At 43.2% G+C, this 288,358-nt stretch overlaps 7 protein-coding genes and 4 pseudogenes across 29 annotated transcripts; 4 read left to right on the top strand and 7 right to left on the bottom strand.

Annotated features, from left to right (window-relative positions):
* Positions 1-7,968: 7,968 nt before the first annotated feature.
* ZNF560 (zinc finger protein 560) lies at positions 7,969-61,031 on the bottom strand. Its single transcript, XM_054461604.2, has 13 exons — positions 60,924-61,031; positions 60,514-60,601; positions 37,436-37,524; positions 36,337-36,463; positions 35,315-35,395; positions 33,462-33,544; positions 32,628-32,754; positions 31,867-31,947; positions 31,341-31,423; positions 27,027-30,577; positions 8,841-8,946; positions 8,542-8,648; positions 7,969-8,321 (listed from the first exon to the last, which is right to left on the bottom strand). The coding sequence occupies exons 3-10, from the start codon at positions 37,463-37,465 to the stop codon at positions 28,817-28,819; spliced, it is 2,373 nt and encodes a 790-aa protein (XP_054317579.2). The 5' UTR covers positions 37,466-37,524; positions 60,514-60,601; positions 60,924-61,031; the 3' UTR covers positions 7,969-8,321; positions 8,542-8,648; positions 8,841-8,946; positions 27,027-28,816.
* Positions 56,901-57,287, top strand: LOC129019311 (NADH dehydrogenase [ubiquinone] 1 beta subcomplex subunit 4-like; annotated as a pseudogene).
* On the top strand, positions 58,274-60,977 carry LOC129020379 (large ribosomal subunit protein P1-like). The gene is made up of 2 exons (XM_063658267.1): positions 58,274-58,606; positions 60,744-60,977. Exons 1-2 carry the CDS (start codon positions 58,274-58,276, stop codon positions 60,975-60,977), a joined length of 567 nt encoding a protein of 188 aa, XP_063514337.1.
* Positions 61,032-82,695: 21,664 nt separating the features above from the next.
* On the top strand, positions 82,696-90,567 carry LOC134738846 (actin, cytoplasmic 1-like; annotated as a pseudogene).
* ZNF426 (zinc finger protein 426) lies at positions 87,901-103,214 on the bottom strand. Of its 5 annotated transcripts, none has more exons than XM_063658444.1 (7): positions 103,107-103,214; positions 100,541-100,689; positions 99,522-99,613; positions 98,159-98,285; positions 97,171-97,251; positions 95,351-95,433; positions 87,901-93,987 (listed from the first exon to the last, which is right to left on the bottom strand). In XM_063658444.1, exons 2-7 carry the CDS (start codon positions 100,563-100,565, stop codon positions 92,731-92,733), a joined length of 1,665 nt encoding a protein of 554 aa, XP_063514514.1. In that variant the 5' UTR covers positions 100,566-100,689; positions 103,107-103,214; the 3' UTR covers positions 87,901-92,730. The 5 variants fall into 5 exon arrangements, with proteins under 5 accessions (XP_063514514.1, XP_054317585.2, XP_054317587.2 ...); XM_054461610.2 differs by having other exon boundaries at positions 102,921-103,202; XM_054461612.2 differs by lacking the exon at positions 103,107-103,214 and adding an exon at positions 102,533-103,015.
* A 21,466-nt stretch (positions 103,215-124,680) lies between these two features.
* Positions 124,681-148,736, bottom strand: ZNF121 (zinc finger protein 121). Of its 5 annotated transcripts, none has more exons than XM_063658446.1 (4): positions 148,655-148,736; positions 133,214-133,294; positions 132,310-132,388; positions 124,681-131,326 (listed from the first exon to the last, which is right to left on the bottom strand). In XM_063658446.1, the coding sequence occupies exons 3-4, from the start codon at positions 132,310-132,312 to the stop codon at positions 130,157-130,159; spliced, it is 1,173 nt and encodes a 390-aa protein (XP_063514516.1). In that variant the 5' UTR covers positions 132,313-132,388; positions 133,214-133,294; positions 148,655-148,736; the 3' UTR covers positions 124,681-130,156. The 5 variants fall into 5 exon arrangements, with proteins under 5 accessions (XP_063514516.1, XP_054317592.1, XP_054317591.1 ...); XM_054461617.2 differs by having other exon boundaries at positions 132,310-132,424; positions 148,655-148,732; XM_054461616.2 differs by lacking the exon at positions 148,655-148,736 and adding an exon at positions 148,268-148,331.
* An 18,380-nt stretch (positions 148,737-167,116) lies between these two features.
* Positions 167,117-179,146, bottom strand: LOC129019312 (zinc finger protein 561). Of its 10 annotated transcripts, none has more exons than XM_054461620.2 (6): positions 178,998-179,146; positions 177,357-177,504; positions 176,003-176,091; positions 174,951-175,077; positions 172,691-172,773; positions 167,117-169,997 (listed from the first exon to the last, which is right to left on the bottom strand). In XM_054461620.2, the coding sequence occupies exons 2-6, from the start codon at positions 177,379-177,381 to the stop codon at positions 168,861-168,863; spliced, it is 1,461 nt and encodes a 486-aa protein (XP_054317595.1). In that variant the 5' UTR covers positions 177,382-177,504; positions 178,998-179,146; the 3' UTR covers positions 167,117-168,860. The 10 variants fall into 10 exon arrangements, with proteins under 10 accessions (XP_054317595.1, XP_063514523.1, XP_063514522.1 ...); XM_063658453.1 differs by having other exon boundaries at positions 174,951-175,132; XM_063658452.1 differs by having other exon boundaries at positions 167,117-170,000; positions 174,951-175,132.
* Positions 179,125-190,081, top strand: LOC129019313 (uncharacterized protein ZNF561-AS1-like). Of its 3 annotated transcripts, XM_063658456.1 has the most exons (4): positions 179,284-179,478; positions 184,532-184,607; positions 187,801-187,862; positions 188,310-188,373. In XM_063658456.1, the coding sequence occupies exons 1-4, from the start codon at positions 179,380-179,382 to the stop codon at positions 188,322-188,324; spliced, it is 252 nt and encodes an 83-aa protein (XP_063514526.1). In that variant the 5' UTR covers positions 179,284-179,379; the 3' UTR covers positions 188,325-188,373. The 3 variants fall into 3 exon arrangements, 1 of the variants encoding a protein (XP_063514526.1); XR_010125014.1 differs by lacking the exons at positions 179,284-179,478; positions 187,801-187,862; positions 188,310-188,373 and adding exons at positions 179,125-179,186; positions 189,955-190,081; XR_008495606.2 differs by lacking the exons at positions 179,284-179,478; positions 187,801-187,862; positions 188,310-188,373 and adding exons at positions 179,157-179,252; positions 189,955-190,081.
* Positions 190,082-205,940: 15,859 nt separating this feature from the next.
* ZNF562 (zinc finger protein 562) lies at positions 205,941-232,628 on the bottom strand. Of its 4 annotated transcripts, none has more exons than XM_054461627.2 (6): positions 232,370-232,628; positions 218,135-218,289; positions 216,822-216,910; positions 215,463-215,589; positions 214,029-214,135; positions 205,941-211,369 (listed from the first exon to the last, which is right to left on the bottom strand). In XM_054461627.2, the coding sequence occupies exons 2-6, from the start codon at positions 218,157-218,159 to the stop codon at positions 210,437-210,439; spliced, it is 1,281 nt and encodes a 426-aa protein (XP_054317602.2). In that variant the 5' UTR covers positions 218,160-218,289; positions 232,370-232,628; the 3' UTR covers positions 205,941-210,436. The 4 variants fall into 4 exon arrangements, with proteins under 4 accessions (XP_054317602.2, XP_054317603.2, XP_063514525.1 ...); XM_054461628.2 differs by having other exon boundaries at positions 205,941-211,366; positions 232,370-232,511; XM_063658455.1 differs by having other exon boundaries at positions 205,941-211,366; positions 231,976-232,408.
* Positions 232,629-239,047: 6,419 nt separating this feature from the next.
* Positions 239,048-239,831, bottom strand: LOC129019315 (small ribosomal subunit protein eS4, X isoform-like; annotated as a pseudogene).
* Positions 239,832-245,941: 6,110 nt separating this feature from the next.
* LOC129019316 (putative zinc finger protein 812) lies at positions 245,942-254,772 on the bottom strand (annotated as a pseudogene).
* Between the last annotated feature and the right edge of the window lie 33,586 nt (positions 254,773-288,358).

Here is a 288,358-nt window from a genome sequence, read left to right on the forward strand (position 1 = left end):
TTATCACTACAGATTTTTCTTTTGCAGATATTTCATATGGATATAATCATACAATTTGTTTATTTTTATTTTTGTATAGACAGGGTCTCACTATGTTGCAAGGCTGATCTCGAACTCCTGGGCTCAAGTAGTCCTGCCTCGGCCTCCAAAAGTGCTGGGATTATAGGCGTGAGCCACCATGCCCGGCCTAAAAATCATACAATCTTTTGTGAATAACTTTTTTCACTTAGCCCGTTTTTCAAGGTTCATCTGTATTATAGCCTGGATCATTCTATTTTATTGCTGAATGATATTCCATTCTATGTATATACCATATATGATTTGTCTTCAGTTGATGGACATTTGGTTTGTTTCCACTTTGTGGGTGTTGTGATTAATGCTGCTATGAAAATTCACATATATCTTTTTGTGCATATTGGCTTTTATTTTTTGTTTTAAGAAATCACAGCTCACTGCAACCTCTACCTCCTAGGCTCAAGCGATCCTCCCACCTCAGCCTCCTGAGTAGCTAGGACCACAGGCATAAGCCATCACACCCAGCTAATTTTTGTATTTTTTGTAGAGACAGGGTTTTGCCCAGGCTGGTCTCAAACTCCTAAGCTCAAGCAACCTGCCCGTCTCGGCCTCCACCAAGGCATAAGCCACCATGCTCAGCTGGTTTTTATTTCTCTAGAGTATATATCTGGGAATGGAATTGCTGAGCCATACAGTAACTATGTATTTAAGAATTTGAAGAACTGCCACACTGTTTTTGAAAGGGGCTGTACTGTTTTACATTCCCACCAGAAATGTATGAGGGCTCCAACTTCTCTACATCCCTGCTAACACTTTAGTCTTTTTCATGTTAACCGTGTTAGTGGTATGAGGTGATATCTCATGATTTTGACTTGTATTTCCCTAATACTAGTGATGTTGAGCATCATTTAATGTGCTTTGTTAGCCATTTGTATGCTTCTTTGGAGAAATTTCTTTTCAATTCCTTTGCCCCTTTTAAAATTTGGTTTCTGGCCAGGCACGGTGGCTTGTAGTCCCAGCAATTTGGGAGGCTGAGGCAGACAGATCACTTGAGGCCAGGAGTTCAAGACCAGCCTGGCCAACATTGTAAAAGACAAAAAATAAGCCAGGTGTGATGGCACACACCTGTAATCCAAGCTACTCGGGAGGCTGAGGCAGGAGAATCGCTTGAACCCAGGAGGAAGAGGTTGCAGTCAGCCAAGATTATGCCACTGCACTCCAGCCTGGGTGATAGAGTGAGACTCTGTTTCAAAAAAAAAAAAAGGTCCGGGTGCAGTGGCTCACGCCTGTAATCCCAGCACTTTGGGAGGCCAAGGCAGGCAGATCACCTCAGGTTGGGAGTTCAAGACCACCCTGACCAACATGGAGAAACCCTGTCTCTACTAAAAATACAAAAAGTAGCCGGGCATGGTGGCACATGCCTGTAATTTCAGCTATTCGGGAGGCCAAGGCAGGAGAATCGCTTGAACCCAGGAGGCAGAGGTTGCGGTGAGCTGAGATGGCGCCATTGCAATCCAGCCTGGGCAACAAGAGCGAAACTCTCTATCTTAAAAAACAAAAGATTTCATTGAGTTGCAAGAGTTCTTTATATATTCTGAAGAGAGGTCCTTATCATATATATGATTTACAAATATCTTCTCTCAATGGGTTTTCCTTCTCTTTCTTGATGGAATATTTTAGAATACTAAAGTATATAATATTGATGAGTGTCCTCTGAAGTACAAGTTTAATGTTGATAATTTTTTGTTTGCAATGTTTTTGATACTGCACCTAAGAAAACAGTACTAAATCCAGTATCGTGAAACTTTCTCCCTATACTTCTGGGAATTATTGTAGGTCTTACATGTTTAGGTCTTTGATCCATTGTCAGCTAACTTTTGTGGGGTTTTTTAATATTTTAATTTTTTTAGCTTAATCCCCAATATTGTATCCATTAACTTTTGTATGTGGTATAAGTAAAAGCCCAAATGCATTCTTTTGCAGTATGGTGTCAATTTCTCCCAGAACCATTTGTTGAAAACATTCTTTTCATTCTTCATTGAATTACCCTGGCAGCCTTGTAGATCTGTTGACCATATATGTGAGGGCTTACTTCTGGACTCTCAATTCTATTCCATTAATTTGTATGTTTATCCTTAAGCCAGTGCCGCATTGTTTTGATTACTACAATTTTGTAGCACTTATGAAATCCAAAAGCGTGACTCCTTCAACTGTGTTCCTCTTTTTCAAGACTGTTTGGCTATTTGGTGTTCTTTCCATTTCTATATAAAGTTTATGATGAGCCTGTCAATTTCTGCTATGAAGCCAGTGCTAAATTAAAAAAAAAAAAATCAATGGAACTTGTTAAAGCATAGTAAGGCAGACTTTATTCAGTACCATCATGTTAGGTATAGGGACCACTGCAGTAGGATTTTGCAGTGGAGGTGACAGAGTAGGCTAACTCTGAATATTATAGCATGAGCAAATGGGAATTTATAGTCAAGTTAAAGAGTAAAGGTCAGTGAGTGGAAAATTGCTAAGAGGAATATCAGCGGTATGGAGGATGGTGGATAAACTGACCTAACATGGTGTCTGATCACTTTGGCCTGTAATTGGTAGATAGTAGAGAATCAGGAACCTCATCAGCTATCAAGGGTGATCTGATACTGAGGGTGGTAGGTTCTTGTTGTACTGACTTAGCAGGGTTCTTGCTAAATCTCAGTATACAAAAGTGTACACATGGGCCTAAGAAAAGTTTAAGGAGCTTGACTATAGTTGAATAAAGCAAAGACTCTGTCACCATCTGGAATTTTCATAAGGATTATGTTTAATCTATAGACGAACGTGGAGAGTACTGCCATCTTAAAAATAATGTTAAGTATTCTTGGTCAGGTGTGGTGGCTCACGCCTACAATCCCAGCACTTTGAGAGGCCGAGATGGGCAGATCACTTGAGGTCAGGAGTTTGAGACCAGCCTGGCCAACATTGTGAAACCCCATATCTACTAAAAATACAAAAATTAGTCGGGCATGGTGGCACATGCCTGTAATCCCAGCTACTCGGGAGACTGAGGCAGGAGAATTGCTTGAACCCAGAGGCAGAGGTTACAGTGAGCTGAGATTGCACCAGTGCATTCCAGCTTGGGCAACAGAGCAAGACTCCATCTCAAAAATAATAATAAGTATTCTAATCCATCAACATGGGGTGACTTTCCATTACTTTTGGTCTTTATCAACATTTTGTAGTATTCAGTATGCAAGTCTCGCACATCTTTTATCAAATTTATTCCCAAGTATTTTATTACTTTAATACTATAATAAATGGAATTGTTTTCTTTTCTTTTCTTTTTTTTGGAGATGAAGTTTCGCTCTTATTGCCCAGGCTGGAGTGCAGTGGTGCCATCTCAGCTCACTGCAACCTCCACCTCCTGGGTTCAAGCGATTCTTCTGCCTCAGCCTCCTGAGTAGCTGGGACTACAGGTACGCGCCACCACACCCAGCTAATTTTTTTTTATTATTTTTAGTAGAGACGGGGTTTCACCATGTTCGCCAGGCTGGTCTCAAGCTCCTGACCTCAGGCAATCCGCCCACCTCAGCCTCCCAAAGTGCTGGGATTACAGGCATGAGCCACCACGCCCAGCCAGAATTGTTTTCTTAATTTCATTTTTGTCTTGTGCCGTGATAGTATACATAAATACAACTGAGTTTTCTATGTTGATCTTGTTACCTGTAACCTTGTTGAACTTGTTTATTAGTTTTAATAGTTTAGTGGATTCCTTAGGATTTCCTACATAAAAAATCACATCAGTAGATAAACTTCTCCATTCCATTTTGGATTCATTTTCCTTTCCTTGCTCACTTTTTAAATTCCAAATGGATATGGAATTTTTCATCTTCCCTCACAATACTTTCCTCTCTCTCAAATGTAGTAATTAGTTGTGTTGAAAACATTCCTGATAATAAGCCATTCTTGCAATCCTAAAGTAAAACTGGTCATAGGGCACTATTTTTTCTCATAACTGGATTAGTTTTGCTAGAAATTTTATTTAGATTTCCATACAAATGAGTTTTCTTTAAAATATCATTACCTAGGACTAATTTAATCTTACTAAGTACCACTAAATCTTGTCTTATCATATTTGAGTGGATGCATTCACTTATTTGATTCTTACAATACCAAATGAGGCAGCTTATTATAAAATTCATCCACAGTTTACAGAAGATCAGACTGAGGTGGCTGGGCATGGTGGCTCACGCCTGTAATCCCAGCACTTTGGGAGGCCAAGGCGGGCGGATCATGAGGTCAGGAGATCGAGACCATCCTGGCTAACACGGTGAAACCCCGTCTCTACTAAAAATACAAAAAATTAGCCAGGCGCGGTGGCGGGTGCCTGTAGTCCCAGCTACTCAGGAGGCTGTGGCAGGAGAATGGCGTGAACCCAGGAGGCGGAGCTTGCAGTGAGCCGAGATCAGCCACTGCACTCCAGCCTGGGCGAAAGAGCCAGACTCTGTCTCAAAAAAAAAAAAAGAAGATCAGACTGAGGCAAGAGAGGCCATTTAACTTCTACAAAATTACATAGCCAGCAAGAGGCAGAGCCAAGACGTGTACTCTAGCAGTCTGACTCTATTTTGTACTTCACTTTGCTCTATGACCAGTACAGCTTTAAAAGTTTCCTCACCTTTTCAAATGTGTTGACCTCTGTGAAATGCTCTGAGATATTTCTTTTCTTTCTTTTTTTTTTTTTTGAGACAGAATCTACTCCATCACCAAAGCTGGAGTGGCACAATTTCAGCTCAATGCAACCTCCGCCTCCTGGGTTCAAGTGATTACTGTGCCTCAGCCTCCCAAGTAACTGGAATTACAGGCGTGCATCACCATACAGGGCTAATTTTTGTATTTTTAGTGGAGACAGGGTTTCACCATGTTGCCCAGGCTGGTCTCGAACTCCTGAACTCAGAGTGATCTGCTTGCCTCAGCCTCCCAATGTGCTGGGATTATAGACATGAGCCACCATACCCGGCCTGAGATATTTATTTTCATGCCCACCTGGCTGAAATTAGTATATATTTGGAGGACCAACTCCCCTTACCTAAAATTAATGTTTCAGTACTTCAACCCCTATCCTTTTCTCTTGTTTTCTCTTCATTAAGATAAAAGTCCCAGCCACGTGTGTGGCTCATGCCTGTAATCCCATCACTTTGGGAGGCCGAGGCGGGTGGATCACGAGGTCAGGAGATCGAGACCATCCTGGCTAACACAGTGAAACTCCGTCTCTACTAAACATACAAAAAATTAGCCGGGCATGGTGGCACACGCCTGTAATCCCAGCTACTTGGGAAGCTGAGGCAGGAGAATCACGTGAACCCAGGAGGTGGAGGCTGCAGTGATCCGAGACTGTGCCACTGCACTCCAGCCTGGGCAACAGGGCAAGACTCTCTCTCTCCAAAAAAAAAGGAGATATAAGTCCCTTAAGGAGACCAGGCCAAGGCGCAGTGGCTCACGCCTGTAATCCTAGCACTTTGGGAGGCTGAGGCAGGCAGATCACAAGGTCAGGAGATCGAGACCATCCTGGCTAAGATGGTGAAACCCCGTCTCTACTAAAAATACAAAAAAATTAGTCGGGCGTGTTGGTGGGTGCCTGTAGTCCCAGCTACTCAGGGGGCTGAGGCAGGAGAATGGTGTGAACCTGGGAGGCAGAGCTTGCAGTGAGCCGAGATTGCGCCACTGAACTCCAGCCTGGGAGACAGAGCGAGACTCCGTCTCAAAAAAAAAAAAAAAAAAAAAATCCCTTAAGGAGACCACAAGGATATGAAAGAGGCATGTGAATCCAGGCCTACACACAGTTCCACTACATGAATACATGGAAGCCTTTCCACATTTTGAATCACCATGCACACACACAGAGAAACACACACACACACACAGTTCCTGTGCATGTAGATGATGTGACCTGGAAGCTTGAGCAGCTGGCTGCACGCAGGTAACAAACAAACAAAGAGGGCAGAAGTCTAAGAAAGTATTTCACATAGCCATCCAAAGAAACTTTAAGGTTGTTCCTTTTCTCTCAGCCCTTAAAAAATGTCATTTAATTTGCTCTTTACCTTTATGGTGGTGTGTTTTTTTGGTTTTTGTTTTTTGTTTTTTGTTTTTTGTTTGAGACAGAGGCTCACTCTGTCACCCAGGCTGGAGTGCAGTGGCACGATCTCAGCTCACTGTAACTTCCACCTCCCAGGTTCAAGTGATTCTCGTGCCCAGCCTCCCCAGTAGCTAGGATTATAAATGTGTGCCACCACCCCCAGCTAATTTTTGTATTTTTAGTAGAGACAGATTTTGCCATATTGGCCAGGCTGGTCTTGAATTCCTGACCTCAAGTGATCTGCCCACCTCAGCCTCCAAAAGTACTGGGATTACAGATGTGAGCCATTGGTGGGTTTTTTTGCTTGTTGTTTTGAGACAGGGTCTTGCTGTCACCCAGGCTGGATCACAGTGATGTAATCATAGCTCACTGCAGCCTTGAACTCCAGGGCTCAAGTGATCCACCTTCGCCTCCCAAAGTGCTGGCATTACAGGGCATGAGTAACCATGCCCAGGCCTGTATAGTTTCTGATAAGAAATCCACCGTCAGCCGGGCGTGGTGGCTCGCGCCTATAATCCCAGGCCAAGGCGGAGTGATCATGAGGCCAGGAGTTCGAGACCAGCCTGGCGAACACAGTGAAACTCTGTCTTTACTAAAAATACAAAAAATTATACAGGTGCGGTGGCGGGCACCTGAATCCCAGCTACTCGGGGGGCTGAGGCAGGAGAATCTCTTGAATCCGGGAGGTGGAGGTTGCAGTGAACCGAGATTGTGCCATCGCACTCCAGCCTGGAGTGTGAGACTCTGTCTCAGAAAGAAAGAGAGAGAGAAGGGGGGGAGAGGAAAGAAAGAAACAAAGAGAAAAGAAAGAGGAAAGAAAAAGAAAGAGAAAACGGAAGGGAAGAAAGGAAAGAGAAAGAAAAGAAAAAAAAAGGAGAAGAAGGAAGGGAGAAAGGAAGGAAGGAAAAAAGAAAGAAGAGAAGAGAGAGAGAAAGGAGGAAAGGAGGGGAAGGAAGGGAGGGAAGGAAAAAGAAATCCACAGTCAACTGAACTGTTCTTTTATTTATTTACTTTGAGACAGAGTCTCACTCTATCACCCAGGCTGGAGTGCAGTGGCAGGCTCACAGTTCACTGCAGCCTCAATCTCCCATGTTCAAGCAGTTCTCTCATCTCGACCTCCCAAGTAGCTGGGACTACAGGCACACGCAACCACACCCGGCTAATTTTTTTGTAGGGATGGGATTTTTCCATGTTGCCTAGACTGGTCTCGAACTCCTGGGCTCAAGTGATCTGCCTGCCTTAGCCTCCCAAAGTATTGTTGGGATTTACAGGCATGAGCCACGAAATGTTCTCTTATGAGTAACATGTTATTACTTACCAGGCTAATTTCAAGATGTTCTACTTATCTTTAGCTTTCACAACTTTAATTGTTATATCTTTTGGCCTATAGTTCTCTGGGGTTATGTTTTGGGTTCATTAAATTTCTTGAATCTGAATATTTGTGTCTTTCATCAAATTTGAGAAGTTTTTCATCATTACCTTTTCAAAAACTTATTGCATCACACATCTTCCTCTTCTTTTAGGATTCTAATATCGTGAATGTTAGCCTTTTGTACTGTTACACAGCCCCGTGAGGCTCCACTACTAGTATGCTGAATAGTTTGGGTTTATATTCAGGGCACTTTGAATATTATAACACTCTGGGCCTTTAAGTCCTATGGAGAGTGTAGATTTTTTTTTTCTTTTTTTTTTTTGGATGGAGTCTAGCTCTGTCGCCAGGCTGGAGTGCAGTGGTGTGATCGCGGCTTACTGCAACCTCTGCCTCCGGATTCAACCAATTCCTGCCTTAGCCTCCTGAGTAGCTGGGATTACAGGCATGTACTGCCACGCCCAGCTGATTTTTGTATTTTTGATAGAGACGGGGTTTCACCATGTTGGCCAGGATGGTCTCGATCTCTTGACCTCGTGGTCCACCCGTCTCAGCCTCCCAAAGTGCAGGGATTAAAGGCATGAACCACTGCGCTCAGCTGATTTTTTTTTTTAATCTGAACAATTACCCAGTTGGGTTCAGCTTGCAAGTTTTAGTCAACACTCTGAGTTGTGGTTTCAATGGGAGCTTTATTTTCAAAGATTTTGCTGTACTCTTTGTGTCTCTACCTGGAGGCTAGACTACATGGAAGGTCGTCTATCTCACATTCCAGCTCTCAAAGTCTATGGTATGTCTCATTGCCACCAGAGGATTGCTTGGAGGCTGGAACCAAGTAAATGGAGAAAACAAACTGAGGTATTTATCTCCCTCTCTTTCTCACCGAGCATTAGAAACCACCCCTCCCACCCCCTTGTTGATATTACCAGAACCAGAGGGCTTCTTCTGGAGCTCTCCATGTTGGTCATGATGTGTGCCTCTGGTTTTTCAGCCACACTGAGTACAGACCAGATGAAACCAGAAGGGTGAAAACTAGCAAACTTACTGCCTGCTTGGTGGTACTTTGAAAGCTGATTTTTTTTTCCATCTCCCTGCTGCTATTTACTTTTCAGATTCTTCAAATAGCTGATGCATTCTGTCCAGGTGTTATACCTGCATTCAGTGGGACAGACAGGATAACTGCATTTACTCCACCTTTCCCTAAACCAGAACCAATTTTGCCAAGTCATACACACACACACACACACACACAAACACACAAATAAAATATAGGATGCATTCTCTTGTTACTTCTGGTTTCTTTCACATCACGTTTGTGAGATTCATCCACGTTAGGGGGTGTACCTGTATAGTAGGCAGAATTCTGAGATGGTGCTTATGAGTCCTGCACTCTGGTATGCCTTGGTATAATCCTCTCCTGTTGAGTGTTGATAGGATAAACAGTTTCCTCCTAATCAAGAAAATATAGCAAAGGTGATGCAATGTCAACCCTGTATTACATTATGTGGCAACAATGAAGGAATTTTGCAGATACAGTTCAAGTCTCTATTCAGTCGATTACACATTACACAAAGCGAATAATCTCCTAGAATATCCTTAGGAGAACTTGATTTACTTATAGCATAGGGATATCTAGAGAGATTCACCTTACCAAATTAGGTGAGTCCCTTCAAAAGGGATCTGGATATCAGTGACTAAAAAATAGCAGACGGCTGGGCGCCGTGGCTCACACTTGCACTTTGGGAGGCTGAGGTGGGCAGATCACAAGATCAGGAGTTCGAGACCAGCCTGGCCAATATGGTGAAACCCCGTCTCTAGATAAAAATACAAAAATTAGCTGGGCATGGTGGCGTGTGCCTATAGTCCCAGCTACTCGAGAGGCTGAGGCAGGAGAATCGCTTGAACCTGGGAGGTGGAGGTTGCAATGGGCCAAGATCATGCCACTGCACTCCAGCCTGGACAACAGAGTGAGACTCTGTCTCAAAAAAAAAAAAAAAAAAAAAATAGACATACTCTGTGTTGCTGGCATTGACAAAATAAGCTGTAAGGAATTCTACAGCCATAACAATTAATGCTACCAACAATCTGACACAGATTAGAAGCACATTCTTCTATATTTTAGCCCCAACCCTCTCCAGATGAGAAGGAAACTGTAAGAATTCTGCCACCATGAAAAAGCTGAATGTTGTGACACCACCAAAGGGTCACTCTCACTCTACAGCAATGGTCCCTTTCCAAAATGGAGGCACAGAGATGACAAGTGGAGAATTCAGAGCTTGGCCTGCAGGGAAACTCAGCTAGATCCAAGGCAAGATTGAAAATCAACACAAACATGAAGCAGTCAACAAAATAAGAAATAAACATCTTAAGAAGTAATTAATCAAAGCTACAGGAACTGTGAAAACCTCACTTAAGGAATTTTAAAATAAAATTGAAAGCTTCATCAACAGACTACACCAAGCAGAAGAATTTCAGAACTTGAAGACTAGTCTTTCAACTAACCCAGTCAGACAAACACAAAGAAAAAAAATGTAATGAACAAAGTCTCCAAGAAATATGGGATGATGTAAAGTGATCAAATTTACAAATTACTGGCATTCCAGGGAGAGAAGGAGAAAAAGTAAGCAACCTGGAAACCATACTTGAGAGAATAATTTAAGAAAATTTCCCTAATTGTGCTAGAGAGGTAGCCATCCATATATAAGAAATCCACACAACACCTGCCAGATACTACATAAAATGAACACCACCAAGACATACAGTCACCAGCCTAAGGTCAATGCTAGAGAAAAAAAAAGGCAGCTAGAGGAAATGGCACATCAGGTACAAAGGGAATCTTGTCATCAGGCTAATAGCAGACTCCTCAGGAGAAACCCTACAAGCCAGAAAAGACTGGGGGCCTATTTTCATCATTCTTGAAGAAGAAACTCCAACCAAGAATTTCAAACCTGACCAAACTAAGCTTCGTAAGAGTAGAATAAACATTTCTAGAGACAAGCAATCACTAAGGGATTTCATTACCACTAGACCAGCCTTACAATAAATCCTTAATGGAGTTTTTGTGTGTGGGGGGAGGGTTTTTTTGTTTGTTTTTCAGACATTTCACTCTTGTTGCCCAGGCTGGAGTGCAATGACGCGATCTTGGCTTACGGCAATCTCTGCCTCCCGGGTTTAAGTGATTCTCCTGCCTCAGCCTCTGGAGTAGCTGCAATTACAGGCATGCGCCACCACGCCCGGCTTTTTTTTTTTTTTTTTTTTTTTTTTTTTTAGTGGAGACGGGGTTTATCCATGTTGGTCAGGCTGGTCTTGAACTCCTGACCTGAGGTGTCCACCCTCCTCAGCCTCCCAAAGTGCTGGGATTACAGGCATGAGCCACCTCACCCGGCCCCTTAACGGAGTTCTAAACGTGAAGATGAAAGAATGATACCTGCTACCACAAAACAACCAAACCTAAGTACACAGCCCACAGACCTTTTGAAGCAAAAACAAACTAGAAACTATAAAACAGCCACCTAACAGCTTCATAATAGGATCAGATCCTCACATATCAATATTAGCCTTGAATGTAAATGGTCTTACCACCCCATTTAAAAGGGACAGAGTGGCAATCTGGATAAAAACAAGTACTATCCTTCTGTTATCTTCAAGAGACCTATCTCACACATATGAGACACCCATGGACTCAAAAAGTGGGAGAAAGAGCTATCATGCAAATGCAAAACAAAAAAAGAGCACGGATCATCATTTTATTGGATAAAACAGACTTTAAACCAACAACAGGAAAAAAGGACAAACAGCACTATATAATGATAAAGGGTTCAATCCAACAAGATGACTTAACCTCCAACATTGGAGCATTCGCATTCATAAAACAAGTACTTCTAGACCTACAAACAGACAGCCAAACAAGAATAGTGGCAGACTTCAACACCCCACTGGCAGTGTTAGATCACTGAGGCAGAAAACTAACAAATTCTGGACTTCAATTTGAAACTTCACCAATTGGACTTAATAGATAGCCACAGAACATTCTACCCATCAACCACAAAATACATATTCTTCTCGTCTGCACACAGAACACTCAAAGACCACATTCTCAGCCATAAAGCAAGTCTCAATAAATTCATTCAAAATTTGAAAATCATACCAACCATACTCTCAGACCACAGTGAAATAGAAATAAAAATAAAGATCAATACCAAGATCTGTCAAAATCACACAATTACATGGAAATTGAACAACTTGCTTCTGAATGACTTTTGGGTAAACAGCTAAATTAAGGTGGAAATTTAAAAATTCTTTTTGAAATTAATGAAAGCAAAGAAACAAGATACCAAAATCTCTGGGATGCAGCTAAAGCAGGGTTAAGAGAAATGTTTAGAGTGCTAAAACACCTACAGCAAAAACTTAGAAAGTCAGCACCATATGAAGTGAAAAAACAAGGAACATACCTCAAAATAATAGAGCCATCTATGACACAGCTACAGCCAACATAAATGGGCAAAAGCTGGAAGCACCCCACTTAACTGAAAAGGCTGGGCACAGTGGCTCATGCCTGTAATCCCAGCACTTTGGAAAGTCAAGGTGGGTGGATCACCTGAGGTGAGGAGTTCGAGACCATCCTGGCTAACATGGTGAAACCTCGTTTCTGCTAAAAGTCCAAAAATTAGCCAGGTGTGCCAGTCTGTGCCTGTAATCCCAGCTACTCGGGAGGCTGAGGCAGGAGAATCGCTTGAACCCAAGAGGCGGAGGTTGCAGTGAGCCAAGATCACGCCATTGCACTCCAGCTTGGGCAACAAGAGCAAAACTGTCTCAAAAAAAAAAAAAAAAAAAAACTGAAAAAAGGCCAGGCACAGTGGCTCGTGCCTGTAATCCCAGCACTTTGGGACACTGAGGCAGCTGGATCATGACGTCAGGAGTTCAAGACTAGCCTGGCCAAGATGGTGAAACTCTGTCTCTATTAAAAATACAAAAATTAGCTGGACGCAGTGGCAGGTGCCTGTAATCCCAACTACTCGGAAAGCTGAGGCAGGAGAATCATTTGAACCCGGGAGGCGGAGGTTGCAGTGAGCCGAGATTGTGCTGTTGCACTCCAGCCTGGGTGATAGGGCAAGACTTTGTCTCAAAAAAAAAAAAAAAAAATGAAAAAAGACAAGGATGCGCACTCTAACCACTGCTATTCAACATAGTACTAGGAGTCCCAGCCAGAGCAATCAGTCAAAGAAATAAAAGGCACCCAAATAAGACTATTTGTCTTCACTGATGATATGAGTCTGTACATAGAAAACTCTATAAGACTCCGACAAAAGGCCCTGGAGCTGATAAACAACTTCAGAATTTAGAAAACTCAATTCAGTTCTGGATACAAAATCAATGTATAAAAATCAGCATTTGTTTGTTTGTTTATTTTTAAAGATACAGTCTTGCTGTTGCCCAGGCTGGAGTGCAGTGGCACGATCTCGGCTCACTGCAACCTCTGCACATCAGCCTCCCGAGTGTCTGGGATTATAGGCATGCAGCACCATATCCAGATAATTTTTATATTTTTACTAGAGACAGGGTTTCACCATGTTGCCCAGGCTGGTCTTGAACCCCTGCCTCCAAGTGACCAGTCTGCCTCAGCCTCCCAAAGTGCTGGGATTACAGGCATGAGCCACCATACCAAATCACCATTTCCGTACACCAATAATGTTTAAGCTGAGAGCCAAATCAAGATGCAATCTCATTTGCAATAACCACAAAATAAAATACCTAGGAATACATCTAACCAAGGAGGTTAAAGTTTCTGCAAGAATTACAAAACACTGCTGAAAGACAATGGAAAAACATCCCATGGTCATGGACAGGAAGAATCAGTATCGTTAAAATGGCCATAGTGCCTAAAGCAATCTGCAGATTCAACACTATTCCTATCAAACTCTCAATGTCATTTTTCAAAGAATTAGAAAAAAAAAACTATTCTAAAATTTATACAGAACTAAAAAAGAGCCCAAATAGCCAAAACAATCCTATGCAAAAAGAACAAAACCAGAGACATCACCCACACACTACAAGCCTACAGTAACCAAAATAGCATGGTACTGTTACAAAAACAGACACATACACCAATGGATCAAGGTTAAAAAATAAAAAAAGCCACATACCTACAACCATCTGATCTACAAAGTCAACAATAACAAGCAATGGAGAAAGAATTTCCAATTCAATAAATGGTGCTGGGAATAACTGGTTAGCCATATGCAGAAGAATAAAACTGGATCCCTACCTTTCACCATATACAAAAATTCAGGATGGATTAAAGACTTAAATGTAAAACCTAAAACTGTAACAATCCTAGAAGAAAACTTAAGAAATACCATTTTGGATATCAGCCTTAGCAAAGAATCTGTGAATAAGTCCCCAAAAGCAATTTCAATAAAAACAAAAATTGATAAGTAGGACCTAATTTAACTAAATAGCTTCTGTACAGCAAAAGAAACTATCGAGAGTTAGACAACCTACAGAAGAAAATATTTTCAAATTATGCATCTGACAAAGGTGTAAAATCCAGAATCTATAAGAAACTTAATTCAACAAACAAAAAACAAATCGCATTAAAAAATGGGCACATGGTTTGGCGCGGTGTCTCACACCTGTAACCCCAGCATTTTGGGAGGCCAAGAAAAGAGGATAACTTGAGTTCAGGAGTTCGAGACCAGCCTGGCCAGCATGGTGAAACCCCTGTCTCTATCAAAAATACAAAAGTTAGCTGGGCATGGTGGCGAACATCTGTAATCCTAGCTACTCATGAGGCTGAGGCAGGAGAATTGCTTGAATCCAAGAGGCAGAGGTTGCAGTGAGCTGAGATCGTGCCACTGCACTCCAGCCTGGGTGACAGAGTGAGACTCCATGTAAGCCAAAAAAAAAAAAGGGGGGGGGGGCAGGGCAAAAGAACGTGAACAGGCAGTTCTCAAAAGAAGACATACATGCAGCCAATAAACATAGGAAAAAATGCTCATTACTAATCATTAGAGAAATGCAAATCAAAACCACAATGAGATACCATCTCACACCAGTCATAATGGCTACTATTTAAAAGTCAAAAAACATGTTGGCCAGGATTCAGAGAAAAGGGAACATTTTTATACACTGTTGGTTGGAATGTACTGTGGAAAGAAGTGTGGAGACTTCTCAAAAGAACTTATAACAAAGCTACCACTCTAACCAGCAATCCCACTACTGGATATATACCCAAAAGAAAATAGATTTTTCTATCAAATAGACACATACACTCATGTAGTCATCACAGCAATATTCACAATGGCAAAGACATGGAATCAACCTAAATGCCAATCAACAGTGGAATGGATAAAGAAAACGTAGTACATATACACCATGGAATACTACACAGCCATAAAAAAGAACAAGATCATATCCACTGCAGCAACATGAATGAAGTTGGAGGTGATCATCCTAAACAGATTAACACAGGAACAGAAACCTAAATACTACATGTTCTCATTTGTAAGTGAGAGCTAAGCAAGTACACATGGATACAACGATGGGAACAATAGACACTGGAGACTACTGGCCGGGTAGGTGGGAGGCTGGGGGAGGAGGAGAGGGTTGAAAAACTACCTATGGGATACTATGCTTACCACTTGGGTGATGGATCATTCATAATCACAAACCCCAGCAATACACAATTTACCCATGTTACAAACATGCACATGTATGCCCTGAACCTAAAGGTCAGAAAAAATAGTGTACTACAATGGAAGCAAAAATTAAAAATAGAAACTAACAGAATAGAACAGTATAGACTGAACTGTGTATACCCTCTTCCCCCCACAATGTTCATATCTTCGAATCCCAACTCCTCAGGTGTTTATATTTGAATATGGGGGCTTCTAGAGGTAATTAGGGTTGGATGAGATCATGATTATGGGGCTCTCATGAGAGTATTAGTACCTTATAAAGAAGAGGCACAAGAGAGTTTGCTGTATCTGTCAGCCAAAGGAGAGCCAGCAGAATGACAGATAATGAGAAAACAGCACTCTACAAGCCAAGAAGATGCCCTCACCAAAAACCAACCATGCTGGCACCCTGAAAACATTTACAGCCTCCATAACACTGAGAAAATTAATTTCTGCTGCTTAAGCCATCCTGTGATAATTTGTTACATCAACACAACTTTACTACAGAAATCAAACCAAAAATATACTATAATAATCAAACCCATTTATTTTGAAAGGAATTAACAAAACTAAGTAAATTATAGCAATATTAATGTTTTTCATAAAGGAGAAAACGCACAAGGAAATGATATCAGGAATGAAAAGGAGTATGCAAAAGGTATGTAACAGCAAAAGCCACAAATACTTAAAATATCAGAAAATATTATAAACATTGAGTATAAATTTTAAAATACAAAACTACCTATAAAAACAACTCTTGCCAAAACAGACTTAAGATGAAATTGGAAAAGAATAAATAAAAACTTTAAAAAGATAAAATTGGAAATCTTACTAATGCCTACAAAATATAAAAATAATTGAGTCCATGCTTTGAATTCATTCCAAAACATGAAAATAAAATCCCATAACAATAGCAACAAGTAATCCAGATTCAGCTGATTCTGCCAGTGAATTGTGACTGATACTACTTGTAATAAGAAAGTACTGTATGAGTTAAGGAAAGGAGAAAATACTCCAACCTTCATACAAAAAACAGGCAATGATAGACTAAGAAAAGAATATTGCTTGGAACAGGCCCCAAGCCTGGACATAAACAGGCCATGAGAAACTGGCCGTAAACAAGATCTCTGCAGCACTGTGACATGTTCTTGATGGCTATGATGCACACACTGGAGGTTGCTGGTTCACCAGAATAAGTGCAAGGAACACCTGGCCCACCCAGGGCGGAAAACTGCTCAAGGCATTCCTAAACCACAAACAATGGCATGAGCAATCTGTGCCTTAAGGACATGTTCCTGCTGCAGGTAACAAGCAAGAGCCTGTCCCTTGGTTCTCCATAAATAATAAATTCAGTTAATCTATAAACTGCAGAAACGATGTTTATCATGAGTTTACTGTCAATAAATAGGTGGGTCAAACTCTGTTCAAGACTGTCAGCTCTGAAGGCTGTTAGCCCTCTGATCCCACATTGCACTCTATTTTTGTGTCTGTGTCTTTATTCCTCTAGCACCGCTGGGTTGGGGTCTCCATGACCAAGCTGGTCTCAGCAAGTGGTGCCCAAACATGGGGCTCAAACCCAGGTCGAAGGGTCGCCAGAGTGATGGTTGGAGAATGTGGAACTACGCTGGAGGACACCTGAGTACTCTTAAGAAATCCCCGTGGTAAGAAGGGGAGCTCGGAAGCATCAGGGTAACAATGGGACAAGGGTCAAGCAGGCACAAGGCTTATTTGAGTCTGCCTCGGCAGCTCCTCAGAAAAGGAGGAGTGAAAGTTAGCACTAGCTGACTTATGCAGCTTTTTAGTGCGGCAGAGAAATATTGCCTCTGGTTTCCGACTGAGGAAATAATGGATGTAGAGGTCTGGGAGGAGGTAGGCAGCGCACTGAAAAAGGCATATAAGGATGGTGCTGAGGATATTCCTATAACTATCTGGTCAGTGTGGGCTCTGATTCATTCCACCTTAGAACCTTTTCACACTGATGAGGAGGAGGAAGGAGACAAAGAAGAGGAGGAGTGTGATAATGTTGCAGAAGAGATAAAAGAACAGATCCGTCAGCCACTTAAAGAGACCCAAGAAGGGGAAGCTTGTCCCTGCCCCTCAGCACCCCCTCAATACTTTGAAGATAGGGAATGGCCTGACTCTCTGGATCTTTCTTTTCTGGAGGATACTGAGCGAAAAGTAGTCTCCCCAGCAACTGTTCGAGCAGCGCCCCGAGCAACTGCCCTCAGTTCTATTCAGCCAGGAATTCAGCAAGCTAGAAGAGAGAGTAATTTAGAGGCTTGGCAGTTCCCTGTTAGGATACACCCCCCAGATCAACAGGGGAATGTTATGGCTACATTTGAGGCTTTTCCCTTTAAATTACTGAAAGAGTTTAAACAGGCCATCAATCAGTATGGACCAGGTTCTCCTTTCGTGATGGGTCTGTTAAAGAACGTTGCTACCTCCAGTCAGATGATTCCCATTGATGGGACGCTCTTACTCGAGCCTGTCTGGCTCCTGCTCAGTTTTTACAGTTTAAGACCTGGTGGCCAGATGAAGCTTCTACTCAAGCTGCCCACAGTGCACAAGTTCAGCCTCCAATTAATGTAACTACCGACCAACTTTTGAGAGTTGGTGGCTGGGCTGCATTAGATGCACAAGTAGTCATGAAGGATGCTGCTATAGATCAGCTTAGAGGAGTGTGCATTAGAGCTTGGGAAAAAAATCTCTTCAGGTGGAGAACAATACCCTTATTTTAGTGCTGTTAAGCAGGGGCCGAAAGAACCCTATGTAGATTTTATAGCTCGGTTACAGGAGTCTCTTAAAAAGGTGATTGCAGATTCAACTGCTCAGGATATAGTGTTGCGGTTATTAGCTTTTGACAATGCTAATCCCAAGTGCCAGGCTGCTCTGTGACTTATTAGAGGGAAAGCATATTTAGTTGATTATATCAAGGCCTGTGACAGTATTGGAGGTAATCTGCATAAAGCTACTCTGTTAGTGCAAGCCATGGGAGGACTGAGAGTGGGTAAAGGAAATGCTCCATTTCCTGAAGCTTGTTTCAACTGCAGGAAACATGGGCATACAAAGAGAGAATGTAGAAAAAATCAGAGGGTCCAACTGCCCATTGATGGAAAAAAGAAAACTGCTGAACCAGGTCTATACCTGAAGTGTAAAAAAGGAAAGCATTGGGCCAATCAGTGTCATTCTAAATTTGATAAAGACGGAAACCCGATTTCGAGAAACGCCATGAGGGGCCAATCCCGAGCCACATTCCAAACCAGGGCATTCCTGGCTCAGATCACTCCCTCACCCCTGTATAATGCCTGTCCCCCACCACAGCTGGTAGTGCCACAGTAGATCTGTGTTGCACCAGGGCTGTGAGTCTCCTGCCTGGAAAGCCACTGCAGAAAGTACCAACAGGAGTCTGCAGACCTCTGCCAGCAGGAATGGTAGGACTACTTCTGGGAAGATCTAGTTTAAATGTAAAAGGAGTGCAGGTTCATACAGGAGTAATTGATTTGGATTGTAATGGGGAAATTCAAATCATTATATCTACCTCCGTTCCTTAAAAGGCAGAACCAGGACAGCGTATAGTGCAGCTTCTGATTTTACCGTATGTGGGACTAGGAAAAAGTGAAACTAAAAGAACAAGGGGATTTGGCAGTACAAATAAACAAGGGAGAGCCACCTACTGGGTAAATCAAATTACTGATAACCATCCTACCTGTGAAGTAACTATTCAGGGAAAGAAATTTAAAGGTTTGGTAGATTTCAATCATATCTCTACATCACTGGCCATCTGCATGGGCAGTTCAGCCTGCTCAATTTAACATAGTTGGAGTTGATAAAGCCCCTGAAGTATATCAAAGTAATTATACTTTGCATTGTAAAGGGCCCGATGGACAACCTGGGACTATTCAACCAATTATAACTTCTATACCTATAAATTTATGGGGGCTCTCCCCCCATAAATGTATTGCAACAATGGGGAGCACAAGTTCTAATTCCTGAGCAATTACACAGCCCTCAAAGTCAACATATGATGCATGAAATGGGTTATGTCTGTGGTATGGAACTAGGAAAAAATTTGCAAGGTTTGAAGGAACCTCTTCAAGTGGAAAGACAAAGTTCCCACCAAGACTTAGGATACCATTTTTGATGGTGGCCATTGTTAAGCCTCCAGAGCCTATCCCGTTAAAATGGCTGACAGACAGGCCAATATGGATAGAACAGTGGCCGCTGAGTAAAGAGAAACTGGAGGCTTTAAATGAACTAGTCAAAGAACAGCTTCAAAAGGAACATATAGCTCAAACGCTCTCCCCTTGGAATTCCCCAGTTTTCATAATTAACACAAAACCAGGTAAATGGAGAATGTTAACTGACTTAAGGGCCATTAATGCAGCTATATAACCTATTGGGGCATTACAGCCAGGACTGCCTTCTCCTGCTATGATTCCAAAAAATTGGCCTTTAATAGTCATAGATTTAAAAGACTTGTTTCTTTGCTATCCCCTTAGCTCAGCAGGACTGTGAACAGTTTGCATTTACGATTCCTGCGGTAAACAACTTGCAGCCTGCTAAGCGTTTTAATTGGAAAGTGTTGCACAAGGCATGTTAAACAGTCCCAACAATTTGCCAGACTTATGTAGGGCAAGCAATTGAACCTACTCATAAAAGATTTTCAAAGTGTTACATTATTCATTATATGGATGATATTCTTTGTGCTTCTCCCACTCCAGAAATATTACTCCAATGTTACGATCACTTGGAAAATTCAATTTCTCATGCCAGTTTAATTATAGCTCCTGACGAAATTCAGACTACTACTCCTTACTGTACTTGGGGACCTTAGTAAATGTCACCACAATAGTGCCACAGAAAGTAGCCATATGTAGGATCAATTGAAAACATTGAATCAGACTTTCAAAGTTTGCTAGGGTATACTAATTGGATACGGCCTGCTCTAGGCATTCTGACTTATGCCATGAGTAATCTGTTTTCTATCTTTAGAGGAGATCCTAGTATCACAAGCCCTTGGCAATTAACAAAAGAAGCTGAGGCAGAGCTGCAGCTAATTGAAAAGCAAGTCCATAAGGCCCAAATAAATAGAATAGATCCAGAGAATACTCTAGATTTGCTAATTTTTCCAACTCAGCATTCACCTACTGGTGTTACTGTTCAAGAGCGCGATCTTGTAGAGTGGCTTTTCCTTCCACATACTAATTCACGGACTTTGACTCCTTATTTGGATCAAATCGCTACTATGATAGGAAATGGGAGAACTCGGATTGTTAAATTACATGGATATGATCCTGGAAAAATTATTGTCCCTCTCACAAAGACACAAATACAGCAAGCTTTATAAATAGTCTTACTTGTTAAACCCATTTAGCTGACTTTCTGGGTATTCTCAATAACCATTTTCCTAACATGAAACTGTTTCAATTTTTGAAATTAACTAATTGGGTTCTCCCTAAAATAACTAAATTCAAACCAATTGAAGGTACTGAGAATGTCTTCACAGATGGGTCTAGTAATGGTAAAGCCTCTTATTCTGGATCGAAAGGTAAAGTTTTTCAGACGCCCTATACTTCAGCTCAAAAAGCAGAGCTTGAGGCTGTAATTGAGGCATTGACTGCTTTTAACATGCCTATTAATGTGATTTCTGATTCTTCATATGTGGTTCTACACAGTTAGTTGAAAATGCTCAGCTACGATTCCACACATATGAGCAACTGATGACTTTATTTACCCAATTGTAAACAGCAGTTAGAAGTAGAATGCACCCTTTTTACATCACTCACATTAGGGCTCATACAGCTCTTCCAGGACCTTTGACTGCAGGGAATCAAATGGCTGATCGCCTAGTTGCTACTGCAATACCTAATGCTAGACACTTTCACAATTTAACACATGTTAATGTCTCCGGTCTCAGACACAGATACGGCATTACCTGGAAAGAAGCCAAAGCTATTAACCAGCGATGCCCAACTTGCCAAATGATTCCTCGAGGATTAGAACCTAATTCTCTTTGGCAAATGGATGTCACACATGTTCCCTCGTTTGGGAGACTGGCTTATGTACATGTATGTGTAGACACCTTTTCTCACTTTGTCTGGGCTGCATGCCAATCAGGAGAGTCTTCTGCCTGTGTTAAACATCACCTTTTGCAGTGTTTTGTGGTGATGGGCATTCCAGCTTCTATTAAAACAGATAATGCCCCAAGCTATACTAGCCAAGCTCTAGCTACATTTTTCTCTATATGGAATACCGAAGACATTACTGGTATCCCATATAATTCTCATGGACAAGCCATAGTGGAAAGAATGAATCTGTCCCTAAAACAGTAGTTGCAAAAACAGAAAGGGGGAGACAGTGACTATAGGACTCCACACATGCAACTAAATCTAGCATTATTAACTTTAAATTTTTTGAGCCTGCCTAAAGGCCGATTGTTATCAGCAGCTGAAAAACATTTACAGAAGACAGCTGCAAAGGCAGAAGTGGAACAATGGATTTGGTGGAAAGACCCAATAACAAAAGATTGGGAAACAGGTAAAATAATAACATGCGGCAGAGGTTATGCTTGTGTTTCTAAAGGACCGAATCAACAGCCACTTTGGGTGCCATTGAGACATCTGAAGCCCTATGTTGGGGTGATCAGACTGAACACCAGGCCATGGGGGCTACGAAGTATGGTGGAGTCAAAGGAATGAGACAAGTTAAGAGTTCATAGGGTGGGTCCAGGGGGCCAACACTAGTATGGAGGCTGCGAAGTCCCCGAGCTCTGGGAGCCCACACTATTTATTGGTGATCAAAGAAGCAGGTGGTGAGGACATGCGGACGTGGGGGTAGACAGGTGAGGATGTGGGGGTAGAAAGGTAGCGGTGCATCAAGCATAGCTGTGATGGTTTAGCATATGCTCTGCTACTTGAGATAATGAAGAATAGATTCTTCTAACTCAAGATACAATCGAATTATGAGCCACAAGGGGTTTTATGCCCTGGGCTTAGACTGTAGTGCAGCAGGGCAGCCTTCCACCCTTAGGCACAGAGCTTGGTGTTCCATAGGCCACAAGGGGTTTTAGATCCTGGCCCCAGGACATGTTCCAAGACTCTTTTACATTATGTCAGACAAGCAGGCCCTGCCTCAGCCCTTCTACCAACACAGAAGTGGAACAATGGGTTTGGTGGAAAGACCCGATAACAAAAGGCTGGGAAACAGGTAAAATAATAACATGGGGCTATACGCTTGTGTTTCTCCAGGACCGAATCAACAGCCAATTTGGGTGCCATTGAGATATCTAAAGCCCTACTATGAGTATGAGCCAGATAACCAGGAAGAGGTTTTGGGAGGATCCCAAACACCCACTGGTGGCAGCATTGTCCAAGTTGACGCTGAGGATGACCCCCAACTGTCACAATGAGTAATTTGTCACAATGTGACAAGCAGTCACAATGAGTAATTTTATGACAGCGGTGATCACCATTGCCATGAGTATTCCTTCAGCAAGGACTGACACAGAGAGCAATTGTACTCATTGGGCATATTTACCTTTTCCACCACTTCTATGGCCTGTAACTTGGCTGGACCCCCCAGTGGAGGTATACACTAATAATAGCTCTTGGATGCCCGGTCCTACAGATGACAGAGGCCCATCTCACCCACACGAGGAAGGAACTGTTATGAGTATTTCTTTAGGATTTAAACATCCGCCCATCTGTTTGGGAAAGGCCACTAGTTGCCTACCCCCTCAGTATCAATCTTAGCTGGCAATAATGCCTGGACATAATCCCTCTATGGCACAGTTACACATGCTTTCTGGTCTCAGTATTTACCATAATGAATCTGCTCCTCTAATTGAGGCATACCGCCCTCAAAAACCTATTTGTAAACAGGATTGGACCTGGTCAGAAAAAATGAATGTACTCATTTGGGAAGATTGCATTGCAGCACAGGCAGAGCTGCTGCATGATTCCTATGGAATCATTATTGATTGGTCCCCTAAGGGGGTATTTAGCATGAATTGCACCTCTGTCTGCATGTGATGGCCACACTACGTTCAGCTGGTCTGAACAAAACGATCAGATGGTAAAAATGATGAGACGTACCGCAAGAGTTCCTATAATCTGGAAACATGGCGGTATAGTGGCACCTCAACCTCAAATGATATGGCCTGCTGTAGGAGCTAAACATAAGGATTTGTGGAAACTATTAATAGCTCTTGATAAGATCAAGATTTGGGAAGGAAAATATACTATGCCATCACAATATAATCCTAATTACATTTTAGAACTTGTTGAAAACAGTACAATTTGGATACAAAGTTGTGTTCACCCTCCCTTTTTTGGTAATGGGCGATCTAAAGTTTGACACCCCTAATTATCATGTAACTTGCCAGGAAGGTAGATTGTTCTCTTGTGTGAACTCGTTTAATACTAATCATTCTATCCTCGCAGTGAGAGCTCAAGGAGTTGGTTACCGGTGAAGCTTTCCCATCCTTGGGAACCCTCTCCCTCTGTACATATTATTACTGAAATCCTTCAGAAAATTCTAGGAAGTTCTTGGTGTTTCATTGCTACTTTAATCTTATTATGGGACTGATTGCTGTCACAGCTACTGCTGCAGTAGCTGGAGTTGCACTACATTCATCAGTGCAGACAGCAGATTTTGTAAATAAATGGCAAAAGAACTTTACTCTGCTGTGAAACTCTTAAACTAAAATAGACCAAAAGATAGTTAATCAAATCAATGATCTCCAACTGTAATGTGGCTGGGAGATCAAGTAGCTAGTTTGGAATATGGAATGCAGCTGAAATGTCACTGGAATACTTCCGACTTTTGTATCACTCCTCACCCTTACAATGAATCAGACCATGAATGGGAAAGAATAAAAAAAAGCATCTGGAAGGACACTCTACAAACCTGTCTTTGGATGTTGCAAAATTAAGAGAACAAATATTTCAAGCATCCCAGGCACACCTGACCTTAATGCCAGGAACTGGAGTGCTTGAAGGAGCTGCAGATGGATTGGCAGCCATAAGTCCTATGAAATGGATAAAAACACTTGGAGGCTCTGTGATTTCTATGATGATTGTGCTATTAATCTGTGTTGTTTGTCTTTGTGTAGTCTGTAGATGCAGATCCTGACTCCTGCAAGTAGCTCACTGTGATAAAGCCACCTTTGCTTTTATTGCCCTGGTAAAACAAAAAGGGGGACATGCTGGGAATAGGCCCCAAGCCTGGCCATAAACAAGCCATGAGAAACATCATTAACAAGATCTCTGCAGCACTGTGACGTGTTCGTGATGGTTATGATGCACACACTGGAGGTTGCTGGTTCACCAGAATGAGGGCAAGGAACACCTGGCCCACCCAGGGCGGAAAACTGCTCAAGGTGTTCCTAAACCACAAACAATGGCATAAGCAATCTGTGCCTTAATGACATGCTCCTGCTGCAGATAACAAGCCAGAGCCTGTCCCTTTGTTCTCCTTAAAGAATACTTTCAGTTAATCTATAAACTACAGAAATGATGTTTATCACGGGCTGTCAATAAATAGGTGGGTCAAACTCTGTTGGAGGCTCTCAGCTCTGAAGGCTGTTAGCCCCCTGATCCCACTTTGCACTCTATTTCTGTCTGTGTCTTTATTCCTCCAGTGCTGCTGGATTGTGGTCTCCATGACCGACCTGGTCTTGGCAAATATTACATGCCAATGTTAATAATATTTTTAAAAAATCTTTACACTATAGGTATATAAAATATTCTAGCAAAAAAAAAGTTAATCCATTATACTCAAATTGCATTTTTTCTGGAATTACAAGGATAATGTAACATTGGAATGTCAATCAGTTATCTTTCCACATTTTAAAAAAACTTTTATTTACTTGCACATTTAAATATTAGGTATCTATCAAGGGCAAGTACAATCAGTCCTAGGTACTTGAATTTTCTGAGTAAGGCAAGATCAGCAAAGAGCAATCAGGGGAAAGCATTCAATAAATTCTTCAGCCATTCATGGGAAAGACTCCCTAAACAATGAAAAGTAGAAAAAAGCCTTGACCTTTTAAAAATCTATAGCAACCAATACAGTGATTAGTAATGATGGAAAACATCTGCCACTAGGATTAGAAATAAAAGTATGCTTGTTTTACTACTTCTAGTTATTATTCTAGTCTTTTCTGCCTAGACAAGACATAAATGACTGAAGGTTACAAGTTAAGTCAGTTACAGATAATATGAAATGTGGAAAACCCAAAACAATACATAAAACTAGGATGTTAAAGAATGTTGAACAAGGCTTCTAGTAAACTTCAGTATACAAAGACCAAGTGACTTTATTCAAAAAATCAGAAATCAGCTTCTAAAAAAAATTAAAAAGGAAATCAGCTTCTGAAGCTAGGCAATTTCTAGGCTATGAGACTAGGGTATCATTTCTTAGTGATACATCACTATTAGTCCAAGCACCAGGATGAGGCCAACCTACAGTATTGACCTCACCCATGACCCACAAGTGCTCATACTCCAACAACTGTGAAAAAGTTTCAGGAAGACCCTATAGGTTTTATTTGAGACAATCAGGATGGCATCTAAGGACAGTCTATGAGGTGACAGAAGTCAAACAAGGCAATTAAGACTAATCTGCGTCTTTTGTGTCACTGGCAACAGTTAAATGCAACAAAGATGGGTTAAAATAATCACACTCATAACACAAGAGAACCACTCTAAAACCCGTTCCTCTTCATAAGAAAACACATAACATGAAAATGCACAGACCTCGATTCAGTTTTTTTTGTTTTGTTTTTGAGACAAGGTCTCTGTCACCCAGGTTGGAGTCCAATGGCACGATCTGAGCTCACTGCAGCCATGACCTCCCTGGGGTCAGTGAGACACCTATCTCAGCCTCCTGAGTAGGTTGGACTACAGGCACGTGCCATCATACCAGGCTAATCTTTATATTTTTTGTAGAGATACGGTTTTGCCATGTTGCCCGGGCTGGTCTTGAACTCCTGAGCCCAAGTGATCTGCCTGACTTGGCCTCCCGAAGTGCTGGGATTACAGGCATAAGCTATTACATCCAGCTGATTCAGGATTGGTAAACTTACCTGAAGCTTTGGATTACCATTACACTGGCTGGATTAAGAACCACAGAAAGAATCACCAAGAAACAACAGCCTTAATAACTGTACATGATATAACAAATATTTAAATTTGTACCACTCAGACTAGAACCTGGTTATGCAGCTTTTGTGTGTGTGTATTCCAGGGCCACGTTCAGGAAGTGCCAGTGATGGTGTCAAGCAAAGCAGAATGTCATGTTCATCCATGTTCACAGGAGTTTTTCTGTTTTCATAGCACATGGGCAAAATGAAAACCCAGAAATGGGTCATACTGCCAATCATAGCGGTTAACTGAGTCAGGCATATATGATTGCTTTGCCAAACAGTGGCATCAAAGACAACATTCGTGGTTCCCACCACCTCTCTGCACTGCCTGATAGTACAAGAGTTCCCACCTCTCCAGATGAAGGGTTATGGGTGTCCCTCCATGGCCATGAAATCACGGTATCTTAAGTTACTGTTAGTTCACCCTTTCTCCACTCAGACCCTTCTTCAATCCTGACCTTTTATCTGAAAAGATCAGGTTTGAAAAGAGGAACAAGAGTATTTTTACATTTTAAAGCTGTATTATAACTTTTACCTTGGCCAGTGTGAGCCACTACAGGTGGACCATGTCTAAAAATATGACAATAAAAAGAGAATCTACACTGTTAAAACAGGATTGTCTGAATCCTGAAGGCCCACTTTAGGTCAGTTTGTAACCCAGAGGATGTATAGCAACTAGAGTGGTGTTGCTATAGGAGAAAGACATACCATGCCAGGAATGAGCAGCGCGGTATGAGAAACTTCCAAAATAGTTCTATAGAACCACCCAGAAAGCCATGTCTTTGACAGGTTTCAGGGAAGCAATTCTGATATTCCACACATGCCCAGTTTCTCATAAGTGTGAATGCCCCTCATATTCACTAAAGGATGAAGAATATAAAAAATTACTTTCCAACATTTATTACCTTCATGAAGTTTTTCTCCACTGTAAAATTACAGGTAAACACCAAAGTATTTGGCAAGAATAAAACTTCTGAACATATCTTACATCAAACATATCTTACATAAAAAGGGTTTATCTCCATTCCAAGAACCCAAGGAAACAGTGAAAGCTATTTTTTTTTTTTTTTTTTTTTTTTGAGATGGAGTCTTGCTCAGTTGCCAGGCTGGAGTGCAGTGGCGTGATCTTGGCTAACTGTAACCTCCGCCTCCCTGGTTCAAGCGACTCTCCTGCCTCAGCCTCTCAAGTAGCTGGGATTACAGGGGCGTGCCACCATGCCCAGCTAATTTTTGTATTTTTAGTAGAGACAGGGTTTCACCATGTTGGCCTGGATGGCCTGGATGGTCTCAATCTCTTGACCTTGTGATCCACCTGCCTCAGCCTTCCAAAGTGCTGAGATTATAGGCATGAGCCACTGCACCTGGCCAGCTTTCTGTTTCTAATATCGTACAGCTTCAGGGTGAACTCTTACACACTGCATTGTCAGCAGATCCCAACAGTTCTCCCACATGCCTTTAACTTTATGGAGCATCTTCAGAGTGTAAGTTCTTTCCTATCTTTGAAGTGAACAGGGACAAATAAGCACTTTGTCACAGTGCTTACATTGATGTTTTCTCACCAGTGTGAATTACAATGTGACTATTAAGGCATATGGACTTCCAAAAAGATTTTCCTCATTCCTTACATAAAATGGGTTTCTTGGCCAGGCGCGGTGGCTCACACCTGTAATTCTACCACTTTGGGAGGCCAAGGTGGGCAGATTACCTGGTCAGGAGTTCAAGACCAGCTTGGCCAACATGTTGAAACCTCGTCTCTACTAAAAATACAAAAAATCAGCCAGGTGCAGTGGTGCGTGCCTATAATCCCAGCTACTCAGGAGGCTGAGGCAGGAGAATCACTTGAACCCAGGAGGCAGAGGTTGCAGTGAGCCGAGATCATGCCACTGCACTCCAGCCTGGGCTACAGAGCGAGACTTCATCTCAAAAAAAAAAAAAAAAAAAAAAATTGGTTTCTCTCCATGGTGTTTCTACATGTTCAGTAAGATGAGAGGAACGCCAGGTGCAGTGGCACACACCTGTAATCCCAGCATTTTGGGAGGCGGAAGCACATGATCACGTGAGGTCAGGGGTTTGAGACTAGCTTGGCCAACAGGGTGAAATTCTGTCTCTACCAAAAATATAAAAAATTAGCCAGGTGTGGTGGTGCATGCCTGTAATCCCAGCTACTCAGGAGGCTAAAGCAGGAGAATTGCTTGAACTTGGGAGGCAGAGGTTGCAGTGAGCCAAGATCATGCCACTGAATTCCAGCCTAGGCGACAGAGCGAGACTCATCAAAAAAAAAAAAAAGAGAAGAACTAGTGTTTTCCCACATCCCTTACATTTACAGGGTTTCTCTACAGTGTGAGTTTGTACATATCTAGAAAGATTCAAGTGTTCAGGCTTTCTCACATTCTTTACATTGATAGTGTTACTTTCTCCTGTGATTTTTTACATGTTCAGTTAGGCTTGAGGAAACAGCAAAGGTTTTCCCACATTCTTCACTTCCACAGGGCTTCTCTCTAGTGTGTTTTCAAATGTGCAATACGAGCTGAGAAAGAAGCAAAGGCTTTCCCACACTGGTCACATTCAAAGGGTTTCTCTCCCATATGAGTTCTTAAATGTTGAATACGTCCTGAGGATGTACGGAAGGCCTTCCCACATTCCTTACATTTATAGGGCTTCTCTCCAGTGTGAATTCGCACATGATTAGTAAGATCTGAATGACAAGTGAAGGCTTTCCCACAGTCCTTACATTTATAGGGTTTTATTTCGGTGAGAGTTTTTAAGCGATCATGAAAGCACAAGGAATTTCGAAAGGAATTTCCACATGCATTACATTCAGAGGTCTTCTCTGCCGCATGAGTTTTTAAGTGTTGAGTTAGTACACAAGACCTACTGTAAGCTTTTTCACATGCATTACATTTATAGGGTTTATATCCAGTGTGAGTTCTTAAATGATCAACTAGACTAGAGGAGACAACAAAGGCTTTCCCACACTCCTTATATTCATAGGGCTTGTCTCCAGTGTGTCTTCGTAAATGTTTAGTAAGATCTGAGCGTTCCGTGAAGGCTTTTCCACATTTCTTACATTCATATGGCTTCTCTCCACTGTGTCTTCGTAAATGTTTAGTAAGGTATGAGCGCTCAGTGAAGGCTTTCCCACATTTCATACATTCATAGGGTTTCTCTCCAGCGTGTGTTCGTAAATGTTTGGTAAGATATGAGCACTTAGTGAAAGTTTTACCACATTTCTTACATTGATAGAGTCTCTCTTCTGTGTGAGTTCGCATGTGAATACGAAGACAGGCAGAAGAGGTAAATGGTTTCCCACATTTGTAACACTTAAAGGGCTTCTCTCCAGTGTGAGTTCTCAAATGAGCAAAAAGGGATGAGAAAGAAACAAAGACTTTCCCACACTGGTCACAATCAAAGTGTTTCTGTCCTGTGTTACTTCTTCTATCTTCAATAACACCTGAGGATGTACCAAAGGCCTTCCCATATTCCTTATGCTCATATGGCTTCTCTCCATTATGAACTCTCAAATGTCCAAAAAGAGATGGGTAAGAAATAAAGGCTTTCCCACAGTGGTCACATTTAAAGGTTTTCTCTCTGGCGTGACATCTTATATGTTCAATAAGGCCTGCAGATGTACCAAAGGCTTTACCACATTCCTTACATCCATAGGGCTTCTCTCCAGTGTGAGTTCGTACATGTTCAAGAAAGCCTGATGGCACAGTGAAGGTTTTGCCACAGTGCTTACATTTATAAGGTTTTATCCCAATGTGGGTTTGCATGTGATTATTAAGGTGGGTAGGGTATCTAAAATCTTTTCCACATTCCTTACGTTCATAGGGGTTTTTAATAATGTGTGTTTCAACATTTACAGCATGGCTTGTGGAGTGAGTAAATGCTTCCCCACATTGCTTCCATTCATAGAGTTTTTCTCCACTCTGAGTTTTCCTGTGTGCTTCAAGGTGTGACTGATGAATGAAGGCTTTCCCATAGTCAGGGCCTTCAAAGGATTTATCTTGTGTACACTTTCTCTGGACCTGAACATTTAAAATCAGGCGGAAAGATTTTCCACGCTTACTGAACACAGAAACTTTCCTTATGGTAGAGGTTTTATTGTATAGAGAAAGGAGGTCTTTTGCATACTGAATACATTCAGACGTGTTGCCTCTATTTTGAGTACTCATGTTGGTCTTAAGGCATGAATGTTTACAGAAGACACCTTCACACTGCTTACAGTCATAGAGTTCCTCTCCATTTTGGTTTCTTGCCTGTTAACACGGGAATGAACAATAAAGGAAGCATTTTAGCAGACTTATTAATAGATACCACTCTTCTAAGAAACATGATAATTATTATTTTTGCCACTTTTATAACATGCATATAGTTTCTACCTTTTGGATTTCCTTCAACTTGAATAATGGAACCCTACCGTGAGAATCCTATGTCATCTGCTCTAATCTTGGAAAGATTCCTGTAGCTTTTCATGAAGTTATTTTAAAAACTCAAATGTCTAGTTATACATGTCGGCATGAACATTCACAGGAAGTCTTAAGCACCAAGCTTCACACGAGGTATGGGATCTTTCTCCAGATATTTCTCCCCTTGGGTGAACTGGGTGAATGCCACTTCTCTCAAATATCTATCATTTCTGCTGATTTCTTTTTTTTTTTTTTGAGATGGGGTTACGCTCTGTTGCCCAGGCTGGAGTGTGCAGTGGCGCAATCTTGGCTCACTGCAACCTCCACCTCCTGGGTTCAGACAATTCTTCTGCCTCAGCCTCGCAAGTAGCTGGGACTACAGGCGCACATCACTATGCCCAGCTAATTTTTGTATTTTTAGTAGAGACGGGGTTCACCATATTGGCCAGGCTGGTCTCGAACTCCTGACCTCATGATCCGCCTGCCTCGGCCTCCCAAAGTGCTGGGATTAGAGGCATAGGCCACCGTGCCTGGCCGTTTTTGCTGATTTCTACAATGCAATATCAATCTTCTCTGAATGTGAAAAATAAGAAAGTTCTTTTGTTAATCTTACCAACTGTATCCCATTTGATGTTTTTAAACAAAAATTATCTTGCCAAAGGGCTGGCCCATTGGTTTTCAGGCACATTTTCCATTCTGAAATAAAAGAAAAAAATATATATGAGAGTTTACACATGAAATGGTAGGTTAAATAAAAAGCAGATAGATTTGAGCAATTTATATATGTCTAAAATTTGGCAATCATATGGGGTCAAGTTTTAGTAATTTTTAAAACAATTTATTCTATGAAATTAAACACAATGGTGAACAGAAACAATACTATCAGGGAAGGAAAAGTCAGAAAAATTGGAACAAAAGCATACAATAAATCCATAAACATAAAGAAGGTCATTTGTTAGGTAACAGGGAAGTCTGGATAGATGCAAAGCAATGGAGGATGAAAAGTTAAGATATCCCAAAACATCCAAGTCCAGCGGACTCAGCCCTCTGATTCAAAGGGCATCTTATAAAACTTCATTGTGCTTCCAAACATACTGAGAACTTCTCATGGACCAGGGTTATTCTTCACAAACACTCACCTTGGAAAACTCTTGGCAATGTGCTCAACTCTTCCTCTTCCTCCAGCCAAGAGATCAGACTGGGTTTGAAGAGCTGGTAACCTGTACACAGGGAAAGATACACCAATGAAAGAGGCTCATGCAAGAAATGGCAAACTTTTCCATGAAACAGGGACTACGTTTCTAATTAAAGCAGTGAAAAGCACTTAAATTGCATATATCCCATCTTTCTGTTCTCTGAAGACACGCTATCTCTGACCTCTGAAACTCATATTCAAGCTTAACCCATTTCCTGTTTGCCCCAAGAAATAAGCACTAGCAGTGAGCTGCACTTTTTCTTTCTAAATGGCAAATGTTAAATACAAATTCTAAAAACCACTGAAACCTTTATTAAAATAGAAACTAATGGAAGCTCAAAGAGAGATCTTGATTCTCCTGGGAAAACTCCCATTCCAGTAGTTCTGAACTTTAGAGTGAATTACTCATCTGAATACAGGGCCCCAACACAGCAGACTTTTTGATTTAGTACATCGAGTCTGAGAATGTACACATATCTAAGAGAGTGATGGTGATGCTGCTGACGCAAACTACCATACAAGATTAAAACCCATTGGTACAGGAACTGTCTCTGTTATTTCCTATTTTACTCATTAAAAAAAACTTTTTTCAGTGTGTATATATCCCACTGTATTCAGATTTGACATCACTAATCCTAGAATACAGTAAGTACATAATTTGTATCTTGTTCCAGAATAGGCTACAAGGGATGATGCCAGACTTACCTACTGAGGACAGGTTCTTGTAGTTCTCCAGCATCACATCACTGTACAGGTTTCTCTGAGTTGGGTCCAGTAAAGTCCACTCTTCCTGGGTGAACTCCACAGCCACACTGTCAAAGGTTACCAGGTCCTAAACCATCAGACACATGCTGATTTGAGCCAAGTAACATCCACCAATGTTGGCTGAAGAATGAGGAAGCAGGACCCAATCCCTGTACAGGGTACTGAGTGCTCCCACTATCTACCCTCCAAGGTTCAGAACCTCTTACACATAAACTTATCAACCACAACTAGACCGGGAGCTCATCTCATTTGATTCCTCTCTACTGCAATACACTGCTGAGCACATGACAAATATTTGATAAATGAGGATATGGATAAATTCCTTAAGAAAAGAACACTTTCATACCCCTTACCATCTGTCCTGGCATCCAGAAAAATAAATATGCAGTTGGCACCAGGAAAATGAACACTAATTCATAACTACAAAAATACTGAGATAATTTCCAGGGTAATTCCTCATCAATATGAGAGGTATGACTTTCTGGGGAAAATTCAACTAAGGTCTATATTTGCTTTAAGGAAGAATACAGACAGCAGTACCTACAAGAAAATGAGTCTTTGTTGATATCATTACTCCAATTTTAGAAGGATACAACTTTCACACTAAGTTTGGATCTCCCCAAATTCATCATTATCAGAGCATCTCTCCAGAGACATTGCTCCCTCTTGAGTGAATGCTATTCCTCTCAATTATCTTTTGTGCTTATTTTCTACATTGGAAGTCTCAATATTCTCTGAGCGTCAAAAATAAGAAATACCCTTTCTTAACATTACCGTTTGTATCCCATTAGAAGTTTGTATTTTCCAAAAATCCTGCTGCAGTGCTGAAACACTGGTTTGATGTTTTATTGCCCAGTCTGAAACAAAAACATAAACTGAGGTTTTTTATTTTTTTTTAAATAAGGTAAAATGAAAGAGTTAAAAATTATAGGCCTCATTCATATTTGTTTTTAAAATAAACATAACAAAAAAAGAAAGCTAAATTTGAACATTTAGACTATGTCAAAAAATTGGCAATGATGAGAATAAAGGGTCAAAATTTTAGCTAATTTGCGACAAATTGACTCATTTAAATTTAAAACTAATGTTAAACAGAAATAATGTTATCAGAAAAGTAGGAAAGATCTGGGCCAAAGCCATATTTCAAAGCAAAGAACTTGAAAAAAATATATATATAGTTTCATAAGATCATAGAAAGTTGGAGTAGATGGAAATTTAAAGAGTATCAGAAACTGAATATTTTCTAACTTCTGAGATAAATGGCCTTAACCTTGTGAGAGAAGGTGTATCTTAAAAAGTTCCCTCAGAGGGCTGGGTATGGTGGCTCATGCCTGTAATCCCAGCACTTTGGGAGGCTGAGGTGGGCAGATCACGAGGTTAGGAGATCAAGACCATCCTGGCTAATACGGGGAAACCCCATCTCTACTAAAAATACATAAAATTAGCCGGGCATGTTGGCGGGCACCTGTAGTCCCAGCTACTCGGGAGGCTGAGGCAGGAGAATGGCATGAACCCGGGAGGCGTAGGTTGCAGTGAGCCAAGATTGCGCCACTGCACTCCAACCTGGGGGACAAAGCAAGACTCCGTCTCAAAAAAAAAAAAACAAAAACAGTTCCCTCATTATGTTTCTGATGGTTTGGATGTGTTAGTTCCCTCCAAATCTCATATGGAAATGTAACACCAAATACTGGAGGTGGGGCCTGGTGGGAGATGTTTGGATCATGGGGGTGGGTCCTTCATGAATGGCTTAGTGACATACTCGGAGTAATAAGTGAGTTCTTGTTCTGAGTTCACGTGAGACCTGGTAGTTTAAAACAGGAGTCTCCAACTCCGGAGCCATGGACCAGAACCGGGCCACAGCACAGGAGGTGAGTGGCAGGAGAGCAAGTGAAGCTTCATTTGTATTTATAGCTGCTCTCCAACCTAATTGCCTCCTGAGCTCCGCCTTTTGTCAGATCAGCGGCAGCACTTGATTCTCATAGAAGAGCAAAATCTATCATGAACTGTGCATCAGAGAGATTTAGCTTGCGCGCTCCTTTTGAGAATCTAATGCCTGATGATCTGTCACTGTCTCCCATCACCCCCAGATCCCCAAATGGGACCATCTGGTTGCAGGAAAACAACCTCAGGGTTCCCATTGATTCTACATTATGATGAGTTGTATAATTATTTCATTATATATTACAATGTAATAATAGTAGAAATAAAGTGCACAATAAATGTAATGCACCTGAATCATCCTGAAACCATCTCCCTGCCACCTGGTCTGTGGAAAAATTGTCTTCCATGAAACTAGTCCCTGATGCCAAAAAGGCTGGGGACCACTGGTTTAAAACACTGTGACACCACCCCCAACTTCTCCTTTACTCCCTTTCTCATCATGTAATTTGTCTGCTCTTCCTTTGCGTTCTGCCATGATTGTAAGGTTTCTGAGGCTCTCACCTGAAGCAGATGTCAGAACCATGCTTTCTGTAGAGCCTGCAGAATCGTGAGCCAAAATAAACCTGTTTTCTTTATAAATTACCCAGTCTCAGGTATTTCTTTCTTGCAACACAAGAACAGACTAACACAGCTTCCAAACATACTGAACTTCTCACTGACCAAGGTTGTTCTTCACAAATACTCACCTTGGAGAACTCCTTGCTGCAAGGTTCTCAACTCTTCTTCTTCCAACCAAGAGATGACACTGGGTTTAAGGAGCTGAAATCCTTTACATGAAGAAATGATATATTAATGGAAGAGGCTCAGGCCAGGCACAGTGGCTCATGCCTGTAATCCCAGCACTTTGGGAGGCTGAAGTGGGTGGATTACCTGAGGTCAGGAGTTCGAGATCAGCCTAAGATAGTGAAAACCCCATCTCTACTAAAAATACAAAAATTAGCTGGGTGTGATGGCGTGTGCCTATAATCCCAGCTACTTGGGAGGCTGAGGCAGGAGAATTGCTTGAACCCGGGAGGTAGAGGTTGCAGTGAGCCGAGATCATGCCACTGCACTCCATCCTGGGCAACAAGAGCAAAATTCCATCTCAAAAAAAAAAAAATTAATGGAAGAGGCTCATGCAAGAGATGATAAACTTTACATTCTAGAACTATAGTTCTTAGAGAAAGCAGTGAAATTATTTCAAATGGACTAAAACTGAAAATATCTCTTCTTTCTATGCATCCAAAAACTGGCTATCTCTGACCTCTGAAATGCAAATTCATGCTTACGTACACATTTACAAAGCAATAACCTTTTAGTCACAGAAATAAGGTATGTTGTCAAACTCCTGAATGAAGAAAAAAAAGAAATAAAGTGAAACAAAGAGACCCTTGTATACTTGGAGAATAAAACTACACCAGTTGATTCTTAATATTATAGTGCATCAAATTGATGTGGAAGGATAATTAACACACAGATGACAATCCAAGTGAAGAGTTTCTGATTCAGTAGGTCAAAGGCAGAGACTAAGACTACATTTCTAAGGGAGTAACAGCGATGCTGTCGAAACTGGACCACACTTTGAAAACGACCACAGTAATTAAGACCTATTACGGCAGGGACAATGTCTCTGGTGAATTCAGTGTTGAACAAACCAATTCTGGAACACAGCAAGTACACAATATATATCTCTTCCCTAAGAGGCTGCATAAAATGATGGCAGTCTTACCTACTTTGGCCATGTTCTCATAATTCTCCAGCATCACATCTCTGTATAAGTTTCTCTGAACTGGGTCCAGTAAAGTCCACTCCTCCTGGGTGAAGTCCACAGCCGTATCCTCAAAGGTCACCGAGTCCTAAACCATCACATACACGCTGACTTGAGCCAAGTAACAGATCAACCAATGTTCACTGAAGAATCAGTTAACAGACCCCAATGCCTATAAAGAGTTGTGAGGTCTCTCATTATCCACCCAAAGCTTAATAATCCCAGGTAAATCTCAGGTATTCCTCTCTCTAGCCTTGCTCATTCACTACTTAACAATTCCAGTTGTATGGCTTTAATGGCACATCTCAAACATGAACTTCTCATCACAAGCAGACTGTGAGTGCTTTCTCAACTTATTTCCCTCTACTAAAAGATATCCCAGAGCACACTGCATCATATACTTGATGAACAGTGATGAATGATTAGCCTCTTTTTTTTTTGGGAAGCAGGGTCTTGCTCTGTCACGTAGGCTGGAGTGCAGCGGTGTGATCATGGCTCACTGCAGCCTTGACTTACTGGGCTCAAGTGATCGTCCTGCCTCAGCCTCCTGAGTAGCTAGGACTACAGCCATGCACCACCATGCCTGGCTTTTTTTTTTTTTTTTTTTTTTTTTGTAGAGACAATGTCTCAGTATGTTGCCCAGGCTGTTCTCAAATTCCTAAGATCAAGCAATAATGCCACTTCTCAGCCTCCCAAAGTGCTGAGATTACAAGTATGAGCCACTGCACCTGGCCAGGATTAGCCTTTGAGTAAAGGATGCTTTCATCTTCCTTTCCATCTGCCAGACCACTCAGCAAAATAACAAACATACATCTAGCACCATAAGGGACAAAATTAATTAACAATTACTGAAATGCTGAAATGCTTTTCAAGGATTACCTTGAAAAGGATTACCAGTATGAGAACCTCCACTCCCTGGGGAAATTCAACAAGTGACTCAGTGCTTGAGTGAGTCTTTATTTACCTAAAGAAGCACTGGAGACACATCTGCCTAGAAGGAAATGTGTTTACCTGGTGATGCAAGTATGTCATTTTGTGGAAGTATACATTTTCTGCATACCTGATAACAATTTGTCAGGCAATAAGCCATCTTCCTTTCTGCCTCTGTCTTTTCTTCATGAAGGCAGATTGGGTTCCTAGAAAGAAGACCTGGAAAAGAAAGAAGGCTTAAGAGCCCAGACATAATCACAGTTCCAACATTCACATGCATGGAAGTTATTCCATCCTGGTTCGAAATTCTCTTATAATTCATATAAACTCACACAAATATATATTACATCCATAAAATGCCACTGCAGTTCTGTCTAACCTAGAGCAAGAAAAAGGAATTGTGAGCCAAGCTGTCGTAAGTAAAAGTATAATATCCTCATTGCACAGGTAAAGAAACTTTTTTTTTTTTTTTTGGAGATGGAGTTTCGCTCTGTTGCCCAGGCTGGAGTGCAGTGGCGCGATCTCGGCTCACTGCAAGCTCCGCCTCCTGGGTTCACGTCATTCTCCTGCCTCAGCCTCCCAAGTAGCTGGGACTGCAGGCGCCCGCCACCACGCCCGGCTAATTTTTTGTAGTTTTAGTAGAGATGGGGTTTCACCGTGTTACCCAGGATGGTCTCAATCTCCTGACCTCGTGATCCACACAACTTGGCCTCCCAAAGTGCTGGGATTACAGGCATGAGCCACCGCACCCAGCCAGGTAAAGAAACTTAAGATCTGAGGAATGGAAGTCTTTTTGTGCCCATGGTGATATAACTCACAAATGAGATTATGCAGCACCTCTTCTCAAAGTACACACATAAGGGGGCTAACTTACACAACAGCCCTCTCTGGCCCACTTCAACACCTCAGAAAGGAACTACTAGCGTGAATACTAAGGCCTAGAGCCCTGGACTACATATTCTGCATGGGGTACTGATATGGTGTGTCTGTGTCCCCGCCCAAACCTCATCTTGAATTGTGATAATCCCCACATGTCAAGGCAGAACCAGGTGGAGGTAATTGGATCATGGGGGTAGATTCCCCCATGCTGTTTTCGTGATAATGAGTGAGTCTCACAAGATCTGATGGTGGGTTTTTTTTGTTTGTTTTTGTTTTTGAAACAGTCTTGCTCTGTCACCCAGGCTGGAGTGCAATGGCGAGATCTCGGCTCACAGCAACCTCTGCCTCTCGGGTTCAAGCAATTCTCTTGCCTCAGCCTCCTGAGTAGCTGGAATTACAGGCACGTGCCACCAGACCTGGCTAACTTTTGTATATTTAGCAGAGACAGGGTTTCACCATGTTGGTCAGGCTGGTCTCAAACTCCTGACCTTGTGATCCACCCGCCTCGGCCTCCCAAAGTGCTGGGATTACAGATGTGAGCCACTGTGCCCGGCCGATCTGATGGTTTTATAAGTATGTGGCATTTCCCTGGCTTGCACCCATTCTCTCTCCTGCCACCCTGTGAAGAGGTGTCTTCTGCCATTGATGCCACCCTGTGAAGAGGTGCCTTCTGCCATTGATGTAAGTTTCCTGAGGCCTCCCCAGTCATGCCGAACTGTGAGTTAATTAAACCTCTTTTCTTTATAATTATCCAGTCTTATGTATTTTTTCATAGCAGTGAGAACAGACTAATATGGTTACCTAAAGCAGATTTTTGGAAAAACTTACCATAGGGCAAATCCATGGCTTCTATCCTGTGAGGCTGACAGTGAAATATGTCTGGACACAGTTTTTTGTGATTCCAAGGACATGTCAGGGTAGCTTATAAATCTAAGTGGATAACTGGCAATCTATTCCTCTTTCTATAGAGTATCTGGACTCACGTAGACATCAATCATTAATCAACAAGCATTACTTATCAGTCATCAAATACCATATACTAAATCTTTACTGCTGGTGATATGTGTGAAACCCACTAGAAATAGTATATGTTCTGTATAAAATGAGTATTAATAACACCAACTGCCATTTACTAGGGACTGTTATATGTTAGACATTACACATATATACACATATATGTCCGTATACATATATACACACATATAAGTGCATATACATATATATATATGCTCACTTATCTGAACAATACCCCTATTTAGTGCTGAAAAAAATCTAAATTCAGAAAACACAAATGACTCTTCTAATATCATCTACTTAGGAAGTGGTGAACCAGGACTTGAATGCAGTCAAGTTTGTCCCTAAGTCTAATCCTCTGTGGTTGTTGTTACTCCCCCATAATGACTGCCATATAAAGGACTCTGGGAATTGATACCTGGCTTACTTAAAATGTGCTATTCTACTTTTGACTATAAAGAATTAGAACAAGAATGTCATGGCTTTACAAACAAGTCAGAACTCATTTCCAACTCTGGTTGCTTCAACAGGGTTCCAAGTAGAAACACTGAAGTTAAGTATTCTGAGCTCTGCCCATTGCTCCTGCAAGAGGACAAAAAACATGCAGAGCAGCAATGGCAAATCAGACTCTGCCCCCTACATTGACTATTTCATGAGTCTTCTCAGAAAATCACCTTTTATTATTGTTCATGAGTTCTCTTTTTCCTAAAATTTCTGCTTGTATTTTTATTCCTTCCTTCCTTTACGGTTCTTACAAATCAAATGAAAAACGCAATTGAGATCAACAGTAGAGAAGGAAAAGAAAAAAATCTCTGAACTTGAAAACAGACTATTTAGAAATACACAAACGAGAAAAAACAAAAATGAAGAAAAATTACAGGATTCAAGGGACATCATCAAAAGAGCAAATTTTTGAGTTACAGGAGTACAAGAAGACAAGAAAGAAACAAAGAGAACACATACTTAAAGAAACAATAACAATGTTTCCACACTGAGGAAAATATATAAATATCCATACTCGGGAAGGGCAAACATCTCCAATCACATTCAATCCAAACAAGGTTACCCTAAGATATAATATAATCAAACAGTCAAAAATGAAAAGCAAAGTGAGGATCTTGGAAGCAGCATGAAAAAAGATGCAAATCACATATGAACGAGTTCCAATAAGGTTATGAGCAGATCTGTCACCAAAGACCTTACAGGACAGGAGAAAATGGGATGACATATATAAACTGCTGTCAGGAAAAACAAACAAACAAACTGCTCACAAAGAATACCATACCCAGCAAAGCTGTCCTTCAGGAATGAAAAAGAGATGAAGATTTTCAAAGAAAAACAAAAGCAGAGGTAGTTCATCGACACCAGACCTAACAAGAAATGCTAAAGGGAGTTCTCAAGCTTAAAAAAAGGACACTAATTAGTAACAAGAAAACAAAGTGCAAAACTCAGGTAAAACTAAGCACGTAGCTAAATTCAGAATACTCAAACACTGTAATGGTGGTTTATAAATGAATTATATCCTTACTATGAAGGTTAAGAGATAAAAGTATTAGAAACAGTAAGAGCTAAAATAATTTGTTAAGGGATATACAATATAAAAATATGTAAATTACGATATCAGAAAAATAAAATGAGGAGAGGTTGAATTAAAGTATAGTTATTTTATGTGATCACAGTTATCGGCTTAAAATATCCTGCGATGTTTCATATAAGCCTTATGGTAACCACAAAGCAAAAATGTATAGCCGACACACAAAAGATAAAAATTAAAGAATCAAAAGTACACCACTAGAGAAAATTATTAATCACAAAAATAGACAAAGGAAGAAACAAACAAAGAATATTAAAAAAAAAAAAACAGAAAACTTAACAAGCCAGGTGCAGTGGCTCATGCCACTAATCCCTGCACTTTGGGAGGTGGAGGCAGGTGGATCACTTGAGGCCAGAAGTTCAAGCCTAGCCATGGCCAATATGGTGAAACCTTGCCTCTACTAAAGACACAAAAATTAGCCAGGCATGGTGGTGGGCACCTGTAATCCCAGCTATTCAGGAGGCTGAGGCAGGAGAATCACTTGAACGAGGCAGGAGAATGGTTGAACCCGGCAGGTGAAGGTTGCAGTGAGCCAAGATCATGCCACTATACTCCAGCCTGGGCTTTTTTTTTTCCAAAATGGAAAAAATAAAAAAGAAAGAAAACTATTAACAAAATGGCAGTAGTAGGTACTTACCTACAATGATTACTCTGAATGCACACACACTAAATTCTCCAATTTAAAGACAGAATGGCCAAGTGGATTAAAAAAACAAACAAAGACACAAATGATATGTTGTTTACAAAAAACTCACTTCATCCTTAAGGACATACATAAATTAAAAACAAAAGGGCAGGGAAAAAAACACTCCACACAGATAGAAACCAAAAGACAGCTAGGTTAAGTATTACTTATATCAGACAAAGTGAACTTTAAGTCAAAAACCATAACAGGACACAAAGGTCATTATATGATAAGGAAGGGATCTACCAATCAATAAGATGGAATAATTATAAATATACAATTGGCCATCTGAATTCATGGGTACCACATCTCCACTTATTAGGCTAGATTCAACCTGCCATGGATTGAAAATATCCAGAAAAAAAAAATGCATGGGTCCAACTTTATTATGCATGTGCAGATATTTTCCCTGCTCATTATTCCCCAAATAATACAGCAAAACAACTATTTACATAGCATTTACTTTAAGTATTACACTAATCTAAAGATGTTTTAAAGTACATGAGAGGATGTGCATAATTTTCAAACAAATACAACACCATTTTATAAGAGACTTGAACATGCCTAAATTTTGGTATCCACAGGTGGGGGAGGGGTTATAGGAAGGGGGGTTATCCTGAAACAAATCCCCCACAGATTCCAAAGGATGACTACATATGCCAACAACAACAAAGCACATAAATATATAAAGCAAATTAATAATAGATCTGAAGACAGAGACAGATTGCAATAAAATAACGGGGGACTTTAATACCCTACTTTCAACAATGGACAGATCATTCAGACAGAAAATCAATAAAGAAACATGAGACTAGAACTACACTTTAGACCAAAACAATCTAACAACATACACAGAACATTCCATCCAACAGTGGCAAAATACATTCTTCTCAAGTGCACACATAACATTATCCAAGATAGATCATATGTTAGGCCACAAAACAACAACAACAACAACAAAGCAAGTCTTAACAAATTTAAGAAGGTTAAAATCATATCAAACATCTTTTCTGACTATGGCTGTATGAAAATAGAAATCAGCAATAGGAAGAAAATTAGAAAATTAACAAATAAGTGGAAATGAAGTAACACACACCTGAACAAGCAAAGGATTTAAGAGGGCAGTTAATAGCAATAAATGCCTGTATGAAAAAAGAAAATCACAAGTAAACACCCTAACACTGCACCTTGAGGACTTAGAAGAACAACAAGAACTAAGCTGAAAGTTAGTAGAAGGAAGGAAATAATAAAGACCAGAACTGAAATAAATGAAACTAAAAAAAACCCACAAAAGATAAAGGAAACTAAAAGTTTTCTGAAAAGATGAACAAACCTTTAGATAGACCAAAGGGTGAAGAAAGAAAAAAAAAAAAGCTGGGCACAGTGGTTCACAACTGTAATCGCAGCACTTTGGGAGGCTGAGGTAAAAGGATCAATTGAGCCCATGAGTTCAAGGCCAGCCTGAGCAACATAGCAAGGTCCTTATCTGTACAAAAAATGCTTTAAAAAATAGCTGGGACTGGGCATGGTGGCTCACACCTGTAATCTCAGCATTTTGGGAGGCCAAGGTGGGAAGATTGCTTGAGCTCAGGAGTTCGAGACCAGCCTAGGCAACACAGTAAAACCCTCTCTACCAAAAATACAAAAATTAGGTGGGTGTGGTGGCGCACACCTGTAGTCCCAGCTATTCAGGAGGCTGAGGTAGGAGGATAGCTTGAGCCCAGGAGAGAGAGGCTGCAGTGAGCCAAGATCATGCCACTGCACTCCACCTGGGCAATACAGCCAGAGCTTATCTCGAAAAAAAAAAACAAAAAACAAAAAAAAGGCCTCAGAAATAACACCACACATCTACACCATCTGATCTTTGACAAACCAGACAAAAACAAGAAATGGGGAAAGGATTCCCTATTTAATAAATGGTGCTGGGAAAACTGGCTAGCCAGACGTAGAAAGCTGAAACTGGAGCCCTTCCCTATACCTTACACAAAAATTAATTCAAGATGGATTAAAGACTTAAATGTTAGACCTAAAACCATAAAAACCCTAGAAGAAAACCTAGGGAATGCCATTCAGGACATAGGCATGGGCAAGGACTTCATGTCTAAAACACCAAAAGCAATGGCAACAAAAGCCAAAATTGACAAATGGGATCTAATTAAACTAAACAGCTTCTGCACAGCAAAAGAAACTGCCATCAGAGTGAACAGGCAACCTGCAGAATGGGAGAAAATTTTTGTAATCTACAAATCTGACAAAGGGCTAATATCCAGAATCTACAAAGAACTTAAACAAATTTACAAGAAAAAAATCAAACCACCCCATAAAAAAGTGGGCAAAGGACATGAACAGACACTTTTCAAAAGAAGACATGCATGCAGCCAACAGACACATGAAAAAATGCTCATCATCTTTGGTCATCAGAGAAATGCAAATCAAAACCACAATGAGATACCATCTCACACCAGTTAGAATGGCGATCATTAAAAAGTCAGGAAACAACAGGTGCTGGAGAGGATGTGGAGAAATAGGAATGCTTCTACACTGTTGGTGGGAGCGTAAACTAGTTCAACCATTGTGGAAGACAGTGTGGCGATTCCTCAAGGATCTAGAACTAGAAATACCATTTGGCCCAGCCATCCCATTACTGGGTATATACCCAAAGGATTATAAATCATACAACTATAAAGACACACACACATGTATGTTTACTGCAGCACTATTCACAATAGCAAACACCTGGAACCAACCCAAATGTCGATCAATGATAGACAGGATTAAGAAAATGTGGCACATATACACCATGGAATACTATGCAGCCATAAAAAAGGATGAGTTCATGTCCTTTGTAGGGACATGGATGAAGCTAGAAACCATCATTCTGAGCAAACTATCACAAGGACAAAAAACCAAACACAGCATGTTCTCACTCATAGGTGAGAACTGAACAATGAGAACACTTGGACACAGGGTAGGGAATATCACACACCAGGGCCTGTTGTGGGGTGGGGGGATAGGGGAGGGATAGCATTAAGAGAAATACCTAATGTAAATGACGAGTTAATGGGTGCAGCAAACCAACATGGCACATGTATATATAGGTAACAAGCCTGCACATTGTACCCATGTACCCTAAAACTTAAAGTATAATAAAAATAAGGAAGGGAGGGAGGGAGGGAGGGAGGGAGGGAGGGAGGAAGGAAGGAAGAAAGGAAGGAAGGAAGGAAGTAAGGAAGGAAGGAAGGAAGGAAGCCAGGCATGGTAGCACAAACCTGTAGTCCTAGCTACTCAGGAGGCTGAGGTAGGAGGATCACTTGAGACCAGGAAGTCAAGGCTGCATTGAGCCATGACTGCAGCACTGCACTCCAGCACAGGCAAGACCCTTTCTCAAAAAGAAAAGAAAAAATAAAAAAAGAACACTCAAAATAAAATCAGATATGAGAGAGGAAACATTACAACTGTTAACTACAGAAATACAAAGGATCATAAAAGACTACTTGGAACAATTACATGCCAACAAACTGGATAACCTAGGAGAGATGTACAAATTTCTAGACACACACAACCTACCAAACACTAAATACTAAAAAAGAGAAAATCTGAACAGACCAATAATGAAGAAGGAGACTGAATCACTAACTAAAAATCTCCCATCAAACACACACCTAAGACTTGACTGCTTCATGGCTGAATTATATAAGACATCTAAGAATATCTAAACCAATCATTCTGAAATTATTCCAAAAAACTGAAGAAGGATGCTACAAAGAGAAACTTACAGGCCAATATCCCTAAGTATGCAGATGCAAAAATCCTCAACAAAATACTAGCAAGCTGAATTCAACAGTACATTAAAATTATCATTCATGATGATCAAGTAGGATTTATCCCTGGAATGCATGGATGGTTCAACATATGCAAATCAATGTGATTAGAACCACATTAACAGAATTAAGTATAAGAATCATATGATCTTGTCAACAGATGCAGAAAAAGGATGAGATCACACCACTGCACTCCAGCCTGGATGACAGAGCAAGACTACATCTCAAAAAAAAAAAAAAAAAAAAAAGTGCTGAAGAACATTAACCAAAAGATTTTTTTTTTTTTGAGACAGAGTCTCGCTGTGTCACCCAGGCTGGAGTGCAATGGTGTGATCTCAGCTCACTGCAACCTCCACCTCCTGGGTTCAAGTGATTCTCATGCCTCAGCCTCCCTAGTAGCTGGGATGACAGGCATGCACTACCACACCCAGCTAATTTTGTATTTTCAGTAGAGACAGGGTTTGGCCACACTGGTCTTGAACTCCTGGCCTCAAGTGATCCTCCTGCCTCTATCTCCCAAAGTACTGGGATTACAGGCATGAGCCACCATGCCCAGCCCCAAAAGATTTGTAACCTCAAATAAGTTGAGAAACATGCTCAAGTATCTTAGGGGGAGAGGGATCAAGTACTCCTTCCATTCATTTTTTTAAAAAACATTGAGCTACCATTCTCCATGAAAGGCATCTGCCATAACCCAGGGAGCTGGCAGGGGCAGGGAGCATCAGCACCAAACCAGAATAGCATTGCCAAATAGAAGGCACCTAGCAAGGTGTAGTTGGTGCAAATATACAAAAGAGGAGCCCAATTCTATTGCCAGGGTCCCTTCTTCAAATCACAGTCACTTGTATGTGCGTTAAGAAATGCCCAATTCACATGAACAAATGACTCCAGATCCTGGAGAAGAACAGGATAATTACCCCTCTTCCTGGGATCATGGCTGGTAAGCAGTATCCTTGGGTGCATTACTGGGACTAGCACAGGGTCCAAACTTTATGACAAAGACTCTTGGCCAACACTTGGAAGGGACAACACAAAGCATGACACAGCAATACACATAAACTCCAACAAGACAGGCAGCCTTCCCAAATGGTACAGGGTGGAAAGTAAAAAAGTTCCTCTTCAAAGTTTCCCTTCTTGTTAAAGAATAAATCATAAGGGTTAGAAATAATATTTTCTTTTAGGCTGGGTGCGGTGGCTCACGCCTGTAATCCCAGCACTTTCGGAGGCTGAGGCAGGTGGATCACCTGAGGTTAGGAGTTTGAAACCAGCCTGGCCAACATGGCAAAACCCTGTCTCTAGTAAATAAACAAAAATGAGCCAAGCGTGGTGGCAGGTGCCTGTAATCCCAGATACTTGGGAGACCAAGGCAGGAGAATCACTTGAACCCAGGAGGCAGAGGGTGCAGTGAGCCGAGATCATGTCACTGCACTCTAGCCTGGGTAACAAGAGTGAGACTCTGTCTCAAAAAAATAAAAAAGAAGAAAAGAAAAAAAAAGAAATAATAGTTTCTTTTAAAGACTAACTTCCTTCAAGCCTCCTTGCTTTGTGCTAATAACTCTTTGTTAAGCCCTATCCTATGTAGTTGTTAGATATAAGGCAATGAGTACATTCTATGTCCTTGTACTTTAACCAAGACATTTATTCTAGACATGCTCAGCCATGTCCCAGCTCACAGTTTATGCCCCTTCCTTAGTTGGAAATGTTATTACTTCTCTAAGTCTTTTCATAAGCAACTTCCTCTTTTCCTTTGTTTTCCCTTGCCTTTACCTATTTAGGAAAGTTTTAAGTTATTAGCCAGTCAGGTTTAGCTTAGATTGTGTGGTCCAGCTCCAGCCAATGAAGACAGGACACAGTAGCGGGGACAACCTCCATAAGGGATAAAAATTGCTTCCCTCCTTTGTTCATGTGTCCTCTCGCCATTGTTCCATCTGCGAGGAGCACCCTTTCTGCAGAAAGTAAAATTGCCTTGCTGAGAAAATTCTTTGTCTGAGTGCTAGTTCTTCTCAGCACCGAGGAACAAGCATTTCTAAAGGAATAAGAATTTTACTTATACAGCCAATCAGCAAGCCAAGAAAGGTCAAAGGGCACTTACAAGAGACTTTCCACCCCAGTTCAAAGTGATCTTCACCCTTTTTGCCAACTGTGTTGTAAATGGGGCACTAAGTCACTTTTGTGGGATGTTTCAGGATCCCCCCAACACACTCTTGCAATTACAATTGGAGAGGCTCATAATATGAGATTTATTACACTCATAGATCCTAGAGAGGGAGGCATGCCATGCCATGCAGGGGTCCATGCTGGAGGAGGACCAAAGCAGGAGGCTCTGACAAGCATGTAGGGAGCTGAGAGAGAAGCCTTCCTTGAGGGCAACTGCCTTTACTGGGGCTTGGGGTATAGTACTAAAGCAAAAGGCATTAGATTTCATTGGTGCATTTGAATGTTACTAGGTCATGGTCAGGGAAGGGCCAACAGAAGAACTTGCAGCATAAGTACCTTATCATCCTTGTACATCCTTGTCACTTGAGCAGGGAGCTCACAGCCTGTTTGTTAGAATGCTGAGGCATCAAGAAAATATGAATTTTTAAAAATGTACAATGTATTCAGGGAAGAATGACAATATGGAGCCTGGAATGAAGACATCTGGTTGGATCCAGATGAAAGACATGATCTTAAACCCCGCTATGATTTGGATGTGGTCTGTCCCCATCACAACAACTGTTGAGGCTTGGTCCTCAATATCACAGCACTGGAAGGAGGGGCCTAATGAGATGTTTGGGTCATGGGGGTAATCTCACATAAATAGATTAATGCTGTCAGGCAGAAGTGAATTTTAGCTCACACAGGACTGAATTAGTTCCCATAGGAGCTAATTGTTATAAAGCAAGGCTGCTGTTTGTGTTTGGTCCCTTTTGCACAAGCCTGCTTCCTCTTCTGCCTCTCTACCATGTTTTGCTGCAGCATGTGAGCCTCATCAGAAGTAGAGCAGATGCTGGGGCCATGCTCTTGGACTTTCCAGCCACCAGAATCCTGAGCCAAAGAAACCTCTTTTCTTTATAAATTACTCAGGTATTATGTCATAGCAACAATAAAGAGACTAACACAACCTAAGACACTTTGAGCCTCCCTTACCAGGGATACAGCTTACCCTTTGGTTTCTGAGGAGAAAGCCTTCTGCTTGAAATTTTTGTGACAATCTCATTTGGTCCAGATACCTTGGAAGGTAATATATATTCTCCTCAAGACCCATACCATTATCACTTATTTTTATCACTAGAGTCCTAACTAGTCCAAAATCCAGGGGCAAAGATATACAACACAATGCAAGAGAAAAAAGCTCACACAACAAAAAAATTCCAACTCTGATAACGTATCACAATAAACCCAGGGAACATGTATGGGATGGATTCTAAGGATATTAGATCAAGAAGGTTAAAATGTAACATTAGATAGGCCCAAATTCATTGATATGGAGCACTGATATGGTTTGGATCTGTGTCCCCACCAAATCTCATGTCAAACTGTAGTCCCCAGCGTTGGAGGTGAGGTCTGGTGCAAGATGATTGGATCATGGGGGCAGATTTCTCATGAATGGTTTAGCACCATCTCCTTTGATACTGTCCTGATGAACTGGTCATTTAAAAGTGTACAGCACCTCCCCCTCATTCTCCCTTGCTCCTGGCTCCTGCCATATAAGATGTACCTACTCCTGCTTCACGTTCTGGCATGACTGGAAGCTTCCAGAGGCCTCCCCAGATGCAGAAGTCACTATGCTTCCTGTACAGCCTGCAGAACTGTGAGCCAATTAAACTTTTTTTTAATTCTCCAATTTAAAACTTTTAATTAAACAATAAACTTTAATGTTGAAAATGCAAACTTGGGGAGGGCAGAAAGATCACACACAAGGCTGTCGCTTCACACTTGGAGGGTTGCACAGTGGCTCGACAGAGGCGCTCCTCACTTCCCAGACAGTGGGGCGGCCAGGCAGAGGCGCTCCTGGCTTCTCAGAGAGCCGGGCAGCCAGGCAGAGGCGCTCCTCACTTCCCAGACAGTGCGGCGGCTGGTTAGAGGCACTCCTCATTTCCTAGACAGTGCAGTGGCCAGACAGAGTCGCTCCTCACTTCCCAGACAGGGTGGTGGCCAGGCAGAGGCGCTATTCACTTCCCAGACAGGGCGGCAGCCAGGCAGAGGTGTTCCTCACTTCCCAGACAGGGTGGCGGCTGAGCAGAGGCGCTCCTCACTTCCCAGACAGTGGGCAGCCAAGCAGAGATGCTCCTCACTTTCCAGACAGTGGGGCTGCCGGGCAGAGGTGCTCATCACTTGTCAGACAGGGTGGCAGCCAGGCAGAGGCACTCTTCACTTCCCAGACAGTTGGGAGGCTGGGAACTTCTTTATAAATTACCCAGTTTCATGTATTTTTTTTTTTTGAGACATGTCGCCCAGGCTGGAGCGCAGTGGCGTGATCTTGGCTCACCGCAAGCTCCGCCTCCCGGGTTCACACCATTCTCCTGCCTCAGCCTTCTGAGTAGCTGGGACTACAGGCACCTGCCACCACGCCTGGCTAATTGTTTTGTATTTTCAGTAGAGACAGGGTTTCACTGTTAGCAAGGATGGTCTCGATCTCCTGACCTCGTGATCTGCCCACCTCGGCCTCCCAAGGTGCTGGGATTACAGGCGTGAGCCACTGCACCCGGCCAGTCTCATGTATTTCTTTATAGCAATGTGAGAACAGCCTAATACAGGTACTTACTAGACATTTTGAATTTTATATATTAGCTAATGGACCATGGCATGATTCTAATAGCTAAACTGATTGGATGATTGAAACTTGTACTCATGACCTAGTTAACAGAGTTAATATGTAAGAGCTTCCCTGGCTAATGTAAAGGAGGGACTCCTAGACACATAGGAAGGTTGCACTGGATTTATCACATGTGATCTGCACAGCTTCCCTTCTTCAACCTACATTAAGGGCCCAGAAGACACCCTCTTCACAAAGGCATTCAGAAATAGATAACTGAAGGGAGTACTTCCATTCTTGAAAAGTTCTGTTTATTCTCCTTTAAACATTTGTTAAGACTACAGGAGATACAATCATTGAGATGAGTTCCCTGTTTCAATGGGGATGATGAGAACCTTGAGTGCCAAAAACCAAGTGGGTAGCACTTAACTATCAAAGACAATGAGGCTACATCGAATGTCAAGGGCACACTGAATGTACCAGTAACTGGAATGCTTTGGCCTGCAGAGATTATTGGTGTTAGCCAACTGATCACATTTTGTCCCTAGGATGAAACAGATAAGCACTCTACTACAACAGGGATTAATAAATCTTGTTGTAATGGGACATATAGTAAATGTTATACTTTGTGGGCCACACAGTCTGTTACAAATACTCAACTCTGCCCTTGTAGTATGAAAGAAGCCTCAGAAAATATGTAAACAAATGAACATGGTTGTTCTGTTCCAATTATAATTTACAAAAACAGGTTGAAGATTAGGTGTGTCCCATAAGCTGTAGTTTGCCAATGTAAGTCTTGGAATATTGCTTGATCTATGTAACAAGAAGTCTCAAGTCTAATGGCCAAAAACCTGATAAGAGTCACCACAGGGGAGATTCAAAGTCTCTCACCCAATCACCAGACCTAGGTAACACGCCACTCAGGATTGTGCAGAAGTCACATGGACTTTGGAGAATTACGGGGGACTATCATAATTTATATCAATTCTCCTGTTTTCCACCAAAATAGAGTCTTCAGAGGTTTTGCTATTATTACATAAAATATTGCAACACTCCATCACATTGAAAATATTCTGTACATGATATCCCATGAACAGGAAACAGTAAATAGTTTGGATACCTTTTACAGGCTACAAAGTAGAGGATGGGAGATTCAAGAGCCAGCTAAATCAACGAAGTTGGTTTTGTTTTGTTATTTTGAGACAGGGTCTTGCTCTGTTGCCCAGGCTGGAGTGCAGTGGTGTGATCATGGCTCACCACAACCTCCACCTTCTACACTCAAGTGATCCTCCTACCTCAGCCTCCCAAGCATTTGGGACGACAGGTGCACATTACTACGTCAGGTAATTTTTTTTCTTTTAATCTTTTTTGGTAGAGATGGGATCTCACTATGTTGGCCAGGCTGGTCTCGAGCTCCTGGCCTCAAGCAATCTGCCTGCCTCGGCCTCCCAAAGTGTTAGAGGTATGGGCCTGAGCCACCATGCCCATCCAATCAACAAAGATTTGGGGGTTCAGTTGTCTAGACCGTATCAAGATACCCCTCCAAGGTGTCATTCCTAGTTAGTGCTCCCCAAAATTAGGTGCAACACTTGGCAGACCTATAAGATTCTTGGCCAGGCATGGTGGCTCACACCTGTAATCCCAGCATTTTGAGAGGCTGAGGCTGGCAGATCACAAGGTCAGGAGATTGAGCCTATCCTGGCTAACATGGTGAAACCCCATCTCTACTAAAAATACAAAAAATTAGCTGGGTGTGGTGGCACGCATCTGTAGTCCCAGCTACTCAGGAGGCTGAGACAGGAGAATCGCTTGGACCCAGGAGGCAGAGGTTGCAGTAAGCCGAGATTGCGCCAGTGCACTCCAGCCTGGGCGACAGAGCGAGACTCCGTCTCAAAAAAAAAAAAAAAAAAATCTTTAGACAGCATATACCACATTTCAATGTGCTTTAACCCGTCTACAGAGTTGGTTATAATGCTTACAAGTGAGTGAACACCAAGTGATTGCAGTGCACCAAGCTCAGGCTGCAGTACAAGATTTTTAAGCACTTGGTCGATATAATCCACCAGATACAATGATACTCAAAGTATCCATAGTAAATAATATGTTGCTGGAAGCCTCTAGCAAGCACCAGTAGGAAAATCATAGCAGTAGTTCAGAATAAATATATTCCCTCTTCTGCAGGAAACTAGTCTCCTTTTGAGTAAACAGTTACCACTGGGTTCAACACAGAAGTTGTACATGGCACAGCAAGTGACCAAGTGTCCTGAGCTTCCTACCATGAACTTGAGGTTGTCTGACCCACAAAACTCCAAGTTCGGGGAAAATGCAGCAGCAATCTGTTATCAAATGGAAATGGCACAGGAGACATTGAGCTCTAGAAGTTCCAGTGAGTACAAGCAAACTGCATGAGCAAATGGCAAAGACTCAACACAAGCTCCATTCGCACTGTCTCATTTCCCTCAATCCATGCCTGTGGCTTCCTGAGCTATTTCTTAGGCCTATCTGAGACAAGTCCTGTTTACAGATGTGTCTGCACAATATGCTAGCACGACCCAAAAGTGGGAGCACAGACACAATAGCTCAGCTGAACGACGACACCGAAAGACTGTAATATCTTTCAGATAAGAATAGCATCCCAGTGGCAGAACTTCTCGCAGTATATTTGACTATCCTCTGGGTCTGGAGGACATGGGCAGAAGGACACGTAAACAATGATTCATGAGCAGTTGCTAATGGTTTCACTGAATGGTCAAGGATGTATATGGAACAAGACTGGTAAGTCTAGAAAAACATATATGGATAGATCTCTCTTAAAGGACATGGGCTGTGAAGATATTTGTGTCCCATGTAAATGGCCAGCAAAGGCAATCCACTAGAAATGAGACTTTTAATAATCAGATGGACAAAATGACACTCTATATAGAAGTCAATTGCTTTCCCCTGCCACCCCAGTGTTTGCTCCATAGGCCCTTGAATAAGATGGCCATAAAAACAAGGATAAAGGCTACTATGGCTCAACAGTATGGACTTCCATTTACCAAAGCTAATGCAGCTAACGCTACTGTTAGGTGCCTAATCTGCTAAAAGCAAAAACGAAAACTGAATATATAAAGGCATTAGTTTCTTTTTTCTTTTCTTTTGGGGTGAGCGGGACAGGGTCTCACAGGTGCCCACCACGCCCAACTAATTTTTGTATTTTCAGTAGAGACAGGGGTTCACCATGTTGGCCAGGCTGGTCTCAAACTCCTGACCTCAAGTGATCCACCCGCCTCGGACTCCCAAAGTGCTGGGATTACAGGTGTTAGCCACCACACCCAGCCCCAGGTTTTCTCTTTGATTGTTATGTATACATGTTAGTTTCTAAGCATGTATTTACATAAACCAATCATTCACTTCTATCTCTTTTCTATTTCTATTTTGTATATAAGTTACTAGAGGTTAAATTTTTAATTTAGTCTTCAGGCAACAGAATATTCAAGAATATGACTAAATTTCAGTAGCAATTAACATGGCTTCGGGCGTGGTGGCTCACACCTGTAATCCCAGCACTTTGGAAGGCTGAGGCGGGCACATCACCTGAGGTCAGGAGTTCGAGACCAGCCTGGCCGACATGATGAAACACTGTCTCTACTAAAAATACAAAAATTAGCTAGGCGTGGTGGCACGCACCTGTAATCCCAGCTACTTGGAAGCTGAGGCAGGAGAATCATTTGAACGTGGGAGCCAGAGGTTGCAGAGAACTGAGATCGCACCACTGCACTCCAGCCTGGGCGAAACAGTGAGACTCCATCTCAAAAAAAAAAGAAATTAAGATGGCCTGTGATGAGGGGCTGTGCACATTCTCACTTAGGGGTGAGAAATTCTCCCTTCAATCTTGTTAAGTGGAAATGCAGACTTAATCATTATAAGAGAATCAAAGTGTGTATAGATGGGCACTTGTGGATGCTGACTAGGCAAAACGGTGAACATGCCAGTTACCAATTTATCCATCTCAGCTCCAAATTCATGATCATTAGCTGCTATGGAACAAAGGGCTGCATTCCTTAAGCATTTATCTTTTAATGGAACATGTTAAGCTTTATCATGCTGCATTAAAAGATGGGAGGGAGGCCAGGTGCAGTGGCTCACCCCTGTAATCCCAGCACTTTGGGAGGCCAACGTGGGTGGATCACCTAAGGTAAGGAGTTCGAGGCCAGCCTACCCAACATGGCGAAACCCTGTCTATACTAAAACTACAAAAAATTATCCAGGCATGGTGGCAGGTGCCTGTAATCCCAGCTACACAGGAAGCTGAGGCAGGAGAATTGCTTGAACCTGGGAGGCAGAGGTTGCAGTGAGCCAAGATCACGCCACTGCACTCCAGCCTGGGTGACAAGAGCAAAACTACATCTCAAAACAAAACAAAACAAAAAATTAGCCAGGCATGGTGGCGAATGCCTGTAATCCCAGCTACTCGGTAGGCTGAGGCAAAAGAATCACTTGAACCCAGGAGGTGGAGGTTGTGGTGAGCCAAGGTCACGCCATTGCACTCCAGACTGAGCAATAAGAGTGAAACTCCGTCTCAAAAACAAACAAACAAATAAACAAAAAATCTACAGGTAGATTCTAGGAGCTGAGCACAGCCTCCAGCAACAGCCAGTAACAAGTCCCATAGCTGCAAGAAAATTAATTTTGCCTATTGAATGAATGTGGAAATACATTCTTCTCTAGGCAGAGGTTGCAGTGAGCCGAGATCGCACCACCACACTCTAGCCAGAGCAACAGAGCAAGACTCTATCGCCAAAAAAAGAAAAAAAAAAAAAATTGTGCTGTAAGTTTCAGCTAAGGCAATTAGATAAGACACAGCATGCTTATCAAATTTGTAAATGGACTATAGAATTTGATGACTGATAGAACTGGATTCAAAATTACTGCCATAGGCTGGAGTGATACACTGAATAAACAGGATATTTATTTTTAAAAAAGAAAGAATATACAACACAAGAATTAAACAACACTCACATAAAATGTCTTACACATAAAATATAAACCAAAACACTACACTTCTGGCCAGCCACAGTAGTAGCTCACGGCTGCAATCCCAGCACTTTGGGAGGCCAAGGTGGGCAGATCACTTGAGGCCAGGGGTTCAAGACCAGCCTGGCCAACATGATGAAACCACATCTCTACAAAAAAATACAAAAATTAGCCAGGAGTGGTGGTGCATGCCTGTAATCCCATCTACTTGGGAGGCTGAGGCATGAGAATCGCTTGAACCCAGGGGGCAGAGGGTGCAGTGTATTGAGATGGCACCACTGCACTCCAGCCTGGGCAACAGAGCAAGAATCTGTCTCAAAAAGGGGAAGGGGAGGACAAAAAGAAAGAAAAGAAAGAAAGTAAGAACACTATACTTCTGAAAATATATTTGAGTATTCTTATTCAGGATGAAACTGAACAAGACACTGACTTTCTTTTTGAAAACAAGTGGCTTTCAGTTAAAACTAAAATCTATCTTCAGATGTAGCAACAGTAAAACAAACAGAAAAAAAAAAAAAAAAAAAACTAAAGTCTGTTCCTTATTTCTTTCCAGAATAATTTTTACACAACTTTACAATACATCCATTCAGAAACTGCCAAATGGTACAAGACCTATGGATGGGAATTTATAATATCCAGCAAAATTAAATGTACATCTGTCCTCTGACCTAAAGTCCAATGTTAAAGGTTTAACCTGGTAATACACTTATAAAAATGTTAACTACATATAAAGAAGTTCATTTACTGCAGGTTACTCATGGATGCTAAAATAATTAGTAGAAACGTTGCTGAGGAACAAGATATTCTGGGTGTCCTGCAAGGGATGGTGGCTCATGCCTGTAATCCCAACATTTTCTGAGGTTGAGGTGGGAGGATCACTTGAGCCCAGTAGTTCAAGGCTGCAGTGAGCTAGGATCATGACACTGCACTCCACCCTGGGCAACAAAATGAATCTCAGAAAAAAAAACAAAAACAAAAACAAAAAAAACACAAATATATATATATATGAGAATACAGAGTTATAGAGATATCTCTCTCTCTCTACATATCTATGTGATAGATATATTCTTATATAGATACATGATATATATGATATATATATTCCAGGTGTCAAAACATCAACCCACATGTTACTTTCTTTAGTGCTGATAACATGGTAAAAAGGTATGAGGGAGGCACATCTCACACGAGAGTGTGAAAATTCAACCCACAAAAGGATCTCACATATTACTTTCTTATTCAAAAGGAAAAGGCTATCTTTAAAATAAAGTGCTCTGGCCAGGCGCGGTGGCTCATGCCTGTAATCCCAGCACTTTGGGAGGCCAAGGTGGACAGACCACGAGGTCAGGAGTTCAAGACCAGCCTGGCCAGCATGGTGAAATCCCCGTCTCTACTAAAAATACAAAAATTAGCTAGGCATGGTGGCGAACACCTGTAATCCTAGCTACTTGGGAGGCTGAGGCAGGAGAATCACTTGAACCCGGGAGGTGGAGGTTGCAGTGAGCCAAGATCACGCCACTGCACTCCAGCCTGGGAGATGGAGTGAGACTGTCAAAAAATGAATAAATAAATAGATCATTCTACCATAAAGATGCACACACACACACAAATGTTCAATGCAGCGCTATTCACAAGAGCGAAGACATGGAATCAACATAAATGCCCTTCAATGACAGAACGGATAAAGAAAATGTGGTACACATACACCATTGAATACTATGTAGCCATGAAAAAGAAGAAGATCATGTCTTTGGCGAAAACATAGATGGAGCTGGAGGCTATTATACTTAGCAAACTAAGGCAGGTACAGAAAACTAAATACTGGCAGTTGTGTGCTAGGTCACCAAGATGTCGTTCCCAAAGTATACTCCATCATGCCTGACCACTCTGCCCTCGATGCTTGACCCGGCTAACTATGACATGTCTCTGGAAACCGGGAGGGCACAAGCTAAGCAGTTGGCCATAAGAGCCCAGCTTCGGCAGGAGTACCTGCTCCAGTACAATGACCCTAACCACCGCTCGTCGAAGATCCTGCCTTGATTCTTTGGACCTATGCAAGACCAGCAAATGTTTCTATCCTAATTTCAGACTCACTCCTAAAAACTCACTCTTGGGAGCACTATGTAGAATTAGGCCCCTCTTCTTCTGGTATTATGTTTTCAAAACTGACACAGATAGGAAAGAAAAACTTATCCAGAAGCAAAATTGGATAGAACATTTAACATCTCATATTAAGTCTGGCAATGATGACTATAAATATTCTTGCTTAAATAAATCGTCTATTAATCATTAAAAAAAAAAAGAAAACCAAATACCACAGGCTCTCACTTATAAAAAGTGGGAGCTAAAAGATAAGAACTTATGAATACAAAGAAGGAAACAATAGACACTGGAGTCTACTTGAGGGTGGAGGGTGGGAGGAGGGAAAGGAGCAGAAAAGATAACCACTGGATACGGGGCTTAATACCTGGGTTTCTTTACCTATGTAACAAACCTTCACATGTACTCTCAAACCTAAAATAAACGTTAAGAAAAAAAAAAAGGAAATCAGTATATTGAAGAGATATCTGCACTCTCGTTTGCTACAGCAGTATTCACAGTAGCCAGGATTTGGAAGCAACCTAAGTGTAGATCAACAGATAAGATGAATGGATAAAGAAAATGTGGTACACATATACAATGGAGTACTGTTCATTCACAAAAAAGAATGAGATCCGGGCCAGGTGCGGTGACTCACACCTGTAGTCCCAGCACCTGTAGTCCCAGCCCAGGAGTTTGAGGCCAGCCTGGGCAACACTGCGAAACCCCATTTCTACAAAAAATACAAAAATTAGCCAGGTGTGAGCCCTACAGACTCACACCTGTAGTCCCAACACCTGTAGTCCCAGCCCAGGAGTTTGAGGCCAGCCTGGGCAACACTGAAAAACCCCATTTCTACAAAAAATACAAAAATTAGCCAGGTGTGGTGGCAAGCACCTGTAGTCCCAGCTACTTAGGAGGCTGAGGTGGGAGGATCACTTGAGCCCAGGAGGCAGAGGTTGCAGTAAGCTGAGATTGCACCACTGCACTCCAGCCTGGGTGACAGAGCTCAAACTTTCCTCAGCTGCCGCCAAGGTGCTCAGTCCTTCCAAGAAAGCTAAGGCCGCATTGCAGTGAGGCCCTCACTTCATCTGGCAACTAGCACCGCATCCGGCAGCGCCAACCCCATAGCCACCCGTGACATGGCCTCTGTCTCCAAGCTCACCTGCATCTACTCAGCCCTCATTCTGCACGACGATGAGATGACCATCACGGAGAATAAGATCAATGGCCTCATTAAAGCAGCCGGTGTAAATGTTGAACGTTTTTGGCCTGGCTTGTTTGCAAAGGCCCTGGCCAACATCAACATTGGGAGCCTCATCTGCTATGTAAGGGCTGGTGGACCTGCTCCAGCAGCTGGTGCTGCACCAGCAGGAGCTCCTGCCCCCTCCACAGCTGCTGCTCCAGCTGAGGAGAAGAAAGTGGAAGCGAAGAAAGAAGAATACAAGGAGTCTGGTGATGGCATGGGCTGTGTTTTTTTTTTTTTTTTTTTTTTGAGACGGAGTCTCACTCTGTTGCCCAGGCTGGAGTGCACTGGTGTGATCTCAGCTCACTGCAACCTCCGCCTCTTGGGTTCAAGCAATTCCCTGCCTCACCCTCCTGAGTAGCTGGGATTATAGGTGCCTGCCACCACTCCCGGTTAATTTTTTTGTATTTTTAGTAGAGACAGGGATTCACCATCTTGGCCAGGTTGGTAGAGAACTCCTGACCTCGTGATCCATCTGCCTTGGCCTCCCAAAGTGCTGGGATTACAGGCGTGAGACACCGCACCAGGCCTGGCTTTGGTCTTTTTGACTTAACCTCTTTTGAAATGTGTTCAATAAAAAGCTGAACTTGAAAAAAAAAAGGGGAGGTGGGGGGGACAGGGAGGAAGGCAAGAAAAACAAAAGACAAAAAAGGAGATCCTGGCCAGGCACAGTGGCTCACATCTGTAATCCCAGCATTTTGGGAGGCTGAGGCATGCGGATCATGAGGTCAGGAGATCAAGACCATCCTGGCCAACATGGTGAAACCCTATCTCTACTAAAAATACAAAAATTAGCTGGGCGTGGTGGCACGTGCCTGAAATCCCAGCTACTCAAAAGGCTGAGGCAGGAGAATCGCTTGAACCAGGGAGCCAGAGGTTGCAGTGAGTCGAGACTGCACCACTGCACTCCAGCCTGGCAACAGAGCGAGACTGTGTCTCAAAAAAAAAAAAAAAATGAAATGAAATCCTGTCATTTTCAACAACACAGATACAACTGGAGGACAGTACGTTAAGTGAAATAAACCAGGCACAGAAACACAAAGTTGGGCGTGGTAAGCGGTGGTTGCAGTGAGCCAATATCATGCCACCGCACTCCAGCCTGGGCAACAAGGCAACACCCTGCCTCAAAAAAACTCTCAAAAAAAAAAAAAATCTTGAATAGAGCTCAGATCCAAAAATATTCCGTTATATTTTAGAACAATTTGGAGAATTTTCATTTATTATACACAGTAAATATTAGATAACATTATTATTTTTAATTTTCTTGATGCAAATAGTATTACGGTTTTAGTAAACAACACTCTTAAATCATTGAGTCAGGCATTACCCACTACTTAAATGTCGAGCTTACCATCCTGGCTAACACGGTGAAACCTCATCTCTACTAAAAATACAAAAAATTATCCGGGCATGGTGGCACTCGCCTGTAATTACAGCTACCTGGGAAGCTGAGGCAGGAGAATCGCTTGAACCCGGGAGGCGGACGTTGCAGTGAGGTGAGATCACGTCACTGCACTCCAACCTGGACGACAAAGCGAGACCCCCCCTCAAAAAAAAAAAAAAGTCGAGCTTCATCTCTGCAGTGAATTTCCCATTGACTGTCAAACAGTTCACCATAAAATTTATTTACGAGACAGCAAATACACAAAACGCTAAAAAACAGGTGCAGGTACAATGGATATTTATTCGTCGTACTGGATGGTCAACATACCCATAGGTTTAAGTTTTTTTCGAAAGAAAAATGCGGGAAAAATACACTTAGTACAGTCATCCTGTTAATAGCAAATTCGATTATTCTAGTATTAGTGTGTAAACCCTCCATACTTTCTTCCAGGAAGCCTGGTTATGAAGCTCTTTGGAGACGTACAGAGCTAGGAACTTCAGATGAAAAGAATGGCTGAATATTCTTAGCTTTCTTTAGTACAAAGACTCGCGGTCTACAAACGTTAATATGCACATGCAGAAATACGCACACCCTAGACAACTAAGAAAGCACCTTTCTACCTGAACGTAATGTGTCAATAAAAAATATACACGTTTCACAAAGGCAAAAATGCCAAAATCTCACATGAAACACTCGTCTGCATAAAAAAAGAAGCAGCTGCCCCCTTGAACCAACTTTCTCCCAATGCTCACCCGAACACGGTGGAGTCGCCAGGTCCGTGGGGCTGCAGGATCTTGGAGACGGAGTCAATCGAACGCAAACGGCAAAATTCTTTTCCCTCTGAAACACAATTCACAAACGTTGCCTTGGAGACTTATTTTTTAAGGCCTCAGAACGCTTGGACACTTTTGAAGACGGGAACACACGGCTGAAAACATCCCTCGGACGCGCCCATACTGCACTTCCCACCCGGCTCCTCTAGGGCACCGAAGGTCCCAATGGCCTCTTCGACGTGGCCTCGCCCGATGGCTCCGCGGCTCCTGAGGACTCCTGTGGAGTGGTCCAGGCCTCTGTAAGGAGGTTCCTCGATTACCCTGGGTTGATTGTGACCTCTGCCACCCCCCGAAACACCGCTCAACCCACTAGTCCACACAAGCCTCACCAAAGTAGTGAACAACCAGACGACACAAAGGAAAAAGTGGCTCTGAGGCAATAGGCGCCAGCGACCACAAGAGAGAACTGGCGCGCCGCTAACGTCACTTCCGTTTGGGGTATTGGAAGGGGCGTGGTTCGTTGTGTGGGCAGTTGGACAGGATGGAACTCTTCAGGATTCTAGTTTCCCTCCGCGTGGGTGCGGAGTATCAAGGGGTTGGCTCAGTGCCTGGGTGGAGAAGAGAAAAATGGGCCCACAGGGCAAGGTGGGGGTTAAATCAGGGCTGTGGGCGGGGCTGTGGGCGGGGCCCATGCCCGGGGGCGGGGCTGCAGGTGGGACCAGACCCAGCCGGTGGCTTCGGTGGCAGAATGGACCAGGAGGGCGAAACGTCGGGCGATGGACTCGCCCCTCAGGATGCTCATTAGAAACTTTCCCCACGTTCCTGGACCCCTTTCAGGATTCTCTCCAGTTGATAACCTGCCAATCCACAAAATGGCCTGCTTCCTCCATTCGATCACGTCTTTAGAACTTTATTTTCTCTTATTTCTTTTTATGTATCTGACCTTGCTAAACTCTAATCATTGATTCCTCTGACTTTTCAATGTATCGATACTTTCTGTAAATATCGCAATTTTTTTCTTTTCTTTCTTTTTTCTCTCTTTTTTTTTTTTTTTCTTTGTGGCAGGGTCTGGCTCTGTTGCCCAGGCTGGAATGCAGTTGTAGGAACACGGCTCACTGCAGTCTCGACCTCTGCAGGCTCAAGCCATCCTCCCACCTCAGCCTCCCGAGTAGCTGGGACCACGGGCACACCGCGCCCGGCTAATTTTTGTATTATTATTATTATCATTGTTATTATTATTTTGTAGAGACAGGGTCTAACCATGTTGCCCAGGCTGGTCTGGAACTCCTGGGCTCAAGCGATCTGCCTGCCCTGCACTCCCGAAGTGGGATTACAGGCGTGAGCCATCACGCACCATGCCTGGCCTTATTGTATTTTTTTTCTTCTTCAACTATGTATTTGTTACTATTTCTCAGATCTTATCAAATGATTCAAAGCCTCCCGTACTACTTTATGAAATATCACTGATACCAGGCATTCTTCACTTATTCTGTACAGAAAAAAAAAGAAGACTGTTGGACTTGTGGTAGAGATTTAGTTGAATCTTCGGGTTATATTGGTATCTTTATAATACTGAGTCTTCCTATGTGTGAATATACAATATCTCTCTATTTAGGTCTTCTTTAAACTCTTTCAGTAATGTTTTGAAATTTTCAGTTTACAAATATTTTACCTCTTGGGGTAAAGTTATTCCCATGTAACTTATTTGTAAAAGGGATCACATTCTCAGTTTCCTTTTCTGATTGTTCATTGCTGGTGTATAGATACAAAACTAATTTTCATCTCTTGATGTTGTACTGTGCAACTTTACGGAATTTATTACAAGCTTTACTAGTTTTCTTGTAGATTCTTCAAAATTTTCTATATATCAAATATCACCTATAAATATATTTTTATTTGTTCTATTCTAATTGGGAAACCTTTTATTTTATTTTCTTGTGTAATTGCTCTGGCTAGAATTTTCTGTAGAGGCTGGGCGTGGTGGCTCACGCCTGTAATCCCAACATTTTGGGAGGCCAAGGTGGGTGGATCACCTGAGGTCAGGAGTTCAAGACCAGCCTGACCAACATGGTGAAACCCCGTCTCTACTAAAGATACAAAAAATTAGCCAGGTGTGGTGGTGGGCACCTGTAATCCCAGCTACTCGGGAGGCTGAGGCAGGAGAATCACTTGAACCTGGGAGGCGGAGGTTGCAGTGAGTGGAGATGGCACCATTGCACTCTAGCCTGGGTGACAAGAGCAAAACTTCATCTCAAAAAAAAAAAAAAAGAATTTCCTGTAGAATGTTGAATAACAATAGAAAAATCAGACATCCTTCTCTCCTTCCTGATCTTAGGGAGAATTGTCAGGCATTCACTATTGAATATCATGTTAGCTGTGTTTTCATAAGTGCATTTTGTCACATTGAATAAACTCCCTTCTATTTCTAGTTTTCTTAATTTTTTTTTTTTTGAGACAATCTCGCTCTGTCACCCAGGCTGGAGTGCAGTGGCATGATCTTGGCTCACTGCAACCTCCACCTCCCAGGTTCAAGCAATTCTCTGCCTCAGCCTCCCAAGTAGGTGGGCACTCCCAAGTGCCCACCACAACACCTGGCTAATTTTTTTGTATTTTTAGTAGGGGTTTCACCAGCTTGGCCAGGCTGGTCTCCAACTCCTGACCTCATGATCCACCTGCCTCCTCCACCCAAAGTGCTGGGATTACAGGCATGAGCCACCATACCTGGCCGGTTTTCTTAATTTTTTTTTTTATCAAGGAAAAGTGTTGGGTTTCATCAAATGCCTTTCCTGTATTAGTTGAGGTGATTCTGTGGAATTTTTTTGTTTTTTGTACTAATGTGAAGAATTACATTTTTTAAATTTCCTTTTGTTGAACCAACCTTGCATTCCTGAGATAAATCTCACTAGTCATGGTGTATAAGTGCTTTTAATGTGCTGTTGGATATGATTTGCTAATATTTTTTAAGGATTTTTGCATCTACATTCAGAAAGATAGTCTCTAATTTCTTTCTCTTTAGATTTTTTTTGTTTTTGAGATGGAGTCTCACTTTATTGCCCAGGGTGGAGTGCAGTGGCACAATCTTGGCTCAATGCACTCTCAACCACCCCAGGCTCAAGCCATCCTCCCACCTCAGTCTCCCCAGAAGCTGGGACCACAGACACATCACCATGCCTGGCTACCTTGTGTGTCTGTGTGTATGTGTGTGTGTGTGTGGAATTTTGCTCTTGTTGCCCAGGCTGGATTGCAGTGGTGTGATCTCGGCTTACCGCAACCTCCATCTCCCGGGTTCAAGTGATTCTCCTGCCTCAGCCTCTCAAGTAGCTGGGACTACAGGTGTGCATCACCACACCTGGCTAATTTTTTGTATTTTTAGTAGAGACAGGGTTTCACCATGTTGGCCAGGTTGGTCTCAAACTCCTAACTTCAGGTGATCCACCCATCTCAGCCTCCCAAAGTGCTGGGATTACAGGCGTGAGCCACCACACCTGGCTAATTTTTGTATTTTTTTTGTAGAGATGAGGTTTCACCATGTTACCCAGGCTGGCCTCCAACTCCTAAGCTCAAGCAATCTGCCCACCCTGGGCCTCCAAAAGTGCTAGGATTACAGGCATTAGCCACCACTCCCAGCAAGAGATATTTTTAATCTGGCTTTAGTAACAATGTAATGATGGCCTCATGGATTTAGAAAGTGTTCTCTCTGGCCAGGCACAGTGGCTCATGCCTGTAATGCCAGGACTTTGGGAGACCAAGGCAGGTGGATTACTTGAATTCAGGAGTTTGAGACCTTCCTGGCCAACATGGTGAAAGCTGGGCTCTACTAAAAATACAAAAAATTGGCTGGGCGTGGTGGCACGTACCTGTAATCCCAGTTACTGGGGAGGCTGAGGCAGGAGAATCGCTTGAACTCAGGAGGCAGAGGTTGCAGTGAGCCGAAATCATGCCACTGCACTCCAGCCTGGGTGACAGAGCAAGACCTCATCTCAAAAAAGAAAAAAAAGAAAGTGTTCTCTCATGTTTTGTTTTGGTTTGGTTTGGTTTGGTTTGGTTTGGTTTGAGACAGAGTCTCGCTCTGTTGTCAGGCTGGAGTGTAGTGGTGCAATCTTGGCTCACTGCACCTTCCACCTCCCAGGTTCAAGCAATTCTCCTGCCTCAGCCTCCCAAGTAGCTGGGACTACGGGTGCATACCACCACGCCCAGCTAATTTTTGTGTTTTTAGTAGAGACGGGGTTTCACCGTGTTGGCCAGGATGGTCTTGATCTCTTTACCTTATGATTCACCTGGCTCGGCCTCCCAAAGTGCTGGGATTACAGGCATGAGCCACCACACCCAGCCTCCTGTTCTACTTTTTTGGAGGATATTGAGAAACACTGGTGTTGATTATTCTTTAAATGTTTAGTACAATTCATTTGTGAATTGACAATTCATTGTTGAGATGTTTTGAAATACTGATTTAATCTCTTTTCTTGTTATAGGTCTCTTGAGATTTTTCATTACTTTTTAATCCAGTTAATTTCTGTGTTTCTAGAAATGTGACCACTTTATTTAGGTTATCTAACTAGTTGTACAATTAATTGTTCATAGTATCCTCTTATAATCTTTATTTCTGAATAGTTTGTTGTAGTGTGCCCCAGTTTCATTTCTAATTTTAATTATTTGCATCTTCTGTCTTTTTTGTCAATCTAGGTGAAGTTTTTCAATGTTATCGATCTTTGCAAAGAGTAACTTTTAGTTTCATTGATTCTCATTGAATAGATTCTTATCTATTCTCCATTTCACGTATTTCCCTCTTTATTATTTCTTCTGTTAGATTAGTTTACTTTCCTCTTTTTTGGTAGTTCCTCAAGATATAAAATTATTTATAGGTATTTACAGCTATAAATTTCCTACTGAGGCCAGGTAATGTGGCTCACACCTGTACTCCCAGCACTTTGGGAGGCCAAGGCGAGAAGATTGCTTGAGCCCAGGAATTCAAAGCTGCAGTGAGCTGTGATCATGCCACTGCACTGCAGCTTGGGGGACCAGAGCCAGACCTTGTCTCAAATAATAATAATAGTAATTTTCCACTGAGCACTCTCTTCATTGCATCCTATAAGTTTAGGTCTGTCCTGTTCATTTCTGTTTTTCTCTACATGTTTTCTTTTGTAATTTGTTTTTGTTGTTGCTGTTCTTGTTGGTGACTAACAGAAATTTATTTCTTATAGCTCTAGAGGCTAGAAATTCCAAGAACAAGGCACAAGCAGATTCAATGTCTCAGGAGGGCCTGCTTCCTGGCTCATACATGATTGTCTTCTCACTGTGTCTTCACATAGTGCAAAGGGAAAGGCAGCTATCTGGGCCTCTCATTTTAAAATTACTTTGTTTTTTGATATGTTTTGAGAAAGGATCTTGCTCTCTTGGCCAGGCTGGAGTAGAGTGGCAAAATCACAGCTTACTGCAGCCTCAACCAACTGGGCTCAAGCAATCCTCTCACCTCAGTCCCCAGAGTAGCTGGAACTACAGGCACATGCCACCATACCCAGTTAATTTTTTAGAAAATTTTTTGTAGAGACAGGGGTTCACTATGTTGCCTGACTGGTCATGAACTCGCAGCCTCAAGCGATCCTCCTGCAGCAGCCTCCCAACGTGCTAGAATTACAGGCATGAGTCATCGTGCCCAACCTAATTGCTTTTTTAAATTGACAAATTTTCATCGTACATATTAGTGGAGTATAAAGTGATATTATAATTTATGAATACCATACAGAATAATTAAATGAAGCTAATTAACATATCCACCACCTCAAGTACTTATCATATTTTGTGGTGAAAACAGGTGCCTTGTAATTTGTTCTTGATCCTCTGTTTTTTAAGTGTGTGTTAATTCTCACATATTTATGTATTTTAATGTTTTTCTGCCATTATAGATTTCTAGCTTAATTCTGTTGTGTTCTGACAAGGTGCTTTATATATATTCATTGCTTTCAAATTTACTGAGACTCGGCTGGGTGTGGTGGCTCACACCTGTAATCCCAGCACTTTGGGAGGCCGAGAGTGGATGGATCATTTGAGGTCAGGAGTTGGAGACCAGCCTTGCCAACATGGTGAAACTCTGCTTCTACTAAAAATACAAAAATTAACCAGGCGTGGTGGCATATGCCTGTAATCCCAGCTACTCAGGAGGCTGAGGCAGGAGAGTCGCTTGAACCTGGGAGGTGGAGGTTGCAGTGAGCCGATATTGCACCCCTGCCCTCCAGCCTGGGCAACATAACAAGACTCTCTCTCAAAAAAAAAAAAATTAAAAAAATAAATTTCCTGAGACTCGTTCTGTGGCATATACATTTGACATATCCTGAAGATGTTCCACGTGAACTTAAGAATGTGTGTCCTCATGATATCGGATGGACTGTTCTACATGTCTCTGAGGCTTAGTTGGCTTACAGTATTTTTCAAGCTATATCCTTACTGATCTTCTATGTAGATGTCCTTTTATTAAAAGTGTCATACATAACTCTCCAATTATTGCTATAGAACAATCTATTTCTCCCTTAAGTTTTGTCATATAACTTTGGGGTCTGTTTTTGGTGCATACATGTTTATGATTGCTATATCTTCTTCTTCTAATTCTTAAATTTTTTAAAAGAGTCTCAGCTGGGCACACTGGCTCATGCCTGTAATCCCAGCACTTTGGGAGGCCAAGGTGGGCGGATCACAAGGTCAAGAGATTGAGACCATCCTGGCCAACATGGTGAAACCCCATCTCTACTAAAAGTACAAAAATCAGCTGGGCGTGGTGGCACACACCTGTAGGCCCAGCTACTCAGGAGGCTGAAGCAGGGGAATCGCTTGAACCTGGGAGGTGGAGGTTACTGTGAGCCAAGATTGCATCACTGCCCTCCAGCAAGGCGATATAGTGAGCCTCTGTCTCAAAAAAAATAAATAAATAAATAAAAGACAGAGTCTCATTATGTTGCTTACACTGAACTTAAACTCCTAGGCTCAAGCAGTCCTCCTACCTCAGCATCCCAAGTTGCTAGAACTAAAGGCATGTACATCATGCATGGCTTATTACATCTTCTTGATGAATTGAAGCTTTTATCAATATATTGCCATCCTTTGTATATTATAAAGTCTTTTACTTAATGTTCGTTTGTCTGACATCATTATAGTCAATCCAATTATCTTTTGGTTGCTATTTGCATGGAATATCTTCTTCCCATCCTTTCACTAACAACCTATCTGTTGCTTTTTATATAAATTGAATTTCTTGTAGACAGAATACGATTTGATCATGGTCTTTATTATTTCATCCATTCTTTAATGGCATGACTTTTTTTTGGAGTGTTTGATTCATTTACATTTAAAGTAAAAATAAAGGATTTTCTTCCTGCCATTTTGCTATATGTGTTCTGAATGTCTTATACTTTTAGCTCCTTATTTCCTCCACTGCTGATTTTTTTGTGTGTTTACTTGATTTTTAGAGTGAATCATTTAACTCTCTTCTAATTTTCATTGATTTTTTTTGTTTTGTTTTGTTTTTCAGACAGTCTTGCTGTGTCGTCCAGACTGGAGTGCAGTGGCACAATCTCGCCTTCTGGGTTCAAGTTATTCTCATGTCTCAGCCTCCTGTGTAGCTGGGACTACAAGCTCATGCCACTACACCTGGCTAATTTTTGTATTTTTAGTAGAGACAGGGTTTCACCTGTTGGCCAGGCTGATCTTTAACTCCTGACCTCATGTGATCTGCCCACCTCACCCTCCCAAAGTGCTGAGATTACAGGTTTGAGCCACTGCACCAGACTTTCATTCAATATTTACTTTCTTTCTTTCCTTTTTTTTTTTTTTTCTTTTTGAGATGGAGTCTTCTTGCTCTGTTGCCCAGGCTGGAGTGCAGTGGTGTGATTTCAGCTCATTGCAACCTCCACCTCCTGGGTTCAGGTGATTCTCCTGCCTAAGCCTCCCAAGTAACTGGGATTACAGGTATGCACCACCACGCCTGGGTAATTTTTGTATTTTTAGTAGAGACAGGGTTTCACCATGTTGGCCAGGCTGGTCTCGAACTCCTGACCTCATGTGATCTGCCTGCCTCAGCCTCCCAAAGCATTGGGATTTACAGGAGTGAGCCATTCCACCCAGCCAAAACTTTAACAGCCCTCATAAAGATTACATTTACCATTCCAAAGTTATATTAAGATTATTTGAATTTGTACCTACTTAACTTCAATAGCATACAAAAATTCTGCTATACAACTGCACACTTCTGTTGGTTTTTTTTTGCAAAATATATCTTTATATATTGTATGCCTAAAACACACACTTATAATTTTTATTGATTTTTAAAAAATCCAGTAAAAAGTAAAAACTGGAGTTATATACAAAAATACCATAAATGTGGTTTTATATTTTCCAATATACTTACCTTTACTAGAGATCTTTATTTCTCCACATAGCTTGAGTTACTGTCTAACCTCCTTTTATTTCATCCTGAAGAACTCCTTTTAGCATCTCTTTTATGTTTATTTATTTATTTATTTATTTATTTATTTATTATTTATTTATTTGAGACAGTCTCACTCTGTTGCCCAGGCTGGAGTGCAGTGGCATGATCTCAGCTCACCACAACCTCTGCCTCCCGGGTCCAGGTGATTTTCCTGCCTCAGCCTCCCGAGTAGCTGGCACTACAGGCATGCACCACCATACCTGGCTAGTTTTTGTATATTTAATAGAGACGGGGTTTCACTATGTTGGCCAGGCTGGTCTCAAACTCTTGACCTCGTGATCCACCTGCCTCAGCCTCCCAAAGTGCTGGGATTAAAGGCATGAGCTACCACACCCAGCAGCATTTCTTGTATGGCAAGTGTAGTGGTAACCTTCTTTGGCATTAGTTTTTCTAGGAATGTCAAATTCTCCCTCATTTTTGGACATTTCCGGTGAGCACAGAATTCTTGGTTGGTAGTGTTTCTTTTTCAGTTCTTAAATATGCCATCTCACCGACTATGTCCCCCATGATTTCTGATGACATATTTGTTATTAATAGTATTGAGAATCCCTTTATATAAGGAATCACTTCTTTCAGCACTCTTTGTCTTTGCCATTTGACATTTTGATGATAATGTGATTCACTGTAGGCCTGAGTTTCTCTCTTTTTTTTAAATAATTTTTTTTTTGAGATGAAGTTTTGCTCTTGTTGCCCAGGCTGGAGTGCAATGGTGCAATCTCGGCTTACTGCAACCTCCGCCTCCCGAGTTCAAGGGATTCTTCTGCCTCAGCCTCCCGAGTAGCTAGGAATCCAGGCACCTGCCACCACGCCCAACTGAGTTTCTCTTACTTGGAGTTTGTTGAGCTTCTTGGATTTAAAGATTCATGTCTTTCATCAAATTTGGAAAGTTTTGCTTAATATTTCTTCACATTTTACTTCTTCCCCTTTATTTCTCTCTTATCTGTCTCCACCTTCCATAATGTGTATGTTGGTCTGATGCATGGTGTACTACAGGTCCTTTAAGTTCTGTTTGGTCTTCATTCTTTTTCCTTTAGTCCCCTCAGAGTTGATATTTTTCAAAGGCTCTATCTTCAAATTTGTGGATTCTTTCTTCTGCATGCTCACATCTTCTGTGAAAGAGAAGATGCAACCAGTGACCAAAGAACTAATGTTAGAAGTTTGGCTTTACAAAGAAAATAGCTCCATGTTATCTTATTTAGAATTGGTAGGTATTTTATTTAGAAAGTATTTTGGAAAGAAAGTAAAAAAGGATATAATCTAGAAAGCAAAGTACAGAAAACTTTACAAAGAACACTTCATAAAAACATTTAAAACAGTTCCTTCTCTGAGAATAAATGAAAATGTGAATAAATGGATAGACAATGAAAAGGTGGAAAAGCTCATGTAATAGTGTTTTTTATCTTCCGCCACAGACCCCAGTGGACTGAGCAAAGGGGGACAAACACAGGAATAAAGACAAAGATAAAAAGATCTGTTTTAAAAGAAGGGGTTGGGGGGCTCCTTGCTTCTAGTGAACAAGGGCCCTGAGCTTCTAGAGCCCTTCATATTTATTGAATAAAGGAAATAGGGAGGAGTGGGTGATCGTCAGCCGGCTGCATGATTTAGTGCAGGCCTGCATGTCTGGTTTCTTTGAACAGTAGGCTCCAGATATTCCAGTAGATAACCTCAAGGAGCATGGCGCCAGGGAGTGATTGCCCTCAGCATACCTTCTGGTGGCAGGTGCAGATATGAGTTTGCCCACATCCTGCATTCATGATAAACACTTTGCTGTTTGATCATATAGCCTCCAGTGGAATGCTGAATTGGTCACAACCCTCAGGCTTTCAGCCCCCAATATCTCCCCCTTTCTGTTTTTGCATTAATTGAATGAATATAAGGCCAGGTTGGGCAGCTCTCATTTTCTGATTGGCAGTCCATCCAATTTTATAGACTATGAACAGAAAACAAAGACAGAACAGCATTATTCCCAGAACTATACATGAGATGTTAATGTGGCGCTTTAGATAGGTCCAAGGATTGAGGCTCTCCAGACCTCACTGGAATTTGGTCCAGGCTTCTAAAGAAGCCTGAAACTCTTGAGTTTGCTTATTTAAATCAAGAATTTTTTCTGTAATTCACCAATATCAAAGGTGATATTGGATATGAAAGCTCCCTGCAAATGGGCTTTCACAAGATCCCATGGATACTCACTTTGGTTATATTCTAAGTTGGTTACACAAATATGAGTGTGATTAAAATGACAGCACAATTGCTGGTGCAATTGTAAGCTTTGTACTTGTTCCCCTAACCATAGAGCCATGGATTTCAACATTGCCACTTCAGTTTGTAACTCAGTGTTAATTTTACTCTCAAGTAGCCATGTTTTGTTGGTGGTACAAGTCTAGTTCTCCATGTACTGAGCTGTTTGAACAGAACTATGCAAAGCTACAGAGGACATTACTACAGAAGTTATTAGTGTGACCAAGGAAAAATAGCAAAAATTATCATGCCTAAGGCTTTACAGGTGCAATGAGTTAGCTGAGTTAGAAGAAGTTTCATGAAGTGCAAAGCAGGGGTGGCAGCCCAAGGCTCAGATAGATTAACAAGAATCCATACCCCAGGGATGTGACCCATAATTATCAAGGTAGAGATGTGTTTGCAATGTGCTATGATTAATGCAGTGATATAACTGACAAGATTTACAGGTCAATTGGGTATTGTTTACTTGGAGCTGGTCCTTGTTAGCTGCTATAAAGACATAATGATTAAAAAAACAAACCATAAATTTAGTGGTGATACTCTTTACAAATGTAACATCAAAACTGCATCAAGTAGCAGTACTAGTATTAGAGAGCACCCCTACCCAGATACTACCATTTGTAAATAGGACTGCTGCTTTCCATATTGTTTCTTGAATTGGACCTTTCCTACCTAGATATTGCCACTGAAAAAGAGGCAGGCTAAAGCCTGTTCCATGCCAAGCAACCCAGGCAGCAGAATGGGATTGGATCCCCATGTGGTATAAAGAAGAAGCATTAAAATCCTGCTACCAATGTCAGCGAAGTTTGTGCCATGATGTCTGATTTTCATGTTTACCATCTAGTTGACCTTTAGGTCCCCAATCCACAATGTCTCCAGTTAACATAGATTGTTTTCTAGCCAGTGGGCCAAGACACTGGGTCCATGGAGGGGGTAGGAACTACTGAAAAGAATCCATTCCATATAGTAAACACAATTGGGGTGATTGGGCTGGGAATGGTTGGTTAGCACACCAGTTACATTAATAGAACTAAGACCTAATAAGCACATGACTTTTCCATGGTGACTCAACCACGCTTGAGCTTGAATTCTAAGACAGCTACTATGGTTGAGCAATGTCTTTGTAGTGATACACCAGGGGAGTCCTTCCAGTGGGGCCATATAATTGATGACATTGTTCTGAGAGTGTAACTGTTCTATGTCAAGGGGAGTTAGGCGTCGTGGAGTGCATGCTCCCTGATCATGATAGGTCTCAGGGGGAGTGTCACTCCAAAGAACAGGCCATACTACTGGAGGATTAGGAACATATGCCCAATATGTTTTTGCCTCTGCACAGAGAAAACATACTGCAAAGGACATTATGGCTAACATGTCCAAGAACATGGATTCAGGGGTTTTTGCCTGGCCCTGACACTCCAGCATTTTCTCAGCTTCCTGCATGGTTTTCTTGAGTTGCCCTCAGGTTATGGTGGTTGATGTCATTGTGACTCTGGTCAGTCTTCTCTCCATCTTCGCACTCAGGCTCAGCTGACTCATGGCCCATACCAGAGGGACTGGGCCCATGGTTGGCCACCATGGATCCCTCCAGTCTCCCGTTCCATGGTTGCACGCACCTTGAGGGCACCCAAATATTTTGTCCATCTCCTGTAAAAACACAAGCATACCCTCATCCCCTTGTCAGTAAATCCATCGGAGCTTCCCATTGTCCTTCCATATTTATTAACAGCAAGCCAGTGATAAGCATTGTTTCTATAGATTATAGATTAACTAAAAGTATTCCTTATGGGAAACAAAGGGATGGGCCAAAATAAAGGGATGGGTCTCGCTAGTTATCTGCAGCAGGAGCATATTCTTAAGGCACAGATTGCTCATGCTATTGTTTGTGGTTTAAGAATGATTTTAAGCAGTTTTCTGCCCTGGGTGGGCCAGGTGTTCCTTGCCCTCATTCCGGTAAACCCACAACCTTCCAGCGTGGGAGTCATGGCCATCATGAACATGTCACAGTGCTTCAGAGATTTTGTTTATGGCCAGTTTTGGGGCCAGTTTATGGCCAGATTTTGCAGGACCTTTTCCCAACATCCATTGTCAGTTTTTAATTGTTTAGGGACCCCCATATGAGCAAATGATGACAATGTCACTGTACATGACCAGCTGTCTCTCCTGTTTGGCATGTAGCATGCAGCATATGAGAATAAGTGTCTATAGTCACATGAACATAGCTAAGCTTGCCAAAGGCTGCTAAAGGTGTATCCATGGGTATAACACCAGTGACATGCTGACAAGTGGGACAGGCTTGCACAACAGCTCAAGGCTGGCTGTGAGGCAGATGAAACATCCGAGTAAGGGCAGAGGTGTTTTGATGCAGTAATGCATGAGAAGCTTGAGCTTGTTGAAATACAGAATGAATCAATTTATCTGCTTTGTCATTGCCTAAAGATAATGGTCCAGGGAGATAGGTGTGAGAACGGATATGAGAAATATGAAAAGGAGCAGCATGAAAATTAACAGCTTGTTGAAGTCTTAGAAACAAGTTAAGCAATTCTGGCTCTAATGTACTTTTAATTGTAGCAGTTTCTATGTGACTGGCTACATTTACAACATAAGCTGAATCACAGACAATATTAATAGGAGTTGAAGCTGTAATCTCTAAAACTAGAATGACTCAATTAATTCTGAGCATTAAGCTGAAACCCCAGAGGTCCTTATTGTTTGAGTATGTTTAGGTCCATAAATAGCTGTGCGACCTTTGGAAGAGCCAACAGTAAAATAAGTTTGTCCATCTGGAATAGGCTTATGAAGAGTGATCACAGGAAGAATGAAAGAATGGACTTTATAAAACTGCAAAATTTTGTCTGAGGGATAATGATTATCTGTTGCACCTGCAAAATCTGTGAGAGCAGTTTGCCATTCAGTCGATATTTCCCATGCTGAGGCCTGTTGCTGGGAGTCTAAAGGAACAGTAGTCTTATCAGGTCATATCCTGTTGAAGGTGTGGCCTGCTCTCCACACCTGTGGGTATTTCTAGTTGGATGGGATGAGAGACTGAGAAAATAAATAAGACACAGAGACAAAGTATAGAGAAATAACAGTGGGCCCAGGGGACCGGCACTCAGCATACCAAGGACCTGCACCAGCACTGGTCTCTGAGTTCCTTCAGTTTTTATTGATTATTATTTTCATTATTTTAGCAAAAAGGAATGTAGTAGGAGAGCAGGGTGATAATAAGGAGAAGGTCAGCAAAAAACATGTGAGCAAAAGAATCTATGTCATAATTAAGTTCAAGGGAAGGTACTATGCCTGGATGTGCACGTAGGCCAGATTTATGTTTCTCTCCACCCAAACATCTCGGTGGGGTAAAGAATAACAAAGCAGCATTTCTGCAAACATGTCTCATCTCCCACCATAGGGCGGTTTTTCTCCTATCTCAGAATTGAACAAATGTACAATTGGGTTTTATACTGAGACATTCAGTACCCAGGGGCAGGCAGGAGACAGTGGCCTTCCTCTATCTCAACTGCAAGAGGCTTTCCTCTTTTACCAATCCACCTCAGCACAGACCCTTTATGGGTGTCAGGCTGGGGGACAGTCAGGTCTTTCTCATCCCACGAGGCCATATTTCAGACTATCACATGGGGAGAAACCTTGGACAATACCCCACTTTCAAAGGCAGAGGTCCCTGGGTTTTCTGCAGTGCATTGTGCCCCTGGTTTATTGAGACTAGAGAACGGCGATGACTTTTACCAAGTATACTGCTTGTAAACCTTTTGTTAACAAGGCATGTCCTGCACAGCCCTAGATCCCTTAAACCCTGATTTCATACAACACATGTTTTTGTGAGCTCCATGTTGGGTCAAAGTGGCTGGGGCAAAGCTACAAATTAACAACATCTCAGCAAAGCAATTGTTTAAAGTACAGGTCTTTTTCAAAATGGAGTCTCTTATGTCTTCCCTTTCTACATAGACACAGTGACAGTCTGATCTCTCTTTCTTTTCCCTACACCTGTAAGCATTTTTGACCTATGCCTGCCCATAGTCACTATTTGTGTAATTAAGGAAAGATAGACTTGCAAAGTTTTCAGTTTGATTAGATAAAATTAGCCAGTCTATCACTGTTACAGATTTCCCTAATCATTGGCCCATGAGTCCTGTTGGAGAATGGGGGGTAGGAAAAATAAACAAAAGCAAAGGTTTTTGCGGCTGCAGCCATGAGGCACGTCATTGTTGAAGCATTTGCTCAGTTGTAACTCAGCTTCTGCCTCTTTTGTAAGCTGCTGCAGGGAATTTAAAGAAGAATCTCCTTGTGGGGTTTGATAAAGATGTGTAAGTTGATAAGTAGCAATACCTAGCATTTCTCACAACCAATTAATGTCCCCTAACAATTGTCAAAAATAATTTAAGGTCTGTAATCTGTCTTTACAGAGAACCACTTTCTGAGGCCATACACTCCTCTCCATGACAATAGTTCCTAAGTAATGGTATGGGGAAGTTGTTTGCACTTTCTCTGGAGCAATTTTGAGCTTCCATTTAACAAGAGCTCACTTTACTTCTCGAATAATTGATGCAATATTTGATCTGTAGGAGCAGCCAAAAGAATATCCTCCATGTAATGAATGACATATGCAGTGGGAAACATATTTCGAGGTTCTTTTAATGCTCTTTGCACAAAATGCTGACATAATGTGGGACCGTTAAGCATGTCTTGAGGTAAAACTCTCCACTGATAATGAGAAACAGGTTCTTTTTTAATAATAGAAGGCACAGAGGAGGTGAATCAAGGCTTATCTTTCTCATGTAATGGTATAGTAAAGAAACAATCTTTAACATCTATTACTACAAGAGGCCAGTCCCTTGGAATGGTTGCCAGGGATGGCAGACCTTGCTGTAATGCACCCATTGGTTTAATCTGTGCATTAACAGCTCTCAAATCATGTAGCAATCACCATTTTCCTGACTTCTTTGGAATTACAAATACTGGTGAATTCCAGAAGCTAACTGACTCCTCAATACGTCAAGCATCCAATTACTTTTACTAGCTGATGGAATTTAGATAGTTTCTCCTGTGATAGGGGTCATTGATCCACCCACACAGGTTTGTCAGTCAGCCACTCTAGCAGCAAAGCAGTGGGTAGAGGAGAAATATTAATGAACCCAATCATAAATCCTGATGTCCCTATCTTTTTCTGTCTGTCTTTCCAGTTATTGATATCAGGTTAGGGTTTCCTTGTAGGAATTTTTCTAAACCTTTCCCACTCTGATATCCCATGTCTTTCAACATTTTAAATCCTGGGTTATCAAAGTTTTCATTTAAAAGTCTCATATCCCAAGCTGTAAGTAAGTCTCAGCCCCATAAATTCATAGCTATATTTGCAACATAAGGCTGGAAAGTACATGATTGTCCATCCAGACCAAGACAAGGTAAAATCTCAGCACTCTGTTGAATGCTTTGAGCAGCTCCTACTCCCACTAGGGATGTGGATGTTCATCTGAGGGGCCAAGAATGGAGGCCAATCCTCACTAGATATTATTGACATATCAGCTCCTGTGTCTATAACTCATAAAAAATTTTTTCCTTTAATTTGCACTACACAGATGGGTCTATTAGAGGCTATGGGTTTTGATAAATAGATTTATCATGTAGTTGTGCTCTCAAATCCTTTATTTCCTCATTTCTCCTTTCATGGAGAAGGGTGTAATTTGCAGGGAATAGGCAATAATAGCACTATATATTCCCCTGGTTTAAAAACTCAAAGATCTTGTGACATTAAAACTACTTTAATTTCTCCTTCATAGCCGGGCACGGTGGCTCACGCCTGTAATCCCAGCACTTTGGGAGGATGACGCAGGTGGATCACGAGGTCAGGAGATCGAGACCATCCTGTCTAACATGGTGAAACCCCGTCTTTACTAAAAATACAAAAAAAAATAGCCAGGCGTGGTGGCGAGCGCCTATTGTCCCAGCTACTTGGGAGGCTGAGGCAGGAGAATGGCGTGAACCCAGGAGGCAGAGCTTGCAGTGAGCTGAGATTGCACCACTGCACTCCAGCCTGGGTGACAGAGCAAGACTCTGTCTCAAAGAAAAATTCTCCTTCATAATCGGAGTTAACTACTTTGTGGACTACATTGATTTCTTGCAAGTTAAGGCAGCTTTGCCTAAAATTAGTCCCATGTATCCTGCTGGTAAATGTCCCCAAATGCCAGTGGGAACTTTTGTAGGTTTGTCTCCTCCAATTAGTGTAATTCTTTCTCTGGCAGGGAAATCTAATCCTGCACTTCCTGGTGTTCCTGGGGAGAGGGAATCAATATTTGTCACGGGACCCACCCCTGAAGTGGGGTTGTTGTCTGAACTGGGAATGCCCTCATTGTCTGAGGGGCCTGGGTCCAGGCCCCCTTATCATTTCCCAACAGGTGGGGTGCCATTCTGATGAAATTTTGAGCAGCATTGATTAGCCCAATGATTTCCTTTGTTACAGCAAGGACAGAGTCCTGGCATTTTTTTCTGCTGGTGTTGGCACCACATTGTAAAGTCCTTTCTGTTCTGAGATCTGGTGGCATTCCTTTTTAAAACGTCCAGTTTTTCCACAATTATAACATTTTCCCACTTTGGGGTTTGACCCTTGGCTCCTTTTAGATTTGTCAACTACTAAACTAGCCATTGCTTGAGCTAACATTGTAGAATGATGAAATTCAGTTCCTACATCCTGACAGGCTTTAAGGTAATTCCCCAAGCTCTTTGTGGATCTCACAGGAGCCATTGCACGCTTGCAATCTGCATTTTCATTTTCATAGGCTGGAGTTATGGTAAGCATTTCTGTAGCAGAGACATGAGGGACCTGATTCTGCACTGCCTCTTGCAGCCACGTGATAAATTGTGCATAAGGTTCCCATGATCCCTGCATGACAAGTAGAAAAGACTGCACTGGAACTCCCTCTTCAGGAATTGTGCTCCAAGCATGCTTGGCGGCTAAGGCAGACTGGTGGTAAGCAGCCTCTGGGAGTGTTAATTGTTGTACCAGATCTGAAAAGGGGTCACTGCCTGTCAGCATTTTCTCTGTAGTGTTTCCTTGACCAGAGGTGCAATTCTGCCTAGCCTGGTCTGAGCACATTTCTTGTCAATTTAAACTCCATGTGAAATACGCAGTGACGGATAAGCAAGTGTGAGCCAAATGTTTTATATCAAAGGGTGGGAGGTGCATGGCTCCGAACACTGATTCTAACAGTCTTATAGTAAACAGGCTTTGCACCCCATTATTAACCACACTAGCTTTTAATTCTTTTAGTAATTTAAACTCTACAAGAGTGTGCTCATGTAAAAGATTTTGCAGATCATTCGGATCAGGCCTTACAGTAATAGGAAAACCGCAAGGTCCTAAAGGTTCCCCAGCCATAGCAGCAGCATGCAAAATTTTTTGTACATGGGTTTCTACTTCTGTTACTGGATGGGGTGGCAGAGGCCAATTCTCCTCTCCTATTTCCTGCTTAGCAAACAGCCAATTCTCCTCCCCTTTCTCCTGCTCATTATTTTCAATAGGCACTGTTGGAGAAACAAATGATGTTTTTAATTCTTGAGACTCAGAACCTGACTCCTGATGTCTGACAGAATAAGAAGACAATGGCAGTAGGACCGTGTGAACAAAAACGCAAGCAGAAAAAACAGTAGGGTCTACTTTGAAACCTTTTTGATGAGTCCGTTTCAATCCCTTTTCTATTTTGTCCCAATTTTCTACATTGAGAGTGCCTGCCTGCAGAAACCATGGGTTATGTGTAATAACCTCCTGCAGAAGCCTAGTTAATGCCTGTGAATTAACTTGAGCTCCAGACTGTTTCAACAGAACTTTAAGCAATTGCACATAATGTTTTTCTTCAACAGACAAATTCTGCCCCATGTTACCCTGATTCAGAAACTTCCCATTCCCAGTACTTCTTTAGAACACTGACCTTATACTCCCTGCTGGCAGATTTGTCCCAGGGTACTCATTCATCTTGTTAGCTTCACTTCCTCTGCTCCAGCAGACCTTCTTCATTCATGTCCTTGAAGTCCCTGTTCATGATGTCACTTTGCCGCAGACCCTGGTGGACTGAACAAAGGAGAACGAACACAGAAATAAAGATAAAAACAAAAATATCTGTTTTAAAAGAAGGGGTTGGGGGCTCCTTGCTTCTAGTGAACAAGGGCCCTGAGCTTCTAGAGCCCTTCATATTTATTGAGTAAAGGAAATAGGGAGGAGGGGGTGATTGTCAGTCAGCTGCTTGATTTAGTGCAGGCCTGCATGACTGCTTTCTTTGAACAGTAGGCTCCAGATATTCCAGTAGATAACCTCAAGGAGCACAGCACCAGGGAGTGATTGCCCTAGGCATAACTTCTGGTGGCAGGCGCAGATGTGAGTTTGCCCACATGCTGCATATATGATAAACAGTTTGCTGTTTGATCATATAGCCTCCAATGGAATGCTGAGTTGGTCACAACCCTCAGGCTTTCAGCTCCCCAAATTTTTCACTATAGAGAATTCCTTTATGTAAGGAATTACTTCTTTCATCACTCTTTGTCTTTGCTATTTGACATTTTGATGATAATGTGACTCACTGTGGGCCTCTCTGAGTTTCTCTTACTTGAAGTTTGCTGAGCTTGGATTTAGAGATTCATGCCTTTCATCAAATTTGGAAAGTTTTACCTATTATTTCTTCATATTTTAATTCTTCCCATTTATTTGTCTGTTATCTTTCTCCACTGGCTTCTCACTAGACAAGGCTGTCCCACACAATGACACTTTTCTGCCTGGGGCTCACCTGTACAGGTGACTTGAAGGATTCCTCTCTTCTCTGACCTCACCTTTTTGCACTACACCTTCTTAATCATACTACATTTGCAGAGCTGATACCCTGCTCATGGGACTAGACACAGGATGTTGGAGTCATGAGTAGGAGACAAGAACTTTGCACAAAAAGGATTCTAACACTTTGGGTTTAAAGCGTTCTGAAGATAGACAAGTCCAATTTTAGAAACAGCAAAATAATAAGAGCAGAAAATTTTCACAGGGACTCAAAAGCAAATACCCTCACTCACTACCCCATATAGAACTAATCCTTGAAAACCATGACAGAGAAAATGAAATCCGTGCAATGAACAGATTTTTACTTTCCTGGGAAGTCACTAGACTGCCTCACAAGGACAGGGACCATCCATTTTGTGTTCACCACTAACTTGCCATTATTATGGCAAATCTTGGAACACAAGACATGCTCAAGAACAACTATTTGCTGCATCAAAAATGAAGAAGGAATGAGGCCAGCCTGCTCCACCAAGGTTAAGTTTCTAAAGTTCTCCAGCAACATGTCTCTGTACAGGTTTTCCCAAAGAAAGTCCAGTAACGCCCACTCCTCCAACAATGTCTACTGCCATTTACTTGAAGGTTGAGGAGTTCTAAAATATCACACACATATTCTGGCTCAGGCAATGGGCATCTTCAAGAATGTACCAGGATGGATATCACAGGAGGATGATGGATGGGCTGGTAGCACTAGGGAAGGAGACCAAAACAGGAATTCAGACATGTTCTTGAGGCTTCTTATTATCTGCCCCATGACTCACTTCTCTCCTCTTTTACCCACAAACACTGAACCATCTTCTAGATAGAAGCCTTGATGGCTTCACTAGCATATAGTTGACCTGATTTTTCCACTATGTTGTAAAAACTCATCCAGTGGCCGGGCACAGTGGCTCATGCCTGTAATCCCAGCACTTTGGGAGGCTGAGATGGGTGGATCACCTGAGGCCGGGAGTTTGAGACCAGCCTGACCAACATGGAGAAACCCTGTCTTTACTAAAAATAAAAAATTAGCCGGGCATGGTGTCACATGCCTGTAATTCCAGCTACTTGGGAGGCTGAGGCAGTAGAATCACTCAAACCTGGGGGGTGGAGGTTGTGGTGAGCCGAGATTGCACTATTGCACTCCAGCCTAGGCAACAAGAGAGAGACTCCATCTCAAAAAAAAAAAAAAAAAAAAAAAAGGGAGTAGGGGAGAATGAATATTGAGAAGACAACTAGCTATTATTTGACCTGCGAGGTCAGAGAGAATTTTCTCATAAATAAGAATAAAGAGGCCAGGAGTGGTGGCTCATGCCTATAATCCCAGCACTTTGGGAGGACAAGGCAGGTGGATCACGAGGTCAAGAGATCAAGACCATCCTGGCCAACATGATGAAACCCCATCTCTACTAAAAATACAAAAATTAGCTGGGTGTGGTGGTGCACGCCTGTAGTAGTATCTGTAGTTCCAGCTACTCAGGAGACTGAGTCAGGAGAATCGCTTGAACCCAGGAAGTGGAGGTTGCAGTGAGCCAAGATTGCGCCACTGCACTCCAGCCTGGTGATAGAGCAAGATTCTGCCTCAAAAATAAATAAATAAAAGAATAAGGAAGCTGAGCACAATGGTTCATGCCTGTAATCCCAGCACTTTGGGAGGCCAAGGTGGGTGGATCACCTGAGTTCAGGAGTTCCAGACCTGCCTGTCCAATATGGTGAAACCCCATCTCTACGAAAAGTACAAAAAATTAGACAGGCATGGTGGCATGTGCCTGTAATCCCAGCTACTCAGGAAGCTGAGGCAGGAGAATCACTTGAACCCAGGAGGCAGAGGTTGCAGTGAGCTGAGATTGTGCCATTACACTCCAGCCTCGACAACAAGACTAAAACCTTGTCTCAAAAAATATATATAAATAAAAATAAAAGGCCAGGCTCAGTGGCTCACGCCTGTAATTCCAGAACTTTGGGAGGCCAAGGTGGGCGGATCACGAGATCAGGAGATCGAGACCATCCTGACGAGCATGGTGAAACCCCATCTCTACTAAAAATACAAAAATTAGCTGGGCGTGGTGGTAGGCACCTGTAGTCCCAGCTACTTGGGAGGCTGAGGCAGGAGAATCGCTTGAACCCGGGAAGCACAGGTTGTAGTGAGCTGAGATTGCACCACTGCACTCCAGCCTGGACCACAGAGATAGCCTCAGTCTTAAAATAAAATAAAATAAAATATATAAAATAAAATAAAATAAAGGCCAGGTGCAGTTGCTCATGCCTGTAATCCCAGCACTTTAGGAGGCCAAGGCAGGAGGCTCTCTTGAGGCCAGTGGTTCCAGACCAGCCTGGGCAACATAGTGAGACCACCATCTCTTTTTTTTTTTTTTTTTTTGAGACGGAGGCTTGCTCTGTCACCCAGGCTGGAGTGCAGTGGAGTGATATTGCCTCACTGCTAGCTCCACCTCCCGGGTTCACACCATTCTCCTGCCTCAGCATCCTGAGTATCTGGGACTACAGGCACCCTACAACGCCTGGCTAATTTTTTTGTATTTTTTTAGTAAAGACAGGGTTTCAGTGTGTTAGCAAGATGGTCTGGATCTCCTGACCTCGTGATCTGCCTGCCTCGGCCTCCCAAAGTGCTGGGATTACAGGTGTGAGCCACTGTGCCCGGCCCCTCATCTCTATTTTTTAAATTTTTTTTTTAAAGAAGAAATGCGACGGCTGAGACTGCATCTATCCGCCAGCACAAAGCCTTGCCCCCACCCACTCCACCGCCTATACACGCCCGCTGTCAGTTCACCATGGATGATGATATTGAGGTGCTTTTACTTGACAATGGCTCAAGCATGTGCAAGGCCAGCTTTGCGGGCGACAATGTCCCCCGGGCCATCTTCCCCTCCATCGTGGGGCATCTGCAGCACCAGGGCATTATGATGGGCATGGGTCAGAAGGACTCCTACGTGGGTGAAGAGGCCCAGAGCAAGAGAGGCAACCTGACCCTGAAATACCCCAGCGAGCACAGCATCATCACCAACTGGGATGACATTGAGAAGATCTGGCACCATGCCTTCCTTTTTTTTTCTTTTTTTTGAGTGGGAGTCTCACTCTGTCACTCAGGCTGGAGGGCAGTGGCGCAATCTCGGCTCACTGCATGCTCCACCTCCCGGGCTCACACCATTCTCCTGCCTCAGCCTCCTGAGTAGCTGGGACTACAGGCACCCGCCACCATGCCCGGCTAATTTTTTGTATTTTTAGTAGAGATGGGGATTCACCATCTTAGCCAGGATGGTCTCGATCTCCTGACCTCGTGATCTACCTGCCTCAGCCTCCCAAAGTGCTGGGATTACAGGCGTGAGCCACCGCACCCAGCCTGGCTACAATGAGCTGCATGTGGCTCCCGAGGAGCACTCGGTGCTGCCCACCGAGGCCCCCCTGAACCCCAAGACCAACCATGAGAAGATGACCCAGATAATGTCTGAGACCTTCAACACCGCATCCATGTACATAGACATCCAGGTTCTGCTGTCCCTGCACGTGGCCTCCAGCTTCTCCCTGAAGAAGAGATTCCAGCTGCCTGATGGCCAGGTCATCATCATTGGCAACGAGTGGTCCCTGCTGTCCCATAGCACTCTTCCAGCCTTCCTTCCTGGGCATGGAATCCTGTGGCATCCACAAAACTACCTTCAACTCCATCATGAAATGTGACATGGACATCTGCAAAGACCTGTATACCAACCCAGTGCTGTCCAGTGACACCACCATGTACCCTGGCATTGCTGACAGGATGGAGGAGGAGATCACTACCATGGCTCCCAGCATGAAGATCAACATCATTGCTCCTCTTGAGTACAAATATTCTGTATGGATCAGTGGCTCCATCTTGGCCTCGCTGTCCCTCTTCCAGCAGATGTGGATCAGCAGGCAGGAATAAGAGGAGTCCGGCCTCTGTGTTGTCCACCCTACCGCAAATACTTCTAGGTGTACGGTGACTTACATTATAATCTTTCTTGACAAAAACCTAACTTATGCAGAAAATAAGATAAGATTGGCATTTTTTTTTTTTTTTTGGCTTAAGATTTAAAACCTGGAATGGTGAAGGTGACAGCAGTTAGTTGGAGTGAGGAATCCCAAATGTTCTACAATGCGGCTGAGGACTTTGATTATACATTGTTCTTTTTTTTAATAGTCATTCCATATATTGGAAGGTGCATTCTCTTTTTTTTGTTTTTTTGAGACAGAGTCTCGCTTTGTCGCCCAGACTGGAGTGCAGTGGTGCAAATCGGCACACTGCAACCTCCGCCTCCCAGGTTCAAGCGATTCTTCTGCCTCAGCCTCCCAAGTAGCTGGGATTACAGGTGCACCACCACACCCAGCTAATTTTTGTATTTTTAGTAGAGATGGGGTTTAACCATATTGGCAATGATGGTCTCGAACTCCTGACCTCATGATCCACCCACCTCAGCCTCCCATGCTGGCATTACAGGCGTGAGCCACCATGCCCAGCTGGGCGGTGCATTCTTACAGGAAGTCCCTTGCCCTCCCAAAACCCACCCCATTTCTAAGGAGAATGCCCAGTCCTCTCCCAAGTTCATATGGGGTGGTGATAGCATTGCTTTCGTGTAAATTATATAATACAAAATTTTTTTAATCTTTGCCTTTGTATTTTTATTTTAATTTTGAATGATCAGCTATCATGGCCCCCCTTTTTTGTCCCCCAATTTGAGATGTATAAAGGCTTTTGGTCTCCCTGTGGGTGGGTGGAGGAATGGAGGCAGCCAGGGCTTACCTGTACACTGACTTGACACCAGTTGAATGAAAGTGCACACCTTAAAAAAAAAAAAGAAAAGAAATTCCATGTAGACCCATGGTATGACCAATTATCAATGACACTAGAGAGGACTATCTAAAAGCATCTATTAATAATCCCTCATGACAGCCAGGTGAGGTGGCAGAGGTTGCAGTGAGCAGAGGTTGCACCCCTGGACTCCAAGCCTGAGTGACCGAGGGAGACTCCATCTCAAAACAAAAACAAAAAATCCCGAAGTTTTGCAGAATCTGGATTTTATGAAAAACAAAAAACAAAAAGCAAAAAAAAACCAACTTATCTTGGCAGTTAAACACACACTCACTGTTAAATGAACATATAATGCAAATGAGAAAGTGTTTACAACTGCAGTCATGAAGTGCTAATTTATAAAATGTGCATAACAGAACAAGTAACATATTCAGAAACTCTTTCAAAAACAAATTTAATCATATAAAACCACCACAGAAAACTAAGAGGCCACACGTCTTATCTGAGAATAGGACACACAGAAAGACAATTTCATCTTCATGTCACTTATTTGAATGTACCCCCAAAATGAATTATCTTGTTTGCAACAAGAGTGATACAGAAAGGCTTCCACAGCTGGGCACAGTGGGTCATACCTGTAATCCCAGCGCTTTGGGAGGCTGAGGTGGGTGGATCACCTGAGGTTGGGAGTTCGAGACCAGCCTGACCAACATGGAGAAACCCCGCCTCTACTAAAAATACAAAAAAATTAGCCGGGTGTGGTGGCGCATGCCTGTAATCCTACTCAGGAGGCTGAGGCAGGAGAATCACTTGAACCTGGGAGGTGGAGGTTGCGGTGAACCAAGATCCCACCATTGCACTCCAAGGCTGGATGCCTGGAGAAACCCAGTGGACACATTCAGCTTACAGCTTATTCCAATCATGACTGAAGAGGCCCAGGCAGGCAATGTGTCCCCTTGAGCCAGCAGCTTAGCTTCAGGTAGAGAAACGCATGATAAAATTATGATAAAGTTTTTCCAAAAGATGTAGCTGTCAATAGGTAAAGCCACAAGGCTGCTAATGTCAGGCTGCCGTGCTCATTCCATTTCCATTTCTATGTGACCAGCACAGCTTACTGGGACATTCCCTTGAGGGTCACTGAATTCTTTGGAGATGTCAAGCATTGGGTTTCAGAAGAGATTAGTACTAGGTCCCTATCTGACCTTTTTTTTTTTTTTTTTTAATAGAGGCAGAGTCTTGCTATGTTGCCCCAGGCTGGTTGTGAACTCCTGGGTTCAGGTGATCCTCCTGTCTTGGCCTCCCAAAGTGCTGAGATTACAGGCGTGAGCCACTGGGCCCAGCCCCTACCTCACCGTTGTTTTTTTTGTTTTTTTGTTTTTTTTTTTTTAGATGAAGCTTCACTTGTCGCACAGGCTGGAGTGCAGTGGTGCAATCTTGGCTCACTGCAACTCCCACCTCCTGGGTTTAAACAACTTTCCTGCCTCAGCCTCCTGAGTAGCTGGGATTACAGGTCCCCACCATCATGCCTGGCTAATTTTTGTATTTTTAGTAGAGATGGGGTTTTGCCATGTTGGCCAGGCTGGTCTACAATTCCTGCCTTGGCCTCCCAAGTAGCTGGGATTACTGGCATGCACCACAACACCTGGCTAATTTTGTATTTTTAGTAGAGATGGGGTTTCACCATATTGACCAGGCTGGACTCGAACTCCTGACCTCCAGTGATCCACCCGCCTCGGCCTCCCAAAGTGCTGAGATTAGAGGTGTGAGCCACCATGCCAGGCCCCCTACCTGACCTTTTAAAGAACGGACATGCTTGGTGGCTCCATCAGGGAGATATTACGGCATGTGAAATATCTAAGGGTTGTATCCCACTTTTCCCCTTCCCATGGCTTCACAGCAATTTACAATGTACAAGAGAAGCCTTATGAATGAACAAAGGCAATTCCACTTGATTTACAAGCAGGTTTCTCTCCACTGAGTTTCTACAACTTCTATAAGGTATGAAGTTTTTAAAAGCCCTGCCACATTCCTTTTTTTCTCTTATTTTTCAGTCAACTTTTTCTTTAGACAGGGTCTCATTCTGTTACCCAGGCTGGAGTGCACTGGCACAATCTCAGCTCACTGCAACCTCTGCCTCTTGGGCTCAAGTGATCTTCCCACCTCAGCCTCCTCAGTCGCTGGGACTACAGATGCACACTACCATGCCCAGCTAATTTTTGTACTTTTGTAGAGATGAAGTTTCACCATGTTGCCCAGGCTGGTCTCGAACTCCTGGGCTCAAGTGATCTGCCCACCTCAGCCTCCCAAAGTGCTGGGATTACAGGTGTGAGCCACTGTGCTTGGCCCACATTCCTTATGATGGGTCTTCAATCCATTCTAAGCTCTTCCATTTTGTGCAAAATCACATTCTTTGATTTCATACTACAAGAAACCTCTTCTTTATATTCTTTTATTTTTTCTCCTGTGAGTTTTATAAGTTCTTTCACCAGATGAGTTCGGATGCTTTAAGGGATAATAAAATGGTTTTTCACATGCCTTAGATTCACTGAAATTGTCTCCTGCATGATTTCTTACATTTAGCAGACCAAAGATTGAAAAGAGGCCAGGTGTGGTGGCTCATGCCTATAATCCCAGCACTTTGGGAAGCTGAGGTGGGCAGATCACTTCAGACCACGAGTTTAAGCCCACCCTGACCAACATAATGAAACCCCAGCTCTACTAAAAATACAAAAATTAGCCGAGCATGGTGGTATGTGCCTGTAATCCTAGCTACTCCAGAGGCTGAGACAGGAGAAATGCTTGAACCCAGGAGGCAGAGGTTGCAGTGAGCCAAGATCATGCCATTGTACTCAGGCCTGGGCAACAGAGGGCGGCTATGTCTCAAACACACACACACACACACACTACACAGACAGAAAACACTTCATTCCTTACATTCATAAGGTTTCTCTCCATTGTAACTCTGAACATGAATATTAAAAACTATGGAATATCTGAAGGTTTTCTCACATTCTTTACTGTATTATTTTGATAGAGTTGACCAAAAAAAGAACCCCACACATTGGATGGCTTAAATAACAGAAATTTATTTGCTCATAATTTTTGAGGCTGGAAGTCCAGGATCAAAGTGTTGATAAGGATGATTTCCTCTATAATGAGCCTTAAAAGAAGGATCTCCTCCAGGAATCTCTCTTTGCCTTGCAGGTAACCATTTCTGGTCACTTCACATAAAATTCTGTTCCTGCTACCCTGGTATCTCTTTCACTTCTTATAAGGAAACCAGTCATATTGAATGAGGGCCCCATTCTAACTGCCTCATTTTAAAATCACCTCTTTAAAAAACCACATCTCCAATACCACCATTATCTTGAGGTCCCAGGGATGAAAGCCTTAATGTTAATGGGTGGATGGGACATGTGACATAATCTAGATCAGTGGTCCCCTAACTTTTTGGCACCAGGGACCAGTTTCGTGGAAGACATTTTTCCCACGGACTGGAGTTGGGGATTAAACTGTTCCAGTTCAGATCATCAGGCATTAGATTCTCATAAGGACTGTGCAACCTAGATCCCTTGCATGTGCAGTTCACAATGAAGTTCATGCTCCTATGAGAATCTAATGCCATTACTGATCTGACAGAAAGTTGAGCTCAGGCAGTAATGTTTGCTCATCCTACATTCACCTCCTGCTGTGCACCCTGGATCCTAACAGGCCACAGACCAGTACCAGTCTATGGCCCAGGGGTTTGGGGATCCCTGATCTAGGCCATTCCACTGATTATATTCATCAAGTTATTCTCCAGCACACATTGATATATGAATAGTAAAGCTTGTGGAACATAAAAGGGTTTTCCCACAATCCTTGAATTCATAGTTTCTCTCCAGTTTGTGTTCTAAAATGTTTATCGAGGATTAAGTGGCAGGCAAGGGCTTTCCCACATTCCTTACATCAATATGGCTTCTCTCCACTGGGAATCCTGACATATAGCTTAAGGCTTGAGGAATAAGTGAAGATTTTCCCACATTCCTTATAAACATAGGTTTTCTCCTAGTGGGAGTTTTGTGGTATCAGTCCTATGGGTTAAATGAAGCCTTTCCCATATTTTCCATTTATGTAGGGTTTCCTGCCACTGTGAATTCTTACAAGTTCATTATGACCTGAGATAATAAAGAAGTGGTTCCAGATTCCCAACTCTCACAGCATTTTTCTACAATGTGACTTTGTTCACATCTTTCATGTAAATGGGAACAACAGAGAGCTTTACCACAATTCTAACATTGATAAGGTTTCTCTCCAGCATGAGTTCTTTAATGACATGGAAAGGGACTGTAAGAATTGAAGAACTGGCTGGGCATGATGGCTCATGTCTGTAATCTCAGCACTTTGGGAGGTCAAACCAGGCAGATCACTGGAGGTCAGGAGTTCGAGACCAGCCTGACCAACACGGAGAATCCCTGCCTCCACTAAAAATACAAAATTAGCCAGACGTGATGGTACATGCCTGTAATCCCAGCTACTTGGGAGGCTGAGGCAGAAGAATCGCTTGAACCTGGGTGATGGCAGTTGTGGTGAGCCAAGATTGAGCCATTGCACTCCAGCCTGGGCAACAAGAGCAAAACTCTTGACTCAAAAAAAAAAAAAAAAAATTCAAGAATTTATCATACTACTTATACTCACAGGGTTTCTTTACAGTGTGAGTTCATATACTTGAAATGAATTTAAATAACTAGGTTTTTCAACATTGCTTTACATTTTTAGGATTTTACTTTAGTGAGTTTGTATGTGGATATTAAAAAGGAAGGATTATATAAATCCTTTTCAACATTTCTTATGCTGAAAGGGCATCTCTCCAAAGTAAATTTTCACACATTCAATAAGGTTTGAGTAACTAGTGACAGCTTCTCCACATTCCTAACATTCATAGGGCTCTGTCCACTATGAGTTCATGTTTAAGAAAGGCTGAGCATTGATGATGGGTTTGTCGTCGTTGTTGTTGTTGTTGTTTTTGAGACAGAGTCTCACTCTGTCACCCAGGCTGGCATGCAGTGGCGTGATCTCAGCTCACTGCAAGCTCTGCCTCCTGGGTTCACACCATTCTCCTGCCTCAGCCTCCCAAGTAGCTGGGACTACAGGTGCCCGCCACCACACCCAGCTAATTTTTTTGTATTTTTAGTAGAGACGGGGTTTCACCATGTTGGCCAGGATGGTCTCGATTTCCTGACCTCGTGATCCACCCACCTCTGCCTCCCAAAGTGCTGGGATTACAGGGGTGAGCCACTGCGCCCAGCCTTTTCTTTTTTTTTTTTTTTTTGAGACAGTGTCTCACTGTTTCCCAGGCTGGAGTGCAGTGTCACAATCTCAGCTCACTGTGACCTCCACCTCCTGGATTCAAGTCATTTAAGCTGGTCATGAACTCCCAACCTCAGGTGATCCACCTGCCTTGGCCTCCCAAAGTGCTGGGATTACAGGCATAAACCACCACACCTGGGGTTTTAGTCAGAGCTTCAGTGACCTGGAGGAAAGGAAATATCCAACTCCAGCCAACTCTATACATCCTGACCCAACTAAAGGGTGGGAAAAACTGAAGTTCACAGTGCAGAAGCACAGACTCACTGGAAGACTGACATCTAATCCCTGGACAATAGAATGCTGCCCCTCTCCCCACAGCTTACCACCATTACTAGAGGCCTGCTTACAGCAGTTCCTCTTATCCAGTATGCCATGTCCAGCTAAGCAAAAATTACAAGCATACTAGAAGGCAAAAGTTAATTTAAAGAGAAAGAGTAAGAACCAGAACCAGATATAGCAGGATTGCTGAAATTATCAGACTGGGAATTTAAAACAATTATGATTGATATGCCATGGGTTCTACTGGATAAAGCAGACAGCATCCAAGAACAGACAGGCAGTGTAAACACAGAGATGGAAATTCTAAGAACCACAAAGAAATGCTAGAGATTGAAGACAGTGTAACAGAAATGAAGAATGTCTTTGGTAGGCTTATTATTGGCCAAGAAACAGCCAACTAAAGAGCTTGAGAATGTATCAGCAGAAACATCTACACCTGAAAAGCAAAGAGAAGTAAGAATAAAAAAAACAAGATATAAGAACTGTGGGATAGCTACAAAAGATGTATCATACATATAAAGGAAATACCAGATGGAAAGAAAAAAAAAGGGAAAGAAATATTTGAAACAATGACAGAATTTCTCAAAATTAACTCAGACACCAAAACACAAATCCAGGAAGCTAAGCAAACACCAAGCAGGACAAGCACCAAAAACCTATACCTATGCATATCATTTAAAAATACAGAATATCAAAGATAAAAAATTTTCATAGAAGCCAGAGGGGGGGAAATGCTTTAAGTATTGAGGATCAAGTATAAGAATTATATTCAACTTTGAGCATAGAAGGAAGAAGTGAAGGTAAAATAAAAATGTTTATTTTTCTAATTCTTAATTGATCTAATAGATAACTTCTGAAAAAAAGCTACAATGTATTAGATTACATATGCTAATTTGTGTGTGTGTATAGGCATACAAGTGAAATATAGTAATGATGGAAGGTCTGAGAGGGAGGATTTAGGATTATTTTGATAGTATAAGGTATTAACACTACTGAAGAAACAGTACAGTATTATAAGAATTGATGTAAATATTATGGCATGTGAAAAATTTAAAGGTTATACCATATTCCTTACCTTCCCAGGGTTCTGAGGTAATTTTACATGTGTAAAAAAGAATTCTGTGGAATTAATGTAAGGCTTCCTACATGCATTACAGGTAGAAGGCTTCTCTCCAGTTCGACTTCTTACACCTTCTAGAAGGTAGAAAACATTAATGTAAGCTTTTCCACAATCCTAATGGGGTTTCAGTCCACTCCAAGTTCCAATATGGTGTATGGGGTCACATTCCTTGCTTTCACAGTAAAAGAAACTTTCTTTCCTTTTTTCCCCTCTATTTTCACATGGTCTATGACCAGACAACTTGCACGTGAATATTAAAATATAGTGAACATTCACAGGCTTTTTCATGCACCTTATTCATACAATTTCTCTCCTACATAATTTCTCCTGTATGTAGAAAGGACTGAAGACTCAATGAAGGCTTTCCCACGTCTTACATTCATATAGTTTCTCTCCAGTGTGGCTTTGCATGTGAACATTAAGGCTTTTGGACAATCTACAAACGTTTTTGCTTATTGCTTACTGTATTCACTTGCTAGAGCTGCCACAACAAAATACCACAGACTGGGTGGCTCAAACAAGAGAAGTTTATTTGTTCAAAGTTCTGGAAGCCCAAGATGAAGGTGCCAGCAGGGTTGGTGGCTTTGATAGAAGGATCTGTCCCAGTCCTCTGTCTTTGGCTTGCAGATGGCCATCATCTGATGACTTCACATCATCTTCTATTTGTTGTCCCAGTTGTGTCTTTCTCTTCTTATAGGGACACCAATCATATCGGATTAGGGATGTACTCTAACAGACTCAATTTAATCAAATAGTTTTTTTTTTTTTTTTTGAGATGGAGTCTCACTCCGTCACCCAGGCTGGAGTGCAGTAGCATGATCTCTGCTCACTGCAACTTCTTCTTCCTAGGTTCAAGTGATTCACTTGCCTCAGCCTCCCAAGTAGCTGGGATTACAGGCGCCTGCCACCATGCCTGACTAAATTTTTTGTATTTTTAGTAGAGACAGGGTTTTGCCATGTTGGCCAGGGTGGTCTCAAACTCCTGACCTCAAGTGATCTGCCCACCTCAGCCTCTCAAAATGCTGGGATTACAGGAATTAAGTGATTTTCATGCAGCTTCTTCTTTCCAGAGTGAGTTCATTCATGTCTTTGAAGTGAACTGGAACAAATGAGCACTTTGCCACATTTATTACATGGACAGTTTCTCACTAGTGAATTTGTTCATGTCTTCGAAGTGAACGGGGATGACTGTAAGCTTTTCCACACTGCTGACACTTATAGGGTTTCTCTTCTGTGTGAGTTTTTTCATGAATTCTAAAGGAACTGGAACACGTGAAGGCTTTCCCACACTCCTTACATTCATAGGGTTTCTCTCCAGTATGAGTCCTTTCATGTATTTGAAATGAACTGGAATGACTGAAGGCCTTTCCACATTGTTTACACTCATAGGGTTTTTCTCCAGTGTGGATTCGCATGTGAATTTTAAGGTGGGTGGAATAGTTAAAAGCCTTCCCACATTCCTTACAGGTGTATGGCTTCTGGGCACTGTGCGTTCGCATGTGATTATTAAGACATGAGGGATACCCAAATACTTTCCCACATATCTTACACTCACAGGCCTTCTCTTCAGTGTGAGTTCTCAAATGTCCACTAAGATTTGAGGAAACTGCAAAGGCTTTCCCACATTCAACACATACAAAAGGCTTCTCTCCAGTGTGAGTTCTTATATGTTGAATAAGGCGTGAGGATGTAAGGAAGGATTTCCCACATTCCTTACATTCATAGGGCTTGTCTCCACTGTGAGATCGTACATGCATACTAAGGCCTGAGTACTGAGTGAAGGCTTTCCCACATTCCTTACATACATAGGGTTTCTCTCCAGTGTGAGTTCTTCCATGTATCTGAAATGAGTTGGAATAATTGAAGGCTTTCCCACATTCCTTACATTCATATGGTTTCTCCCCAGTGTGGGTTCGCATGTGAATACTGAGGTAGGCTGGGTATCTATAGCCTTTTCCACATTCCTTACATTTGTAGGGCTTTTTTGCATTGAGGGTTTCTATAAGCACAGAAAGGCTTGTAGAATCAATAAAACCTGGCCCATAATTCCTCCATTCATAGAGTTTTTCTCCATTGTGAGTTCTCATATGTGCCTGAAGGTATGACTCATTAATGAAGGATTTTCCACAGTGACTACATTCAAATGACTTTTCTTGTGTGCTAGTTCTCTGGTATACAATATTTGGTGTCAGGCTGAAGATTTTTTCACTCTGATTAAACTCAGACAGTTTCTCACCAGTAGAGGATTTCTCATGCAGGGTAAGGAAATCTTTTCCATACTGATTACAGTCATGAGTGTTCCCTGTACTTTGAGTTCTCATGTGTGTCTTAAGGCATGAGTGTTCACTGGAGACTTCTCCACATTGCTCACAGTCACAGAGTTCCCCTCCATTGTGTCTTCCTTCCTGTTGAAGGGATGATGATGATTTAAGGATTTTTCTCAAACATATTAACAGACCATACCCATCTGAAGCTAGAAACATTATAATGGTGGTTATAATTGATGCCATTTTTATTACATGCATTCAGGTCCTGCCCTGTAGATTTATTTTAAGTGGTATGACTTAACTCTTATTCTAGAATGTTGTGCCATCTACTGTAACCTTGGCTAGGCATGGTGTCTCACGCCTGTAATCCCAGCACTTTGGGAGCCCAATGGGGGGCAGATCACCTGAGGTCAGGAGTTCAAGACCAGCATGGCCAACATGGTGAAACCCTGTCTCTACTAAAAATACAAAAATTAGCTGGGCTTGGTGGCACATGCCTGTAATCCCAGCTACTTGGGAGGCTGAGACATAAGAACTGCTTGAACCTGGGAGGCGGAGGTTGCAGTGACCCAAGATCACATCACTGCACTCTAGCCTGGGCAACAAAGCAAGACTCCATCTCAAAATAATAATAATAATAATAACAATAACAGATTTCTGTAGAATTCAACGTCTAGATGGGTGCAGTAACTCACATTTGTAATCCCAGCATTTTGGGAGGCAAAGGTGGGTGGATAATTTGAACCCAGGAGCTAGAGACCAGCCTGGGCAACATGGTGAAACTCCATCTCTACAAAAAATATCAAAAAATTGGCTGGGCATGGTGATGCATTCCTGTAGGCCCAACCACATAGGAGGCTGAGGTGGTGGGATCACTTGAGCCAAGGGGTCAAGGCTTCAGTGAGCCATGCTTGTGCCACTGCAATCCAGCCTGGGTGACACAGCAAGACCTTGTCTCAACAAAAAAAAAAAAAAAAAAAAAAAATTCATAGTCTAAGCCAGATGTGGTGGCTCATGCCTGTAATCCCAGCGCTTTTGTAAACTGAGGTGGAGGATCACTTGAGCACAAGAGTTCGAGACTAGCCTGGGTAACACAGCAAGACCCTGTCTCCACAAAAATTTTAAAGAATTAGCTGGGTGTGGTGGTGCATGCCTGTAGTTCCAGCTACTAAGGGAGGCTGAGGTGGGAGGATTGCCTGAGCCCAGGAGGTCAAGACTATACTGAGCCATGATTGCATCACTGCACTCCAGCCTGGGTGACAGAGCAATATCTCATTTCAAAAAAACACCAAAACAAAACTCAACGTCTAGTTACATTTGTGGGAATGTGTGAAAGCTCCAAAGAAACAAGTTTCACATTTGGAGCATCCCCAGATTCTTTGCTCCCTCTTGTCTGTATGCAACTTCTCTCAAATATCTCTTATTTTTGCTGACTTCCCATAACAGAATTCCTGATTTTCTCTAAGGGTGGCAAATAAAAAATATCCTGTGCAAATCTTACCAATTGTATCCCGATGGATGTCTGACCCCTCAAAAAGTCCTGCTGAAGTGTAGACCACTGGGTTTCAAGTTGCGTTTCCCATCCTGAAATAAAACAGACAAACAAATAAAAGGACTCGGGCTAGGCACAGTGGCTCATGCCTGTAATCCCAGCACTTTGGGAGGCTAAGGCAGGTGGATCACTTGAAGTCAGGAGTTTGAGACCAGCCTGGCCAACATGGCAAAACCCCACCTCTACTAAAAATTCAAAAGTTAGCTGGGTGTGGTGGTGAGCACCTGTAATCCCAGCTACTCGCGGGGCTGAGGCTGGAGAATCTCTTGAATCCGGGAGGCAGAGGTTGTAAGGAGCTGAGATCACACCACTGCACTCCAGCCTTGGCAACAGAGTGAACCACAACAACAAATGAAAGGATTTGGAGAAAGAAATGGAAAGAGTTCAAAACAATATGGCTTATTTCTATTTGTTTCAAACTAAACCTGGCAAGAAAAAGAAGAAAGACATTTGGGGATTTGGGCTATATCAAAAATTTGGTTTTGATGTAAATGATCCGAAGGGGGAAAAATTGGCCAAGACAAGGACAAGGGGTAAAACTTTTCAATCATTTATTACAAATTGATGCTATGAAAATTAAAACTGATAGTGAAAGAGAGAATCAGGGAATGAAAGTAGGAAATTTCTGAAAAAAGAGCATATATCTAAACAATTAACTTGGCCAGGCACGGTGGCTCATGCCTTTAATCCCAGCACTTTGGGAGGCCGAGGTGGGCAGATCACAAGGTCAGGAGATTGAGATTATCCTGGCTAACACGGTGAAACCCCGTCTCTACTAAAAATACAAAAAATTAGCCAGGCGTGGTGGTGGGCACCTGTAGTCCCAGCTACTTGGGAGGCTGAGGCAGGAGAACGGCATAAACCCGGGAGGTGGAGCTTGCAGTGAGCTGAGATTGTGCCACTGCACTCCAGCCTGGGCGACAGAGCAAGACTCCATCTCAAAAAACAAAACAAACAAACAAAAAAACACAATTAACTTAAAGAAATGTTCTAAGACTCCAGGTGGATGCCTGAATCATGGCTAGTTCTGAACCCTGTACATACTGTGATTCTTCGATCTGGTAACTGAGATGACCACTATGTGACTCACAGGTGGTGTACACAGTGTGGATATATTGGACAAAAGGATGATTCACACCCCAGGCAGGATGACATAAGAGTTCATCATACTACTGAGAATGGTGAGAAATTTAAAACTTATGAATTGTTTTATTTCTGGAAATTTTTCTTTTTTTCTTTTTGTGGGATGGGGATCAGTGGCCAGGGTCTCACTCTATCACCCAGGTTGGAGTACAGTGGTGCAATCACATCTCACCACAGCCTTGACCTCCTATTCTCAATAGATCCTCACAGCTCAGTCTCCTGAGTTACTGGGACAGCAGGTGCATCCCACCAGCCTGGGCTAATTTTTGTATTTTTTGTAGAAACAAGGTTCTCGGTATGTTGCCCGGGCTGGTTTTGAACTCCTGGGCTCAATGATTCACCCATCTAGTCCTCCCAATGTGTGGGGATTACAGGCATGGGCCACCGTGCCTGGCCGAGTTTCCCATTTAATATTTTTGGACCATGGTTGAATGCAGATAACTGAAACCGTGAAAAGTAAAATCACAGACAAGGGGGGACTATTAAGTAAAAGTGTGTGGAAGTTAAATATTTTCTAACTTTCTCTAAACCTGCAGGGAGAAAGTACATGTTAAAAAGTTTCCTAATTATGCTTCCAAACATACTGAACTTCTCATCAACCAGAGTTGTTCTTCATGAACACTCACCTTGGAGAACTCCTCCCTGAACTGTCTTTGACTCTTCTTGTTCCAACCAAGAGATCAGACTGGGTTTGATGATCTGACCTCCTGAGCACAGAGAAATACATTAATGGAAGAGGCTCATACAAGAGATTACAAATCTTTCTGTGATTCAGGAACTACAGATCTAATGAAAGTGGTGAAGCTATTTCAAAAGGGCTAAAAATGCAAATAACAACTCTGTGCCCCAAACAGTCTGGTTACTTCTGTCCCCTAAACTGAAATTCAGGCTTATGTACACATTTAAAAAGCACTAAGACTTTTATTCAAACACAAAATAATGGCCGGGTGTGGTGGCTCATGCCTGTAATCCCAGCACTTTGGGAGGCTGAGGCAGGCAGATCACTTGAGGTCAGGAGTTCAAGACCAGCCTGGCCAACATAGTGAAACCCCAGCTCTTCTAAAAATACAAAAAAAAAAAAAATAGCCGGGTGTGGTGGCGCATGCCAGTAATCCCAGCTATTCGGGAGGCTGACGCCCAAGAATCGCTTGAACCCAGGAGGCAGACGTTGCAGTGAGCTGAGATCATGCCAATGCAGTCCAGCCTGCATGACAGAGTGAAACTGTCTCAAAACAAGAACAACAACAACAAATAAGAAATAAGGAAGTATAACAGAGATCTTCATTCTTCTGGGGAAAGAACTACCCCAGTGTTTTTTAAAACATTATTGTGCATCAGAGTCATCCAGAGAACTTGTTCAAACACAGATGATTGGGCTCCAACTCCAGGTTTCTGGGTGGAGAAGGAAAATGTACATTCCTAACAGGCAGATGGTGTTGCTATTAATCTTGGACCACATTTTGAGAATGGTCACAGTAGATTAAAATCTATTTAGGACAGGGACTATGTCTCTGTTATTTCTCTTTACATTCGAAGTTGACATTGCCAGTGCTGCAAAACAGTAAGTACAGAACATATCAGTTCCATAGAAGGCTGCAAGGGATGAGGCCTTACCTACTGTGGCCAGGTTCTTGTAGTTCTCCAGCATCACATCACTGTAGAGGCTTCTCTGAGTTGAGTCCAGTAAAGTCCACTCCTCCTGGGTGAAGTCCACAGCCACGTCGTCAAAGGTCACTGAATCCTAAAGCGTCACACACATGCTCGTTGGAGCCAAGTAACAAGTCCATCAGCATTCACTGGACAATGAGGAAGGGGGACCCAATGCCTATGCAGGATTCCAAGGGCTGCAATGACCAGCCCCAGGGTTTAAGGGTCCTAGAAACTCCTCGCGCCCTAAACATACTCACCGTCATCTCCTACTCCACTCATAGTGCATTAATGGCACTTCTTGAATATGAATTTATCTCAGCACAAACCAGATTAGGAGATCTCTTTTTTTTTTTTTTGAAATGGACTCTTACTCTGTTGCCGGGGCTGGAGTGCAATGGTGCAATCTTGGCTCGCTGCAACCTCCGCCTCCCAGGTTCAAGCAACTCTCCTGCCTCAGCCTCCCGAGCAGCTGAAATTACAGGCACACGCCACCATGCCCGGCTAATTTTTTGTATTTTTAGTAGAGATAGGGTTTCAGCATACTGGCTAGGCTGGTCTTGAACTCCTGACCTCATGATCCGCCCCCTTCAGCCTCCCAAAGTGCTGGGATTATAGGCATGAGCCACTGTGCCCGGCCAAGATCTCATCTTATTTCCATCTATTTGAGCACATTGCTCAGCACATTCCAGACATCTGATCAATGCTGATAAACGACTTAAAGAAAGGACACCTTTTTTAAAAATTTTTTTGAGACAGAGTCTCGCTCTGTTGCCCAGGCTAGAGTGCAGTGGTACAATCACAGCTCACTGCAGCCTCAACCTCCAGGGCTCAAGTGATCCTCCCACTTCAGCCTCCAAAGTAGCTGGGACTCCAGTCAAGTACCACTTTGCCCAGCTAATTTTTAAATTTTTTGTAGAGACGGGGTCTCACTATGTTGCTCAGGCTGGTCTTGAACTCCTGTACTCAAGCAATCTGCCTGCCTCAGCCTCCTAAAGTGCTGGGATTATGGGTGTAAGCCACCATGCCCAGCCTGGGATAATTTCCAAGTTAACACCTCCCAATATGGGAGTCCCCCAGTCCTTGGGGAAATTCAAATGGGGATTGAGTCCTTGAGTGACACTTTATTTGCTTTAAGAAGCCTGGAGACCGGAGCTTGCAGTGAGCTGAGATCATAGCACTGCATTCCAGCCTGGGCAACACAGCGAGACTCCGTCTCAAAAAAAAAAAAAAAAAAAAGAAGTCTGGAGACAAGTCTGTCTAGAGGGAAATGTGTCTACCTGGTGAATGCAAGTATGTCACTATGCATAAGAATACAGCTGCTTTTTACCTGATAACAATTTGTTAGGCAGTCAGCCACTATTCTTCCTGCTGGTGTCTTTTCTTCATGAAGGCAAACTGGGTCCCCAGAAAGATAATGTCCTGTAAGAAAATGAAGGCATGAGAACCCCGAGCTGACCATAATCCCCACATTCACCTACCTAGAGGTCATTACCTCCTAGTATGAAATTCCCATATATTCCTGCAAAATCAGGAAAACACACATAAGGTCAGTTGCAGTGGCTCACATCTGTAATCCTAGTGCTCTGGGAGGTTGAGGTGGGAGGATTACTTGAGGCGAGAAGTTTGAGATCAGCCTGGGCAACACAGTGAGACCCCGTCTCTACAAAAAAATTTTAAAATGAGCCTGGTGTGGTAATGCACACCTGTAGTCCCACCTCCTTGGGGAGGCCGAAGCAAGAAGATTGCTTAAGCCTAGGAGTTCAAGACTACCCTGGGCAACATAGTGAACATAGACCCCTCATCCCTACAAAAGAAATTTTTTTTAATCAGCCAGGCATGGTGGCATGTGCCTGCAGTCCCAAGTATTTGGGAGACAGAGGTGGGAGGATTGCTTGAGCCCAGAAGTTTGAGGCTGCAGTGAGCTATGAATGCACCACTGCACTCCAGCCTGGGCAAAAGAGCGAGACTTTGTATCAGGAAAAAAAAAAAGAAAGAAAGAAAACAGAAACATACAACCTACTGCCATACAATGCCAGAGCAGTCCTAAACATGATGATGAGCCATGCTGCCCATCAGGAAAAGTACAATAGTCTCATTTCACACATAAGGAAACATATACCCAGAGCATGTGACTCTATCATGCTGATTAAAATTCATGAAGGAGATTATGCAGTACCTCTTTCCAAAATTCACAGGCAGGGGCTGACTCACAAAACAGCACGTTCTGGCACCCCTCAGCACCTCCCAATTGAATCAGCAACGTGACCAGCTGCCCAAACCACTAGACCCTATATTGTGTAGAGGGAACCCAGAGCAGGATATCCGAAAAAGAGCAACAGGGCTTACCATGGGAGAAATCAACAGCTGCCATCCTGTGAGGTGAGAACGTGCCAGAACCCTCCTTTCATTGATGTCACCATCACTTCAGGACACCTCATTAATCTAAATGGACAGTGGCAATCTCCATTCCTCTTTAAACAGGGTTATTGGGATTCCTGTTGGTATTAATCAATAATCAACAAGCAGTACTTAATCATCAGCCATCAAACATATACACTGGCTGGGGCAGTAGCTGACACCTGTAATCCCAGCATTTTGGGAGGCCAGGGTGGGAGGATTGCTTCAGCCCAGAAGTTTGAAACCAGCCTGGGCAACATAGCAAGACCCTATCTCTAAAGAAACAAAAATAAAAATAAGTAAAAAATAAAAATAAAAACAAATGAAGTGGTAAACCAGAACCTGAATGCAAGTACAAGTTTTGCACACACACATAGAAAAAATAATCTCACAATACACTTTTAAGTATTGGGTAGCCTCAACAAGGCCTTGATTGGAAACACTCAAATCAAATCTGCATCCCCAGCTCACACTGTCAGAGAAGCAAGGCCAAACCACTCTGTGCCTAACACTGGTCTGTTATATGGGTCTTCAAAGAGAACTACCTTTTCATAGTATTTATCTGGTTAATTTTTTTCCACCAAAGTTTGGTTTTATTTGGCTGGGCAGGGTGGCTCACGCCTGTAATCCCAGCACTTTGGGAGGCCGAGGCCAGCAGATCATGAGGTCAGGAGTTCAAGACCGGCCTAACCAACACGGTGAAACCCCATCTCTACTAAAAATACAAAAATTAGCTGGGCGTGGTGTGCACCTATAATTCCAGCTACTCAGGAGGCTGAGGCCGGAGAATCGCTTGATCCTGGAAGTGGAAGTTGCAGGGAGCCGAGATCGTGCCACTGCACTCCAGCCTAGGTGACAGAGCAAGACTCTGTCTCAAAAAACAAAAAAAAGAATTAATGACAATCATTAATAAATCAAATATGAAACAGTGGCTCAAACAATCACCTACAGAATGGGAGTCAAATGATGATAAACAGTGAAAGTTCCGCAGTTCATTATCCATGAACCAAATTCACAAAAACTCTACAGGCCTCCTTCTACCAACAAGACAAAAACCCTAAAGTCACAAAAACCACAGTTCTGGACTCCTGGTATAGATCACACCTACTCCCAAGGGTCTCAAACTTGGGGTCCTAGGGCTGACTAGGCCCACAAATATTCAGTTTGGTGGCATCTGTATAGAATATTTGACTGTTTTTTTTTTTTTTTTTTTTTTTTTTGGCGCGATGGAGTCTTGCTATGTCACCCAAGCTGGTCTTAAACTCCTGGGCTCAAGAGATCTTCCCGCCTCAGCCTCTCAAAGTGCTGGGATCACAGGTGTAAGCCACTGTACCCAGCCAGCTTTCTTTTTTTTTTTTTCATTGATATGCAATCAATGTAGCTTAAAATGCACAAAACCTTCGTTTCTGTTTGTCCATCTTGAGATGGAGGCTCACTCTGTCTCCCAGGCTGGAGTGCAGTGGCACCATCTCAGCTCACTGCAACCTCCGCCTCCTGGGTTCAAGTGATTCTCCTGCCTTAGTCTCCCAAGTAGCTGGGATTACAAGACCCCACCACCACGCCCAGCTAATTTTTTTTTGTATTTTTAGTAGAGATGGGGTTTCACCGTCTCAGCCAGGCTGGTTTCAAACTCCTTAAACCAACCATCCTGTTCATTGTAAATTTGATTATTGTGATACTAGAATAATAAAGCCTTCATCCTTTCCTTCCGGAGGTCTGATTAAGAAGCTCTCCTGGGATGTACAGGCCTAGGAACTCCAATCGAAGAGAATGAGTTATTATTCTTAGTATTCTTTAGCAGAAAGACTTGCGGTCTACAAACGTTTATATTCACATACACAAATATGCACACCTTATAAACCTAAAAAATATCTTTATCTTTCGCCATGAAAGTAATGGTCAAAAACAAAACACAACGCAATAAGACGAAACCAAACTTACAGATGAAACATTCGTTTGCATAACAGAAGACAGAAAAGGCCCCCTAGAACCAACTTTCACCCAGTGCTCACTGGAACACTCAGAAATCGCCAGGTCCCTGAACCGGGAGGATCCTGGGGATGGCGCCAACGTGGATGCAAAAGGCAGCAATTATTTTCCTGTTAGAAAAAAATTCACAAACGCTGCTTTGGAGGCCTTTGGAGAGGGGCGCACAGATGAAAACACCCTGCGGACACGGTAACTAGAAACCCGACTCCTCCAGAGGAGCGACGGTCCGAGCGGACGCTAGCGGCCCCGGCGGACACGAGCGGAGCGGGCCAGGCCTCTCTTAACATCTGGGCCAAACCCGTCCTTCACCCCAAAACCACTTCATCTCATCGGAACTCACCCAGACCAGAGAGGCCTTAACTCTGAAAGGCAAAAAGACTCTCAGGCACTCACAGCAGGCGTCACAAAAAATGAACGGCGCACCGCTGACGTCATTTCCGCCCTCCGCCTCGGGCCAGGCGGGGTTTCGGGACTAGGGTTTCTGCCGTGTAAGACCTCCTCGAGGCAGAAAAATTCTAGTTTCTACCTGCTTGGCTGCGGAGGACCTTGGGGTGGGCTCAGCGCGGGGGCTGCAGGCAGAAATGGGCCCAGAGGGCAAGGTCGAGGTTAGAGCCAAGCCTGTGGGCGGGACTACGGGCAGGGGGCGGGGCCCACTCTTGGGGGTGGGGAGGAAGGTGGGGCCAGGCCCAGAGGAAAAGGTTGAAGTTATAGCCAGGTCTGTGGGCGGTGCCGCAGCAGAGTTGGCCATAGGGGAAGGAGCCAATGTGTTATGCATCTAGAAAATAGGTAACTACGTATTTTGCTCTATTACTATTTCAACATTTGATGTAAAAAACATTTTCTATGCAGCTAAAAGAATTGTTTTTAAAAATAATTTCTAGGTTTTCTGCCTTGCTTTAAAAAGTCTTTTCTTTCTTTCTTTTTTTTTTTTTTGAGACAAAGTCTTACTCTGTCACCAAGGCTGGAGTTCAGTGGAGCCATCTCAGCTCACTGCAACCTCCGCCTCCCAGGTTCAAGCAATTCTCCTGCCTCAGCCTCCCAAGTAGCTGGAATTACAGGCACATGCCGCCACGCCCCGCTAATTTTTGTATTTTTAGTAGAGACAGGGTTTCGCCATGCTGGCCAGGCTGGTCTTGAACTACTTGTCAGGCCTCTGAGCCCAAGTTAAGTCATCATAAACCCTGTCACCTGCACATATACATCCAGATGGCCTGGAGCAACTGAAGAACCACAAAAGAAGTGAAACAGCCCTTTCCTGCCTTAACTGATGACGTTCCACCATTGTGATTTGTTCCTGCCCAACTCCAACTGATCTCTTGACCTTGTGACATTCTTCTTCTGGACAAGTCTCAGGAGTTCCCCACCGAGCACCTTGTGACCCCTGCCCCTGCCAGCAAAAGATAACCACCTTTAACTGTAACTTTCCACTACCTACCGAAATCCTATAAAACTGCTGCACCCCATCTCCTTTTGCTGACCCCTGTCTTGGACTCAGCCCACTTGCACCCAAGTGAGTAAACAGCCTTGTTGCTAACACAAAGCCTGTTGGTGGTCTCTTCACATAGATGTGTGTAACATTTGGTTCCAAAACCCGGGACAGGGGGACTCCCTTGGGAGACCAGCCCCCTGTCCTCACCCTCACTCCGTGAGGAGCTCCACCTACTACCTTGGGTCCTCAGACTAGCCCAAGGAACATCTCACCAATTTCAAATTGGATAAGCAGTCTCTTCACTCTCTTCTCCAGCCTCTCTCACTACCCTTCAATCTCTCTGTCCTTCCAATTCCAGTTCTTTTTCCTCTCCAGTAGAGACAAAGGAGACACATTTTATCTGTGGACCCAAAACTCCAGCTCCAGTCACGGACTCAGGAAGACAGTCTTTCCTTGGTGGCTAATCACTGTGGGGATACCTGCCTGATTATTCACCTACATTCCATTGGTGTCTGATCACTGTGGGGATGCCTGCCTTGATCATTCACCCACATTCCCTTGGTGGCAAGTCAATTGCAGGGATACCTGCTTTGGCTGCTCACCCACATTACAGCCCAGGGCTGCTCACCCCTACCCCACTCCACCGCCTTCTCCATGTCTCTACCTTTCTCTTTAAACTTACCTCCTTCACTATGGGCAATCTTATGCCCTCCATTCCCTGTTCTTCTCCCTTAGCCTGTGTTCTCAAGAACTTAAAACCTATTCAACTCACACCTGACCTAAAACCTAAATACCTTATTTTCTTCTGCAACACTGCTTAGCCCCAATACAAACTTGAAAATGGTTCTAAATGGGCAGAAAACAGCACTTTTGATTTCTCCATCCTACAAGATCTAGATAATTTTTGTCATAAAATGGACAAATGGTCTGAGGTGCCTGACATCCAGGCGTTCTTTACACTTTGGTCCCTCCCTAGTCTCTGCTCCCAATGTGACTCATCCCAAATCTTTCTTGTTTCTTTCCTGTCTGAGTCCTTTGAATCCTCCTTTTCTACGGACCCATCTGACCTCTCCCCTCCCCCCAGGCTGCTCCTCGTCAAGCTGAGCCAGGTCCCAATGTGTCTGGAATTGGTGGGTTCTTGGTCTCACTGACTTCAAGAATGAAGCCACGGACACTTAACGGTGAGTGTTACAGTTCTTAAAGGTGGCGTGTCTGAAGTTTGTTCCTTCTGATGTTCGGATGTGTTCAGAGTTTCTTCCTTCTGGTGGGTTTGTGGTCTCGCTGGCTCAGGAGTGAAGCTGCAGACCTTCACGGTGAGTGTAACAGCTCTTAAGGCAGCACATCTGGAGTTGCTCATTCCTCCCAGTGGGCTCATGGTCTCTCTGGCTTCAGGAGTGAAGCTGCAGACCTTCGCAGTGAGTGTTACAGCTCATAAAGGCAGTGTGGACCCAAAGAGTAAGCAGTAGCAAGATTTATTGCAAAAAGCGAAAGAACAAAGCTTCCACAGTGTGGAAGGGGACCCGAGCAGGTTGCCACTGCTGGCTCAGGCAGCCTGCTTTTATTCTCTTATCTGGCCCCACCCACATCCTGCTGATTGGTAGAGCTGAGTGGTCTGTTTTGACAGGGTGCTGATTGGTGTGTTTACAAACCTTGAGCTAGGTACAAAGTGCCAATTAGTGTATCCACAATCCGTGAGCTAGACATAAAGGTTCTCCACGTCCCCACCAGACCCAGGAGCCCAGCTGGCTTCACCCAGTGGATCCTGCACCGGGGCACCAGGTGGAGCTGCCTGCCAGTCCCGCACCATGTGCCTGCACTCCTCAGCCCTTGGGTGGTTGATGTTACTGGGCGCCGTGGAGCAGGGGGCAGTGCTCATCGGGGACGCTCGGGCCACACAGGAGCCCACGGAGGGGGTGGGAGGCTCAGGCATGGTGGAGCCTTGAGCCCTGCCCCATGGGAAGTCTTGAGCCCTGCCCCGTGGGAAGGCAGCTAAGGCCCGGCGAGAAATTGAGCACAGCGCTGGTGGGCTGGCACTGCTGGGGGACCCAGTACACCCTCTGCAGCTGCTGGCCTGGATGCTAAGCCCCTCATTGCCTGGGGCTGGCAGGGCCAGCCGGCTGCTCTGAGTGCAGGGCCGCCAGGCCCACACCCACCCGGAACTCCACCTGGCCTGCAAGCGCCGTGTGCAGCCCCAGTTCCCACTCGCGCCTCTCCCTCCACACCACCCTGAAAGCTGACGGAGCCAGCTCCGGCCTTGGCCAGCCCAGAAAGGGGCTCCCACAGTGCAACAGTGGGCTGAAGGGCTCCTCAAGTGCTGCCAAAGTGGGAACCCAGGCAGAGGAGGCGCCAAGAGTGAGCAAGGGCTGTGAGGACTGCCAGCACGCTGTCACCTCTCACTAATTCTTCCTCAGCCTCCACTTCCTACCCCATAATCTTTCTATCAACTCCCCTTCTCACACCCGGTCCAGCTTACAGTTTCGTTCCATGACTAGCCCTCCCCCACCTGCCCAACAATATCCTCTTAGAGAAGTGGCTGGAGCTGAAGGCATAGTCGAGGTTAATACTCCTTTTTCTTCATCCGACCCCTCCCAAGTCAGTTAGCATTTAGGCTCTTTTTCATCAAATATAAAAACCCAGCCCAGTTCATGGCCTATTTGGCAACAACCCTTAGACAGTTTACCACCCTAGACCCAGAGAGGCCAGAAGGCCATCTTATTCTCAATATGCATTTTATTAACCAATCTGCTCCCAAGATTAGAAAAAGCTCCAAAAATTAGATTCCGAACCTCAAACCCCACAACAGGACTTAATTAACCTCACCTTCAAAGTGTACAATAATAAAGAAGAGGCAGCCAAGTGGCAATGTATTTCTGAGTTGCAATTACTTGCCTCTGCTGTGAGATAAACCCCAGCCACATCTCCAGCACATAAGAACTTCAAAATGCCTAAACCGCAGAGGCCGGGTGTTCCTCCAGGACCTCCTCCCCCAGGTTCTTGCTTTAAGTGCTGGAAATTTGGCCACTGGGCCAAGGAATGCCTGCAGCCCAGGATTCCTCCTAAGCTGTGTCCCATCTGTGGAACCCCCCTGGAAATTGGACTGTCCAACTCACCTGGCAGCCACTACCAGAGCCACTGGAACTCTGGCCCAAGGCTCGCTGACTGACTCCTTCCCAGATCTTCTCGGCTTAGCAGCTGAAGACTGACACTGCCCTATTGCCTCGGAAGCCTCCTGGACCATCACAGATGCTTTGGGTAACTCTTACAGTGGAGGGCACGTCCGTCCCCTTCTTAATCAATACGGAGGCTACCCACTCCACATTACCTTCTTTTCAAGGGCCTGTTTCCCTTGCCTCCATAACTGCTGTGGGTATTGATGACCAGGCTTCTAAACCTCTTAAAACTCCCCAACTCTGGTGCCAACTTGAACAACATTCTTTTATGCACTCCTTTTTAGTTATCCCCACCTGCCCAGCTCCCTTATTAGATCAAGACATTTTAACTAAATTCTCTGCTTCCCTGACTATTCCCAGGCTATAGCCATACCTCATTGCCGCCCTTTTCCCCAGTTCAAAGCCTCCTTCCCGTCCTCCCCTTGTGTCTCGCTACCTTAATCCACAAGTATGGGATACCTCTACTCCCTCCTTAGCAACCGATCATGCACCCCTTATCATCCCTCGGGGGTAAAACCTAATCACCCTTACCCTGCTCAATGCCAGTATCCCATCCCACAACAGGATTTGAGGGGACTAAAGCCTGTTATCACTTGCCTGTTACAGCATGACCTTTTGAAGCCTACAAACTCTCCTTACAACTCTCCTATCCTACCTGTCCAAAAACTGGACAACTCTTACAGGCTGGTCCAGGATCTTTGCCTTATCAACAAAATTGTCTTGCCTATCCACCCCATGGTGCCAAACCCATATACTCTCCTATCCTCAACACCTCACTCCACAACCCATTATTCTGTTCTGGATCTCAAAGATGCTTTCTTTACTATTCCTTTACCCCCTTAATCCCAGCCTCTCTTCACTTTAACTTGGACTGACCCTGACACCCATCAGTCTCAGCAACTTACCTGGGCTGTACTGCCGCAAGGCTTCAGGGACAGCCCCCGTTACTTCGGTCAAGCACTTTCTCATGATATACTTTCTTTCCATCCATCTGCTTCTCACCTTATTCAATATTTTGGTGACCTCCTACTTTATAGCCCCTCCTACAAATCTTCCCAACAGGACACCCTCTGGCTCCTCCAATATGTATTCTCAAAGGGATATCGCGTATCCCCCTCGAAAGCCCAAATTTCTTCTTCATCCGTTACCTATCTCAGCATAATTCTTCATAAAAACACACATGCTTTCCCTGCTGATCATGTCTGGCTAATCTTCCAAACCCCAATGCCTTCTACAAAACAACAACTCCTTTCCTTCCTAGGCATGCTTGGGTACTTTCACCTTTGGATACCTGGTTTTGCCCTCCTGACTAAACCATTATGTAAACTCACAAGGAAACCTAGCTGGCCCCATAGATCCTAAATCTTTTCCCCACTCCTCTTTCCATTTCTTAAAAACAGCCCTAGAAGCTGCTCCCACACTAGCTCTCCCTAACTCATCCCAACCCTTTTCATTACACACAGCCATTGTACAGGACTGTGTGGTTGGAATTCTTACATAAGAGCTGGGACCACACCCTGTAGCCTTTCTGTCCAAACAACTTGACCTTACTGTTTTAGGCTTGCCCTCATGTCTGCATGTGGTGGCTGCCACCACTTTAATACTTTTAGAGGCCCTCAAAACCACAAGCTATGCTCCACTTACTCTCTACAGTTCCCATAACTTTCAATATCTATTTTCTTCCTCACACTTGACACATATACTTTCTGCCCCCTGGCTCCTTCAACTGTACTCACCATTTGTTGAATTTCCCACAATTACCATTGTTCCTGGCCCAGACTTCAATCCGGCCTCTCATCTTATTCCTCATACTACATCTGAACCCCATGACTGTATCTCTCTAATCCATATGACTTTCCCCATATTTCCCTCTTTCCTGTTCCCCACCCAGACCACACTTGGTTTATTGATGATAGTTCTTCCAGGCCCAATCACCAATCACTGGCAAAGGCAGGCTATGCTATAGTGTGTTCCACATCTATCATTGAGGCTATGGCCCTGCCTCCTTCCACTGCCTCTCAACAAGCGGAACTCATTGCCTTAACTCGAGCTCTCACTCTTGCAAAGGGAATATGTGTCAATATCTATACTGATTCCATACTTGGAATCCTTCCACATCCTTCACCACCATCCTGTTATATGGTCAGAAACAGGTTTCCTTACTACGCAAGGGTCTTCCATCATTAATGTATCTTCAATAAAAACTCTTCTTAAAGCTGCTGTACTTCCAAGGAAGCTGGGGTCATTCACTGCAAAGGCCATCAAAGGACATCAGATCCCATTGCTCAGGGCAACAATTATGCTGATAAGGTAGTTAAAGAAGCAGCTAGCCTTCCAACTTCTGTCCCTCATGGCCAGTTTTTCTCCTTCTCATCAGTCACTCCCACCTACTCTCCCACTGAAACTTCCACCTATCAATCTCTTCCCACACAAGACAAATGGTTCTTGGATCAAGGAAAATTCCTCCTTCCACCTTCACTGCCTCATTTCATTGTATCTTCCTTTCATGACCTCTTCCATGTAGGCTACAAGCCACTAGCCCACCTCTTAGACCCTCTCATTTCCTTTCCATCATGGAAATCTATCCTCAAGGAAATCACTTCTCAGTGTTCCATTTGCTATTCTACCACCCCTCAGGGATTTCTCAGACCCCGTTCCTTTCCTACACATCAAGCTCAGGGGTTCACCCCTGCCAGGACTGGCAAATGGACTTTATCCACATGCCCTGAGTCAGGAAACTACAATACTCTTGGTCTGGGTAGCCACTTTCACTGGATGGGTAGAGGCCTTTCTCTCAGGGCCTGAGAAGGCCAACACGGTCATCTCCTCCCTTCTGTCAGACATAATTTCTCAGTTTAGCCTTACTACCTCTATACAGTCCGACAACAGACTGGCCTTCATTAGTCAAGTCACTCAAGCAGTCTCTCAGGCCTTGGGCATTCAATGGAAACTTCATGCCCCCTACCGCCCTCAGTCTTCTGGAAAGGTAGAAAGGAATAATGGTCTTTTAAAAACACACCTCACCAAACTCAGCCTTCAACTTAAAAAGGACTGGACAGTATTTTTACCACCTGCCCTCCTCAGAATTTGAGCCTGTCCTCGGGATGCTACAGGGTACAGTCCATTTGAACTTTCATATGGACATACCTTCTTGCTGGGCCCCAACCTCATTCCAGACACCAGCCCTCTGGGGGACTATCTTCCAGTCCTCCAGCAGGTTAGACAGGAAATTCACCAGGCTGCTAATCTTCTTTTGCCTACTCCAGATTCCCAGCCATATGAGGACACCCTCGCTGGATGATCAGTTCTTGTTAAGAATCTGACCCCTCAAACTCTACAACCTCAGTGGACTGGACCCCACTTAGTCATCTATAGTACTCCAATGGCCGTCCATCTGCAGGACCCTGCCCATTGGGTTCAACGTTCCAGGATAAAGCTGTGCCCATCAGACAACCAGCCTGATCTCTCCTCTTCCTCCTGGAAGTTGCAAGTACTCACCCCTACTTCCCTTAAACTAACCTGCATTTCTGAAGGACAGTAGTAACCCTTATGAGCCTAATACAGCCTTTCATTTTGTTAGGTCTATTCTTCGTTACCCTGATCTTTACAACAGGGCTTCACACAGTCACCCCCACTACTTGGACTGTACCCCAAAACTTTTCATCCCTGCTATCTTCTGTCTAGTCGTACTCCTACTCTTCGTTCTCACCTACCCATAAATGTCCTGCCCTTGTCACGACTGCCAGTTTACACTTTTTCTCCAAACCATCATAGCTGATATCTCCTGGTCTTAGCCCCTAACCACCACTCTTAACTCCCCCTTGGAGTGGATAGATGACCTTTGCTGGCAAGGCACACTCCAATTCTTTCACCCTGATGAAGTCCCTTTCTTTACTTTTCCTCATTCCCATTCTCCTGCCATCCTCTACCCCTCCCTAATTACCTCCAACTTACTATCAATCTCGCTCACTCCCCCCTCACTCTTTGTAATCCCTCCTTAGTGAACAATTGCTGGCTTTGCATTTCCCCTTTTTCCTGCTCTTACACAGCTGTCCCCACCTTACATACCGACTGGGCAACATCTGCTGTCTCCCTACATCTCTGAACCTCCTTTAACAGCCCTCATCTTTACTCTTCTGAAGAACTTCTTTACTTTCTAGACAGGTCTAGCAAAACCTCAGACATTTCATATCAGCAAGCTGATGCTCTTCTCCACATCTACTTAAAAAACCTTTATCCTTGATTGAGGCCTTCCTGGCTAACACGGTGAAACCCGTCTCTACTAAAAACACAAAAAATTAGCCGGGCATGGTTGCAGGCACCTGTAGTCCCAGCTACTCAGGAGACTGAGGCAGGAGAATCACGTGAACCCGGGAGGTAGAGCTTGCAGTGAGCCGAGATTGTGCCACTGCACTCCAGCCTGGGTGACGGAGCGAGACTGTCTCCAAAAAAAAAAAAAAAAAAAACCTTTAACCTGATGTCAATTCTACTCCACCCATATTTGAACCCCTCACAACATAAACTACTCTACCTGTTGTCACTCCTTTGTGCATCTCTCGGCAAAGACCCACTGGAATTCCCCTAGGTAACATTTCACCTTCTCTATGCTTCTTCACTCTTCATCTCCAAAGCCCAACTACACATATTACCAAAACCATTGGGGCTTTTTAGCTCCACATTATAGATAAGCCCTCTATCAATACTGGCAAACTTAAAAACATTAGCAGTTACTATTACTTAGGAAGACATTTGTCCTGCACTTCACTCCATCCTTGGCTACCTTCCCCTTGTTCTTCAGACTCTCCTCCCAGCCCCCCTTCTTGTTTACTTATACCCAACCCCATTAATAGCAATGAAAGGTTGCTTGTAGACACTATGAGCTTTCTAATACACCATGAATATTGAACCTCCCCCTCTACCCAGTTGCCCTATCAATCCCCATTACAACTTGTAATGGCTGCTGCCCTTGCTGTGAGAGGTGACAAAGTACTGGCACCCCTCACTTGCTCTCAGCACCTCCTCAGCCTTGATGTCCACTCTGGCCACACTTGAGGAGCTCTTCCACCCACCACTGCACTGTGGGAGCCCCTCTCTGGGCTGGCCAAGGCTGGAGCCATCTCCCTCTGCTTGCAGGGAGCTGAGGAGGGAGGGGCGCAGGTGGGAACCAGGGCTGCGCTCAGCGCTCACGGGCCAGCGCATGTTCTGGGTGGGCCCTGCACTCGGAGTGGCTGGCTGGCACCACCAGCCCTGGGCAGTGAGGGTCTTAGCACCTGGGCCAGCAGCTGCGGAGAGTGCACTGGGTCCCCCAGCACTGCCAGCCCACCTGTGCCACACTCGAATTCTTGCCATGCCTCAGCCACCTCCCCACATGCCCACGCCCCCCTGTGGTGGTCTCCCACATGGCCCAAGCTTCCCCAATGGGCGCCACCCCCTGCTCTGTGGTGCCCAGTCCCATTCACTGCCCAAGGGCTGCGGAGTGCAGGCGTGGCACGGGACTGGCGGGCAGCTCTGCCCATGGCGGGATCCACTAGGCAAAGCCAGCTGAGCTCCTGTGTTGGGTGGGGACTTGGAGAACTTTTATATCTAGCTAGAGGATTGTAAATGAGCCAATCAGCACTCTGTGTCTAGCTCAAGGTTTGTAAACACACCAATCAGTGCTCTGTGTCTAGCTAATCTGGTGGGGACTTGGAGAACCTTTATGTCTAGCTAAAGGATTGTAAATACACCAATCAGCACTCTGTGTCTAGCCCAAGGTTTGTAAACACACCAATCAACACCCTGTGTCTAGCTCAAGGTTTGTAAACACACCAATCAGCACTCTGTATCTAGCTAATCTGGTGAGGACTTGGAGAACTTTTATGTCTAGCTAGAGGATTGTAAATGCACCAATCAGCATTCAGTGTCTAGCTCAGGGATTGTAAATGCATGAATCAGCACCCTGTCAAAAAGGACCAATCAGCTCTCTGTAAAATGCATCAATCAGCAGGATGTGGGTGGGGCCAGATAAGGGAATAAAAGCAGGCTGCCTGAGCCAGCAGTGGCAACCCGCTCACGTCCTCTTCTACACTGTGGAAGCTTTGTTCTTTCACTCTTTGCAATAAATCTTGCTGCTGCTCACTCTTTGGATCCGCACTGCCTTTATGAGCTGTAACACTCACAGTGAAGGTCTGCAGCTTCACTCCTGAGGCCAGCGAGACCACAAACCCACCAGGAGGAATGAACAACTCTGGACAGGAGGAATGAACAACCCCAGACTCACCGCCTTAAGAGCTGTAACACTCACTGCGGAGGTCTGCAGCTTCACTCCTGAAGCCAACGAGATGATGAACCCACCAGAAGGAAGAAACTCCAAACACGTCCGAATATCAGAAGGAACAAACTCCAGACACACCACCTTTAAGAAATGTAACACTCACCTTGAGGGTCTGTGGCTTCATTCAAGTCAGTGAGACCAAGAACCCACCAATTCCGGACACAGCTGGATCCCTAGGAGTCTGGGTGCAAGACATCTCTTTTGGTGCTCCCTCTCATCTTTTCACTTTACATTTCCAGTTCTGCCTTACACAAGGTCTCTTCTTCCTCTGTGACTCCTCCACCTACATGTGTCTACCTATTAATTGGACAGGCACATATACACTAGTTTTCCTTATTCCAAAAAATCGATTTGCAAATGGGACGGAACAGCATCCTGTTCCCCTCAGGACACAAACACTTCACTACTGTTTTGTTTTTCTTATTAATATAAGAAGACAGGAAGAGGCCTCGACTTACTCACTGCTGAAAAAGGAGGACTCTGCATATTTCTAAAAGAAGAATGTTGTTTTTACCTGAATCAGCGTGCCCTGAATAAGACTACATAAAAAACTCAAAGGTAGAGCCCAAAAACCTCACCAACCAGGCGCATAATTATGCTGGACCTCCCTGGGCACTTTCTAATAGGATGTCCTTGCTCCTCCCAATTCTTAGTCCTCTCATATCTGTTTTTCTCCTTCTCTTATTCAGACCTTGTGCCTTCCGTTTAGTTTCTCAATTCATACAAAACCACATCCAGGCCATCACCAATCATTCTATACAACAAATACTCCTTTTAACAACCCCACAATATCACCCCTTATCTCAAAATCTTTCTTCAGTTTAATCTCTCCCACTCTAGGTTCCCATGCTGCCCCTAATCCCGCTTGAAGCAGCCTTGAGAAACATTGCCCATTATCTCTCCATAGCTCACCCCAAAATTTTCACTGCCCCTCAACACTTCACCACTGTTTTGTTTTTCTGATTAATATAAGAAGACTGAAATGTCAGGCCTCCAAGCCCAAGATAAGCCATCATAACCCGTGTGACCTGCACGTATATATTCAGATGGCCTGGAGCAACTGAAGAACCACAAAAGAAGTGAAACAGCCAGTTCCTGCCTTAACTGATGAGGTTCCATCATTGTGATTTGTTCCTACCCCACCCCAACTGATCTCTTGACCTTGTGACATTCTTCTCCTGGACAATGAGTCTCAGGAGCTCCCCACCAAGCACTTTGAGACCCCTGCCCCTGCCCACAAATGATAACCACCTTTAACTGTAACTTTCCACTACCTACCCAAATCCTATAAAACTGCCCCACCCCTATCTCCCTTTGCTGACTCCTTTCTCGGACTCAGCCCACTTGCACCAAAGTGAATAAACAGCCTTGTTGCTCACACAAAGCGTGTTGGTGGTCTCTTCACACGGACACGTGTAACACTCCTGACCTCAAGTGATCTGCCCACTATGGCCTCCCAAAGTGCTGGGATTACAGGCATGAGCCACCGCACCTGGCCTAAAAAGTCTTTTCAAACTCTAGATGACAGAGATTTTGATCTTTTCATTTGAAATGTATTACTTTAAAAATTTATATCTTTTGTTAGGGTGCAGGGGCTCACACCTATAATCCCAGCACTTTGAGAGGCCAAGGTGAGCAGATCACATATATGTATATATATTTTTTTAATGGAATGTATTTGGGCATATGGTGTGGAGTAGTGGATCCAATTTTATCTCATCCAAAAAGAGGGCCAATTTTTGTAGCACCACTTACTGAGAGAAACTGCCTGATATGGTTTGGCTCTGGGTCCCCACCCAAATGTAATCTCCAATGTTGGAAGTGGGGACTGGTAGGAGGTGATTGGATCATGGGGGTGGTTTCTAATGGTTTATCACCATCCCCCTAGGACTGTCTCATGATAGGGTTCTCAGGAGAACTGGTTGTTTAAAAGTGTGTAGCACCTCCTCCTTTGCTCTCTCTCTCCTGCTCCACCATGTGAAGTCCTGCCTGCTTCCTCTTCACCTTCCACCATGATTGAAAGTTTCCTGAGGCCTCCCAGCCATGCTTCCTGTACAGTCTGTGGAATTAAACCTCTTTTCTTTATAAATTTCTTTATAAATTAGAGCAGTGCAAGAACAGACTAATGCACTACATTTGACCTGCTGATATGAAATTCTACCTCATTAAATTTTTTTTTTAATTGGGCAGGGTGCAATGGCTTATGCCTGTAATCCCAGCACTTTGGGAGGCTGAGGTGGGCAGATCACAAGGTCAGGAGTTCAAGACCAGCATGACCAACATGGTGAAACCCTGTCTCTACTAAAAATACAAAAATTAGCTGGGTGTGGTTGCATGCACCTGTAATCCCAGCTACTCGGGAGGCTGAGGCAGGAGAATCGCTTGAACCCAGGAGGCAGAGGTTGCAGTGAGCCAATATTGCACCACTGTACTCCAGCCTGGGTGACAGAGAGAGACTCCATCTCAAAAAACTATTTTTTTATCATTATGGATACATAACAGTTGTATTCTTAAAGTTTTTAAAACTTTGTTACTCCTAATTTTACAACATTAAGCTTTTGAATTATTATGGACACATAATTGTATCCACCTTTTTAAAACAGTAATTCTTATATATACCTGTATCAGTTTCTAGATCCTTCTGTGCCATTCATAGATTTACTCATGCCAATCTTATTATATTCCTTTGATTCCAATGGTTTTATATCAAATTTTAACATTTAGTTGTAAAAATATAAGGGTAGCCAATGTTTGTTGACTATTACTCTTATGGGATCTTTGAGGTGTCAATTATCTTCCCCTGGAAATCCTCTGTTGCCCGTGGCACCTTCACCCAAGTTGAAGAAGAAGAAGAGGAGCTTTATTTAGTGTTAGGGCAGCTCAGAGGAGCTGGGTACGGTGGCCAACACCTGTAATCCCAGCACTTTGGGAGGCTGAGGTGTGAGGATCACCTGAGGTTGAGAGTTCAAGACCAGCCTGACCAACATGGAGAAACCCCATCTCTACTAAAAATACAAAATTGGCCAGACATGGTGGCACATGCCTGTCATCCCAGCTACCTGGGAGGCTGAGGCAGGAAAATCACTTGAACCCAGGAGGCAGAGGTTGTGGTGAGCTGAGATTGTGCCATTGCACTCCAGCCTGGCAACAAGAGTGAAACTCTGTCTCCAGAACAAAAACAAAACAAAACAAAACAAAACAAAAACAGCTCAGAGGAGACCCACAGTGAATAGCTCCCCTCTGTGGGCAGGCAGGTCGTTTGTCGAGTGTTCAGCTCTCAGCATAGAGGAGGTCCTGGAGAGGGTAGCTCCTTTCCTCAGACAAGTTTTTTGGTGGTCTCTGCAGGTCTCTGAGGGTCTCAGCAGAGACACTAGCTCCTCTCTTCTGCTAGTGGCACCATCTGCTCAGCTCTGGCTGAGCCAGGGACATTTTGTGAGCCTCAGAGGGCAGGAAGTGCATGCCAATTGGCCCATGGGTGGCCATGGGTGGGCCTAGAAAAGGCACCAATTACCACTCCAGTTCATGGGACTGGCAGCCCAGCCACCAGCCTTCAGGGCCTCCCTGGCCAGAAGGAGAAACCTTACCAGGGAACTACCCCTTTCCCCCTGGGACTCTCTCATGTCTATCCTGCTGTTCATGGTGACCTGGCTTGGCCCGACTTTGCTCCAAGATAGGAGGGGGCGTGGACAGCAGGGAGAAGCCAGGCAGCTGGGGCAGGCACTAAACATTAACCAGGCACAGTGGTGCATGTCTGTAGTTCCAGCTACTCAGGAGGCTGAGGTAGGAGGTCTGCCTGAGCCCAGCAGGCTGAAGTTGCAGTGAGGCAGTGATCACACTGAGGTAGGAGGAATAATTTGACTCCAGAGGTGGGGCTCAGACCTGGACAAAATTGAGGACTAGCTAAAACAGGGATGGGGCAGAAGCAGCTTTCCATAAGACACGCCTACCGGTGAGCCATGTCAGTTTAACATTGCCATGGCAACACCCAGGAGTTATCACCCCTTTCCATGGCAACGACCCGATGACCAAAGTTACCACCATTTTCCTACAAATTTCTGCATAAACTGCCCCTTAATCTACATGTAATTAAAAGTAGATATAAATATGACTACAAAACTGCCCTGAGCTGCTACTCTCAGCACACTGCCTATGAGGTTTCCCATAGGAGTAGTCACAAAGCTGTACCACCACCAGAGCTGAAACACAGCTTCTTCGATAAAGCTTCTTTCTTCTACCACCAGCTCACCCTGAATTATTTCCTGGCCAAAGCCAAAAACCCTCATGGGCTAAGTCCCAATTTGAAGCTTGCTTGTCCTACAGCAGCATGACTGCACTCCAGCCTGGGTGATGGAGCAAGACCTTGGCTCAAAAAACATACTTTATCAAACAGAGGTATGTTAGAGGTAAGTTAAGATAGAACAGTTTCTTAATTCCGAAAAAAACAAAACATTTGCGTAAAGAACAATCTTTTGAATAAAAGTCATAAAAACAGGCCAGGCGTGGTGGCTCATGACTGTAATCCCAGCACTTTGGGAGGCTGAGGCAGGTAGATCAACTGAGGTCAGGAGTTCGAGACCAGCCTGACCAATATGATGAAATCCCATCTCTAGAAAAAAATACAAAAATTAGCTGGGCATTGTGGTGGGAGCCTGTAATCCCAGCTACTCGGGAGGCTGAGGTAGGAGAATTGCTTGAACCTGGGAGGCGGAGGTCGCAGTGAGCTGAGATCATGACATTGCACTCCAGCCTCAGCAACAGCACATGACTCCATCTCAAAAAAATAAAAAAGAAGGCCAGGCATGGTGGCTCACACCTGTAACCCCAGCACTTTGGGAGGCCAAGGCAGGAGGATCAGCTGAGGTCAGGAGTTCGAGAACAAACTGGCCAACATGGTGAAACCCCACCTCTACTAATAATACAAAAATTAGCCAGGCGTCTTAGTGCACACCTGTAATCCCAGCTACTTGGGAGGCTGAGGCAGGAGAATCGCTTGAACCCAGGAAGTAGAAGTTGCAATGAGCCAAGATCATGCCATTGCACTCCAGCCTGGGAGACAGAGCGAGACTCCGTCCCAAAAAAATAATAAATAAAATAAAATAAAAAGAATTTGCATTTGGGGAAGTTTGTCAAAGATGTTAAAAGGCTCAAAACATTTGATTGAAACAGGATAACAGCTCACTTGTTAGTAATCCATGTAAATACAGTGATAATCAAAAGTCATTAGTAGGAGTAAAGAGAGTTACTGGGAAAAAATGAATCCTTTTAAAGCCCAGAGCTTTTTGTTGTTTCATTTATTTCAGGGGTAGATGGGGGACAGCGTCTAACTCAGTTGCCCAGGCTGGAGTGCAGCAGCACAAAAGCTCACTGCATCCTTGATCTCCCAGGCCTAAGTGATCTTCCCACCTCAGCCTCCCGAGTAGTTGAGACTACAGGCACAAGTTACCACACCCAGCTAATTTTTGTATGTGTGTCTTTTTTTTTTTTTTTTTTTTTTAGAGATGGGCTTTCATCATGTTGCCCAGGCTGTTATTGAACTCCTGAACTCAAGCGATCCTCCCACCTCAGCCTCTCAAAGTGCTGGGATTCAGGCATGAAACATCATGCCCAACCAACCAGGTTTTTTTTTAAGTGATTAAAAACTTAATAAAGACAATACAGGAATTTATCTCGATAATTTCTTGTAAAACCTTTCTTAGACCAGCTACCAAAAAGGTAAAGAAAAACCTTCTACAGTGTGATTGTTTCTCCTTATGCAAAGCGCATTTAGATAACCTGGAAGTTGGCCAGGCATGGTGGCTCCCACCTGTAATCCTAGCACTTGGGAGGCCGAGGCGGGTGGATTACTTGGGTCAGGAGGTCGAGACCAGCCTGGCCAACATGGTGAAACCCTTTCCCTACTAAAAAACACAAAAATTAGCCAGAGGTGGTGGCACACACCTGTAGACCCAGCTACCAAGGAGGCTGAGGCAGAGAATCACTTGAACCCAGGAGGCAGAGGTTGCAGTGAGCTGAGATTGCACCACTGAACTCCAGCCTGGGTGACAGAGCAAGAATCCATCTCAAAAAATAAAATAAAAATAAAAATAACCTGGAAGTTGAACCTGATGAAAAGTGTGCTTGGATTTAGTTAGGAATATGTCCAAGGCTATGAGTGTAAAAATTTAGGTACATCAAGAAAAACCAAGAGTACAGAATCAAGTTATACAGAGCAAATACATTGCTTTTCTAGGCCTTCATGATAAATATTTCAGTGTCAGGCCATAATAGCCAATTTAGAATCAAAGAAAAAACTTACAGGAGCAGACAAAAAAAGTTGGAGACAGTCATCATCCCAGGCCTTCTCAATGTGAAAAAAAGAAGGCAATGATGTATGACCTGCAAGTGACATACATTGAGATGCAAGTAAAGTTGAGCCTCTGAGACATGAATGAGAAATCTGAAAACCAAAACTCTACCTCAACAAATTGGCTGGTTTTGTTTTTGGTGGCTTGTTCCTGTAATCTCAGCACTTTGGAAGGATGAGACAGGAGAGTAACTTAAGGCCAGAAGTTTGAGACCAGCCTGGGCAACATAGCAAGATGCCATCTGTATTAGTCTGTTCTCGCATTGCTATAAAGAAATAACTAACAGTGGGTAATTTATAAAGAAAAAAGCTTTAATTGGCTCATAGTTCTGCAGGCTGGACAGGAAGCATGTTGCTGGCATCTGCTTGGCTTCTGGGGAGGCCTCAGGAAACTTACAATCATAGAAGAAGGCAGAGGACCAGGCATGTCACATGGCCGAAGCAGGAGCAGGAGAGAGGGGGAGGTTCTACACACCTTTAAACGGCCAAATCGAGTGACAAGAACTCACTCACTATCTATCACGAGGACAGTACCGAGGCAGGTAGTGCTAAATCACTCATGAGAAATCCACCCCAACATGATCAAGTCACCTGCCACCAGGAACAACCTGTAACATTGGGAATTACAGCTGAACATGAGATTTGGGTGGGGACACATTCAAACCACATCATCATCTCTACAAATTTTTTTAACTGTATCAAATTCCACCTCAATAAATAAAATTACTGTTTTAAATGATGAGGACAGCATTTAAAACCTGAAAACTACAGAAATTAAATCGATCTCAGGAAAAAATGTGGCAGAAATAGAAACTAGAGTTTAGAAGATGGCTTCTAACAGATTTTAGAACGAAAAAACAAAACATCTTGCAAATTTATTAAGTGCAGATAAATACGTCAAAAAAAAAAAAAAAACTTCTTGTTTTCAATATAGAGGACCAGATTCTGGTCCTGCATCAGTGCTCCCAACACCACTGTTTAATTTTTAGGAAAAAAAAATCCTATGTACAATTTCTTTTCAATCCTAGCCAACGCAATCATACAATAAACTGTCCGTAAGGCCTATCTTTCATAAATCCTATTCAAATTGTTTAGACGTTTAATCATTTTCTTAAACCTTCAGTCTTAGACTTAGTTTTCTCCTCTTATATTGGTACAACCAATCATTTTACCTTACGACAAAAATTTACCACATAAGGTTCTCACACAAAAATTACTTTTTCCTAAATTTGTATTTTGAGTAATAGACCAAAATATCTAGTCTTTTTAGAAATTTTAAGAAGCCAGCTGGGCATGGTGGCTCATGCCTGTAATCCCAGCACTTTGAGAGGTGAAGGCAGGTGAATCACCTGAGGTCAGCAATTCAAGACCAGCCTGGCCAACATGGTGAAACCCCATCTCTACTAATAATACAAAAATTAGCCTGTCATGGTTGTGGGCACCTGTAAACCCAGCTACTCGGGAGGCTGAGGCAGAATTGCTTGAACCTGGGAGGCAGAGGTTGCAATTAGCTGAGATTATGCCATTGCACTCCAGCTGGGTGATGAGTGAAACTCCGTCTCAAAAAAAAAGAAAGAAATTTTAAGAAGCCAAGAATGAACTTATATTTTTTCAGTAATTTGTTTGCTTTATATCTTATTTGGATATGACCCAGATAATTAATGAGTATTATTTAAGACTTTAAATTACATGAAAAGTTTATTTATAAACATTTATTCCATTTACAGTTACCAACTTTAATTTCTAATTACACCTAGATTACTTATTAAAATTAAGATTTGACACAGCTAGTCATTGTTTTAAATTATTTTTTATTAACCAATTTTATATCCTGTTAATATTGTTTACCAAAGTTCATACCTTACACTAAATACGTGGTTATTCTGTCAATAACCCAGAAGATATAGCTATTGTTATTAAATCAAAAATATTAAGTAAATCTCACTTATAAAAGAATTGTACAAAGATCATTGTTTTAGATGGGGTTTAGCTTCATGAACTTAAAATATCTAATAGAGACAGACATAACACTGTCAGACCAGTAAACCCAAACAAAAATATACGCTGACAATTTTGAAGACAGATCTAATTTTATCAACAACTTTAAAACCAATTAATTTATAAAAGAATTGTCATGTGAACTAAAAAAAAAAAGTGTTCTTTTTTTATGAACACTTTTTTTTGATCTGCCCTCCTCGGCCTCCCAAAGTGCTGGGATTACAGGCAGGAGCCACCATGCCCAGCCTGATTTCTGTAGTTTTATAGTAACTTTTGACATCAGGAAGCATGAGTTGCTCTTTTTTAAAATTGTTTTTAATACTGGGGCTCCAGGTATGTATGGGTTTTCATAACCTAATTTCAGAACTGGCTTACCAGAACTTCTGCCATATTCTGGTGGTTACACACATCAATCATGGTACAGTATGAGAGGATTACACAAGGGTAGTCCGCATATACCAGGAAGCACAGACTGGAGGCCAATTTGGAGGCTGCCTAGCACAGAGAATTTGTCAATGTCTAACATGCTACCTATTTAATCCAGCAATCCTAATTCTAGGAATTTGTCCTGAATGTAAATATCTAAATATACAAAAATACACATGCTCAAGAATACTAACTGCATCCCTGTTAGTAATTGCAAATTTGAATTCTCTAATTGATGATATGTAGTAGAGCAGCTGAATATTACATGGTACATCCACAAAAGGAGTATTATGCAGCTATAAAATGAAGGTGAAAAAGGAAGATATATCTATGAATTTATATGGAGTGGTTATCAAGATACACTGTTAGGCAAAAATAGAAACTGCAAGAGTATAGTATGAAACTTTTTTTTTTTGGAGATGGAGTCTCACACTGTTGCCCAGGCTGGAGTGCAGTGGCACCATCTCGGCTCACTGCAAGCTCTGTCTCCCGGGTTCATGCCATTCTCCTGCCTCAGCCTCCCGAGTAGCTGGGACTACAGATGCATGCCACCACGCCTGGCTAATTTTTTGTAGTTTTAGTAGACAGGGGGTTTCATCGTGCTACCCAGGATGGTCTCAATCTCCTGACCTCGTGATCTACCTGCCTCAGCCTCCCAAAGTGCTGGGATTAGAGGTGTGAGCCACCACGCCTGCCTGAAATCTTTTTTAAATCGGCAATAACAAATATATATATGTTCATTTTTACTAGAAGAAAACACAGGATTATTCAGAAAACAAGGTTCATTACCTATAGGTGATGGATAGGAACAGGTTGTAAAAGACAGTGAGATTAGAACAGACTGGAAAGGATAAGGCAAGAAAAACTTTTATGTTTAGTTCTAATGTTTAAAATATGCAATTAGGTGGGTGTGGTGGCTAATGCCTGTTACACCAGCACTTTAGGAGGCCAGGATGGGAGGATCCCTTAAGACCAGGAGTTTGAGGCCAGCCTGGGCAACATTGCCACATCCCCTCTCTACAAAAATTTAAAATTAGCCTGTCCTGGTGGTGCATGCTGGTATTCCTACCTACTCAGGAGGCTGAGGGAGAAGGACTGCTTGATTTCAGAAGTGTGAGGCTGCAGGGAGGTATGACAGCACCACTGCACTTCAACCTGGGTGACAGAGCAACACCCTCTCTCAAAAAAAATAAGGGTAAAAAATTTTTAAACTGCCTGCACCTGGTGGTGCATGCCTGTACTCCCAGCCTCTTGAGACACTAAAGCGGGAGGAGTGCTTGAGCTCAGGAGCATAAGTCTGCAGTGAGGTACAATCATGCCACTGCTCTCCAGTCTAGGTGACACAGTAAGATCCTGACTCAAAAAAAAAAAAAGATAAACCAGTATAAAATAAAACATACTATTGTTTCACATATTAATTTTTTTGAGACAGTCTCACTAACAGACTGGAGTACAGTGGCATAATCTCAGCTCACTGCAACCTCCACCTCCAAGGTTCAAGCGATTCTTCTGCCTCAGCCTCCCAAGTAGCTGGTATTACAGGTGGGTGTCATAACGCCTATTTTTTTTCTTTGAGACAGTCTTGCTCTGTCACTTAGGCTGGAGTGCAGTGGTGCAATCTTGACTCACTGCAACCTCTGCCTCTGGGGTTCAAGCAATTCTCCTGCATCAGCCTCTCCAGTAACTGGAACTACAGGCACCCACCACCACACCTGCCTAATTTTTGTATTTTTAGTGGACACGGGGTTTCCCTATGTTGGCCAGGCTGGTCTTGAACTCCTGACCTCATGATCTGCCCACCTAGGCATGAGCCACCACTGCCGGCCTTTTTCTTACTTTTTTTGAGACGGAGTCTCACTCTGTCACCCAGGCTGGAGTGCAGTGGCACGATCTCGGCTCACTGCAACCTCCGCCTCCCGGGTTCAAGTGATTCTCCTTCCTCATCTTCATGAGTAGCTGGGACTATAGGCGCCTGCCACCATACCCAGCTAATTTTTGTATTTTTAGTAGAGACAGGGTTTCACCATATTGGCCAGGATGGTCTTGAACTCCTGACCTTGTGATCTGCCTGCCTCAGCTTCCCAAAATGCTGGGATAACAGGCTTGAGCCATGGCACCCAGCCGTCTGGCTAATTTTTGTATTAACGGTAGAGACAGGGTTTCACCATGTTGGCCAGGCTGGTCTCCAACTACCAGTCTCAGGTGATCCGCCCACCTCGGCCTCCCAAAGTACTGGGATTATAGGCATAAGCCACCGTGCCTGGCCTATTTTATATATCTAATTTTAAAAAAAATCGACAAGGATAACGGTGTGACACAAAATGGAAAATGAACAGGAATTACTGAAATGAACTTTGTGTCAAATGGATAAAAATGCAACAATGAAGGGGGGGGGAAAAGCACAAAATTGACCCAAGTAACTTCTTTTATTACAATTTTTATTGTCATAAAAACACATAAAATTTACCCTTTCACATATTTTGTGTGTACCGAACAGTATTGTTAACTATAGGCATATTTTTATACAACAAATCTCAAAAAGCTTTTCCATCTTGCGTGGCTGACACTCAATACCCATTGAACAACTCATTTTCTCCTCCACCAGCTTATGGCAAATACCGCAGTACTTTGTTCTTCTGAGTTTGACGTTAGATACCCCATATAAGTGGAATTGGGTGTATTTGTCCTTTTGCAACTGGTTTATTTCACTTAGCATAATGTCCTCAAGGTACATCCATGTTGTAGCATATGGCAGAGTTTTGTTTTTAAGGCTAAATGATATTGCATTGTATGTATATAATGCATTTTGTTTAGCAATTCATCTGTAAATGGACATTTACTTTGCTTCCACCTCTTGGCTCTTCTGAATAATGCTGCAATGAACACAGGTAGGCATTCACACATGGAGATACTTTCTTCAGTTCCTTTGGACATGTACCTAGAAGCGGATTGCTGCTGACCAAGTAAGTTTTAAACCTAGTGCTTTTATATTATGCCCTGACCTAAAGATAAGAACTGTGAATAAAAACTGAATTCTGGTTAGTAGGTTTTTAAAAAGAGTGGTATGAGTTATCAATTCTGAGAGTAGCTTATATTTTAATCTAGGATTGAGCATGCGCTATTTTTTGCAAGTGATGAAAGATAGCTACAGACAAGGGAACTTGGAAGGCAAGAAATAACCCAGTAGTTTTGCAGTGGAATTAAAAGTGTTGGCTTGTGGTCATGTTTTTAATATAGAAATAGTTATTAGTGTGTGTGGATACATATATATAATTATGTATGTCTTTGCCATATCCTCCATAGAGAGGACCTAAAAGCCAGGGCACTGTTACCTAGGAACACCTCCCTACACAGAGACTGCAGCTTCTAAATAGTATTCTTCATTAAAAGAAACTAGATTTTTCTGATTCTAGGGCTGGAAACAAATGTACCATGAACAAACTGCTGCCCAGGAAATAATTATATACCCATGAAATTAGGAGAATACATTTTTAAAGATTCAGAAGATAGCTTGATGGGGATCCTACTTATTGAATCTGGAAAAATATGTGCATCAAATTTATAGTAGCTAGCTACACCCCATAGAGTAAGAATTTATGATACATGCTCCTACAAGTAAATGGGTAAATAAATGAATAAGGATAACTCTTCCTTACAAAATTCCAGTTAAGAAATGTAGAAGAAACTATGGAATTAGAAAATCACTTTTTGGACTGGGTGCGGTGGCTCACACCTGTAATCCTGGCCCTTTGGGAGGCTGAGGTGGGAGGACTGCTTGAGCCCAAGAACTTGAGGCCAGTCTGGGCAACATAGTGAGACCTCGGCTCTATGAATAAAAAAATTAACTGGGTGCGTTAGCATGTGCCTGTGGTCCCAGGTACTCAGGAGACTGAGGTGGGAGGATCGCTTGAGCCCAGGAGGTCAAGGCTATAGTGAGCCATGATCGTGCCACTGCACTCCACACCCTAGGCAACAGAGCAAGACCCCAATGCAGACCAACAGAAGAAAAAAAAGGAAAAGAAAACCACCATTTGGAAACCACTACAGCAACAGCTACAGATATACCTCATGTTACTTCACTTTGCTTCATCTCACTTTACAGATATTTTTCACAAGTAGAAGTCCTGTGGCAATGTCATGTTGAATAAATCTATAACACCATTTTTTCCAACAGCATGTGCTTACTTTGTCTCTCACATCCTGGCAATTCTGACAATATTTCAAACATTTTCCTTATTATTATACTTATTGTGGTGCTGTGAATTTTTTTTTTTTTTTTTGAGAAGGACTCTCACTCTGTTGCCTGGGCTGGAGTGCAATGGTGCGATCTCAGCTCACTGTAACCTATACCTCCTGGATTCAAGTGATTCTCCTGCCTCAGCTTCCTGAATAGCTGGGACTATAGGTGCCTGCCACCACGCCCGGCTAATTTTTTGTATTTTTAGTAGAGATGGGGTTTCACCATGTTGGCCAGGCTGGTCTCAAACCCCTGACCTCATGATTCACTCACCTCAGGCTCTCAAAGTGCTGGGATTACAGGTGTGAGCCACCGCGCCCGGCTGCTCTGTGATCTTTGATGTTCCTTTTGTAATTGTTTTGGGGTACTACAAATCACAACCTTGGAAGACAGCAAACTTAATAAATGCTATGTTCTCACTGCTCCACCAACTGGCCACTCTCCCCTCTCTCTTCCTCTTCCCAGGCCTCCTAATTCCCTGAGGCACAACAATATTGAAATTAGGCCAATTCATTACCCCACAATGGCCTCTTAACTGTTCAAGTGAAAGGAGTTGCACATTTCTCACTTTAGATCAAAAACTGGAAATGATTAACCTTAGTGAGAAAGTCATGTCAAAAGCCAAGATAAAGGCCAGGTGCAGTGGCTCACACCTGTAATCCCAGCTTGTTGGGAGGCAGATAGGGGAGCATCACTTGAAGTTTTAAGTTCAAGATCAGCCTGGTAAACAGTAAAGTCCTGCCTCTTTAAAAAAAATATAAAAACAAAAATTAGCTGGCCATGGTGGTACACACCTGCAGTCTTAGCTACTCAGGAGACAGGAAGATCACTGGAACCCATAAGTTTGAGGCTGCAATGGGCTATAATTGTACTACACTCCAGCCTGGGCAAAAGGGAGACCATGTCTCTAAAAAAAAAAAAAGAAAAAAAACAAAGTGCTACTCCAGTGAACACACAAATAACAAGAAAGGAAAACAGCCTCACCACTAACACAGAATAAGTTTTAGTGGTCTGGATAGAAGATCAGACCAGCCACAACATTCCCTTAAGCCAAAACCTAATCCAGAGCAAGGCCCTAACTCTAATTCTATGAAGGCTGAGAGGTGAGTTAGCTGCAGAAGAAATGCTGGAAGCTGGCAAAGATCAGTTCATGAGGTTTAACAAGTCATTTCCATAACATAAAAGTACAAAGTGAAGTAGCAATTGCTGATGTGGAATCTGCAGCAAGCATTTCCAGAATATCTAGACAACTGGCAGAGGTAGCTCTACTAGAGTTTTAACAGAGACAAAACAGCCTTACTTCAGCAGATGCTTTCTAGGACTTTCATAGCTCTAGGTAAGCTAATATCTGACTTCAAAGGATGGGCTGACTCTTTACTTTGTAGAGACAGGGTCACGCTCTGTTGTGCTGGCTGGTCTTGAACTCTTGACCTCAAGTGATCCTCCAAACTCAGCCTCCCAAAGCACTGGAATTACAGGTGTAAGCCACTTTTCCCAGCCTGGGCTGACTTTCTTGTTAGAGGCCAATGCAGTTGGTGACTTTAAATGAATGCTAATATTCAATTACCATTCCAAAAATCTAAGGGCCAGTTAAGAATTATGCTATATCTACTCTCTCTGTGGTATCTATTTACATCTATTTACAGCATGGTTTACTGAATATTTTAAGCCCACTGTAAAACATACTGTTCAGAGATTCCTTTCAAAATATTACCACTGATAATGCACCTAGTAACCAAGAGCTCTTATAGAAGTATAAACAAGATTGGCGTTTTCATGCCTGCTAACCGCAGCCCATGGATTCAGGAATAATTCTGACTTTCAAGTCTTATTATTTAAGAAATACATTTCATAAGGCTATAGCTGCCACTAATAATGCTTCTTCTGATGGATCTGGATAAATTAAGTTGCAGACCTTGCAGAAAGGATTCTCCATTCTAGATGCCATTAACAACATTTATGATTCATGGAAGGAGGTCAAAATATCAACATTAAGGCAGGTGTGGTGGTGTGTGCCTGGAGTCTTGGCTACTCAGGAGGCATAGGAAGGAGGATCACTTGAGGCCAGGAGTTCAAGGCTACAGTGTGCTCTCATCGTGCTGGTGAATACCCATTTGTACTCCAGCATGAACAACGCAGCGAGACCTTGTCTCTAAAAAAATTTTTTTAATTAAAAAAATAAAAACCAACATTAACCAGAGTTTGGAAGAAGCTGATTCCAACCTTCATAGGTGACTCTGAGGGGTTCAAGTCTTCAGTGGAAAAAGTAACTGTGGATGTGATGGAAAAAAGAGAACTAGAATTAGAAGTGGAGCCTGAAGATGTGACAGAATTGTTTCAATCTCGTGAAAAAACTTGAACAGATGAGAGGCTGCTTTGTATAGATGAGCAAAGAAAGTGGATTTCAAAGAAATGAAATCTACTCCTGAAGATGCTGTGAACATTGTTGAAATGACAACAGACTTAGAATATTACATCAACTTAGTTGATCAAGCAGTGGCAAAGTTTGAGAGGATTAAGTCCAATTCTAAAAGAAGTTCCACTATGCGTAAAATGTTATCAAACAGCATCGCATGCTAAACAGAAGTTTTTCATGTAATGAAGAGTCAATCAATGCAGCAATCTTCACCGCTGTCTTATTTTAAGAAACTGCCACAGCCACCCTGATCAACAGCCATCAACACTGAGGCAAGACCTACCACAAGCAAAAAGATTACAACTCGCCAAAGTTTCACGTGATCATTAGCACTTTTTGGCAATAAAGTATTTTAAACTAAGGTACTTAGACATAACACAACTGCACACAAGAGACTACTATATGATGTAAACCTAACTTATATGCACTGGGAAGCCAAAACATTTGTATGATTCATGTTATTGTGATATTCGCTTTATAGTGGTAGTCTGGAACAAAACTCGCAATATCTACAGGGCATGCCTGTATCTTGTATCAATAGGGTTTCTCTTCTCCACTGCAACATCTTACTTAGAAAGGCCTAAGGAAATAATGAGGGCTTTCTGTGTTTTCTACATTGTATGGCCCCAGAGTGAGTTCTCAACTGTTGGATTGTGACCACAATCCAGTCTCTTGAGAAGAGAAGAAAGTGTATTAACAACAACTTAAAAAAAAAAAAAAAAGGCCAGGAGCAGTGGCTCACTCCTATAATCCCAGCATTTTCGGAGGCCAAGGTGGGTGGATCACCTGAGGTCAGGAACTCGAGACCAGCCTGGCCAACATGGTGAAACCCCATCTCTACTAAAAATACAAAAATTAGCTGGGTGTGGTGGACGGCACCTGTAATCCAAGCTACTTGAAGGCTGAGACAGAATCACCTGAGCCCGGGAGACAAAGGTTGCAGTGAGCTGGGATCATGCCATTGCACTCCAGCCTGGGTGATGAAAAGAGTGAAATCGTGTCTCAAAAAAAATAAAATAAAATAATAAAAAAAGATTCCAATGGCTCCCCAACATTCCTAAAATTTATGGGGGACACATAGAGTATGAGTTCTTTTATGTCTTCAAAGTGAATGGGGATAACTGAAGGCCTCCTCACATTCTTTGTACCAATAAAATTTCTCTTCAGTGTGAATTCAAATGTGGTAATTATGGTATGAGAAATTCCTAAAAGATTTCCACATTCCTTACATTCAGAGTTTTTCTTCAGTGTGTTTTTAAATGTTTAGTAAGTAAATAAAATCTATTGTAGGCTTTCCCACATTCATTACATATATAGGGTTTCTCTCCAGTGTGAATTCTAACATGTTTCTGTAGGTGTGAAGAAGCACGGAAGGTTTTCCCACATTCCTTACATATATACGGTTTCTCTCCAGTGTGAGTTCTTATATGTTCAATGAGTTGAGAAGATGTAGCAAAGGCTTTCCCACAGTCCTTACATTCATAGGGCTTCTCTCCAGTATGGATTTTTACATGATTATGTAAGCTTGAGGAAACAGTGAATGCTTTCCCACACTCCTTACATTTATAGGGTTTTATTCCAGTGTGAATTCTAAAGTGATTCTTAAGGCATGAAGAGCTTCTGAAGGATTTTCCACATACCTTACATTCAAAGGGCTTCTCCTCTGTGTGAGTTTTAAAATGTTCAGTTAGTAGATAAAACCTATTGTAGGCTTTCCCACATTCATTACATTCATAGGGCTTCTCTCCAGTGTGTATTCGTACATGTTTAGTAAGGCCTGAGCGCCCAGCGAAGGCTCTTCCACATTCCTTACATTGATAAGGTTTCTCTCCAGTATGAATTCTTACATGTTCAACTAGGTGTGAAGAAACAGTGAAGCATTTCCCACATTCCTTACATTCATAGGGTTTCTCCCCAGTATGGGTTCGCATGTGACTATTAAGATATGAAGAATATCTAAAGAATTTTCCACATTCCTTACATTCGTAGGGTTTTTCTACAGTATGCATTTTAACAGACACAGCATGGCTTGTGGAGTAAGTAAAAGCTCTCCCACATTGCTTCTGTTCATAGAGTGTTTCTCCATTGTGAGTTATCCTATTTGCCTGAAGATGTGACTGATCAACAAAGGCTTCCTCACAGTCACTGTATTCAAAGGATTTGTCTCCTATCCACGTTCTCTGGTGAACATTTGGTGTCAGGCTGAAGGCTTTTCTGCACTGATTCAACACAGAAAGTGTCTCTCCAGTAGGGGCACTGTTGTGTAACATGGGAAAGTTTTCTCCATATTCATCACAGTCATAAGTGTCCCCTGTATTTTCAGTACCCATGTGTGCATTAAGGCATGAGTGTTCACTGAAGATTTCTCCATTTTCCATAAAGTCACAGAGTTCCCCTCCATTGTGGATTTCTGCCTGTTAATAAAGGGATGAATGATGATTAAAGGATTTTTCAGGTTTATCAATAGATTTTACCCTTCTGAAATCAGACACGTTATTATGATTATAATTTTTGCCATTTTCATTACATGCATACAGTTGCTGCCCCATGTATTTTTTACAAGTTGAATGAAGAAAACCTGCTGGCAAGAACCCTGTGCCATTTGCTCTAAGAACCTTGAAATAATTCCTGTATATTTTCATGAAATACTTTTTATAATCTATCTAGCTACATATGTGATAATTTGTACTTGTGAGAATGCTGAAGCACCAAGTTTTAAGATAGGATTAGGGTATCCCCAAATTCATTACATTTAGAGTATTCCCCTAGAGCAGAGGTCCCCAACCTTTTTGCTACCAGGGGATTTCTTAGATAACAATTTTTCCACAAACAGGGGTGGAATGGGGGTGGGATAGGGATGGTTTCAACATGATTCAAGAACATTACATTTACTGTGACTTTATTTCTATTATTATTACATTGTAATATATAATGAAATAATTATACAACTCACCATAAAGTAGGATCAGCAGGAGGCCTGAGCTTGTTTTCCTGCAACTAGACAGTCCCATATAGGTGATGGGAGACAGTGACAGATCATCAGGCTCATAAGGAGCACACAATCTAGAACCCTCACATGGGTGGTTCACAGTAAGATTTGCGCTTCTATGAGAATCGAATGCTGCTACTGACAGGTGGAGTAATATGACAGGCAGTAATACGAGCAATGGGGAATGGCTATACATACAGATGAAGTTTTGTTCACCTGCTGCTTACCTCCCGCTGTGCAGCCCAGTTCCTAACACTAATAGAAACAGTACCAGTGGGGACCCTTGCTCTAGAGACATTCCTCCTGCTTGAGTAAATGTTACCTCTCTCAAATCTCATTTTTGCTGATTTTTTATAATTGAATTCCCAATGTTTTTTGAGTGTGGTAAATAAGAAATCTAAATCTTACCATTTGTATGCCGTTTGATGTTTTGTTAAGCCAAAAAAAAAATGTTGAGGTGCTGACACTTTGGTTTTAACTTGCCATTCTGAAGTAAAACAGAAAAAAAGAAAAAAAATAGGGTCTGAGAACAAAACAGTAGGTTAAATAAGTCAGAATTATAAAGCTCATTTTTATTTTTCATATTCAGCACACTCAAAAAAATTAAACAGACACAGATTTGAACAGTTTATCCAAGACGAATATTTGGCAATCATAAGGACTTGGGGTCTAAACTTAGTAATTTTTTTTTTGAGACAGAGTCTCGCTCTGTCACCCAGACTGGAGTGCTGGAGTGCAGTGGCACGATCTCGGCTCACTGCAACCTCCGCCTCCTGGGTTTAAGCGATTCTCCTGCCTCAGCCTCTGAGTAGCTTGGATTACAGGTGCCCACCATCAGGCCCGGCTAATTTTTGTATTTTTAGTAGAGACAGGGTTTCTCCATGTTGGCCAGGCTGGTCTCAACTCCTGACCTCAAAAGGTCCACCTGCCTCAGCCTCCCAAAGTGCTGAGATTACAGGCATGAGCCACCAAGCCTGGCAATTTAGTAATTTTTAAAATAATTTATTCTATAGAAATTAAATGAGATAATGAACAGAAATAGTATTATTAGGGAAGGAAAATAGAAATGATCTGAATAAAGAGCACACATTAAAGTCATAAACAAAAAGATAAAAGAGCACATCATTTGCAAAATCACATGAAAGTCTGGGTTAGATGAAAAAGAGAGGAATATGGAAAGTTGAAGATACCCTAAAACTTTCAAGTCCAATGGCCCCATGTTCTGTGACAAAGTACATTTTTTAAATATATCTTCATTATGCTTCCAAACATACTGAACATCTCATTGACCAGGAATGTTCTTCATACTCACCTTGGGGAACTCCTGTTGGCAATGTGCTCAACTTTTCCTTCTCTTCCTCCAGTCAAGAGACAGACTGAGTTTGAATAGGTCCTGTACAGAGAGAAAGATACAACAATGGGAGAGGCTTATGAAGGAAATGACAAACGTAACCAAGAAAAAATAACTATATTCTTAAAGAGAGTAGTGAAACTATTTTAAAAGAGCTCAAATGTCATATATCTCATCTTTTTGTGCCCTGAGGAGATTGGTTATCTCTGACCAAATACTCACTATTCAGACTTAAATACACATTTAAAAACCATTAAAGACTGGGCGCAGTGGCTCATGCCTGTAATCCCAGAACTTTGGGAGGCTGAGGTGGGAGAATCACCTGAGCCTGGGGAGGTTGAGGCTGCAGTGAGTCATGATTGCGCCACTGTACTCCAGCCTAAGCAACAAAGTGAGACCCTGTCTTGAAAAAAAATAAATAAAAACCATTAAAACATGTATTCAAATAGGAAATAATCCAAGTGCAAAGAGAGATCATTATTTTGTTTTTTGGTTTTTTTTGAGACAGAGTCTCACTCTGTTACCCAGGCTGGAGTGCAATGGCACTGTCTCAACTCACTGCAACCTCCACCTCCCAGGTTCAAGTGATTCTCCTGCCTCAGCCTCATGAGCAGTGGGATTACAGGCACCCACCATCAGGTCTGGCTGATTTTTTTGTATTTTTATAGAGACAGGGTTTCACCACATTGGCCAGGCTTATCTTGATCTGCCTTTATCCTCAGGTGATCTGCCCACCTCAGCCTCCCAAGTTACTGGGATTACAGGCATGAGCCACCGCACCTGGCTGAGATCTATTTTTTTTTTTACTATATCATCAAAAGTTTGAATATCGTGTCTTTTGTAGCTTTTTTTATATCATGGGTAGTATTACATCTCTCTCTCTCTTTTTTTTCTTTTTGAGACAGATTTTTGCTCTGTCACCCAGGCTGGAGTGTAGTGGCACAATCTTAGCTCACTGCAACCTCTGCCACCACCCACCCTGGTTCAAGCAATACAAAAATTAGCCAGGCGTGGTGGCACGTGCCTGTTGTCCCAACCACTCAGGAGGCTGAGGCAGGAGAATCGCTTTTACTCAGGAAGCAGAGGCTGCAGTGAGCCGAGATCATGCCACTGCACTCCAGGCTGGGCAACAGAGCAAGATTCCATCCAAAAACAAAAGAATCAGAGAGCTTCTTTAGGACACCCCTGAAATAACATTATTTCTTATGTTCTCAGGGCTGAAATTGTTATAATTAATGAGGCTCATATGCCAGAGCTTCCCTGGCATAATGTGAAGGAGGGAATCCTAGAGAGACAGGAGTGTTGCACTGGATTTACTATGTGTCATCTCTATAGCCCACTCCCCCACCCTTTGTTGACAGAGCAGAAGACACTCTCTTCACAAAAGTTATTAAGAGAGTAGTGGAGGAGTATCGTAATCCTTGAAAAGCTCTGTTGGTATTCTCCTTCATAGGACAGGTATGACTGCAAAGAATACCATCACTGAGATGGGTTCCCTGGGTTTTTTTGTTTGTTTGTTTTTGAGACAGAGTTTCACTCTTGTTGCCCAGGCTGGAGTGCAATGAGGCAGTCTAGGCTCACTGCAACCTCCACCTCCTGGGTTCAAGTGATTCTCCTGCCTGAGGCTCCCAAGTAGCTGGGATTACAGGTGCCTGCCACCACACTTGGCTAATTTTTTGTGGGGGAGGTATTTTTAGTACAGACAGGGTTTAATCATATTGGCCAGGATGGTCTAGAACTCCTGGCCTCAGGTGATCTGCCCGCCTTGGCCTCCCAAAGTGCTGGGATTACAGGCGTGAGCCACCGCACCCAGCTGAGTTCCCTTTCAATTGAGATGAAGGGGACCCAGAATAGCATAAATCAAGAAGGTAGTATTTAATCACCAAAGACAAGGTGAGAAAATCAACTATCAAGGACAGCAGAAATGTACCAGTAATCAGAATGCCCTGACCTACAGAGATCTGTGGTGGTGGCTAAGTGATCGTGCTGTCCCTAGAAATGAAATAGTTAAGCAGTTAACAAATCCTACTCTAAAGAGCCACAGAATATATGTTAGGCATTATGGGCCACATGGTCTCTGTTGCAGCTACTCAACTCTGCTGTTGTAGCATGGAAAACACTATAGAAAATGTAAACAAATGAACACGGTTGTGTTCTGATTAAACTTTATATACAAAAAACACATGGAGGGACAGATATGGCCCATGGGCCATAGTGTGCCAATCTCTGTACTTGAATACTGCTCTATCTATGTAAAAAAGTCTAAAGTATAGTAGCCAAAAACTGTATTTATCCCAGTGGAGAATCATAACCTCTCACTCAATTACCACACTGAAGTCATTCATAAATCATGAACTTAGGTGATCACTCCAATTACTGCCATTTTTCAAAATGTAATGTCTTTACTAGATAAATCAACATAATTTCTGTCACTTGGTATGCAGGCATTGACATAGCTAATGTCTTTTCTCCATACCAATTTGAAAAAAAACAAGACTCGGTTACCTTTCATCTGGCAGGACCAACAATGTATCTTCATAGCATTGCCCTTAGCATGTGTCAGTTCTCCAGGTCTCTGTCATAACTTAATCCCCAGAGAAAATGACATTCCATGAAACACCACACTAGTACACTATGTTGACACCATTATACTGATCATATCCAATGAATAGGAAGTAGAAAACACATTTTTAAAAATTAGAGACAGGGTCTTACTCTGTCACCCAGGCTGGATTAGAGTGGCATGATCATAGCTCACTGCAACCTCAAACTCCCAGGCTCAAGCAATCCTCCTGCCTCAGCCTCCCGAGTATGTGGGACTATAGGCACATACTACCACGCCTGGCTAATTGTTTTTTTTTTTTTCTTTTACTATAGATATGAGGTTTCACTACATTGCCCAGGCTAGTCTCAAACACCTGGTCTCAAGATATCCTCCCACGCCAGCCTCCCAGTGTTAGGATTACAGGCATGAACCATTGTGCCCTGCCTGACAATACCTTAGACAACTTTATTAGAAGCATGCAGCATTTACAGTTCCAAAATGGTAGTACAGAAGCAAGCTGGTTTCAATCCCCTTACAGAAAACTAAAACCAAATACATATTGCGAAAATTATCACCAGCAATATCCCTGATTTAAATATAAAAATTAGGCAGTTTCTGGGGCTAAAAAGAAGTGAAAAAACTCCAAGGAGACGTTAAGAGAATCAAATTTCCAAGAATGTGGAAAATTTCTACCAATCCACAGTTTCTACACTGGAAAAAACTGAGATCAATGTGAACAACCACCTTCTCCACCATCCTGGGTTCCCTGGTAAAAGATCAGTCCTTCCCTGTCTCAACCCATAGGAAGCATCACAAATGCCTGAAGGGAGAAACATCCCTGAGGACATCCAGGGACAAAGAGGGGAGGCAGGACTACCATCCCCAGCCCTGGAAACTCTGTTTTATAACTTGGCCAAAGGAGAAGCCAAGTCAGAGTGGCTGTTCAGGAGCACCATACTGTAGGGGTATGCTACACAGGTCACCTGGGCATGAAAACACAGCCAGCCTTCCCACAGTGCTGGAATATGCCCTTTAGGACTCCCTCATTCTGGATGGGCAGTATACTTGATAGTTTGCTACAGCAAAGGCAAACGTGGGTTTAAGATTCCATCTAGTGCTGAAAAGGAGGCAGTGACCTAGGGAAATTTTAAAGAAAAAAAATCACTTTTGGAGGCTGAGACAGGCAGATCGCTTAAGCTCAGGAGTTCAAGACCAGCCTGGGCAACAAGATGAAAACCCATCTCTACTAAAAAGTACAAAAAGTAGCCAGGTGTGGTGGTGTGCACCTCACCTACTCGGGAGGCTGAGGTGGGAGGATTGCTTCAGCCTGGGAAGTAGAGGCTGCAGTAAGCCATGATCACACCACTGCACTCCAACCTGGATGACAGAGAGAGACCTTGTCTCAAAAAAATAACAAGAACAACAACAAAAAAAAAGATAAAAAGAAAACATACCCAATAAAAACCACAAGCCAGACAAAGACTGTAATAAATAACTAATCCTTCAATGCACAGACATAGATGTACATCCACAAGAAACAACAGCAAATGGGGAACCATGATCTCCTAAAATGGACAAAAATAGTATCAGTGACTGAACCTAATGAAATGACAATATGTGAGCTCCCTAAGAATTCAAAATAACAGTTTTAAGGAAATTCAGTGATCTCCAAAATAACACAGAAGAGCAACTCAGAAATGTATCAGAAAAAACTTTAGAATATATTAACAACAACAAAAAAGAGAAATCTTACAACTGAGAAATACTCAACTCAAAAGTTCACAGTAGAGGCTCTCAACAGCAAGATGGATCAGAGGAAAGATTCGCTGAGCTTGAAGAAAAGCTATTTGAAAATATAGCCAGAAGAGAAGAATAAAAAGAACTAAGATTGTCTGCAAGATGCAGAAAATTACCTTGAAAGTCCAAACCTAGGAATCGCTGGTGTTCAAGAGGGAATGTAGCAAGTGCAAGGGGTAAGCTTTGAAAGCTTTATTAAAGAAATAACAAAAGATTCCAAAAATTGAGAAAAATATAAATATCCAGGTACAGGAAGGTAAGACGACACCAAACAGATTCAATCCAAATAAGACTACTACAAAGCATACAATCTTCAGACTCTCAAAGGTCAAGGACAAAGACAGGACCTTAAAAGCAGTAAGAGAAAAGAAGCAAATAACATATGAAGGACTCCAACTGGTCTGGCAACAGGATTTCTCAACGGAAACCACACAGGCCAGAAGGGAGTAGGATGACATTTTCTTTCTTTTTTTGTGAGACAGTCTCACTCCGTTGCCCAGGCTGGAGTACCGTGGCACAATCATGGCTCAATGCAGCCTTTATCTCCCAGGATCAAGCCATACTCTCACATCAGCCTCCCAAGTAACTGATATTACAAACGTGCAAAACCATGCCTGGCTAATTTTTTTTTTCTTTTTTCTTTTTTTTTGTAGAGACGGGGTTCCACCATGTTTGAAATGCTTCTTTCCCGGTGCCATAAAGAAATAGCACTTGAACATAAACTTTATTTCTTTAGCAAGGCCATTTTAATTTATTTATACATTTTTTTGAGACAGAGTCTCATTTTGTTACTCAGGCTGCAGTGTAATAGCGCGATCTCGGCTAACTGCAACCTCTGCCTCCCAGGTTCAAGCGATTCTCCTGCTTCAGCCTCCCTAGTAGCTGGGATTACAGGCACACGCCACCATGCCCGGCTCATTTTTTGTATTTTTTTTTTTTTTTTAGTAGAGACAGGTTTTCATCGTGTTAGTCAGGATGGTCTCAATCTCCTGGTCTAATGATCTGCCAGCCTTGGCCTCCCAAAGTGCTGGGATTAGAGGCATGAGCCACCATGCCCGGCCCTAGCAAGGCCATTTTTATACTTTCTGCAGAAAGGGTACACTCCCCAGCAGATTTGCCATGAGAGTACACTGAACAAAGGAGACAGGGTCATTTATAACCTGATGCATCCACCCTACTGCTGTGTCCAGTTTCCACTGGCTGGAATGGGACCTCACATTTTGTATTTGTTTTGATTGGCTTAGAACTTTTTAAAAGGGGTAAAGGCAGAGAAGAAGAAAGGAAGGAGGAAGTAACTTGTGGAATGCTGAGAAATGCAAAAACACCTTCAAATAAGGAAGAGGAACAGGCTATGACCTAATGCTTGCTTGGACCAGTATAAGCATGCCAGGGCAAATATTTAGGCTAAATTGTGGGAGCTAAGATCATAAAGTACATTGATTTATTTATTACAGCTAGTAGATATTTAAGAATGTTAACACAGGTCTTTGAATAAGTTTTGCTTCTAAAAAAGTTATTTATTCCTCATTAGATGGAAAAAAAAGAGTCTTTAAAAAAAAATCTCTACTTTACTTTTTACAACCAAGTTGCCCAGGCTGGTCTCAAAATCCTGAGCTCAAGCAATCCACCTGGCCCAGCCTCACAAAGTGCTGGAATTACAGGCATAGGCCACCTTGCTTAGCTATGGGATGAAATTTTCAAAGTGCTGGAAGAAAAAAATTGATATCTAAGAATACCGTATTCAGGCCAGCACAATGTCTCATGCCTGAAATCACAACAATTTGAGAGGCCGAGGTGGGAGGATCACCTGACATCACCAGTTAGAGACCAGCCTGGCCAACATGGTGAAACCCAGTCTCTACTAAAAATTAAAAAAAAATTAGCCTGGTACGGTGGCACATGCCTGTAGTCCCAGCTACTCTGGAGGCTGAGGCAGGAGAATCACTTGAACCCAGGAAGCGGAGGTTGCAGTGAGCTGATATTGTGCCATTGTACTCCAGCCTGGGCAACAGAGCAAGACTTCATTTCAAAAAAACAAAAACAAAAAGAGATAAAGAAGGTCTCTATAGCTGGGAGTAGTGGCTCATGCCTGTAATCCCAGCACTCTGGGAAGGCTGAGATGGGCAGATCACGAGGTCAGAAGTTCAAGACCAGCCTGGCCAACATGGCAAAACTCCATCTCTACTAAAAATACAAAAATTAGCCAGGTGTGGTGGTGTGTGCCTGTAATACCAACTACTCACGAGGCTGAGGCAGGAGAATCGCTTAAACCTGGGAGATGGAGGTTGCAGTGAGCTGAGATCACACCACTGCACTCCAGCCTGGTCAACAGAGCAAGACTCTGTCTCAAAAATAAAAAAAAAAGAAGGTCAGTATATAATGATAAAGGGGTCAATTCAGCAGGAGGATATAACAACTGTCAATATTTATGCACCCAACACTGGAGCACCTAAGTATATAAAGCAAACATTAATAAATCTAAAGGGAGATACACACTGCAGTGCAGTAGGGGATTTCAACACCCCACTGTCAGTAATGGACAGATCATCCAGCTAGAAAATCAACAAAGAAACACAGAAGAAGTTAAGCAATACACTAAACCAAAAAGGCCTAACACAGGACATTTTATCCAACTGCTACAGAAGATACATTCCTTTCCTCAGTATATGGAATATTCTCCAGAACAGACCACATCTTAGGCCACAAAAAAAGTCTCAACAAATTCAAAAATGTAGAAATCATATCATCTTTTCTGACCACAAGGGAATAAAACTAGAAATCACTAACAAGAGGAACCTTGATTCACAAGCTCAAAGTGGTGGCTCATGCCTATAATCCCAGCACTTTGGGAGGCCAACATGGGAAGACTGCTTGCACCCAGGACCTTGAGACCACCCTGGGCAACATAAGGAGACCCTGTCTCTTCAAAAAAAAAAAATAATAATTACACAATGGAACATTGTTTTGGTATGTTGACATATCAAAATCCATGGGACAAAAGCACACAGAAATTTGGAAATTAAAATATTTCTTGAAACAAATTAAAGTGAAAATACAACATACCAAAATCTATGGGATAAAAGCAGTACTAAGGGAGTATTTTACAGCAATAAACACGTACATCCAAAAAGTAGAAAGATTTAAAATAACCGAATGATACCCCTTAAGATACTAGAAAAGCAAAAACAAATCAGACTCACAATTAAATCAAAAGGATAAAGACCACAGCCAAATTAACAAAATTGAGAATAAAAAACAATACAGAATATCAATAAAACATAAAGTTGATTACTTGAAAAGATAAACAAAATCAACAAACCTTTGGCTAGACTAAGGGGAAAAAAGGACCCAAATAAAATAAAAAATGAAAAAAGAAAACTGAACAGAAACCACAGAAATACAACCAATCATTAGAAACTATTACAAAAAACTGTATGCCAACAAATTGGTAAGCCTGGAAGAAACGGACAAATTATTGGGCGCATACAACCTACCATGATTGAACCATGAACAAATAGAAAACCTCAACACACCAATAACAAGATTGAAGCCATAACAAAATGAATCCCATCAAAGAAAAGCCCAGGAACTGATGGTTTCACTGTTAAATCCTACCAAAAACTGAAAGAATAACAATACAACTCAAATTCCCCAAAAAAAATTGAAGAGAAGAGAATATTTCCAAACTTGGTCTACAAAGTGAGCATTATTCTCATATCAAAAGCAGACAAGAGCACAACAGCAACAAAACTACAGGCCAGGCTGGGTGCAGTGGCTCATGCCTGTAATTCCAGCACTATGGGAGGCTGAGGTGGGTGGATCACCTTAAGTCAGGATTTTGAGACCAGCTTGGCCAATATGGTGAAACCCTGTCTCTACTAAAAAAACCACAAAAGTTAGCCGGGCGTGGAGGCATGTGTGCCTGTAGTCCCCACTACTCAGGAGGCTGAGGCAGGAGAATCACTTGAATCCGGGAGGCAGAGGTTGCCATGAACCAAGACTGAGCCATTGCACTTCAGCCTGGGCGACAGAGCAAGACTCTGTCTCAAAAAAGAAAAGGAAAAAAAAAGTAACCAAAAATGTGAAGGAGCTATGCAAGGAAAACTATAAAACACTAATGAAACAAACTGTAGAGGATACAGAAAAAATGGGAAGATATTCCATGCTCATGGATTAGAATATTGTTAAAATGACAATACTACCCAAAGCAATTTACAATTCAGAACAACCCTTCTCAAAATACCAATGAAATTTGTCACAAAAAGAGAAAAAAAATCCTAAAATTTATATGCAATCACAAAAGACCTCAAACAGCCAAAGAAATACTGACCAAAAAAAACGAAGCTGGAGTGGCCAGGTGCGGTGGCTCACACCTGTAATCCCAGCACTTTGGGAGGCCAAGGCAGGTGGATCATTAGGTCAGGAGTTCAAGACCAGCCTGGCCAACATGATGAAACCCCGTCTCTACTAAAAATACAAAAATTAGCCAGGCATGGGCTGGGCGCGGTGGCTCATGCCTGTAATCCCAGCACTCTGGGAGGCCGAGGTGGGTGGACCACAAGGTCAGGAGATCAAGACCATCCCAGCTAACATGGTGAAATCCCATCTCTACTAAAAAAAAATACAAAAAAAAAAAAAATTATCCTGGAATGGTGGCGGGTGCCTGTAATCCCAGCTACTCGGGAGGCTGAGGCAGGAGAATGGTGTGAACCCAGGAGGTGGAACTTGCACTGAGCCCAGAACACAACACTGCACTCCAGCCTGAGTGACAGAAGGAGACTCCACCTCAAAAAATTAGCCAGGCATGGTGGTGTGTGCCTGTAGTCCCAGCTACTAGGGAGGCTGAGGCAGAAGAATTCCTTGAACCTGGGAGGCAGAGGTTGCAGTGAGCCAAGATCGCACCACTGCATTCCAGCCTGGGAGACAGAGTGAGACTTAGTCTCAAAAAAAAAAAAGAAGGAAAGAAAAAGCTGGAAGCATCAAACTGCCTGATATCAAAATATACTACAAAGCTAACATAGCCAAATCAGCATGGTACTGACATAAAAACAAACACATAGATCTATGGAAGAGAACAGAGAACCTAAATATAAATCTACACATTTATAGACAGCTCATTTTCAACAAAGGCACCAAAAGCATACAATGGGAAAATAGCAGTCTTTTCAATAAGTGCTGCTGGGAAAACTGAATAACCATATGCAGAACGAACTAGATGCCATCTCTCAGCATAAACAAAATCAAAACAGATTAAAGACATCTAACACCTGAAACTATAAAGCTACTAGAGGAAGAAACTGGGGAAACAATCCAGGACATTGGTCTGGGTAAAGATTTCTTGGGTAAGACCTCAACAGCACAGGCAACAGGAGCAAAAATAAACATATGAGATTACATCAAACTAAAAACTTCTCCACAGCAAAACAATCAACAAACTGAAGAGACAATCTAGAGCATGGGAAAAAATATTTACAAACTATCCACCTGACAAAGATTAGTAATCAAAATATATAAGGAACTCAATAACAACAACAACAAAAAAAAAGATCAAAAATTGACAAAAGTTCAGAATAGTTGTTTCTCAAAAAAAGACATACAAATGGCCAACAGGTATATGGAAAAAATGCTCAACATGGCTAAACATCAAAGAAATACAAATCACACATTACCACAATGACATGTCATCTCACCTCATAGATTGGCTTTTATAAAGACAGGGAATAAAAAATACTGATGAGGATGTGGTGAAAAGATAATCCTTGTATGCAGTTGATGGGAATGTAAATTAGTACAGCCACTATAGAGAACAATATTCAGGTGTAGTGGCTCATGCCTGTAATCCCAAAACTTGAGGCTGTGGTGGGAGGATCACTTGAGCCCAGAAGTTCGAGACCAGCCTGGGCAACACAGAAAGACCTGTCTGCACACATATGCACACACAAAACCTGTCAGGCACAGTGTCTCATGCCTGTAATCCCAGCACTTTAGGAGCCCAAGGCAGATGGATCACTTGAGGTCAGAGTTCGAGACCAGCCTGGCCAACATGGTGAAACTCCGTCTCTACTGAAAATACAAAAATTAGCTGGGAATGGTCACGTGCGCCTGTAGTCCCAGGAAGGAGAATCGCTTGAACCCAGGAGGCGGAGGTTGCAGTGAGCCAAGATCATGCCACTGCATTCCAGCCTGGGCAACAGCGAGACTCCATCTCTAGAAAAAAAAGAGAGGTTGATTCATGGGTAAAATACATAGTTAAAAGAAATAAGAACTGGTGTTCAACAGATCAGTAGGGTGACTACATTTAACATTCATCTATTGTACATTTCAAAACAGCTAAGAGAATAACTTGATTTTCCTGCAATAAAGAAAGGATAAATATTTAAGGTGACAGATATTCTACTTACCCTGATTTGATAATATAAATGTATCAAATTATCACATGTACTCAGAAAATATGTACGTCTATTATGAATCAAAAAACTTTTTTTGAATTGTCAAATAGGGGGTGGGAGATTCTGGGGCCACCATGTCTGTGGGTAAAGATATTCCCTTGTCAGCCAGGCGCTGGTGGCCCACACCTGTAATCCAAGCACTTTGGGAGGCGAGACGGGTGGATCACGAGGTCAGGAGATCGAGACCATCCTGGCTAACACGGTGAAACCTCGTCTTTACTAAAAATACAAATTAGCCGGGCGTGTTGGCGGGCACCTGTAGTCACAGCTACTCGGGAGGCTGAGGCAGGAGAATGGCATGAACTCAGGAGGCAGAGCTTGCGGTAAGCCCAGTTTGTGCCACTGCACTCCAGCCTGGGTGACAGAGAAAGACTCGTCTCAAAAAGAAGAAAAAAAAAAAAAGAAAAGAAAAAAAAGATATTCCCTTGTCTGGATCATGTAAAGACATTCCCTACAAAAAAACATTCCCTGCAAGATGTCCCTCCAAGTTACTTCACCTAATACCACCTACCACTAAAAAGGAGCAATGAGCCATGATTATGCCATTGCCCTCCAGCCTGGGTGATCCAGCAAGACTCTGTCTCAAAAAAGAAAAAAAAAAAAACTCAGTATGGAGGTTTCTCAAAACACTAAACAGAGAACTATCAATAGAGCTACCACCCATAAACCTCTTGACTTTTGGAGGCAACATATACATTTGTATGTGCTTTAACACTCCACACAGTTGCCTGTAAGAATTCTAGTTTCAACTGTAGACAAGAGCAATTTCAGGCTGCAGTGCAGGCTTCCCAAGCACTTGGTCCACCTGATCCAGCAGACCCAATGATACTCAACGTGTCCATGTTAAATAGCATCCTATTTATTGGAAGCCTCCGGCATGCACCAACAGAAGATGTAGAGTAGAGCCCTCTGGTATTCCAGAGTCAATCCATGCCCTCTTGTGCAGATTAACTGTTTCTCTTTTGAGAAACAGGTTGTGGTTTTCCACTACCATGTGATAGAGAATGAACAACTCATCATGGGACATGAAGTAACTAAGGCAGATCTGAGTAATTTGAGACTTTCTGGTCCCCAAAGCATGAAGTACATACTGTCAGCCCTTATCAAACAAAGGTTGTCAGCTTCTCCTTTAGACCAAAAATTCCAAGTTTGTAGGAAATCGCATGAAATAAAGGAATATTTACACACACCATGAGAATCCAATCAGAAATATCTGATTGTATGACTTTCTAAGAGAATGAGTGTTAGGAATAACGCTCAAAATCCTAAGGAAATTGAACACTCAAACAAAGGATTCTTAGCAAAGCAATTTTACTTCTGCACAGAGGGGTGCCTCCTTGACCAGTTGCCATGAGAGCACATCTGAACAAAGGGGCATGAGAGCCTTTACTCCTGATGCAAGTCCTGCTGCTGTACCCTTTCCCCATTGTCCGGGGTCAGGTCGTACAATCTAAACTAATCCTGGTTGGCTAAACACTTGATTTTTTTTAGATAGGGTGGGCACGTAAAAGAAAAGTGGAGAGGAAGGGGAAGGGATGTCTGTAATGAGCTAGAAAGTCCTCTTTCCAAATAAGGAAAGGTATGTGAGCTGGTACTGATAACGCTTTGTACTGTGGCATGCCTGGGCATCTAACAAAGGCAAAAAGGAGAAAAAAGGAGAAAAAGGGGGGGTACCATGAATTAAAGAATAAAAGATTGATGAGAATATTTGAAGAGAAACCTCATCATATCCTCATATCCCACAGTGTGACTCTCCAAAAGTCAATATAATATACAATAATAACTGTTCTAGGTAAAAAGACACTGAAAACGTTAACAATTGCAATGTAAAAATCTTGAATGGATCTTAGAACCAAAAACATCCAAGAGCATACGTTGAATCAATGCGGAGAATTTTAGTTATTATGCAAAGCAGACATTAGATGACATTATTATTTTTTATTTAAGTGAAATACTAGTATTGTGGTTTCAGAATGACAATGCCTTTTTTTTAGGCGATGCATTACCAAGTATTTAAAGGTCAAGTATCACGTGTGCAATTATGCTCAATTTATGCTCAAATTGTTCACCATAAAATGTATTTACCTGAGGAGAAAGAAAACAAGCACAATGCTTAAAAAGTAAGTGTTCAGGCACGGTGGCTAACACCTGTAATCCCAGCACTTTGGGAGGCCAAGGCGGGTGAACTGCCTGAGCTCAGGATTTCGAGACCAGCCTGGCCAACATGGTGAAACCTTGTCTCTACCAAAATACAAAAAAAAATTAGCTGGGCGTGGCGGCATGTGCCTGTGTCCCAGCTACTAGGTGTCAGGCCTCTGAGCCGAAGCCAAGCCATCAGACTCCCTGTGACCTGCACATATACATCCAGATGGCCTGAAACAACTGAAGAACAACAAGAAGAAGCGAAAATAGCTAGCTCCTGCCTTAACTGATCACATTCCACCATTGTGATTTGTTCCTGCCCCAACCTAACTGATCAATTGACCTTGTGACATTCCTTCTCCTGGACAATGAATCTCAGGAGCTCCCCACTGAGCACCTTCTGATCCCCACCCCTGCCCGCAAGAGAACAACCCCCTTTAACTGTAATTTTCCACTACCTACCCAAATCCTATAAAACTGCCTGACCGCTATCTCCCTTTGCTGAGTCCTTTTCCAAACTCAGTTTGCCTGCACCCGGGTGATTAAAATCTTTATTGCTCATAAAAAGCCTGTTTGGTGGTCTCTTCACATGGACGCGCCTAATGCTAGGGAGGCAGGAGAATTACTTGAACCTGGGAGGCAGAGGTTGCAGTGAGCAGAGATCGCACCTCTGCACCCCGACCTGGGTGGCAGAGCGAGACTCTGTCTAAAAAAAAAAAAAAAAATCTACTAGACTGGGTGTGTTAGATGTTCAAGTTTTCCCTAGGATCAAATTTTTCGGAAAAAATGTAAAAACTACACTTAGTCTAAACATGCTGTTAATAAATTCAATAGATAATAGATACTTTATTACACTAATACTAGAATAATATTCTGATTTTAATAAATAATTCTAGTATCAGTTTAATAAAGCCTCCATCCTGGCCAGGAGCGCAGGCTCACGCCTGCAATCCCAGCTCTTTGGGAGGCCGTCAGGTGGATCACAAGGTCAGGAGTTCGAGACCAGCCTGGCCAGCATGGTGGAACCCTGTCTCCACTAAAAATACAAAAAAAAAAAAAAAAAAAAAAATTAGCTGGCATGGTGGCCCATGCCTGTTGTCCCTGCTACTTGGGAGGCTGAGGCAGGAGAATCGCCTGAACCCAGGAGGCGGAGGTTGCAATGAGCTGAGATCACGCCACTGCACTCCAACCTGGGCGACAGAGCAAGACTCTGTCTCAAAAAAACAAACAAAAGCTTCCATCCTTTCTTCCTGTGGGCCCCTGTTTTGAAGCTCTGTAGGGGGGGGCGTACAGACCTAGGAACTTCAGATGAAGAAAACAGCTGTGTATTATTGCCTTTCTTTCTTTCTTTTTTTTTTTAAGACGGAGTTTTGCTCTTGTCGCCCAGGCTGGAGTGCAGTGGCAGATCTCGGCTCACTGCAACCTCGGCCTCTCAGGTTCAAGCAATCCTCCTGCCTCAGCCTCCCAAGTAGCTGGGATTACAGGGGACTGCCACCATGCCTGGCTTTTTTTTTTTTTTTTTTTTTGAGACGGAGTCTCCCTCTTTTGCCCAGGCTGGAGTGCAGTGGTGCGATCTCGGCTCACTGCAAGCTCCGCCTGCCGGGTTCACGCCATTCTCCTGCCTCAGCCTCCCGAGTAGCTGGGACTACAGGCACCCGCCATCACGCCTGGCTAATTTTTTGTATTTTTAGTAGAGACAGGATTTCACCATGTTGGCCAGGCTGGTCTCGAACTCCTGACCTCAGATGATCTGCCCGCCTCGACCTCTCAAAGTGCTGGGATTACAGGTGTGAGCCAGCGCGCCCAGCCTGCCTTTCTTTTGTAGAAAGGCTTGTAGCTGGTAACAACAAAAAAAGTTAAGTCCAAGAAAATAAAATAAGAAACTAAAGGCTCACAGTCTACACGTGTTCATATTTACATGCAGATATAGGCACACCCTAAACGACTATATTTTTTTCCATCAGAAAGTAATGTGTCAAAAATAAGAAAAGGACATCAATGCCAGATTTTCAGACGAGACATTTTTTAGCAAAGAAATGGAAGTCAGAGCCCTCTTGAAACCAATTTTCTGCAGGTGCTCACCAGGAACACGCCGGAAACGCCAGGTTCCTGAGGCGCGGAAATGCCGGGCCGGAGCCAACCTGACTGGAATGGCAGAAATCCTTTTACTTTCAGAAAGAAAAAAATTCACAAAGGTTGCTTTCCAAGCTTTTGAAGAAGGGAGCACAGCGGATGAAAGCACTGCAGAAAACACGAGCGGAGTCGGGACAAACACACTTCCCGACCTGGCTCCTGACTGGGACCCACTGAGCCTGCGGCCTCTCGCCACTGGCCGCGCAGGGAGGACCGACTGCCCCTGGAGAAGACAGTGAAACGAGGTGGATCGGAGAGGCTCCTGGGCGACAGCGCCCAATCGTTCCTTTGCCCCCCCCCTGCTATCTCCGGGATCCCCAAGCAGGCGGAACTCACCACAGCCAGGGTGGACTCCACCACGATAAAGGCGAAATGGCACTGACCATGCGGAGCCAGCGCCGGAAAAGATGGCGATTGTGCGCTGACGTCACTTCCGCTCCAAGCCTCGGGCCGGGCGGGGCTCCTGGGTTCAAGTTTCAGCCACATAGGACCCAGTCAAACACAGAAATTGTAGTTTCCTCCCGGGTGGGTGCGGACAGGCCTGGGGTTGGCTCAGGGAGGGGGATGCAGAAATAGGTCCAGAGAAAAAGGCGAGGTTAGAACCGGGCCTCTGGACGGAACTGTGGGCGAGGGATGGGGCCCGTACTTGGGGGCGGTTTAGAGGTGGGACCCGGCTAGCCGGCGGTTCAGGTGGCCGGACCTGCTGGAAGGGCAGGCGTGGGGGATGGGACGCACCCCAGGGGATGCTCCTGCAGAGCTTTTCCCAGGTGGGCACAGTGGCTAACGCCTGTAATTCCAACACTTTGGGAGGGTAAGGCAGGTGGATAGCTTGAGTCCAAGAGTTCAAGACCAGCATGGCCAAAATAGCAACATCCTTTCTCTATTAAAATATATATGTGTGTGTGTGTATACATATATATATAGCTTTTTTGTATACGTCTCCTCATGTTACTAGAGCCTTTTCATGATTCTTCCATATTGATAAAGCTGCCAGTGAATGGCATGGTCTGTCTCTTCTATTCAGTCAGGCTTTCTGTAGGCCTTTATTTCTTCATTCTTTATTTTTTAGAACTTGCTGGTTACATTGCGTTTTCTTTTTTCGTTTTTCTTTTTCCTTTTTTTTTTGAGACAGATCTCACTCCATCGCCCAGACTGGAGTGCAGTGGCATGACCTCGGCTCACTGTAACCTCTGCCCCCCGGGTTCAAGCGATTCTCCTGCCTCAACCTCCTGAGTAGCTGGGATTAGAGATGTCTGCCACCACGCCCAGCTAATTTTTGTACTTTTAGCAGAGAAGGGTTTCACAATGTTGGCCAGACTGATCTCGAACTCCTGACCTCCAGTGATCTGTCTCCCTCAGCTTCCCAAAGTGCTGGAATTATACACATGAGCCACCGCACCCGGCCACGTTTTCAATATAATAATATTTTCTGTAAATCTTGATTTCTTTTTGTCTTCATCAAGTATGTATTTCTGCCTGAGTACAGTGGCTCATGCCTATAATCCCAGCAATTTGGGAGGCCAAGGGATCGTTTGAGGCCAGGAGTTTGAGACCAGCCTGGGCAATACAGCAAGATGCCGTTTCTATTTAAAAAAATTTTTTAAATATGTTTTTGTTTTTGTTTTGAGATGGAGTCTAGCTCTGTTGCCCAGGCTGGAGTGCAGTGGCACGATCTCACTCACTGCAACCTCTGCCTCCCGGGTTCAAGCGATTCTTCTGCCTCAGCCTCCTGAGTAGCTGAGATTACAGGCATGCGCCACCATGCCCATCTAATTTTTTATTTTTAGTAAAGACAAAGTTTCACCATATTGGCCCAGTTGGTCTCGAACTCCTGACCTCATGATCCGCCTGCCTCACCCTTCCAAAGTGCTGGGATTACAGATGTGAGACACTACGCCTGGCCAAAAACATGTATTTCCATTGTTATTTTTCTGATCTTACCACATGGGCCAGGACCACATTTCCTACATTGTAAAATAGCACTGACACCAGACATTCTCCCCAGGTTTATTCAGAAATATAACATAATCCCAATAAAAATATTAAAAGTTTTTTCTGGAGTTGGGTACATTGATACCAAAGTTTATGTGGAAGAATAAATATCTGATAATAACCAAGAAAACAAAAACAAAAGCAATGATGAGCAGCAGATGTTAAAACATACTATTGACAGTTTTCACACAAGGCAAATAATTAAATTATATTAAAATAAAAATAAATAAGACATACTATAAAGCCTCTATAATTAAAACTATGTGGTACTAGCACATGAAGCAGAAACAGACTAATAAAATATCTAAAAACAGACTCAAGAACATGTAGGAATTTGGTTCATAAATGTAGTATTTTGCCAGGTACGGTGGCTCATGCCTGTAATCCTAGCAATTTGGGAGGCCGAGGTGGGAGGATCACCTGAAGTCAGGAGTTCGAAACCAGCCTGTCCAACAAGGTGAAACCCTGTCTTTAATAAAAATACAAAAAAATTAGCCAAGCATGGTGGTGGGCTTTCTGTAATCCCAGCTATTCGGGAGGCTGAGGCAGGAGAATCGCTCAAACCCAGAAGGCAGAGATTGCAGTGAGCAGAGATCGCGCCACTGGACCCCAGCCTGGGCAACAAAAGCGAAAATCCATCTCAAAAAAAAAAAGATATTTCAGATCAATGAAGCAAAAAAAACCATTTGTAATGGAAAGTCTAAGACAGCTGGTTAGCCGTCAGAGAAAAGATGAAATTAAATCTATACTTCACAGCATATACAAGAATAAACTCTAAATGGACTAGGGATCTAAATGTGAAAAATAAAACCATATACGCATTCAGGGTGTTTAAGTGATTTCTTGGCTGAGTAAGGAAAAAGATGTGACCACAAGGCGGCGGTAGCACACAAGCTTTATTTGGGATGTGCTTTGACAGGTTAGGAGTGGCGGGAGGTAGCAAACAGCAAGAGAATATCCACAGGCTTCCACCTGTGGGTCGCTGCTCAGAAAGGGTGGAAAGGAAGAAAGACTCCCAGAGGAGAAGGGGAATCAAAGAGGGGGCTTATATGACTAAGTGATGATGCTCAGCAGCCTGGCAGCCTATCTTCCAGTTAAACAGTTCTGAAGGACAAGTCTGGCCAATGTGGTGAAACTTCATCTCTACTAAAAATACAAAAGTTAGCTGGGTGTGGCAGCGTGTGACTGTAATCCCAGCTACTCAGGAGGCTGAGGCAGGAGAATTGCTTGCACCCAGGAAGCGGAGGTTGTATTGAGCCAAGATCATGCCATTGCACTCCAGCCTGGGCGATAGAGTGAGACTCAGTCTCAAAAAAAAAAAAATAAAATATTTAATTATCTATTCATTCTGAGTGCAGGGAAACACTGATAGGACTATTCTGAAAATAATAAGATTCAGAATCTATCAGGGATAGATGGGAAGGGCTTCAACAGAATGGTGGGATAAGAACAAAATGGAGAGGATAGGGATAGGGAAACCTCTCTGAGCATATCATTCTGTTTAGTTCTGATGTTTAAAATCACATTCTACTTTTTTTTTCTTTTTGACAGGGTTTCACTCTGTCACACAGGCTGGAGTGTAGTGGCATTATCATTGCAGCCTTTACCTTGTGAGCTCAAGTAATCCTCCTGCCCAAGTACCGGGGAATACATATGTGCACCACCACATCCAGCTAATTTTTTAAAATATTTTTTGTAGGTAAGAGACCTCTCTATGTTGCCCAGGCTGCTCTTGAACTTCCAGTCTGTCATATATAAAGTTTTGGTGCCACAAAAGAGATTACACTTGAATATAAAATTTTCTTTTTAATTCTCAGCAAGGCAAGATATTTCTATAGAAAGGTGAACTCTCACAGATGTAGCAATGGTGGGCGCACACCCGGACAAGGGAGGGAAAGGGGTTCTTATTCCTGACACACGTGGTCCCTACTGCTCTGTCATTCCCCTATCGGCTAGGGTTGGACCTCACAGGCTAAACTAATTCCGATTGACTAATTTAAAGAGAGTGATGGAGTGAGTGGTTTGGGAAAAGGTTGCTTTATGAGGAAGTTAAGTTTAAAAGTAGAAGGCAAAGAATTGAGCATACTGACATATTAATTCTTTGAAGAGAAATTTATAATTCATATTCAACAACTTCCTCCTCTTGCATTTTTTTTTTTACGGCTTTCTCTTCAAACTTATTTAACATGTCTTGACTTAGTTGTTCTGCTTGATTTTCCAAAAGAAGGAGCTTCTCTGGATAAGGTGGAAGATAGTTAAAGGAGTTTTTAGTAAGTGCCATTTCTATGAGCCTCTGCACCAACCTACAGATGCATGGTGTGACACGGCACCTGACAAGAATAAGTACACCCATTACGGCTACGAAGGAGGTAGGAACTGAGGCTGTTATTCCTTTCCATTTACCGAACCACTTTTCTAGCCATTCTGTAAAGGGGTAATTTACCCCTGAATTGCTGGCCAACTCATTGGATAGAGCAGTCAGACCTTGCAATGCCTTTGTTATACTTCCATTAGGGGCTGTGTTGTTTGGGATGAAGGTACAACAATGAGTTTTAATCATGATGCAAACTCTTCCTCTTTCTGCTAATACCATGGCTAAAGCTATCCTATTTTCCCAAGCCATCTGGCTAGCAGCCCCCAATTGCTCAGCTATTCCTTTAACAGCATCTCTAGTGTAGTTAATAAATCGCTGTTGGTTGTAATAGATGTAGTTTACCCAATCTACATTTTTTTTTCTTTTTTTGAGATGGAGTCTCACTCTGTCGCCCAGGCTGGAGTGCAGTGGTGCGATCTTGGCTCACTGCAAGCTCCGCCTCCCGGGTTCATGCCATTCTCCTGCCTCAGCCTCCTGAGGAGTTGGGACTACAGGCACCCACCACCATGCCCAGCTAATTTTTTGTATTTTTAGTAGAGACAGGGTTTCACCGTGTTAGCCAGGATGGCCTCGATCTCCTGACCTTGTGATCCACCTGCCTCGGCCTCCCAGTGCTGGGATTACAGGCGTGAGCCACCGCACCCGGCCCACCCAATCTACGTTTTTATTAACTGTCACCTACCAAAATATTGACTCAAATCCTGCAGCTATTGGATTTTGGGCTTTAAATTGATCTGGTGTTCCCCGTGGGACTCCAATTGCGTCTAAATAGCCGTGAGAGTTGAAAGACCCATAAGGGACTTCTCTTGCTTTATGAAGTCTTATCTTCCCTCCCTCTGGTTGCTGAAATGCCAGGGTGAAAGGGATAGCCAATTGGACTAAAGCACAAGTGCCACTCCAGTTATTCAGCAGCGTCCAGTAAAGGTCCACCACAATATCACCACACAACCGCTCAGGGATGAACAAGGGCTGGCTGATTGGTAAGCTCTTGAAAGTTCTTAAGCTCACTGCATCCCTTCAGGTCTCCAAGGAACACTAAGTTTCCTCCCTGTTGTGAGAGACACGAAGTGAACTTAGTGTTGGGAGACAGAAGCTGGCTGGCCCTCAGGGGCTGACCTGCCCGGTGTTGAACTTCAGGATATAGCAGACACAGAGAGTTGGCACGACTCTTTAACCTAGGCTGTAGAATCCTGGAAAAGAGCTACCATGCAGCCCATGCCTGGTCTAATGGAGGACCACCCTAGTGGAAAGGGGACAATCTGGGCCTCTGGCCTGCCATGCACACTAGCATAATGATTGCTTTTGTTTAACATGCGGACGGAATATTTGATCCATTCCAACCAGGTGTTTACATCTTGGTATCCTGTGTCAATTGCCAAAGTTTAAGTCTTTAACTTCTACCATCACTATCTTGGCCTTGTCCTTAGATGGAGGAGGAACAATAGTTCCATTGTGAGAGGTTTCGGAAAAAGGCTTAGAGGCAGGTGCAGGCAGCGGGGGATCAAAGAAATGCATTTCAAAGAATCCAATAGGGTCTGTCCTTGAAACTTCAGCCCCTATACCATAAAACCGGCTTAAAGAAGGGAACTGGCTTAGAAAAGGAGGAGAACTTTGGGGCTCAAAATAATAACCTATATAGGGTTGCACTGGTTTGGCTGACAGTTGGGGGGGTGGGCTGTCCCTTTAGTAAATGAATGTATGGTTTTAGGAAATTACAAAAACTGGTTCGGGCAGTCCATCCTTGCTCTTTGGTGGTCCACAGAACGTTGGACCAACTACGGCATAAAAGCTCTACATCAGGGGTTGGGGGCAAGACTCCTGGTTTCCACTGGGGTCTTTATTGAAATCTCCCAAATTAAATGGTCCTAATTCACTAATGCCCAGTCTGAGGAGAGCCAGGAGGGACAGAGGTACTTTTCTGAAGTAGTGAGCTGCCTTTGACTTGACAAATCCCCACAGGGTATAACAAGGCAAGCATTAAATGCAACAGTTTGAGGTGAAATTGACTTGGTTATGTTAATAACTAGATGGTCAGCAACAGAGCAAGGAAAGAAGAAAGAGTAATAGAATAGATGAAAGACAGTTAAATTCTTCTTAGCTTTAGTTTGGTAGGGTTTTCCCCTGGGACTATGGCCCACCACTCTGGAGGGGGTGGCGCTTTCTTGACTCTGGTATGATGAGTCCATCCTCTCTCTGCTGTGCGGACTGCGGTTTCAGTAGTGAGGAGCATTAAGTAATGAGATTCCCAGGCTGGCTCAAGCTTCTCCTCTTTCCAGCTCTTTATGAGGACATGATCCCCAGGCTGATGATGCACTGGGAACTCTAAGGGTGGCACCTGTGCTAATAGACCTTTAGTTTTAAGAGAGAATAGAAGATAGACAAAGTATATAATTTTTAAGGAACTGATCTTTTGTTTCAAAGGTAGGAATATCAGTAGTGGAGTGCAAATAAGGTAATCTGTAGAGCATCTCATAAGGAGAAAGACCTATGTCTTTCCATGGTGCAGTTTGAATTCTCAGCAGGGCGATAGGAAGACAATTCGTCCATGGCAATCGAGTCTAATTTGGTTAAGTGGTTACTTAGAGTCTGATTCATTCTTTCTACTCTCCCTGATGAGGGTGGGTGCCAGGGAGTATGGTGTTCCTGTTTAATGTCTAATGTTTGGGATAGCTTTTTAATAATGTGTGTGGTGAAATGAGTTCCATTGTCTGAATCAATATTTTCTGTTAGTCCAAACCTGGGTACTATATTTTCAATTAAGGCCTTAACTACATTATTGGCTGTTGCATTTGAAAAGGGGGCAGCTTCAACCAAGTGAGTGAGGTAGTCTACTATCACTAGTAAATATTTTAGATGACCTATTGAAGGCATTTCTGTGTAATCAACTTGGATACTTTGGAATGGCCTTAAGCCCAGATTCCTTCCCCTGAGAGGTAATCTTTTTATAGTATGTCTATTAGTTTTCTTACATACTAAGCAACTATCTGTAACCTGTTTGGCCAGAGTATAAATTCCTATATAACCATAAACTCTGAGAACTGCAACACACGTGGCCTGGGGCCCCCAGTGGGTCTCCTGATGTAGTTGGGATAAGACTTCACTCATAAGGGGTTTGGACAACATTTCTCTCTGGTCTGACAGCATCCACTTTCTTTCTGAATTCTCTTTAGCATCTATGTTTATTAGTTTCTCTTTTTTGGTGGAAGAGAAAATGGGGATTATGGTAGGAGGAGGGAGGTAGGGAGTTAAGTGAAAAATATGCATTTCAGAAGACACAGCAGCCTGCTTGGCTACCTGATCTGCTAGGTTATTTCCTCGACTTTCAAAAGAGGCTTTTCTGGTGTCCGGGAATGTGGACAATAGTTATTTCTTCTGGCAACTGAAGATTATTCAATACTTGGGTGATCAGCTCCTTGTGAATAAGGTCTTGACTTTTACTATTAATGAGACGTCGTTCAGTCCAAATTTTTCCAAATGTATGAGCCACTTCAAAGGTGTACTTAGAATCGGTATAGATGGTTCCCTCCTGGTCCTGTAAGTACTTTAAGATTTGGCTGAGTGCCAACAGCTCACACGTTTGAGCAGACCAACTGTTGGGCAATTTTTCTGACTCATTTCTATGAGAGTTTCTCCATCAATCACTGAATACCCATTGTGCCTTTTTCCCTCAATGACCCAGAAGGAACCATCTATGAATAAGTGCCCTCCAGTCCAGAAGGGGGTTTCTCCTAGGTCTGGTCGAACCTTTCTATTGTAATCAATTAAATCTAAACATGTGTGTTCTCTCCTTAGATTTGGATTCCCTGTAGGAAACCTGCTGGGTCGAGTGAATTATCAGTGGTCAATGTTAAACCATCCTTTTATTTTTTTCTTTTTTTGAGATGGAGTCTCGCTCTGTCACCAGGCTGGAGTGCAGTGGTGCCATCTCAGCTCACTGCAACCTCCAACTCCCAGGTTCAAGCGATCCTCCTGCTTCAGCCTGCCAAGTAGCTGGGACTACAGGCGTGTGCCACCACGCCCAGCTAATTTTTGTATTTTTAGTAGAGACGGGGTTTCACCATGTTGGCCAGGATGGTCTCGATCTATTGACCTTGTGATCCATCAGCCTCTGCCTCCCAAAGTGCTGGGATTACAGGCGTAAGCCACCACACCCGGCCGTAAATCATCCTTTTCTAACAGAATGGCCTCATACTTTAAGATTCTTGAGTCAGTAAGCCATCTCCCTGCTCTATGGTTTAAGATAGTTCTAACTTGGTGAGGCGTGCTTACTGTCAATTTTCCTCCAAAGGTTAACTCTCTGCTTTCCTTGACTACTATTGTTGTAGCCACGATGGACTGGATGCATTGAGGCCATCCACAAGTGACTGGGTCTGAGGCTTTTGATAGGAAGGCTACAGGCTGCCGGCGGCCTCCATGTTCTTGAGTCAGCACTCCTAAAGTTATCCCACTCTCCACATTAACAAAAAGGTGGAATGGCTTTTCTAGAGAGGGTAAGGCTAAAACAGGAGCAGTTATGAGCCTTTCCTTCAACTTCTCAACTTGATCAACTTCCTCAGAAGTCCACAGGAGACAGTTAGATTTCTCCTGAGCAAGTTTTTGATATAACAGTTTACTGTGCAGTGCATATGAGTCAATCCATAAGTGGCATTATCTGACTAATCCTAAACATTTCCTGAGTTCTTGTTTAGTTTGAGGCAAGGGTAGGGACACAATTCCCTCAATTTGTTCAGGCCCTATTCTTCGCTTGCCTGCACTTATTAAGTGGCCTAAATATTTAAATTCGGGATCTACATACTGAAGCTTTCTTTTTGAGACTCGTAGCCCTTCAAACTACAGGTGATTAAGAATATGTGTAGAGAAGTCAGTTACCTTCTCTATATCTTCACCAGATATAAGACTGTTGTCCACGTACTGAAGAAGTTATATTTGTTCTGGGATGACAACTTTTTCTAGTACTTGTTCTAAAATTTGGCCAAAAAGATTAGGGGAGTCTGTGAACCCTTGGGGCAAGACTGTCCATCGATATTGTTGTTTCCGCCCTGAGTGGGGATCCTCCCATTCAAAAGCAAATATATCTCAGCTATCTTCAGCCAGGGGACATGCCCAAAAACCATTCTTCAAATCTATTACAGTAAACCATTGATGATTATATGAAATCTTGCGAAGAATAGTGTAAGGATTGGGGACAAAGGGGTGGGTAGTCTGGACTATTTGGTTGATAGCTCTACAGTCCTGTACTACCCAATATGACCCATCTGTTTTCTTGACTGGCAGTATTGGGGTGTTTTAAGGAGACATACAGGGCTGGAGAAGCCCGTCCTTAATAAGGCCTTTGATTATAGGTTTCAACCTTATCCTACCTTCTAGGGGAATAGGGTATTGCTTCCTTCTTACTACTTCTCCTGGGGTTTTTAGCTTGATGTGGATTGGAGGGACTTGGAGTTCCCCTTAGTTTCCTTCTTTGGACCAGACATTAGGATTAATATATTTTTCATCTGCAGCGGTGAGTAGGTTTAATGAGGTGAAGAATTCTCTTGGGCTGACTTGTAGACCTATGCCCAACTTTAACATTAAATCCCTCCCCAGTAAATTAGTTCCTGCTTCAGGGATTAACAAGAACTGAATATAAGCTGAGAGATCCTGGTATCTAACTTCTGTGCTTTGTAAAATTTTTGCTCTAAATCCTTCCCCTTTTACCCTGGAAACTAAAAGTTCCTCTGAGGAGGAGACAACATTAGACGGGGGGAAACAAACAGGAGCGAGCAGCCCCTGAATCAACAAAAAGGCGATAAGCTCATGTTTAGGTCCCACATCCAAATTGAACAAGGGCTCCTGGTGGGACTCAAGATAAAAGAGACAGGGCCCCTGACCGCCCTATTCCTTGAAAGTCATGAGTGGAAGAGCTTCTTTCTCCTTTCTTAGTTCAGGACATTCTCTCTTGAAGTGGCCTGTTCTTCCACATCTATAGCACATATCTTGTCCTTCCTCCCTCTTAGTTCTGGGATTCTTTAACCCTGCCCCCCCATACTCTTTAGGGGGCCTGGTAGATGAGGACCTTGGTCCTCCAGATGGAGGCTGGGGTCCTTTAAAACAGGGTTCGGACCCTTTATACTTTCTAGGTCCCTGGAAGCTCTGTCTAGAATTACCTGGGTTTGGAGCCATCTGTTGGAAGGTGGAAAACATAAGTTTTGTCTTTTGTTTCTGTCTTCCTTCGTCCTGTTTCACGTGTACTTCCTGAGCTTCCCTGAGAAGCTCACTTAGAGGATGGTCTTCCCAATTGTCTATTTTTTGTAACTTTTTTGAAATGTCTGACCAACTTTTACTGACAAATTGGAGTTTCAACATTCCTTGCCCAAGGATATCATCCAAATTAAGGTCTGCATATTGCCTCATTTGCTCCCTCAGTCTGTCTAGGAATCTCATTGGCCCTTCATCCTTTTCCTGTTGTATATCAAGCACTTCAGAAAGATTTCGGGTTTGGGGTACTGATTCCTGATTTCCTTTTATTATCATCTCCCTTAGGTCCTGCATATTTTCCCGGTGATCTGCGTTGTTATTGTCCCACCGGAGGTCTTGGGTGGGGAATTTCTATTCCGCGGTAGGAACGTTTTTACCGGGAGGGTTCTTACGTTCCCTAACTACCATAGCAGCCCTAGGAATCATACTCCTTTATTCCCCTGAAAAGAGGATGCCCAAGATGGACATTAACTCGACCCAAGTGTATAACTGAGGTCCTAAGAATTGGTCAATTTGGTCTGCCACTCTGTAATGGTCATCTAGTAGCGGTTTAAGCTCCTTTTTAAAATTACAGACTTCTGAACTGGTTAAGGGAGCATTTACAAAGCCAATTACAAAGCCATTGGCCCCCTCTCCTTGTGGTACCTCTTTCAAAGGGAAGAGGGTCAGGGCTGACCTCTTAAGTATGGAGGGAAGTGGAAAATTCTGAGTATCTTTTTTACATTGTTCTACCTCACGCTGGAGTCCTTTTAGAGAGGGGTATTTAGGTTGGGGGGAGGGCAGGCTGGTGGGATGATGGGATGGTAATTCCGAAGAGTCAGGGTTATAAGGAGGAGGGATAACGTGAGTAGAGGGGGAATTTGGAACGGGATCTGAGGTGGCAGTGGCTGTCTGAGGGGAAAGATTGGGGATACTGAATGGGGAAGATAGTCTAGGGGATCCCATGCATTGGAGTCTTTAGGCATGAGAGCTGGCTCCTCTGACTTTTCATTTGAGGTGCCAGATTGGGTTCTTCCCTATTTGTTTTTAAGCGAAAAAGGAGGGCTGGTCCTTGCCTCCAACAAAGGGCATAGCCTAGTTCTTCTTGAGACACTGGACTTTTATTATTAACATATCAGATTAGAAGCTGACACATTACATCCTCAGTTGATTCAAACTTTGGCCAGAAGATTGAGGGATTAAGGATGGGTCCAAATAAAACGCAATATTTTATCATTTGTTGCTTTTTCCTATGTTTAGTCCTTTCATTATCCTTCCAGTGTTTCAGCATAAGACCTAGGGGGCTATCTGGGGGAATATCTTTGTTACCATCTTTATCCCCCTTGCTCCCTGTCTTGCTTGGGGTACTTCCCATCTTGATGGTTTTGGGGTAAGGTTCAAGGTTCAATTTCCCTTACTGGAAATTTCTCACCTTTCAGGGTGAGGCTCAATTTTCACTGGAAACTTCTTGCCTTTTGGAGTAAGGCTCAATTTCCCCTCTGGAAATTTCTTGACTTTTCTATTATTGGAGGTTTGTGTGTTCAATCCCCCCTCCACGATGGGGATGTCTCCCCTCTTTTTAATAATTTAGCCACCCCAACCAAGGAGTACTTCACTACACCCACCCCCGACCCCTGTGGCTTTCTTACCTTGTTCCTGATCACCAAGGAAATACTTTACTGGCTCCTGCAGCATCTCCTGCCTTCGTAGGTGCACAGAGTCATCACTGCAGTATGTGAGGATCCTTTAAGCTAGGTTGCTGGCTAGTTTTTTTTTCCTGCGTTGCTGAGAGCTAGGGTTATTCCTCACACTGATTGGGTTCTGATTTCTCCCCTATGAGGCCACCACAAAGGGTGGGGTGCAAGCCTCCTCATGAGAGAGAACCAGAGACCACCCCCAGAGAGGAATGTAATCCCAGATGAGCCCCCAAATTGTTATATATGAAGTTTCAGTGCTGCAAAAGAAATAGCACTCGAGGCCAGATGCAGTGGCTCATGTCTGTAATTCCAGCACTTTGGGAGGCCTAGGCGGGTGGATCACGAGGTCAGGAGATTGAGACCATCCTGGCTGGCACGGTGAAACCCCATCTCTACTAAAAAATACAAAAAATGAGCCAGGCATGGTGGCAGGCACCTGTGGTCTCAGCTACTCAGGAGGCTGAGGCAGGAGAATGGCGTGAACCTGGGAGGTGGAGCTTGCAGTGAGCAGAGATCACACCACTGAACCCCAGTCTGGGCAACAGATTGAGACTCCATCTCAGAAAAAAAAAAGAAAAAGAAATAGCCGTCGAATACAAAATTTTATTTTTAATTCTCAGCAAGGCAAGGTATTTCTATAGAAGGGTGTGCTCTCACTGATGGAGCAATGGTGGGCACAGACTTGCACAAGGGAGGGAAAGGGGTTCTTATTCCTGACACACGTGGTCCCTACTGCTCTGTCGTTCCCCTATTGGGTAGGGTTAGACCACACAGGCTAAACTAATTCCAATTGATTAATTTAAAGAGATTCACAGGGTGAGTGGTTTGGCAGGAAAAATGGTTATGAAATGAATTGGAATGAATGAGTCAGGGTGGAGTAGGTAATCTGAATGAGTAGAATGAGTCAGGGTGGAGTAGGTAATGAGTCAAGGTGGAGAATGAGTCAGGGTGGAAAAGGTTGCTTTACGAGGAAGTTTAAAAGTAGAAGGCAAAGAATTGAGCATACTGACATATTAATTCTTTGAAGAGAAATTTCAACTTCATATTCAACAACTCTAAAGCAATTCTCCATCCTTGGCCTCCCACATTTTTTTTTTTTGAGACAGACTCTCACTCTGTTGCCAGGCTGGAGTGCAGTAGATCAATCTCGGCTCACTGCAACCTCTGCCTCCTGGGTTCAAGTGATTCTCATGCCTCAGTCTCCCAAGTAGCTGGGACTACAGGTGCCAGCCACCATGCCCAGTGAATTTTTGTATTTTTAGTAGAGACGGGGTTTCACCATGTTGGCCAGGATGCTCTTGATCTCCTGACCTTGTGACCCACCTGCCAAGGCCTCCCAAAGTGCTCAGATTACAGGCAGGAGCCACCATGCTCAGCCTTGGCCTCCTACATTGTAATGATTACAGACATGAGCCACTGTGCTTGGCCCTTTATTCCTTTACATATTTAATATTTTTAAAAATCAACAAAGAGGCCAGGCACGGTGGCTCAGGCCTTTAATCCCAGCACTTTGGGAGGCCAAGATGGGTGGATTATGAGGTCAGGAGTTCAACACCAGCCTGGCCAATATGGTGAAACCCCATCTGTACTAAAAAATACAAAGATTAGCCGGGCATGCTGGTGCATGCCTGTAGTCCCAGATACTCGGGAGGCTGAGACAGGAGAATTGCTTGAACTCAAGAGGCAGAGGTTGCAGTGAGCCAAGATCACTACACTGCACTCCAGCCTGGGTGACAGAATGAGACTCCATCTCAAAAAAATAAGTAAATAAATAAAGACCACACCCAATCAGCTCAAGCCTGTGGCTAGAGATAAGAATCTAGAATGAATCAGCCAGGCGCGGTGGCTCACGCCTGTAATCCCAGCACTTTGGGAGGCCAAGGCAGGCAGATCACGAAGTCAGGAGATTCAGACCATCCTGGCTAACACGGTGAAACCCTGTCTCTACTAAAAATACAAAAAAAAAATTAGCCGGGCGTCGTCGTGGGCACCTGTACTCCCAGCTACCTGGGAGGCCAAGACAGAAGAATGGCGAGAACCCAGGAGGCAGAGCTTGCAGTGAGCCGAGATCACACCACTGCACTCTAGCCTGGGCGACAGAGCGAAACTGCATCTCAAAAAAAATTTAAAAAAATCTAGAAAGAATCTAGAGATATCTTTCCTGCCCAAGATAGTGTTTTCCTCCTACTTCCTTTAAACTGACTATCCAGGTATTTGCTCCTAAATTTAAAGTGACTCACACCCTATTCCCTTATGTATACAGCTAGCTGCCACAACCTCCCTCCTTCTCTGCCTCTCATCCCTGCCTTGCATGACCCATGGATGGAAGACTGTCCTCCGAACTCATTTTGCCCTCCCTTCCCAGGATGTGTAAGCAATAAATCTTTGAAATTATGTCCTATTGGGGTGGTGTTTTGAATTTGCACCTACCATCTGAAGAACCAGGGGCTGCCCTTGGTTGAGATTTCCCCAGGGAGCTGGTGTGAACACAAGGTCAGGTTTCCAGTGTCAGAGTGATGATCAGGCAGGCATAAGCTGAAGACAGGTCAGACAAGAGCAGCTATGTCGCTGGGCACGGTGACTCACTCCTGTAATCCCAGTACTTTGGGAGGCCAAGGTGAGCGGATCACCTGAGGTCAAGAGTTTGAGACCAGCCTGGCCAACATGGTGAAACCTCATCTCTACTAAAAATACCAAAAATATTAGCTGGGCATGGTGGCACATGCCTGTAGTCCCAGCTACTCAGGGAGGCTGAGGCAGGAGAATTGCTTGAACCCAGGAGGTGGAGGTTGCAGTAAGCCAAGATTGGGCCACTGCGCTCCAGCCTAGGCGACACAGGGAGACTCCATCTCAAAAAAAAAAAAAAAAAAAAAAAGAGCAGTCTAAGTCGTCTATCAGTATAAACAAGTTTCCCCAGGTGAAGGACCCCCTGGGAATAGAGCAGCTTAGGTTTAGGCTGTCAGCCAGGTTTTGCACAACAACTCACACTGTAATCCCAGCACTTTGGGAGGCTGACGCAGGCAGATCACTTAGCTAAGGAGTTCCAGACCAGCATGGCCAACATGGCGACACCCCGTCTCTACTAAAAATACAAAAATTAGCCCAGCATGGTACGGGAAACATGTAATCCAAGCTACTTGGGAGGCTGAAGCAGGAGAATCGCTTGAGCTCTGCAGTTGCAGGTTGCAGTGAGCTGAGATCATGCCACTGCACTCCATCCAGCCTGGATGACAGAGGGAGAGTCTGTCATTCATCAATAAATAATTAATTAAATTTAAAAAATGTATCCCTTAGGCCAGTCGTGGTGGCTCACTCCTGAAATCCCAGCACCTTGGGATGCTGAGGCAGGCAGATCACCTGAGGTCAGGAGTTTGAGACCAGCCTAACCAACATGATGAAACCCCTTCTCTAATAAAAATACAATATTAGCCGGGTGGGGTGGTGCATGCCTGTAGTCCCAGCTACTCGGGAGGCAGAGGCAGAAGAATCCCTTGAACCCAGGAGGTGGAGGTTGCAGTCAGCCAAGATCAAGCCATTGCACTCCAGCCTGGGTAACACAGCAAGACTCCATCTCAAAAATAGAAAAGAATAGAATAGGCTGGGTGTGGTGGCTCACGCCTGTAATCCCAGCACTTTGGAAGGCCAAAGCGGGTGGATCACCTGAGGTCAGGAGTTCGAGACCAGCCTGACCAGTATGATGAAACCTCGTCTCTACTAAAAATACAAAAATAACCCCAGCTACTTGGGAGGCTGAGGCTGGAGAATTGCTTGAACTCGGGAGGCGGAGGTAGCAGTGAGCCAAAATTGCGCCACTGCACCCCAGAATGGGCGATAGAGGGAGACTCCATCTAAAAAAAAAAAAAAAAAAGAGTAGAATAGAATAGAATGGAAATAATGCCAAGTGCAGTGGCTGACACCTGTAATCCTAGCACTTTGAGAGGCTGAGGCAGGCGGATTGCCTGAATTCAGGAGTTCAAGACCAGCCTCAGCAACATCGTGAAACCCCGTCTCTACTAAAATAGAAAAAAAAAAAATTAGCCAGGCGTGGCAGATGTGCCTATAGTCCCACCTACTTGGGAGGCTGAGGCAGAATTGCTTAAACCCACGAGGCAGAGGTTGCAGTAAGCCGATATTGCACCACTGCACTCCAGACTGGGCAACAGAGCAAGACTGTCTCCAAAAAAAAAAAAAAAAAATTAAATTAAAAAAAATAGGCAGCTGGGCATGGTGGCTCACGCCTGTAATAGTCGTCTCACTATGTTGCCCAAGGTGGCCTTGAACTCCTGGGCTCCAGTGATCTTTTTGCCTAAGCCTTCCAAAGTGCTGGGATTACAGGCCTGAGTCACTGTTCCCAGCCTAGATTCTTGTAGCATAAAGATAGATTAAGAATTTAGAAAAAGTAGGAACATGCCCCAGGACAGTATATGACAGTCATAATCTACATATAAATATCATTCAGGGCCAGGCAGGGTGGCACACACCTGTAATCCCAGCACTTTGGGAGGCCGAGGCAGGTGGATCACGAGGTCAAGAGATCGAAACCATCCTGGCCAAAATGGTGAAACCCCGTCTCTACTAAAAATACAAAAATTAGCTGGGCGTGGTGGTGCGTGCCTGTAGTCCCAGCTCCTCGGAGGCTAAGGCAGAAGAATCGCTTGAACCGGGGAGGTGGAGGTTGCAGTCAGCCTAGATCACGCCATTGCACTCCAGCCTGGGCACAGAGCAAGACTCTGTCTCCAAAACAAAAAAAAAAAAAATCATTCAGGGACAATAAGGAAAAAAAAATTACAAAGTTATTCAAACATAGCTCCATAACACATTAGTAAAGGTAATCAAATAGTCTTTTAAAATGATCCATTATGTCTCAGTTGAGCTTATCCAGGAATGTAAGGTTGATGTAACACTAGAAATGTAATAAATACAAAAACCACATTTACTTTATTTTATTTCTGATGAAGTCTCACTCTGTCACCAGGCTGGAGTGCAGTGGTGCAATCTACACTCAATGCAACCTCCAGCTCCCAGGTTCAAGCAATTCTCCTGCTTCAGCCTTCCGAGTAGCTGGAATTCCAGGTGCACACAACCACACCCAGCTAATTTCTGTATTTTTAGTAGAGATGGGGCTTCACCATATTGGCCAGGCTGGTCTCGAACTCTTGACCTCAAGTGATCAGCCCATCCCCACCTCCCAAAGTGCTGGTATTACAGATATGAGCCACCACACCCAACCTGACCACATTTATTTTAGAAACGAGTCCTTCCATGCATTCATTCATTCAAGTTTTTTGCTTTTTGTTTTGTTTTTTGTTTTTTGAGATGTGGTCTTGCTATGTTGTCTAAGCTGGTCTAGAACCCCTGGGTTCAGGCCATCCTCCCAAGTAGCTAGAACTATAGGCATGCATCACCACATCATTTCATTTAAGTATTTATTACTTACCATCATGGGCCAGGTACAGTTCTAGGTACTTGAGTTTTATCAGTAAATAAACATGATCATCACAGAGGATGCACAGGAAGCATTTAATAAATTCAAGAGGAATTCAGCCTCACAAATTATGAAATATTGGGAAATCATTCATCATGTAAAAACTGGATACAAAAAGAAACCTTTCCTGTAAGAGATAGCCTCTTCAAAAAATAAAATAAAAACCTACAGCCAAGCCAATAAAATAGAGCACATATCTCAGCAGAACTGCAGACAATTATGCTGGTATTACTACTATTAGTTGGTGTTGTGCTGAAGGTTGAAATTAGTCCAGTAAAGCAAGAAAATATATATATAGGTATAACCTAACGACTAAAGTGGAAAAATAAGAGTCATTATTTACAGATTATGTGATTGTCTATGTAGAAACGGAAAAGAATCATATTAAGTACTTTGGACTGAACAATAACCCTGAAAATTCATATGTTGAAGCTCCAAATCTCAACGTGACTGTATGTGAAAATAGGGTTTTTTTGTTTTTGAGAGAGTCTCGCTCTGTTGCCCAGGCTGGAATGCAGTGGCTGCGATCTCGGCTCACTGCAACGTGCGCCTCCCGGGTTCATGCCATTCTCCTGCCTCAGCCTCCCAAGTAGCTGGGACTACAGGCACTCGCCACCATGCCTGGCTAATTTTTTATATTTGTAGTAGAGACAGGGTTTCACCGCATTAACCAGGATGGTCTCAATCTCCTGACCTTGTGATCCGCCCATCTTGGCCTCCCAAAGTGCTGGGATTACGGGTGTGAGCCACCGCAACCTGCCTGATAATAGCGTCTTTAGAAGTATCATGAAATGATGTCAAGAGATGGGTCGGGGGGGAGGGAGGGGGAGGAGAGAGATGGTGGGGGGGGAGAGAGAGAGAGAGGAAAGAAGAGAAAAGAGAGAGGAGAGAGAGAGACCTATTTGTTGGTTTCCATCCTGTGAAGACATGAAGAAGTGGGTATTTACATACCAGGAAGAGAGCTCTCATCAGAAGTTGACCATGCTGGCACTCTGATCTCAGACTTCCAGCCTCAAGAAATGTGAGAATATAAATTTGTTTTTAACCTCATTTATTTAAAATTAATAAATTTGTAAGCCATTTGGTCTGTGGTATTTTGTTATAGTGGCCTGAGCTCATTAAGGCAGATTAAGAACAAACAAACAAAAAAACTAAAAATGTGAAGCAGATTTGAAACTGACAAATGAGTAGAGGCTGGAAAAATTCTGATGTGCAAGCTGGAAATAAGGTTGATAAGGGTGATCCTGGTGAGGTGTCATTGGGGAATGAGGAACATGCTATCGGGAAATGAAGAAAAGACAACCCTTGATATGAAGTGGTGAAGACTTGGCAGAACTGTATTCTAGCACTTTGTGGAAGGTAGAGCTTGAGAGAGATAAAACTGGGTATGTATCACTAAGATCTGTAATTAAAGTGTTAAAGGACACAGGAAGCTTCATTATTCCTGACTCCTTACAGGAAAATGTATTGGGAACAGGCCCCCCAAATCTGGCCATAAACAGGCCATGAGAAACTGGCCATAAACAAAATCTCTGCGGCACTGTGACATGCTCATGATGGCTATGACGCCCATGCTGGAGGTTGCTGGTTTACTGGAATGACGGCAAGGAACACCTGGCCCACCCAGGGCAGAAAACTGGACAACTGCTCAAGGCATTCCTAAACCACAAACAATAGCATGAGTGATTTGTGCCTTAAGGACATGTTCCTGTTGCAGATAACAAGCCAGAGCCTGTCCCTTTCTTTCCCATAAGGAATACTTTTAGCTAATCTATAATCTATAGAAATAATGTTTATCACAGGCTTACTGTCAATAAATATGTGGGTCAAACTCTGTTCAAGGCTCTCAGCTCTGAAGGCTGTGAGCCCCGATTCCCACTCTGCACTCTATTTCTATGTCTTTGTCTTAATTCCTCTACAGCCACTGGGTTAGGGTCTCCACGACCCAGCTGGTCTCGGCAAAAATGCAAAAGAAGAGACCCGAATTGCAGAAGAAATTGTTAAGGAAAAAGGAACCAGAACTTGGAGATTTGGAAAATTCTCAGCCAATCCATACTGCAAAAATTAGAAAACTTGCACTGAAGAGAATCCTGAAAGTGTGGCTGAACAATTATCTGATAAAGAGATCACGAATGAGACTCATGGACTATATCAGCCACCTTAACAGAAGTGAGGAGACTGGATTATACTAGAAGAGACATTGCCATTACATTGTGCCATCTAAAATAGACATACGAGGCAGAACAGGCAAGGCTGTCACACTTCTTAGATTTTACAAGGGGACACAGAAATAATCAGCTGTGAAAGGGCACTGGCAGTTATGGATGGTTTCATTCCTGACATGCTCTGCAGGATCCATGGGAACAGAAGAGACCCCTGGAGGAGCATCTCTTAACAACTCACCTTTGGAGTCCTAGATCATCTTGGCTTCTGGTAAATTTTGACATAAATGTGGCACACTGGCAGCCACTAACCAACAGGGGCTGGGATCAATCTGCATGATTTATCTCATACAGAACTTGTTAATGATGATTTTAGGAATCTAATCACCAAGGTGAGGCAGCCTGCAGTACTGACCTCACCATCCATGACCCTTCTTCACAGATGCCCAGACTCAGGCAACCATGAAGTTGCATTCAGAACTTGTAGGTTTAATTTCAGACCCTCAGGATGGCATCTAAGGCCAATCCATGAGTCATTACACCTCTGCAAGGCATTTAGGACAAATCTGATAATTTTTGGTGTCATTGCCAATAATTAAAGATGGCAACCGACGGGCTAAATGGTAACACTCATATCCTTACATTCATAGGGTTTCTCCCCAGTGTGAATTCTTTCATGTCTACTTAGGCGTGAGGAAACAGCAAATGCTTTCCCACATTCTTTACATACAAAGGGTTTCTCTCCAGTATGAGTTCGCAGGTGAACATTAAGGCGTGAGGAATACAGAAATGCTTTCCCACATGTCTTGCATACAAAGGGCTTTTCTCCACTATGAGTTTTCAAATGTTTACTACGACGGGAAGAAGTAATGAAGGTCTTCCCACATTCAACACATTCATAAGGCTTCTCTCCTGTGTGAATTCTTGTATGCTGAATAAGACTTGTGGATGTAGTGAAGGCTTTCCCACATTCCTTACACTGATAGGGTTTCTTTCCACTGTGACTTCGTATGTGTATAGAAAGGCCCGAGTACTGAGCAAAGGCTTGGCCACATTCCTTACATTCATAGGGTTTTATTCCAGTGTGAGTTCTTACATGTTCAGTAAGTTGAGTTGATCTAGTGAAGGCTTTCCCACAGTATGTACACTTGTGTGGTTTTATTCCAGTGTGAATTTGAATGTGATCATTAAGGCATGAGGAATTTCTAAAGGATCTTCCACATTCTTTACATTCAAAGGACTTCTCTCCTTTATGAGTTTTCACATGTGCATAAAGTTGAGAAAAATTAGTGAAGGATTTCCCACATTTCTTAGTCTTTTTGGATTTCTTTCCAGTATGAACTGCTACACACTGCTTTAGGTGTGAGGAAGCTGTGACAGCTCTCCCACATTCCTGAAATTCACAGAGTTTCTCATCAGTGTGGATTCCCATGTGATTATCAAGGCTTGCAAAATACTTAAAGCCTTTTCCACATTCCTTACATTTGTAGGGTTGTCTTGCGTTGAGAACTTCAAGATGTACAGCAAGACCTGGAGTTAGAGTGAAGACTTTTCCACATGGATTAAATTTGGAAAGCTCCCGTCCAATAGAGGCTTCCTTGTGCACACCGAGGGTGTCTTTTCCATAACAATTACCCTCAGAAGTGTTCCCTCCATTCTGAGCTCTCATGTGTGTCTTAAGGCAAAATTGTTCCCTGAAGACCTCGCCACAATTCTTACAGTCACAGAGTTTCCATCCACTGTAGCCTCTTGTCTGCTGATGATGAGATAAAGGTTTTAAAACATTTTCAGACATATTAAGAGATTTCACCCATCTGAACACAGAAACATTTTGATGACAATTATTATTTTACTTTTTAATGTTTAATTTTTTTTTTTTTTTTTTTTTTTGAGAGAAAGTCTTGTTCTATCTCCCTGTCTGGAGTGCAGTGGCACACTCTCAGCTAACTGCAACCTCCACCTCCCAGGCTCAAGTGATTCTCCTGCCTCAGCCTCCCGAGTAGCTAGGAATACATGTGTGCACCACTGCACCTGGCTAATTTTTCTGTTTTGTAGAAACAAGGTTTTGCCAAGTTACCCAGGCTGGTCTCAAACTCCTAAGCTCAGGTGATCGGCCTGCCTCGGCCTCCCAAAGTGGTGGTATTACAGGCATGACCCACCATGCCCAGCATGTTTTATTTTTTTCAGAGTTGGGGTTTTGCTCCATTGCCTGGACTATAGTGCACTGGTGTGATCATGGCTCACTGTAACTTCAAACGCCTGGCTGAGTTCAAGTGATCATCTTGCCTTAGCTTCCTGTGTAGCTAGAACTATTTGAATGCACCATCATGCCTGGCCAATCTTTCAGTTTGTTTGTTTATTTATTTATTTAGAAACAGTCTTGCTCTGTAGCCCAGGCTGGAGTGCAATGGCATGATTTCAGCTCATTGCAACCTCTGCCTCCCAGGTTCAAGCAATTCTCCTGCCTCAGCCTCCCGAGTAGCTGGGATTACAGGCATGGGTCACCATGCCTGGCTAATTTTTGTAGTTTTAGTAGAGACAGGGTTTCACCATATTGGCCAGGCTGGTTTTGAACTCCTGACCTCAGGTGATCTGCCTGCCTTGGCCTCCCAAAGTGCTGAGATTATAGGCGTGAGCCACCATGCCCCACCTCAGTTCATTTATTTATTTTTGAGATGGAGTCTCACTTTCGCTGGAGTGCAAGTGGTGAGATCTTGGTTCACTGCAACCTCCACCTCCTGGGCTCAAGTCATTCTCATGCCTCAGCCTCACAAGTAGCTGGGATTACAGGCACGTGTAGCCACATCCAGCTAATTTTGTTATTTTTTGTAGAGATGGGGTTTCACCATGTTGGCCAGGCTGGTCTTGAGCTGCTGACCTCGTGATCTGCCCACCTCAACCTCCCAAATTGCTGGGATTACAGGTGTGAGCCACCACACCCAGCCTCAATTTATTTTTATAGAGACAAGGTCTTACTATGTAGCCTAGGCTGATCTCAAACTCTTCACAAAACTCCCCTGCCTCAGCCTCCCAAAGTGCTGGGATTACAGCCATGAGCTATCATGTCAGCCTACTTTGATAATTATAATTTTTACAATTTTTCTTCTTTGTTTTTATTTCCTGACTTCTTGATTTCTTCCAGATTGAATGATGGGACCTTTTGCCAGAATTCCATGCCACTGGCTCTAATTGTTCAAAAAACAAAAAACTTTTTTTTTTTTTTTATTGTGCAGGGTGGTTTGAGACAAGGTCTCACTCTGTCACCCAGTCTGGGTACCATGGCACAATCACAGCTCACTGTGGCCTTAATCTCCCAGGCTGAAGCCATCATCCTGCCTCAGTCCCCCGAGGAGCTTGGATTACAGGTGCATGCCAACACGCCCTGCTAATTTTTTATTCCTTGTAGAGACAGGGTCTCCGTTGTCCAGGCTGGTCTTGAACTCCTAGGCTCAAGTGATTCTCCTGCCTCAGCTTCCCAAAGTGCTGGGATTACAGGTGTCAGCCATTGCACCAAGCCAAATAGTGTAGATTTTCATGAAACTGTGTAAATCCTCAATGTCTAGTTACTTATGTGGGAATGTGTACTTGTGGGTATTTTGAAGTGACAAGTTATACAGATATGGAACATCACAAAATTCATCACATTCAGACTATCTCTCCAGAGACCCTGCTCCCTCAATGGTGCAGGCTTCTTCTCTAATTCTCTCAAGTATCTCTCATTTGTGCAGTTTCTTTTTCACTGCAAACTCCACCTCCCGGGTTTAAGCAATTCTGCCTCAGCCTCCCATGTATCTGGGATTACCGTTGCCTGCCACCACGTCTGGCTAACTTTGTATTTTTAGTAGAGATAAGAGTTTCACTACATTGGTGATGCTGGTCTTGAAGTGCTAATCTCAAGTGATCCACGTGCCTAGGCCTCCCAAAGTGATGGGATTACAGACTTAGTTTCTTTTCTTTATTTCTGAGACAAAGTCTCATTCAGTCACCCAGGCTAGAATGCAGTGGTGCAATCTCGGCTCATTGCAACCTCTGCCTCTGTGTTCATTCCATTCTCCTGTCTCAGCCTCCTGAGTAACTGGATGACAGGTGCCCACCACCACACTTGGCTAATTTTGTATTTTTAGTAGAGATGGAGTTTCACCATGTTGGCCAGCCTGGTCTCAAACTCCTGACTTCAAGTGATCCACCCATCTTGGCCTCCCAAAATGTTGGAATTACAGGTGTGAGCCACCACATTCACCCTCTTTTTAAAATCAGAGATGGGATCTTGCTATACTGCCTAGGCTGGTCTTGAACTCTTGGGCTCAAATGATCCTCCCACTTCAGCCTCCCAAGTAGCTAGCATTACAGATGTAAGCCACACCTCTGACTGAGCTGATTTTCTAGAATGGAATTCTCTATCTTTTCTAAGAGAGGAAATTAAGAAATATCCCTCGTGAATCTTACCATTTGTATCCCACTGAATATTTGATTCTTCAAAAAACCCTGCTGAAGTGATGACCGTTTGGTTCTAGGTTGCATTTCCCATTCTGAAGTTAAGCAGAAAAAGAAATGTAAGGGTTTAGAGAAGAAATGTTAGCTTAAAATGAGTCATTTTTACTGGTTTTCAAATTAAACACAGCAATAAAATAAATGCCAGAGAATCTTGAGGATTTTGGTACGTCTGGCTAATTTTTTGTATTTTTAGTAGAGACAGGGTTTCACCATGTAGGACACGCTGGTCTCAAACTCCTGGCCTCAGGTAATCCACCCACCTCAGCCTCCCAAAGTGCTGGGATTACAGGCATGAGCCACCACACCTGGCCAGGAGATATATTTCTAATACAAGCAATGAAATTATTACAAAAGGGCTAAAAAAGCTAAGATCTCCATTTCTGTGCCCAAAAAAGATTGGTTATCTCTGACCCATTAAACCCAAATTCAGACTTATGTACACACTTGTAAAGCACTAAAACTTTTATTTCAGTAAGAAATAAAGTAGGCTGGGTGTGGTGGCTCATGCCTGTAATCCTAACACTTTGGGAGGTCGAGGTGGGTGGATCATTTGAGGTCAGGGGTTTAAGACCAGCCTGGCCAGCATAGTGAAACCCCTTCTCTACTAAAAATACAAAAATTAGCTGGGCACAGTGACACTTGGCTGTAATTCCAGCTACTCAGGAGGCTGAGGCAGGAGAATCACCTGAACCTGGGAGGGCGGAGGTTGTAGTGAGCAGAGATCACACCACTGCACTCCAGCCTGGGTGACAGAGCAAGACCCTGTCACAAAAATAATAAATAAATAAAGTAAGTAGGCTGGGTGCAGTGGCTTACACCTGTAATCCCAGCACTCTGGGAGGCCAAGGCGGGTGGATCGCCTGAGGTCAGGAGTTCAAGACCGGGCTGGCCAACATGGCGAAACCCCATCTCTACTAAAAATACAAACAAAAAAAAATTTAACTGGGCATGGTAGCAGGTGTGCCTAATACCAGCTACTTGGGAGGCTGAAGTTGCAGTGAGCTGAGGTGACACCATTACACTCTAGCCTGGGCGACAGAGTGAGACTCTGTCTCAAAAAAAAAAAAGCAGAAATAAAGTAAGTACAACAAAAAGATGCTTGCTCTCATGGGTAAACAACTCTGCCACTGGGTCTCAAACATAATAGTATATTAGATTCACCTTCAGTGATTTTGAAAACACAGATGACTGGGCCTCAACCCTGGAGTTTCCAATTTACTATATCAAAGAATAGGGGAAGGAAGATGTATATTTCTTACAGCATGAAGCTGATGCTGTTGATGATGTTTCCAGGATTACCACAGTAAATTAAAACATACTACAGCAGGGACTGTTACTTGGGACTGTCTCTGTCATTCTCCACTGTTTTCAGAATTGACAAGCAAGCATGTAACATACATCTGCTCTATAACAGGCTACAAGAAATGATGCTAGTGTTTATTTTTATTTTTAATTAATTTATTTTTTTAGACGAAGTATCACTGTGTCGCCCCAGCAGGAGTGCGGTGGCACAACCTTGGCTCACTGCAACTTCTGCCTCCTGGTTCAAGCAATTCTCCTGTCTCAGCCTCCTGAGTAGCTGGGATTACAGGTGTCCACCAACAAGTCTGGCTAATTTTTGTATTTTTAGTAGAGATGGGGTTTCACTATTTTGGCCAGGCTGGTCTCAAATTCCTGACCACATGTGATCTGCCCACCTCGGCCTCCCAAAGTGCTGGGATTATAGGCATAAGCCACCACAACCGGCCTAGTCTTCATTTTTAGGATTTTTTTTATGAGATGGAGTCTCACCCTGTCACCCAGGCTGGAGTGCTGTGGTGTGACCTTGGCTCACTGCAAGATCTGCCTCCCAGGTTCATGCAATTCTCCTGCCTCAGCCTCCTGAATAGCTGGGACTACAGGTACCTGCCACTATGACCACCTAATTTTTTTGCATTTTTTTAGTAGAGACAGGGTTTCACAGTGTTAGCCAGGATGGTCTCCATCTCCTGACCTAGTGATCCACCCACCTCAGCCCCCCAAACTGCTGGGATTACAGACTTGAGCCACTGCACCCAGCCTAGAATTATTTTTTTTAAGAGACAAGGTATCACAATGTTGCCCATGCTAGTATCAAACTCCCAGGCTCCAGTGATTCTCCCACCTCAGCCTCCCAAGTATCTGGGACTACAGGTGCAGGCCACCATGCCAAGCAAAGTGATGTTACTCTTACCCACAGAGGCCAGGTTCATGTAGTTCTCCAGCATCACATCTCTGTAGAGGTATTTCTCAGTTGTGTCCAGTAAAGCCCACTCCTCTGGGGTGAAGTCCACAGCCACATCATCAAATGTCACTGAATCCTATGTCATCATACACATGCTGGTTTGAGCCAATGAACACTTCCACCAATATTCACTGGAGAATGATGAAGGGGAACCTTATACTCACTTATACGTGGTCCTCAGGTCTCCCCTGATCTATTCCAGGGTTTAATGTCTCAGGAGCTCTTGTGTATCAACTCAAGATTGACCTCCTACAGGCATATGCCTTAAACAGCACTTTAAAAAATTTTTTTTAATCTTTTTTTGCTGATCTACTTATTTTTAATTTTTTAATATTTGTATTTTTAAATTTTAAATTTTATTTTTATTTTTATTAGAACAGTACTTCCTAAAGATGAATTTTTCTCTATCTAGCATCTATCTATCTATCTAATGTGTTTATTTATATATAAAGACAGGGTCCCACTGTGTCGCCCAGGCCCAACTGCTGCTTACTACAGCTTCGATCTCCTGGGCTGAAGTGGTCCTCTCACCTCTGTCTCCTGAGTAGCTGGAATTACAGGCATGAGCCACTGCACACTGCTTATGCTTGATCTCAGCACAACCAGGTTAGGAGCTCTTCCTGTCCCATTGGTGTCTATGCAGCACACTCCTCAGCACACTGCAGATACCTGATAAATGCTGATAAGCGAATAATTTGATAAAAAGACACTTTCATCGGCTTTATCATCTGTCACCACACCCAGCAATGTAAGAAAGATGCAGTTGGCACCATGAAGGTCAAGCTTAAGTAATAATTACTGAGCTACCGGACTGATTTTCAAGTTAACACTTTATGTACAGGAGACTTCATTCTCTGGGGAAATTCATCTGGGGACTCAGTCCTCGAGTAAGGCTTCACTTGCTCTAAGAAAACTCTGGAGATGAGTCTGTCTAGAAAGAAATGTGTCTACCTATTGGATGAAAGCATGTCATTTTTAACAACAGTACATTTTCTGCTTACCTGATAACCATTTGCCAGGTAGTCCTCCACCATCCTTTCTACCTTTGTCTTTTCTTCAAAAGCGCAGATTGGTTCCCTGGAAAAAAACCCTAGTGGAAAAGTAAGAAGGTATGAGAAGCCAGAGCTGCCTATCCTTCCCACATTCTCATGCCTAGAAGTCATTCCATCCTAGCTTGAAATTCCCATATGCTCCTACACACTCAAGAAAACTGCACACACACAACACTTCCATGAAATGCCATAGTAGTCCTGTGTCAGCTAGACTCAAAAGCAGATGTGGGCCAAACTGCCTGTCAGGTAAAAGGTAATAGTTTCATTTTTCAAGGAAACTTACACCCTGAAAAATGTGACTCTTGGCCAAGCGCGGTGCCTCATGCTTGTAATCCCAGCACTTTGGGAGGCCGAGGCGGGTGGATCATGAGGTCAGGAGAACAAGACCATCCTGGCTAACATGGTGAAACCCTGTCTCTACTAAAAATACAAAAAATTAGCCAGATGTGGTGGTGGGCACCTGTAGTCCCAGCTACTCAGGAGGCTGAGGCAGGAGAATGGTGTGAACCCAGGAGGTGGAGCTTGCAGTGAGCCAAGATCATGCCACTGCACTCTAGCCTGGATGACAAAGCAAGACTCCGTCTCACAAAAAAAAAAAAGTGACTCTCTATCTGCCCATAGTAATAACACTCATCAAGCTTATGTAGCATTTCCTAAGGTACACAAACCAGGGCTGAATTCTAAAACAGCATTCTGACTGGGCACAGTGGCTCATGCCTGTAATCCCAACCCTTTGGGAGGCCAAGGCAGGCAAATCACTTGAGGTCAGGAATTTGAGACCAGCCTGGCCAACATTATGAAACCCCATCTCTACTAAAAATACAAAAATTATGGGAGGCTGAGGCAGAGAATTGCTTGAACCCAGGAGGCAGAAGTTTCAGTGAGTCGAGACCGTGGCACTGCACTCCAGCCTGGGAGACAGAGTGAGATTCCATCTCAAAAACAAAAACAAACAAACAAACAAAAATTAGCCAGGCCTGGTGGTATGTGCTTGTGGTCCCAGCTACTTGGGAGGCTGAGGCAAGAGAATCACTTGAACCCGGGAGGTGAAGGTTGCAGTGAGCTAAGATTGCACCACTGCACTCCAGCCTGGGTGACGGAACAAGATTCTGTCTCAAAAATAAATAAATAAATAAATAAATAAATAAATAAATAATAAAACAGCATTCTGTTCTGTGGTTCACTTCAATTCCTCCTAAAAGAACCAGCTGCATGCCTGCTCAGGCTCAGCTCACTGGATGCTTGTGTTGTAGAGGGTGACCTAAAGCAGAATCTCTGAAAAAGAGCACCAATAAGGACTTACCACGGGACAAATAAATGGCTGCCATTCTCTGAAGCTGATGGTGTGATGTGCATACCTTCCGTGATGCCAAGATCACCTCAGGGCATCTTATGAATCTAGGTGGATAGAGGCAATCTCCATTCCCCTTTGTACAGGGTTATTTGCTGTCCTGTTCATATAAATCATCAAACAACAAGCATGAAACATCAGTCATCAAACATTATGCCTGAGCTTTGTCTCTGCAGGTGACAGATGTGAAGGCCACCGAAAATTGCCCACTCAGTACCGTCACTCAGTAACGAAAGTAATAACAATAACTGACATTTACTGAGGACTGATATGTCAGAAGTAGCTCTAGTAGCTTTATATATACATGCTCACTTAATTATCATAACCATCCTTCCCAATAGCTATCATTACCTCTATCTATCTATCTATCTATCTATCTATTTATCTATTGAGACACAGTCTCACTCTGTTGCCCAGGTTGAAGTGCAATGGCACTAACACAACTCTCTGTAGCCTAGACCTCCCAGGCTCAAGTGATCCTCCCACTTCAGCCTCCTGAATAGCTGGGACCATAGATACGCGTCATCACTCCTTATTATTATTATTATTTTGAGACAGAGTCTCACTCTGTTGCCCAGGCTGGAATGCAGTGGTGCGATCTCCACTCGTTGCAACCTCTGCCTCCCAGGTGCAAGCGATTATCAGGCCTCAACCTCCCGAGTAGCTGGGATTACAGGTATGCACCACCATGCCTGGCTAATTTTTGCATTTTTAGTAGAGATGCAGTTTCGCCATGTTGGCCAGGCTGGTCTCGAACTCCTGGCCTTAAGTGATTCTCCCACTTCAGTCTCCCAAGTAGCTGGGACTACAGGTGCACACCACTGGGTCCGGCTAATTTTTTGTAGTTTTAGTAGAGACAAGTTTTCACCAGGTTGCCTAGGCTGATCTCAAACTCCTGGGCTCAAACAATCCTTCTGACTTGGCCTCCCAAAGTGCTGGGATAATAAGCATGAGCCACCATGCCTGGCCCATTACTTCTATTTAATACTGAAAAAAACCTACGTTCAAACAACCCTAGTAGTTGGTCTGATACTTGTCCCTACAGCCTGATCTCCTGTATATGGTGTTACCCCCCCATATGACCAGAAGACAGTGCAGACCTGCACAGAACAATTCAGTAGTCACTAGCCATGTGTGTTATTGATAACTTCATTGTGTACATAAGATGACTTAAGAACAAAATTTAAAATTTTCAAAAGTTGGCCGGGTGCAGTCGCTCACACCTATAATCCCAGCACTTTGAGGGACCGAGGCAGACAGATCACCTAAGGTCAGGAGTTCAAGACAAGCCTGGCCAACATGGCAAAATGATCTCTACTAAAGATACAAAAAGTAGCTGGGCATGGTGGCACTTGCCTGTAATCCCAGGTACTCGGAAGGCTGAGGCAGGAGAACTGCTTGACCCTGGAGGCAGAGGTTGCAGTGAGCCGAGAGAGTGTGCAGCCTCTCTGAACTGGCTGCACAGGGAGGACTGATAGTCCCTGGAGAAGCGAGTGAAGTGAAGCGGATCTGAGAGGCTCCTAGGCGACAGCGCGCAATCATTCCTTTGCCTCCCCCTGCTATCTCCCGGACGGCCAACCAGGCGGAACTCACCACAGCCTGGGCGTACTCCACCACCATAAAGGCGGAACCGCACTGACCAAGAGGAGCCAGCACCGGAAAAGATGGCGGTGGTGCGCTGACATCACTTCCGCTTTGACACTCTGGCCGGGCGGGGCTCGTGGGCTCGAGTTTCAACCACGTAGGACCGGCTAGAACACAGAAATTCTAGTTTCCTCCCGGGTGGGTGAGGAGAGGGCGTGGGGTTGGCTCAGGGAGGGGGATGCAGAACTAGGTCCAGAGAAAAAGGTGAGGTTAAAACCGGGCCTCCAGACGGAACTGTGGTCAAGGGGAGGGGCCATACTCGGCGGTGATTTAGAGGTGGGACCGGGCTTAGCCGGTGGTTCAGGTGGCCGGTCGGGCTGGAAGGGCAGGGATGAGGGATGGGACTCATCCCAGGGGATGCTCCTCCAAAGCTTTTATCAGGCGAGCGCAGTGGCTCGCGCCTGTAATTCCTGCACTTTGGGAGGCTAAGGTAGGTAAATAGCTTGAGTCAGCTGGGAATGGGTGCTTGCTTGGTGTCGCAAAATCAACACTGAGACAGGATCTCAGCAAGGCTAGTTTTACTTTCTGCAGAACGGGTGCCACTGGCTGGCAGTCTTGCCACCAGAGCACACACTAACAAAGGAGACAGGGTTATTTAAACTTGAAGTGTCCACCCTTCTGCTGTGTCCGGCTTCCATTGGCTGGAATGGGACCTCACCTTCTGTACTTCACTGGATTGGCTAGCAACTTAGATCTTCCCAAAAGAGGCAAAGGCAGAGGAGAACAAAGGAAGAGAGGAAGTAACTTGTGGAGTGTTGAGAGAGGCAAAAACACTTCTAAATAGGGAAAGGAATAGGCCATGACCTAATACTTGCTTGGACCAGTTCAGGCATGCCAGGTCTAATATCTAGGCTAAATGTGGGAGCTAAGAACACAAGAGTATATTGATTTCTTTATTACAGCTGGCAGAATTTAAGAATATTACCACAGGTCTTTGAGAAAATTTGGCTTCTAAGAGGGATTACTATTTATTTCAATCAGACTGGGAGGAAAGTCCCTTTGAAGAGGAACCTGTATTTATTTCATTTTCTACAAGTCCAAGAGTTTGAGACCAGCCTGGGCAAAGTAGCAAGACCCTGTCTCTCTCTCTTTCTCTCTGTCTATATATATATATATATATAAACATATGTATAAATACATAAAAATATATAAATATATATCTTTGAAATGCTTGTTCCCTGGTGCCGTAAAGAAATAGCACTTGAACATAAATTTAATTTACTCAGCAAGGCCATTTTTACTTCCTGCAGAAAGGGTATACTCACCAGCAGTTTTGCCATGAGAGTACACCAAACAAAGGAGATAGGCTCATTTATAACCTGATGCTTCCAACCTACTGCTGTGTCCAGTTTCCATTGGCTGGAATGGGACCTCACGTTCTATATTTGTCCCAATTGGCTAGCAACTTGTAACTTTTTAAAAGAGACAAAGGTAGAGGAGAACAAAGGAAGGAGGAAGTAACTTGTGGAATGCTGAGAAGGGTCAAAACATCTTCAAATAAGGGAAAGGAACAGGCTATGACCTAATGCTTGCTGGACCAGTATAAGCATGCCAGGGCAAATATGAGACTAAATTGTGGGAGCTAAGAATATAAACTACATTGATTTCTTTACCATGGCTCACAGATATTTGAGAATGTTAGCACAGGTCTTTGAATAAATTTTGCTTCTAAGAGAAGTTACTATTTATTCCTAATTAAATGTGAAGGAGTGTCTTTGAAGAGGAACCTCTGCTTTACTTTTTAGATATAAATATAAAGCTTGTTTGTATGTCTCTCCTCATGTTCCTAGAGCCTTTCCATGATTCTTCCATATTGATAAACCTGCCAGTGAATAGCATGGTCTATCTCTTCCATTCAGTCAGGCTTTCTGTAGGCCTTTATTTCTTCATTCTTTATTTTTTAGAACCTGCTGATTCCACTGGGTTTTCTCTTGCTTGCTTGCTTGTGACAGATCTCACTGGATCTGGCCAGGCTGGAGTGCAGTGGTGTGATCTCAGCTCACCGCAACCTCTGCCTCCCAGGTTCAAGTGATTCTCCTGCCTCAGCCTCTGGAGTAGCTGGGATTACAGGTGCCTGCCACCAGGCCCAGCTAATTTTTGTATTTTTAGTAGAGAACGATTTCACCATGTTGGCCAGGCTGATCTCGAACTCCTGACCTAAAATATCTGCCAGGCCAAGGTGGGAGGATCGTTTAAGGCCAGGAGTTTAAGACAACCCTGGGCTACACAGCAAAATCCCGTCTCTCTCTCTCTATATATATACAAATTAAATTAAAGAAAAAAAATTTTTTTGAGACGTAGTTTCACTCTGTCACCCAGACTGGAGTGCAGTGGTGCGATCTTCACTCACTGCAAACTCTGCCTCCTGGGTTCAAGACATTCTTCTGCCTCAGCCTCCTAAGTAGCTGAGACTACAGGCATGCACCACCGTGCCCAACTAATTTTTGCATTTTTAATAGAGACATGGTTTCATCATATTGACCCAGCTGGTCTCGAAGTCCTGACCTCGTGATCCATCCACCTGGTCCTCCCAAAGTGCTGGGATTACAGGCATGAGCCACTGCCCCAGCCAAAAATATGTATTTCTGTTGTTATTTTTCTGACCTTACCACATGGGCCAGGACCACATTTCCTACATTGTAAAATAGCACTGATACCAGACATTCTCCCCAAGATTATTCAGAAATGTAATATACTCCCAATAAAAATACCAAAAGTTTTTTTCTGGAGTTAAGTACATTGATACTAAAGTTTATGTGGAGGAACAAACATCTAATAATAACCAAGAAAACAAAAACCAAAGCAATGATGAGCAGCAGATATTAAAACATATTATTGACAGTTTTCATGCAAGGCAAAGAATTATATTATTTTAAAATAAAAATAAAGGCCAGGCACAGTGGCTCATGCCTATAATCCCAGCAATTTGGGAGGCCGAGGCAGGCAAATTACCTGAAGTCAGGAGTTCGATACCAGCCTGGCTAACATGGTGAAACCCTGTCTCTACTAAAAGTACAAAAATTAGCCAGGCGTGGTGGCACATGCTTGTAATCCCAGCTACCTGGGAGGCTGAGGAAGGAGAGTTGCTTGAGCCTGGGAGATGAAGGTTGCAGTGAGCCGAGATTGTGCCACTGAACTCCAGCCTGGCTGATGGAGTGACACTCTGTCTAAAAAATTAATTAATTAATTAATTTAAAAACATACTATAAGGCCTCTATAATTAAAACTATGTGGTACTAGCACGTGAAGCAGAAAAAGACTAATAAAATATCTAAAAATAGACCCAAGAACATGTAGAAATTTGGTTCATAAATGTATTTTGCCAGACGCGGTGGCTCATGCCTGTATCCTAGCAATTTGGGAGACCGAGGTGGGAGGATCACTTGAGGTCAGGAGTTCAAAACCAGCCTGCCCAACATGGTGACACCCCATCTCTATTAAAAATACAAAAACATAGCTGGGTTTGGTGGCTCATGCCTGTAATCCCAGGACTTTGGGAAGCCGAGGCGGCCGGATCACGAGGTCAGGAGTTCGAGACTAGTCTAACCAACATGGTGAAACCCCATCTCTACTAAAAATACAAAAATTAGCTGGCTGTGCTGATGCATGCCTGTAATCCCAGCTACTCAGGAGGCTGAGGCAGGAGAATTGCTTGAACCCAGAAAGTGGAGGTTGCAGTGAGCGGAGATCACACCACTGCACTCCAGCCTGGGCAACAGAGTGAGACTCTGTCTCAGAAAAAAAAAAAATTTAGCCAAGTGTGGCCGGGCATGGTGGCTCATGCCTGTAATCCCAGCACTTTGAGTGGCTGAGGCAGGTGGATCACGACGTCACGAGATCGAGACCATCCTGGCCAACTTGGTGAAACCCCGTCTCTACTAAAAATAGAAAAATTAGCTGGCATGGTGGTGTGCGCCTGTAATCCCAGCTACTCAGGAGGCTGAGGTAGGAGAATCGTTTGAACCCAGGAGGCAGAGGTTGCAGTGAGCCGAGATCGCTTCCCTGCACTCCAGCCTGGAGATAGAGCGAGACTCCGTCTAAAAAATAAAATAAAATAAAATTAGCCAAGCGTTGTGGTGTGCACCTGTAAGCCCAGCTACTCGGGTTGCTGAGGCAAGAGAATCGCTCAAACCTGGGAGGCAGAGGTTGCAGTGAACCGAGATCATGCCATTTCACTCCAGCCTGGCGACACAGCGAGACTCTGTCGCGGGTGGATCACCTGAGGTCACGAGTTAGAAACCAGCCTGACCAACATGGAGAAACCCCATCTCTACTAAAAATACAAAATTAGCCGGGCATGGTGGGACATGCCTATAATCCCAGGTACTCGGGAGGCTGAGGCAGGAGAACCGCTTGAACCCAGGAGGCGGAGGTTGCGGTGAGTGGAGATTGTGCCATTGCACTCCAGTCAGGGTAAAAAGAGCGAAACACCGTCTAAAAAAAAAAAGTGGCATTTCAGATAAATGGGGCAAAAAATGCCATTTGTAACAAATGGAAAGTCTAAGAAAGCTGGTTAGCCATCTGAGAAAAGACAGAATTAAATCCATACCTCACAGCATATACAAGAATAAACTCCAAGTGGACTAGGGATCTAAATGTAAAAAATAAAACCATACACGTATTTAGGGTGTTCAAGTGATTTCTTGGCTGAGTAAGGAAAAAGATGTGACCACAAGGCGGCGGTAGCACACAAGCTTTATTTGGGATGTGCTTTGACAGGTTAGCAGTGGGGGAGGTAGCAAACAGCAAGAGAGTATCCTCAGGCTTCCACCTGTGGGTCGCTTCTCAGAAAGGGTGGAAAGGAAGAAAGACTCCCAGAGGAGAAGGGGAATCAAAGAGGGGGCTTATAAATAACTAAATGATTATACTCACCAGAATGGCAGCATATCTTCCAGTTAAAAAGCTCTGAAGGATAAGTCTGGCCAATGTGGTGAAACTCCGTCTCTACTAAAAATACAAAAATTAGCAGGTATGGTGGCCGGTGCCTATAATCCCAGCTACTTGGGAGGCTGAGGCAGGAGAATCGCTTGAACCCAGGAGGTGGAGGCTGCAGTGAGCTGAGATTGTGCCACTGCACTCCAGCCTGGGTGACAGAGCAAGACCCTGTATCGGAAAAAAAAAAAACAAAAAAAACCTCTGAAGGACCGCAGGGGTATGGGGTTTTCATGGCCATGGAGGTATCTTATCTATGGCTGTCAGATACTGGATATAATTTCAGAGAATACAAAGCAGGCACACGTGAAATGGCTAAAAATAAGCTTGTTCAGGCTATGTTTCAAACAATCAAGTGTGTTGAAATTGCAGTTTGGCCGGGGTAGGCTATTGTGAATACTAGTGAGATAAACATTGGTGTACAAATATCTCTTTGAGTCCCTGCTCTCAACAGTTTTGGAAATATATGCCAAAGTGGAATATCTGGATCACATGGTAATTCTGTTTAATCGTTCTTTTTTTTTTTTTTTTTTTTTTTTTTTTGGAGACAGGGTCTCACTCTGTTGTCTAGGCTCAAATGCAGCGACCTGATCATGGATCAATGCATCCTCAACTTACTGGGCTCAGGTAATCCTCCCACCTCAACCTCCCAGGTAGCAGGGATTACAGGTGCATGCCACTACCATCCTTGGCTGAATTAAAAAAAATTTTTTTGTAAAGACCAGATTTCACCATATGCCGAGGCTGGTCCTGAAGTCCTAATCTCAAGGAATCCCATGGCCTCAGCCTCCCAAAGTGCTGGGATTACAGGTGTGAGCCATCACATCCAGCATGGTTTTGATTTTCATTTTCATGATGTTTAGTGATGTTGAGCATCTTTTCATGAGCATCTTTTCGTGTGTTTATTGGCCATCTGTAGATCTTCTTTGGTGATATTATTCAAGTCCTTTTTCTGTATTGAAATGGGTTTTGTTGTTGTTACTCTTGGGTTCTAGAAATTTTAAAAATAAACTCTGGATATTTGTCCCCAGTCAGATACAGGACTTGCAAATATTTTCTCCCATTTGTAGATTTTCTTTTTACTCTCTTGTTATTATGCTTTGATGCACAAAATTTGTATTATTGATTAGGTTCAACTCATAATTTTTCTTGTGTTGCCTGTGTGGTTGATGTCATAACTAAGAAGTCATTTCCAGTTGAAGCTTTCTCACCTATGTTTTCTTCTAATAGTTTTCCAGCTCTAGCTCTTACACCGCACTTAGGTTTTTGATCCATTTTTTAAAAATCATGCCACATTATTATTATTATTAAGATGGAGGCTTGCTCTGTCACCCAGGCTGGAGTGCAGTGGCATGATCTCAGCTCACTGCAACCTCTGCCTCCCAGGTTCAAGTGATTCTCCTGCCTCAGCCTCCTGGGTAGCTGGGATTACAGGCTCCTGCCACCATGGCCAGCTAATTTTTGTATTTTTAGTAGAGACGGGGTTTCACCATATTGGCCAGGCTGGTCTTGAACTCCTGACCTTGTGATCCACCCACCTTGGCCTCCCAAAGTGCTGGGATTACAGGCATGAGCCACTGCGCCCATCCTTCATCCATTTTAAGTAAATTTTTATATATGGTATAAGCTTAGGGTCCAAATCCATTCTTATGTATGTCTATATCTCAGTTCCTCCCCCATACAATCCTGTCCCCAGGGAACCAACAACCCATGCTCTTCCTAGTCACCCCCTTGAACGTGTCCCTCCCCCAGGAAACCTCCAACGTGAGATAGAACAATGTAGAAAGGACATTCAAATCTTTCCTTTCCCTTGTTTGTCAAAGGAATCTGCCCCAACAGTTGTCCCCTTAAGGGAAGTCCCACTGAGGGGAGGGGGCGTTGGTTGCATAAATGCCCTCTTAACCAGCTCAGAAGTCAGAAACTTCAAAAGGGAACTCAAACCATTATTAGATGACCGTTATTGGGTAGCAGATCAAATTGATCAATTTTTAGGGCCACAGTTGTATACTTGGGCTGAACTAATGTACATTTTAGATATTCTTTTCTCAGGGGAGGAAAGGACTATCACCCACAGGGCCACTATCATAGTCGGGAAATGTGAACATCCTCCTGGCCAAAACGTTCTGCAGCGGACAAAAAATTTCTGTTCCAAGACCCTCAATGGGACAATCACAATGCAGCTCACCAAGAAAATATGAGGGATCTCAGGGAAATGATAATTAAAGGAATTCTGGAACGAGTACCCTGAACTCAAAATATTTCCCAAGCATTCATCATACAACAAAGAAAGGATGAAGAGCTCATGGAATTTTTAAACAGACTCTAAGAGCAAATAAGAAAATATGCAGGCTTAGAAATAAGAAGATCCACTTGGGCAAGGATTGTTAAAGCTCCACTTTGTCACCAACATTTGGCCAGACATTACAAAAAAATTGTAAAAGAAATAGAGAATTTGAAAGACAGCTCCATAGAAGAATTTCTAAAGGAGGCCCAAAAGGTATATGTGAGAAAAGATGAGGAAAGCAGAAACAAAAAGCAAAAATTGCACTGCCCACCCTTCAACAAGGGACACAAGGAAATAGGTCCCATAAATGTTCTAAGCCACTAGCTGCAAAGTCACATGCAGGAAAGAAAAGGGATAAAACCTGGGGACCTAAGGGCAAGAAGGGAAAAGGGTGAAAATAAATGTTTCAGATGTGGGAAACCAGGACACTTTAAGAGAGAATGTCCCAAATGGGAAAGAGAGAGAGAAATCCTTCCACTCATGACTTTTGAAGAAGAATAGGGGGTTCAGAGACTCTGTCTCTTTTATCTCAAATCCCACCAATAGCCTTTGGTAAATCTACAGGTGGGACCCAAGCTAGAAATTATCACTTTCCTAATAGATTCAGGAGTAGCTCGCTCCTCTATTTGCTACCTTCCATCAAATGTAGCCTGCTCTGCAGAGGAGCTGTTCATCTCGGTGGTAAAGGGGGGGAAAGGTTTTTAACAAAAATTTTGGAGGAAACAGAAGTTAAATTCAAGAATAGATCAGCCACCATTAAATTCCTGTTAATCCCTGAAGCAGGGACAAATTTGTTAGGAAGGGACTTAATGTTAAAATTGGGGATAGGTCTATATGTTAATCAGGGAAAATTATTTACTTCCTTAAACCTGCTTACCACCCCTAAAGAAAGCCAAATCCACCCTGATGTGTGGTCAAAGGAGGGAAATCAAGGAAGATTCAAGTTCCACCAATTCATATAAAACTAAAACCTCCTGGGGAAATAGTAAAAAGAAAACAATAACCCATTCCCCTAGAAGGCAGAGTGGGTTTAAAACCTATAATCAAAGGTCTCGTCCATGACAGGCTCTTTGAACCCTGTATATCTCCTTATAACACTCTAATCTTGCCTGTAAAAAAAGTCACATGGATCACAGCTAGTGCAAGATATCCAGGCTATTAACCAAATAGTCCAGACTGCTCACCCTGTGGTCCCCAACCCTTATACCTTTATCAGCAAAATCCCATATGACCACCAATTGTTCATGGTAATAGACCTAAAAGATGCCTTTTGGGCTTGCCCCTTAGCAGAGGACAGCCAGGACATGTTTGCTTTCAAATAGGAGGACCCTCACTCCAGTTGGAAGCAACAGTACTGATGGACAGTCCTGCCCCAAGAGTTTGTGGACTCCCCAAATCTATTTGGTCAAATTCTAGAACAAGTCCTAGAGAATTTTCCTCTCCCCTCATCCATATATCTGCTCCAATATGTGGATGACCTGCTAATTTCAGGAGGCACCGAGGGCTGGGTAACAGCAGTATTATTTAACTTTACAGATTTTCTGAGGGAACATGGATTGCTGGTCTCAAGGAGTAAACTCCAGTTTGTGGAACCTGAGGTAAAATACCTAGGACACTTAATCAGCAAAGGTAAACAGAGATTAGGCCCCAAACGGATTGAAGGAATCATAGCCCTACCTTTGCCTGAAACAAAATAAGAGCTTAGGAAATTCTGGGGGTTGATTGGATATTGTCGCTTATGGATTGACTTTATGCTTTAAAAACAAAGCCTCTATATCTGAAACTTACTCAAGAGAGACCTGATCCTCTTCTTTGGACACCACAGGAGGTCCAAAAAGTAGAGGAATTAAAACACCTGCTCATAACTGCCTTAGCTCTACCTTCCCTAGAACAGTCATTCCACCTTTTCATCAATGTGAATAAAGGGATAGCTCTAGGGGTGCTCACCCAAACACATGGGAGCCACCGGCAGCCTGTAGCATTTCTGTCAAAAATTCTTGACCCACTAACCCACAGGTGGCCTGAATGTATTTAATCTGTTGCAGCAACTGCCCTATTAACAGAGGAAAGCAGGAAGATAACCTTCGGGGGAAACCTCACTGTAAGCACAACCCATCAGGTTAGAACCACCCTAAACCAAAAAGCAGGCAGATGGCTTACCAATTCAAGAATCTTAAAATATGAAGCTATCTTACTAGAAAAAGATGATTTAACCCTAACCACAGAAAATACACTCAACCCTGCCTCTTTCCTAATGGGAAATCCAATCCCCAAGGACCCTGAACATAAATGTCTGGATCTAATCTGTTATCAAACTAAAGTCAGGCTTGATCTAAGCGAGACCTCATTCAAAATGGGGCAACACCTGTTTATAGATGGTTCCTCCTGGGTGTTTGAAGAGAAAAGACACAATGGGCACTCGGTAGTCAATGGGGAAGCCCTCACAGAGGTAAAGTCAGGAAGACTGCCCAATAACTGGTCCACCCAAACATGTGAATTGTTCGCATTTAATCAAGCCATAACTGGGAAAGGGACTATTTACACTGACTCCAAATATGCCTTCAGGGTAGTCCATGCTTTTGGAAAGATCTGGACTGAATGAAAAGGCCAGGACCTTGTCCACAAGGAGTTAATCACTCAAGTATTGGAAAATCTCCATCTACCAGAAGAGATAGCCATCGTGCATGTCCCAGGATACCAGAGAAATATTTCTTTCGAAAGCCAAGGAAATAACCTTGCAGACCAAATAGCCAAACAAGCTGCCTCTTCTCCCAAAATGCCCATTTTTTACCTAACCCCTTGTCTTTCTTCCCCAACTGCAATTCCCATCTTCTCTCCCACTGAAAAAGAGAAATTAAGGAAAATAGGAGCCAAAGAAAACTCAGAAGGGAAATGGATGTTACCAGAACAAAGAGAAATGCTATCAAAACCCCTAATGAGGGAAGTCCTATCTCAACTGCATCAAGGGATTCATTGGGGACCTCAAGCTGTGTGCAATGCAGTTCTCAGGGTTTATGGGTGTATAGGAGTTTATACCCTAGCAAAATAAGTTACAGATAGTTCCTAATATGTAAGAAAACTAATTTAAAAACCCTAAGAAAACCACCTTTTGGGGGAAAAAGCCCAGGATTGAGACCATTCCAAAATGTCCAAATTGACTACACCAAAATGCCCCCAATAGGCCACCTAAAGTACTTGCTAGTAATAGTGGACCACCTTACTCACTGGGTGGAGGCTATTCCCTTTTCAAGTGCAACTGCTAATAATGTGATTAAGGCATTAGTAGAAAATATTATACCCAGGTTTGGACTGATAGAAAACATTGATTCAGACAATGGGACACACTTCACTGAATATGTCATTAAGGGATTAGCCCAAGTACTAGGAATAAAATGGGAATATCATACCCCTTGGCACCCACCCTCATAAGGAAAAGTTGAAAGGATGAACCACACTCTAAAAAGCCATCTAACCAAATCAATTTTAGAAACTCAGTTACTATGGACTAAGTGCCTTCTCATTGCCTTATTAAGTGTCTGAACTGCCCCTCAGAGAGATGTTGGCCTATCTCCCTATGAAATGCTATATGGGTTGCCTTATCTACACTCTACTGCTGACATTCACTGAAACAAAGGATCAGTTCCTCAAAAACTATATACTCAATCTATCTTCCACTTTCTCTTCCCTCAGGACTAAAGGCTTCTTAGCACAAACACCACCCCTGGAGTTCCCAGTACATCAATACCAGCCTGGGGATCACGTTCTCATCAAGAGTTGGAAGAGGGAAAGCTTGAACCAGCTTAGGAGGACCTTATCTGGTACTCTTGATGAATGAAACAGCAATCTGAATGGCTGAAAAAGGATGGACCCAGCATATGCGGGTAAAAAGGACCCCATCCCCTACAGAGTCATGGGCTGTCACTCCAAGACCAATGCCCTCCAAGTTAGTATTCAAAAGGGTCTAATCTGTCTTTTCCTTCTTCCCTTAACTACTCAGGGACACTTCATTATCAATGTAACCAGATTACTGTCTCCTCAAACAATCACCTTTGACGCATGTCTTGCCATACACTTTGGGGACCTCCAAAACCGGAAGCAGCTATCCTCCTTGTAGAAATATCTCTGTCCTTCCAGGGTAGATTCTAACCTCCTACATTCATGCAACTCTTGCCTTGTAGAAGCCGAAACTCTTACGTTTTGGGAAAGGTTCTGCTCCACCTGGAACAATGTCCTATGGACTACTAAGCATCAAGGGTGGACCTCCCCAGGAAGCTGCACCTCTTTAAAACCATATCTTCATTTCACCAAAGGAAATGCACCCTCTAATTGCCAACATCATCAATGCAACCCAGTGCAAATTTCTATTCTTACCCCTACCTCCATCAGTCTTAAGCCCACTTTAGGTCGTTTCTATGGCATAGGAGCTGAAGTGGCTGGGACAGATCCCATAGGGTCCTTTGAAATGCGCTTTAGCAACACTTCCCCACCTCCTAGGGGTAACCCCTCTCCAAATCCTCCTCCAAATCAAACAACTATCTTGCCACTCCCTAATGACAAAACTAAAGTGGCCATAGTGGAAGTCGAAGACTTAAACCCTAGCCATTGAAACCGGGTATCAGGATGCAAATGCCTGGCTGGAATGGATTAAATATTCCATTCATACTCTAAACAAAAGTGACTGTTACGCTTGTGCAAAGGGTAGGCCAGAAACCCAAATATTTCCTTTTCTGCTTGGATGGTCTAACCAACCAGGTATGGACTGTATGGTAGCTCTCTTCCAGCATCCCACAGCCTGGGGTAATAAGTCATGTGGCACTCTCTTACTGCTTTTCCCAGAAGTCAAAGACCACCCTGTGAGTCAGCCCCAAGGGCCATCTGGCTCCCAGCCTCCGATGCCAATTTTTCCTCGTGTCTCTCACAACAGGGAGAAAACTTGGCATTCTTTGGGAATCTAACAGGATGCAGTGAACCCAAGCCTTTTCAAGAGCTCAACAATCAGACTGCCCTTGTCTATCCATGAGCAGATGTTTTATGGTATTGCAGAGGACCTCTACTGGGTATGCTGCCAAGCAACTGGAGTGGCACTTGGGCTCTAATCCAATTGTCTATCCCTTTCACCCTGGCATTTCATCAGCCAAACAAAAACCAACTAACTCAGAAAAAAAGGAAATCCCCTCAAGGGTCCTTTGACCCCGATATCTACATAGATGCTATCGGGGTCCCCTGAGGGGTACCAAATGAATTCAAAGCTCAAAATCAAATAGCTGCTGGATTCAAGTCTGTCCTGTTCTTGTGGTCTACTATAAATAAAAATGTAGTCTGGATAAATTACATATAACCAACAACGATTTGTCAATTACACCAGGGATACCATTAAAGGAATAGCTGAACAATTGGGTTTCACCAGCCAAATGGCCTGGGAAAATAGAATAGCTCTTGACATGATATTAGCGGAGAAAGGTGAAGTACAATATTGTACCTTTATCCCCAATAATACAGCCCCTGATGGAACTATCGCTAAGGGTCTATCCAATCCCCAAGGACCCTGAACATAAATGTCTGGATCTAATGAACTAGCTGAAAATTCGGGAATAAATGACCCCTTTACAGGTGTAATGGAAAAAATCGTTTGGTAGATGGAAAGGACTAATGGCCTCTATTCTCACTTCCCTTGTGATCATAATAGGGGTGCTCATTCTCTTAGGGTGCTGTATTATACCCTGTGTCCATGGACTAGTTCAAAAGCTCATAGAAACAGCCCTTACTAAGACCTCCCACAACTCTTCCCCACCCTATTCAGATAAACGTTTATTTCTAAACAACCAAGAAGAGCAGCAAAGCCAGATCCTGTTAGAAGTATATGAAGAGGAAGGACTACAAAATCAAAAGGGGAAAATTATTAGACAAAATGAGTTGTTCTATAAAGGTCCAACTTCCTTGTCCTTTGTTCTGTAACCTTTGTTCTGTAAACTGCCCTTCCCACAGAAACTGTCCTTCCCGCCAACCAAAACTGCCCTTCACTACCACTGTAATCCATACCCCTACTCTATTTGAAACCGCCAATCAAAATCAGCTTCAATTGTGTGGTTCAACCACCAGCCAATAAGGAAAAAACATAGAAGTAGAAGATATGATGCATTAGGGTTAAAAGCCCCTTCCTTTCCCTGTCCAATGTGCTCTTGAGACTGCTACAGGCGCAAGCAGCCACCTTCTGCAGAAGTAATCCTTGCCTTGCTGAGAAACTTTTCTTTTGAGTGCTGGTCTCTCTCTGTGGCACCAAGAACTTATTTCTAACATGGAGTGATTTCCAAGATAGATGGTTAAATGAAAATAAAAACTGTTGCCAGGCATGGTAGCTCATGCCTGTAATCCCAGCACTTTGAGAGGCCGAGGTTGTTGGATCATTTGAGGTCAGGAGTTTGAGACCAGCCTGGCCAACATGGTGAAACCCTGTCTCTTTTAATATACAAAAAATTAGCCAGGCGTGGTTGTGGGCACCTGTAATCCCAGCTACTTGGGAAGCTGAGGCAGAAGAATTGCTTAAACCCAGGAAGCAGAGGTTGCAGTAAGCCGAGATCATGGCACTGCACTCCAGCCTGGGTGATAGAGTGAGACTCAGTTTCAAAAACAATAACAATAATAATAATAATAATAATAATAAAATGAAAATAAAGGCTGGGTGCAGTGGCTCACCTCTGTAATCCCAGCACTTTGGGAGGCTGAGGCAGGTGGATCACAAGGTCAGGAGTTCAAAGCCAGCCTGGCCAAGATGGTGAAACCCCTTCTCTACTAAAAATACAAAAATTAGCTGGGCACAGTGGCAGGCGCCTATAATCCCAGCTACTCGAGAGGCTGAGGCAGGATAATTGCTTAAACCTGGGTGGCAGAGGTTGCAATGAGCCAAGATCATGCCACTGCACTCCAGCCCGGGTGACAGAGTGAGACTCCATCTCAAAAAAATAAAAAGAAAAAGAAAATACATAATTATCTGTTTATTCTGAGTATAGGGAAACACTGACAGGATTATTCTGAAAATAATAAGATTCAGAATCTATTGGGGATGGATGTGAACAGCTAGAACAGAATGGTGGGGTAAGAACAAGATGGAGGCTGGGCGTGGTGGCTCATGCCTGTAATCCCAGCACTTTGAGAGGCTAAAGTGGGTGGATCATGAAATCAAGAGATCAAGACCATCCTGGCCAACATGGTGAAACCCTGTCTCTACTAAAAATACAAATATTAGCCAGGTGTGGTAGTGCATGCCTGTAGTCCCAGCTACTCAGGAGGCTGAGGCAGGAGAATCACTTGAACCCAGAAGGTGAAGGTTGCAGTGAGCTGAGATTGTGCCATTGCACTCCAGCCTGGGCAACAGAGCAAGACTCTGTCTCAAAACAAAAACAAGATGTAGAGGATAGGGAAAGGGAAACCTCTCAGCTCTCTGAGCATAACATTCCATTAGTTCTTATTATGCATGTCCAAGTAAAGAGACCACTAAGCAGGCTTTGTGTGAGCAACAATGGCTGTGTATTACATCCGGGTGTGGATGGGCTGAGTCTGACAAAACAGTCAGCAAAGGATGGTGGGATTATTATTAGTTCTTATAGGTTTGGGATAGGCAGTGGAATTAGGAGCAATTTTTTTTGCAGGCAGGGGGTGGATGTTACAAAGTACATTCTCAAGGGTGGGGAAAATGTTACAAAGTACATTGACAAGGGTGGGGAGGGTGTATTGTCACAAGGGTGGGGTACATTCACAAGGGTGGGGAGGATGTATCCTACAAAGTACATTCAGAAGGGCGGGGGAATATCACAAAGCACTTTATCACAAGGGCAGGGGGATTTCACGATGGCTTGACCATGATGTGGCCAGCTTAGAGGACCTTACATTCCTGCCTTTTTATGTTAATAATGCAGGTGGGCTGCAGTTGGGGTACTATGGATGACTAAGTAAGGTCCAGTCCATTGAGGTTGTAGAGTTTGAGGGGTCAAATTCTTAACAAGAACTGATCGTCCAGCTAGGGTGTCTTCATATGGCTGGGAATCTGGAGTAGGCAAGAGAAGATTAGCAGCCTGGTGAGTTTCCTGTCTAGCCTGCTGGAGGACTGGAAGATAGTCGCCTAGAGGGCTGGCGTCTGGCAAGAGGTTGGGGTCTAACAAGAAGGTATGTCCATATAAAACTTCAAATGGACTATACCCTGTAGCCTCTCGAGGACAGGATCTAATTCTAAAGAGGGCAAACGGTGACAGTACTGTCCAGTCTTTTTTAAGTTGGAGGCTGAGCTTGGTGAGGTGTGTTTTTAACAGACCATTAGTTCTTTCTACCTTTCCCAAAGATTGAGGATGGTAAGGGGAATGAAGGTTCCACTGGATGCCGAGGGCCTGGGAGACTGCTTGAGTGATCTGACTAATGAAGGCCGGTCCATTATTGGACTCTATAGAGGTGGGAAGGCCAAACCGAGGAATTATGTCTGACAGAAGGGAAGAAATGACCATGGTGGCCTTCTCAGACCCTGTGGGAAAGGCCTGTATGTATCCAGTGAATGTATCTACCCAGACAAAAAGGTATCTTAGTTTTTTGACTCAGGGCATATGAGTAAAGTCAATCTGCCAGTCTTGGGTAGGGGCAAATCATTGAGCTTGATGTATAGGAAAGAGAGGAGGCCTGAGATATACCTGAGGGGTGGTAGAGTAGCAGGTGGAACACCAAGAAGTAATTTCCTTGAGAATGGATTTCCATGATGGAAAACAAATGAGAGGTTTTAAGAGGTGGGCCATTGGCTTGTAACCAACATGAAAGAGGTTATGAAAGGGCGATAAGATAGAATGAGCCTGTGAGGCAGGAAGGAGGAATTTTCCTTGATTCAAGAACCATTTGCCTTGAGTAGGAAGGGATTGCTAGGTAATAGTTTCAGTGGGAGTATAGGTGGGAGTGATAGATGAGAAGGAAAAAAATGACTGTGAGGGAGAGATGTGGGAATACTAGCTGCTTCTTTTGCTGCATTATCAGCATAAGCGTTGCCTTGAGCAGTGGGATATGGTGACCTCTGAGGCCCCTTGCAGTGAATGACTCTGGCTTCCTTGGGCAGTAGAGCAGCCTTAAGGAGGATTTTTATTAAGGAAGCGTTGATGATGGAGGACCCTTGTGTCATAAGAAAACCTCTTTCTGCCCATATAACAGCATGGTGATGTAGGATGTGGAAGGCATACTTGGAATCAGTGTAGATATTGACACATAGCCCCTTTACAAGGGTGAGAGCCCCAGTTGAAACAATGAGTTCGGCTTGTTGAGAGGTAGTGGAAGGGTGCAGGGCAGTAGCTTCAATGACTGATGTGGAAGGCAATACAGCATACACCCTTGATGGTGACTGACCATCAGATATTGATGAACTATCATCAATAAACCGAGTGTGGACTGGATTAGCAACAGAAGAGGGAAATATGGAGAAATGTGGAGGATGCCATATGGATTGGAGAGATACAGTCATGAGGTTCAGGTTTGGTGCTAGGTATAAGGTGAGAGGCCGAGTTGAAGTCTGTGCCAGGAACAATGGTAATTGTGGGAGTTTCAATGAATAGTGAGTACAGTTGGAGGAGTCTGGGGGCAGAAAGTATGTGCACCAAGAGTGAGGAGGAAAATAGATTTTGAAAATTATGAGAACTGTAGAGTAAGTGGGGCATGGTTTGTGATCTTGAGGGCCTCTGAAAGTATTGAAGTGGTGGCTGCCAGCGCACATAGACATGAAGACCAGCCTAGAACTGTGAAGTTAAGTTGTTTGGATACGAAGGCTACAGGTTGTGGGTCTGGTTCCTCTGTAAGAACTGCGACCACACAGCCTTGTATTTCAGCCACATATAAGGAGAAGTATTGGGACGAGTTAGGGAGTGCTAATGTAGGAACTATTTCTAGGGCTGTCTTTAAGGAATGAAAAGAAGAGTGGGAAAAGGACTTAGGTTCTATGGGGTTAGTCGGGTTTCCCTCTGTGAGTTTATATAGGGGTTTAGTTAGGATGGCAAAACCTGGTATCCAAAGGCAAAAGTATCCAACCATGCCTAGGAAGGAAAGGAGTTGTTGCTTTGTAGAAGGGGTTGGGGTTTCAGAGATTAGCTGGACACAGTTAGCAGGGAGAACAAGTGGGTTTTGATGACAGACTATGCCAAGATAGGTAATGGATGGGGAAGAAATTTTGGCTTTAGAGGGGGATATGTGATTCCCCTTTGAGAATAGATGTTGAAGGAGCAGGAGGGTATCCTGTGGGAAGATTCATAAGAGGGGATGCAGAGAGGAAGGTCATCCACATATTGAATAAGGTGAGAAACAGATGGACGGAAAGAAAGTAAATCATGAGAAAGAGCTTGACTAAAGTAATGGGGGTTGTCTCTGAAGCCTTGTGGCAGTACAGTCCAGGAAAGTTGCTCAGATTGGTGGGTGACAGGATCAGTCCATGTGAAAGCAAAAAGAGGACGGGATGAGGGGTGGAAAGGAATAGTGAAGAACACATCTTTGAGGTTGAGGACAGAATAATGAGTTGTTGAGGGAGGTATTGAGGATAGGAGAGTATATGGGTTTGGCACCACAGGATGGATAGGTTAGACAATTTGGTTAATAAAGCAAAGATCCTGAACCAACCTGTAAGATTTGTCCAGTTTCTGGACAGGTAGGATAGGGGAGCTGTAAGAATTTGTAGGCTTTAAAAGGCCATGCTGTAACAGGCGAGTGATAGCAGGCTTTAGTACTTTTAAAGCCTGTTGTGGGAGGGAGTACTGGTGTTGAGTGGGGTAAGGGTGATTAGGTTTTAATGGGATGGTAAGGGGTGCCTGATTGGTCACCAAGGAGGGCATAGTGGTATCCCATACCTGTGGATTAAGGTAGGGAGACACGAGAAGAGGATGGAAAAGAGGCCTTGAATCAGGCATAAGGACAGCAATGAGGTGTGGCTGTAGTCCAGGAATAGTCAGGGAAGCAGATAATTTAGTTAAAATGTCTCAGCCTAATAAGGGAACTGGGCAGGTATGGATAACTAAAAAAGAGTGCATAAAAGAATATTGTCCAAGTTGGCACCAGAGTTGGGGAGTTTTAAGGGGTCTACAAGCCTAGCCATCAATACCCACAACAGTTACAGGGGCAAGGGAAACAGGCCCCTGAGAAGAAGGTAAAGTGGAGTGGGTATCCCCCATATTGATTAAACAGGGGATGGACTTACCCTCCACTGTAAGAGTTACCCAAAGCTCGGCGTCCATCATGGTCCAGGGGGCTTCTGAGATGATCGGGCATCATCAGTCTTCAGCCGTTAAGCCAAGGAGATCTGGGAAGGAGTCAGCCAAGGAACATTGGGTTTGAGCTCCAGGAGCTTTAGGAGTGGCGGTGATGTGAGTCAGAGAGTCAGACTTCCAGTAGGGGCCCACACCAACAGGGCACAGCTTATGAAGAATCCCAAGATATGTTGCCACTTGGCGACTTTTTCTTGGTTACTGAACACCTTGAAGGTGAGGTTGATTAAATCCTGTTGTGGGGCTTGAGGGCTGGAATCCAATTTTTGGAGTTCTTTTTCTAATGTTAGGAGTGGATTGGGTGATAAAATGCATATTAAGGATAAGGGGGCCTTCTAGCCCCCATGGGTCTAGGGCTGTAAAGCATCTAAAGGTAGCTGCTAATTGGGCCATAAACTGGGCTGGGTTTTCATCTTTACATTGGGTAGTTTTCTTTAGCTTGTCCTAATTAACAGCGCTGTATGCTGCCTTTTTGAGCCCATCAACTAGGCAGTAGACCATGTAATCTTGCCTAGCTATACCTGGGGATTCCATCTGGTATTGCCAATGGAGATCCTCTCAGGGAACTGCCCTGGTGCCCTCTTGGAGGCCTGGCTCATGAAGGTGGCAGGTGTCTGTGTAGGACTGGGCTAGAAAATAAACTCTTTCTCGTTCATTTGGGGAGAGGGTACAGGTCAGGATGACATTTAAGTCACTCCAGGTTAAATTGTAGGACTGAGTTAGATATTGGAATTCCTGTATATATTTAGTGGGGTCTGATGAGAAAGAGTCTAAATGCTGGCTCATTTGGGAAAGGTCTGATAGAGAAAAAGGCACATGTACCCTGACTATGCCTTCAGCTCCAGCCACCTCTCTAAGAGGAAATCTTGGGGCACGTTGGGGAGAGCTAGTCACAGAACAAAACTATAAGCCAGACTGGGTGTGAGGAGGGGAGGTAATAGAAGCATTATAGGGTGGGGTAGCAGAGGCTGTGGAAGAATTGGGACCCAATTCAGCCTGGCAAGGAGCAGCTGGGGGAGGAGGAGAGAGGTCACAGGGGTCAGTGGAAAAGGAAGATTCAGAGGACTCTGAGCTTGGGGTGGAGACCAAAGGAGCAGATGGGAGAGAAAGAAGGAAAATCTGGGACAAGTCGCATCGGGAGCAGAAACTAGGGTGGGAGTGAAGTGTAAAAAATGCCTGGATATCAGGCATCTCAACCTTTTGCCCAATTTTCAACAAAAATTATCAAGGTCTTGTAGGATAGACAAATCGAAAGTGCCATTCTCTGGCCACTTGGAAAAATTGTCGAGTTTGTACTGGGGCCAAGTGGTATTACAGAAGAAAATAAGATGTTTAGGTTTTATGTCAGGTGTTAGTCAAAGGGGTTTTAGGTTTCTAAGAACACAGGCTAAGGGGGAAGAGGGAGGAATGGAATGCAGAAGGTTGCCCTTAGTGGAGAAGGTAAGTTTAAAGAGGAAAGTAGACACATGCAGAAATGGAGGTGGGCAGCTACCAGTCTTCCAGTAGGCATCCCTGACTGAGTCTTGGGCTTTAATGTGGGTGAGCAGCCAAAACAAGCATCCCTGCAATTGACCTGCCATCAAGGGAATGTGGGTGAATGATCAAGGCAGGCATCCCCGTGGTGATCAAACACCAAGGGAAGACGGTCTTCCCAAGTCCATGACCAACATCCGAGTCTTTGGATGCACGGATAAAGTGTGTCTCCTTTTTGTCTCTACCAGGAAGGGAGAGAAACTGAAATTGAAAGAAGAGAGATTGAAGGGAGGTGAGAGAGGTTACATAGAGAGCAAAAATCCACTTACCCAAGTGCAAAAAACCACTTACTGATTTGAAATTAGTGAGACGATCCTTCTGCTGGCTGGTCTGATGACCCAAGGTCATAGGTGGATCTCCTCATGGAGGGAGTATAACGACAGGGGATGGGTCTCCTGAGGAGTTCCACTGTCCCAGGTTTCAGCACAAAATGTTACATGCGTCTGAGTAAAGAGAGCACCTAGCAGGCTTTGTGTGAGCAACCATGGCAGTATATTACATCCGGATGCAGATGGGCTGGGTCCAACAAAACAGTCAGCAAAGGGTGGTGGGATTATCATTAGTTCTCATAGGTCTGGGATAAGTGGTGGAGTTAGGAGCAATTTTTTTTGCAGGCAGTGGGGTGGATGTTACAAAGTACATTCTCAATGGTGGGGAGGATATTACAAAGTACATTTACAAGGGCGGGGAGGGTGTACTGTCACAAGGGCCAAGGGCAGGGTACATTCACTAGGTGTGGGGAGGATGTATCTTATAAAGTACTTTCACAAGGGTGGGGGAATATCACAAAGTATATTATCACAAGGGCGGGGGGATGTTGCGATGGCTTGACCATGGTATGGCCAGCTCAGAGTACCTTACAGTTCTGATGTTTAAAATCATCTTTTTTTTCTTTAAAAAAAAAAAGAAAAAAAAAAGCAGGATTCCACTTTGTCACACAGGCTGCAGTGTAGTGGCATTTTCATGGCTCACTGCAGCCTTTACTTCCTGGGCTCAAGCAATCCTTTGCCTGAGTACCGGGGACTACATATGCGCACCACCACATCCAGCTAATTTTTAAAAATATATTTTGTAGAGAAAAGACTTCTCTATGTTGCCCAGGCTGCTCTCAAACTCCTGGGCTCAAGTGATCGTCCCTCCTTGGCCTCCCACATTGTTGGCATTACAACTGCGAGCCACTCTGCTTGGCCCTTTATTCTTTTACATATTTAATTTTTTTAAAAATCAACAAAGATAGAGGGAAAATCCAAAATGGAATATGAACAGGAACAATCAATCTGAACTTTGTATCAAATGGGTAATAAGACTATGTAACAGGAACAACACAACAACAGTTGCTGCCTAGACATTAGAAATAGAGGCCAGGCACAGTGGCTCACCCCTGTCATCCTAGCATTTTGGGAGGCTGATGCAGAAGGATAACTTGAACAGGATTTCAAGACCAGCCTGGGCAATATAGTGAGACACTGTCTTGACAAAAAAAAGAAAAATTAAAAAATAAAAAAAATTAGCTGGGCATGGTGATACATGCCTGCATTCCCAGCTACTCAGAAGGCTGAGGTGAGAGGATTGCTTGAGCCCAGGAGGTTGAGGCTGCAGTGAGCTATGATTGCACCACTGCACTCCAGCCTGGGTGACATGGCAAGACACCATCTCTGAAAAAAAAAAACAACAAAAAAAACCACCACCGGCCACTGTGGCTCATTCCTGTAATCCCAGCACTTTGGGAGGTTGAATCAGGCTGAGTCAGGGGGGTCTCAGGAGTTCAAGACCAGCCTGGCCAACATGGCAAAACCCCGTCTGTACTGAAAAATTAGCTGGGTGTGGTGGTACACACCTGTAATCCCAGCTACTTGGGAGGCTGAGGCAGGAGAATCACTTGAACCCAGGAATTGGAGGTTGCAGTGAGCCAAGATCATGCCACTGCACTCCAGCCTGGGTGACAGAGCGAGACTCTGTCATTCATAAATAAGTTTAGAAAAAAAAAAAATGTGTCTGAAGGGGTCTTGAGCATCCCTGTGGGCAAATTCCAGGCATCATCCATAATGGTGAATGCACAAATACAAAGATACAAATGAGCCAGAGCCAACCTTACATTCTTGCAGTAAATGCCACTGGGTTTACTATTTTCTTATCATGGGGTTGGAATTTATTTGCTAATTCCTTCCTTCCTTCTTTCCTTTTTTTTTTTTTTTTTTTTTAATGGAGTCTTGCTCTGTGGCCCAGGCTGGAATGCAGTGGCATGATCTTGGCTCACTGCATTTTTTAATTTTTAAGTTTTTTTGTAGAGAGGGGGGCTTGCTATGTTGTCCAGGCAGGTCTTGAACTCCTGAGCTCAAGTAATCCTTTTGCCTCCTTTCAAAGTGTTGAGACTCCAGGCATAAGCCACTTTGCCCAGTTGCTACTATTATACTTAGCACATTTTTTTGTTTGTTTTTTGGGAGTCTTACTCTGTCTCCCAGGCTGGAGTGCAGTGGTGTGATCTCAGTTCACTGTAACCTCCTGCCTCAGCCTCCCGAGTAGCTAGGAATGCGTGCACATGCCATCACACCCAGCTACATTTTTTTAGTTTTAGGAGATACAAGGTTTCACCGTCTTAGCCAGGATGATCTCGATCTGACCTCGTGATCCACCTGCCTTGGCCTCCCAAAGTGCTGGGATTACAGGCACATGAGCCACCGTGCCTGGCTTACTTAGTGCATTTGTACCAATATTCATTACCAATATAATTCTGTAGTTTTTAATGACTGTACTGTTTTTATCAGTGATAAAAATGATATATATATATCTCTTCTACTGGCATCATAAAAAGATTTAGCAAGATTTGCTTCATTGTTAATACTCTGAAAGGATTTATGGAGAATTAGGACCAACTGGACCTTGAAAATTTCATGTAATGTAAGGATGTCTGGCTGGACATGGTGGCTCATGCTTGTAATCCCAGCACTTTGGGAGGCCCAGAAGAGAGGATCACTTTAGCTCAGAAGTTTGAGAACAGCCTGGGCAATGGATTGAGATACCTTCTCTACCAAAATAAAAAAGTCTGAGCTTAGGTGCTGTGTTCCTTGTTGTTGTTACAGTGTGAGCCACCGTGCCCGGCCAAGACTGGGTAATTTATGAAGAAAAAGAGGTTTAATGGACTCACAGTTCCACATCGCTGGGGAGGCCTCAAAATCATGACAGAAGGTGAAGGAGAAGCAAAGGCACATCTTACATGGCAGAAGGCAAGAGAGCCTGTCCAGGGGAACAGCTGCTTGTAAAACTGACAGTCCTCATGAGACTCAATCACTGTCATAAAAACAGCACACACCTATTATCCCAGCTACTTGGCTGACTGAGGCATGACAATTACTTGAACAGCACGGGAAAACCCACCCCCATGATTCTATTACCTCCCACCTGGTCTCTCCCTTGACACCGTGGGGATTACGGGAGCTACAATTCAATTCAAGATGATATTTGGGTGGGGACACAGCCAAACCATATCACCTGGCAACTTGCTTGCAGCTCATAACATCAACTATTTCTTTGGGCCTTCAGTCCTGCTGACTTCAGGCCTGCTGAGTCCCTAAGCAGAGGAATATGAATTCAAATCTTGATTTTCTCATCGCAGCCCATAGTGGGAGATGCCCAGTACCTCTGTGAACACTGACAGAATTTTTTTTTTTTTTTTTTTGAGACAGAGTCTCACTCTGTCACCAGGCTGGAGTACCATGGCGCAATATGAGCTCACTGTAACCTCCACCTCCCAGGTTCAGGTGATTATCCTATCTCAGCCCCCAAGTAGCTGGGACTGCAGGTGAGTGCCACCACACCCAGCTAATTTTTGTATTTTTGGTAGAGATGGGGGTTCACCATGTTGCCCAAAATTGTCTCAATCTCTTGGCCTCATGATCCGACCACCTCAGCCTACCAAAGTGCTGGGTTTAAAGGTGTGAACCACCGTGCCTGGCCCAGAATTCTTTACTGCTAACACGAGTGGGCCTGGTTCTGGAGGATTTCCCAATGGGTCCTGAAGAACCACAGTTTATTGGCTTGTGGGCAAAGGGGTATGTGTATCAGTTGGCCTTTACTGTGTAATAAACAGCCACAAAAATTACTAGCTGAAAACAGCAGCTACTTAATTAGCAGAAGCCTCTTGAGGATGGACTTGCAAACCGAAGTTGTGCTGGTTTGTACTGGTCAAAGCAAGGACTGGCTCACATAAAAAGGAAAGGAGAGAGATTTCACCTTCAGATAGTAATCTCAAGACATCTGTAATCACCACAGGGTGTCACTGGGCCTCTTTGTCAAGGAGCCTATTCTTTCTGCCACCAGATCTAATAGCTTGTGTGACAATGCACTTCCTTCTGGGTCTCTCTCCAAGTGTAGTAAGTGTATATGGGAATCACTTTATTCAAACAGCCTAGTGCACTTAGTTAGAAAGAAAACGTATTAACAAAGACTTACATTTAAAATTGTTATTTATGGTAACAACGAAAAGTAACATACAAATTTCAAACATCAAGAATAAAATAAATTAAAGTATGATCAATACAGATCAATACAAAGAGGGGAACACAATGAAACAAACAGAAAAAAATAAGATGCTAGAAATTAATCCAAATTATTACTAATTAAATTATATGTAAGGCACTAAATGTGCAACATAAAAGGATTGTTAATTGGTATTATTCAAGTATTCTTTTTTCTTTTTTTTTTATTTTTTTGTGACACAGAGTTTCACTCTTGTTGCCCAGGCTGCAGTGCAATGGCACAATCTCGGCTCACTGCAACCTCTGCCTCCCAGGTTCAAATGATTCTCCTGCCTCAGCCTCCCAAGTAGCTGGCATTACAGGCATGCACCACTAGGCACGGCTAATTTTGTATTTTTAGTAGAGATGGGGTTTGTCAGTATTGGTCAGGCTGGTCTTGAACTCCTGACCTCAGGTGATCCACCAGCCTTGGCCTCCCAAACTGCTGTGATTACAGGCGTCAGCCACTACACCCAGCGGTACACAGATTTTTTAAAACTCCAGCTAAAGTATGTATAAAAAGACACATTTTTTAAAAAAGCATACAGAAAGACTAAGTAGAGAAAAATCAAGCTGATATATAAATATCTAACAGAATTAGTGGAAAAGAAAACATGCGAGAAATAGTGTAGATTTTTCAAGCCAAATATTATCTGAAAGAATTCATAAACCTGGGTACTCTCTACCAAGATTAACACAAGGGAAAGAATGCACAATTAATAAGTCATTCCAGAATGCAAAAGGAGACTGAAGTTATACAACCAGCAAAAATGAAAAATATAAAAAGTATAAATTTTTGCTACACATTTGAAAATAAAAACATGCCTAGAAGAATATTCTCAAAATGCTTATGCAAGCCTTAGTTGTCTTTTTTTTTCTTTTTTATGAGATGAGTTTTGCTCTTGTCACCCAGGCTGGAGTGCAGTGGCATGAACTCAACTCACTGCAACCTTTGCCTCCCAGATTCAAGCGATTCTCCTGCCTCAGCCTCCCAAGCGGCTGGGATTACAGGCGCCCACCAACTCACCTGGCTAATTTTATTTTATTTTTTGAATTTTTTTGTAGAGACAAAGTTTCACCGCGTTGGCCAGGCTGGTCTTGAACTCCTGACCTCAGGTGATCCCCCTGCCTCGACCTCCCAAAATGCTGTGATTTAAGGCTTGAAGCACTGTGCCCAACCTAGTTGTCTTTTTTTTTTTTTTTTGAGACGAATTCTCACTCTGTTGCCAGGCTGGAGTGCAGTGGTGCGATCTAGGCTCATTGAAACCTCCACTTCAGGGGTTCAAGAGATTCTCCTGCCTCAGCTTCCTGAGTAGCTGGGATTACAGGGACACACCACCATGCCCAGCTAATTTTTGTATTTTTAGTAAAGACGGGGTTTCAACATGTTGGCCAGGATGGTCTTGATCTCTTGACCTCGTGATCTGCCTGCCTCAGCCTCCCAAAGTGGTAGGATTACAGGCATGAGCCACCACACCCAGTCTGATAACTGTTTTTTGTTTGTTTGTTTTTTGAGATATGGGGTCTATGTTGCGCAGACTGATCTTTAACTCCTGGCCTCAAGGAATCCTTCTGACTGAGCTTCCCAATGTGCTGGGATTAAAAGTGTGAGCCACTATGACCAGCCAGAAGAGATAATTTTAACTTTTTAAAATATTTTGTAGTATTGGCCGGGCACGGTGGCTCGCGCCTGTAATCCCAGTACTTTGGGAGAATGAGGCATGCGGATCTCCTGAGGTCAGGAGTTTGAGACCAGCCTGGCCAACTTGACGAAAACGTCTCTACTAAAAATACAAAAATCAGCCAGGCAAGGTGGAGGCTGCCTGTAATCCCAGCTACTTGGGAGGCTGAGGCAGGAGAACCACTGGAACCCAGGAGGTGGAATTTGCAGTAAGTTGAGATCACACCATTGGACTCCAGCCTGGGCAATGAGTGAAACACCGACTCAAAAACAAAGAAACAAACCAAAAATACGAAAATACCTTGTAGTATTTTAAAATAGAGATGTTGTCTCACTATGTTGCCCAGGCTGGTTTGAACTCCTTGGCTCAAGGGATGCTTTTGCCTCAGCCTCCAAAAGTGCTGGGATTACAGGCCTGAGCCACTATTCCCAGTCTAGATGACTCTTATAGATTAAGAATTTGGAAATAGTAGGAACACGTCCCACTACAGTATATGACAGTCATTGTATACAAATATCATTAAAGGAAAATTTTTTAAAAAATCACAATGTTATTCAAACATAGCTCCATAACATATTAGTAATCAAGTCTTTTTAAGTGATCCATTATGTCACAGTCGAGCTTATCCAGGAATACAAGGTTGATGTAACATTGGAAAAGCAATAAATACAAATACCACATTTATTTAATTTAATTTATTTATTTTTGACAGAGTCTCACCCTGTCACCCAGCATGGAGTGCAGTGGTGCAATCTTGGCTCAATGCAACCTCCACCTCCCGGGTTCAAGTGATTCTCCTGCTTCAGCCTCCCAAGTAGCTGGGATTACAGGTGCACATCACCACACCCAGCTAATTTTTGTATTGTTAGTAGAGATGGGGTTTCACCATGTTGGCTGGGCTGGTCTCAAACTCTTGACCTCAAGTTATCTGCCCACCCCAACCTCGCAAATTGTTGGGATTACAGGCATGAGCCCCCACACCCAGCCTGACCACATTTATTTTAGAAAAGCCCCCTTCCATGCATTCACTTCTTCAAGTTTTTTTTTTTTTTTTTTTTTTTGAGATGGGGTCTTGCTATGTTGCCTAAGCTGGTCTAGAACCCCTGGGCTCAGGCCACCCTCCCAAGTAGCTAAAACTATAGGCATGCATTACCACATCATTTCATTGAAGTATTTATTAGGTACCATCATGAGCTAGGTGCAGTTCTAGGTATTGAGTTTTATCAGTAAATAAACATGATCATCACAGAGGATGCGAAGGAAGCATTTAATACATTCAAGAGGAATTCAGCCTCATAAATTATGAAATATTGGGAAATAATTCATCATGTAAAAACTGGATATAAAGAAAAAACTTTTCCTGCAGGACATTGTTGCGGGAAGTCAGGGACCCCAAACGGGGGGACCAGCTGAAGCCATGGCAGAAGAACGTGGATTGTGAAGATTTCATGGACATTTATTAGTTCCCCAAATTAATACTTTTATAATTTCATATGCCTGTCTTTACTGCAATCTCTAAACATAAATTGTAAAGATTTCATGGACATTTATCACTTCCCCAATCAATACCCTTGTGATTTCCTATGCCTGTCTTTACTTTAATCTCTTAATCCTGTCAGCTGAGGAGGATGTATATCACCTCAGGACCCTGCAATAATTGCATTAACTGCACAAATTGTACACCATGTGTGTTTGAACAATATGAAATCTGGGCACCTTGAAAAAAGAACAGGATAACAGCAATGTTTAGGAAACAAGAGAGATAACCTTAAACTCTGACCGCTGGTGAGCCAGGTGGAACAGAGCCATATTTCTCTTCTTTCACAAGCAAATGGGAGAAATATCACTGAATTCTTTTTCTCAGCAAGGAACATCCCTGAGAAAGACAATGCACACCTGGGGGTGGGTCTCTGAACTGGCCCCCCTGGGTGTAGCTGTCTCTCATGGTCGAGACTGCAGGGGTGAAATAGACCCCAGTCTCCCATAGCACTCCCAGGCTTATTAGGAAGAGGAAATTCCCACCTAATAAATTTTGGTCAGACCTGTTGATCTCAAAACCCTGTCTCCTGATAAGATGTTATCAATGACAATGGTGCCCGAAACTTCATTAGCAATTTTAATTTCACCTCGGTCCTGTGATCTCACCCTGCCTCCACTTGCCTTGTAATATTCTATTACCTTGTAAAGTACTTGATGTCTGTGACCCACACCTATTTGCACACTCCCTCCCCTTTTGAAAATCCCTAATAAAAACTTGCTGGTTTTTGTGACTTGTGGGGCATCATGGAACCTACCGACATGTGATGTCTGCCCCGGACACCCAGCTTTAAAATTTCTCTCTTTTGTACTCTGTCCCTTTATTTCTCAAGCTGGCTGACACTTACAGAAAATAGAAAAGAACCTATGTGAATATGGGGGCAGGTTCCCCAATAGGACATAAACTCTTCAAAAAATAAAAAAGAAATTAAAACCTACAGCCAAGCCAATAAAATGGAGCACATATCTCACCAGAACTGCAAAGACAAGTATGCTGGTATTACTACTTTTAGTTGGTGTTGTGCTGTGGGTTAAAATCAGTCCAGTAAAGCAAGAAAATATTTAGAAAGAGCTTCATCATCATATGAATTTTGGGGGTCATTTTTCAGTCCAAAGTACTTAATATGATTCTTTTCTCTTTCCACATAGAGAATCAGATAATCTGTAAATAATGACTCTTAGTTTTCCAATTTAGGAGTTAGGTATATATATATGTATATATAGAGTGACCCCCCCAAATTTCACATGACGCTCCAAACTGTATGTGAAAAAAGAAGGGGGCGGGGAGGGGGGAACCGACTGACCTATTTGTTGGTCTCCATTGTGTGAAGACATGAGGAAGTGGGCACTTACATGCCAGGAAGAGAGCTCTCACTAGAGGTTGACCATGCTGGCACTCTGATCTCAGACTTCCAGCCTCCAGATACGTGAGAATATAAATTTGTGTTTTGGGCCAGATACGGTGGCTCAGGCCTGTAATCCCAGCACTTTGGGAGGCCAAGGCAGGTGGATCACCTGAGGTCAGATCTGACCAACATGGAGATCAGCCTGACCAACATGGAGAAACCCTGTCTCTACTAAAAATACAAACTTAGCCAAGGTTTGTGGTGCATGCCAATAATCCCAGCTACTGAGGGTGAGGCAGGAGAATTGCTGGAACTCGGGAGGCAGAGGTTGCAGTGAGCCAAGATCATGTCGTTGCACTCCAGCCTGGGCAACAAGAGCAAAACTCCATCACAAAAAAAAAAAAAATTCTGTGTTTTTAAGCTCATTGATTTAAAATTAAATTAATTTGTAAGCCATTTGGTCTGTGGTATTCTGCTATGGTTGCCTGAGCTGACTAAGGCAGATATTCGTACTGAGAAGTGAGGTACTGCAATTAAAAACAAACAAAAAACTAAAAATGTTAAGCAGCTTTGAAACTGACAAATGAGTAGAGGCTGGAAAAATTCTGATATGCAAGCTGGAAATAAGGTTGGTAAGGGTTATTCTGGTGAGGTGTCACTGGGGAATGAGGAACATGCTATTGGGAAATGAAGAAAAGACAACCCTTGATATGAAGTGGTGAAGAACTTGGCAGAACTGTATTCTAGCATTTTATGGAAGGTAGAGCTTGAGAGAGATAAAACTGGGTATGTATCACTAAGATCTGTAATTAAAGTGTTAAAGGACACAGGAAGCTTCATTCTTCCTGACTGCTTACAGGTAAATGTGCTGAGAACAGGCCCCCCAAATCTGACCATAAACAGGCCATGAGAAACTGGCCATAAACAAAATCTCTGCGGCACTGTGACATGCTCATGATGGCTATGACGCCCATGCTGGAGGTTGCTGGTTTACTGGAATGACGGCAAGGAACACCTGGCCCACCCAGGGTGGAAAACTGGACAACTGCTCAAGGCATTCCTAAACCACAAACAATAGCATGAGTGATTTGTGCCTTAAGGACATGATCCTGTTGCAGATAACAAGCCAGAGCCTGTCCCTTTCTTTCCCATAAGGAATACTTTTAGCTAATCTATAATCTATAGAAATAATGTTTACCACAGGCTTACTGTCAATAAATATGTGGGTCAAACTCTGTTCAAGCTCAGCTCTGAAGGCTGTGAGCCCCGATTCCCACTCTGCATTCTGTGTCTTTGTCTTAATTCCTCTGGAGCCACTGGGTTAGGGTCTCCATGACCCAGCTGGTCTCAGCAAAAATGCAAAAGGAGAGCTGAATTGCAGAAGAAATTGTTAAGGAAAAAGGAACCATAACTTGGAGATTTGGAAAATTCTCAGCCTATCCATACTGCAAAAATTAGAAAACTTGTACTGAAGAGAATCCTCAAAGTGAGAAGAGAGACTGGATTATACTAGAAGAGACACTGCTACTTACATTGTGCCACCTAAAATGGACAGAGAAGACAGAACAGAACAGGCAAGGTTGTCACACTTCTTATTTTACAAGAAGGGGACACAGAAATAATCACCTGTGAAAGTGCCCTGGCAGTTATGGATGGTTTCATTCCTGACATGCTCTGCAGGATCCGTGGGAACAGAAGAGAACCTTGGAGGAGCATCTTTTTAACAATCCACCTATGAGGCCTACATCATCTTGGCTTCTGGTAAATTTTGACATGAATGTGCCACACTGGCAGCCACTAACCAACAGGGGCTGGGATCAATCTGCATGATTTATCTCATACAGAACTTGTTAATGCTATGATCTTAGGAATCTAATCACCAAGGTGAGGCAGCCTGCAGTACTGACCTCACCATCCATGACCCTTCTTCACAGATGCCCAGACTCAGGGAACCATGAAGTTGTATTCAGAACCTGTAGGTTTAATTTCAGACACTTGGGATGCATCTAAGGCCAATCCGTGAGCCATTACTACTTCCAAAAGGCATTTAGGACAAATCTGATGGTCTTTGCACTGCCAATAATGAAAGATGGCAACCAATGGGCTAAATGGTAACAACACTCATATCCTTACATTCATAGGATTTCTCCCCAGTGAGAATTCTTTCATGCATACTTAGGCATGAGGAAACAGCAAATGCTTTCCCACATTCTTTACATACAAAGGGTTTCTCTCTGGTATGAGTTCACAGGTGGGGTGAGGAATACAGAAATTCCTTCCCACATATCTTGCATTTACCTTTCTCCACTGTGAGTTTTCAAATGTTTACTACGATGGGAAGAAGTAATGAAGGTCTTCCCACATTCAACACATTCATAAGGCTTCTCTCCTGTGTGAATTCTTCTATGTTGAGTAAGCGTTGAAGATCTATTGAAGGCTTTCCCACATTCCTTACACTGATAGGGTTTCTCTCCAGTGTGATTTCGTATGTGTATAGCAAGGCCCGTGTATTGAGTGAAGGCTTGGCCACATTCCTTACATTCATAGGGTTTTATTCCAGTGTGAGTTCTTACATGTTGAGTAAGGTGAGTTGATCTAGTGAAGGCTTTCCCACATTCCGTACATTTGTGTGGTTTTATTCCAGTGTGAATTTGAATGTGAACATTAAAGGATGAGGAATTTCTAAAGGATCTTCCACATTCTTTACATTCAAAGGACTTCTCTCCTTTATGAGTTTTTGCATGTGCAGAAAGTTGAGAAAAATTAGTGAAGGATTTCCCATAGTTCTTAGTCTTTTCGGATTTCTTTCCAGTATGAACTGTTACACACTGCTTTAGGTGTGAGGAAGGTGTGATGACTCTCTCACATTCCTGAAATTCACAGAGTTTCTCTCCAATGTGGATTCCCATGTGATTATCAAGGCTTGCAAAATACTTAAAGCCTTTTCCACATTCCTTACATTTGTAGGGTTGTCTTCCATTGAGAATTTCAAGATGCACAGCAAGGCCTGGAGTTAAGGTGAAGACTTTTCCACATGGATTAAATTTGGAAAGTTCCTGTCCAACAGAGGCTTCCTTGTGCACACTGAGGATGTCTTTTCCATAACAATTACCCTCAGATGTGTTCCCTCCATTCTGAGCTCTCATGTGTGTCTTAAGGCAAAACTGTTCACTGAAGACCTCACCACAATTCTCACAGAGTTTCCATCCACTGTAGCTTCTTGTCTGCTGATGAGGGGATAAAGGATTTAAAACGTTTTCAGACATATTAAGAGATTTCACCCATCTGAACACAGAAACATTATTCTGAGGACAATTACTTTTTAATGTTTAATTTTTTTTTGAGACAGAGTCTTGTTCTATCTCCCAGTCTACAGTGCAGTGGCACAATCTCTGCTAACTGCAACCTCCACCTCCCAGGCTCAAGTGATTCTCCTGCCTCAGCCTCCCGAGTAGCTGGAAATACAGGTGTGCGCTACTGCACTGGGGAGTTTTTCTATTTTTTTTTTTGTAGACTCAGGTTTTGCCAAGTTGCCCTGGCTGGTCTCAAACTCCTGAGTTCAGGTGAACTGCCTGTCCTGGCCTCCCAAAGTGGTAAGATTACAGGCGTGACCCACCATGCACAGCATGTTTTACTTTTTTCAGAGCTGGGGTTTCACTCCATTGCCTGGTCTATAGTGCACTGCAGTGATCATGGCTCACTGTAACCTCAAACGCCTGGCTGGGTTCAAGTGATCATCCTAGCTAAAAGCTGTGTAGCTAGGACTATAGGCATGCATCATCATGCCTGGCCAATTTTTTGATTGATTGATTGATTTTATTTTATTGATTTTTGGGATGGAGTCTCACTTTGGCTGGAGTGCAGTGTCATGATTTCGGCTCACTGCAACCTCCGCCTCCTGGGTTCAAGCAGTTCTTCTGCCTCAGCCTGCTGAGTAGCATGTGCAACCAGACCCAGCTAATTTTTGTATTTTTACTACAGATGGGATTTCACCATGTTAGCCAGGGTGTTCTCAAACTCCTGACCTTCTCATCCGCCCACCTAGGCCTCCCAAAGTGCTGGAATTACAGGTATGAGCCACTGCACCCAGCCTCAATTTATTTTTATAGAGACAGGGTCTTGGTATGTAGCCTAGGCTGGTCTCAAACTCTTCAACAAACCCCCGTCTCAGCTTCCCAAACTGCTGGGATTACAGCCATGAGCTACCAAGTCGGCCTACTTTGATAACCATAACTTTTACAATTTTTCTTCCATGGTTTCATTTCCTACCCTCTTGATTTCTTGCCAGAATTCTATGCCACTGGCTCTAATTGTTCAAAAAAAAACTGTCTTTTTTTGATTGTCAGGGGTGGTTTGAGACAGGGTCTCACTCTGTCACCCAGGCTGGGAACCATGGCACAATCACAGCTCACTGCAGCCTTAAACTCCCAGGCTCAAGCCATCATCCTGCCTCAGTCTCCCGAGGAGCTTGGATTACAGGTGCATGCCAACGTGCCCAGCTAATTTTTTATTTTTTTGTAGAGACAGAGTCTCCCTGTTGCCCAGGCTGGTCTTGATCTCCTAGACTCAAGCAATTCTCCTGCCCCAGCTTCCCAAAGTGCTGGGATTACAGGTGTCAGCCATTGCACCCAGCCAAATTGTGCAGATTTTCATGAAACTGTTTAAATCCTCAATGTCTAGTTACATATGTGGGAATATGTACTTTTGGGTATTTTGCAGTGACAAGTTATACAGGTATGGAACATCAGAAAATTCATCACATTCAGACTATCTCTCCAGAGACCCTGCTCCCTCAAGGGTGCAGGCTACTTCTCTCTCAAGTATCTCTCATTTGTGCTGTTTCTTTTTCACTGCCAACTCCACCTCCCGTGTTTAAGCAATCCTGCCTCAGCCTCCCATGTAACTGGGATTACAGGTGCCCACCACCACACCTGGCTAGTTTTGTATTTTTAGTAGAGATAGAGTTTCACCATGTTGGTCAGGCTGGTCTCAAGGTGCTAACCTCAAGTGATCCACACACCTCTGCATCCCAAAGTGCTGGGATTACAGGACTCACTTTCTTTCCTTTTCTTTTCTTTTTTTTTTTTTTTTTTAGACGGAGTCTCACTTGGTCGCCTAGGCTGGAATGCAGTGGTGCAGTGCTGGCTCACTCAGCAACCTCGGCCTCTGCGTAAGCGATTGTCCTGCCTCAGCCTCCCGAGTAACTAGGATAACAGGTGCCCACCACCACACACAGCTAATTTTGTATTTTTAGTAGAGACAGAGTTTTCACCATGTTGACCAGGCCTGTCTCAAACTCCTGACCTCAAGTGATCCACCTATCTTTGCCTCCTAAAGTGTTGGAATTACAGGCACGAGCCACCACATCCAGCCTCTTTTTAAAATCAGAGATGGTATCTTGCTATACTGCCTAGACCGGTCTTGAATTCCTGGGCTGAAATGATGCTCCCACCTCAGCCTCCCAAGTAGCTGGGAATACAGATGTAAACCACACCACTAACTGAGCTGATTTTTTAGAATGGAATTCTCAGTCTTTTCTGAGAGAGGAAATTAAGAAATATCCCTCATGGCCTGACACAGTGGCTCACACCTGTAATCCCAGCACTTTGGGAGTTCAAGGCAGGTGGATCACGAGGTCAGGAGATCAAGACCATCCTGGCCAACATGGTGAAACCCTGTCTCTACTATAAATACAATAAATTAGCTGGGCATGGTGGCAAGTGCCTGTAGTCCCAGCTACTCGGGAGGCTGAGGCAAGAGAATTGCTTGAACCTGGGGGTTGGAGGTTGCGGTGAGCTGAGATGGTGCCACTGCACTTCAGCCTGGCAAAGCAAGACTCCGTCTCAAAAAAAAGAAGAAAAAATAAATATCCCTCATGAATCTTACCATTTGTATCCCAGTGAATATTTGATTCTTCAAAAAACCCTGCTGAAGTGATGACCGTTTTGTTCTAGGTTGTATTTCCCATTCTGAAGTTAAGCAGAAAAAGAAATCTAAGGGTTTAGAGAAGAAATTATTAGTTTAAAATGAGTCATTTGTCCTTGTTTTCAAATTAAACACAATATAAAAATAAAAGCCACAGGCCAGGCACAGTGGCTCAGGCCTGTAATCCCAGGACTTTGGGAGGCCGAGGTGGGTGGATCATGAGGTCAGGAGATCAAGACCATCCTGACCAACATGGTGAAACCCTCTCTCTACCAAAATACAAAAAATATATATGTATATATATTAGCCGGGTGTGTTGGTGTGTGCCTGTAGTCCCAGCTACTCAGGAGGCTGAGGCAGGGGAATCACTTGAACCCGAGAGGCGGCAGTTGCAGTGAGCTGAAATCACACCACTGCACTCCAGCCTGGGTGACAGAACGAGACTCCATCTCAAAAAAAGAAAAAGAAAAAGAAAATAAAAGCAGCAGAACCTTGAGGATTTTGGTATGTCAAAAATTTGGCTATAAGGATGTGGGGTTTATTACACAACTGATGTGTTTAGATAGTTTATTACAAACTGCTCCTGTGAAAATTACAACTGATGGGGAACAGGAGGAGAAGATTATCAGGAAAGGAAAGCAGGAAAGATCAGGATAAAGAGCATATATCAAAATGATAAACTTAACAAAAAAAAGAACAACTTTGGGAAGCTGAAGCAGGAGAATGCCAAGAACCCGGGAGGCGGAGCTTGCAGTGAGCAGAGATCCTGCCACTCCTGGGTGGCAGAGTGACAGACTCCCTCAAAAAAAAAAACAAAAACAAAAACAAAAACAGAACAGGTAGTTTTGTTTGACTAGACGGAAAATAAAAGTCAGAGATATCTGAAATTCTGGGAAAAATAGCTTAAATTTTCTCAGGCAAAGTGGATCTTTAAAAATCTTTTTTTTTTTTTGAGTCAAAGTCTCACTGTCACCCAGGCTGGAGTGCAGTGGCACAATCTCGGCTCACTGCAACCTCCGCCTCCTGGGTTCAAGCAATTCTACTGCCTCAGCCTCCCGAGTAACTGGGACTACAGGTGTGTACCACCATGCCTGGCTGATTTTTTTGCATTTTTAGTAGAGACAGGGTTTCACCGTGTCAGCCAGGCTGGTCTTGATTTCCTGACCTTGTGATCTGCCTGCCTCAGCCTTCCAAAGTGCTGGGATTACAGGTGTGAACCTCCGTGACTGGCCTAGTCTTTATATTTAGGAATTTTTTTTTAGAGATGAGGTTTCACAATGTTGCCCATGCTAGTATCAAACTCCCAGGCTCCAGCGATTCTCCCACCTCAGCCTCCCAAGTATCTGGGACTAAAGGTGCAGGCCAGTCTGGCAAGCAAAGTGAGGTTACTCTTACCCACAGAGGCCAAGTTCATGTAGTTCTCCAGCATCACATCTCTGTAGAGGTATTTCTGAGTTGTGTCCAGTAAAGCCCACTCCTCTGGGGTGAACTCCACAGCCACATCATCAAACGTCACTGAATCCTAAGTCATCAAACACATGCTGGTTTGAGCCAATGAACACTTCCACCAATATTCACTGGAGAATGAGGAAAGGGGAACCTTATACTCACTTATATGTGGTTCTCAAGTCTCCCCTGATCTATTCCAGGGTTTAATGTCTCAGGAGCTCTTGTGTCTAAACAATCAAGGTTGAACTCCTACGGGCATATACCTTTAACAGCATTTTTTTCTTTTTTTGTGTGTGTGACAGAGTTTTGCTCTTTTTGCCCAGGCTGGAGTGCAATGGCACGATCTCAGCTCACTGCAACCTCCACCTCCTAAGTTCAAGTGATTCTCATGCCTCAGCCTCCCAAGTAGATGGGATTACAGGCATGCAACACCATGCCTGGCTAATTTTTGTATTTTAGTAGAAATGGGGTTTCACCATGTTGGCCAGGATGGTCTCAAACTTCTGACCTCATGTGATCGGCCCACCTCGGCCTCCCAAGGTGCTGGGATTATAGGTGTGAGCCACCATGCCCATCTGAACAGTACTTTTTAGAATATTTTTTAAATCTTTTTTGTCTGATCTATTTATTTTTAATTTTTTAATTTTTTTAATTTTAATTTTTGATTAGAACAATACTTCCTAAACATGAATTTTTATCTATCTAGCAGCTATCTATCTATCTATCCAATCTTTTTATTTATTTATATATAAAGACAGGGTCCCACTGTGTCACACAGGCACAATCGCTGCTTACTGCAGCTTCGATCTCCTGGGCTGAAGTGCTCCTCCCACCCCAGCCTCCTGAGTAGCTGGAATTACAGGCATGAGCCACTGCACACTGCTTACATTATCTCAGCACAAACAGGCTAGAAGCTCTTCCTGTCCCATTGGTCTCTAGGCAGCACACTCCTCAGCACACTGCAGATACCTGATAAACGCTGATGAGTGAATAAATTATTTGATAAAAGGACACTTTCATCTGCTTTATCATCTGTCACTGCACCCAGCAATGTAATAAAGATGCAGTTGGCACCATGAAGGTCAAGCTTAATTAGTAATTACCGAGCTACTGGAATGATCTTCAAGTTAACACTTTATGTACAGGAGACCTCATTCCCTGGGGAAATTCATCTGGGGACTCAGTCCTTGAGTAAGGCTTCATTTGCTCTAAGAAAACTCTGGAGATGAGTCTGTCTAGAAGGAAATGTGTCTACCTATTGGATGTAAGTATGTCATTTTGTACAACGGTACATTTTCTGTTTACCTGGTAAGAATTTGACCGGTGGTCCTCTACCATCGTTCCTATCTTTGTCTTTTCTTCAAAAGGACAGATTGGTTCCCTGGAAAAAAACCCTAGTGGAAAAGTAAGAAGGCATGAGAAGCCACAGCTGCCCACATTCTCATGCCGAGAAGTCATTCCATCCTAGCTTGAAATTCCCATATGCTCCTGCACACTCGAAAAAACTATACACACACAACACTTCCATGAAATGCCATAGTACTCCTGTATCACCTAGACCCAGAAAAGCAGATGTGGGCTGAGCTGCCTGTTGTGTAAAGGGTAACAGTTTCCTTTTTCAAGGAAACATACACCCTGAAAAATGTACTCTCTATCTGCCCATAATAGTAACACTCATGAAGCTTATGTAGCATTTCCAAAGGCACACAAACCAGGGCTGAATTCTAAAACAGCATTCTGACTGGGCACAGTGGCTCATGCCTGTAATCCCAACATTTTGGGAGGCCAAGGCGGGCAAATCACTCGAGGTCAGGCATTGAAGACCAGCCTGGCCAACATGGCAAAACCCCGTCTCCACTAAAAAAAAAAAAAAAATTACAGGAGGCTGAGGCAGAGAATTGCTTGAACCTGGGAAGCGGAGGTTGCAATGACTCGAGATCAAGCAACTGCGCTTCAGCCTGGATGACAGAGTGAAACTCCGTCTCAAAAAAAAAAAAAAAGAAAAAAAATTAGCTGAACCTGGTGATGCATGCTTGTGATCCCAGCTACTTAGGAAGCTGAGGCAAGAGAATTGCTTGAACTCAGGAGGTGGAGGTTGCAGTGAGCCAAGATTACACCACTGCACTCCAGCCTGAGTGACAGAGCAAGATTCTGTCTCAAAAAATAAATAAATAAAAATATGAATAAAATAAAACAGCATTCTGTGTCTCACTTGAATTCCTCCTAAAAGAACTAGCAGTGGCCGGGTGCGGTGGCTCATGCCTGTAATTCCAACACTTTGGGAGGCCAAGGCAGGCAAATCACCTGAGGTCGGGAGTTCAAGACCAGTCTGACCAACATGGAGAAACCCGTCTCTACTAAAAATACAAAATTAGCCTGTGGTCCCAGTGACTCGGGCAGGTGAGGCAAGAGAATTGCTTGAACCCAGGAGGTGGAGGTTGTGGTGAGCTAAGATCACACCATTGCACTCCAGCCTGGGCAACAAGAGCAAAACTCCATCTAAAAGAAAAAAAAAAAAAAAAGCAGCATGCCTGTTCAGGCCCAGCTCACTGGACTCTTATGTTGTGGAGGGTGACCTAAAGCAGAATTTCTGAAAAAGAGCATCAACAAGGACTTACCAAGGGACAAATCAATGGCTGACATCCTCTGAAGCTGATGGTGAGATGTGCCTCAATGCTGTCTTTCTTGATGCCAAGATCGCCTCAGGGCAGCTTATGAATCTAGGTGGATACAGGCAATCTCCATTCCTCTTTGTACAGGGTTATCTGAGGTCCTGTTCATACCAATCATCAAACAACAAGCATCAAACATCAGTCATTGAACATTATGCATGGGCTTTCTCTCTGCAGGTGACAGATGTGAAGGCCACCAAAAACTGTATACTTAGTATCATCACTCAGTAATGATAGTATTAGTAACAGCAACTGACATTTATTGAGGACTAGTATGTCAGAAGTAGCTCTAGTAGCTTTATATATACATGCTCACTTAATTTTCATAACCATCCTTCCCAATAGCTATCATTGCCTACATCTATCTATCTATCTGTCTATCTATCCATCTATTTATTGAGACAGGGTCTCACTCTGTTGCCCAGGTTTAAGTACAATGGCACAACAACAGCTCTCTGTAGCCTAGACTTCCCAGGCTCAAGTGATCCTCCCACCTCAGCTTCCTGAATAGCTGGGACCACAGGTGTGCATCATCAAGCCTTATTCTTATATTATTATTATTATTTTGAGACAGAGTCTCACTCTGTTGCCCAGGCTGAAATGCAGTGGCATGATCTTGACTCACTGCAACCTCTGCCTCCCAGGTTCAAGTGATTATCAGGCCTCAGCCTCCCAAGTAGCTGGGATTACAAGTATGCACCACCACGCCTGGCTAATTTTTATATTTTTAGTAAGGATGGGGTCAGTCAGGCACGGTGGCTCATGCCTGTAATCTCAACACTTTGGGAGGCCAAGGCAGGTGGATCACAAGGTCAGGAGTTCGAGACCAGCCTGGCCAACATAGTGAAACCCTGTCTCTACTAAAAATAGAAAAAATTAGCTGGGTGTGATGGTGGGCACCTGGAATCCCAGCTACTCAGGACACTGAGGCAGGAGAATCGCTTGACCATGGGAGGTGGAGGTTACAGTGAGCTGAGACTGTGCCATTGCACTCCAGCCCAGGCGACAGTGCGAGACTCCATCTCAAACAACAACAATAAAAAAGAAATGTGCAAGGATGGGGTTTCATCATATTGGCCAGGCTGGTCTCAAACTCCTGGCCTCAAGTGATTCTCCCACTTCAGCTGCCAAAGTGGCTGGGACTACAGGTGCACACCACTGGATCTAATTTTTTGCATTTTTAGTAGAAACAAGGTTTCACCAGGTTGCCCAGGCTGGTCTCAAACTCCTGGGCTCAAACAATCCTCCCACCTTGGCCTCCCAAAATGCTGGGATAATAAGCATGAGCCACCATGCCTGGCCCATTACCTCTATTAATGCTGAAAAAAACCTACATTCAAATAATCCTAGTAATTGGTCTGATATTTGACCCTAGAGCCTGATCTCCTGTATATGCTGTTACCCCAGTATGACTAGAAGACAGTCCAGACCTGCACAGAACAACTCAGTAGTCACTAGCCACATGTGTTATTGATAACTTCATTGTGTACCTAAGATGATGAAGAACAGAATTTAAAATATTCAAAAGATGGCCGGGTGCGGTGGCTCACACTTGTAATCTCAGTACTTTGGGAGGCTGAGGCAGGCAGATCACCTGAGGTCAGGAGTTCAAAACCAGCCTGGCCAACATGGCAAAACCCTGTCTCTACTAAAGATACAAAAATTAGCCAGGTGTGGTGGCACATGACTGTAATCCCAGCTACTCAGGAGGCTGAGGCAGGAGAATTGCTTGATCCTGGGAGGCAGAGGTTGCAGTGAGCCGAGATCATGCCACTGCACTGTAGCCGGGGAGACAGAACAAGACTCCATCTCAAAAAAAAAAAGAGAAAAAAAATACAGACAATAGGCCGGGCACAGTGGCTCATGCCTGTAATCCCAGCACTTTGGGAGTGTCAAGGCGGGCAGATCACGAGGTCAGGAGATCGAGACCATCCTGGCTAACACGGTGAAACCCCGTCTCTACTAAAATACAAAAAATTAGCCAGGCATGGTGGTGGGTGCCTGTAGTCCCAGCTACTCGGGAAGCTGAGGCAGGACAATAGCATGAACTTGAGGTCAGGAGTTCAAGACCAGCCTAGCCCATATGGTGAAACCTCATCTCTACTAAAAATACAAACCTTAGCCACTCATGGTGGCACATGCTGTAGTCCCACCTACTCAGGAGGCTAAGGCAGGAGAATCACTCGAACCCAGGAGGTGCCCACCTCAGCCTCCCAAGGTGCTGGGATTACAGATGTGAGCCACCTCGCCTGGCCAGCTGTTGTTCTAAATGTTGTTCTTTACTGAAAAGAATGAACACAACAGTTGGCACTTGGTATACAACTAATGTAGATAATGGCCTTATCTCTATGCCTATTTGAAAAAATAGCCAGAATTGGCCGGGTGCGGTGGCTCACACCTGTAATCCCAGCACTTTGGGAGGCCGAGGCGGGCAGATCACGAGGTCAGGAGATTGAGACCATCTGGCTAACGCAGTGAAACCTCATCTCTACTAAAAATACAAAACAAAACAAAACAAAAAAAATTAGCCAGGCATGGTGGCAGGCACCTGTAGTCCCAGATACTTGGGAGGCTGAGGCAGGAGAATGGCATGAACCCGGGAGGCGGAGCTTGCAGTAAGCAAGATTGCGCCACTGCACTCCAGCCTGGGTGACAGAGAGAGACTCCACCTCAAAAAAAAAAAAAAAAAGGAAAAAGAAAAAAGAAAGGAAAAGAAACAGCCAGAATCACTCCACACCATTGCCTCCAGACTGCATAAATTTTCCTTCCTATTCACTTCCAAAATACAGTCCTCAAGGGTCCTGACATTCCAAAAATCATCACACTGGTTGACTGTGTAGATGGTTTTTTTTTCTTTTTTTTTTGAGACAGAGTCTCGCTCTTATTGCCCAGGCTAGACTGCAGTAGCATGATCGCCACCACTGTAGCTATTGTTCTTTTTTTTTCTTTTTCTTTTTCTTTTTTGAGATGGAGTCTCGCTCTGTCGCCCAGGCTGGAGTGCAGTGGCACGATCTCGGCTCACTGCAGCCTCCGCCTCCCAGGTTCAAGCGATTTTCCTGCCTCAGCCTCTCGAGTAGCTGGGACTACAGGACTTCAGAGTAGCTGGGACTCCCTAGTTCAAGTGATTCTCCTGCCACAGCCTCCCAAGTAGCTGGGATTACAGGTGCCTGCCACCATTCCCAGCTAATTTTTTTTTGTATTTTTAGTAGAGATGGGGTTTCACAATGACTGCCAGGCTGGTCTCGAACTCCTGACCTCAGGTGATCTACCCACCTTGGCCTCCCAAAGTGCTGAGATTACAGGTGTGAGCCACCACACTTGGCCTGTGAATTTGTTTTTGGGGTTTTTTTTGTTTTTTTTTTAAGAAGGAGTTTCGCTCTTATTGCCCAGCCAGGAGTGCAATGGTGTGATCTTGGCTCACTGCAACCTCCGCCTCTTCAGTTCAAGCTATTCTCCTGCCTCAGCCTCCCAAGTAGCTGGGATTACAGGCATACATCACCACACCTGGCTAATTTTTGTGTTTTTAGTAGAGACTGGGTTTCTCCATGTTGGTCTGGCTGGTCTCGAACTCCTGACCACAGGTGGTCCACCCGCCCCAGCCTCCAAAAGTGCTGGAATTATAGTTCACTTGTTTTAACATTCCTTAAAGTTTAATTTTCCCCAAGAAGGGACTGCACATTTTGGGTTGGATTTATTATCAGTACTTACAAAAAATACTATGTTATGGTTAAGTTGTTCCACCACTGGCCAGTGGACTGTCTTCAAGATGGCTCCTTTCCTTTTGACAAGACCCTAACAGTCACTGATTGTTTTCATACAGGGCATGTATTCCAACACTATCTTGTACATTTCTTGCACGGTTTGGCTTATGGATGTAATCATATATGTGATCTGAGGACTTCTGGGTTTCTGCCATTTTTGAAAAGTTTCTCAGGGCTGGATGCAGTAGCTCACACCTATAATCCCAGCATTTTGGGAGGCTGATGCAGGTGGATCACCTGCTTATGAATGTAATCATATATGTGATCTGATTTGGCTTATGGATGTAATCATATGTGTGATCTGAGGACTTTTGGGTTTCTGCCGTTTTTGAAAAGTTTCTCAGGGCTGGATGCAGTAGCTCACACCTATAATCCCAGCACTTTGGGAGGCTGATGCAGGTGGATCACCTGAGGGCAGAAGTTCAAGACCAGCTGGGCATGGTGGCTCACGAGGTACAGCCTGGGTGACAGAGTGAGACTCTGTCTCAAAAAGAAAAGAAAATATCTCAAATACCACCGTTTATATAATACATTTCTATATATGCACATGTGTGCTTTAAAAAACAGCTCTAGGCCAGGAGTAGTGGCTCATGCCTGTAATCCCAGCACTTTGGGAGGCCAAGGCAGGTGGATCACCTGAGGTCAGGAGTTTGAGACCAGCCTGGCCAACATGGTGAAACCCTGTCTCTACTGAAAATACAAACATTAGCTGGGCATGGTGGCACATGCCAGAAGTCCCAGCTACTCAGGATACTGAGGTTGGAGAATTGCTTGAGCCCGGCAGGTGGAGGTTGCAGTGAGCCAAGATCCTGCCACTGCACTCCAGCCTGGGGACAGAGCAAGACTCTGTCAAAAAAAAAAAAAAAAAAAGCAGTTTCTGTGGCTACAAAGAAGTGAAAAAAACTCCAAGGAGATGGTAAGAGAATCAAATTTCCATATCCACAACACCCTTCTCCTTAATCCAGCACCAAGAATGTGGAAAATTTCTACCAACTCACAGTTTCTACACTGGAAAAAACTGAGATCAAGGTGGACAACCACCTTCTCCACCATCCTGGGTTCCCTGGTAAAAGATCAGTCCCTCCCTGTCTCAACCCACAGGAAGCATCACAAGAGCCTGAAGGGAGAAATACCCTGAGGACATCCAGGGACAAAGATGGGAGGCAGGACTACCATCCCCAGCCCTGGGAGCACCATAGTGTAGGGGTATGCTACACAGGTCCCCTGGGCAGAACACACAGCCAGCCTTCCCACATTGCTGGAATATGCCCTTTAGGACTCCCCAACTCTGGATGGGCAGTATTCTTAATTGTTTGCTAGAGCAGAGGCAAACATGGGTTTGAGATTCCACCTAGTGCTGAAAAGGAGGCAGTGACCTAAGGAAATTTTAAAGAAAGGAGATCGTTTTGGGAGGCTAACACAGGCAAATGGCTTGAGCTCAGGAGTTCAAGACCTGCCTAGGAAACATGATGAAAACCCACCTCTACTAAAAAGTACAAAAAGTAGCCAGGTGTGATAGCGTGCACCTCACCTACTTAGGAGACTGAGGTGGGAGGATTGCTTCAGCATGGGAGGTAGAGGCTGCAGTAAGCCATGATCACACCACTGCACTCCAGGCTAGGTGACAGAGAGAGACCTAGTCTTAAAAAAAAAAAAAAATCAAAAGAATTTAAGAGGCTGGTTGCTATGGCTCATGCCTGTAATCCCAACACTTTGGGAGACTGAGGCGGGTGGATCACCTGAGGTCAGGAGTTCAAGACCAACATGGAGAAACACCGTCTCTACTAAAAATACAAAATTAGCTAGACATGGTGGCGCATGCCTGTAATCCCACTACTCAGGAGGCTGAAGCAGGAGAATCGCTTGAACCCAGGAAGCAGAGGTTGCGGTGAACCGAGATCACACTATTGCACTCCAGCTTGGGCAACAAGAACAAAGCTCCATCTTAAAATAAACTTAATGATACCCCTTAAGATACTAGAAAAGCAAAAACAGACCAGATTCAAAATTAGTAGAACAAAAGAATAAAGACCAGAGCCAAAATAAACGAAATTGAAAATAAAAAACAATACAGAAGATCAATAAAACATGAAGCTGATTACTTGAAAAGATAAACAAAATCAACCTTCGGCTAGACTAAGGGAAAAAAATGACCCAAATAAAATAAAAAATGAAAAAGAAAACAGAACAGAAACCACAGAAATACAACCGATCATTAGAAACTATTATGAAAAACTATATGCCAATAAACTGAAAAGCCTGGAAGAAATGGACAAATTCTTGGGTGCATACAACCCACCAAGACTGAACCATGAAGAAATAGAAAACCTCAACACCAATAACAAGATTGAAGTGATAACAAAATGAATCCCATCAAAGAAAAGCCCAGGACCTGATGACTTCACTGCTGAATCCTACCAAAAACTTAAAGAACTAATACCAATACTACTTGAACTCCTCAAACAAAATTGAAGAGGAGAGAATATTTCCAAACTTAGTCTACAAGGTAAGCATTATTCTCATATCAAAACCAGACAAGAGCACAACAACAACAACAAAACTACAGGCCAATATCACTGATGAACATACCTGTAAAAACTCTCACCAAAATATTAGCAAACCAAATTCAACACATTAAGAAAATCATTCACCACAATCAAGTGAAATTCATCCTAGAAATACAAGGATGGTTCAACATATGCAATCAATAAATGTGACATACCAAATTAACAGAACCAAGAACAAAAACCGTATAAGATTTCCACAGATGCTGAAACACCATTCGATAAAATTCAATATTGCTTTTTGACAAAAGTCCCCAACAAACTGTGTATAGAAAGAATATACCTCAAAATAATAAAGGCCATATATGACACACCGACATCCAACATCATACTGAACAGGGAAAAATTGAAAGTCTTTCCTCTGAGATCTTGAACAGAACAAGGATGTCCACTTTTGCCACTTCTATTCAACATAATACTATAAGTTCTGGCCAGAGCAATTAGGCAAGAGAAACAAATAAAGGGCATCTCAACTAAAAAAGAAGTCAAATTAGCCTTGTTTGCCAATGACATGACCTTTTCCTCCTTAGAAACAGGGTCTCCCTCTGTTGCCCAGGCTGGAATGCAGTTGTGATCACAGCTCACTGCAGCCTCAGTCTCCTGGGCTCAAGTGATACTCCTGCCTCAGCCTCCCAAGTAGCTAGAACCACAGGCATGTGTGACAATGCTAACTTTTTATTTATTTCCTTTTAGAGACTGGGGGCAGAGGGGTCCTCAATATATTACCCAGGCTGGCGTTGAACTCCTGATTTCAAATGATCCTTTTGCTTTGGCCTCCTAAAGTGCTGGGATTACAGGCATGAGCCACCATGCTCAGCTGACATAATCTTATATTTAGAAAAACCTAAAGACTCCACCAAAAACCTGTTAGAACTGATAAATGAATTCAGTAAAAGTTCAGGACACAAAATCAACATAGAAAAATCAGTTGCATTTATATATGCCAACGGTGAAAAATCTGAAAAAGAAATCAAGGAAGTAATCACATTTACAATAGCTGCAAAGACAATAAAATGCCAGCACCAGGCATGATGACTCACAATTGTAATCCCAGAATTTTGGGAGGCTGAGGTAGGAGGATTGCTTAAGCCCAACAGTTCAAGACCAGCCTGGGCAACGTGGCACAGCTTAGTCTCTATTAAAAAAAAAAATTAGCCAGGCACGATGGCACACACCTGTAGTCCCGGCTACTCAAAAGAGGCTGAAGCAGGAGGATTCCTTGAGCCCAGGAGTTCAAGGCTGCTGCATGAGCTACAACTGCACCACTGTACTCCAGCCTGGGCAACAAAGTGAGACCCCCACCTCTGAAAAAAAGAGAAAATAAAAAGTAACCAAAAGTGTGAAGGAGCTATACAAGGAAAACTATAAAACACTGATGAAACAAACTGTAGAGGATACAGAAAAAAAATGGAAAGATATTCCATGCTCATGGATTAGAAGAATATTGTTAAAATGACAATACTACCCAAAGCAATTTACAATTAAGAGCAACTCTTATCAAAATAGCAATGACATTCATCACAAAAATAGAAAAAATCCTAAAATTTATATGCAACTACAAAAGACTTCAAACAGCCAAAGAAATTCTGAACAAAAAGAACAAAGCTGGAATCATCACACTGCCTGACTTCAAAATATACTACAAAGCTATCATAACCAAATCAGCATGGTACTGACATAAAAAAAAACAAAACACAGAGATCATGGAAGAGAACAGAGAACCTAAATACAAATCTACACATTTACAAACAGCTCATTTTCAACAAAGGCACCAAAAGCATACAATGGGAAAATAACAGTCTTTTCAATAAATGCTGCGGGAAAACTGGATAACCATATGCAGAATAAAACTAGATGCCATCTCTCAGCATAAAAAAAATAAAGTCAAAACAGATTAAAGACTTACATCTAACACCTGAAACTATAAAACTAGTAGAGGAAGACACTGGGGAAACAATCCAAGACATTGGTCTGGGTAAAGATTTCTTGGGAAGATCTCAAAAGCACAGGCAACAAGAGTAAAAATAAACATATGAGATTACACCAAGCTAAAAAGCTTCTCCACAGCAAAAGAAACAATCAACAAAGTGAAGAGACAATCTACAGTATGGGAGAAAATATTTACAAACTATCCACCTGGGATTAATAATCAGAATATATAAGGAACTCAAACTTGATAACAAAAAAAATCCGATAAAAAAATTGGCAAAAGGTCAGAATGGATGTTTCTCAAAAAAAAGACATACAAATGGCCAACAGGTAAACAAAAAATGCTCAACATCACTAATCATCAGAGAAATACAAATCACACATAACTACAATGAGACATCATCTCACCTCATTTAGAGTAGCTTTTATAAAAAAGACAGGGAATAACAAATGCTGATGAGGATACTGTGAAAAGATAATCCTTGTACACAGTTGGTGGGAATATAAATTAGTACAGCCACTGTAGAGAACAATATTCAGGTGTGGTGGCTCATGCCTGTAATCCCAAAACTTGAGGCTGTGGTGAGAGATCACTTGATCCCAGGAGTTCCAGACCAGGCTGGGCAACACAGCAAGACCTGTCTGTACACACATGCACACATAAAACCTGTCTGAACCTGGCAAGACCTGTCTGCATGCACACACACACACACACACACACAAACAGTCAGGGACAGTGGCTCATGCCTGTAATCCCAGGTCTTTAAGATGCCGAGGCAGGCAGATCACTTGAGGTCAGGCGTTTGAGACCAGCCTGGTCAACATGGTGAAACTCTGTCTCTACTGAAAATACAAAAATTAGCTGGGCATGGTGGCATGCACCTGTAGTCCTAGCTACTCCGGAGGCTGAGGTAGGATAATTGCCTGAACCCAGGAGGTGGACATTGCAGTGAACCAAGATTGTGCCACTGCACCCCAGCCTTAGTGACAGAGTGAGACTCTGTCTCAAAAAATCAAAGAAACAAACAAAAAAACTTAGCCAGGTGTATTAGTGGAGGCCTGTGGTCCTGGTTACTCAGGAAGCTGAGGTGGGAGGATCACCTGAGCCCAGGAAGTCAAGGCTGCAGTGAGCCATGATTATGCCATGGCACTCTAGCCTGGGTGACACAGCAAGACTATCTCAAAAAAACAAACAAACAAAAAAAAAAACAGTATGGGGGTTTCTCAAAAAATTAAAAATAGAACTACCATATGATCTGGAATCCCACTGGGTATATATCCAAAAGAAAGGAAATCAATATATTTGAAAAGATATATATACACTCCCTTGTTTACCGCAGCACTACTCATAATAGCCAAAATATGGAATCAACCTAAGTGTCTAACAATGAAAGAATGAATAAAGAATATACGGTATATATAGACAGCGGATTATTCTTCAGCCATAAAGAAGAATGGAATTCTGTCATTTGCAGCAACTGGATAGAACTGGAGGTCATCATGGAAGTGAAATAAGCCAAGCATGGCAGACAAATACCCCATATTCTCACATGTGGGAGCTAAAAAACTGGATCTCATGAGCATAAAGTACAGATCAGTGGTTACTAGAGGCCAGAACGGTAGGAAGGAGACGGAGATAAAGAGAGGTTGATTAGGCTGAGTGAGGTGGCTCGTGCCTGTAATCCCAGCACTTTGAGAGGCCAAGGCGGGTGGATCACCTGAGATCAGGAGTTTGAGGCCAACCATTCCAATATGGTAAAACCCCGTCTCTACTAAAACTACAAAAATTAGCCAGGTGTGGTGGTGCACCCCTTAATCCTAGCTACTCAGGAGGCTGAGGCAGGAGAATAACTTGAACCCAGGAGGAGGCAGAGGTTGCAGTGAGCCAAGATCATGCCACTGCATTCCAGCCTGGGTAACAGCGAGACTCCATCTCCCCCCCCCAAAAAAAAGAGGTTGATTCATGGGTAAAATATACAGTTAGAAGAAATAAGAACTGGTGTTCAATAGATCAGTAGGGTGACTACACTTAATATGCATCTATCATACATTTCAACACAGCTAAGAGAATAACTTGATGTTCCTACAATAAAGAAAAGATAAATATTTAAGGTGACAGATATGCTACTTATGCTGATTATGTGACTGTATCAAATTATCCCATGTACTCTGAAAATATGTTCATCTATTATGAATCAAAAAAATTTTTCTGAATTGTAAAATACAGAGTGGGAGATTCTGGGGCCACCATGTCTGTGGGTAAAGACATTCCCTTGTCTGGATCATGTAAAGACATCCCTCCAAGATGTCACTCCAAGTTACTGCACCTAATACCACCTACCACTAATAAGGAGCAATGAGCTATGATTATGCCATTGCTCTCCAGCCTGGATGATCCAGCAAGACTTTGTCTCAAAGAAAGAAAAAAAACCCAGTATGGAGGTTTCTCAAAAACTACCATCCATAGACCTCTTGAATTTTGGAGGCAACATGTACATTTGCACGTACTTTAACGCCCCACACAGTTACCTGTAAGGATTCTAGTTTCAACTGTAGACAAGGGCAATTTCAGGCTGCAATGCAAGCTTCCCAAGCACTTGGTCCACCTGATCCAGCAGATCCAGTGATACTCAACATGTCCATGTTAAATGGTATGTTATTTATTGGAAGCCTCTGGCATGCACCAACAGAAGATGTAGAGTACAGCCCTCTGGTATTGCAGAGTCAATCCATGCTCTCTTGTGCAGATTAACTGTTTTTCTTTTGAGAAACAGGTTGTGATTTGCCACTAGCACATGACAGAGAATTAACAACTAGTCATGGGACATGAAGTAACTAAGGCAGAACCGAGTAATTTGAGACTTTTGGTCCCCAAAGCATGAAGTACATACTGTCACCCATTATCAAACAATGGTTGTCAGCTTCTCCTCTGGACCCAATTCCAAGTTTGTAGGAAATCGCATGAAATAAAGGAATATTTACACACACCATGAGAATCTAATCAGAAATATCTGATTGTATGACTTTCTAAGAGAATGAGTGTGACTCTCTGAAAGTCAATATAACAGACAATAATAACTGTTATAGGCAAAAAGACACTGAAGACACTAATAATTGCAATGCAAAAATCTTGAATGGATCTTAGATCCAAAAACACCCAAGAGCATACGTTGAATCAATGAGGAGAATTTTAGTTATTACGGAAAGCAGACATTAGATGACATTATTATTTTTTATTTAAGTGAAATACTAGTATTGTGGTTTTAGTATGACTGCCTTTTTTTAGGAGCTGCATTATGAAGTATTTAAAGGTCAAGCATCACGTGTACAATTTATGCTCAATTTACCCTCAAATTGTTCACCATAAGATTTACCTGAGGAGAAAGAAAAAAAATGCTAAAAAATTAAGTAAATCTACTAGACTGGGTGTGTTAGATGTTCAAGTTTTCCTTAGGATCAAATTTTTCAGAAAAAAATGTAAAAATTACACTTAATCCAAACATGCTCTTAATAATAAAAAATTATACAGATACTAGATATTTTATTACACTGATACTAGAATAATATTCTGATTATAATAAGTAAATAATTCTAGTGTCAGTGTAATAAAGCCTCCATCCTTTCTTCCTGGTTCCTGGAGGCCCCTGTTTTGAAGCTCTGTGGGGAAGTACAGACCTAAGAACTTCAGATGAAGAGAATAGTTGAGGTTTTTTTTTTTTTTTTTGAGACAGTTTCGCTCGTCACCCAGGCTGGAGTGCAGTGGCGGGATCTCGGCTCAATGCAACCTCCGCCTCCCGGGTTAAAGTGATTCTCCTGTCTCAGCCTCCAGAGTAGCTGTGTAAGATACAATATATTTCTCTGAATTTCTCTTCAAAAGTTCAGCCTATTAACTTCCTTGTTCTTTGTTCTCAAACTCAACTTTCCTTTTCTCCATGCCTCCTTGCTTCTAGTTACTGTAAACAACCTTCCCATCAGCTCTAATCAATAACTCACATCTGTTCCCTTGGCTACCCATTCTGCAGCTATTCCACTCTTCAAAACTGCACATCCCACCATCGTGACTCACACATCCCCCTACCCTTCCTTATTTGGGGAAAATATTCACAGATAGCCAATAGGGTCAGTTTAGATTCTGTGGTCTGACCCTAACCCACGGGGGAGTGACACAGAGGTAGGGACCCAGAGTTAGAAATAAAAACCCCTTCCCCTCCTTTATTCGGTGTACTCTCACCATCACTCCATCCATGAGACTCACCCTTCTATAGAAATAAATTGCGTTGCTGAGAAAACTTTTGCCTGAGTGCTGGTTTCACTTTGCAGCACTGAACATTTTATTTTTTTTATCTCCAACAGCTGAGATTACAGGGGCCCGCCACCAAGCCCGGCTAATTTTTGCATTTTTAGTAGAGACAGGGTTTTACCATGTTGGCTAGGCTAGTCTGGAACTCCTGACCTCAGGTGATCTGCCTGCCTCTGCCTCCCAAAGTGCTGGGATTACAGGTGTGAGCCAGTGCATCTGGCCTGGCTTTCTTAAGTAGAAAGGCTTGCAGCTGGTAACAATTAGAAAAAAAAAACCTGCAAGAAAATAAAAATAAAAAACTAAAGGCTTAGTCTACACGTGTTCATATTTACATACAAAAATGGGCACGCCCTAAACAACCATATGTTTTTTCCATCTGAATGTAATGTGTCAAAAATAAGTGGCGGGTGGATCACTTGAGGTCAGGAGTTCGGGACCAGCCTGGCTAACATGGTGAAACCCCATCTCTACCAAAAATATAAAAAATTAGCCAGGTGTGGTGGTGCACGCCTGGAATCCCAGCTACTCGGGAGGCTGAGGTAGGTGAATCATGTTATAAATAAAGTTTTCATGCCACAAAAAAAAATAGCACTCGAATATAACATTTTCTTTTCTCAGCAAGGCAATTTACTTCTATAGAAGGGTGTGACCTCACAGATGGAGCAATGGTGAGTGCACACCAGGACAAGGGAGGGGAAGGGGTTCTTATTCTTGAGGAAAGTGGCCCCTGCCACTGTGTCCTTCCCCAATGGCTAGGGTTAGACCCCACAGGCTAAACTAATTCCAATTGGCTAATTTAAAGAGAGTGACGGGGTGAGTGGTTTGGTGGGGAAAATGGTTATAACAGAGCAGGAAACTGGAATGAGTCAGGGTGGAGTAAGTAATCGAAGTAAGTCTGGGTGGAGCAGGTAATCAGAATAAGTCAGGGTGGAGCAGGTGATCGAAAAAGGTTGCTTTACGGAGAAGTTTAAAATACAAGGCAAAGAATTAAACATACTGACATATTGATTCTTTAAAAAGAAATTTAAACAATCACTTGAACCCGGGAGGTGAAAGTTGCAGTGAGCCAACATCGTGCCACTGCACTCCAGTGTGGGTGACAGAGTAAGACTCCAAATCAAAAAAAAAAAAAAGTAAAGGACATCAAGACCACCAGATTCTCAGATGAGACATTTTTTAGCAAATAAATGGAAGTCACAGCCCTCTTGAAACCATTTTTCTGCCCATGCTCACCAGGAACATGCCGGAAGAGATAGGTTCCAGACGCGGGAGAATGCGGGGCCAGAGCCAACCTCACCAGAATGGCAGAAATCCTTTTCCTTTCAGAAAGAAAAAAACTCCGAAAGGTTGCTTTCCAAGCTTTTCAAGAGAGGAGCACAGCGGATGAAAGTACTCAAGAAAACACCCGGCGGAGGCAGGACAAACACACTTCCTGACAGGGCTCCCGACGGGGACAGACTGAGTGTGCGGCCTCTCGGAACTGGCCAGAGGCTGCACCAGGAGGACGGACAGCCCCTAGAAAAGCGAGTGAAACGAGGCGGATCTGAGAAGCTCCTGGGCGACCATGCCCAATCCTTCCTTTGCCGCCCCCTGCTATCTCCCGGACCCCCAAGCAGGTGGAACTCACCACAGCAGGGGTGGACTCCACCACAATAAAGGCGAAATGGCACTGACCATGCGGAGCCACAGCCGGTAAAGATGGCGGTGGCACGCTGACATCACTTCCGCTCCGAGCCTCCAGCGGGGTGGGGCTCCAGGGCTTGAGTTTCAGCCACGTAGGACACAGAAATTCTAGTTTCCTCCTGGTTGGGTGCGGACAGTGCCTGGGGTTGGCTCAGGGAGCGAGATGCAGAAACGGGTTCAGAGAAAAAGATGAGTTTAGAAACGGGCCTCTGGACGGAACTGTGGGCGAGGGGTGGGGCCCATACTTGGGGGCGGTTTAGAGGTGGGACCGGGCCTAGCCCGCCTTTCAAGTGGCCAGACGGGCTGGAAAGGCGGGGATGGGGGATGGGATGCACCCCAGAGGATGGTCCTCCAAAGCTTATCCCAGGCGGGCTCAGTGGCTCACGCCTGTAATGCCAGCACTTTGGGAGACTAAGGCAGGTGGATAGCTTGAGTCCAAGAGTTCCAGACCAGCCTGAGTAAAATAGCAAGACAGTGTGTCTTTCTTTTCTTTTCTTTCTGTTTTTTGTTTGTTTGTTTTTTTGAGGCAGAGTTTTGCTCTTGTTGCCCAGGCCTGTGCCCGGCTCGACCCTGTCTCTATTAAAATAGATATTTAAGGCCAGGCACCAGTGGCTCATGCCTGTAATCCCTGCACTTTGGGAGGCCAAGGCGGGTGGATCACCTGAGGTCGGGAGTTTGACACCAGCCTGGCCAACATGGTGAAACCGCGTCTCTACTAAAAATACAAAAAATAGCTGGGTGTGGTGGCAGGCGCTTGTAATCCTAGCTACTCAGGAGGCTGAGGCAGGAGAATCGCTTGAGCCCAGGAGGCGGAGGTTGCCGAGATTGGGCCACTGCCCTCCAATTTGGGGGACAACAGCATGACTTCGTCTCAAAAATATATATATATATATGTGGTGTGTGTGTGTGTGTGTGTGTGTGTGTGTGTGTGTGTATCTATATAAAGCTTTTTTGTATGCCGCTCCTCATGTTCCTGGAGACTTTCCATGATTCTTCCATATTAAACCTGCCAGTGATAGACCAGTGAATGGCATGGTCTGTCTCTTCCATTCGGTCATTCTTTCTGTAGGCCTTTCTTTTTCCTTGTTTTTTTTTTTTTTTTTTGAGACGATCCTCTCTCTGTCCCCCAGGCTGGAGTGCAGTGATGCAATCTCGGCTCACTGCAAGCTCCGCCTCCTGGTTTCACACCATTCTCCTGCCTAGCCTCCCAAGTAGCTGGGACTACAGGCACCCACGACCACACCCAGCTAATTTTTTTGTATTGTAGAGACAGGGTTTCACGGTGTTAGCCAAGATGGTCTCAATCTCCTGACCTCATGATCCACCCACCTCGGCCTCCCAAAGTGCTAGGATTACAGGCGTGAGCCACCGTGCCCAGCCTATTTTTTCATTCTTTATTTTATAGAACCTGCTGTTTCCATTGCGTTTTCTTTTTACTTTTTTTTTTTTTTTTGAGACGGAGTCTCACTCTGTCGCCCGGGCTGGAGTGCAGTGGTGCGATCTCAGCTCACTGCAACCTCCGTCTCCTGGGTGCAAGTGATTCTCCTGCCTCAGCCTCCCAAGTAGCTGGGATTACAGGTGGCTGCCACTATGCCCAGCTAATTTTTTCTATTTTCAGTACAGAGGGCATTTCACCATGTTGGCCAGGCTGGTCTCAAACTCCTGACCTCGTGATTTGCCCGTCTCAGCCTTGCAGAATGCTGGGATTATAGGTGAAAGGGGCCAGCCCCTCTACACCTGTGGGTATTTCCTCATCAGGTGGGATAAGAGACTGAGAAAAGAAATAAGACACAGAGACAAAGTATAGAGAAAGAACAGTGGGCCCAGGGGACTGGCGCTCAGCGTCCAGAGGACCTGCACTGGCACCAGTCTCTGAGTTCCCTCAGTATTTATTGATTACTATTTTCACTATCTCAGCAAGGGGAATGTGGCAAGAGAACAGGGTGATAGTGGGGAGAAGGTCAGCAAGAAAACATGTGAGCAAAGAATCTGTGTCACAAAGAAGTTCAAGGGAAGGTACTATGCCTGGATGTGCACGTAGGCCAGATTTATGCTTCTCTCCACCCAAACATCTCAGTGTAGTAAAGAATAACAGAGCAGCATTGCCACCAGCATGTCTCACCTCCAGTCACAGGGCAGTGTTCTCCTATCTCAGAAGAGAACAATGTACAATCGGGTTTTATACCAAGACATTCCGTTCCCAGAGGCATTCAGGAGACAGAGGCCTTCCTCTTTTACTAATCCTCCTCAGCAGAGACCCTTCATGGATGTCAGGCTGGGGGATGGTCAGGTCTTTCCCATCCCACGAGGCCATATCTCAGGCTGTCTCAGTGGGGAGAGACTTCGGACAATACCCAGCTTTCCTGGGCAGAGGTCCCTGTGGCTTTCCGCAGTGCATTGTGTCCCTGGTTAATCGAGAATGGAGAATGGTGATGACTTTTACCCAGCATACTGCCTATAAACATATTGTTAACAAGGCACATGCTGCACAGCCCTAGATCCCTTAAACCTTGATTCCATACAATATGTTTTGTGAGCACAAGGTTGGGGCTAAAGTTACAGATTAACAGCATCTGAAGGCAAAACAATTGTTCAGGATACAGATCAAAATGGAGTTTCTTATGTCTTCTTTTTCTACATAGACACAGTAACAGTCTGATCTCTTTCTTTTCCCTACAATAGGCACGAGCAACCACGCATGGCCACATTTTCAATATAATAATACTTTCTATAAATCTTGATTTTTTTTCTTCATTAAGTACGTATTTCTGGCTGGGCACGTTGGCTCATGCCTGTAATCTCAGCACTTTGGGAGGCCAATATGGGAGGATTGTTTGAGGCCAGGAGTTGGAGACCAGCCTGGGCAACACAGCAAGACCCCATCTCCTTAAAAAACAATAAAATTTTTAAAAAATTCCTTTTTACTTTGTCTTTTCTTTTTTTTTTTTTTTTTTTTTTGAGATGGAGTATCACTCGTTGCCCAGGCTAGAGTGCATTGGCACGATCTTGGCTCATTGCAACCTCTGCTCCCTGGTTCAAGCAATTCTTCTGTCTCAGCCACCCAAGTACCTGGGACTACAGGCACGTGCCACCATGCCCAGCTAATTTTTGTATTTTTAGTAGAGATGTTTCACCATATTGGCTTGGCTGGTCTGGAACTCCTGACCTCATGATCCACCCACTTTGGCCTCCCAACGTGCTGGGATTACAGGCTTGAGCCACTAAGCCTGGCCAAAAATATGTATTTCTATTGTTATTTTTCTGATCTTACCACATGGGCCAGGACCACATTTCCTACATTGTAAAATAGCACTGATACCAGATATTTTCCTCAAGTTTATTCAGAAATGTAACATAATCCCAATAAAAATACCAAAATTTTTTCTGGAGTTAGGTACATTGATACTAAAGGTTTATATGGAAAAAGAAAACTAATAATAAGCAATAAAACAAAAACAAGGCCAGGCACGGTGGCTCACACCTGTTATCCCAGCACTTTGGGAGGCTGAGGCAGGCAGATCACAAAGTCAGGAGATTAAGACCATCCTGGCCAACATGGTGAAACCGTGTCTCTACTAAAAATGCAAAAATTAGCTGGGCATGGTGGCACATGCCTGTAGTCTCAAATACTTGGGAGGCTGAGGCAGGAGAATCACTTGAACCCAGGAGGCAGAGGTTGCAGTGAGCCGAGATCGCACCGTTGCACCCCAGCCTGGGACAGAGGGAGACTGTGTCAAAAAAAAAAGGAAAACAAAAACAAAAGCAATGATGAGCAGCAGATATTAAAACATACTATTAACAGTTTTCACACAAGGCAAAGAATTAAATTATTTTAAAATTAAAAAAGGAAAACATTCTATAAAGCCTCTATAATTAAAACTATGTGGTACTAGTACATGAAGCAGAAACAGACTAATAAAATATCTATAAATAGACCCAAGAACATGTAGAAATTTGGTTCATAAATGTGGTATTTTGCTGGGCATGGTGGCTCACGCCTGTAATCCTAGCACTTTGGTAGGTCAAGGCAGGAGGATCACTTGAGGTCAGGAGTTCGAAACCAGCCTGGCCAACATGGTGAAACCCCATCTCTACTAAAAATATAAAAAATAGGCTCGGCCGGTGGCTCATGCCTGTAATCCCAGTACTTTGAGAGGCCGAGGTGGGTGAATCACCTGAGGTCGGGAGTTCAAGACCAGCCTAACCAACATGGAGAAACCCCCGTCTCTACTAAAAATACAAAAGTAGCCAGGTGTGGTGGCGCGTGCCTGTAATCCCAGCTACTCAGGAGGCTGAGGCAGGAGCATCACTTCAACCCAGGAAGCAGAGGTTGCAGTGAGCCGAGATCGTGCCATTGCACTCTAGCTTGGGCAATAAAAGCAAAACTCCACCCCCCAAAAAAAAGTGGTGTTTCAGATCAATAGGGCAAAAAATGTCATTTGTAATGGAAAGTCTAAGACGGTTAGCCATCAGAGAAAAGATGAAATTAAATCTATACTTCATAGCATATACAATATACTCCAAATGGACTAGTGATCTAAGTGTGAAAAATAAAACCATACATGTATATAAGGTGTTCAAGTGATTTCTTGGCTGAGTAAGGAAAAAGATGTAACTACAAGGTGGCAACAGCATACAAGCTTCATTTGGGATGTGCTTTGACAAGTTAGCAGTTGGAGAGGTAGCAAACAGCAAGAGAGTATCCATAGGCTTTTCTACCTGTGGGTTGCTTCTCAGAAAGGGTGGAAAGGAAGAGAGACTCCCAGAGGAGAAAGGGAATCAAAGACGGGGTTTATAAATAACTAAATGATGATACTCGCCAGACTGGCAGCATATCTTTCAGTTAAAAAGCTCTGAAGGGCCGGGCGAGGAGGCTCACGCCTATAATCCCAGCACTTTGGGAGGCCAGGGGGGCAGATCACGAGGACATGTGTTCAAGACCAACCTGACCAACATGGTGAAACCCCATCTCTACTAAAAATACAAAAATTAGCCAGGCATGGTGGCATGTGCCTGTAATCCCAGCTACTCAGGAGGCTGAGGCAGGAGAAACATTTGAAGCCAGGAGGTGGAAGTTGCAGTGAGCTGAGATCTTGCCACTGCACTCCAGCCTGGACAACAGAGTGAGACTCCATCTCAAAAAAAAAAAAAAACAAACAAACAAAAACAGTTCTGCAGGACAGCAGGGGGATGGGATTTTCATGGCCTCTGGAGTTATCTTATCTATGGCTATCAGATATTGGACATAATTTCAGAGAACACAAAGAAGGCACATTCGAGATGGCTAAAAATAGGCTTGTTCAACCTATGTTTCAAACAATCAAGTGTGTTAAAATTGCAGTTTGGCAGGGATTGGCTATTGTGAATACTAGTGAGATAAACATTGGTGTAAAAATATTTCTTTGAGCACTTGCTCTCAACCCTTTTGGATATATATGCCAAAGTGGAATGTCTGGATCATATGGTAATTCTGTTTAATCTTTTTTGTTTGTTCATTTGTTTGTTTGAGATAGGGTCTCACTCTGTTGTCTAGGCTGGAATGCAGTGACGTGATCATGGATCAATGCAGTCCTCAACCTACTGAGCTCAAGTAATCCTCCCACCTTAGCCTCTTGAGTAGCAGGGATTACAAGTGCATGCCACCACCATGCCTGGCTGAATTAAAAAAAATTTTTTGTAAAGATGAAATCTCACAATATGCCCAGGCTGGTCTTGAACTCCTAGTCTCAAGGAATCCCCCGCCCTGAGCCTCCCAAAGTGCTGGGATTACAGGTGTGAACCATCACATCCAGCATGGTTTTGATTTTCATTTTCATGATGTTTAGTGATGTTGATCATCTTTTCATCAGCATCTTTTCCTGTGTTTATTGGCCATCTGTGTATCTTCTTTGGTGACATTATTCAAGTCCTTTTTCTGTATTTGAATTGGGTTTTGTTGTTGTTACTCTCGGGTTCTAGAAATTTTAAAAATAAACTCCGATATTCGTCCCCAGTCGGATACAGGACTTGAAAATATTTTCTCCCATTTGTAGATTGTCTTTTTACTCTCTTGTTATTATGCTTTGATGCAAAAAATTTGTATTATTGATTAGGTTCAACTCATAATTTTTCTTGTGTTGCCTGTGTGGTTGATGTCGTAACTAAGAAGTCATTTCCAATTCCAATATCATGAAGCTTTCTCACCTATGTTTTCTTCTAATAGGTTTTCAGCTCTAGCTCTTACACTACACTTAGGTTTTTGATCCATTTTTTAAAAAATCATGCCACATTATTATTATTATTAAGATGGAGGCTTGCTCTGTCTCCCAGGCTGGAATGCAGTGGTGCGATCTCAGCTCACTGCAACCTCCACCTCCCAGGTTCAAGTAATTCTCCTGCCATTGCTTCCTGAGTAGCTGGGATTACAGGTGCACACCACCACGCCCGGCTACTTTTTGTATTTCTTTTTAGTAAAGACAGGGCTTCACCATGTTGGTCAAGCTGATCTCGAACACCTGACCTCATGATCCACCCACCTTGGCCTCCCAAAGTGCTGGGATTACAGGCATGAGCCACTGTGCCCGGCCATGCCACATTATTTTTCTTTACGTACAAAGATCTAAAATGTCACTCAGGGACCATTTCATCCACCACTCTGTTTGGCCACCAGTCTTTTGTCTGTCTCTTCTGGAATAGTGAGGTGGATACCTTTTCCTCAGGGAAGAGAAATCCATGGTCTGTTGCCCTTGCCAATAACAAAAATGTTGGAAAGTCTAGTGACAAATCTGTTGCCATTGGCCTCTTTCACGTGAACCACGTTGAAAGATCGACGGTGCCGCTCTCTGTTGTTGATCACACCAATTCTTCCCAGGTTAGCACTTCCAGTCACCATACACAGGTTCCAGTGTCAATCTTGATGAAATCAGTAATCTTACCAGTCTCTAAATCAATCTGAATGGTATCATTCACCTTGATGAGGGGATCAGGGTAGCAGATGGCGTGAGCATCAAGAGTAACCAGATGAGGGATTCCTTTTGTGCCCACAAAGATTTTTCTCAGTTTGCACAACATGTACTTGGCCTCCTCAGGTGTAGTACATTGTACAGCAAAGTGACCCTTGGTGTCACAGGTCAGATGGAAATTCTCTCCCATCTTGTCAATGTTGATGACATTCATGAATCCAGCAGGGTAGGTTATATCAGTTTGGACCTTGCCATCGATCTTAACCGCTGCAGGAAAATCTTTACTTCATCTCCTGTCAGGGCATACTTAAGTCTGTTCCTTAGGAAAATGATGAGGGGTAAACACTCTCTCAACTTGTGGGGACTGGTGGATGGATGAGGAGCAAACACACCAGTCAATTTATCCAACATTCAATGCTTTGGAGCTGCTACCCCCTTCAGATGCTTCTTGGGACCACGAGACATAGCTGTGTTAGGCAAGGAAAGAGTTTATGATTTTTCATCTTTTTTTTTTTTTTTTTTTGAGACGGAGTTTCGCTCTTGTTGCCGAGGCTGGAGTGCAATGACGTGATCCCAGCTCACTGCAACCTCTGCCTCCCCGGTTCAAGCAATTCTCCTGCCTCAGCCTCCCAAATAATTGAGATTACAGGTGCCCACCACCACACCCGGCTAATTTTTGTATTTTTAGTAGAGGCAGGGCCTCACCATATCGGCCAGGCTGGTCTCAAACTCCTGACCTTGTGATTCCCCTGCCTCGGCCTCTCAAAGTCCTGGGATGACAGGTGTGAACCACCGTGCCTGGCCTTGATCCATTTTAAGTTCATTTTATATATGGTATAAGGTTAGGGTCTAACTCCCTTCTTATGCATGTCTATATCCAGTTTTTCCGCTAACACTTCTCCCTCACCTCCCACCACAAGCTTTATTCATACATCATTGACAAGGAAAAACTGTATATACTTAAAGTGTGCAATGTCATGTTTAGTATAAACGTTGTGAAATGATTACCACTATCATACTAATTTATGCATCCATCACTTCACAGTCACCTTTTTTACTGTGTTGTGAACACTTAAAATCTTCTGTCTTAGTAAACTCCAAGTATACAATACAGTTTTTTGTTTTTTTTTTTTTGAGTCGGAGTCTTTCTCTCTCACCAGGCTGGAGTGCAATGGTGTGATCTCGGTTTACTGCAACCTCTGCCTCCCAGATTCAAGCGATTCTCCTTCCTCATCCTCCCAAGTAGCTGGGATTACAGGTGCGCACCACCATGCTGGGCTAATTTTTTGTATTTTTAGTAGAGATGGGGTTTCACCATGTTGGCCAAGAAGGTCTCGATCTCATGACCTCTTGATCACCCCACCTCGGCCTCCCAAAGTGCTGGGATTACAGGCGTGAGCCACCGCACCTAGCCGGACAATACAGTATTGTTAACTAAAATCTCCATGCAGTACATTAAATTACTGAATTTCTTCATCTTGTAATTGAAAGTTTATACCCTTTGACTAATGTCTCCCCAGTCTCTCCCCATTCTCCCATCCACTGGCAACCAAAATTCTCCACTTTTTAGTTTTTCTTCAGATGGAGTATCACTCTGCACCCCAGCTGGAGTGCAGTGGCAGGATCTTGCCCCACTGCAGCCTCCGCCTCCTGGCTTCAAAGGATTTTTTTGCCTCAGCCTCCTGAGTAGCTGGGATTACAGGCGCCCACCACAATGCCCAGCTGATTTTTGTATTTTTAGAAGAGATGGAGTTTTACCATGTTGGCCAGGCTGGTCTTGAACTCCTGACCTCGTGATCCACCTACCTCAGCCTCCCGAAGTGCTGGGATTACAGGCGTGAGCCACCGCGCCCGGCCAGCATTCTCCTCTTTGCTTCTGTGAGTCAAGGACTGTGTGGCTATGTTACAGCCCATATATATGTGAGATTATACAAGATTTCCTTCTCTTTTTAAGGCTAAATAATATTCATGTATATAATCACATTTTCTTCATTTCTAAATGTCCAGGAACATTTAGGTTGTTTCCATATCTTGTCTATTATGAAGGCTGCAATGAACGTGGGAATGCAGATATCTCTTCAAGATATTGACGTCATTTCCTATGGAAATATAACCAGTAGTGGGATTACTGGATCATGATGGTATTGTTAATGGAAAGGCATCTGGATCCAGACCCCAAGAGAGGGTTCTTGGATCTTACACAAGAAAGAATTTGGGGAGTTCATAAAGTGAAAGCAAGTTTATTAGAGAAGTAAAGAAACAAAAGAATGGCTACTCCATAGGCACAGCAGTGGTATGCACTGCTCTGTTGAGTACACTTATGGTTATTTATTGATTACATGCTAAATAAGGGGTGGGTTGTCCATAAGTTTTTCAAGAAAGGGGCAGAGATTTTCTGGAACCTAGCATCCCTCCTTTTTTTTTTTATGATGGAGTCTCACTCTGTCGCCCAGGCTGAAGTGCAGTGGCGCGATCTGGGCTCACTGCAAGCTCCGCCTCCTGGGTTCACGCCATTCTCTTGCCTCAGCCGCCTGAGTAGCTGGGACTACAGGCGCCGGCCACCACGCCCAGCTAATTTTTTGTATTTTTAGTAGATACGGGGTTTCACCGTGTTAGCCAGGGTGGTCTCCATCTCCTGACCTTGTGATCCATCTGCCTCGGCCTCCCAAAGTGCTGGGATTACAGGCGTGAGCCACCGCACCCGGCCTACATCCCTCCCTTTTTAGACTATACAGGTAAACTTCCAAACATGGCCATGACATTTGTAAAAAGTCATGGAGCTGGCAGAAGTGTCTTTTAGCATGCTACTGCATTATAATTAACCTATAATGAGCAGTGAGGATGACCAGAGGTCACTTTTGTCACCATCTTGGATTTGGTGGGATTTGGCTGGGTTCTTTACTGCATCTTGTTTTATCAGCAAGCTCTTTATGACCTGTATCTTATGCCGACCACCTATCTCTTCCTGTGACTAAGAATGCCTAACCTCCTGGGAATGTTGCCCAGCAAGAAAAAAAGAAAAAAGACTGCCCTTTCTCCATTGAAGGTTCTTGGCACCATGGTCAAAACCCATTTGATTATATCTGTGAAGGTTTATTTCTGGGCTCTCTATGCTATAACAATGGTCTCCATGTCTAGTTGTGCCTATACCACATTGTTTTGATTACTATAGCTTTGTAGTACTATTTTTTCTGCTTTTTTCTTGAGACAGGGTCTTGCTCTGTTGTCCAGGCTGGAATGCAATGGTGTGATCACAGCTCACTGCAGGGTCGACTTCCTGGGCTTAAGAGATCCCTCCTATCTCAGCTCCTGAGTAGCTGGGACTACAGGCATGCACCACGATGCCAAGCTATTTTTTATTTTTATTTTTTGTAGAGATGAAGTCTCCTTAAGTCCCCCAAGCTGGTCTCAAACTCCTGGGCTCAAGCAGTTTTCCTGACTCAGCCTCCTGAATTGTTGGGATTACAGGCTAGTAACTTTTGACATCACAAAGTCTGAATTTTCCAATAATCCTTTTTTTTTTTTTTTTTTGAGACTAAGTCTCGCTCTGTTGCCCAGACTGGAGGGCAATGGCATGATCTTGGCTCACCACCACAACCTCCACCTCCTGGGTTCAAACGATTCTCCTGCCTCAGCCTCCTGAGTAGCTGGGATTACAGGAGCCTGCCACTGTGACCAGCTAATTTTTGTGTTTTTAGTAGAGACAGGGTTTCATCATATTGGCCAGGCTGGTCTCGAACTCTTGACCTCAAATGATCTGCCTGCCTTAGCTTCGCAGAGTGCTGGGATTACAGGCGTGAGCCACCTTGCCCTACCCAAAAGCTTCTTTTTCAAGATTGCTTTCACTGTATGGACTCCAGTGAGATTCCATATGTGTGTGGTCTTTTGTAACCCAAACTTCAGCAATGACTTAACATGATTTTTGCCACATTCTGCTAGTCACAGAGACAAAGCCTGATACAATGTGAGAGGACTACACAAAGGTATGAGTATTGAGAAGCAGGGATTATTGGGGGACAATTTGGAGGCTGGATACTACAGAGAAGAAATTGGCAATACCCAAAAACCCTACCTGCGCAATCTGGAAACTTCATTTTCTTTTTTTTTTAATTTTGAGGCAGAGTATCCCTCTGTTGCCCAGGCTGGAGTGCAGTGGTGCAATCTCAACTCACTGCAACCTCCATTTCCTGGGTTCAAGCGATTCTTGTTCCTGTCTCCCTAGTAACTGGGACTACAGGAATGTACCACCATACTCGGCTAATTTTTTTTTAATTTTTAGTAAAAACAGGGTTTGGCCATGTTGCCCAGCCTGGTCTCAAACTCCTGAGCTCAGGCAATCCACCCCCTAGCCCTCCCAAAGTGTTGTGATTAGAAGTGTGAGCCACCGTGCCCAGCCTTTATCCTTTTTTTTTTTTTTTGAGAGAGTTTTGTTGAGTCCCCCAGGCTGGAATGTGTAGTGTGCAATCTGGGCTACCTGCAGCCTCCACCTCCCAGGTTCAAGCGATGCTCCCACCTCAACCTCAAGAGTAGCTGGGGCCTACAGGCATGAGCCACCATACCCCGCTAATTTTTGTATATTTTTTAGAGATGGGCTCACCATGTTACTCAGGCTGGTCTCGAACTAAGGAGCTCAAAGTGCTGGGGTTACAGGCACGGGCCACTGTGCCTGGCCTTGCAATCCTACTTTTTTTTTTTTTTGAGATGGAGTTTCACTCTTGTTGCCCAGGCTGGAGTGCAATGGCATGATCTCGGCTCACCCCAACCTCCACTTCCTGGATTCAAGTGATTCTCCTGCCTCAGCCTCCCACGTAGCTGGGATTACAGGCATGAGTCACCACACCCTGCTAATTTTTTGTATTTTTAGTAGAGACGGGGTTTCACCATGTTGGCCATGCTGTTCTCGAACTCCTGACCCCAAGTGATCCACCCACCTCGGCCTCCAAAAGTATTGGGATTATAGGCATGAGCCACCATGCCCAGTCAAAATCCTACTTTTAAGAATTTTTTTTATACTAAGTCCCGGATTCAGTCTAAACTTCTAAGAATTTGCCTTAAAGGTAAACCTTCAACAATTCAAATAAGTTCAAGAGTATTAATTGCAGCACAGTTTGTAATTTCAATTTGAATGCCTAAATGCTCTCAAATATTAGAGTATCTGAACATATGGTACATCCACCAATGGAGTATCCTGCAGCTCTAGAAATGTATGAAGATCTCTATGAACTCACATTAAGTGATTTCCAAGGTACATGGTTAAGTAAAAATACAAACTCCATCTCAAAAAATAAAATTTTGTGTTTTTAACCTCATTTATTTAAAATTAAATGAATTTGTAAGCCATTTGGTCTGTGGTATTCTGTTATGGTTGCCTGAGCTGATTAAGGCAGATTTTGGCACTGAGAAGTGAGGCACTGCAATTAAAAACAAACAAACAAACAAACAAAAACTAACAATGTGAAGCAGCTTTGAAACTGACAAATGAGTAGAGGCTGGAAAAATTCTGATGTGCAAGCTGGAAATAATAGTAAGGGTGATTCTGGTGAGGTGTCATTGGGGAATGAGGAACATGCTATTGGGAAATGAAGAAAAGACAACCCTTTATATGACGTGGTGAAGAACTTAGCAAAACTGTATTCTAGCATTTTGTGGAAGGTAGAGCTTGAGAGAGATAAAACTGGGTATTTATCACTAAGATCTGTAATTAAACTGTTAAAGGACACATGAAGCTTCATTCTTCCTGACTGCTTATATTAAAATGCAAAAGAGGAGACCTGAATTGCAGAAGAAATTGTTAAAGAAAAAGGAACCAGAACCTGGAGATTTGGAAAATTCTCAGCCTATCCATAATGCAAAAATTAGAAAACTTGTATTGAAGAGAATCCTGAATGTGTGGCTGAACAATCATTTGACAAAGAGATCATGAGTGGGATTCATGGATTATATCAGCCATCTTAACAGAAGTGACCACAAGGACTGGATTATACTAGAAGAGACACTTCCACTTAGGTTGTGCCACCTAAAATGGACAGAGAAGACAGAACAGGTAAGGCTGTCACATATCATAGATTTTACAAGAAGGAGACACAGAAATAATCAGCTGTGAAAGTGCACTGGCAGTTAAGGATGGTTTCATACCTGCCATGCTCTGCAGGATCCGTGGGAACAGAAGAGACCCTTAAAGGAGCATCTTTTAACAACCCACCTCTGGGGCCTACATCATCTTGGCTTCTGGGAAATTTTGACATGAATGTGCCACACTGGCAGCTACTAACAGGGGCTGGGACCAATCTAGATGACTTATCTCATACAGAACTTCTTAATGCTATGATCTTAGAAATCTAATCACCAAGGTAAGGTAGCCTGCAGTACTGACCTCACCATCCATTACCCTTCTTCACAGATGCCCAGACTCAGGCAACCATGAACATGTATTCAGAACCTGTAGGTTTAATTTCAGACCCTTGGGATGGCATCCAAGGCCAATTCATGAGCCATTACAACCTCCAAAAGGCATTTAGGACAAATCTGAATATCTTTAGTATCACTGCCAATAATTAAAGATGGCAACCAATGAGCTAAATGGTAACACTCATACCCTTATATTCATAGGGTTTCTCCCCAGTGTGAATTCTTTCATGTCTACTTAGGTGTGAGGAAACAGCAAATGCTTTCCCACATTTTTTACATACGAAGGGTTTCTCTCCGGTATGAGTTCACAGGTGAACATTAAGGGGTGAGGAATACATAAATGCTTTCCCACACATCTTGCATACAAAGGGCCTTTCTTCACTGTGAGTTTTCAAATGTTTACTATGATCGGAAGAAGTAATGAAGGTCTTCGCACATTCAACACATCCATAAAGCTTCTCTCCTGTGTGAATTCTTTTATGTTGAGTAAGCGTTGAAGATCTATTGAAGGCTTTCCCACATTCCTTACACTGATAGGGTTTCTCTCCAGTGTGATTTCATATGTGTATAGCAAGGCCCGTGTATTGAGTGAAGGCTTGGCCACATTCCTTACATTCATAGGGTTTTATTCCAGTGTGAGTTCTTACATGTTGAGTAAGGTGAGTTGATCTAGTGAAGGCTTCCCCACATTCCGTACATTTGTGTGGTTTTATTCCAGTGTGAATTTGAATGTGAACATTAAAGGATGAGGAATTTCTAAAGGATCTTCCACATTCTTTACATTCAAAGAACTTCTCTCCTTTATAAATTTTCACATGTGCAGAAAGTTGAGAAAAATCAGTAAGGATTTCCCACGTTTCTTAGTCTTTTCAGATTTCTTTCCAGTATGAACGTTACACACTTCTTTAGGTGTGAGGAATGAGTGATGGCTCTCCTACATTCCTGAAATTCACAGAGTTTCTCTCCAATGTGGATTCCCATGTTATTATCAAGGCTTGCAAAATACTTAAAGCCTTTTTCACATTCCTTACATTTATATGGTTGTCTTGCATTGAGAATTCCAAGATGTGCAGCAAGATCTGGAGTTAAGGTGAAGACTTTTCCACATGGATTAAATTTGGAAAGTTCCTGTCCAGTAGAGGCTTCCTTGTGCACACTGAGGATGTCTTTTCCATAACAATTACCCTCAGAAGTGTTCCCTCCATTCTGAGCTCTCATGTGTGTCTTAAGGCAAAACCATTCACTGAAGACCTCTCCACAATTCTCACAGAGTTTCCATCCACTGTAGTTTCTTGTCTGCTGATGAAGGGATAAAGGATTTAAAATGTTTTCAGACATATTAAGAGATTTCACCCATCTGAACACAGAAACATTATTTTGGTGACAATTATCATTTTACTTTTTAATGTTTAATTTTTTTTTCATTTCCTAGCCTCTTGATTTCTTCCAGATTGAATGATGGGATCTTTTGCTAGAATTTTATGCCACTGGCTCTAATTATTAAAAAAAAAAACTGTTTTTAATTGTTGGTGGTGGTTTGAGACAGGGTCTCACTCTGTCACCCAGGCTGGTACCATGGCACAATCACAGCTCACTGCGGCCTTCATCTCCCAGGCTCAAGCCATCATCCTGCCTCAGTGCCCTGAGGAGCTTGGACTACAGTTGCATGGCAACACACCCAGCTAATTTTTTATTTTTTGAAGAGACAGGGTCTCCCTGTTGCCCAGGCTGGTCTTGAACTCCTAGACTCAAGTGGTTCTCCTGCCTCAGCTTCTCAAGCTGCTGGGATTACAGGCATCAGCCATTGTACCCAGCAAAATAGTGTAGATTTTCATGAAACTGTTCCAATCCTCAATGTCTAGTTACATACGTGGGAATATGTACTTGTCGGTATTTTGCAGTGACAAGTTATATAGGTATGGAACATCACAAAATTCATCACATTCAGACTACCTCTCCAGAGACTTTGCTCCCTCAATGGTGCAGGCTACTTCTCTAATTCTCTTAAGTATCTCTCATTTTTGCTGTTTCTTTTTCATTGCAAACTCTACCTCCCAGGTTTAAGCAATTCTGCCTCAGCCTCCCAAGTAACTGGGATTACAGGGGCCCACCACCATGCTGGCTAATTTTGTATTTTTAGTAGAGATAGAGGCTAGTCTCAAAGTGCTAACCTCAAGTGCTGGGATTATATCCCAAAATGCTGGGATTACAGACTCAGTTTATTTTCTTTCTTTCTTTCTTTCTTTTTTCTTTCTTTCTTTCTTTCCTTCTTTCTTTCTTTCTTTCTTTTTTTTGTGAGATGAAGTCTCACTCCATCACCCAGGCTGGAATGAAGTGGTGCAATCTTGGCTCACTCAGTAAACTCCACCTCTAGGTTCAAGTGATTTTCCTGCCTCAGCCTCCCGAGTAACTGGTATGACAGGTGCCCACCACCACTAATTTTGTATTTTTAGTACAGATGGAGTTTCACCATGTTGGCCAGGCTAGTTTTAAACTCCTGACCTCAATTGACCACCCACCTCAACCTCCCATAATGTTGGGATTACAGGCATGAGCCACAACATGCAGCCTCTTTTTAAAATCAGAGATGGGATCTTGCTATATTGTCTAGGCTGGTCTCAAACTACTGGGCTCAAATGATCCTCCCACCTCAGCCTCCCTAGAAGCTGGGATTACAGAAGTAAGCCATAGCTCTGATGGTGCTGATTTCCTAGAATGGAATTCTCAATCTTTTCTGGGAGGAAACTAAGAAATATCACTCATCTTACCATTTGTATCCCATTGAATATTCGATTCTTCAAAAAACCCTCCTGAAGTGATGACCATTTTGTTCTAGGTTGTATTTCCTATTCTGAAGTTAAGTAGAAAAAGAAATGTAAGGGTTTAAAGAAGAAATGTTTAAAACGATGAGTCATTTGTGCTTGTTTTCTAATTAAACATAGTAATAAAAGATAAGCCAGAGAATTTTGAGGATTTTGATATGTCAAAAATTTGGCTATAAGGACGTGGGGTTTATTACACAACTGATGTGTTCAGATAGTTTATTACAAACTGCTTCTGTGAAAATTAAAACGATAGGGAACAGGAAGAGAAGATTATCAGGAAAGGAAAGTAGGAAAGATTGAGATAAACAGCAGGTATCAAAATGATAAAGTTAACAAAAAAAAAGAACAGGTAGTTTTGTTAGGTCATAGGAATGTTTGACTAGATGGAAAATAAAAGTCAGAGATATCTGAAATTCTGAGAAAAATAGCTTAAATCTTCTGAGGTAAAGTGGATCTTTAAAAATCTTTTTTTCTTTTTTTGAGATGGAATCTCACTCTGTCACCCAGGCTGGAGTGCAGTGATGCAGTCTCGGCTCACTGCAACCTCTGCTTCCTGGGTTCAAGTGATTCTCCTGCCTCAGCCTCCCGAGTGGCTGTGGCAGGGATGTGCCACCATACCCAGCAAATTTTCTGCATTTTTAGTAGAGATGGGGTTTCACTGTGTTAGCCAGGCTGGTCTTGATTTCCTGACCTTGTGATCTGCCCAACTTGGCATCCCAAAGTGCTGGGATTACAGGCATGAGCCACCATGCCCGGCCTAGTCTTTATTTTTATGATTTTTTTTTTTAGAGATGAGGTCTCACAATATTTTCCATGCTAGTATCAAACTCCCATACTCAAGCACTTCTCCCACCTCAGCCTCCCAAGTATCTGGGACTACAGGTGCAGGGCACCATGCCAAGCAAAATGAAGTTACTCTTACCCACAGAGGCCAGGTGCATATAGTTCTCCAATACCACGTCTCTGTAGAGGTATTTCTGAGTTGTGTCCAGTAAAGCCCACTCCTCTGGGGTGAACTCCACAGCCACATCATCAAACATCACTGAATCCTAAGTCATCACATACATGCTGGTTTGGGCCAATGAACACTTCCACAAATGTTCACTGGAGAATGAGGAAGAGGAAACTTATACTCACTTATATGTGGTTCTGAGATCTCCCAAGATCTACTCCAGGGTTTAATGTCTCAGGAGCTCTTGTGTCTAAACAATCAAGGTGAACCTACTAGAGGCATAGGCCTTGAACAGCACTTTAAAAGTTTTTTCTTTTTTTGTTTGATCTATTTTTAATTTTTAAATATTTTTATTTTTAAATTTTCAACTTTTATTTTGAGGAGAACAGTACTTCCTAAGCATGAATTTTCATCTATCTACCTACCTATCTCTCTATCTAATCTTTTTATTTATTTCTATATAAAGACCGGGTCCCACTGTGTCACACAGGCACGATCGCTGCTTACTGCAACTTCGATCTCCTGGGCTGAAGTGCTCCTCCCATCCCAGCCTCCTGAGTAGCTGGAATTACAGGCATGAGCCACTGCACACTGCTTACACTTCATCTCAGCACAAACAGGTTAGGGGCTTTTCCTGTCCCATTGGTGTCTATGCAGCACACTCCTCAGCAAACTGCAGATACCTGACAAATGCTGATAAGTGAATAATTTGATAAAAAGACACTTTCATCAGCTTTATCATCTGTCATCACACCCAGCAATGTAAGAAAGATGCAGTTCGCACCATGAAGGTCAAGCTTAAGTAGTAATTACTGAGCTACCGGAATGATTTTCAAGTTAACACTTTATGTACAGGAGACTTCATTCTCTGGGGAAATTCATCTGGGGACTCAGTCCTTGAGTAAGGCTTCATTTGCTCTAAGAAAACTCTGGAGATGAGTCTGTCTAGAAGGAAATGTGTCTACCTATTGGATGTAAGTATGTCATTTTGTACAATGGCACATTTTCTGTTTACCTGATAAGAATTTGCCAGGTAGTCCTCCACCATTGTTCCTATCTTTGTCTTTTCTTCAAAAGGACAGATTGGTTCCCTGGAAAAAAACCCTAGTGGAAAAGTAAGAAGACATGAGAAGCCAGAGCTGCCAAAATTCTCATGCCCAGATGTCATTCCATCCTAGCTTGAAATTCCCATATGCTCCTGCACACTCGAGAAAACTATACACACAACACTTCCATGAAATGCCATAGTAGTCCTGTGTCACCTAGACTCAGAAAAGCAGACATGGGCCAAACTGCCTGTTGGATAAAGGGTAATAGTTTCATTTTTCAAGGAAACTTACACCATGAAAAATGTGACTATCTGCCCATAGTAGTAACACTCATGAAGATTATGTAGCATTTCCTAAGGCACACAAACCAGGGCTGAATTCTAAAACAGCATTCTGGCTGGGCACAGTGGCTCATGCCTGTAATCCCAACATTTTTGGAGGCCAAGGTGGGCAAATCGCTTGAGGTCAGGCATTGAAGACCAGCCTGGCCAACATGGCAAAACCCCATCTCCACTAAAAAAAAAAAAAAAAAAAAAAAAAAAAAAAAAAAATTACAGGAGACTGAGGTAAAGAATTGCTTGAACCAGGGAAGCAGAGGTTGCAGTGAGTCAAGGTTGTGCCACTGCACTACAGCCTGAGTAACAGAGTGAGGCTCCATTTAACAAACAAACAATATTAGCCAAGCCTGGTGATATGTGCTTGTGGTCCCAGCTACGTGGGAGACTGGGGCAAGAGAATCACTTCAACCCAAAAGGTGGAGGTTGCAGTGAACTGAGATTGCACCAATGCACTCCAGCCTGGGTGAGAGAGCAGGATTCTGTCTACAATAAATAAATAAAATAAAATAAAACAAAACAAAATAGTATTCTACGTCTTACTTCAATTCCTCCTAAAAGAACCAGTGGTGGCTCATGCCTGTAATCCCAACACTTTGACAGGCCAAGGCAGGCAAATCACCTGCAGTCGGGAGTTCAAGATCAGCCTGACAAACAGTGAGAAACCCGTCTCTACTAAAAATACAAAATTAGCCTGTAATCCCAGCGACTCGGGAGGCTGAGGCAGGAGAATCGCTTGAACCCAGGAGGTAGAGGTTGTGGTGAGCCGAGATTGTGCCATTGCACTCCAGCCTGGGAAACAAGAGTGAAACTCCATCTCGAAAACAAAACAAAACAAAAGAAAAAACCAGTGGCATGCCTGCTCAGGCCCAGCTCACCGGACTCTTATGTTGTGGAGGGTGACCTAAATCAGAATCTCTGAAAAAGAGCATCAACAAGGACTTACCATGGGACGAATCAATGACTGCCATGCTCTGAAGCTGATGGTGAGATGTGCCTCGATGCTCTCTTCCTTGATGCCAAGATCGCCTCAGGGCAACTTATGAATCTAGGTGAATAGAGGCAATCTCCATTCCTCTTTGTACAGGGTTATTTGAAGTCCTGTTTGCATCAATCATCAAACAACAAGCATCAAACATCAGTCATCGAACATTATGCATGAGCTTTCTCGCTGCAGGTGACAAATGTGAAGGCCACCAAAAACTGTACACTCAGTATTGTCACTCAGTAATGATAGTATTAATAACAGCAACTGACATTTACTGAGGACTAGCATGTCAGAAGTAGCTCTAGTAGCTTTATATATACATGCTCACTTAATTATCATAACCATCCTTCCCAATAGCTATCATTACCTCTATCTATCTATCTATCCATCCATCCATCCAGACAGGGTCTCACTCTGTTGCCCAGGTTGAAGTGCAATGGCACTAACACAGCCCTCTGTAGCCTAGACCTCCCAGGCTCAAGTGATCCTTCCACCTCAGTCTCCTGAATAGCTGGGACCACAGGTGTGCATCACTACACCTTATTATCATTATATTACTATTATTATTATGAGACAGAGTCTCACTCTGCCACCCAGGCTGGAGTACAGTGGCATGATCTTGACTCACTGTAACCTCTGCCTCCCAGGTTCAAGTGATTATCAGACCTCAGCCTCCTGAGAGGCTGGGATTACAGGTATGCACCATGCCTGGCTAATTTTTGTATTTTTAGTAGAGATGGTGTTTTGCCATATCGGCCAGGTTGGTCTCAAACTCCTGGCCTCAAGTGATTCTCCCACTTCAGCCCCCAAAGTGGCTAGTAATACAGGTGCACACCACTGTGTGGGGAAAAGAAAGAGAGATCAGATTTTTACTATGTCTATGTAGAAAAGGAAGACATAAGAAACTCCATTTTGATCTGTACTAAGAAATATTATTTCTGCTTTGAGATGCTGTTAACCTGTAACTTTAGCCCCCACCCTGTGCTCTCAGAAACATGTGCTATAATGAATCAAAGTTTAATTGATTTAGGGCCGTGCAGGATGTGCCTTGTTAACAATATGTTTGCAGGCAGTATGCTTGGTAAAAGTCATCGCCATTCTCCATTCTTGATTAACCAGGGACAAAATGCACTGCAGAAAACCACAAGGACCTCTGCCCATGAAAGCCTGGGTATTATCCAAGGTTTCCTCACACTGAAACAGCCTGAGATATGGCCTCATGGGAAAGGAAAGACCTTACAATCTCCCAGCCCAACACCCATAAAGGGTCTGTGATGAGAAGGAGTAGTGAAAGAGGGGGGCCTCTTTGCAGTTAAGAGGAAGGCTTCTGTCTCCTGCCTATCCCTGGGAATGGAACGTCTCGGTGTAAAGCTGACCATTCCCATTCATTCTATTCTGATAGGAGAAAACCACCCTGTGGCTGGAGGCGAGATACGCTGGCAGCAATACTGCTCTGTCACTCATTGCTACACTGGGATGTCTGGGTAAAGAGAAACATAAATCTAGCCTATGTGCACATCCAGGCACAGTACCTTTCCTTGAATTTATTCATGATATAGATTCCTTTGCTCACATATTTCCCTGCTGACCTTCTCCCCACCTGTTGCCCTGCTACACTTCCCTCGCTAAGATAGTAAAAATAATAATCAATAAATACTGAGGGAGCTCAGAGGCCGGTGCTGGTGCAGGTCCCCCTTATGCTAAGCGCCGGTCCCCTGGGCCCACTGTTCTTTCTCTATACTTTGTCTCTATGTCTTATTTCTTTTCTCAGTCTCTCGTCCCACCTTATGAGAAATATCCACAGGTGTGGAGGGGCTGGCTCCCTTCACCACTGGGTCTAATTTTTTGTATTTTTAGTAGAGACAAGGTTTCACCAAGTTGCCCAGGCTGGTCTCAAACTCCTGGGCTCAAACAATCTTCCTGCCTTGGCCTCCCAAAGTGCTGGGATAATAAGCATGAGCCACCATGCCTGGCTCATTACCTCTATTTAATACTGAAAAAATCCTACATTCAAATAACCCTAATAATTAGTCTGATATTTGTCCTTAGAGCCTGATCTCCTGTGGATGCTCTTACCCCCTACTATGATATGCAGGTCTGTGCAGTCCAGACCTGCACAGAACAATTAAGTAGTCACCAGCCACGTGTGTTATTGCTAACTTCATTATGTACCTAAGATGACTGAAGAACAGAATTTAAAATATTCAAAAGATGGCCAGGCACGGTGGCTCACACCTGTAATCCCAGCACTTTGGGAGGCTGAGGCGGGCAGATCACCTGAGGTCAGGAGTTCGAGACCAGCCTTGGCGAACATGGCAAAACGCCATCTCTATGTCAAAACCCTGTTTCACCATGTTGGCGAGGCTGGTCTCGAACTCCTGACCTCAGGTGATCCACCTGCCTCGGCCTCCCAAAGTGTTGGGATTACAGACGTGAGCCAGCGAGTCTGGCATGCCTTTCTTAAGTAGAAAGGCTTGTAGCTGGTAACAACTAGAAAACAAATAACTTCCAAGAAAATAAAAATAAAAAACGAAAGGCTTTCAGTCTAAAAGTGTTCATATTTACATACAGAAATAGACACACCCTAAACAACTGTATGTTTTTCCCATCCAAATGTAATGTGTCAAAAATAAGTAAAGGACACCAAGACAATGCCAGATTCTCAAATGAGACATTTTTTAGCAAATAAATGGAAGTCAGAGCCCTCTTGAAACCAGTTTAATGCCGGTGCTCACCAAGAACACGCCGGAATCGCCAGGTTCCTGACGCGGGAGGATGCGGGGCCAGAGCCAACCTCACTAGAATGGCAGAAATCCTTTTCCTTTCGGAAAGAAAAAAATTCACCAAGGTTGCTTTACAAGCTTTTGAAGAGGGGAGCACAGCGGATGAAAGTACTCCAGAAAACATCCCACGGACGCGGGACAAACACACTTCCTGACGCGGCTCCTGACGTGAACCGACTGAACCTGCGGCTGGGAACTGGCCACACTGGGAGGACCAACAACCCCTGGAGAAGCTAGTGAAATGAGCAGGATCCAAGAGGCTCCTGGGTGACCGTGCCCAATCCTTCCTTTGCCGTCCCCCCACTGTCTCCAGGACCCCCAAGCAGGCGGAACTCATCACAGCCGGGATCGACTCCACCAGGATAAAGGCGAAACAGCACTGACCATGGGCAGCCAGCGCGGGAAAAGAGAGTGGCGGCGGGCTGACGTCACTTCCGCTATGAGCCTCAGGAAGGACTGGGCTTCTGGGATCCAATTTCAGCCACTTAGGACCAGGTTGTTAGAAATCCTTGTTCCCCGGTGCTTAAAGAAATAGCACTTGAACATAAATTTAATTTCCTCAGCAAGCCCATTTTACTTTCGGCAGAACAGGTACACTCACCAGCAGTTTTGCCACTGGAGTACACTAAACAAAGGAAACGGGGTCATTTATAACCTGACGTGTCCACCCTACTGCAGTGTCCGGTTTCCATTGGCTGGAACGGAACATCACATTCTGTATTTGACCCGGTTAGCTACCAAGTCAGAACTTTTTAAAAGAGGCAAAGGCAGAGGAGAACAAACAAAGGAGGAAGTAACTTGTGGAATGCTGAGAAACATAAAAACACCTTCAAATAAGGAAGAGGAACAGGCTGTGATCTAATGTTTGCTTGGACCAGTATAAGCATGCCAGGGCAAATATTTAGGCTACATTGTGAGAGCTAAAGAACATAAAGCACATTGATTTCTTTATTACAGCTAACAGATACTTAAGAATGTTAGCACAGGTCTTTGAATGCATTTCACTTCTAAGAGAAGTTACTATTTGTTTCTAATTAGATGGAGAGGAAAGTCTCTTTGAAGAGGAAACTCTACTTTACTTTTTACAGGGTCGAACACAGAAATTCTAGTTTCCTCCTGGGTGGGTGTGGACAGGGCCTGGGTTGGCTCAGAGAGTGGGATGCAGAAACAGGTTCAGAGAAAAGGTGAGGTTACAACCGCACCTCTGGATGCAACTGTGGGTAGAGGGTTGGGGCCCGCACTCGGAGGCGGCTTAGAGGTTGGACCTGGCCTAGCTCCTGCTACAGGTGGACGGATGGGCTGGAAAGGCTGGGATAGGGGATGGGACACACCCCAGGGGATGCTCCTCCAAAGCTTTTCCCCAGTGGGTGCAGTTTCACTCTTGTTGCCTAGGCCCGCGCCTGGCACGACCCTGTCTCTATTAAAATATATATATACATGTATATAGTCAGGCATGGTGACTCATGCCTGTAAAAAATAAAATAAAATAAAATATATGTGTGTGTGTGTATCTATATAAAATTTTTCGGATGCCTCTCCTCATGTTCCTAGAGCCTTTCCATGATTTTTCCATATTGATAAAGCTGCCGGTGAATGGCATGGTCTATATCTTCCATTCAGTCAGGCTTTCTGTAGGCCTTTGTTTCCTCATTCTTTAGTTCTTAGAACCTGCTGATTCCATGGCGTTTTCCCTTTTTTTTTTCCTTTGAGACGGAATCTCACTCTGTCACTTAGAGAAGAGAGACAGACCCTCTTATATTGTTTTATATTGTTTTATACTCAGAAAAAGAAAGAAAAGCAAAACTAAAGGCAGGTAGCCCAGCACCTAGGAACCAGACCTGAAACCAGGCCTGGGCCTGCCAGACCTAAGCCTGGTAGTTAAAGATCGACCCCTGGCCTAACTGGTTATGTTATCTATAGATTCCACACATTGTATGGAAAGGCGTTGTTAAAACTTCCCGGTCTGTTCTATTTCACTCTGACCATGGGTGCATACAGCCACTATCACATACCCACTCCTTGCTCAATCAATCACGACCCTCTCACGTGGACCCCCTTAGAGTTGTGAGCCCTTAAAAGGGACAGGAATTGCTCATTCAGGGAGCTCAGCTCTTGAGACAGGAGTCCTGCCAATGCTCCCAGCTAAATAAACCTCTTCCTCCTTTAACTCGGTGTCTGAGGAGTTTTGTCTGCACCTTGTCCTGCTACATTTCTTGGTTCCCTGACCGGGAAGTGCGGTGATTGGTGGATGGTCAAGGCAGCTTCTTAGGTGGCTTAAGGCTGCCCTGTGGAACATCCCTGCAGGGGACTCCGACCAGCCCGAGTGACGCGGATCCTGAGAGCACTCCCAGGTAGGCATTTGCCCTGGTGGGACGCCTTGCCAGAGCAGTGTGTGGCAGGCCCCCATGGAGGATCAATGCAGTGGCTGAACACCAGGAAGGAATGGGCACCTAGAGTCTTGACATCTAAAACTTGATAAGACTAGTCTTTGGAACTTGCCCACTCCGTTTTAGTGGAAGCATGGCCTGATCACCCATGGTGTGCCTTTATCTGTACTTTGGTTTTGGTTTTGGTTTTGGTTTTGACTTTGTTTGAATTGCTTGACAGGAGCAGTCTTGGGAACATGCCCACTCCATTTGAGTGGAAGCATGGCCTCATCACCCACGGCATGCCTTTATTGGCGCTTTAGTTTTCGTTTTGACTTGGTTTGAATTGCTTGACAGGACTGGTCTTGGGAACTTGTCTACTCCATTTGAGGGGAAGCATGGCCTGATCACCCATGGTGTGCCTGTACTGGCACTTTGGTTTTTGTTTTTGACTTGACTTGGATTGCTTGATACTTTGGTTTTTGTTTTGACCTGGCTTGGATTTCTGGATACTCTGATTTTGGTTTTGATTTTGGTTTAGTGTAAACTACAAAAGTGTGTGTGTGCCCTTTTTACCCATTCTTTGTTTTGTGGTGTGCGTGTGGTGTGAGCGTGGTGTTTTGTCTTGAGGAAACATGGGTGAGGCAAAAGTAAGCCCACCCCACAAGGAACGATGTTGAAAAATTAAAAAAAAAACACAAGATTTAAAGGAGACTATGGAGTACTATGACACCAGGAAAACTTAAAACTTTGTGTAAGATAGACTGGCCAGCATTAGAAGTAGGTTGACCATTAGAAGGAAGCCTGGACAGGTCCCTTGTTTCAAAGGCATGGCACAAGGTAACCTGTAAGCCAGGGCACACAGACCAGCTCCCATACATAGACACTTGGTTACAGCTGGTTTTAGAGCCCCTTCCCCCAACACACAGTGGTTGAGAGAAAAGCAGCATAAGCGGCTATCAGAGGCAAGGAAAGACCAGCAGAGAGAGAGAAAGGAAAGAGACAGAGAGGAAAAGAGGCAAAGAGAGAGAGAAAGAGACAGAGAGGAAGAGACAGACAAAGAGGGAGTCAAGGAGAGAGAGAGAGAGAAAGAAAGAGAGAGGCAGAGAGAGAGAGGAAGAGAGAGAGGCAAAAGGAAAGTCAAAGACAGAGAGACAAAATCCAAGAGAGAAAAAAAGAGAGAAAGAGATAGACAAGTAGTTAAGAAAAAAAAGCCATCTATACAAATTCTAAGTTAATTTGGACAAAACAAGGTCTTACTAATAGCAAAGGATAATTAAAATCCCAAACTTACAAGGTTTTCAACAAAAGTAAAGTTTGCTAAAAGTTAACAGGGTAACATGTATTATGGTAACTTCTATACTTGTGGCCTTAGACAGTCTAGTCCACAGACATAAAAAAAAAAAGGTTCACTTTGGAAGAGAATGGTTATCATCTTCAAAAAAAAAAGAGTTATAGAAAAAGTGTGTTAAAAAAGAAGTTATGCAAGACATGTTGTATAATTTAAAAGTAATTAGTCCTCCTAAATGTAAGGCTATTGAAGAGACAGTTTATGTGCAAGGTGTATAAGGAAAGTAAAGTATACCTTTGGTAAAAGGATTATAAGGAGGCATAAGAATGTGGATTTTTACCTACATTAAAAGGTTAAAAATATGTATATTTTGATTTAAGGGTTTAAGCAAGTTTTGAAACGTTAATTGGGTGTAAATTCTATATGTAAACATATTAGCTAAAATTAAAGAGGTATCATCCAGTTTTTCTGTAAACAGGACATTAAAATAAAAGCATAACAGGTTTTTCTTAAAGCACCAACCTGCTCTTTAGCAAAAATTTTAAAAGGTTAAAACGAGTCTATAAAATCTTACCTTATGGTCAAACATTAAAAATCAGATAAGTATGTCTACAAATTTTTATTAAAGTTAAGTTTAACATTAATAACACACTAATATAAAGATAAAATTTAGCTTATCTGGTATAAAAATCATACAAAAAGCATTATTAAATATAAAATGGTGTTTAGCTTTCTTTGGTCTAAAAACTAATAAAAATAGGTGCTAAAGGAAATTTCTCAGTAAAAAGGCACTAAAGACTATAAAGTCCACTGCCAAGGTCCCCACATTTAAAACAAAAGGCCAATTTCTTAGAAATTATATACTTGATTTATCTTCCACTTTCCTTTCCCTCAAAACTAAAAGTCTTTTAGCACATGTACCACCCCTGGAATTTCCGGTAAACCAGCACCAGCCTGAAGATCATGTTCTCATTGAAAGGTGGAAAGAAGAAAACCTCAAGCCAGACTGGGAAGGACCCTACCTTGTGCTGCTAACCACCAAGACTACTGTTTGTACAGCAGAAAAGGATGGACTCATCACATCTGAGACAAGAAAGTGCCACCCCCTCCAGAGTCATGGGCCATAATCCCAGAGGAAAACCCTACCAAACTAAAGCTAAGAAAAATTTAACTTTTTCATCTATTCTATTATTCTTTCTTCTTTCTGCGCTCTATTGCTGACCATCTAGTTATTAACATAACCAAGTCAATTTCACCTCAAACTATTGCATTTAATGCTTGCCTTGTTATACCCTGTGGGGACTTGCCAAGTCAAAGACAGCTCTCTATTTCAGAAAAGTATTTCTGTCCCTCCTGACTCTCCTCAGACTGGGCATTAGTAAACTAGGACCATTTAATCCGGGGAGATTTCAATAAAGACCCCAGTGACAACCAAGAGTCTTGCCCCCACGATGTAGTGCTTTCATGCCATAGTTGGTCCAACGTTCTGTGGACCACTAAAGAGCAAGGATGGACTGCCCCAACCGGTTTTTGTAATTTCCTAAAAACATACAGTCATTTTACTAGAGGATCATAGAAGTTAAAGACTTAAAACAAACTTTAGCAATTAAGACAGGATACCAAGATGTAAATGCCTGGTTAAAATGGATCAAATATTCCATCTGCATGTTAAACAAAAGCAATTGTTATGCTTGTGCACATGGCAGACCAGAGGCCCAAATTGTCCCTCTTCCACTAAGGTGGTCCTCCAGTCGACCAGGCATAGGATGTATGGTAGCTCTTTTCCAGGATTCTACAGCCTGGAGTAATAAGTCATGCCAAGCTCTCTCTGCTATATCCCGAAGTCTGGCACCCTGCGGATCAGCCCCCGAGAGACATCCAGCTTCCGTCTCCCAACACTAAGTTCACTTCCTGTCTGAGAGGGAGGAAATTTAGCATTCCTTGGAGACCTGAAGGGATGCAATGAGCTTAAGAATTTTCAAGAGCTTATCAATCAGTCAGCCCTTGTTCATCCCCGAGCAGATGTGTGGTGGTATTGTGGTGGACCTATACTGGGCACTCTGCCAAATAACTAGAGTGGCACTTGTGCTTTAGTCCATTTGGCTATCCCTTTCACCCTGGCATTTCATCAACCAGAGGGAGAAAAATAAGATATCCTAAAGTAAGAGAAGCCCCTTATGGGTCTTTCAACTATCACATCTATTTAGATGCAATTGGAGGCCTGCAAGGAATACCAGATCAATTTAAATCTTGAAATCAAATAGCTAGAGGATTTAAGTCAATATTTTAGTGGGTGACAGTTAATAAAAATGTAGATTAAATACTGGCTGGGTGAAGTGGCTCACGCCTGTAATCCCAGCACTTTGGGAGACTGAGGTGGGTGGATCACGAGGTCAGGAGTTCAAGACCAGCCTGACCAAGATGGTGAAACTCCATCTCTACTAAAAATACAAAAAATTAGCCAGGTGCGGTGGCAGGTGCCTGTAGTCCCAGCTACTCAGGAGGCTGAGGAAGGAGAATCATTTGAACCCAGAGGGTGAAGGTTGCAGTGAGCTGAGATCGTGCCACTGCACTCCAGCCTGGGTAACAGAGTGAAACTCCATCTAAGAAAAAAATGTAGATTAAATAAACTACATCTATTACAACCAACAGCAATGGGCTTTTCATGAGTTAAAAGAAAAACTCAGGTTGGCCCCAGCCCTGGGGCTACCTGACCTGACAAAACTTTTTACACAGTATGAGTCAAAAAAATAATAATAATGGCAGTTGGAGTTTTAACCCAGACTGTGGGGCCCTGGCCAAGGCCAGTGGCCTATCTCTCAAAACAACTAGATGGGGTTTCCAAAGGCTGGCCCCCATGTCTAAAGGCCCTGGCAGCAACAGCCCTGTTAGCACAAGAAGCAGATAAGCTAACTCTTAGGCAAAACCTAAACATAAAATCCCCCCATGCTGTGGTGACTTTAATGAATACCAAAGGACATCATTAGCTAATGGATGCTAGACTAACTAGATACCAAAGCTTGCTCTGTGAAAATCCCCGCATAACCATTGAAGTTTACAACACCCCAAACCCTGCCATCTTGCTCCTGGTATCAGAGAGCCCAGCTGAACATAACTGTGTAGAGGTATTGGACTCAGTTTATTCTAGTGGGCGCAACCTCTGAGACCATCCTTAAACATCAGTAGACTGGGAGCTGTACGTGGATGGGAGCAGCTTCACCAACCCTTGCAAAGTGACTCTGAAGAAGACAACAAGTGTTTCTCCAGTCACACCCGGAAGCTGACTGGTCCACGCACAGCTGAAGCATGAGAAAACTCACTGTGGGACTCATTTTCCTTAAATTTTGGACTTGTACAGTAAAGATTTCAACTGACCTTCCTCAGACTGAGGACTGTTCCCAGTGTATACGTCAAGTCACTAAAGTAGGACAAAAGATTGCTACATTCCTATTATTTTACGGTTATTATAACCATACTCAAACTCTAAAAAAGAACTTGTTTGTATAATGTTATTCTATGCAAGGTATGTAGCCCAGGAAATGACCAACCTGATGTGTGTTATGACCCATCTGAGCCTCCCATGACCACAGTTTTTAAAATAAGATTAAGAACTGAGGACTGGTGGGTGCTCATAAATGATATGAGTAAAGTGTTAGCCAAAAAAAAAAAAAGAGGTGCCTGAACAACTCACCTTGAAATTCGATGCCTGTGCTCTCATTAATAGTAATAAGTTAAAAATAGGATGTGGTTATCTTAATTAAGAAAGAGGCTATATCACAGAAAATAAGTACATTTATCATAAATTAAGACTGTAAAAATAAATGTAGATACTGGTCTTGTGTCATTTAGGTTACTCGGATAAAAAAATGAAAAAAATCCAGTCCACCTTCAGCAAGGGAAAATTGGCCATTCCTGTACCAGTGGTCCGTGTAACCCCCTATAACTAGTAATAACCAACCCCCTTATTCCTCGCTAGAAAAAAGGGGAATGTGTAACCCTAGAAATTGATGGAGTTGTACTGGATCTTCAAGTAAATATCGTGGTTTGAGGAAAAGTTTATAAACCCTCTACTGAGCCAGTATTTCAAACCTTCTATGATGAACTGAATGTGCCAGTACCAGAAATTCCAGGAAAAACAAGAAATTTGTTTTTGCAATTAGCCGAGCATATAGCCCAGTGTCTCAAAGTCCCTTCATGTTATGTATCAGCACAAGTGTACTATATGAATCATTATCAATCTATTGCACAGGAAGACATAAGTAGTGAAAAGAAGAGTGAGAACTCCCACTAATAAAAAGAGAGAGTCTCAAAGCAGGGAAATGAGAGAAGAGAGACAGACCCTCTCATATTGGTTTATGTTGTTTTATACTCAGAAAAAGAAAGAAAAGCAAAACTAAAGGCAGGTAGCCCAGTGCCTAGGAACCAGACCCAAAACCAGGCTTAAGCCTGGTAGTTAAAGATCGACCCTTGACCTAAACAGTTATGTTATCTATAGATTCCAGACATTGTATGGAAAGGCATTGTAAAACTTCCCGGTCTGTTCTGTTTCACTCTGACCACCGGTGCATGCAGCCCCTGTCATGTACCCCCTGCTTGCTCAATCGATCACGACCTTCTCACATGGGCCCCCTTAGAGTTGTGAGCCCTTAAAAGGGACAGGAATTGCTCACTCGGGGGGGGTCGGCTCTTGAGACAGGAGTCCTGCCAATGTTCCCGCTGAATACACCTCTTCCTTCTTTAGCTCGGTGTCTGAGGAGTTTTGTCTGTGACTTGTCCTGCTACATCACCAGGGCTGGAGTGCAGTGGCATGATCTCAGCTCACTGCAACCTCCGCCTCCCGGGTGCAAGCGATTCTCCTGCCTCAGCCTCCCAAGTAGCTGGGATTACAGGTGGCCACCACTAAGCCCAGATAATTTTTTTATATTTTTAATAGAGATGGGGTTTCACCATGTTGGCCAGGCTGGTCTCAAACTCCTGACCTTGTGATTTGCCCATCTCAGCCTTCCAAAGTGCTGGAATTATATATATTCCTGTAGGAGATAGAAGCTTCAAAAAATAAAAACCTACAGCCAAGCCAATAAAATGGAGAGCATATCTCACCACAACTGCAAAGACAACTATGCTGACATTACTACTTTTAATTGGTGTTGTGCTGGAGGTTAAAATCAATCTAGTAAAGCAAGAAAATATATATTTATATTGCCTAATGACTGAAGGGGAAAAATAAGTATTACTAACAGCTTATCTGATTGCCTATGTGGAAAGGGAAAATAATCATATTAAGTACTTTGGACTGAACAATGACCCCAAAATTCATTTGTTGAAGCCCCAAACCCCAATGTGAGTGTATGTGAAAATAAGATCTTTAGGAAGTATCATTAAATGAAGTCGAGGGACACAAGGGGCTGTGGGGAGGGACAGGGAGAGTGAGAGCACGACCTGTTTCTTGGTCTCCATCATGTAAAGACATGAGGAATTAGGCATTTACATGTCAGGAAGAGAGCTCTCACCAGAAGTGGGCCATGCTGGCACTCTGATCTCAGATTTCCAGCTTCCAGAAACATGCGAATATCAATGTTAAAAACAAGTAGTTTAGACAATTCCTCTTCAAAGAGTCATTTTGTTACAAAGTGTTCTGCAAGAGGTCTTTACTTCCTTGTACTGTCTGTCCTGAAGTGTTATTTCCCTGTTGTTTAAATTAACCTTGCCCACCAATCTATCAGCCCCTCCCATCCTGCTGTGCTCAGGCATGCCCACCAAGAAGTCGCCCCCTCCCTGCTATAACAGCCTTCCCTGCCAGAACTGTTCTTCCCTGCGCTCTTCAAATTAGCTAACTGCATTCAGTTTAGACTGTGTGGTTCAACCCCAACAAATAGGGGAATGACACATCAACTAAGGCCAAGTGCATTAGGGATTAAAAACCCCTGCTGTCTTTTGTCTGATGTGCTCTTGCCATTGCTTCATCCACGAGACGCATGCTTCTGTAGAAGTAAATTTGACTCTCTGAGAAAATTTATGTTCAACTGCTATTTCTTTTGGAGCACAAATAATATGTGTCTAACAATTTGGTGGCTCATACAAGGACCCTATTCTCTTCCCGGAGGGGTTCCAGTCCTCTCCTGTGAGGACACATGCCCCACTGCCTCATTGCAGTGGCCTCAGGGGTAAGGAATGGAGACCCACCTGGTGTGATGAATAAACCCGGACTCTCAGTAACATGGGAAGAAAAGACCTATAAATACTGCGGTGACCAGATAACTGTGTCCACAGACCAAGGTAAGAAATGCTGCAGGAGCTGGCAAAGTATTTCCTAGGTGGTCATGACCAAGCTAAGAAAAACCACAGGGGCAGTGAAATATTCCTTGGTCAGGACATAACAAGGCATGAAAAACTGCGGGGGTGGTGAAGTATTCCTTGGAAGGGGTATCTTGGAAGTTAAAAGTGTATGAATGAGAAGCACGATTGCATGTGAAATGAGTATTAAGTCGAGATCTGCAGTTCTGTGGTCACCTCATATGGCTTAGGGTGACCCTCCTGTAAAGGAGACCAGGATGGGGGTTTATACCAACCCACCAATGCCAAGAGGGACCTAACATGGCTAGAGAAGTATGAAGTGAAAGAAGAGGCAAAAAATTCCCAGTAGGGGGGATTGAGCCTCACAGAAACCTCCAGTAGTAAGGAAGGCAAGAAATTTCCAGTAGAGGAAATTGAGCCTCACCCGAAACTGCAAGAAATTTCCAGTAGGGGAAATTGAGCCTCACCCCAAATTGCAAGAAATTTCCAGTAAGGGAAATTGAGACTCACCCCAAAAGGCAAGAAATCTCCAGTAGGGGAGACTGAGCCTCACCCTAAAACCATCAAGATGGGAAATACCCCAAGCAAGGTAAAAAAAAAAAGGATAAAGCTAGCAAAAATAATATTAACCTGATAGTCCCCAGGCCTAATGTTAAAATATTAGAAGAATAATGAAAAGACCTTAGAGAAATGATAATTAAAAGAATTCGAGAATCTGTACCCTATATCCAAAACATTACAAAAGCTTTCAATACACAACAAGAAAAAAATAAATGACCTATAAAATTCCTAAAAAGACTCAAAGAGCAAATGGAGAAATATGCAAGTCTAGAATTAGAAGACCCCCTCAGATGAGGGATGTTAAAGCTTATTTTGTAACTAATAGTCGGCCAGATATTAACAAAATATTACAAAAAATAGAGAACTGGAAATATAGACCTATAGAAGAGCTTCTTTAAAAAGCCCAAAAAACACCAGTGCAGTGGCTCATGCCTGAAATCTCAGCATTTTGGGAGGCCAAGGCAGGCAGATCACCTGAGGTCAGGAGTTCAAGAGCAGCCTAACCAAAATGGAGAAATCCCATCTCTACTAAAGATACAAAATTAGCCAGGCATGGTGGCACTTGCCTGTAATCCCAGCTACTTGGGAGGCTGAGGCAGGAGAATCACTTGAACCCAGGAGGCACAAGTTGCAGTGAGCCGAGATCATGCCATTGCACTCCAGCCCAGGCAACGAGCGAAACTCTGTCTCAAAAAAAAAAAAAAAAAAAAATCCCAAAGAGTATATGTAAGAAGAGAAAAAGAAAAACAAAAGCAAAAGGCAAAAATCTTTCTGTCTACCATACAACAAAGTACCAAGGGAGCCAGACATATAAAAAATCTAGACCTCCACTGTCCAGGTGATATAAAATGTATAAAAGAGTAAAGCCAGGAGACTCAAAGGAAGAAAAAAAAACAGAAAAAATGTTTCAAGTGTGGAAAATTAGGTGACTTTAAAAGACAATGTCCCAAGTGAGAAGGAGGAAGAGACTGAGTGTAAGGGAGAGAGTGCTGAGACCAGCTTGGTCGGGGAAACCCTAACCCAGTAGCAGTAGAGGAATTAAAGACACACACACAGAAATATAGAGGTGTGAAGTGAGAAATCAGGGGTCTCACAGCCTTCAGAGCTGAGAGCCCTGAACAGAGATTTACCCACATATTTATTAACAGCAAACCAGTCATTAGCATTGTTTCTATAGATGTTAAATTAACTAAAAGTATCCCTTATGGGAAATGAAGGGATGGGCCGAATTAAAGGAATAGGTTGGGCTAGTTAACTGCAGCAGAAGCATGTCCTTAAGGCACAGATCCCTCATGCTATTGTTTGTGGCTTAAGAATGCCTTTAAGCAGTTTTCCACCCTGGGCTGGCCAGGTGTTCCTTGCCCTCATTCCGGTAAACCCACATAATGGCATTAGGGCCATGATGAACATGTTACAGTGCTGCAGAGAATTTTTTATAGCCAGTTTTGGAGCCAGTTTATGGCCAGATTTTGGGAGGCCTGCTCCCAACATGTCCCACTTCTTTGATTTGCAAATCAATAAAAGCAAAGGGAATTTTGTCACAGTGAGCTACTTCTTGTAGGAGTCAGGATCTGCATCTGCAGACTATACAAAGACAAACAACATGAATTAAAAGCACAATCATCATTGAAATTACAGAGCTTCTAAGTGTTTTTATCCATTTTAATGGGTTACTGGCTGCTAATTTGTCTGCAGCTCCTTTAAGCACCCCAGTTCCTGGCATTAAGGTCAGGTGTGCCTGGGATGCTTTAAATATTTGTTCTTTTAATTTTGCAATATCCAAAAACAAGTTTGTAGAGTGTCCTTTTAGATGCTTTTTTATTTGTGATCTTATTAAGAGTTATTAATACTTTCCACAAATCCTTAATGTTCAGCTCCTACAACTTGCCATATCATTTGAGGTTGAGGTGCCACTATACCGCTATGGTTGCAGATAATAGGAACTCTTGTCATACTTCTTATCATTTCTACCATCTGACCATTTTGTTCAGACCAGCTGAACATAGTGTGGCTGGGGCACACAGACTGAGAGGTGCAATTCAAGCTAAACATCCCCTTAGGGGACAAATCAATAACGATTCCATAGGAATCATTGTGTAGCACCTCTGCCTGTTCTGCAATGCAATTTTCCTAAACAAGTACATTCATTTTTTCTAACTGGGTCCAATCCTGTTTACAAATAGGTTTTTGAGGGCGGTATGCCTCAATTATAGGAGCAGATTTATTATGGTAAATACTGAGATCAGAAAGCATACGTAACTGGGTCATAGAGTGATTTCATCCAGGCATTATTGCCAGCCAAGATTGATCAATATGCCCAATAATTATCATTGTTCTCTGCATCAGCTCTTATTGAAGGAATACTCACGGCAGTGGTGATAACCGCTATCATAGCTACCATTAAATTATTCATTGTGACTGGTTGTCCCACTCTCCTCAGGTTTTCTTCCACCATCTGTGATAGCTTCTTGATCTGTCCCCAGGTGGGTGGCTGTGTATGATGGGTGTTGCTCGTGACAGTTGGGGTCCTCCTCAGCAACAGTCTTGACATGGCTGCAACTGGGGGGTCCTTGGGATTCTCTCAGAGTCTCTTCCTCAGCATCTGCATCTGGCTCATGATAAGATTTCAGGTGTCTTGACGGTATCCAAATTGGCTGTTGATTTTGGCCTGGAGAAACACAAGAATAACCTCTACCCTAAGTTATTATTTTACCTATTTCCCATCTTTTTGTTATTGGATCTCTCCACCAAATCAGTTGTTCTCTTTCTGTCTTTGCAGCTGGTTTCTGTAGATGCTGTGCAGCTGCTGATAACATCTGGCCTTTGGGCAGGTTCAAAAAATTTAATGTTAATAATGCTAGATTCAGGTGTATCTGCATACACCTGCATACAGGTTCCATATTCTCTGTCTCCCCTTTTCTGCTTTTGCAACTGCTGTTTTAGGGAGAGATTCATTCTTTCCACTATGGCTTGTCCTTGAGAATTTTATGGGATACCAGTAATGTGTTTAATACTCCACATAGAGAAAAATATAGCTAGAGATTGACTAGTATAGCCTGGGGCATTATCTGTTTTAATAGAAGCTGGAATGCCCATCACCACAAAACACTGCAAAAGATGATGTTTCAGACAGGCCAAAGACTCTCCTGATTGGCAGGTAGCCCAGATAAAGTGAGAAAAGTGGTCCACACATACACGTATATAAGCTAGTCTCCCAAACGAAGGAACATGTATGACATCTATTTGCCAAAGAGAGTCAGGTTCCAATCTTCAAGGATTAACTTCTCCTGTAAAAGATGAGGAATGTACCATTTGGCAAGTTGGGCATCACTGGATAATATTTTTAGCTTCATTCCAGGTAATGCTGTATCTGCGTTTGAGACCAGAGGCATTAACATGGGTTAAATTGTGAAAATGTCTAGCATTAGATATTGCATTAGCAACTAGGCGATCACCCATTTGATTCCCTTCAGTCAAAGGTCCTGGAAGAGGTGTATGAGCCCTAATGTGACTGATGTAAAAAGGGTGCATTCTACTTCTAACTGCTGTTTGCAATTGGGTAAATAAAGTCATCAGTTGTTCATCTGTATGAAATCATAACTGAGCATTTTCAATTAACTGTATGGAATGAACCACTATGAAGAATCAGAAATCATATTAATAGGCATATCAAAAGCAGTCAATATCTCAATTACTGCTAGAAGCTCCGCTTTTTGAGCTGAAGTATAGAACGTCTGGAAAACTTCACTTTTTGAGCCAAAATAAGAAGCTTTACCATTACTAGACCAATCTGTAATAACATTCTCAGCACCTTCAATTGGTTTAAATTTAGTTATTTTGGGGAGAATCCAATTAGTTAATTTCAAAAACTGAAACAGCTTCATTTTAGGAAAATGATTATCAAGAATACCAACAAAGTCAGCTAAAGGGGTTTGACAAGTAAGACTATTTATAAAACCTTGCTGTATTTGTGCCTTCATGAGAGGGACAATAATTTTTCCAGGATCATATCCATGTAATTTAACAATCCAAGTTCTCCCAATCCCTATCATAATAGCGATTTGATCTAAATAAGGAGTTAGAGTCCACGAATTAGTATGTAGAAGAAAAAGCCACTCTACTAAGTCCTGTTCTTGGACAATAACACCAGTAAGTGAATGCTGAATTGAAAAAATTAGCAAATCTAGGTCTTCTCTGGATCTATTCTATTTATTTGAGCTTTATGGACTTGCTTCTCAATCTGCTGTAACTCTACCTCAGCCTCCTTTGTTAATTGCCAAGGGCTAGTGAGACTAGGATTTCCTCTAAGGATAGAAAACAGATTACTCATGGCATAGGTAGGAATGCCTAGAGCAGGTCATATCCAACTAATGTCCCCTAGTAATTTTCAAAAGTCATCTAATGTTTTTAATTGATCCCTACATATGGTTACTTTCTGTGGCACAATGGTAGTGTCATTTACTAAGGTCCCCAAGTAGGAGTAAGGAGTAGTAGTAGTCTGAATTTTGTCAGGAGCTATAATTAAACCAGCACAAGAAATTGAATTTTGCAAGTGATCATAACATCGGAGTAATATTTCTCGAATGGGGGCAGCACAAAGTATATCATCCACATAATGAATAATGTAACACCAAAAATTTTTTACGAGTAGGTTCAATTGCTTGCCCCACATACGTCTGGCAAATTGTTGGACTGTTTAACATGCCCTGTGGCAACACTTTCCAATGATAACACTTAGCAGGCTGCAGGTTGTTTACTGCAGGAATTGTAAATGCAAACCCTTCACAGTCTTGCTCAGCTAAAGGGATAGTAAAGAAACAGTCTTTTAAATCTATGACTATTAAAGGCCAATTTTTTGGAATTATAGCAGGAGAAGGCAATCCTGGCTGTAATGCTCCCATAGGTTGTATAACTGAATTGATAGATCTTAAGTCAGTTAACATTCTCCATTTACCTGATTTTTTCTTAATTAAGAAAACTGGAGAATTCCAAGGGGAAAATGTTGGAGCTATGTGCCTATTTTCTAATTGTTCAGTAACTAATTTCTCTAAAGCCTCCAGTTTCTCTTTACTTAGTGGCCATTGTTCTATCCAAATTGGCTTATCTGTTAACCATTTTAAAGGTATAGCTTCTGGAGTCTTAACAATGGCTGCCATCAAAAATGATATCCTAATCTTTGGTGGGAACTTTGTCTTTCCACTTGAAGTGGCTTTTTCAAACTTTGCAAATTTTTTTCTAGTCCCATACCAGGGACATACCCCATTTCATGCATCATATGTTGATTTTGAGGGCTATATAATTGTTCTGGAATTAGAACTTGTGCTCCCCATTGTTGTAATAAATCTCTTCCCCATACATTTATAGGTACATAAGTTATAATTGGTTGAATAGTCCCAGGTTGTCCATCGGGCCCTTCACAATGCAAAATATAACTATTTTGATATACTTCAGGGTCTTTACCAACTCCAACTATGTTAAATTGAGCAGGTTGAATTGGCCACGTGGATGGCCAGTGCTGTAGAGAAATATTGAAATGTCAGCTCCTGTGTCTACCAAACCTTTAAATTTCTTTCCCTGAATAGTTATTTCACAGGCAGGAAGTTTATCAGTAATTTGATTTACCCAATAAGCTGCTTTGCCTTGTTTATTTGTGCTTCCAAATCCTCCTGTTCACTTAATTGCACTTTTCCCCATTCCCACATGTGGCACAATCAGGGGCTGTGCTATGCACTCTCCTGGCTCTGCTTTATAGGGAACAGAAGTAGATATAACAATTTGAATTTCCCCATTGTAATCTGAATCAATGACTCCTGTATGTATTTGTACACCTTTTAAACTTAAACTAGGCCTTCCTAAAAGTAATCCTATTGTCCCTGTTGGCAAGGGTCCACAGACTCCTTTTGGGACCTTTTGCAAGTGTTCCCCAGGCAGAAGGCTTACAGCTTTTGTGCAGCATAAATCTACTGCAGCACTACCAGCTGTGGTGGGGGACAGACATCATATGGGGGTGAGGGAATGGCCTGAGTTAGAAATGCCCTGCTTTAGAATGGGGCCCAGGACAGGCCCTTCATGGTGTTTCCTGAAATCGGGTTACCATCTTTATCAAACATAGAGTGACATTGATTAGCCCAATGTTTTCCTTTTTTACATTTTGGACATATTTCAGGATCAGCAGTTTTCTTTTTTCCCCTATCTGGCAGGCTGACTCGCTGATTTTTTCTACATTCTTTTTTAGTATGACCATGCTTCCCACAGTTAAAACAAGCTCTAGGAAATGGAATATTTCCTTTATCCACTCTCAGTCCTGCCATTGCCTGTGCCAACGAAGTAGCTTTATGTAGATTACATCCAATACCATTGCAAGCCTTGATATAATCAACTAAATGTGCTTTCCTGAATTTAAAAGGAAAAGGCTCAAATGTAGCTATAATATTTCTGTGTTGATCTGGGGGGTGTATTCTAACAGGGAACTGCCAAGCCTCTAAATCACCCCTCATCTAGCTTGCTGAATTCCTGCCTGAGCTCAAACAGTCACTGGGGCAACTAATTTTCACCCAGTGTCCTCCAGAAAAGAAAGATCTGGAGGGTCTTTTTCTTCAAAATAATAATGAGGGGGTGCAGAAGGGTAGAGATGAACCTCTCCCTCCTTTGCCACTTTAGCTTTAGCTGGCAAATAAACCTGCTCTGTAACCTCTTCTGTTACTTCGTTATACTCTAGTTCCTCCTCATCATCAGTGTGAAAAAGCTCCAAGGTGAAATGAACCAGACCCCACACCTGTCCCATTGTTACCCTGATGCTTCCAAGCTCCCCTTCTTACTCACCATGGGGATTGCTTCAAGAGTGCTCGGGTGTCCTCCAGCTAGTTTTCCATTCCAACTATTGCTCTGGTGACGCTTCGACCTGGATTCAAGCCCCCACGATGGACGCCACTTGCCGAAACCAGCTCAGTCAGGGAGACCCTAACCCAGTGGTTCTAGAGGAATTAAAGACACACACACAGAAATATAGAGGTGTGAAGTGGGAAATCAAGGGTCTCACAGCCTTCAGAGCTGAGAGCCCTGAACAGAGATTTACCCACGTATTTATTAACAGCAAAGCAGTCATTAGTATTTTCTGTATACATGTCAAATTAACTAAAAGTATCCCTTATGGGAAATGAAGGGATGGGCCGAATTAAAGGAATAGGTTGGGCTAGTTAATTGCAGCAGAAGCATGTCCTTAAGGCACAGATAGCTCATGCTATTGTTTGTGGTTTAAGAATGCCTTTAAGTGGTTTTCCACCCTGGGCTGGCCAGGTGTTCCTTGCCCTCATTCCGGTAAACCCACACCCTTCCAGCATGGACATTAGGGCCATTATGAACATGTTACAGTACTGCAGAGATTTTGTTTATGGCCAGTTTGGGGGCCAGTTTATGGCCACATTTTGAGAGGCCTGCTCCCAACAGAGAGGAAACAGGGGATGACAGAGAGAGAGAGAAAAAGAGAGAGTGCAAATGAGATAGAGACAAAAAAAACACCCTGTGAGTCTAAAAATAAAAAATGTAGAGAGAAACAAAAAAATTAGAGACAGAGATAGAAGGAGAGAATGAGTGAGAAAGAGACTAAAAGAGACAGAGATCAGACAGGGACACAGAAAGTGAGACTAAGGAGAGAAATAGTGTAAAAGAGAGAGGAGGCCAGGTGTGGTGGCTCACACCTGTAATCCCAGCACTTTGGGAGGCTGAGGCAGGTGGATCAGGAGGTCAAGAGATCGAGACTATCCTGGCCAACATGGTGAAACCCTGTCTCTACTAAAAATACAAAACATTAGCTGGGTGTGGTGGCAAGCACCTGTAATCTCAGCTACTTGGGAGGCTGAGGCCGGAGAATCACTTGAACCCAGGAGGTGGAGGTTGCAGTGAGCCGAGATCGCACCGTTGCACTCCAGCCTAGGCAAAAAGAGTGAAACTCCATCTCCAAAAAAAAAAAAAAAGGCAAAAAAAAAAGAGAGAGGAAAAGACAGGAGACAAAGAGACAAAAAGTGAGTGAGCAGGTGAGAAGAGAGTTTGAGAACTATGAGAGACAGCAACTAGTAGACAAAGGAGGCAGGAGACTGCTTGGGTGCCACAGCACCCACACCATCCTCTTGTCCCCTGTCATTTGGACCCAATCAATAGCTGACCCTTGATAGAGGAGAGCAGACCTCGCAACAGCCTGAGCCTGGGCAGCAGTGCCTCCACCATCTCCCTACTCAGCAGCCTAAGTCCCAAGATATATGTGATGCAATTCTCAGAGTCTATGGATGTGTAAAAATTTATACTCTGGCAAACAATTTACAGATAGTTGCCTAATATATACATACATACATATATATACACACACACTAACAAGCAAACTCTAAGAAAGTCACCCCTTGGAGGAAGGGAGCCAGGATTAAGGTCATTCTAAAGTGTCCAAATTGATTACACCAAAATGGCCCCAAATTTGTTGCCAAAAATACCTACTAGTAATAGTAAATCACCTTGCTCACTAGGTAGAGGCTATTCTCTTTTCAAGTGCAACCGCCAGTAATGTAGTTAAAGCATTAATTGAAAATATTTTACCCAAGTTTAGATTAATAGAAAATATTGATTCAGATAATAAGACTCATTTCACTGCACATGCCTTTAAAAAATTAGCCCAAGTACTAAACATAACATAAAAATACCATACCCCCGGCACCCACCTTCATCAGGAAGAGTATAAAAAAAAAACTCTAAAAATTCACCTAACCAAATTAGTTTTAGAGATTCGGTTACCATAGACTAAATGCCTCCCCATTGCCTTGTTAAGAGTCAGGACGGCCCCTTGGAAAGATGTTGGCTTATTCTCTTATGAAATGCTGTATGGGTTGCCTTATTTACACTCCACTGCTGATATTCCTACATTCGAAACAAACAAACAAAAAATCAGTTTTGCAAAAACTATATACTTAGTCTACCTTCCACTCTCTCTTCCCTCAGAACTAGAGGCCTTTTAGCACAGGCACCACCCCTGGAGTTCCCAGCACACCTGCATCAACGTGGAGACCACGTTTTCATTAAGAGCTAGAGGGAAGCAAAACACGAAGTGGCTTTGGGAAGGACCCTTCCTAGTTCTTCTAACCACTGAGACCACAGTTGAAACAGCAAAGAGGATGGACCCATCACACCCAGGTCAAAAAAGCACCACCCCCTCCAGAATCAGGGACAGTTATTCCAGGGCCAACTCCAAACAAGCTAAAGCTAAAACGGGTTTAATCCTCTTATGATGCAACTCTTTTTTTTCCCCTTCTATTACTAATCCTCTCATCATTAATGTAACTAAGTCAAGTTCACCCCAAACTATTACTTTTAATGCTTGCCTTTTGATGCTCTGTGGAGATTTACCAAGCCAGAGGCAACACTCCACTTCAGAAAAGTATCTTTGTCCTTCCTAGCTCTCCTCAGACTAAAAATCTGTTAACTAGGATAAGTTAGTTTAAAAATAGTTTGACAAAGATTCCAGTATAAACTGGAATCTTGTCCTCCTAGAGCAGAGCTTCTCTGCCAATGTTGGTCCAATGGTCTATAAAATACTAAAGAACAAGGATAGATTGCCCTGACTAGTACTTGCAGTTTCTTAAAACCACATATTTATTTTACTAAAGCAGTTACCCCTCCCAATTGTCAGCTGAACCAACATGATCCAGTACAGATTACCATCTCTGCTCCCCAGAGTTCTTCCCCTTCATTAAGCCGTTTCTATAGTATAAGAGCAGAAGTATCAGGGAAGGACCCCTTAGGATCCTTTAAAATGCACTTCATTGTTTCCCCACCTCCTGCACCCCCTTCTCCCTCTCCAAAGTTCTCTGCTAATCAAATCTTTTCTCGTTATATACCCAATGATAAAACCAAAGTACCTGTTATAGAGGTTAAAAATTTAAAACAAACTATAGCAATTAAACAGGGTATCAAGACACAAATGCTTGGCTGGAATTGATTAAATATTCTGTTCACATGCTAAACAAAAGCGACAGTTACACTTGTGTGACAGGCAAGCCAGAGACCCAGATTGTCCCCTTTCCACTTGGGTGGTCCTCTCATGGACTGGGCATAAGCTGTATGGTAGCTGGGCATAAACAGTATTGTAGCTGTATGTTAGCCCCCTTCCAAAACCCCACAGCCTGGGGCGATGAGTCATGCAAAACTCTTTCACTGCTGTTCCTTGAGGTCAACAGCCCTAAGAGTCAGCCCCCAAGGGCCATCTGGCCTTCAGTCCCTAATATTAACTTCACCTCGTGCCTTTCACTGCAGGGGGAAATGTTAGCACTCCTTGGAGACTTAACAGAGTGCAGTGAAACCAAGCCTTTTCAAGAGCTTACCAATCAGTCTTTGTTCATCCCCAAGCAGTTGTGTAGTGGTATTGCAAGGGACTATTGCTGGGTACTCTGCCAGGCCATTAGAGTGGCACTTATGCTCTAGGCCTTTTCCAGGTGAAAAGGCCATCCTTTTCCCCCTCGCATTTCATCAACCAAGAAAGATAATGGTAAAACACCATAAAAACAAAAAATGCTCTCCGTGAGTCCTTTAATCCTCACATTTATGTAAATACTATCGAGGTTCCACAAAGAGTACCAAATAAATTTAAGGCCCATAATCAAGTAGCTGCAGGGTTTGAGTCTATATTGTTCTGGTAGTTGACTATAAATAAAAATGTATGTTAAATAAATTACATCTATTACAACCAGCAACAATGTAATTATACTAAAGATGTTATTTAAAAAAAGGTCAACAATTAAGGCTCATCAGTCAAATGACTTGAGAAAATAAAATAGCATTAAATATAATACTAGCAAAAAAAAGAGGTAGAGTTTGTGTCATAATTAAAACTCAATGTTGTACTTTTATCCCTAATAGCACTGCCACCAATGAATCATAACAAAAGCACTACAAGGCCTTACTACTTTGTCCAATAAGCTAGCTAAAATTTCTAAAATAAATAATCACTTCACTAATTTATTGAAAAATGGTTTAGCAAGTTAAAAGGACTTATGTCCTAAATCCTCACTTCCCTTGCTATTATACTAAATATGATCATTCTTGGTAAGTGTTGTATTATCCCTTGCATCCATAGGCTAATTCAGAGGCTTATAAAAACAGCTCTCATTAAAACCTTCCCCAATTCTCTCCCACCCTATTCAGACAAACTTTTCCTTCTAGATAATAATTTTTAAAAAATTTGACAAATTCAAGCCACGTTAAATAAATTTAAAGAAGGAAGTGTATAAATTCAAGAGGGGTTAAATTGTTAAAAACAAGTAGTTCAAACAGTTCCTCTTCAAAGAGTTTCACTTTGTTACAAACAAGGTGTTCTTCTCCATAAGGTCTTCACTTCCTTGTTCTGTCTCTCCTGAAGTCTTATTTCCCTGGTCTAAATAATTCTTGCCTGCCAATCTATCAGCCCCTCCTGCCCTGCTGTGCTCAGGCATGCCCGCCAGGAAATCACCCCTTCCCTGCTGTAACAGCTTTACTCGCAGAAACTGTTCTTCCGTGCGCTCTTCTAATTAGCTAATTACATTTAGCTTAGACTGTGCGGCCCACCCCAACCAACAGGGGAATGAAACAGCAACTAAGGCCAACAGCGTTAGGGATTAAAAACCCTCTCCATTAAAAATGCTCTGCATTGTGTGATGTGCTCTCACCATTCCTCCATCCACAAGATGCACCGTTCTGTAGAAGTAAATTTGCCTAGCTGAGAAAACTTATATTCAAATGCTATTTCTTCTGTGGCACTAAAAATTTGTTCCAACAATAGATTTCTGTGGTTTTAACCTCACTTATTTAAAATTAAATGGATTTGTAAGCCATTTGGTCTGTGGTATTTTGTTATGGTGTCCTGAGCTAAGGCAGATTTTGTACTGAGAAGTAGAGGTACTGCAATTAAAAACAAACAAATAAAAAAACTAAAAATGTGAAGCAGCTTTGAAACTGACAAATGAGTAAAGGCTTGAAAAGTTCTGATGTGCAAGCTGGAAATAAGGTTGATAAGGGTGATTCTGGTGAGGTGTCACTGGGGAATGAGGAACATGTTATTGGAAAATGAAGAAAAGACAACCCTTGATATGAAGTGGTGAAGAACTTGGCAGAACTGTATTCTAGCATTTTGTGGAAGGTAGAGCTTGGGAGAGATAAAATTGAGTATTTATCACTAAGATCTGTAATTAAAGTGTTAAAGGACACAGGAAGCTTCATTCTTCCTCACTGCTTAAAGGAAAATGCAAAAGAGGAGACTTGAATTGCAGAATAAATTGTTAAGGAAAAAGAAACCAGAACTTGGAGATTTGGAAAATTCTCAGTCTATTCATACTGCAAAAATTAGAAAACTTGTACTGAAGAGAATCCTGAAAGTGTGGCTGAATAATCATCTCATAAACAGACCATGAGTGGGATTCATGGGCTATATCAGCCATCTTAAGAGAAATGAGGAGAGAGACTGGATTATACTAGAAGAGACACTGCCACTTACATTGTGCCACCTAAAATAGACAGAGAAGGCAGAACAGAACAGGCAAGGCTGTCACAGTTCTTAGATTTTACAAGAAGGGGTCACAGAAATAATCAGCTGTGAAAGTGTACTGGCAGTAAAAGATGGTTTCATTCCTGCCATGCTCTGCAGGATCCCTGGGAACAGAGGAGGCTTTTGGAGGAGCATCTTTTAACAACCCAACTCTGGGGCCTACATTATCTTGGCTTCTAGTAAATTTTGACATGAATGTGCCACTGGCAGCCACTAACCAACAGGGGCTGGGACCAATCCGCATGATTTATCTCATATAGAACTTGTGAATGCTATGATCCTAGGCATCTAATCAGCAAGGTGAGGCAGCCTGCAGTACTGACCTCACCATCCATGACCCTTCTTCACAGATGCCCAGACTCAGGCAACCATGAAGTTGTATTCAGAAGCTGTAGGTTTAATTTCAGACCCTCGGGATGGCATCTAAGACCAATCCATGAGCCATTACAACCCTCACAAGGCATTTAGGACTGATAATCTTTTGGTGTCACTGCCAATAATTAAAGATGGCAACCAATGAGCTAAATGGTAACACTCATACCCTTACATTCATAGGGTTTCTCCCCAGTGTGAATTCTTTTTTTTGAAATGAAGTCTCACTCTGTTGCCCAGGCTGGAGTGCAGTGGCTCAATCGATCTTGGCTCACTGCAACCTCTGCCTCCAAGGTTCAAGCGATTCTCCTGCCTCAGCGTCCTGAGTAGCTGGGACTACAGGTGCGTGCCACCATGCCTGGCAAATTTTTTGTACTTTTAGTAGAGATGGGGTTTCACCGTGTTAACCAGGATGGTCTCAGATCTCCTGACCTCGTGATCCAACCACCTCGGCCTCCCAAAGTGCTGAGATTACAGGCATGAGCCACTGCGCCCAGCCAAGAATTATTTTATGTCTACCTAGGTGTGAGGAAACAATAAATGCTTTCCCACATTCTTTACATATGAAGGGTTTCTCTCCAGTATGAGTTTGCAGGTGAATATTAAGGGACGAGGAATATATAAATGCTTACCCACATATCTTGCATACAAAGGGCTTTTATCCACAATGAGTTTTCAAATGTTAAGTATGATGGGAAGAAGTAATGAAGGTTTTTCCACATTCAACACGTTCATAAGGCTTCTCTCCCATCTGAATTATTGTATGTTGAGTAAGGCCTGAGGATCTAGTGAAGGCTTTTCCACATTCATTACACTGATAGGGTTTCTCTTCACTGTGACTTCGTAAGTGTATAGCAAGGCCCGTGTACTGAGTGAAGGCTTTCCCACATTCCTTACATTCATAGGGTTTTAACCCAGTGTGAGTTCTTACATGTTCAGTAAGTTGAGTTGTTCTAGTGAAGGCTTTCCCACATTCTGTATATTTGTGTGGTTTTTACTCCAGTGTGAGTTTGAATGTGATCATTAAGATATGAGGAATTTCTAAAGGAAATTCCACATTCTTTACAATCAAAGGACTTCTCCTCTTTATGAGTTTTCACATGTGCAGAAAGTTGAGAAAAATTAGTGAAGGATTTCCCATATTTCCTAGTCTTTTTGGATTTCTTTCCAGTATGAACTGTTACACACTGCTTTAGATGTGAGGAGGGTGTGATGTCTCTCCCACATTCCTGAAATTCAGTTTCTCACCAGTGTGAATTCCCATGTGATTATCAAGGCTTGCAAAAACACTTAAAGCCTTTTCCACATTCCTTACATTTGTATGGTTGTCTTGCATTGAGAACTTCAAGATGTTCAGCAAGGCCTGGAGTTAGGGTGAAGACTTTTCCACACGGATTAAATTTAGAAAGTTCCTGTCCAAAGAGGCTTCCTTGTGTAGACTGAGGATGTCTTTTCCGTAACAATTACCCTGAGAAGTGTTCCCTCCATTCTGAGCTCTCATGTGTGTCTTAAGGAAAAACCATTCCCTGAAGACCTCTTCACAATTCTTACAGAGTTTCCATCCACTGTAGCTTCTTGTCTGCTGATGAGGGGATAAAGGATTTCAAACATTTTCTGACATATTAAGAGATTTCACCCATTTGAACACAGAAACATTATTTTAATGACAATTATTGTTTTACTTTTCAATGATTAATTTTTTTTTGAGACAAAGTCTTGTTCCATCTCCCAGGCCGGAATGCAGTGGCACAATCTGGGCTAACTGAAACCTCCACCTCCCAGGCTCAAGCGATCCTCATGCCTCAGTCTCCCAAGTAGCTGGGAATACAGGTGCTGCTAATGCACCTGGCTAATCTGTACCAAGTCAGCCACAAACGCCGGCCCTTGTTCTGAGCTGATTCATAAGGGCAGTCCAAACTCAGGAATAAGATCTCAGAGAAGTACACGGGTTACCTCATAGACCTTTTCAGTTCATGTTTGATAAGCCTCCACCCACCCAGTGTAAGTACACACAAGAACCAGCAAATACTTGTTACCTCCACATTTTGGCATTTCTGTGAAATCCACCTGAAGATCCTCAAAAGGAGCCGCTCCATAAGTTTGTATGCCGGGTGGAACATTGGGGCCTTGCCTCGAATTGTGCTGTCGGCAAGTAACGCACCATTGTGCTACTGCTTTGCAAGGGCTGGCAAGTGTGAGATGTAGAAGTACCGGCCTAACAATTTTTCAAGTGACTCTTGACCTAGATGAGTGGTTTCGTGCATGGCCAATACGATTGTGGCTCCCAGCAACTGCAGCACAGCTACCCTCCCATCTGGCAGTCTGTTCCATCCTCCTTTTATTACTTGCCTCCCTTCTGCATGGAAGAAGTCTTTTTCTTCGTCAGAATAGGTAGGTACCAGGTCAGGTGTTTGAGGGAGTAAGGGGGCTGCTACTGATGCCCAGTAAGGGGTAGATGCTGCTTTTTGAGTTTCTGAATCAGCTAGAGAGTTTCCCAAGGCCACTGAGGTGGAAGCTCGCTGGTGTCCCCTGCAGTGCATGACTGCCACCTTCTGAGGTTTCCACACTGCCTCTAATAATTGTAGAATATCTTGTTGATATTTTATGTCCTTTCCCCCCAGAGTTTAACAGGCCCTTTTCCTTATATAATGCTCCATGCTCCATGTACTTGGAGGATTAGAAAGGCATATCGAGAGTCAGTGTAGATGGTTACAGTCTTACCTTCACTGAGTTCTAGAGCCCGAGTTAAAGCAATGAGCTCAGCCTTCTGGGTTGAAGCGCCCTGTGGCAACGGTTTGGCTTCAATGACAGCATCCAAAGTTACCACCACATATCTTGCACATCTTTCTCCTTGTGGGTTGATGAAGCTGCTCCCGTCCATGTATAACTCCCAGTGTACTGATGCCCATGGCTGGTCCCAAAGGTCAGGTCTGCTAGAATAAACTGAGTCCAACACCTCTACACAGTTATGCTTGACTGGGCTCTCTGATACTGGAAGCAGGGTGGCGGGACTTAGGGTGTTACAGATTTCAATGGTTATGTGGGGATTTTCACGTAGCAAGCTTTGGTACTTGGTTAATCTAGCATTTGTTAGCCAATGATGTCCTTTGGTATTCATCAAGGTTACCACAGTATGGGGGACCTTTATATTCAGGTTTTGCCCAAGGGTTAGTTTATCTGCTTCTTGTGCTAACAGGGCTGTTGCTGCCAGGGCTGTTAGACATGGTGGCCAGTTTTTGGAAACCCCATCTAGTTGTTTTGAGAGATAGGCCACTGGCCTTATCCAGGGCCCCACAGTCTGGGTTAAAACTCCCACTGCCATTTTTTCTCTTTCTGACACATAGAGTGTAAAGGGCTTTGTGAAATCTGGTAGTCCTAGGGCTGGGGCCAACGTAAGTTTTTCCTTTAACTTACAAAAGGCTTGCTGTTGTAGAGGCCCCTGTTCAAAAGACTCCTGGTCGCCCCCCTTAGTAACCCTGTACAAAGGTTTGGCTAGTACTGCAAAGTTTGGAATCCATAATCTACAAAACCCCACAGCTCCTAGGAATTCCCTTACTTGCCTTCTGGTTTTAGGTTCCGGTAGGCTGCAGATGACCTGCTTTCTTTCTGACCCCAAGGTGTGCTCCCCTTTCCGAATAGTGAATCCCAGGTAGCGTACCTGCTGTCTGCAGATCTTAGCTTTCTTCTTGGACACCTTATACCCACAGTCTTCCAGGTGCCAAAGCAGGGCATCTGTCCCTTTTTTGCTCCCGATTGCTGTGGAGTGTCCCAGCAGAAGGTCGTCCACGTACAGGAGCAAGACGCAGCCCAGGTCTTTAGCAGGAAACTTTTGCAGGTCTCGAGCCAGGGCCTCCCTGAAGATAGTAGAGGAGTTCTTGAACCCTTGGGGAAGCCAGGTCCACGTGTACTGAGTAGCGACACCTGACTCCAGATCTTCCCATTGAAAGACAAACAGCTAGTCTGATGCTAAAGAAGGCGTCTTTTAAGTCCAGACAGGTAAACCAGCTGTCCTCAGCTGGCAGCAGCTCTAACAATGCCTAAGGGTTAGAAACTGTTGGTGCAGAGTCACTGTAGCTTGGTTGACCAAGCACAAGTCCTGTGCTGGCTGGTAGTCCTTGGTCCCTGGCTTAGGGACAGGCAGGAGGGGGGTGTTCCATGGAGACTGGCAAGGAACTATAACTCCACAGGCTTTCACGCGCCTGAGATGAACTTGGATTCCTTCAAGATCTTCTCTGGGAACTGGATACTGCTTTTGTCTAACTGGTTGGGCCCCAGGCTTAACTTCTATGAGTATGGGGGCTTGGTTGACTGCCAGTTCCAGAAGATTATCCTCTGCCCATACTCGAGGCCATTGTTTAGCTAGAACTGGTTTTATCTCTTGGCCTGGCTCGGTTAGAAAAAGTCTCCATTGTTCTTCCTTGGGGACTGTAAGGGCCATGATAACTCCTGTTCCTGGTAATTTTAGATGTAAAGAGCCCTGTTTTGTAAAGGAGATGGTGGCTCTTAGCTTGCTAAGCAAGTCTCTTCCCAGCAAGGGCAAGGGACAGTCAGGTATGTACAAGAACTGGTGAACTATTTCATGTACCCCCACCGCGGAGGTCCATGGTAGACAGAAAGCCTGCTTAGTGGAAACTCCTGTTGCTCTGATTGTATCAGTGGTTTTCTTGGATAAGGGGGTGACCAGGGTGGTCACTACTGAATGTTCGGCACCAGTATCAACCAAAAACTTAATGTCCTTGCCCCCAGTTGTAATCCTGACCGTGGGCTCCTTGGGGACGCTCAAGCCTAGTCTCCTTCACTCTGGTAGTCCTTTGGCCAGATTGAACAAAGCTCCCTCATCTTTTCTGAGATCTTTTGTTCCAAGTCACCTTGCTTTTCCTTCAGTTGGGGACACTTATCTTTCCAATGTCCTATTTCCTTACAAAAGGCGCATTGGTTATGTTGCAAGCATGGGCGATTAGACTGGGTATTCTTCCTGGAACCCCCCTTCCCCTCTCCTTTCAGGGGAATTCCCCTAATGGCCATGGCCAGTAACTTGGTGTTTCACTTGGCCTGGCATTCACCTTCCTTACAGCTTTCTCTGCAGCTTGTTGCATCTCTGTTCACAAACACTTGATTGACTATTTCCAGTAACTGCGAGGTATTCATACCCACAAACCCAGCCTGTTTCTGCAATTTTCTCCTGATATCTTCTGCACTTTGACTAACTAAGGCCATGTTAATCATGCGCTGATTTTCAGGGCTATCTGGATCAAAAGGAGTGTACATATGGTAAGCCTCACACAGTCTTTCATAGAATTGCGCTGGACTCTCCTCTTTTCCTTGGATGACCTCAGAGACCTTATTTACATTTGTAGCCTTTTGAGCCCCTTTCTTTAGACCTTCTATTAATGCCTCATGGTACCATCTTAGCCTCTCCATGTCTGGTCCCTTGTTCGGGTCCCATTGGGGGTCTGTTCCTGGCAGCTGAATTCTTATATATTATTGGGGGTTTTGGTAATCTGCTGGGATATGCTCCTCTAGCCACTTAGTTGCTGCCTGAAGCACCCTTCGCTGTTTATCTGTATTAAAGAGGTACATGAGCAGCTGGTGGCAATCAGCCCAAGTAGGATTATTAGTCTGCATAATAGTTTGGAGCAAGTCAATTAAAGCTTGAGGCTTTTTGGTGTAAGATGGAGTATTATTTTTCCAATTGAGGAGGTCAGCAGAAGTGAAAGGTTCATACACAAAGGCACACCTTTCCACCATGTGTCCATCCTCATCTATCCCAGTATATCGCTGCTCTCTCAGGGGTGTTTGGATTCCAGAATTAGGCTGTAAGCAAGCTGCCAAAGGAGGAGTTTCTCCCACAGCTTCACTTCCTCTTTTGGGTGATCTAGGAGTGTGGCTATCTGGTGGAGGTGTAGGTGCTGTGGGCTCAGGAGTGGGGGGCCCTTCCTCTCGATAAGGAGGGGGTACTGCTGGTACCAATTCCCGCCATGATTCTTCTGGTGTTGGGTCTGACAGGACTTTTGGTGCCAACTTCCCTTGGTGTGTGGAGCAAGAACCTTCCTTAACTGTCCCTTTCCTACTAGTACTGCTGCTGCCTGTCCTCTTAACCACTGTGGGGAATCCAAAACTGGCTGTAACCAAGAATCTATATACAGGAAATGATCTGGGTGCCCTGGCTTATGGGTTACCCTGTGCCATACCTTTGAGACAAGGGACCTGTCCAGGCTTCCTTCTGATGGCCAATCCACCTCTAATGCTGGCCAGTCTATCTCACACAAAGTTCTAAGTTTTCCTGCTGTCATAGTAACTCCATAGTCTCCCTTAAATCCCTTTTTGAAATGTTTCAACATCGTTCCTAGTGGGGTGGGCTTACTTTGTACCTGACCCATGTTTCCTTGAGACAAAACACCACACTCACACCACATGCACACCACAAAATAAAGAACGAGTAAAGAGGGCACACACACACTTTTATAGTTTATGTCAAACCAGAATCAGAACAAAATCAGAGTATCAAGAAATCCAAGCCAGGTCAAAATCAAAACCAAATTATCAAGCAATCCAAGTCAAGTCAAAAACAAAAACCAAAGTGCCAGTACAGGCATGTCGTGGGTGATCAGGCCACGCTTCCACTCAAATGGAGTGGGCAAGTTCCAAAGACCAGTCTTACCAAGTTTCAGATGTCCAGACTCCAAGTGCCATTCCTTCCTGGTGTTCAGCCACTGCTTTGATCCTCAATGGGGGCCTGCCACGCACTGCTCTAGCAAGGCATTCCACCAGGGCAATTGCCTACCTGGGAGTGCTCTCAGGATCCGAGTCGCTCAAGCTGGCCAAGGTCTCCTGCAGGGGTGCTCCACAGGGCAGGCCTAAGCCACCTAAGGGGCTGCCTCGACCTTCCATTAATCACCTCACTTCCCCATCAGGGAACCAAGAAAATGTAGCAGGACAAGCTACAGACAAGAACCCCTCAGACACGGAACTGTAGAATGAAAGGGCTTTATTCAGCTGGGAGCATAGGCAGACTCACATCTCCAAAAACAGAGCTCCCCAAGCGAGCAATTCCTGTCCCTTTTAAGGGCTTACAACTATAAGGGGGTCAGTGTGAGAGGGTTGTGATCAATTGAGCAAGCAGGGGGTATGTGACTGGGGGCTGCATGCACCTGCACCGGTAATTAGAACGGAAAAGAACAGGACATGGTTTTTCACAGTCCTTTTCTATGCAATGTCTGTAATCTGTAGATAACATAACCAATTAGGTCAGGGGTCGGTCTTTAACTACTAGGCCAAGGGTGTGACACCGGGCTGTCTGCCTGTGGGTTTCATTTCTGCCTTTTAGTTTTTACTTCTTTTTTTCTTTGGAGGCAGAAATTGGACATAAGACAATATGAGGGGTTGTCTCCTCCCTTACTTTGACCAACATCTCCCCAACCCATACCCTAAGCCCCTGGTAACTACCATTCTTTCTCTCTTTCTATGAATCCAACTTTTTTAGATTACACATAAAAGGGAGATCATCTGGTATTTGTTTTTCCATACCTGGCTTATTTCACTTAACATATTGTCCCCCAGGTCCATCCATGTTGTTGCAAATGATGTTTCCTTTTAAAACATATACCACTTTTGAATGTGCTTTATTCAGTCTACAAAGTCACCTATGAGACACTCGGTGGGGTCACAGCAAGAAAGTGCCTTGCAAGCCAGGCGAGGTGCCTCATATTTTTAATCCCAGCACTTTGGGAGGCCGAGGTGGGTGGATCACCTGAGGTTGGGAGTTCAAGAGCAGCCTGGCCAACAGGTGAAACTCCATCTCTACTAAAAATACAAATATTAGCTGGGCATGGTGGTGCACACCTGTAATCCCAGCTACTTGGGAGGCTGAGGCAGGAGAATAGGTTGAACCCTGGTGACAGAGGGTGCAGTGAGCTGAGATTGCACCATTGCACTCCAGCCTGGGCAACAGAGCAAAACTCCGTCTCAAAAAACAAAACAAAACAAAAAAACAAAGGAAAGTGGTTTGCATCGAGTTCAGGCTGCTCTATAAGATTCTCAAGCACTTAGTCCAAATGATCTAGCAGATCCAATCATACTCAATGCCTCCATAGCATTCTCTGGCAAGCACCAATAGGAGATGCACAGTAGTGTGGAGCAAATCCAAGCCATCTTCTGCAGGAAACTACCCTCTTTTTGAGAAACACCTTGGCTCTGGTACTAGGTAGAAACAACTGACTGGTGAGTTTTTTTGGGGTTTTTTTTTTGAGACGGAGTCTCGCTCTGTCACCCAGGCTGGAGTGCAGTGGCATGATCTCGGCTCACTTCAACCTCCGCCTCCTGGGTTGAAGTGATTCTCCTGCCTCAGCCCTCCTGAGTAGCTGGGATTACAGGGGCACGCCACCACACCCGACTAATTTTTTTTGGTATTTTTAGTAGAGACGGGGTTTCATCACATTGGTCAGGCTGGTCTCAAACTCCTGACCTCATGATCCACTGGCCTCAGCCTCCCAAAGTGCTGGGATTACAGGAGTGAGCCACCGTGCCCGGCCTAACATGTGATGGTGAAGTTGATCCATATCATTGTATCTACCTTTATTACTTCATTTGCCGTAGAGCATTCCAGTAGTATAATTATGCCACAATTTACCCATTCTGTTGATCTCATTTGGGTAATTTCCAATTGAGGATTACTTCAAATAATGCTGGCAAAATGTCTTTACTGTTATCTTGATGCACACTGGAGCCATTACTCTTATGTTAGAGAGCATGTACGTGTACAAATTTAGTAGATGTTGCCAACAGTTTTTGAAATTTTCTCTAATACTCTCTGCAACAAGCAGAATATGCACATCCTCTTCAGCTTTATCTTCAGAACATACCATTTTTTTCTCTATGTCCAGCTAGCTCATTGGACCCCTAAGTGACAAATACAGATAGTAATGTGAGTATTTCTTTTGTTTGTTTGTTTGTTTTTGAGATGGAGTCTTGCTCTGCCGCCCAGGCTGCAGTGCAGTGGCATGATCTTAGCTCACTGCAACCTCCACCTCCCGGGTTCAAGCAATTCTCTGCCTCAGCCTCCCCAGTAGCCGGGATTACAGGCGCCCACGACCATGCCCAGCTAATCTTTGTATTTTTAGTAGAGATGGGGTTTCACCATCGTGGCCAGGCTGGTCTTGAACTCCTGACCTCATGATTCACCCTCCTTGGCCTCCCAAAGTGCTGAGATTACAGGCGTGAGCCACCACGCCCGGCCCAATGTGAGTATTTTTAAGCCTTATGGTTCCTTCAGAGCTTTCTGGCAGCCCATGTCAGCAAGAGAGTCTTCTGATTTCATTTACCCATGGAGTGAGTAGATGTGTCGGTGACATAGGAGTCTCACACAGGACTGGTTACTCTGTACATTTCTTCTGGGAAATGGAGTCCTACTTTGGGTAGGAAGAACTCAAAGTTGGACTGAATACCACGGAGAGCCTTGCCCCTCCAAATATGAACACATATTTGCTAAGATTGATAATTAAGTGAATTTTCATGTAGAACTTATTTTCAAGTGCTCAGCCAGCCACTGATTCTGATTCTTTCAATTTCCTACTTAAGAAAATTAGTTTTTCTTGAGTAGAATAAAATGATGATTAGACATCATTTTTTCTGTAGTTATAATGTTGTAGATTAAATTCATCCCTCATTTTAACCCCCAAAGAAAATTCTATCAAACCTAAGAAAAACCCTTGATGTACTCACCTCTCACCGTAGATATGTAATCAGCCAATTTATATGATGCTTTCCTTAACTCCTACTCCCTTTCCTTTCAATATGGCTTATTTAGACACCATCTTTTTGGTCTCACCTTAAATAGAACTCACTTTTCTTACATTCATCTACTCCCATATACACACATAGAAAACAATACTGTCCTCTACTTCCAAAACTCTCATCACTTTGTAATAATAAGTCAGGCGCAGTGGCTCACACTTGTAATCCCAGAACTTTGGGAGGCTGAGGCAGGTGGATCACCTGAGGTCAGGAGTTCAAGACCAGCCTGGCCAACAGGGTGAAACCCCCATCTCTAGCCGGGCGTGGTGGCGCATGCCTGTAATCTCAGCTACTTGGGACGCTGAGACATGAGACTTGCTTGAATCTGAGAGGTGGAAGTTGCAGTGAGCAGAGATGGCACCACTGCACTCCAGCCTGGGCAACAGAGGGAGACTCTGTCTCAATCAAAAAAAAAAAATT

The sequence above is a fragment of the Pongo pygmaeus genome, chromosome 20, assembly GCF_028885625.2.
Source record: "Pongo pygmaeus isolate AG05252 chromosome 20, NHGRI_mPonPyg2-v2.0_pri, whole genome shotgun sequence".
NCBI lineage: Eukaryota > Metazoa > Chordata > Mammalia > Primates > Hominidae > Pongo > Pongo pygmaeus.

Coding starts and splice junctions, on each gene's coding strand:
- ZNF560 (XM_054461604.2), bottom strand. CDS start 37,465: ATGGCTTATTGCCTGACAAATTGTTATCAG. Junction 35,396..36,336: donor TGAGAACATGGCCAAAGTAG/GTAAGACTGCCA, acceptor CTTCATGTAAAG/GATTTCAGCTCCTTAAACCC. Junction 33,545..35,314: donor GCAGCAAGGAGTTCTCCAAG/GTGAGTATTTGT, acceptor TTTTTGTTTCAG/ACTGGGCAATAAAACATCAA.
- ZNF426 (XM_063658444.1), bottom strand. CDS start 100,565: ATGGCAGCTGTTGATTTCTCCCATG. Junction 95,434..97,170: donor TCAGGGAGGAGTTCTCCAAG/GTGAGTGTTCAT, acceptor GTTTTATTTCAG/GATGGGAAACGCAACTTGAA. Junction 93,988..95,350: donor CATCCATCGGGATACAATTG/GTAAGATTTGCA, acceptor TCCCTTCAACAG/GAAGGAAGACACAATGGAGG.
- LOC129020379 (XM_063658267.1), top strand. CDS start 58,274: ATGGCCTCTGTCTCCAAGCTCACCTGCATCTACTCAGCCCTCATTCTG. Junction 58,607..60,743: donor GTGATGGCATGGGCTGTGTT/TTTTTTTTTTTT, acceptor CGGCTCCTCTAG/GGCACCGAAGGTCCCAATGG.
- ZNF562 (XM_054461627.2), bottom strand. CDS start 218,159: ATGTCAGCCATTGATTTGTCCCTTG. Junction 216,911..218,134: donor AGCCATTGATTTGTCCCTTG/GTAAGTCCTTGT, acceptor CTTTTCCACTAG/GGTTTTTTTCCAGGGAACCA. Junction 211,370..214,028: donor TATTCACTGGGATACAAATG/GTAAGATTCATG, acceptor TCCCCTCATCAG/CAGACAAGAAGCTACAGTGG.
- LOC129019313 (XM_063658456.1), top strand. CDS start 179,380: ATGAGGGATGGGACTCATCCCAGGGGATGCTCCTCCAAAGCTTTTATC. Junction 179,479..184,531: donor CTGCACTTTGGGAGGCTAAG/GTAGGTAAATAG, acceptor TTTTGGAGACAG/GGTCTCACTCTGTTGTCTAG. Junction 184,608..187,800: donor CCTCAACTTACTGGGCTCAG/GTAATCCTCCCA, acceptor TTAACTTTACAG/ATTTTCTGAGGGAACATGGA.
- LOC129019312 (XM_054461619.2), bottom strand. CDS start 177,381: ATGGCAGCCATTTATTTGTCCCGTG. Junction 172,774..174,950: donor CATGAACCTGGCCTCTGTGG/GTAAGAGTAACA, acceptor GCTTAACTTCAG/AATGGGAAATGCAACCTAGA. Junction 170,001..172,690: donor TATTCAGTGGGATACAAATG/GTAAGATTCACG, acceptor TCTCATCATCAG/CAGACAAGAGGCTACAGTGG.